The 288358-nt window shown below is 38.1% G+C and overlaps 1 protein-coding gene and 1 pseudogene across 1 annotated transcript; both read right to left on the bottom strand.

Annotated features, from left to right (window-relative positions):
• Window positions 1-43972: 43972 nt before the first annotated feature.
• On the bottom strand, window positions 43973-44295 carry LOC122738142 (annotated as a pseudogene).
• A 6771-nt stretch (window positions 44296-51066) lies between these two features.
• On the bottom strand, window positions 51067-185237 carry LCLAT1 (lysocardiolipin acyltransferase 1). Its single transcript, XM_043983738.1, has 6 exons — window positions 184830-185237; window positions 146636-146804; window positions 134407-134605; window positions 98947-99093; window positions 97400-97516; window positions 51067-53309 (listed from the first exon to the last, which is right to left on the bottom strand). The coding sequence occupies exons 2-6, from the start codon at window positions 146798-146800 to the stop codon at window positions 52807-52809; spliced, it is 1131 nt and encodes a 376-aa protein (XP_043839673.1). The 5' UTR covers window positions 146801-146804; window positions 184830-185237; the 3' UTR covers window positions 51067-52806.
• Window positions 185238-288358: the final 103121 nt, after the last annotated feature.

The following is a 288358-nucleotide window of genomic DNA, read 5'->3' as shown; positions in this document are numbered from 1 at the left end:
TAGGGATATAAAACAAAAACAAAACCATTGCTGCCCTCAAAGGGCTGGTATACAGCTAGGGAAGACTAGATGGTTCTATGAAAAGAATTCTTAGATGTAGAATTAAAAGATCTGGGTTCATATGTTGGTTCTGACATATGCCATTTTTGTGACCTAAGGCAAGTCACTTTACCTGGCACTCCATTTCCTTATTTATAAAATGGGGTTAGACTAGAAAACCTCTAAAGCCCTCCCCAATTCAAAATCCAAGATTTTATGATCCTATGAATCACTTCAGGCCCCCTCTCTGGACCTCAGTTTTCTCATCTAAAAAATTAGGTTAGAGTAGAAGATCATATCCATCTAAACCCAAGTTTTTATGATCTGATAAATCACTTCACCTTGGTCTTCAGTCTTCTAACCAATAAAATAAGGGAGTTAATGCAAGACTTCTGAGGTCCCTTCCAGGTCTAAATTTATGATAATATAACTGAAGATAGATAATTGGGGAAGAGAGAGAGAACAGTAACAGCTAGTATATGGAGAGAGGGAGAAAGAGAGAGCGAGAGCGAGAGCGAGAGCGAGCGAGAGAGAGAGAGAGAGAGAGAGAGAGAGAGAGAGAGAGAGAGAGAGAGAGAGAGAGTCTATCAAGAAGGGCTTCTTGAAGGAAGCTGAGGATACTAAAGAGGTAGAGGTGCTATCACCCACCGAGTTTGTCCTGCTCCTGCAGTCACTACTATGGCATCACCATATTAAGTCTCAGCCTAATGCACTTTGCAGTCCTGGCCCACTCCAGGCTTTTCGGTTCCCCACCCCATCACCATTTATGGCTCAAAACATCTGGGTAGAAATGAGTTTCTCAGTTTCCAAAGAATTCACTGCCTGCCTCTACTCTCCCATCTCACTATTCCTATCCACACCTGAAATCATGGCTCCCTCCAGGCCCTGTTTATGAGTGTTTGCTGTGGAAACCGTCTTAGATTCACGAGCTGAGGGAGCAAACAGGTGGGAATGGAGCTCCAGTTCCTAGCAGCTCATCTATGAGTCACAGAGCCTGTTTCTCATTTGGACAGGCGGGAATGGGGAGCAGGGGATGAGTATGGCAGAAGGGAGGATGTGGAGGCCAATAAAGTGCTCATTGGTTTTCCGTGAGGTGTTTGCTGGGTTTTATGAATATGGAGCTCAGATTGGCTCCAGATGTGAAAGCAAGTGGCCCTCTCAGGTTGGAAGCAGAGCCTTGGAGTGGTTGAGGCAGGCTTTTCCTGATTCAGTTCCAGAAATGTGCTCACTTCCTCTTTAGCACCGATCACAGTTTTCTTCCTCCCCTGCTGTCCCCTCCCCTCTTTCTTCTCCTCCCTTCTGCCATTTTCTTCCATGTGAACTCATAGATGTCATATCAGTTCTTAAGACTGCAATTTTTGCAGTTCTTGCCAACTTGCTATGAATGTCTCCTGACCACCCCTGACCCCGTACCCCTGGAGGGGAAATACTAGCTGGACATTGGAATTGGCAATTCAACAGCTATAGGTCTGCCTTGGTAGATTCACTTACCCATGGAATCAGAGATCCAGCTACCCCTCTACCCCACCACAACATGAAGGGAATCACTATGCTAGGCATTGGGGATACAAAACAAAAGCAAGGGGCTTACACCATACTTGGAGATACATGTATATAGATTGGGAGGAGGAAACTGAGGCCTAAGGAAGTGAAAATACTTTGCTAGAGTTTCATAGAAAGTCAACAATGTTGGGATCAGAGGTGGGAAACATTTATCTAGAATTGTAAGGTTTGATATTTATAGCAACTCTTTTTGTAGTGGCTAAGAGTTGGAAATCAAAGGAATGCCTATCAGTTGGGGAATGGCTAAACAAGTTATGGTTTATAGTGGTGATGGAATATTATTTTGCTATAAGAAATGACAAGCAGGATGATCTCAAAAAGGTCTGGAAAAACTTGTATGAACTGATGTAGTGAAGTGAGCAGAACCAAGAGAACATTGTGCACAGAGACAGCAATATTGTTTGATGAAGAACTGTGAATGACTTAACAATACAATGATCCAAGACAATTCCAAAGGACTATGGATGAAACATACTATCCACCTCCAAAGAAAGAACTAATATTGATGGAACAAAGACTGAAGCATGCTATTTTTCACTTTTTTTTATTTTTTTCTTTTATTCAAGTTTTCTTATACAAAATTACTAATATGGTAATGTTTTACATAATCATACATGTGTAACCCACATCTAATTGCTTACCACCTCAGGGAGGGGGAGGAGAGGAAGGGAAGGAAGGATAAAAATTGGAACCTAAAAACTATAAATAAAAATGTTTATTATTTTCAAAAGAAAAAAAAGCATATATTATCCATAATCCCATTTCATCCTCACAACAATCCTGTGAGGTAGGGACTAAAAGCAGTATTATCTCACTCCCTACATTCAAGTCTCAACTAAAATCCCACTTTCTAGGGTAGCTAGGTAGTTCAGTGGATAGAGCACTGACCCTGAAGCTGGGAGCATATGAGTTCAAATCTCACCTCAGACTCTTACTAACTGTGTGACCCTGGGCAAGTCACTTAACCCCAATTGCCTTAAAACATCTGAGGCCATCTCAAGTCATCTTGATATATATTTTGCCAGATGGCTCTGGAGGAGAGAGTGAGGTTGGTGACCTTGTACAACTCTCCCTCACTTAAATCCAAGTCAGTGCAAGTCATGATATCACCATGATGTCATTGTCCTCTTTGAGAATTAAGGACAAATAACAACAAAATCCCAATTTCTACAGGAAGCCTTCCCTAACTTAATTCCAGTACTTTTCCTCTTTTAATTATTCACTATTTATCCTGTATATAGCTTATTTTGTATATATTTGTTTGCATGTTGTCTCCTCCAATAGATTGCAAGCTCCTTGACATCTTTTGCCTCTTTTTGTATTCCCAGCACTTAGTTCAGTGCCTAGCACATAGTAGGCACCTGATAAATGTTTAATGAATTGAATTAATGAGAAAACTGAGACTCTGTGAGAAATGAGGTGGCACATAAGGTATCAGTTTGGGATTCTACCATAGCTGTTGCCTGACTCTCAAGTTAAGCATCATCTTCCTATGCCACACTGACTTTTCCAGCTGAGACATTTTCCATTCTCTGACTGAATTCATTGAGCCATGTTGCTATGATTAAATTTCTTTAAAGTCAAAAAGTGTCAAGCAAAACAAAATGTTACACTGTCTGCACTCTATTCCCTTCCTCACTTTGACCCCTTGTTGAACCAACTACAGTGTCCTATTCTCTCCAATCCCTTCCCCTTTTTGCTCTTGAAGATCCTGCCCCTCCAAAGCCCAGCCTTGGATTCCTCCCATCATCTGCTGTCTTAACTGTTACTTACGTGATACCTCTCTTGCTGCTTAACCAAACTGGAGAGAATTGTGGATCAATGCTGACTGGGCCTACTATAAGTTTTTGTTATACAATCTGAAGGAAAGAGGGTCCTCACTGAAACAAAGCAATCCCTTTACACCTCCCAGATGGATACACTATCCCACTCTCCATAGAAGTTTTGATAAACCTTTCCATCCTTCCTCAAACCTCCCACAGCACTCCTTCCCTCCACTTCCTCATTACTACTCTCCAAATACTATGAGATCCAGTGACCCAGGCCTCTTTGCTATTCCTCCCCCATGACCTTCTCAAGGAGAGCTCCATCTTCTCTCCTCCTCCTCTCACATTACTCAGATGCCTTCTCCCATCTCTTCCTTCACTGCTGTCACACACACAGAGCTGCCCTTCTCCTTGCCAAGGCAAATCTCTCTGTGCACAAGTGATCTCATTCCATCTTTTCTTGTTCAGTTCTATCATCCCTACTCTCTTGCTAATATTTAATTGCTTCCTGTCTACTGGCTGATTCTGTACTGCCTACAAACATGAACATGTCTCCTCCATCCTCAAAAAACCCTATAGCCATCTTGTTATCTCCTCCCTTTTGTGACCAAACTCCTTGAGAAGGCTTTCTACAATGGGTGCCTCTGCTTCCTTTTGACAATCTGTCTCTGACCATCATTATTCAATTGAAACTTCTCCCTCCAAGATTACTAATGATAATTTAATTGCCAAATAGAATGACCTTTTCTTAATCTTTATCCTTCTGGATTTCTCTGTAATCTTTGGTACTATCCATCATCCTCATTTCCATAACATTCTCTTCTCTCTCAATTTCTGTGGCACTACTATCTCTTGGTTCTTCTCCTGCATCTTCAGCCAGTTCACATCCACTAATTGTGGGCACCCCCCAGAGCTCTGTCATGGACTCTCTTCTTCCTCTAGACTCTTTAATTTCAGCAGATCCCATGGTTTCAATTATTAGCTCTATGCAATGATGACTTAATTAGCTCCGACCTCTCCTCCCAACTTCTGGTCTCAAATCTCCAATTGCCTACTAGATATCTCAAGCTGGATGTCCCATAAACATCTTAAACTCAATACATCCAGCAGTAGCCTGCTTGTTGATCTCCCCACCTCAAATCTCTAGTCCATCCTCTATCCAGCTACAAAATTGATCTTCCTAAAATCTAACTATATCAACACTCCCCCTCATTCAATAAACTCCTTTAGCTCCCTATTACCTACAGGAGCAAATATAAAATCACCTGGCTCCTTAAGCACTTCATAACCTAGCCTCTTCCCATTTTCCCAGACTTCTTAAATATTATTAGCCTCCAAATATTCTGAGATCTGGTGACACTGGTCTCTTTGCTCTTCCTTCCATGACATTCCATCATCCAAATTGGAGCTTTCCCTCATGCCTAGAGAATGATCTCCCTATACTTCTTTTTTTTTTAGTGAGGCAATTTGGGTTAAGTGACTTGCCCAGGGTCACACAGCTAGTAAGTGTTAAGTGTCTGAGGTCGGATTTGAACTCAGGTACTCCTGACTCCAGGGCCGGTGCTCTATCCCTCCCTATACTTCTTAACTTCCCTGGCTCTCTTCTCATCTCAGCTGAAGTCCTACCTTCTATAAGAAACCTCAGTTCTCTTTAATTTCTGCCCTCCTCAGAGAGATGAGTTACTGAGCTAGAATTCTATCTATCTTTTCCATTAAATATTATTAGGCTAGGGGATATGATCAGGTTCAATTTATTTCTGATCACTGTCTCTCATTACTGTGGTCCAAGGCTTGACCACATTCCCACTACTTACTAGTTTCACAATGAACACACATAGTAAATATCAAAGAAACCTATTTATCTAAATCAGAGCAAAACAGAAATCAGAGAAGGTGTACATAGGAGACTACATACCAAATGATACAGAGTTAAAGAGCTCTCCCATTGGGAGCAAGATAACTCAGTTCAACAGAGAGAGTGCCAGGTCTCACCCAAGGGGAAATTCCTTGCAATCTCTAGAGAGGCAATCTGGGGTTAGGGACATGACGGAGCCTGATGGATCTTCTCCTGTCTTCCCAGAATCTTTACCTTCAGCAACTTGAGGTGGGGTCAGACCCTTCCATCTTCCCTCTCAAAGGTCTGGAAGCCAGAAGCCCTCTAAGGGACTTGCAGCTTGAAGAGTCCTGAAGAGGACTGGATAAGAACAGAAGCTCTCTCATTCTGTACCACTCTACCTGGACCCTCACAGAGCAAAGGACCTTCATCTCCACCAATAAGGAAAGAGTCCTACAAAGCTTTCCCTATGATACAGATGAAGCAGTCAGGAATGAGAAGGGTGAAAGAATGACAAGCCTGAGTGTCAAAATAAACAGGGACATGAGAACCTGGAGCGTGGCCAGGATTTCACCATCTCCCATACTAATTTAGGAAAGCTTCCTGGACATGATGGGCACAGGAAGAGATGCATTTCAATGCCAGATGAACATGGGCTTATTCATTCAATAGATACTTACAGAACACTTACTCTGTGTTTCTCACTGTGCTTGTCACTGGGGGGGGGGATGCAAAGTTGAGTAATACACAGTCCCATGCCCTGAATATTCCTTCTAACTTCTGACCCCTGAACTCTGAGATGCTTTCAAAGGATAGCTCAAGTACTATCTCCTACACGAGGCCCTTCCTGATTCTTCCCCTAGCCCCCTCAGTTAGTTCTTTTCCATTCCAAATATATATATGTGTGTGTGTGTGTGTGTGTATTTGTGTGTATATATATATGTATATATACACATATATACACGCATATATACATATAGTTATATTTATTTGTATACACATTGTTCCCCACTCCTTCCCCACCCTAATAGAATACAGCTCTTTGGGCAATGACCAGTGATTAGCACAGAATGTGGTCTGACTAAATGCTTGCTGAATCAAATTGAAGGACATAGGACACAATTATAACACAAAGCAGTATATGCTAAGTACCTATAAATAAGCTGCAAATTAACTTCCTCAGAGTAAGAAGGGATCATTTCTGGGAAAGGCTTGATGGGGAAGGTAGAGTTTGGACCAGGTTTTGAAGGATGGATAAGATTTTGACAGGTGGAAATGAAAGGAGGAGATGGGGAAAGCATTCTGGATAGGTGGGACTCTAGTCTTGAGAGAATAAACACACAGACACACATACAGAGAGAGAGAGAGAGAGAGAGAGAGAGAGAGAGAGAGAGAGAGAGAGAGAGAGAGAGAATGTCTGAATGAATGAGCTATTTGTCCTCAGTAAATCTCTGCATTGCACCAAAGGAGGCACAGAATGAATGGTAAGGCCTGGGGTGAAGGGAGGGAGTTGGGGAGGGTGAAAAAAAAGAAAATTAGGTCTTGTTTCTAAAACAGTCCACTTGTGATGCTTTCTTATCATCACTGCCTAATTGATTACTCCATAAGTGCTTGTTCCTGGAAGCACTCCAGGTTCTGAGGAGAAACAGACTGTATTCTTTTTGCTTCCTACATCACCCAGGGTCCATGCGTCTGAAAATCTAATTAACCTGGAAGAAAGCAGCATGTTCCTTGGGACATAGCATCTTGGGGTTTAGGGAAGCAACACTCCCAACACCTTCTGTGACCCATGTCCTCTAGCATCTCTGTTTCCCAGGAGCCAGTGTGAGATCTGAAAAGTGAGTAAAGCATTTCTATACCTCTCTGGAGATCTCCAGTGACGCTCCCTCCCTCTCCTGGCCTTGTAAGCTACTGATATTCTGGCTGTTTAACTGATAAGGTCTAGAATCCAAAGCAGCAGGTAACACCAAATCCCCCAGGCAGATCACAGAAGCTCAGATTTGGAAATATGTCATCAACTCATAGCTCAATGTCATGGGAAAGCTTTTATTAAGTGCTTCCTATGTGCCAGACACTGTGGAAGGCACTGGGACTATTAATAAAAAGCCATAGCCCTTGATCTCAAAGAGCCTATGTTCTTATAGGAGGAAGGTAGCACATACATAGTACATATAGTTCAGCATCAGGGTGAGTGGAAAGGCCCAGAGGTCATACTATTGGGAAGGGGAATTCAAAGAGGGATCTGAGCACATGGAGTTTGTGTGGACTAGTTGATGGATGAAGGCTCCTCTCCACAACCCACCTGACAGCCATCCCGGTTTTGCTTGGAGATCTCAAGTGAGAGCAGTAACCCCCTACTTTGTGAGGCTTGTCATACCAATTTTAAATGGCTCTAATAATTAAGACATTTTTCTTGATATTAAGCCTGAATGTGCTCCTTTCATCTTTCATTCATCACTCCTGGTTCTGCCCTCAAGGGTCAAACAGAAGTCAAATCCCTTTTTTCTGAGACAGCTCTTTCAAATGCTTGAAAGACTGTTATCATCCCTCTACTCCTGAGTCTTCTCTACTCCAGGTTAAACATTCCCAGTTTCTTCAACCCTATCCTCCTGGACAAGATCTCAAGTCCCTTCATCATCTCGGTTAACCCTCCTCTGGATACTCCCCAGCTCATCAATGTTTGTGTCTAGAGGTGCCTCAGGGCAAACGTTGAGGAGCTAGGCATCTAGAGGAAGAAGAGAGTCCAGGATTGAGCTCTGGGGGGTGCCCACAATTAGTGGATGTGAACTGGCTGAAGATCCAGGAGAAAAACCAAGAGGGAGTATGAACATGATGCTTCTGATCTCTATGGATCTCTTACTGAAGATCACATGAACTATTTTGACTACTCTATCATACTATTGAATGCTGTTGAGTTTACAATTCACTAACCCACCCTAAATCTTTTTCAGAGAACCTGCGGCTGAGCCACACCTCTCCCATTTTATTTTAGTGAAGTTGATTTCATGTCAAAGATTTTACATTGATCCTTGGTAAATTCCATCTTATTAAATTCTTCCTAGTGTACCAGCCAGCCATGCTGAAATCCAGCATGTAAAATAATTTAGTGGGTTTTTCCCCCCAAGGGGAATAACCATTGTGAAGAAGAGACCTGCCACAATTCCCACGACCATAGAAATAGGGGAGCTCCCTGAACTACTTTTCCTGCTTCTAGCCCTACTGCCACAAATATCATCCACGGAAATAACCTTTGTGGAAATATGAAGCTACCTCTACACATGCTACAGCCCCTGTCTCCTCAGCAACCACAGTTACTGCAAACTCAAAGAAAAAAAAGCTGTCCCCACCAAGGTCTCTGTCACTGTCAAATGATTCAACTTCAGAAATGCATATGGTTTTATCAATGGAAATGACCTTTAAAAAAGATGTATTACTATCTGCTCTACCACTACAGCCTAAAAGTCACTGGATCTTTCCACTGGACTTGGAGAGGACACCTTCTATATATATTGGCACCCCTCTATTATAGAATGTGAACTCCTTAGACCAGGAACCGTCTCACTTTTCTATTCGTAGCATCAGCAGTTATCCAGTGTTTTATCACTTAAATTTCTAATAAATGATCATTTTATAAAAGTATTTGTAAGGATAATTTTCAACATTTGTTTTCATAGGATTTTTAGTTCCAAAGTTTTCTCCTACTTTCCCTTCCCTCCCCCCTCTCCAAGACAGAAAGTAATCTGATATAGGTTATGTATGTACAGTCACATTAAACATATTTCTACATTAGTCATATTGTGAAAGAAGAATCAAAGCACAAGGGGAAAAACCTCAAAAAAGAAGGGAAAAAAACAGCCCAAAAGTAGAAACAGTATGGTTCAATCTGCATTCAGAATCCAAAGTTCTTTTTTCTGGGTGTGAACAACATTTTCTATCATGAGTACTTTGAAATTGTTTTGGATCATTGCACTGCTGAGAAGAGCCAAGTCTATCATAGTTGATCATCACACAATGTTGCTGTTGCTGTGTACAATGTTCTCCTGGTTCTGCTCCTCTCACTCAGCATCATGTAAGTCCTTCCAGGTTTCTCTGAAATCCTCCTGCTCATCATTTCTTACAGCACAATAGTATTCCATCACATTCATATACCACAATTTATTTAGCTATTCCCCAATTGATGGGCATTCCTTCAATTTCCAATTCTTTGCCACCACAAAGAGAGCTGCTATAAATATTTTTGTACATGTGGATCCTTTTCTCTCTTCTTTGATCTCTTTGGAATACAGACCTAGTAGTGTTATTATGGGGTCAAAGAGTATGAACAGTCCCATAGCCCTTTGGGCATAGTTCCAAATGGCTTTCCAGAATGGTTGGATCAGTTCAATACTCCAACAATGCATTAGTGTTCCAATTTTTCCACTGCTTCTCCAACATTTATAATTTTCCTTTTTTGTCATATTAGCCAATCTGATAGGTATGATGTGGTGCCTCAGAGTTGTTTTAATTTGCATTTCTCTAATCAATAATGACTTGGAACATTTTTTTCATATGGCAATAGATAGCTTTGATTTCTTCATCTGAAAACTACCTGTTCATATCTTTTGACTATTTCTCAATTGGGGAATGACTTACATAAATGATTTTTTTTAATTCATTCAGTCTTGCTTGCTTGTTTTTGAGAGAATGGTTAACAAGGATTTCTCCAAAGTTACTGGGATTCCTCTTTGTCTTTTTGGCAAATATCAAGCAGACAATATGGGTCTCTGTTAAATGGTTCTATAAAGTGGAAATTTCAGCGCAAACAATCTCAACAGCATTTATTCATCCATTCAACAAATATTTATTGAGCATGAGCTAGAAACTTCAAATGACACAAAGATTAGTTGCTGGAAGGCTTCATATTACCCCTTATGAAAGACACTAATGGTAAAGCAGATAGGGCACTACTAGATTTGTAATCAGGAAGATTTAGATTCAGTCCTCAACCTTAGTCAGTTGATAGCTGTGAGCCTCTTAACTTCCCTGTGACTACTTCCTCATATGTAAAATGAAGAAGTTCGATGTGGTAGCCTCTTAGGTCCCTTCTATCTCCAAATCTATGATCTTATGGCCTCATGAGGTGGTCCATTCCATTCCTGAACAACTTTAATTGTTAGAAAATGTATCTTATAGTAAGTAAGCTAAAATCCACCTTTCTAAAATAGTTATGCATTCTTCCTAGTTCAGCTCTCTGGAACCAAGCAGAAGCTTAATCCCCTTTCTATAGAACAGCCCTTTATATCTTCAAAGGCAGCTATTATGTCTATGTTTACTGTCCTTATTTTCAGCCAGCAATCAGTCAAATAAGCTTTTATTAATGCACCAGGCATTATGCTAAGTACTGGAGACATAGAATAAGGCAACAATAGTCCTTGCCCTCAAGGAGTTTACATTCTATTGGGGGAGACACTGCAGAGATAAATAGGTATATTAAAAATAAATAGGGGGGCAGCTAGATGGCACAGTGGATAGAGCACCGGCCCTGGAGTCAGGAGTACCTGAGTTCAAATCTGGCCTCAGACACTTAACACTTACTAGCTGTGTGACCCTGGGCAAGTCACTTAACCCCAATTGCCTCACTAAAAAAAAAAAAACAATTTAAAATAAACAAACAAACAAACAAACAAACAAACAAACAAACAAACAAACAAATAAATAAATAAATAAATAAATAAATAAATAAATAAATAAATAGGGCAGCTAGGGGGCGCAGTGGATAAAGCACCGGCCCTGGAGTCAGGAGTACCTGAGTTCAAATCCGGATCCTAGACACTTAACACTTACTAGCTGTGTGACCCTGGGCAAGTCACTTAACCCCCATTGCCTCACTAAATAAATAAATAAACAAATAAACAAACAAACAAATAAATAAATAAGTGCAGATCACGAATGTTAAAGATTGTGATAGGTTCATTCCATCCCAGGGAAACAACTACTTCGTCAACAATCCATCCTTGATTATTGATAAGAATCAGGTCCCAGATAGCAGTTCTCTTTGGCTATTTCCCATAGGGATTGAATTGTCTGTTGCATGGTTATCACACATAATACTCACCCCTTGCCAGGTATTTCATCAATGCCTGTTAATGTCCACAAAGGAGACTGGATGAGAGAGTATGTAAACCCATCCCCATTGGTGGGAAAAAGGAACCTTGCTGCGGATGGGTCATTACTGTTAATCAAAGTGCAGAATTGTTTTCCCATATTGAACTATATTAATGAATACTCCTTTTTATGTGTTAGTTTGGTTTTGGTTTTGGTTTTTTGTTGTTGGGGGAGGTTTTTTGGTTTTATTTTTACCATGGAGCAAACTACCAAAAAAAAAATTACCTGAAGCACATGAGTTGAGTAACCTGGTAGGCAGATTACTTGCCCTACCAGAAGCCTCTCATCATTATCATTCTTTTTTTTTTTTTTTGTACTTTCCAGGGCAGCTAGGTGTTAAAATGGATAAAGCATTGGGCTTAGAGAAAGGAAAATGAGTTCAAATACTGCCTCAGACACCTACTTGCCCTAACACAGCAAGGATACAGTGGTATTTAACTTCTCTGGACAAGGCCCCATTATCTCTATCTGGGAACTGTCTCTGGTCAACAAGTCATTAGGATATGGTAACTTGTGTGGGCTCAGGCACCTGATAAGCCTGAGAGGACCTAACTATGTGTGACTGGGCTTTTTTATGCTTTCAGACAAAGAAGCTGCATCAAGGAATCAGAAGGTAATTAGGTGGTATGGGGGAAGAAAACAATGTCAGACAAGTCAAGGAAGCTGCATCAGGAAAATTCTGGTCTTACCATAATATTCTTCTTTATTATGAAGTTAATAAGCATCAATAAAAATTCTAATATAGAAATCCATCAACAAGCATTTATTAAATGTCTACTATGTGTCAGACACTGTGCTTCATGCTGGGAAGACAAACATACCAATAAGAATAAAAAGGGAGGATTGCATATGAAACCATGAATTCCCCTTACCTAGCTTGTTTCATTCATATATATATATATAATATATATATACACATATATGTATGTATATACATATGTAATATAACATGATAACAAAATTGCCACATTTGATGGTATTTCTTTCCAAAATTCTTTTTTTCCTTTTGTGCACTTAAAAAAAAAGTTTATTGTCAATAGATACAGAAAGGGCTTTTGACAAAATATAATATCCCTTCATATTCAAAAGATTAAAAAGGATAGGACAAAATAATATCATCTGTCTAAAACCAAGAACTAGATTTATCTGTAATATGAATAAACTAGAAGCCTTTCCAATAACAATAGGAGTAAAACAAGTATGTCCACTGTCACCACTATTATTTAATATAGTCCTTGAAATGCTAGATATTACAATAAGAGAAGAAAAATAATGAATAAGCAAAAGCAAAAAGGAAAATGAATCAACTAAAAATTATTGGAAAAATAAATTTGGTAAATTAAGAGGATATGAAATAAACCCATATAAATCATGTTTTTCTTTATATTACCAACAGAACCTAACAGAAAGAAATAGAAATTACAACTACAAAAATGCTGTTTATAGAAAAAATAAACTTAGGTAATTGGAAAATATTAATTGCTCATGAGTAGGATGAGCCAATATAGTAAAGATAACAATTTTGCCTAAGTTAAGTTACTTCTCTGGTGCCATACCATTAAAATAATGAAGAATTACTGTATAGAACTAGAAAAAGTAATTAACAGAATTTGTCTCGAGTGACAAAAGGTAAGGAATCTCAAAATAAATAAAGGAGGGGAAAAAATAGAAAGCAAGGGAGCTTAGCAGCTCCAGATCTCAAATTATACCACAAAAGAGCAATCATCAAAACTATTTGGCACTAATTTAAAAAAAGAAAACAGTGGAACAGATAAAACCTAGAAGCAATTGAACATAGTAGCATGATGTTTGATAAACACAACTCCACCTATGGGGAAAATAACTCCCTATCCAACCAAAATCACCATGAAAGTTGGAAAGCAATCTTGGAGAAACTAGGTTTAGACAAACATCTCATACAACATACCAAATGTACCCATGGCCTAGACCTAAAGGTCATATCATAAACAAATTAGAGGTGCTGGAAAGGAGTTGGCTTTCACAACTATGTATAGGGAAAGTTCCTGCCCAAACACAGGATAAAGACAATAATAGAAGACAAAAATAGAAATCTTGATAACCTGAAATTGAAAAGTGTTTTGTACAAACAAAATCAGTATAGTAAGAATTAAAAGAGAAACAGTTAACTGGGAAAGAAAAACAAATTGTCAGTAAATTTCTCTGATAAAGTTCTGATATCCAAGATATATAGGAAATTGATACAAATATATGGACAAGAGCCATTCCTCATAAATACATGTTTTCAAAAGAAGGAAAGCAAGCTATCAACAACCATATGACGTCACATCCAAATCACTGATAGTTTGAGAAATTAAAATTAAAACAACTTTGAGATTCCACATCATGCCATCAGATCAGCAATGCTGACAAAAATAGGAAATTACTGCTATTGATGGGTGGTGGAAGGGCAGACACACTAATGCATTGTTGATAGAGTTGCAACATGGTTCAATCATTCTGGAAAACAATTTGAATTATATCACCAAAGTTACTAAACTGTGCAAAATCTTTGACCTAGCAATATCACTACTCCAAGATCGAAAATTTATATTCCCAAGAAATCAAAGAGAAAATGGAAGAATCCCTATGCATAAAAATATTTATAGTAGCTAAGAACTAGAAACAATTAGGGAATCACAAATTATGTTATATAAATGTAATGAAATACTTTTGGTCCATAAGAGATGACAAAAAGGATAAATCCAGGGGAATCTGGGAGAATTTATATAAACAGATATATAGTGAAATAAGCAGAACAAGGAGAATACTTTTTATACAAGGACTACAACTTTGTAAAGGGAAAGAATTCACAAAGCCTTAATATTTTTGATCAATGAACTAACCAATCAGGACTCCAGAAGACTGATGACAAATCCTGCTTACCATCTTTTGGCAGAGGAATGGATGTTGGACTATAACTTCAGAATGAGTCATACATTTTCTCAGACATGGCCAATGCATAAATTTGTTTTGCGTGATTATACTTATTGATTATAAGGGAGCATTTCTATTGTGATTTATTTATTTTTTTGGTTGGAAGGAGAGTGAGAAGACTCTTAGTATTTAGCAATACTAAAACCAAAAAGGAAGAAAAGAAAGGAGGGCATCAATGAATCTTTTTAAAAATACATAGAATAGGGGCAGCTAGGTGGTGCAGTGGATAGAGCACCGGCCCTGGAGTCAGGAGCACCTGAGTTCAAATCCAGCCTCAGACACTTAACACTTATTAGCTGTGTGACCCTGGGCAAGTCACTTAACCCCAATTGCCTCACTTAAAAAAAATACATAGAATAAAAGGAAAGGAGGCTTACAGCAGTTATTGCCTAGGTACCCACCAGGAGAGAGATCCTGGCTTCCTGGGTGAGAGCTCAAGGACCCTCACCCACCTGGATGTCCCACCTCCACTGGAGATTTGAATCAGTTCTTTCTCTCTTTCCATTTTTTTTTCAGGGCAATGAGGGGTTAAGTGACTTACCCAGGGTCACACAGCTAATAAGTGTCAAGTGTCTGAGATCATATTTGAACTCAGGTCCTCCTGAATCCAGGGCCAGTGTTTTATCCCCTGCACCACCTAGCTTTCCCCTGAATCAGTTCTTTCTCACTCCAACACCAACATCCAGGGAAGAAAGAGGACTCACTTTGGCTGGTTAGTGTCCTTTTGAATGAACACAATTCCACCTCAAGAGATAACAACAACAAGAAAGCCTTTTCTCTGGATAGCAAGTGGACAAAAAACAGACATTGAATTTAACAGTGAAAAGTGCATTGAGCTGAACATTGAACAGCACATGCTCTGAAGGTCACATGGAAGATTGAGTCAAGCAGAGTACACTGTTCCTGCTGCTAAGGAGCCATCCTCAGTCCATTGCAGAGCTTTTCTTATATGTGTTATTGGTCTGCATTTGTACTAGCTGTCCCACACTCCTGGAGTGCTCTTCCTTCTTATCCCTGACTCCTAGCTTCTTTTGTTTCCTTCAAACTGAGCTCCAAGCTCACTGTCTAAAGGAGACTATTCCCTGACTGATTACTATCAAGCCTACGAGTCCCTGTCCCCTCCCAGCCCCCCACCAATGCTAATCCCTTTCTTCTGTCATTACTTTACATTTACAGTGTATACATCATATATATATATATATATTTAATAATTTGCATGTTTTATCCCACATTGTGATGTAATCTTGAAAGCAAGGATGTTTTATGGTTTGGTTTTTTTTTTTTTTGCTTTTGCATTTCTTTGCATACTGAGGGGTTAGCATAGTGCCCGGCATTTAATAAATACTTGTTGACTGACTAGCTGATCTCTTGAGTAATCATGGGTCATAAAAACAACCTTCAATGTTCTGGAGTATGACATAAATTACACAATATTGTCTATGCACAAGAGCTTCTATAGGAGCCCACCACCTAAAAAGACTGTCTCTTACATCTGGACTCTGTACAGGACCTTTGGTGAACTTACCTCTCAGTATTTTATACATCACTTGAGGTTAATAATCCAAGGGTGACTGAAGAGAGTTCTCTGTGGTTGCATTTATCAAGGAACCTTGTACTATGTTAAAACATTTATAAGAGATAACTTTGTTTTTTGTTTTTTTGGGGTTTTTTTGTGAGGCAATTGGGGTTAAGTGACTTGCCCAGGGTCACACAGCTAGTAAGTGTTAAGTGTCTGAGGCGGCATCTGAACTCAGGTACTCCTGACTCCAGGGCCGGTGCTTTATCCACTGCACCACCTAGCTGCCCCTATAAGAGATAACTTGTTAAAGGAGATTCTTTGAAAATTCATTTTGTTTTAGTTAAATTTTTTTTTTTAATTCAACTTTTGTTTTTGTATCACCTATACTACCCAGGGTGTTCTTTCCCTTCTACCTCCCATAAATCAATCCTTTATAACAAAGAATAAGATGGCAAAAACCCAGTTTAACAAAACTAGTTAACATTATCAAAAAAGCATGATATCATATAATACATTCATAATCCCACACCAATGCAAAGAAGGAGGTGAAATAATACTTTTCATATATTTTCTTTGGGGCCCAAGTTTGGTCATTATAATTTCATATCATTTCCATTTTTTTATTATATAATTCTTTCCATTTACATTAGGGTAGTCACTATGTATAGTTTTCCTGGTTCTGCTAACTTCATTTTGCATTGTCATATGTCTTTGTATGTTTGTTTATTCTTCATATTCATCATCTCTTACAGAGTAGTAATATCATGTGCCACAATTTGTTTAGCTATTCCTTCATCAAAGAATATCTACTCTGTTTCTAGTTCTTTGCTGCTATAAATGTGTTTCTATAAATATTTTGGCATACATGCAGCCTTTAAGTCAAATGCTTTTTTCTTTGAAAAATAATCCTTCCATTTAGTTACTATTTCTTTTTATCTTCTAATACAGAATGTCAGATATTATGTGGTTCAGTTCTTCCAATTCAATTCAAGATACATATCCCCCTAAATCTTTTCTTCTCCACATCAAACATTGCCAGTTCCTTTAAATAACCTTCCTATGGCCTGTGTTGGGGTCTTTTATTATCCCTAGTCATCATCCTTTGGATCTCTTCCATTTTATCAATGGAATTCTGAAAATATGGTGGCCAGAACTGAGCAAAATATTCCATATGTGGTCTGGTCATGGTATAGTATAGTGAGACAGCCATCTCCCTCATTCTGGACACTACATCTCTCTTCAGGTGGTTTTCTTTAAGTGTCTGAGGGCAGATTTATTTATTTATTTCCAATTACATGTAAAGACAGTTTTAAACATTTATTTTTGTGAGATTTTGAGTTCCACATTTTTCTCCTGCCCTCCCTCCCCAAAAAGCAAGCAATTTGGTATAGATTATACATTACACTCATGTTAAACATATTTCCATATTAGTCATGTTGTGAGAGAGGAACCAGAACAAAAGGAAAAAAAAACATAAGAAGAAACAACAACTAAAAAAACCCAGCAACATAAATGAAAACAGTATGCTTCAATCTGCATTCAGATTCCATAGGTTTTTTTTCTGGATGTGGAGAGTATTTTACATCACAAGTTTTTTGGCACTGTATTGCTGAGAAGAGCTAAATCTATCACAGTTGATCATCACACAATGCTGTTGATACTGTGTACAATGTTCTCCTGCTTCTACTCATCTCACTCAGTATTAGTTCATGTAAGTCCTTCCATGTTTCTTTGAAATCTGCCTGCTCATCATTTCTTTTTTTTTTTTAGTGAGGCAATTGGGGTTAAGTGACTTGCCCAGGGTCACACAGCTAGTGTTATGTGTCTGGGGCCAGATTTGAATTCAGGTATTCCTGAATCCAGGGTCAGTGCTCTATCCACTGCACCACCTAGCTGCCCCTCATCATTTCTTACAACACAATAGTATTCCATTACATTCATATACCACAACTTGTTTAGCCATTCCGCAATTGATGGGCAGCCCCTCAATTTCCAATTCTTTGCCCCCACAAAAAGAGCAGCTATAAATATTTTTATACATGTGAGTCCTTTTCCCTTTTTTATAATAGGATTCATTTTTCTAATCTGTAAAGTTAAGGACTTTGTCTAGATAGTCCTCAATGTCTTCCAGATCCAACATTTTGTGATTGTATAAAATATATAAACACACAGGATCTTAAATGGACAACAGTGACAGAGGGCAAGTGACCATAAACTAATACAAAAAAAATTAAAACCAAAGTCCCAAAATGCAGACTTTAATAAGGTATTACCTTAATTATACAAGTTCAATGGCCAGCTTCTTATTTTATTTATTTATTTATTTGTTTATTTATTTATTCATTTATTCATTCATTTATTTATTTATTCATTTATTTATTTATTCATTCATTCATTCATTTATTTATTTATTTATTCATTCATTTATTTATTCATTCATTCATTTATTCATTCATTTATTCATTTATTTATTCATTCATTTATTCATTCATTTATTTATTCATTCATTTATTCATTCATTCATTCATTCATTCGTTCATTTATTTATTTATTTATTTATTCATTCATTCATTCATTCATTCATTCATTCATTTATTTATTTATTTATTGATGCTGAGTTAGTTTGGCTTCACAAGCTCAAGTCATAATGGCCAATGTCATGCTCATTAGTGGTGGTCCAACACTGATATGAGAACACATGCATTCCCAATTTAAACTCCAAAGAAAGAGACAAAGATATTACCCCCTTCCAATTCTTAGTGGCTCCTTAGAGGAAAGATACAAAAAGCTATAAAGGTCGGGGAAAGGATTGTTTGTGACCCTTCAAGGTTTGTATGACTTTTAGTGCTCATTTCCCTGGAAATAAGGTGAGGCAATCAACCTTCTCAACAAATGTTAAAAGTAAAATTTGGCATAGGAAAAAGGATTGCATTCTACTTTAGGACATGTGGGATCAGGGTGCTGTAGGAATTGTGATTTGGGACCGCATCTTTGGCTAAAATTAGAGAGCCTCGGGGGTGCCCCACACAGCTCCCTGCACCCCCTGGGCATGTCAGCCTTGGGCGCACCATGCCCCAGCTTCCTCTGCCCAGTGGGGATATGCACAGAAAACCCAGGCATGCCCCAGGTCCCTTCACCAGCCGGGGGTATGCATGGAAACCCCGAGCTCCGAGCTCCGGGCGCACCCTGCACGGAGACTCTGTGCCCCATCCAGCCTTGGGCATGGGCCCTAGAGATGCCAACAAAATTAGCTGGGGGTGTGTGGGTGGTCGGCCTGAGTTTTCTGAGAGAGAAGGGTTTTATAAGAGGCGCAAGTAGTGAAAGGAAGAGGGTAGACAAGAGGGGAGCTACCAAGCAACAGAGATGAAGGGAGGAGAGGAGACAAGAGGAAGTGCAGGCGGTGCCACAGCCACAGAGCAAGAGACAAGCAGGGAGATAGAGAAAGTTAAAGGTGAAGCAACTGAGTCCGTTGGCTGAGGTTACAGGTCATATATCCTGCTTTTCTTTGTCTTTATTTCTAAATTTGTTCCACATTAATAAACCTTGTTTTTTGCTTTTATTGAAAGGAGGCCTTTTAATCTTGTTTCTTGTTACTCTAGGAGAAGCAATTGGGGAACGGGCAGGCCCTTACAGATTGGGTCCCCATATCGGGGCTTAACGAACCTAGGGGATCTTTTAAACGCCCCCTTACAGATTGGAAGCTCCAGCCAGGAGTTTACAGATTGGTGAGGCAGGTAGGAGCTTACAATGCCCAGACATTGCTTAGAGTCCTAGGGAATCATAATGGTGGAACTTATAACCAGATAGAAAAGTTTCATAAGCTTAGACTGATCTGGATCAAACTTTTTTTAATATGTACTTATCATGTATGTTAGCCTCACGTATGATTTCTGAAATTATACTTTTAGCTTTATAAATAAACTAATACAGACAGATCTGGGATTTTTTTTTTATTAGTGTGTACATTCTTTCTCTGTATAGTGCAACCCCTCCCATGTCTTCTGTGCAATTTGTGTCAATGTCTTTCTATGAATCTTCCATAGAGAATCCACTGAATCTGCTGGAGGCTTTCTTGTGGTTCTTTTAATATCTTTCAGTCATCATTGTCCTACTCAAACTGTCTTTCTGTAGCCTTGCCATTTGTGCCCTTCATCCTTTCATAAAAGCAACTTACATTCAAATAGTACATTGAGTGCTGCAATGGTAAAGTAGAAATACATTATGGTTGCTCTCTTCACTGATGAAATAAGGTCACTATAAAAATGCTGGCAGACCTCTTCTGTGTATATGTTTATTGTCCTCTTTCCAGTTCTACCTACAAATGTCCTTGGGATATCTGACCTGTAAGAATTGGTTTGGGGACCTCATCTTTGGCTAAAATTAGAAAGCCTTGGGGGCACCCCGTCCGGCCCCCTCCACCCAGTCGGGGTATGAATGGAAAACCGGGCGCCAGCTCGCTCTACCAAGCTGAGGTACGCGAGGAAACCCTGTGCCCCAGCTGGCCTTGGGCACCACCCCTAGAGGTGCCAACGAATTGGCTTGGGGTGTGTGGGTGGTTGGCCCAGCTTTCCTGTGAGAGAAGGTTTTTTTTTATTCTGGGGGAAGATAGAGGGGAGCAGCGACAGAGGAGAGGGGAAGGAGGAGTAGACAAGAGACAAGGGAGATGAGAAGAAGACAGAGAGAGAGGGAGGAGAGTTCAAGTTGGCAGGCAAGAGAGTAAAACTTGGACATGCAGGGGGATAGAGAAGCAGCTGAGTCAAGAGGGCAAGTTTACAGGTCATACATCCTACTTTTCTTTGTCCTTATTTTTAAATTGGTTCTCATCAATAAACCCTGTTGGGGTTTTTTTTGTTCCTTTTTTGAAAGGAGGCTTTTAAAATCTTGTTTCTTATCAACCTGGGAGGAACAGTTGGGGATGGGGCAGCTCTTCCCATACTAAATTTGGCCCTTACAGACCTTAGTTGGATCTTGTTCCAAGGTCTTATGCCCAGAGCAGAAATCCAACCAAGAAAGGAAGAGGATGAAATTAAGTAAGGCCTTTAGAAGGCACATTTAGCTTCAGTTTCAACTCTGCAGCTAATTAAAGAGGCTGACAGTCACCATGTGAACCAGAACAAATTACAGAATGTCTACACACACTCCAAAGTGTCTTCAAGGTACTTCCATTCTACATATCATGACTTTCCCAGAAACAAGCTCCCCATCTCTTCCATATAGTGAACTGCATGAGGCAAGCATCTTCATGCACTCTGTGTAGGCTCATAGGTCACTGGGTTTATTGTCCAATCTTCTGTTATCAAAGCAATGATGACAGTTGGAGTAAATGATGTTTTTTTTTTCGTGTCCCATTTTTCAGAGTTAACAACTTGTTTAAATTAAACAGGCTGCTATAATAGTGCATGGTCTCTTCTCATCTCTATCCCTTTTACCTTTGCTCTAACTACTTGAATATCTTAATGTGCACAGAAAGCTGATTCTCAAGTGATTTCTAGTTACATTTGCAACCAGTCATTTTTTTGTGGTAATAATAATCAGTCTGAAACATTAGTAAATTGGGCTCTGGAGAAAATAATGATTGGGTTAACATCGTAGTCAGTGTCACTGGCCCTGGAATCAGGAGTACCTGAGTTCAAATCCAACCTCAGACACTTGACACTTGCTAGCTATGTGACCCTGGGCAAGTCACTTAACCCCCATTGCCCCACAAAAAAATATCCAAAAACCAAAAACCCAAACAAAACAAACAAACAAAAAAAAAAAACATCCTAGTCAGTGTGATGTAACTATTCCTAAGAGGCAAAGAAATGGATGAGGCAGCATGGAGTCTTAGACTGGCCATACTCAAAATCATTGTTATTATCAGCACTAGTTTACTACAGAAGACAGTAGAGTGAGGGTCACCCCTTTGTGTTCTGATACCAGGGGGAGGCAAGAGACAACAGAACAAATCTGAAAAACCAATAGCTCATCTGATGAAGACATTTCAGTGTACAGGACCACTGAAGTGGAGAAACCATGAGTGCATACAAAATGGACTGAAGATAGGAATGCTTTCATTATGGGTCAGAATCATATCATAACAATATTTAGGAAGCTATATTATCAGTTATGTACAAGAGTCCTGACTCCTTATTGAAGGACACACATGACCCAACAACTTCAGATTGACTCCTTGGTTTCCAAGACTGGGAAGGGCATCAAAGACAATTGTTAGTTGAGCCAAGATGAATCTCCCTCTTCAGAAGACTGTAAGAGCTATAGAAAGGATCCATATCTCCCATTTTTGAGCACATCAGCCTTCAGGCTTGGTAGCAGATACAAGCACATGTGTAATTTAAAATTCTAAATGTGGGTTCTAATCTGTCCCCCCAGTTTTGGGGGGAAACTGGCTAAAATCACTGATAAACGAGTTTAAGTTTTTAAAGGTTTATTAAAAGACAGTAAAAGAAAGAGGAAGATTGAGAACAGATTTCTTATAGCATGGAAATCCTAGCTTTCCTAAACTCCCACCTGAAGTCCTCCACCAAGCTGATGTCTCCAACCAAAAGAAAGAAGCCATCTGCCAGCGTTGACTTCCCACTTTGCGTCCTCCTCCCAGAAATGGGAGGCTCCTCAAGTTGATTGGCTGGTAGGTTTGATAGACAGTACCCACGAGCAAATGTAACTTCCTGACACCAAGGACCTGACTGCATGGATTGCCCTCAGACACCTTCTCCTCATGGCAGAGCTTTCCTACAGTAACTCCCCAGCAGATGGCATCACTCCAATTGTTACACACATAAACAGCTAGAATGTGTGCATGCCTAAACAACTTTACTGCTTTGGTTCTCAAGCCCCTTGCTGCCTTTTCTGATTTTTGTTTCCCAGAGCAAAGGTAAACTGAGAAACCTTGAGAGATGGATGTTTCCAGACTTGTCAAATATCTTGTGAGTCCAAGAGTTTCTGGATACCAGAGTTAGTGCAAGCTGTCTAGCAGGAAATGCTTCCTGGAACTATACTGCTTCTCAGAGGAGGGGCTGACTCCTGATATAGGACCACCCTGCAGGGATGGTAAAGGGCCTGCCTGGCTGGCTGGAAGATTTGGATATTGTGAGTTATATACACAGTACAGATGTATGGTGAAGGTGAGATATTTGTTCAGAAGTTCCATAAAGTTGTCGTCCCTCCTCAGAGACTATAGGCATAAAAGGTTATTGTTTTAGGTTTAAATGGTTTGTTAATGATTACTTTGGAGTCTTTTGTATTTTATCCATTTCTTTCATTGTGGAGGAAGTAAATAGCTGGCCTATACTTTTTTTGTACATTAAGTTTCTTTCCTACAAGGGGTCCTGTTAATCCTTTTTGGGGAGACCCAACATATGAATTATACTTAAGCTTTGTTTAGAGATTTTCCCAGAGTATGAGAAAGGACCAGAGAGTGTAAGAAAAACCTAGTTCCCTCACCATGGGGTCCAGTTATCCCAAGGATGAATCTAGGGCATCTGGAGTGCAAGGGAACTCATATTTTTATCCTGGAGGGCATCACAAAGGATAGATAGTTGGGAGCAGCTAGGTGGTGCAATAGATAAAGCACTGGCCCTGAATTCAGGAGACCTGAGTTCAAATCCATGCTCAGACACTTGACACTTACTAGTTGTGTGACCCTGGGTAAGTCACTTAACCCTCATTGCCCCACCAAAAAATAAATAAATAAATAAAACAAAACACAACAAAAACAAAAACAAAAAAACCCAAAGGATAGATAGTCATAAGTAGGTTATGTTATCATCACTCATGGGAACATCAACCTAATTGGGATCACAAAGCCATCTGAATATTCTTTGATGAGATTCAGAGTAGGGGCACAAGTCAATCAGATGTCATTTACTAAGCATTTTCTATAAGCTAGGCACTTTGGTGAATACTAGGCATACAAATTAGAATAAAAGAAAAACTGTTCCTGTCCTCAAGGAGCATATGTTGTTTGTCTTTCATTCTTGAAGAAGACCATGACATCAGGAGGTGATATCACGACTTTCAGTGAATTGGATTTAAGTGAGGCAGGGCTGTGCAAAGTCAGCAGCCTCACTCTCTTCTCCACAGCCATCTGGGTCCAGTGGCAAGATTTGCATCAGGATGCCTGGAGATGGTCCCAGATATTTTGAGACAATTGGGATTAAGTGACTTGACCAGGATCAAGTGTCTGAGCCTGGATTTGAACTCCAGGGCCAGTGCTCTATCCACTGCACCACATAGCTTCCCCTTCAAGGAGTTTATAATCTATTGGGGGAAGACAACACACAAAAGGCAAAATAAGAGGCTGAAAAGCAGGCCGGTCAGGGAGGGAAGAATAAGAAAGGTACAAAGAAAAGGATGGGGTAAGTCAGAGAAGTCCCACAGTAGAGCAGCCAAGTGAGAAGTGAGAAGATATTCTGAGCTGAGTTCTGGTTATTATTTAGAATCTTACTAAGAAAAAGCCCCATATAGTGAATGAGCCTTACATTCCTAAGAATTAGCTCAAAGACCTTAATATCACCAGAGTTGGCTCAAGGAGGGATTAACATACACACCCAATTGGGTGGAGTAATCTAGCTAACCCTACAGCAAAGTAGAAGGGGAAGGGGATAGGGAGGGAGGGGTGAAAAAAATGGAGGGCAGACTGGGGGAGGGGGAAGTTAGAAGCAAATCCCTTTTGAGGAGGGATAGGGTGAAAGAAGATAGAAAATAGAGTAAATATCATGGGGAAGGGAATAAAATGAAGGGAAACAATTAACAATAGTAATTGTGAAAAAGAGAAAAGGAAACAAATTATACAAAAAATATTTATAGCAACTCTTTGTGGCTACTAAGAACTGGAAAGCAAGGGAATGCCCATCAACTGGGGAATGACTAAACAAGCTGTGGTATATGATCGTAATGGAATATTATTGTACTATAAGAAATGACAAGTGGGATGATTTCAGAAAAAACCGGAAAGACTTATGAACTCATATATAGTGAAGTGAGTAGAACCAGGAGAACATTGTGAACAGTGACAGCATTATTGCTCCATGAGCAATTGTGAATGACAACTATACTCAGCAATACAATGATCCAAGACAATCCCAAAGGACTAATGATGAAGCATGCTATCCACCTCCAGATAAGAACTGATGCTGATTGAGCACAGATTGAAGCATGCTGTTTTGCACTTTTTTTTTTACTTGAGTCTTTTTGTATAAAATTACTAATATGGTAATGTTTTACATAATTGCATATGTATAACCTATATCTGGTTGCTTATAGCCTCAAAGTGGGGGGAAGGGAGGTAGGGAATGAGAGAGGGATAGAATTTGGAACTCAAAACTTAAAATAAATAAATAAACAAATGCAAGAAAGGAAGGAAGGAAGGAAGGAAGGAAGGGAGAGAGAGAGAGAGAGAGAGAGAGAGAGAGCCCAGTAGATTTCTAAGAGTAAAGAATGTTGGGAGCCATACTTGACACTGCTTAGACAGGTGCATTTTAAATGGGCCCCTCTCTCAAGACCAAAAGCCATTCCACAATAGATAAATGATCAAAGAATATGAACAGTTTTCAAAAGAACTACAAACCAACAATGATCTAAAAGAATGCTGTCCAGATTACTAATAAGAAGAGATATGCAAATCAGAATAACTCTGTGGTTTCATCTCAAGCCCAGAAAATTGGCCAATAAAAGGGGGGATGAGAATAATCAATTTTGTAAGGCTTTAGGAAAGGTTGGCACAGCAATATATTATTGGGGACTATGATGCAATAAAAATGACCAAAATAGCCAAACCCTTTGACTCAAAGATTTTTCTGCTAGGCACATACCACAGGGAGGTCAATGACAAAAGAAAAGCTCCATACATAAAAAATATTTATAGCAGAACCTTTTATAGCAGCAAAGAACTAAAAACAAAGCCCATCCATCAACTGGAGAATGGCCAAATAAGTTATAGTACATTTAATGAATACATTTAATCCTAGTAAGACTTAGATGACCCGAAACAGAGTAAAATAAGGAGAAGAAAACCACATAAACAATTACAACAAGATGAATAAAAGAACAATACCAAAATGATACAAATTCACTGCTTTGAAATTATAATGTTCAATGTTGACCCCAAAGAAGAAATATGACAAGGGACCTCCCCCTCTTTTCATCAGTAGGGAACTATGGATGTTGAAAACTACATTTAACAGACGTTTTCTTATATATCAGTCATTCTTCAATCAGTTTTCACTTGTGTTCTACTCTTTGTGACCCCATTTGGGGCTTTCTTGGCAAGGATACTGGAGTAGTTTGCCATTTCCTTCTCTAGCTCATTTTACAGATGAGGAAACTGAGCCAAACAGGGTCAAGTGACTTGCCCAGGTCACACAGCTAAATGGGTGTCTGAGGGCAGATTTGAACTCATGAAAATGAGTTTTTCTGACTCGGGCCTGTTACTCCATCCACTGTACCACCTAACTAGTTAGTTTAGCTGAAATGTTTGCCCCCTCCTCTTTTTCTTCTTTGTTATAAAGGATAGCTTTTTTGAAGAGAGAGAAGGGAGTAGATACATTGTGACATATAGAAGCTATTAAAATAAGTTGTCAATAAAATTGTAATTCTTTTCTTTCTTTTTTTTGTGGGGCAATGAGGGTTAAGTGACTTGCCCAGGGTCATACAGCTAGTAAGTGTCAAGTGTCTGCGGCCCAATTTGAACTCAGGTCCTCCTGAATCCAGGGTCTGTGCTTTATCCACTGTGCCATCTAACTGCTCCCAATTGTATTTATTTTCAAAAATAAAATGGGCTCCTTTTGATTTCTTTTCCTTCACAATACACACACACACATACACACACACACACATACACAATTTCACAAAGAAATCCATCATATTTTATAGAATTTTAATAAAAATATGTGGCAATAGATTTGCCATTCTCAAATCAGAATCACAAGCATTTATTAGGGGGTTACTACCTACTAAGTGCTAGGAATACCAAAAAAGAAAAAAAAAGCAAATTTGCTTCCTGCCCTCCAAATCTCATTTTATCCATATAGTGATCCTATGTTACAGGCATAGCAGGTATTATCATGGCCATTTTACATAATAGGAAACTGAGCTTTAGAGAGGTTAAGGACTTACCCATGGTGCATGCTGACTTTAACTCAATAGTAAACATAGAATTCCATATGTTAGAGATAGAAGGGAACTTTAGATTTAGATTTCATCTAATCCAGCTCCCCCATTTCACAGATGAGAAACCCAAGGCTCAGTCTGGGTAAGTGACTTGCCCAATGCTATCCTTGAAGTAGTAATACTAGTAGGAACAAAACCTCATGTGCTATTGTTTTTGTTTTTTTAATTAATTAATTAATTATTTTTTTGGTGAGGCTATTGGGGTTAAGTGACTTGCCCAGGGTCACACAGCTAGTAAGTGTGAAGTGTCTGAGGCCGGATTTGAACTCAGGTCCTCCTGACTCCAGGGCTGGTGCTTTATCCACTGTGCCATCTAGCTGCCCCTCATGTGCTATTGTTGCCAACACAAAAACCCAAGTTGCTTAACCCCCAGACTGGCATGTGTCATCACTGTCTCTCCACTCTCTCACACTTCTTAGAGAATGAGCAAGAGGTCAGATTAGGAAATGGGAACAACAGCAAAAAAAAATACAGGGTGGATCGGGAGAGGGAATAGAGAGAGAGGAATGTGTCTACCCCATCCCTGTTTCTGATGATTTCCAGAGCTCCACCTATGCTCCTCTCCTAAACCTCTACCTAGAAAGGAAGAGGACATTTTTTATGTCATTCACACAATGTCCTGGTGTTCCCAGGCAACTGCTTGGACATCATAGGCTATTTCAGGAAGAAGTACAACATGGCCAGAGGCCCTGTGGAGTGAAGAAGCAAGAAAGAACATGGTGAGTCAGCAGAGGAAGACAGATTTGGGGGCTGATGACTCTGCAGGACTGTCCTCACCCTGACTGAGGGAGCAGGTTTGGCTCATGCAAAGTTGCCTAAAAGTCAACAGGAAGAGAAAATCTGAGGGCTGTGCCATTGTTGGCTGGAGGCCAGCCTTCTCAGTGAAATCACCATGGAAAGGTTCAGAGGAAGCTAGGATCAAGGTGTCACAGAATCCTTCCCCTCCTCTTCTCTTAGGCTGGCAAATCCCAGCTCTCTATCTCCTCTTTCAAGCCCTCTTTATGGCACATCTGAATGACTGCAAAGTCCCCCCTCTCTTGTTTAATTGGAGAGGTAACTAGGAGTTATGGCACCCAGTTGGGGGTGCTGTTAGCTCCACTATCGACTCTCCAGATTTCCTCCCCCATGTCACAGCAGCCTCCTCACCCTGGAAGATCTTTCTGCCCCTGCAGAGTATAGTCTGTACCCTGAGTCTATCATCTCTCTATCTAGAGGTGGGAAGCATGTTTCATAATGAATCTCCTGGAATCAAGGTTGGTCATCATATTGATCAGGGTTCCTAGGGCTTCCAAAGTTGTTTGTCTTTAACATGGGATTATTGTATAATTCATTCAACTGGTTTTGCTCATGTCACTCTGGGTAGGCAGAGATAATACCCATTAAACTTGATCTAGGGGAGCCAAGATGGCGGAGAGGAAGCAACAAGCTGCCTGAGCTCTCCTTCTGTTCCCTCAAAAAGAACATTAAATCGAGCCTCTGGATGGATTCTGAAAATACAGAACCTGCAAAGAGACAGAGAGACACAGTCTTCCAACCAGAGATAATTTAGAAGACTTCAGGAAAAGGTTGGTCTGACTCAGGCAAAAGGGAGGTCCAGCGCAGGGCAGCAGCCCAGCACAAAGGGGGTCAGGGCAAGTCAGCAAGAGCTGCGGGCCACAGCCAAACAACTGAGGCCCCTGGAACCTGCCTCAAAAATCTGGTGGCCAAGAAGGACAGTGGAAAAACCTACCTGCACCAGCTGAGAGGGCAAGTTTCCAGCTGTAGGGCCACGAACAGGACAGGCGGGATCAGGCGCCTGACTGAGTGCGCTCAGACAGGAAGTGGAGGGAGGAGAACTGCACACATTATAAAGGCCTCAGAGTAAAAAGCCTGTCACACAGCACCTATATGCCTACACGAGAAGCCCAAAACAGGGACCTTGGTGCCCCCAGAGCAGACCTCAACTTAAAAAATAAATAAATAAGCTGCAATAATGAGTAAGAAGCAAAAAAGAGCCCTCTCCATTGAGAGCTTCTGTATCAATAAGGAAGAAGCAAACACAAACTCAGATGAGGACAATACCCTCAAATTGCCTACATGTGAAGCCTCACAAGGGAAGGTGAATTGGACTCGAGAACAAAAAGCTTTTCTGGAGGAGCTCAAAAAGTATTTTAAAAATCAATTGAGTGAGGTGGAAGAAAAAATGGGGAGAGAAATGAAAGCAAAACAAGAAAACTATGAAAAAAGAATCAGCAGCTTGGAAAAGGAAGCACAAAGATTGACTGCAGAAAACAATTCCTTAAAAAATTCATCTGGCCAAATGGAAAAAAAAAAGTGCATAATTTCACTGAAGAAAACAATGCCTTAAAAAATTCATTTGGCCAAATGGAAAAAAAGGTGCATAATCTCACTGAAGAAAACAATGCCTTAAAAATTAAAATTGGATAGTTGGAAGATAAGGAATCCATGAGACACCAGGAATCAGTCAAGCAGAATCAAAAGAATGAAAAAATAGAAGAAAATGTGAAATACCTCATTGGAAAGACAACTGATCTGGAAAAGAGATCGAGGAGAGACAATTTGAGAATCACTGGACTGCCTGAAAGCCATGACCAGAAAAAGAATCTAGACACCATATTCCAGGAAATTATTAAGGAGAACTGCCCTGATATCATAGAATCAGAGGATAAAATCATCATTGAAAGAATCCACCGATCACCTCCTGAAAGAGACCCCAAAAGGAAAACTCCAAGGAATATTGTAGCCAAATTCCAGAATTATCAGGTGAAGGAGAAAATACTCCAAGCAGCCAGAAAGAAGCAATTTAAATATCATGGAGCCACAGTCAGGATTGCTCAGGACCTGGCAGCTTCAACATTAAAGGACTGCAAGGCTTGGAATATGATATTCCGGAAGGCAAAGGAGCTTGGATTGCAGCCAAGAATCTATTACCCAGCAAAAATGTGTATTCTCTTTCAGGGGAAAAGATGGACATTTAATGACATTGGGGTCTTTCAATCTTTCCTGATGAAAAGACCAGAACTGAATAGAAAATTTGATCTTAACATACAAGGCTCAAGAGAAGTTTAAAAAGGTAAACAGAGGGGAAAAAAAAAAAGGTTACCCTATTAGGTTAAACTGTTTATATCCCTACATGGGAAGATAATACTCATAACTCTTAAGAACTGTAAATGTATTTGGGCAGAGAGAAGGACTTTACACAGAGGGTATAAATATAAATTGTCTTTGATGTGATGATACAAAAAAAAATTAAGGGGTTAAAGAGGGAGTCTATGGGGAGGAGAGGAAAGGGGAGGTGGAATGGGATGAATTATATCATATGAAGAGGTAAAAAAAAACCTATTACAATAGAGGGAAAGAAAGGAGGGGTGAACATTGTTTCAACCCTACTCTCATTAGATTTGATTCAAAGAGAGAATAACATATATATTCACTGGGATAAAGAAACTTAGCTCATTCTTTAGGGAAGGAAAAGGGGAAGGGAAAGGGGGGGACTGATAGAAGGGGGGACTGATAGAAAGGAGGACAAAAGCAAGGGTGAAAAGGGTAAAGAAAAGAGAGGGGAGTGATTAAAAAGGAGGGCAGATTGGGGGAGGCAGGGGTAAGAAGTAAAACATTGGTGAGGAGGAATAGGGTGAAAGAAGGTGGGAAAAGTACAAAGGGGGTAAATAGAATGGAGGGGAATAGACAGTCAGTAATAAGAACTGTGAATGTGAATGGGATGAACTCTGCTATAAAATGGAAGCGAATTGCAGAGTGGATTAAAAACCAGAATCCTACAATATGCTGTTTACAAGAAACACATTTGAATCAGAGAGATACACACAGAGTAAAGGTAAAAGGCTGGAGCAGAATATATTATGTTTCAGCTAAAGTAAAAAAAGCAGGGGTGGCAATCCTTATCTCAGACAAAGTGCAGGCAAAAATAGATCTCATTAAAAGAGATAAGGAAGGAAATTACATCTTGCTAAAAGGTACTATAGATAATGAAGTAATATCAATATTAAATATGTATGTGCCAAGTGGTATAGCATCCAAATTCTTAGAGGAGAAGTTAAATGAGTTACAAGAGGAATTAGACAGTAATGCTATACTAGTGGGGGATCTGAATCTCCCCCTCTCAGAATTAGATAAATCTAGCTGAAAAATAAATAAGAAAGAAGTGAAAGATGTGAATAGATTACTAGAAAAGTTAGACATGATAGATGTCTGGAGAAAATTGAATGGGGATAGAAAGGAATATACCTTTTTCTCAGCAGTACATGGCACATTTTCAAAAACTGACCATCTATTAGGGCACAAAAACATCATAGTCAAATGTAGAAAGGCAGAAATAGTAAATGCATCCTTCTCAGATCATGATGCAATAAAAATTACATGTAAGAAAGAGCCAGGGAAAAGTAGAATGAAAATCAATTGGAAACTAAATAATTTCATTCAAAAGAATGAATGGGCCAAACAACAAATCATAGAAACAATCAATAACTATATCCAAGAGAATGACAATAATGAGACAACATACCAAAATCTATGGGATGCAGCCAAAGCAGTGCTTAGGGGAAAATTTATAGCTCTAAATGCTTACATGAATAAAAAAGAGAAAGAGGAGATTAATGAATTGGGCATGCAACTTAAAAAGCTAGAAAAAGAACAAATTAGAAATCCCCAATTAGATACTAAACTAGAGATCCTGAAAATTAAAGGAGAAATTAATAAGATTGAAAGCAAAAACTATAGAATTAATCAATAAAACTAAGAGCTGATTTTATGAAAAAAACAATAAAATAGATAAAATATTGGTTAATTGGATTAAAAAAAGAAGAAAACCAAATTACCAGTATCAAAAATGAAAAGGGTGATGTTACCACCAATGAAGTGGAAATGAAGTCAATAATTAGGAATTATTTTGCCCAACTGTATGCCAATAAATTTGACAATCTAAATGAAATGGATGAATATTTACAAAAATACAAACTGCCTAGGTTAACTGAAGAAGAAATTAAATCCTTAAATAAACCCATATAGAAAAAGAAATTGAACAAGCCATTAAAAAATCCCCAGGGCCAGATGGGTTTACGGGTGAATTTTACCAAACATTTAAAGAACAATTAATTCCAATATTATACAAATTATTTGGAAAAATAGGTGAAGAAGGAGTTCTACCAAATTCGTTTTATGACACAAATATGGTGGTGATACCAAAACCAGGCAAAGCAAAAACAGAGAAAGAAAATTATAGATCAATTTCCCTAATGAATATTGATGCTAAAATCTTAAATAAGATATTATTAGCAAGGAGATTACAGCAAGTGATCACCAGGATAATACACTATGACCAGGTGGGATTTATACCAGGAATGCAGGGCTGGTTCAATATTAGGAAAACTATTAACATAATCAACCACATCAATAAGAAAACCAACCAAAATCATATGATTATCTCAATAGATGCAGAGAAAGCTGTTGACAAAATACAGCACCCATTCCTAATAAAAAGACTAGAGAGTTTAGGAATAGGTGGAGCTTTCCTTCAACTAATAAATAGTATCTACCTAAAACCATCAGCAAGTATTATATGCAATGGAGATAAATTAGAGGCCTTCCCATTAAGATCAGGGGTAAAACAGGGATGTCCATTATCACCCCTATTATTTAATATTGTACTAGAAATGTTAACTTTAGCAATCAGAGAAGAAAAAGGAATTAAAGGAATTAGAATAGGCCAGGAGGAAACAAAACTATCACTCTTTGCAGATGATATGATGGTATACTTAAAGAATCCTAGAGAATCAACTCAAAAATTACTTGAAACAATTAACAACTTTAGCAAAGTAGCAGGATATAAAATAAATCCACATAAATCATCAGCATCTCTATACATGACCAACAAAGTTCAGCAGCAAGAGATAGAAAGAGAAATTCCATTTAAAGTAACAGTAGATAATATAAAATACTTGGGAGTCTACTTGCCAAGACAAACCCAGGAACTCTATGAGCACAACTACCAAACACTCTTCACACAAATCAAATTAGATCTAAATAATTGGAAAGATATCAATTGCTCATGGATAGGCAGAGCTAATATAGTAAAAATGACAATACTACCTAAATTAATTTACTTATTCAGTGCCATACCAATCAGACTACCTAAAATTATTTTATAGAGCTAGAAAAAATAATAACAAAATTCATCTGGAAAAACAAAAAATCAAGAATATCCAGGGAAATAATGAAAAAAAAATGCACAGGAAGGTGGGTTAGCAGTACCAAATCTGGAGCTTTACTATAAAGTGGCAGTCATCAAAACTATCTGGTACTGATTAAGAAATAGAGTGGAGGATCAATGGAATAGGCTAGGCACAGGAAACGCAGTAGTAAATGACACTAGTAATGTAGTGTTTGATAAACCCAAAGACTCCAGCTTCTGGGATAGGAACTCAGTATTTGACAAAAATTGCTGCGGAAACTAGAAGATAGTTTGGCAGAAATTAGGCATAGACCAACATCTTACACCTTATACTAAAATAAGGTCAAAATGGATACATGATTTAGACATAAGAGGTGATACCATAGGTAAATTAGGAGAGAAAGGAATAGTATACCTATCAGATCTTTGGAAAGGAAAACAGTTTATGACCAAACAAGAAATAGAGTATATTATAAAATGCAAAATGGATGATTTTGATTACATTAAATTAAAAATTTTTTGTACAAACAGAAGCAATGCATCCAAAATTAGAAGGGAGGCATAAAGCTGGGAAACAATTTTTATGGCCAGTACTTCTGATAAAGGCCTCATTTCTAAAATATATAGGGAACTAAATCAAATTTATAAGAATCCAAGTCATTCCCCAATTGAGAAATGGTCAAGGGATATAAACAGGCAGTTTTCTGATGAAGAAACCAAAGCTATCTATTCCCATATGAAAAAATGCTCTAAATCTCTAATGATGAGAGAGATGCACATTAAAACAACTCTGAGGTACCACCTGACACCTATCAGATTGGCTAAAATGACAAAAAAGGAGAATAATAAATGTTGGAGAAGCTGTGGGAAAATTGGAACACTAATGCATTGTTGGTGGAGCTGTGAATTGATCCAACCATTCTGGAGAGCAATTTGGAATTATGCCCACAGGGTGATGAAGCTGTGCATACCCTTTGACTCAGCAATACCACTTTTGGGTCTTTTTCCCAAAGAAATCATGGAAAGGGGAAAGGGACCCACATGTACAGAAATATTTATAGCTGCTCTTTATGTGGTGGCAAGGAATTGGAAGTTGAGGGGATGCCCACAAATTGGGGAATGGCTGGACAAGTTGTGGTATATGAATACAATGGAATACTATTGTGTTGTAAGAAACGATGACCAGAAGGAGTTCAGAGAAACCTGGAGGGTCTTACGTGAGCTGATGATGAGTGAGATGAGCAGAACCAGAAGAACATTGTACACAGTATCATCAACATTGAGTGTTGATCTACTGTGATAGACTATATTCTTCTCACCAATGCAATGGTACAGAAGAGTTCCAGGGAACTCATGATAGAAGAGGATCTCCAAATCCAGGAAAAAAAAAAAAAGACCTGTGGAGTATAGATGCTGAATGAACCATACTATTTCTTTTGGTTTTGGTGCTGTTTTTCTATTTTGAGGTTTTTCGTCATTGCTCTGATTTTTCTCTTATAACATGACTAATGCATAAATATGTTTAATGTTATTATGTGTGTACATATATATATATATGTACATATATATATATATTTATATATAACCTATATCAGATTACCTGCTATCTAGGGGAGGGGGGAGGGAGAAAAATCTGAAATTGGAAAGCTTGTATAAACAAAAGTTGAGAACTATCTTTACATGTAACGGGAAAAAAATAAAATACTTTATTAATTAAAAAAAAAAACTTGATCTAATTGATGCTGAACATCAATTGACATGTGTGTTAGATTTCTTGTTCCAAAACTGGCCTGAAGTCAGTGTGACCAATACTAAAGATGCCAAGTATTGGAACTTGAGGATGGAGGCCAAGTAAGTTCCACATGGACAATGGTAAATAACTTTTGAATCAAGAGCCCAAACCTTCATTGGGTCATTAACATCCCCAACCCATTCTTTAGGCAAATGTATATTCATGGGCAGCACAGTATGGTAATGTACAATTGAAAGGGCAATAAACTGAACTGGGGGATCTCAAAACTCAAAATTCTCAAAACTCACCATCTGGATTCCAACACTCACCACTTGTGGGATCTTGGGCCTGCCACTTCAAATCTAATGGGTAGATGCTGGTAAATGGTTAATAACTCCAAAAGCAAGACTTGCTTTTAAGTTTAATCTGCATTATTTTTGTTTTGTTTTTTTCTGTTTTTTTTTTTTTTTTTGCAGGGCAATGGGGTCAAGTGACTTGCCCAGGGTCACACAGCTAGTAAGTGTTAAGTGTCTGAGGCCGGATTTGAACTCAGGTCCTCCTGAATCCAGGGCTAGTGCTTTATCCACTGCACCACCTAGCTGCCCCCCTAATCTGCATTATTATTAACATTTTGTCCATCCATTTCTTTTTAAAAAACAAGATTATACTTTAATATTAATTTTTTTAAATTTTTGAGTTCTTAATTCATTCCCTCTTGGCAAGTCCTCTTCCACCCATTGAGAAGGCAAGCAATATGATATCGATTATATATGTCAAGGTGAATAAAACATATTTCCATATTAGCCCTGTTTTTTTTTAAAGCAAGAAAAAATAAAGTGAAAAAAGTATGCTTTAATCTGCACTGGAAGTTTATCAGTTCTCTCTCTGGACTCACTCTTTTGTAAGTCCTTTAGAATTGTCTTGGATCATTGTATTGATCAGAATCGCTAAGTCTTTCACAATTGCTCATTGTTATAATATTGCTGCCTACGATGATATGGCTTTACTCACTTCATTATGTATCAATTCAAGTGCGTCTTCCCAAGTTTTTCTGAAACCATGCTCCTCATCATTTCTTATAGCCTAATAGTATTCCATCACAATCACATATGACAACTTGTAAGCCATTCCCCAATTGATGGGTATCCCTTCAATTTCCAATTCTTTGCCACCACAAAAAGAGCTGCTATAAATATTTTTGTACATATGGGTCCTTTTCCTTTTTTTTTTTTTTTTTAGCTCTCTAGGATAAAGAACTAATAGTGATATTCCTGGGTCAAAGGGTATGCACAATTTTATAGCCCTTTGGGCATAGTTCCAAATTGTTTTCCAGAATGGTTGGACCAGTTTACAGCTCCACCAACTGTGCATTGGTGTCTCAATTTTCCCACATCCCCACCAGCATTTGTCATTTTCCTTTTCTGTCATGTTAGCCAATCAGATAGGTATGATGTGGTACCTGAGAATTGTTTTAATATGCTTTTCTCTAATCATCAGTGATTTAAAGGATGCTTTCATATGATTATGAATGTCTTTGATTTCATTTTTTGAAAATTGCCTGTTTATGTCCTTTGACCATTTATCAATTGAAAAATGGTTCTTATTTGGATAAATTTAACTCAGTGCCCTATATATTTGAGAAATGAGGTCTTTATTAGAGAAACTGGTTATGAAAATTCTTTCCTACTTTCCGCCTTCCTTCTAATTTTGACTGCATTGATTTTGTTTGTACCAAAACATTTCAATCACAGAATCATATTTATCCTTTTTTACTTTCCATGATCCTTTCTATCTCTTGTTTGGTCATAAAAATTTATTCCTTATCCATTCTCCATCCATTTCTTAAGTCTAGCTAATCAACAAAACAATAAACCAAACACTGATTTGTAGAGTTTGCCCTTTTCAGGTTGACAAGGTCTAAATACACTGAAAAGTCACTAATTGATTCTCAAAAGCCTCCACAAGGAGCCTCTGGTACATCTCTAAATACAATACAATGAACATTAATTAAAAGTCAATTATGTGCTAGGAAATGTACTGGACACTGGGGATAAAAATCAAAAATTAAAAAGACTGCCCTCAAAAAGCTTATATTCTACTGGGGGAAGTTATGTGAGCCCATAAACATGTTTCTAAAGTAAATACACACAAGGTAATCCAATTCAGTGGGGGCATGGGAGGGAGAGAGGAGGGGCACAGAAATTGGAGGTGGAATGTAGCATGTGAAGAATATTGAATGATAAGCAGGTTTGGCTAGACTATGGAGTAAGTGAAGTGGAGTAATGTGTATTACAGTCTGGAGAGATAGGATAGAGATTATGAGGGCTTTCAATAACAGAGGACTTTGTCTCTTGTTCTAGGGGTAATGGGGAGCCAGTGGAGGTTTTGGTATAGGGCAGCAACGTGGTATGGACCTGGGTGTTGGCCGTACAAAGACAAAATGAAAAACAGCCATGTTTCTAGGGGGGATACAACATGTATACAAATTAATATCTACATGACTGATAAATAATAAAGCAATAACAAGTAGGGAGATGGAGGGAATAGAAGGGAATAAGCATTTGTATAGTGCCTACTCTGTGCCAAGCATGGTGCTAAGGGCTTTATAAATATTACCTAGTCTGATCTTCACAGTAACAGTGTGAGGTAGGTGCTGTTATTTATTACCATTTCACAGATGAGAAAACTGAAGGAGATCGGGGTTAAGTGTCTCGCCTCAGTGTCTGAAACCAGGTTTGAAATCAGGTCTCTCTGACTCCAGGTCTAGTGTTCTATCCACTGAGCCACCTTAGCTACCTCTATCAGGAAAGTCACAGAAGTTAAGCCTTGAAAGATGCAAGACATTCCAAGAGACAATGGTGGAGTGAATAAGAGGCATGGGGAATAGCCTGTACAAAGTCACCTAGGCAGAAGATGGAAATATGGCTTAGGAGGATTGGTATCCCTGAATTCTGTGGATCCATCCGGGACTAACATTTTATAATAAGCACATCTATGGGTTTCAACATTTCTAAGTCCCACCTGAGAGCTTGCTCTGTGCTTCTAGAGGAAAAAAATATGCTGTCAATCTATAAAAAGTGGAGCACATTGATCAGAAACTAGGAAGCATCAAGAGATTTGTGGGGATTTCCAGTCTTGTGGGGGGTCTTTTGGTGTGTGAACTCTGTTGACAGTAGAATGTAGCCTATTGATCCATTCTCTGAATACTCTTTTTAAATCATTGAAGGAAATGCTAAATTTCAGTGAGAGGTTAGAAGAAATAAAGATGTATTATTTTTCCCCATTCAAGTTCATAGAAACCCTTGAAATCAGTCCATGGAACCCAGATTAATAATCCTTATTCTGGAAGCATCTTTTTGCAGTGAAAAATGCATTAGTAAAGTTAATATTTGCTTGACAAGTCCCAACATAAATTTTCTGTCTTTGGAAAATGGAGCTTGGCATGAAATGAATAACTATTGTGGTCCATTTCTGGGACTTGGAAGAATTTTGCCAAAGAACTAGATGAGCCAGGTAGTGCTGAAGCAAAGTACCTATTCATTTGGCATATTTAAAGCAAGATCATATGGTTGAACTGGACCCTCCCTACTGAAACATGTCGGTGGAGCCAGCAAAGGTACCTGGGCAGCATTTACTCTCAAAATGGGGTTACCTTCAAACTAGGGTTTCCTGGCATTACCACCCTCTGTACTGGAGGTAGGGCCAATATCTCTGAAGCTGGCCAGAGAATAGTAAGGCAGGGATACAAACAAGGATGTTCTGGAGACCTGTGGTCTTTCAGGCCCTGGCAAGAATTCGTGAGGTGTATTTTGAGAGTCTGAACCCAGACGTCAGCCCCTCAATTGTTATTATCATTATTATTAGCAGCAGCAACAGCAACAGCAGCGTCGGTGTCATTGTTATTGTCATTATTAAAAGCAATTATAATAGCTAGTATTTATATAGCTCTTTAAAATTTGCAAGGCATTTTATGCACATCAGCTCACCAAGCTCTTGCCAGTTTTAGATCAGTGAGTCTCCAAGGTGCATCTTCTCTCCATGCTTCAGGACCTGAGAACCTGAAGTAATGTCTTATTGCTTTCTCCAAGTTCTGATGCCACAGGTAGGGAGCATTTCTGGCTTGGAAGGCCCTAGGAATACAAGATTCTAGACATGGGAAGTTAAAAAAAAAAAAAGGAGCAGGGTACTCAATTAGTCGATCATGCTTTCAGTAAGCATACTATGTGGTATTTGGCGTACTCTAGATGAATGACCTACAGATCAGCATAGAGATGATAATTAAACCAGTAGGAGTTGATGAAGTCACCAAAGAAAACTACAGAAAGAAAAGGACCCCCAGTAAAGCCTTGAGAAAACCTACAGTTACAGAATATAAGATGGATGGTGAGTCAGCAGAGGATACAGAGAAGGAACAGTCAGACAAGTAGGAGAAGCAGAAGAGAAGAGTCATGGAAACTTGGAGGAGAAAGAGTTTCCAGAAGGAGAAAGTGGTCAACAGTTTCAAATACTGCAGAGAAGTCAAGAAGGATGAGGACTGAGAAAGGACCTAGGATTGGGCAATGAAGAGATTATTGCCAACTGTGAAAAGAGCAGTTTTAGTTGAGTGGTGAGGTTCCAAGCCAATACTGTTCATCATTCCTTGATCTGAGAAGTGAGTGAGAGGAGGAGAAGGGGAAGTAATCAAGGCAGATGGCTTTTTATACAATTGGGTTGAGAAAGGGGGAAGAGATATAGAAAGAATAAAACCTTGAGGAGATGGCTGGATCTAGTAAAGATTGTTTAAGGATGGGGGAAGCATTTAAAGCATGTTTGTATGACAGAGGGAAGTAACCAATACCTAAGGGGGTGTTGAAGATTTGAAGGGTGAATGGTTGAGAAAATGAGTAGTTAAAAAAAATTTTTAAGTGGCTAGCTCCAGAAATTGCAGGATTGATGAACATATTATAAATAAATTTTGATTATAAAGGTTCCTGGTTGTAAACAGCAAAGGGTCAGTAGAAAATATTTGTTTCAAAAATATAGTTTGAAGGAGTGAGAAAAAATGAAAGTCTCAAGCTGCCTGCTTAAAGATCTTCAAGATAGTAGAGTGAACCAATATTAGTGGCAGAAACAGTTTTCCCTCCTCAGGTCAAGCCTATAAAATCAATGAGAAAAAGCAGAAAACTCCAGAAATTCTTGTGAAATGACAGGTAGAAACATTATGCTCATTTATCCTAACTACCACCCAGGGACCAAAAATTGTGCTGAGGGTCAAAGTGGCCTGTGGGGTTTCCTCCTCTATTTTAGGATCTTTAATGAAAGTAATTAACATTTATTAAGTCTTTGAAAAGGACTTGTGAAGTTTCCAGCTGCTGGTTCCTTGAGAATCCTGGTCACCTGGGTAACTGAGACATCATTTTGATTCAGGCATCAATGAATAATTTACTGTTTGTACCTCATTAGTTTTTTCTTTTATCAAAAAAACCTTAACAATTCTTGGTTATTTTTTAGTGGTACCACACCTCTTCCTTGTCAGCTTACTCCTCCAGCATTCACTAACACTGGTAAATTGGACTTCCCAGAAAGAAGGCTGCTTCTACTTTTAAGGTTCTATCTGTAGGTAGGTAAACTCCTAACATTAGCTCACAAATGCTAAATGGTGTGCTTCCCTTTGACAAACAGCCAGTAGATTCAGTTCTTTAGCAAAGGTATTCACTCAAAATACAAGAACAATAATTACAAAGCATTCCCCCTCTCTCTAATTAGGGGCTTACTCTCCCCAAAATATACACAGTCTGTTAAGAAGGAAGACTGAACAAGAATTTAAAGTCCAATAGTAATGAGGGAATTTATGTGACCATAGCATTTCATACCTCTGGAACTGCAGGACCTTGATATTCATTCTCTGGACGTTCCCCTTGTGGGTCATGGTGTTAGTAATAGATAAATCATTCATCTAGGCTGGTTTCTCTTAGGGAATCAATGTCTCTGATTGATAGAAAGCTCAACTGGGCTTATTCCTTGTAAGGGAAGGTGTCTTCACTGGATGGGTGAACTATGCTGCTTGGTTGAACTATGCTAGAAGAGTCACTCAACACTTGGATTACTGCCGGACTAGGCTAAGCAGGTTACTCTGCTGTGTGGGAATTGTAGGAATTGAGTGAACCACACTGACCCAATATTGTAACTCAATTCTGGATCTAGCCCAATTCCCTTTCTATTCAATTGTGGGTCTAGTCCAATTTCTGTCCTGTGAGAAAATTTTATTCATTTATGAAAATTGTAGGAAAATGTTATTGCATTGTTTGAACCTAGATCTACAGGGCTGGGAAGCTGGACCACATATACCTGCTGCTTAGAGACCCTTAACTAAGGATCCAGGTTGTGCTCACCAGAAAATCAGTCAGATCTAAATATTGCTGCAAGGAGTTTTCTCACAATTATACATCTCAAGCAACCCACATATCTTATCTGAAAACTGGCCCTGTATTGGTCAATCAATTATTGTTTCCTTGTTCCTTTGATTGAATACAGACACTTTTTGGTGGGGGAGGGGAGAAGTGGGACACCTCTCCCAACTTAGAGAGCACCTAAGCTTTCTTCTAATTCCAAATCAGATTACCTAATCATATATACTGCTCTATATCCTGTTTTTCCCCTTTATACATAAAAATCTGTCTTCGCCTGTATTCAGGGTCCAGTGCCAAGCTGAGGCCTAGTCCTGATTTGTTATGTAACTGGCATGCATTGGTTAATAAACTGATATGCTCAGAAGCTAGAACCTTTGTTTCCTCAGTTATTTCTGATTTCACCAGTCATGTAATACAATATCAATATTATAAAAATGAACAATTTTGGAGACATTTACAAACTGATGAAGAAGGAAATGAGCAAAACCAGGAGAAAAAAGTTACACACCACCATAAAAACAAACAACTTTAAAAGCTATAAGAACTGACTAATCCACTAATTATTGAGGATTTCAAAGATGAAACATGTTATCCATTGCAGAGAGGTGATGGATTTAGGGTGCAGAACATGTATGTATGTATGTATGTATGTACATATGTACACATATATACATATACATATATATATTTGTATATAGCTATTGAAGGAACTTTTTTGTTTTTTTGACTATGCATATTTGATAAAATGAATTGTTTTCTTTTCTTGTTTTCCCCTCCAATGGGGTGAAAAGAGGTAGTAGGGAGTGAAAGATTTCTTTTCATTTAAAAAAAAAAGATATGGAAGGGGTGCTTTAAATATGAAATGTTGCATGCACTTTCAGATGAAGTCACTATATTATTGGTTTTGCTTAACTGTTTTTGTCTTCTTATGAGACCTCTCACAGAATAGGAATAATTTGAAAATATAATATAAAAACAAAATGCATAAATGACCCCCTCCCCTAAGACCCCTTGAAGTTCTATAAGGTACAATAATTTACCCAATGTCACATAACTAATAAATAGGACATCTGGGGGGAAATATGGCACAGTGAGAAAACTACTAGATATAGGGTTAGAGGATCTGAGTTCTAATCTTAGCTTTATTACTTATGATGTGACCTTGGACAATTCACAAACTCCACATTTGTTTCCTCTATAAAATGAGGGAGTTTAGCTAGGTAACTTCTAAGATTTGTGGCTTCTCTAAATCTATGATCCAGATCTTTTGACTTCAAGCTCAGGGTTCTTTCCACAATTTAAATCCACATTTAAAAGTTCCTTGTTGGTTACCCTTCATTAGCTCCATAACAGAACAAGGTCAGAAAAAGGGATTAAAAAACAGCTACCACTCTCCACACTAGCTTCCTTGACACCCTTGTATTTTTGTGCCCTCAATTAATATGTCATACTTGCTGTAAAATCCAGGAAGCAGGGTTTTGTTCCTTTTCAAATTAACTTAGAATTTGAGGCAAAGGACTAGAACAGCTGCATTTTGATGGCATTTGGAAAGATACAAGAGGAAAAAGAACACACAAGTACCAAGCTTCCATAGTCAATACACTGTTTTTCTCCAGTCCTAACTAACCTGATACTAACCAGTACAAATGATGGGATTTAGCAAAATTCCACTCCTAGAATAAGTGGGGCAACTAGGTAGTAAAGCATCGAGTGTCAGTCCTGCAGTGAGGAAGACTCATCTTTCTGAGTTCAAATCCAGCCTCGGATACTTCCTAGATGTGTGACCCTGAGCAAATCACTTCACCCTGTTTCCCTCAGTTTCCTCATCTGTAAAATGAGCTGGAGAAGGAAATGGCAAACCGCACCAGGATGTTTGCCAAGAAAACCCCAAATGGGGCCATGAAAAGGCAGGCATGACTGAACGACAACAAAGAAAATAGTAGGAAGAAGTCTGTTTAGGTCAGTGAAGCCTTTGCCTTCAACTGGCTTCAGTCTAGGTAACTACAAAAATAGGCATTGACCAACTGGCACTATTTGTAAGGAAGAGCATAAGGCCCTGGAGGGATATGGAGATCTATAAGACATGATCATGAGTTGAACAGCTATCCCACGGAACAGAGGTTATAGAATCATAGAATTTGGAACATGGAAAGGAACTCAGAGGCTACCTGGTACAACCCCAATATGAAAGGAATAGAAACGATATAGACAATGAACCCCTGACTGAAGATTTCAAAGGAGGCGAACCCTCCACTTGTGGAGGCAACTACTTTTGGATAACTCTCATTGTGGGGGAATTTGTTTTTTCCCTTTGGTCCAACCTAACTCTGCTTCTTTGTAACTTCTGACCCATGGTCTCAGGTTTTGCCCCTTAGGCCAAACAGAACTGTTTTGTCCAGGGAGGGAAGAATCAGGGCTCATTGGCTTGATACATGTATATGTGTGTTTGCAGGTATAGGATGGACAGAACAGACTTAAGGTGATGGAGGAGTGGTGGTTTAAAGACCGAATTGGCAGAATGCTGAAGATACTTAGAAAGGTGGAGAGTATCTATTGTCATCACATGGTATTTATAGATTTTCTTTTTTTTTTCGATTCCAATACAGTTTATTTGAACATGATTCAGGTCTCCCAGCGCAGGGGCAGTCAAAGATCACATTCCTCCCACTCTGAAGGAAGAAGGGATCCAGCCCCAGGCATCAGGGTGGGGATGAGGGAGGAAGAGGAAGTGGCTCAGATCTTCCCAGGGAAGGTATCCTCTGCAATATGATCATCCCAAGAATTCACCCAGGACATGGGACAGAAGGACTTGTAGACACACTTGTACCACTTGAAGACAGATGCGTCAACGCCCCTTTCGTTCATGGCCTTCTCACAACGGTGAAAATCCAAGTAGTTCTGCCAGCAGTTGCGAGTCTGGTTCTGTCTGGTTGGGGAAGTGGCTGTCAAAGGGCGCTGTGCCGTAGTTTTGTATCTTGGACTTGATGTCTTTAGACATGGAGGCTCCTGGACTGTGGTCGCTTCCGCTGCTGTCCTGTTGCTGTCTCCATCGCTCCTTGGGATGTCACAGACTCAATGTGACCCTCAGCACTGCAGGTTCAAGATCCTATTTATAGATTACATAGGTATCCCTGGAACTCAGCAGGTGGTGACTTGTTAGGGTCAATCCAAAAAAAAGTTTAAAATACTGAAGATAGGAAGAAGGAAATTTTTACCAATCTTTTTACTTCTCTTTTTTCATTCAACATTATACCAATATTGTTGTCAAAAGTCCAGCTAGGTCTTTTAAGATTTGAACATCTTCATTAGACTGAAAAATAGCCACCCAAGAATAATTTGACGATTTTTTTTAACTTCCAGTAGGCCTGAAATTCTTGTCTCTTTTGAGGGAATGTTGAACTCTAATAAACATATTGATGAACTGAGGCAGAATTATTTTTGAATTACAAAAAACCTCAATCAGAAATGAAATGTGACCTTGTGATGTGTCTACCACACATCAAGAAAGCTTAAGAAATTTATCCAAGGGGCAGCTGGATGGCACAGTGGATAGAGCACCGGTCCTGGAGTCAGGAGTACCTGAGTTCAAATCCGGCCTCGGACACTTAACACTTGCTAGCTGTGTGACCCTGGGCAAGTCACTTAACCCCAATTGCCTCACTAAAAAAAAAAAAAAAAAAAAAAAAAAAAAAAGAAATTTATCCAAGAAACAGAAATGAACAAGACAAGCTCTAATACCCTAGAAACTAACCTGATTTAAATCTCATTTAAATCCTATGGGCTTTAAATCAAAACTAGACTTGAGAAAATAGTTTATTCATCAAAGATATACTTAATAGTCAAATGCAATAAAAGTGTGGCTCGATGATAAATTTTAAAATATGCCAGAATGTTGTGCATTCTATGCAAAATCCTTTAAGACAAATGATTAAAGCAAAAGGACACATTTTTATATTAAGTTTTTAAAGATGTAAAAAGTTGTGCTGCTATTATTGTAAGTCAATTTTTGTGTGTGTCTTTGTCCCTGTGAATTTGTATGCTACTGCACAAGGCCTTCCTTCATCTCCCCAGTCACTATATCTTGTAAATATTTCTGTGTGTGTTGTCATTGCTGATGGTATATAAGCATTTTGAGGGCAGACAATGTTTCATACCCAGAACCTACAGCAGTTTCTGGCACATAGGAAGTATTTTAATAGATGATTGCTGAGAGAGGACATTTTATGTGAGTGTAACTGTCTATGCAAAAGAATATAGATTTTGTATAGGGGGAACAGTTGAAGGGGAAAACTGAAAAGGTAAACTGTGGCCAGATCATGGAACATCTTGACTGCCACGCTAAGGAGTTTGGCTGGGCTGTAGGTTGTAGGCAATAGGGAATTGTTCAATGTGTTTAAGGAGGGGATGATATCTCTCAAAGTCACTTAGAATGGGGGTCTTAGATTTAGAGCTGAAGGGACTTCAGAGGCCAACTCATTCATTTTATAGCTGAGGAAACTGAGGCTGATAGATGTTAAGGGACTTGTCTAGGATCACAAAGCTTCTGGGTGTCTGAGGCAGTATTTGAACTCGGGTCATCCCGACTGGAAGCCTGACTGCTCTATTCCAGCAAACAAATGAAACCGTGACAAAAGACAACAACAAAAAACAAAAACAAAACGAAACCACAAAAACCACCAACAACAACAAATAGATGCTGAGTACTGTCCTATGGTGGTAAGAGGAAGACATGTACAGTCTAATGTTATTGCCATTTTGCAGCCAACCTGTTCTATGGCCTTAAGGAAAATGCTTAGTAGGTCATAATTTCCTTATGGGAAAATGAAGTTATCAATCTCTAAAACACCGTGACTAATTCAATTTAGATCCTAATCTTGATTCATGGAAATTGTATAAATAAGAGAAGCACCCTAATAATATTCAAACTGATCTAATGTCAGGGGAAGCAGCTAATGTGATTTCCCACAATTAACTCTTTCTTCAGATGTGAACACCCCTCAACCTCAGCCTGTGGATTGGAGTCAGAGCCTGGATTCAGTTTCTAGCTCTGACACTTACTCCTTGTGTAATCTTGGACAAATCACTTTCCTCCTCTGGGCCCCACTTTTCCCATCTGTAAAGTAAGGGGTTTCTTCCACCTGTAACATTCTCTCATCTAGTAACAAGAGCAATGCTTTGAGAAAGAGAGGGGCGTGTGATGGATGGAGGTTTAAGGAGAGACTGAGTGATGAAAGACCATTTAGGGTATTACAATGATTCAGGCAAGAGGCTTGAATTGGGGTACTAGCAGTGGGAATGAGGTGAAATGAAGCAACAGGAGAGATGAATCATATAAAGTCAAAATGACACAAGGGGACCTCTCCCGCTAGAACAGAGCACGGGAAGATGGAGATGCCGCCATTTACATGGGCTTTGTAGTCTGCTTGAACTCTCCAAACAAACCTCTAGCATACTGTGGAGAATGGGGATAAACTATTCTGAGCATCAGTGCTCCCTCTCCCCACCCAGACACACAACAACTAGGAGGCCCAATGGGGTTTTGAGTTAGAATGTGTCCTGGTAGGTCTTTTTGTGATAAAAAATGACTTAAGGAAAGCTCATTGCTTTGAGCCACTCCATCAGAGAAGTCCAGAATAGTCATAAGGGCATATGTTAGTCCTGGCTGAACTTGAGAATCCCTGCAGTAGCATCTAGCATTCAACAAAGTCCTTAAAAGTTGTTGTTCTCTCTCTCTCTCTCTCTCTCTCTCACACACACACACACACACACACACACACACACACACACACACGATAAAATAGTGAAGAGGTGGGACAGTGGATAAAACACTGGCCCTGGATTCAGGAGGACCTGAGAGTTCAAATCCGACCTCAGACACTTGATCAGCTGTGTGATCCTGGGCAAGTCACTTAACCCTCATTGCCAAGGAGAGGGAGAGGGAGAGGGAGAGGGAGAGGGAGAGGGAGAGGAGAGGAGAGGAAAAGAGAGGAAAAGAAAAAGTGAAGGGGTAAGAGAGCCAGGATTTGAACCTAAGTCAATCCCCTAGATAATACATACACCTTTAAAAACGTGTTGGCATATATAAAAGTAAAACTGGTTGGGACAAAATGACTGTAGTATAGGGTACCTGTGAGGCTCAAATGAGTTAATGTATGTAGTATGCCTTGCAAACTTTAAAGTGCTTATTTAAGTAGTGATTATTATTCTTACTGGGAATAAATTCATTAAAGATATCATAAAATGTTCATAAGTTGATTAAAAAATGAAATTATTTTTGACAAGGTATAAAATAAGGTAAAAGCTTGAGAGTATGAATTGTATATAGTTATGTTAAAAATAAGGATGTCACGAGAAAATTTTAAAAATACAATCAACTCAGGAACTGTACTGAGAAACTTGAGCTTTCATAGTAATGACTTTTCTTTTTTTTGTTTTTTTTTTTTGTTTGTTTTTTGCCGGGCAATGGGGGTTAAGTGACTTGCCCAGGGTCACACAGCTAGTCAGTGTCAAGTGTCTGAGGCCGGATTTGAACTCAGGTACTCCTGAATCCAGGGCCAGTGCTTTATCCACTGCGCCACCTAATTTACCTATGGTATCACCTCTTATGTCTAAATCATGTATCCATTTTGACCTTATTTTAGTATAAGGTGTAAGATGTTGGTCTATGCCTAATTTCTGCCAAACTATCTTCTAGTTTCCGCAGCAATTTTTGTCAAATACTGAGTTCCTATCCCAGAAGCTGGAGTCTTTGGGTTTATCAAACACTACATTACTAGTGTCATTTACTACTGCGTTTCCTGTGCCTAGCCTATTCCATTGATCCTCCACTCTATTTCTTAATCAGTACCAGATAGTTTTGATGACTGCCACTTTATAGTAAAGCTCCAGATTTGGTACTGCTAACCCACCTTCCTGTGCATTTTTTTTTCATTATTTCCCTGGATATTCTTGATTTTTTGTTTTTCCAGATGAATTTTGTTATTATTTTTTCTAGCTCTATAAAATAATTTTAGGTAGTCTGATTGGTATGGCACTGAATAATTAATTTAGGTAGTATTGTCATTTTTACTATATTAGCTCTGCCTATCCATGAGCAATTGATATCTTTCCAATTATTTAGATCTAATTTGATTTGTGTGAAGAGTGTTTGGTAGTTGTGCTCATAGAGTTCCTGGGTTTGTCTTGGCAAGTAGACTCCCAAGTATTTTATATTATCTACTGTTACTTTAAATGGAATTTCTCTTTCTATCTCTTGCTGCTGAACTTTGTTGGTCATGTATAGAGATGCTGATGATTTATGTGGATTTATTTTATATCCTGCTACTTTGCTAAAGTTGTTAATTGTTTCAAGTAATTTTTGAGTTGATTCTCTAGGATTCTTTAAGTATACCATCATATCATCTGCAAAGAGTGATAGTTTTGTTTCCTCCTGGCCTATTCTAATTCCTTTAATTCCTTTTTCTTCTCTGATTGCTAAAGCTAACATTTCTAGTACAATATTAAATAATAGGGGTGATTCAGGCTATATGTATGCTGGAAAACAAGGCAGAGTGATCAAAAATCATCTTTCATATATTGTAATTCAGTTCACTCCTGACAAACCAGAAACATATATACATACATACACATACACATACATACATACATACACACACACACAGAGTTTAAGTATTCCATTTTATTTTGGGATGTATGATACATGACTGATACATGACTCACAAACATCTTAACATATTTCATGGATGATGAAAACTAAGGCCATTCTGTGAATTTTCATATCTTGGTATTTTTTCATACAATCCTCTTATTAGATCAAATTCAAAAACAAGAATCTCTTCTGCAAACAAAATTTAAAGTAAAGGCAATAGTCACTGGCAAATTCGTTTATGCATCCTGCATTTACTGATCACAGATGCAAGTCAATAAATGCCTTGGATTTAAGCCATTACCCAAACATTGTCATAAAGTGATTTTTACCAACAACAGTAACAAGTGGTTAGAGACCACAAGCCTAAAGTTGTTTTTTTTGTTTGTTTAAATTAGTTAATAAAAAGAAACCTTTGTCTAAGGGACATAGTACAGAAATACCTGAAACTAAACCAGACCCTTAACCAAGGCACTAAAAGCATGTCATTCATACAAAGAAATGTAAACAATCCACCAACAAGTTCCCCCAGCGGAACTGTTGCTGTAAAGTGCACAAGGGCATGGCTGTTGGGACCAGAGCTTAGAGACTGTGCAAAGATAAGCAGGAGGTCACATCTCCAATATACTTTTTAATGAACAATCAGCTCAAAGAACTCCCTCTTCACACTAAGGCTTCTGATACATTATTGTTAGAACGACTCCAATTTCCAATGGACATAACTGCAGGGTAAAATTTTACTAACAAAGTGACCTATAAAATTTGATATGAAGCCTTTAAAAAGGAGGTCTTTCTTACCCTCAACACTCCCCCTTACAGTTCACAAATGCTCATCCTTTACCATGTACTGTTAATGAATATTCAAATTAATGAGGTATTCTGTCTTGTGTCATTGCTGCTAATCCACTCAGGTCTGGGAAAAGGATCCTTACTTAATTAGTAACCTTTCTTGTAGGTCTTAGAGGAAATCATGGCTCATACTCTGTATGAAACACGCTGGCTTTTTTTTTTAATTTCACAGAACGGCAATTTTAAAATCGAACATTTGGACAACTAAATTATAATAATTTCCGAGGCTGTCAAATGTACCTTCTATAGATTAAGATATTATTACCTCTGAATTGTCACACAGCCAGGGGACAAGTAGCTCTGTTTCTCGAGCACCAAGGTAGAGAGGGTGGTGGACTGAAGACATATGGATGCCTCTTTGCCATTTTCATATTAATATTAATTTTTCTGAGTCATTCCAAAAGCAACAGAATATTACAAAGAAGTATCAATTGCTTTAAAATTTTTGAAAAAATGTATTTAAAATAAAAACTTTTTTAAAGGATGAAAAATGCAGAGAGAAAAAAAAAATTTTCTCCAGTTCAAAGGAAGAACTGGAAAGCTGTTTTCTCCAGGTAAAAACTGCTTTATTGAATTTTTTTCTTCATCAATGCCCCCCTCCTCAAGGGTCACCATTTGTAAGGCATTATTAATGCCTTGGAAAACTTTCTCCTTGGTGCGGGTGTCTGTAACTTCTGGTTTTAAACTCTAGGTTTTGTTGGGTGTTTTTTTTTGTTTTTGTTTTTTAAAGGTTCATAGCTTATCTTAAAAATATCTTCTGGTGAGGGCAGGGGATGTGGGAAGAGTTTTTCTTTGCAAGGTTCTGAACTGAAAGTGCATCAGATTAGATGGAAAATGTTCCCTGTACAGGGAACTACATAGCTTTGGACAGGAGCTACGATTTCAGCTTACAATATATAAACCTGAAGGTGTTTATAATATAAAGGTATATATAGCCTTTTCCTTCCCACCTACAACAGAGCAATCCCAACTGTCAAACTCTTTCTGAGTTTCTAAATATGGCCAAAGGAAGTTTGAGACAAACTTAAATTAGAAACCACTTTTATAATGGAAAAAGGTTAACTTCCCTCCAAACCATAAATAAAACAACAACAAAAAACCCATGAAGTTAAACAGATGGCTTTCAGCACATGTGTGTAATAACTAATTAGTAGCTATGTGCAGGGAATTAAAAGCAGCTGTCTTGGGGGAGGGGAAATAGTTAAATATAGGCTAGTGTTTCTATAAGAGGCACAGTTAATATACTTCGGTGGATTTTTGTTGATGCTTTCTGAGTACTTCCTGCAAGAATTTGCTCAGTAAGCCATACTTACTGTGTGTTTACCTCTTTGACTGCAGAACAAAGCTGTCCGGCACAAAAAGTTTTAACTAAGCATGGTTTGAACTGTCAGGGATATGACGGGAAATTCTTATGTATTTAATTTTGGCTACTGCCCATAAGTGCTTCTGTTTAAGGCTTTTTTTTTTTTAAAGGGCTAAAATTGGATTTTTATGCACAGAGAAGAAACACAGCTTTCCCTTTTCTGTAGGCCACGGACAAACTTCAGCGAGCAAAGTACACAATGCAGTGAATGACTTTAGAGGTTGTTTAAGGCTGTAACAAAGCCATGAGATTTGCTAACAGCCAATGGCTTTAATTGCTTTGTATTTTCATACCTGTATCCACTATCTCCATATTATGGAAGAGAAGCCAGTTGCTAAGAGGAAGAAACCACAGAGTTTTTCTTGCCTCATAAAGGGACTGAAAGTTCATGTTGCTACTTCCTTGGACTTTCCACTGGTGGCCACATTTAGCTGAATAAACTGGTCAAGGGCAAGTCTAAATGCTGCTATTGAAAGAAGTGGCCCAAGACAAAAAGAAAGTCAAGCTGTTGAACCGTGTTGCTAATGAGTTCCATATCATTAGGTCAAAAGTATAGTTTCAATTGTCAGAGATATGATGGGAAATTCTTTTGGCTATTACCAATAACTGCTTTGTTTAAAGGCAGTTTTTTTTTTTTAAAGGGCTAAACTCAGATTTTTATATACAGAGAAGAACATAGCCTTCCCTTTTCTGCAGTCTTTCAGAAACACTTGAGAATCCAATTTGTTTTAGCAATTTCAGATTGTACTCTGCTTTTTTGGGGAGAGGGAAGGGAAGAAAAAGATAGCAGTACATGTTTTTTCATATAGGCCTCCCAGGGGCAAAAAGGTACCAACTACCAATATACTGAAGGAAAACTGGCACTGATCATATAATAACAAAATGAAGATGTGAAAACTAGCAAAATTTCTCATTGCAAAATTCAAAGTGTGGTTTAGAAGATGATAAAGCCTCTGTTTACTCATAGGCCTGATTCCCTCCATGGGCAAAAGGGCACACATGGTTTTTCACTCTGTAGGTCACCAAAACCCAACTATTAGCCTCTCATGAATTACCACATTCTTCGTGTAGATCGGTTGTCAAATCTTGTGACTAATTTAAGTGGGACAGGAAGTTTCAGTCAAGGGCCTAGAGGAAACTGGAATGAGGATGGCTTTTGGGGAAAAGGATGGTCAGGGCAATATAGAGGAAAAGGTAAGAAAGAGATAACTCACATGAATCAGTGAAGAGACCTACCTCCACTCTTCAGTGTGGAGATCTGAATTGTGCTAGGGGTTACAAGTCACAGATCTATCTCCTTTGGCTACACAATTTGGCTGGATGATAGGATTGGAGTTTACAAATCCACTGTGTACCTTGCTTATTAACAAGCCTAATGATTGTTTAATAATCCAGCAAGAATTATTTCACCTCTGTATCTCCTGGCTGAAACAATATTAAAATTACATTCTGAGATTAAAAACTATTTTCATATAGAGCAACATGTTTTTTTTTTCCTTTTCACAAAATCAAGTGCAAAATGTCTTTAACAAAGAATGATGGTAGTAAGAAAGATTTGAAATTTTCATGCAAAAAATCTTCTGTTTACAAAGGCTGTACGTAGAACATATTTTAAAAATCTCTTAAGTTTCTTGCCTTTGAATCCTATATTTTCAGTCTTTTTTCTTGTCATCTACACTTCGTCGTTTCCATAAGAACCGGTAACATGCAAGTTCAATAACTTCTAGTCCACCAAATATTTTCTCTTGTAGCACAAAAAAGACAATTGTGATAAAAAAATACCACCGAACAATGCTGTAGAAATATAAGAGAGTAAACATAGCAATGGTGAAGGAGGTCCAATAGAGGATAGACATCCATTTGATCAGTAGTACCCTGAACTCTGATTTGCAAGGGGGAATAGTACTCTTCCCTGTGAATTCAAAATTCTTCGAACCTTCATAGAACGTACGGAGTCGCTCTTCTTTTTCTTGCCATCGTTTGTGGCACCAGACCTGAAGTTCCTCCTTGGAGTCTGGTAGGGTTTCTAATGGATATCTACTGATGTGAAAGTGGATCTCCTTGGGAAAGTTTCCATTTAAAAGGTGCCTCTCAGTCTGAGGAATGTTATGAGGGTATGCCACAGTGACATCATGGATGGCGTCAAGGTTCTTACCTAGGTTGGAAGAAAATAAGCAAAGATAAAGCAATCTCGACTTTTCTAGTAGTGTTGATTAAATTCCACAGCAGGCCTGAAAACAGTAAAAACTGAAAAAATTAACAAAGAGGAAAAATACAGGCAATAAATAATAATATACTGTGGCAGTTTGATCAATATTTACTAATTACTTTCAGCTATTTTTCTTACTGATCATCATATAAATAGGGGGAAGGAGAAGTGGGATAAAAATGAAACTGAACTATAGAAATAGCAATCCAGAATCCAAAGATGAAATGGTGAAAAGGATAACTTCAAATTGAAATAAGACATCAAACAACACAAGAACTATCCTTTCTTCCAAAAAGCGACTGATCTACTCTTGTGGTACACAATCATTCAAAATCCTTATTCACCTGCTTTTTTTTTTTGGGTGAGGCAATTGGGGTTAAGTGACTTGCCTAGAGCCCCAAGGGAACGTGAAGGCATTCAGTCCAATTCTGTTTTATAGATAAGAAAATACTTATAGATCTACAGTAAGTAAGCTGCCCCAAATGGTAAGAGTTATAATAGTATAGCCACAAATTGAAGGCAGGACTCCAATACCAGGATTCTATAGTGCTGCACCACAAACTCATACAGGCCTCTTGCCAGTCTTCTGTGAGTATCATGAAGATAACATGTACTTCAACTCACCAAAGGTCATGCTCCCTTACCACAAAGGTGGCACAGTTTATAAATGAAGCAAGGTAGTAAAAAGTAATAAGATTTGAAATACAGATTTATGTGGTATCATGTGGATGATAATCCAGCAAAGGAGACTAAAAAGGGGGCAAAGTGGTAAGGAGAAGAATCAAGAGACAACAACATCATGGAAACCAAAAGAGGCGAGAGTATCCTGGAGAAGGTGTGGTCAAGAGTTTCAAATCTGTAGGTAGGTCAAGAAGCATGAGGAATGAGAAAAGACTATCAGATTTGGCAATTTATCAAGGGTCACTTTGGAGAAATTGGTTTCATTCAACAATTTGGCTGAGTGATGAAGCTGGAAGTCAGATATCAAGGAATTAAAGAGTGAATAAGACAAGAAGTAGAAGTAATAAGTATGTAGACAGTTCTCCACCCGAAATTAGTTGTGAAAAGGAAGAAGATGCAGTATAATAGTTTAAGGTGGTGGTAGTGTCAAATCAGGGCTTTTCAAGGATATGGGGAAACTTGATCATGTTTGTATGAAGAAGAAAAGGAACTAGTTATGTAGAAGTATACCAAATATTAGGAGATGTTTCTGGGGTCAATTTGCTGGAGGAGACAGAAGGATATGAAATAAAAAGTATTACAGTATACTGAATACAAAGCTACAATTGGCATCAGGAGAATATGGATTCAAATTCTACCTCAATTACTAGCTGTGTGACCCTGGTAAAATCACTTAACCTTTTTCAGCCTCAGTTTCCTTATCTGTAAAATGAGGAGGTTGGACTTAATGTCTTCTAAAGTCCCATCTAACTGTAAATCTATGACTGCCTATGACTGTGACTATGAGCTGATCTTGGCAAGAAGGTCCATCTCCTATACAAAGAAGAGGAGAGGAGAAAAGAATGAAGGATAACATTAGAGTTCTTAGATGTCATTATTGTAGGAGGAGGGAACTAAAGGCAAATGACTTTTGTTCTTGCAGTAAAGGTTGAGGTACTCTGCTATGTGAGTTTGGGGCATGATAAGTTTGAACAGAGAAGATAAGGTTTGGAACAGCTGATGAGATCAGTGTAATAGAGATTAGGGAGGAATAATAAGACTGCCCTGCTGTAGTGAGGGACCAATCAAAATGAGAAAACATAAACTGGCAGTGGGCTAGATCAGTAAGTTAGCACAATTCTCCAGTACCATTCATTAGAATGGAAGTAGAAGCCATTGGTTGTATGCCTGTGAAACCTGAACAATATACCAGTGCCATGGTAAGAAACTGAACTGCGGGGCGGCTAGGTGGCACAATGGATAAAGCACCGGCCCTGGATTCAGGAGTACCTGAGTTCAAATCCGGCCTCAGACACTTGACATTTACTAGCTGTGTGACCCTGGGCAAGTCACTTAACCCCCATTGCCCCGCAAAAAAAAAACCAAAAAAACCTCAACTGCATCCATTTGAATGTCTTGGGAAGATTCTGAAGATCACCTGGCAAGATAAGGTATCAGTGTCTGTACCAAGGTCCTTTCTTCAGCTGAACTGCAAAGCATTCAAACTCTACTGCAGAGAGTACAACTCTGATTGGCTGGCCACACTCTTTGAATGCTAAACATACACTGCCTAAAAGACTATTTTACAGAGAACTCAAACAAGGCAAACACTCACATGCAGGTCAGAAGAAGAGATACAAGGACACTCTCAAGTTCTCACTAAAGAACTATGGAATCTATCATGAGACATGGGAGACACTGGTATAGGACTGCCCAGCGTGGTGTGCCTGCACCAAAGAAGACACTGTGCTCTATGAACAAAGCAGAACTGCAGTGGCTCAACAGAAACACCAGATGTGTAAGTTTGGAGACATTGCCACTCCAAATATTTATATGGACTATTTGGGTCCAAACTGTGGTAGAGCCTTTGGAGTTCAAATTACTTTGATCAGTCACAGTTGGACACACTGTACCTTGACCCCAACATAGTGATGTCATTTTGGACCTCTTCACAGTGAGATCAAGTACATGAGCACAGGTCTGACTTTGGCCAAGAGGCCTATCACTTCTTGAGACCGGAGTAATAGAGACTAGAATAGGGGATGATGCTGAGGTGACTTGAGAAGTGGAATTAGAAAGAAGCATGAGACAAGATGGCCTCATATTTTTTTTTAGTGAAGTATGAGAAAAGGTACTTAGTTGAAGTTGGGAGAAAGTGATAGTTTAAGAAGAGATGACAATGTATGGAATAGATTCTGTGGGAACAGGGATAGTCAATCTGAATAAAAGGAATAGCATGTAGCCATGAGAGCAGAGCTGAGATTAAAAAACATTTTTTATGTTATTCACCCGCACACACCCCCCCCACTGAGGTTAAAACTCTTTCACCATTGAAATTATTATTATTATTATTTATTTATTTATTTATTTTTTTAGTGAGGCAGTTGGGGTTAAGTGACTTGCCCAGGGTCACACAGCTAGTAAGTGTTAAGTGTCTGAGGCCGGATTTGAACTCAGGTACTCCTGACTCCAGGGCTGGTGCTCTATCCACTGTGCCATCTAGCTGCCCCGAAATTATTTTTTATTTATATGTTTACATGTTGTCACATATGCCCTGGTATAAGAAAAGCCCTCGAGGAATTTTTTTTTTCTTGGAGGGGGAGTGTCTTTTGCTTTTTGTTTTTGTATTCCCAAGGTCTTGCTCATAGTAGGGTCTTAATACATGTGATCATTTACCAAGCTTTGCCAACTGTGGCTTTAAAGCCTCTTTCATATCTGTCCCCTTCCTTCCATTCCCACAGATGATAATACCTTAATTTGGACAATCCTCATCTCTACCATGGCCTAATCCAAATGCCTCCTAAAGGATGTTCCTGTGCCCAGGCTCAATCCTTTCCAATCCACTTTCCACCCAGCTGTCACAATCATTTTCCTAGGTGTGGCCCTGTCACTCACCTGCTCTTTGTTCCCTACTGTCTGTAGCATAAAATACAAACTACTCAGCTTGTTTAAAGTCCTCCATAGGCTGGCTCCAGTCTCTATTTCACATTGCTCCTCTCCACACACTTATGTTCTAATCAAACTGGTTTACATGCCCTTCCCTGAATTTGGCATTCTATTCTGTTCAGTATGCTTGGAATGCACAGAACTCCTCCAACTTTTTTAGAATCCTTAGCTTCTTTCAAGCTCCAATTTAGATGTCACATCCCCTGGGAAGCCTTTCCCTTCACTTAGTTTTTCATTTGTTAGCACCAATTTATATGGTTTCTTCTCTGATTCAATGAGCTTGGAATATACAGCAGGCATTTCAAGTGCTTGTTTTGTCTCACAACATTTTGCTTCATAGAACTGTGGAATATCCTTTTGATAAGAAAAGCAATTCTTGCAGGCCCCCTTTTCCAGATTACAAATCTGGCAAAAGATTTTTCCAAAGTCACATGGCAACACTGAGTTATGCTGCCTGAAGGCAAGGGCTTCAGAAGAGAAAGGCAAAATGTGGGAAGTAAACAGCCGCTTACAATGATGGTATCTAAAATTGGGATTTAGATTTCTGGACCACAGCATACAATTAAGGATTAAGTATACTCCATTCTTGGAAGCAGCCCAACAAAGGCTGGTAAGAATGAATTTGTCTAGAGTCTTGAAAACATAATTAGAGGACTTTAGACTGAAAAGGAAGGAATCAAGGAAGGAGAAAATGGCCTATATATAGTCTTTCTGAGCTAGATACCATCTACAATAGCTAAAATATGAGAAGAGTAGTAGAGATGCACAAAAATTCACAGAAGACAAAACCCAAGAAATGAATAAGCAATAAAACATATGATCTTGAACATCTATACAGAAATACACAAAAAATACACAAAATATGGGCATAAGAAGTAGAAACTCCCAATGTAAGAAAGTTAATCTGACGTTTCAAGAAGCAGTAATATTTAATGAACTGAAAGCTATGACTGTCATATGCTTTTGGGATTGCATATTATTCCAAATAAACAGGATAAGTTAAAAAAAAAGTGGGGGAAGGCAAGAGTACTATTGTATATTAAGAAGATAAATTTGTAAGAAAATATAGGTACCAGAGCAAGAAAAGGTTGGTGGTGAAGATAAACAGATGCAGAACAGAAGCAAGACTACCTTCTGAATATCCTGTAGTTCAGCTGAAATGAATGAGGAAATAGGTGGATAGTCCAGAGTCCAGATCACAAGCTTGGTACAGAGAAATGACAACAGTAGTGACTGGACACATCTACAGGAGCTCTCTCTTATTAAAGCAGAAGGATTAATAAAATTTCCATTATCTTAATAACAATTTCATCCTTCAAAGGTTAAGAAAATAAAGAGGCAAATTTTATTCTGCTTCTGATGCTCCCCAACAATAAGGAATTGGTAACTTGGATCTGGAAATATAACGTAACAGGTAAGGGGAGCCTTAGAATCCTAGAATCTGTGACACACACACACACAAAAAAAAAATGGGTATGGTCTAACATGCATCTGGTTTGAAGACAGATTTCAAAGGGTTTAGAAAAAGGATAGGATCTGTGAACTAATTCTATAGAGTAAGTCAGTCTAAGAGGGATAAAAAGCTCTCAAGAATGGAATTTTGAGTGTATAAACAAGAAATCTGATGAGGAATAGGAAATATGAGTCTAAAGAGACTGTCAGGGATACAAAGAGAAGTAAACAACATATGAAGAATTTAAAAAAGAAATACCAAAGATGGGAAGGGAAAAGGGTAGTTAATGGAAGATGAATACTAAAGTATAGCATATTCCTGTAAGTAGAGTGGCTCAAAGTCAGAAGGAAACTATAGGGGGCAGCTAGGTGGTGCAGTGGATAAAGCACCAGCCCTGGATTCAGGAGGACCTGAGTTCAAATCTGCCCTCAGACACTTGAACACTTAAAAGCTGTGTGACTCTGGGCAAGTCACTTAACTCTCATTGCTCCGCAAAAAGAGAGAGAGAGAGAGAGAGAGAGAGAGAGAGAGAGAGAGAGAGAGAGAGAGAGAGAGAGAGAGAGAGAGAGAGAAATTTTATAAAAGAGAGAACTATAGTTTAAAGTAGATGGGACAATAAATAAGGAATAATAGTGGAAAAGAAGAGAGTGAGAGAGCACACTGCTTAACTCATGTTCCTTCTCTGCTAAGGAAAACAATTTCCAAAAGGATTTAGTCCACAAACTACAAGTCAGAAAGCTAACTCCTGGGGGGGGATCCAGAAAATATTATTAGAGGGATGGTTAGTGAACATTAAGAAAAGGAAGCTGTGATCACAAAGAGCTGGTACAGTTTCATCAAGAATAGGTTAAACCAGACTGGTCTAAAAGATTAGGGGAATGCTATGGTTATGGTCTACTTGGCATTTCTGCTTATTCTACCAGAAGAGGAACCAGGAAGACTGGAGTTGCAGAGAAGCAGACTTAGATTTAAGACAAGGAAACATTTCTAAACATAATTGTTTATCTATCTAAAAGTAGAATGAACCTCCTCCTTGGAAGGTCCTAGGGTCTCACTGACTGGAAATCTTCAAGCAACACCTGGATGACCACTTGCCAGGTGTATATTCTTGCTCAGGTATGGACTGGACTAGATGGCCTCTTGGATATTTAATAGCATTGATAATTAAAGATGGCGACCTGCTGGGGAAATAGCCACTACCTTAGACTTTGTGATAAAGGAGGGCAGGAAAACCAGGTAGTCTTATATATATATATATATATAAAAACTAGATTTTAAGGGAACACATTTCAGAGAAAGGATAGGTAGGATCACAAGAACTAAAATTCTACAGGGAAAGTCATTTTAACACAAAATTACTCCTTGTGATGCCAAAGGGTCTTGATCATGGAAAATCACAACCTAAATAACCAAGATTGCTGAAAAGCCAAAGTATTTTTTAATGGAAAAGTAAGATTGATTAGTTAATGCAATCCTTTATATTCAGTTAATCACATGTGTGAAAACCTCCTGGTTGGCAAAGCAACAAACCAAGAACCATGTATGTATTGGTATTTACCCGACTTATAGGATACTATTTCAAGGAGGAATTAAACCACTGGCATAAGTGGTGAACAGAAACTTAAAGTGATGACTAAAGAAAAGAGTAATGGGACTTTCATTATTGCCACCTCCATCAGTTCATTGTCTCATGACTGAACTGTCTCAGTCTCTCTTCCTCCCTCTCTCAGACTGTGTGGTATAGTGGATAGAGTGACTTGGAATCAAAAAGACCTGGGTTCAAATAGTGGCCATGAGTAAGTCACTTAATTTTGATGAGCATAAGTTTCTTCATCTAAAAATGGAATAAATCCTGCAATATCTATCTCCAAATTTTGATCATTCACTTGCCTGAACTCAATTATATACTACCTTGAAATATCTTAGATTTTATTATTTATTTTGTATTTAACTCCTTTGTAAAAATAATCTCGTGTCTTAATGTCTTATCTTCCCAGCTATATTTTAAATTCCTCCCCTAACAAAGACTGGGTCTTATACTTTGTTCTCTTCCTCTCAAGTTTTTTACCTACTTCCTGTTTGACCTTAAGTAGGTCATTTCCCTTCTTTGAGCCTTAGCTTCTTCACTTGTAAAAAGTGGAATTTGAACTAAAGTACCTCTAAGGACTCTTCTAGCTCAATTAGCCTATAAGCCAATGTGCAATTGAAAGAAGATACTTAGTAGCATAAATGTAAGAGCATTTAGAACTTCTGCTAGTCAGAATAAGCACAATAAACCATTTAAACTAGAAAGTGGTAGTGAGAATTTTTTTTTTTTTAGTATTTTTTTAAAATTTTTTTAAGTGAGGCAATTGGGGTTAAGTGACTTGCCCAGGGTCACACAGCTAGTAAGTGTTAAGTGTCTGACGCCGGATTTGAACTCAGGTACTCCTGACTCCAGGGCCGGTGCTCTATCCACTGTGCCACCTAGCTGCCCCGAGAATTTTCTTAGCACTTGAGAACACCAAAATTTGTTGTCACTAAGAAAGTTTACTTCAAGTAACCCTAATAACCTTGGCAATTTTGAATAAAGATTATAAGACTTATCTGGACATTTACAAAGTTAAGAAAGTGAGGAGATGGATCTATCTACACAGCCACAGTACTAACATGTTCAGGGATAACATATTAGTAAATTTGGTTATGTATATGACACTATCCCCACTCATAAAGTGATTAACTTATTTAAAGCCTGTGTAGTTTAGTGGCTAATTTTATAGATCTAGGCTTCGGAGGAACCTCAGAGGCCACGCTCATTGAAGTTATGGGACTAGCTCAAGGTAGTAAACAGCAGAGATGGAATTTGAATCTAGGTCTTCCGAACTCAGTCTTTTTCAGTATGCCACATTGCTGGGATTATAAGAAAAGGATCTGATACATAGACCTGTCCCTTTTAATATGGTATAGTCTTCAAGCAATTTGTGGGATCTTGAATGTAGGTATTTCCTCTAAAAGTTCAGATAAAAATGGATTTGCACTTCCTCTTTGGGCAAATCTAGTCCATCTCCTCCTGGACGCCCTCCATAGAAAATCTCACCCAGTGCATTCAAGTATTTCTTCTAAGTCTTCTGGGCACTAGTCCAGCACTTAGGCTACCCATCTATTTATTCCCCCTTCCCACTACAGGACCACCCCACCTCATTTCCTGACTTAGAAATAATTCAGACAACCTATTCAGTTTTCACAATGATTGGGAATAACAACTATCTACTTAACTGGATGTGCATTTATAGAATTTTGAACATTAATCTCAGGCAAGGCTTTAGATAGCATATTGCTATTTCATATAAAAGTTTTAATTTCTGAATCCTCTTTGAAAATCCTCTCCATAGTTGCATTTGTTTAGGTGTCCATAACAGGTCCAGTGAAAAGAAACTATGGTAAATTAAATCTTGTGTCCTGTAAAGAAATAATAATTAGAATTTTATTATCATTGATTTAGGGATTCTATTATTAAAGTGATGTCTCTACATTCCTCCAGGTCCCCAACTAATCCTGAAACAAATTCTTCTTGTTGGATAAATATTAGCCTTTAATAATTAGACTATTCATCTATGCTAAAGCTTTTTATTAAATTCCTTTCTGATTAAAATGTCTCCTCAAGTACTACGTTGATTGAATTTAATATGATTTGTCCACTTGTGTACGAAGGTCTGGTAGAAACAGTTCTTTGGCACCAAAAGGATTAGAAATAAATTTCTACATCCATATATTGCTCATAGATTCAAGTATTTGTTATGTGGAATGTTAACATTAAACCAATTTATCTTGCCATTCTGCTAAATATCATATGAATGCTGACAGGTCATCACTACAAACATTGATTTTGACTTACATTATCTATAAAGGAATTGGACATGCCATCTGTAGAATTAAGTTTGAAAATATATTTTAATTCTCACTAGTTCAATGAAGTTATTAAAATAAAATATGATTGACTTAAAACATATTATTGTTTGAAACAATCAGATAATTTAGAATAATATTCAGAATTTGAGGTCTTCAGGGATATAAATGCAAATCTTTTCTTACTCCCTAAAAACACCACTAACAGAACCTGCTCCTTTACCTGTCCTCTCATATTATTTAATACTCCCATCTTTTTAAAAAAATTTTTAAATTAAATTTTTTTTTTGGTGGGGGCAATGAGGGTTAAGTGACTTGCCCAGGATCACACAGCTAGTAGTAAGTATCAAGTGTCTGAGGTCAAATTTGAACTCAGGTCCTCCTGAATCCAAAGCCAGCACTTTATTCACTGCGCCACCTAGCTGCCCCAAATACTCCCATCTTCTTTTTCCTCTCCCTCCCACCCCATTTCTCTGAAAGCTACATATAGTGAGCACATATGTGGTTGAGTTTAATGAAAAAAATTTTTTTTCTTTCCCATCACTCCTTTCTTGGCCTTATTTCCCCCCCACCATTTTCTTTTATTTATTTTTGTCTAGCCATGCATTCTTTTTGATCATAGTACTCCTTTTCTATTTTTTCTTTTTTTCTGTCCTTTATTTTGTCTTCTTTTTATCCATCTGTGCATGAAATTGTTTGTATTAGTGTATAGGTAGGTGCATGGAAGACAAAGGCTATGTGAATGTAATTAAATTAAATATGGCCAGACACTCTAATTTGGTACAGCAATCTCAGAATTAGAGCTGGAAGGGACCTCAGAGGACATCTAGTCCCCAAATAACATTTATAACAATCCTCCAGGGCTTTGTTGGAAGATCTACAGTGAGAGGGACAGCTCTATCTTCTAAGGTGGTCTATTCTACTGTTGTATAGTTTGAATGGCTAATAAGTTTTCCCTTGCCCATTAAGTCTAAATTGTCACCTTTGCCAAGTTCTATCTATTAATCCTATCTATCTATTGATGTGTATGGGATATTAAGGAGGACTAGCACCTCTGGAGTGAGGGCTTGCAGAATCTTTTCAGGGCTGTTCATCTACCTTTGGTGTCACTCAACCTTTGGTTGGCACTCAACTCTCACCTCTGGCTCTAAGAAGCTGAAGCACAAGCAGCTGCCACACCCTGGTAAACCATTTCAAAAGACAGGCTAAACCAGGTTGGGGTTAAATGACAGTCCTCAAACCCATCAGTGAGTTAGGAGGATGTCTACCCTAAGCATATGAAGACCCCCCTAGTGGAAGGAGCAGATGAGAATAACTTGTTCCAACAGCCATGAAAGTGGCTGAAGCAGGTGCTGGGGGATGCTTGGAACTGACAACTGTGTGCCACTCTGCCTCACTTAAATCCAATTCTCGCATGAGTCAAGACATTACCATGATGTCACTGGTCCTCTTCAAAAATAAACAACAACAGTCTATTCTACTCTTGTACGGTCTGAATGGTTACCAAGTTTTCCTTTGCCCATCAAGTCTATATTTTTACCTCTGCAAGTTCCATCTATTATTCCTAGTTCTGTCAAGGACCAGGTAAAACACATTTATTCCCACACTTCCACACTACAGCCCTTAAAATAAACTCTCGAGTGTTCAATGGGGGAGTGATGTATATACATCTTAGAAAGATTAGGGTTGTGAAGAGCTACAAATGTCAAAGAGAAGAGTTTGTATTGGATTATTGAGACAAGAGGGAATCAATGAAGATTCTTGAGTAGATGAGTGAGATGGTTAGATGTGGACTTTGAGAATATCAATGAGGAAAATGGATTGGAGAAGACAGAGATTGGAGGCAGGGAGACCAATTAGGAGGCTGTCTCAAAAGAATAGGCAAGAGTGGCAGCTAGGTGGCACAGTGGATACACAGTAAAAAAGACTGAAAGTTGGAAAAAATATTAAAAAGCACATCTTTGGCCAAGGAGAGATCCCTAAGGCACTCCATGATAGACCTTTCCAAGTTAACATCTAACATTTAATGACTACTCTTAGGTCCAGCCATTCAGTTCTGAAAATACCTAATCATACTACCATCTAGCCTGCACCATTCCACCTTTTCCATAAATATACCCCAGACAATTTGTCAAAAACTTTGTTCAAATGTAGGCGAAACTATATTTATGGCATCTCTCAGCATCTAATAGCATACTGTTGCTGACAAAAACGGACAGAAAATTATCTTACATCACCTTATATTCTCTTCTGATGTTTTAAACGAAGCTTTTAGCTCTCCCTTATTTGTTTTCTAGAAGTCATAAAATATCCCATTAGTCACATGATCTAGATTTTGCCAGCCTATCTACTGTTCCCTGTCCTGGAACTCTTTCCCACCTCTGGGCCAATGCCCAGGTTGTCCCGTGCCTAGGAATGCTCTCCTTTTCCATCCAGGCCTCTTAGAATCCATAGCTTCTTTCAAAGATCAGCTTATGTGTTTGTTATCTCTTATCAAAAGACTTTCTAATTCCCTTAGCTGCAGTTTGATGAGGGAATAAGCACTAACATATATACACAATGTAAACTGAGGACCTCTGGGCTTCACCATTTCTACCTCAGCTGAACCCTTAGGACTTCCAGGCTTTCCCTTCCACTCGGCAGATGAACTTTCCTTTATGTGTTGTCTCCCCAAGTTAGAGCGGGAGCTCCTTGAAAGCAGAGACCATTTCACTTTTTCTGTTTGGATCACCAGCGCTTTGGCACACGGTAGGTGCTTAATAACTGGTTTTTTTTTTTTTTATTCATTCATGCATGTTTTTACCTGTTGTATTTCCTTCCTGTCTTTTCTTGTCCTCAACCTCCAACCTGCAAGCTTTTTCAGTGCTAGGAATTTTTTTGTTTTGTTTTTTTTACCCACAGCATCTAACATACTACCTTGCAATTAGAAGATAGTTAATACATGCTCATTGGATAGAACTGAATACATCAATGGGGATGGGGGCGTGGGGGAAGGTCACAAAACAAATGGCAAATATTCAAAATCTAAAAAGCCATTAATTCACAAATGTAGAGGACCATAGGATTTAAACCTAGTGAGGACCTTCATGATCACCTAAATCTATGATCCTGTGATCTTCACCATCTCTGTCATTTTTTAGAGATCTAGAGCAGTTAAGGTCACAGGAGGGCTGGAAAGCAACAGAGCTGATATTTAAATTCAGGCTATCTGGTGCTAACCCTGGGGCTCCTTCTACCACATCGGCCTGCATTACTCTTTTCATTTTGTAGATTTGGGATTTATTCCAAAGTTGTTGTAAGGTTGCCTACCATAATAATGTCCTTCATCTGTTGTAAAAAAAATATACTGACTTAGCTCAGAATTACTGAAAGTGATGCAGAAATTGCCATATTTTGGCTCTAATCTGTCACAGCCCATCTCTCAAAACTACCCAAAGAGTTTTAATTTACTTTAAACAAAAGCTCTATGTACAACACAGAATAGATCCCACTGTTCTTTTGCAGCCCTGTAAAATTTGAAACTGCCATGCCTCCCTTGAACTGTTCCATCTCTTGTCTTTTCCCTCTCGTGGAAAACCAGCTCTATCAAATGCTCCCTTTGACCCAGATCTCTCCCCTTTTTCTTGGCCCTTTACATAATGGCAACCTCTTTTATTAATAGAGAGCTCCATGCACAGAAGACTCTCTGCATTCAAGGATCTATCACGCTGGGTTTAAAATATTTTCTATGATAGTTCATATTCTCTTTCCCACGGTGATTCTGTTTTTACTGAACCCTACTGCAAAGAGAGCTTTTTGCAAAGGGAAAAAGGTGGGAGACAGCTATATGGTACTAAATAGTAGTGATTCCATAAAATTTGCTTTCTTTCTAAAACGTCGGCTGGGTTGGAACATGGGATGGGGACAGTAGGGTTGTTATTAAGGCTCAAAAAATCTTATCCACACACTGTATCAACTGAAAATTCATATAGACTGTCTTCTTTTTTAATAAACGTCTTTTGTGTGTACCATTTTAATTAGACCAACTTTTAGCTAAGGTTCATCCTTAGTGAGTTTTGATTGCAGGGAGTAGTAGGAGGAAGGGGATATTTTTGGAGCATGTAACCTTTCTGGTGTTGTTTGGGAGAAAATGGCATTAGGTATGAGAAAGAAGAGTGTTTTAGGGGAGGACAGAAGTGGAGGAAGATGGAAGTGGCTAGGGAAACGGCTTTGCCCTATTTGTAATCTTATGTCTCCTTCATTCTTCATCTTTATTGATGTTATTGGGAGATTATATTTGTCATGAGACTTTTAGAGCCTATATCCTGTAAATCCCTCTCTTATTATGGTGTTCCAAACTTGCCCAGAAAATAGGACGTTAGCAGTCCATGGTTTTCTTATCCTGTCTAAATTAAGTTCAGGTTGAAGCAAAATGAGCATCATCAAATTATAAATTATGTGATTAGTATTCACATTCTAAATAAATATACAAACATGTAATATGCTAAGAGACTGAGTGGCTTACTTTTGATAAAAGCAGCTAGATCATGGTAGAGCAAAGAGTAGAATCTTATAAATATGTGTACTTTGAGTTCAGCATGATCATTAAAACTACATCAATTTATATAACAAATAATCATAGTTTCTGTAGTAAAAAGTGTTTGTTTCCATTGAAAAGTATCTTTTAAATTTCTTTTGAAAGCCTCAGAGCTAGGACTCTTACATACACTGGGCCTATGACCTTCAGCAAATCATTCACCTTGTCTCTATGCTAGTGGTGCCAAACTCAAACAGAACCAATTCCTGCAGTTGCACCTGACTCAGTAAACCAGAAATCAACATTATTTATGTTGTATTATATATTTTTTTATTTTGTTAAAGATTTCCCAATTACATTTTAATCTAGTTCCACTGGGGAATTTTGTGAACCCTATGTGGCCCATGAGTATAATACCTCTGCTCTAGGCAATTCTCTAAGACTCTAAGTTGTAGATCAGGTGCTGATCTGTATTTATAGTTTCCTTACCAAACCAATTCCACAGGTCTAGCCTCAATGTAGAAGAGCAATGTACATTTATATAGAGCCTTTAAAGTTTGAAAAGGGCTTTATCAACATGATTTCATTTGAGCCTCAACAAAATTTTCAGGAAGGAAGATAAATTTAAGCAGCACCTTGAAAGATGGATAGGACTTAGCTACTCAGAGAAGAGGACAAGAGAATATTTCTGGGAGTCTTAGCAAGTTAAAAACTAAAAGGAAGTAGCCAGTCATAACAATATTATTTTAAAATGAATCTTTCAAAACATCAAGGTTGACAACTTCCATTTATGAAAACTTAAATATCTCTAACCATCTATAACTCTGAGATTTACTATTTTCAAACATTATATACCAAATATCAGTTAATCAAAATTAATTCACTGCAGAATGAATACACTACTCTACAATGAGAACATTTCCATGAAAAAATATCTGGGTTATATTATATTTCCCAAGACATCAATGTCCTGAATTCAACAGAGCTTCACAGTATTGTATTAAATATAGGAATGAATAAAATTCCATCAGTAGAATGAAGTTCTATTAGTAGAGGAAGTACTGTTAAATAACTCCCTTATTGAACTGCATTAAGTTAGTAATGCAATCATGCATAGAACTGGTTGGGGGTGTAGGGGATGACTTCCTTAGCTTCCTAATGAACATTAATCAGTGTTCACATTCTAAAAATCAATGAACCTGCTCCCAGGTAAAGAAAAAATATTGTAAGCAGCCAGAAAGAAACAATTCAAGCGTCATGGAGCCACAGTCAGGATAACACAAGATTTAGTAGCTTCTACATTTAAAGGATCAGAGGGCTTAGAATATGATATTCCAGAGGGCAAAGGATCTGGGATTACAACCAAGAATCAAGTCCCCAGCAAAACTGAATATGATCCTTCAGGAGAAAAAAAATGAACATTCAATGAAATAAAAGACTTCCAAGTATTCCTGATGAAAAGACCAGAGACAAACAGAAAATCTGATTTTCAAATACACAAGACTCCTGAGAAGCATAAAAAGGTAAAGAGGAAAGGAAATCATACGGGACTTAATAAGGTTAAACTATTTATTTTATTTTTTTATTATTTTTGCTGGGCAATGAGGGTTAATTGACTTGCCCAGGGTCACACAGCTAGTTAGTGTCAAGTGTCTGAGGCCAGATTTGAACTCAGGTCCTCCTGAATCCAGGGCCAGTGCTTATCCTGGTTCTACTCACTTCACTTTGCATCAGTTTATGTAAGTCTTTCCATGCTTTTTGGAGAGCATCTAGCTTATCTTTTTTTTTTTTTTTTTGGGTGAGGCAATTGGGGTTAAGTGATTTGCCCAGGGTCACACAGCTAGTAAGTGTCAAGTGTCTTTATGTGTTGTCTCCCCAAGTTTGAGCGGGAGTACCACCTAGCTGCCCCCAAGGTTAAACTATTTATATTCCTTCATAGAAAAATGATACTTCTAACACATAAGAACTTTCTCATTATTAGGGCAGTTATAGGAGTACATATAGACAGAGGGCAAAGGTGTGAGATGAATATGATAGGATGTTACCTAAAAAAATAAAGGAGTGAGAAAGAGGAATACACGGGGATAAAGTAAAATGGAGGTAGAATGGGGTAAATTATCTCGCATAAAAGAGGGAAGAGTTTTTCCACTGGAGGGGAAGATGGGAAAGTGGGAGAGTATGTTTGAACCATAATCTCATCAGAATTGGCTCAAAAAGGGAATAACACACACTCAAGGCAGGGACAGGATAAATGGAGAGAAATAACAGAATAAACAGGGGAGAAATACAATGGAGGAAAATACAGTTAGTAATCATAACTGTGAAAGACTTCTGAAGCAAGTTGCTATAATAAAGGCCTCATCTCTCAAATTATATAGAGAAATTAGTCAAATTGATAAAAATAAGAGCCATTCTCCAATTGATAAATGATTCAAACAATATGAAAAATATTCTAAATCACTACTGACTGGAGAAATGCAAAAAAACCAATTCTGAGGTATTGCCTCATACCTATTAGATTGACTAATTGAACAGAAAAGGAAAATGACAAATGCTGGAAGGCACGTGGGAAAATCAAAACACTAATGAACTGTTAGTGGAGTTGTGAATTGATTTAAACATTATATAGAGCAATATAACCAAAAGAGATTAAAGAAACAAACAAAAAGGAAAAGGACCTACATGTACGAAAATATTTATAGCAGCTCTTTTCTGGTGGCAAAGAATTGGAAATTGAGGGGATGCCCATCAATTGGGGAATGGCTGAACAAGTTGTGGTATATGATTTTGATGGAATACTCTTGTGCTATATAAAATGATAAGCTAGGGCAGCTAGGTGGTGCAGTGGATAGAGCACCAGCCCTAGAGTCAGGAGTACCTAAGTTCAAATGTGGCCTCAGACACTTGACACTTACTAGCTGTGTGACCCTGGGCAAGTCACTTAACCCCAATTGCCTCACCCCCCCCCCCAAAAAAAAAGATAAGCTAGATGCTCTCCAAAAAGCATGGAAAGACTTACATAAACTGATGCAAAGTGAAGTGAGTAGAACCAGGAGGACACTGTACACAATAACCACAATACTGTAAGATGATCAACTGTGAGTGACTTAGTTATTCTCAGCAAGACAATGATACAAGACAACCATGAAGCACTTATGATGAAATATACCGTCCATCCCCAGAGAAAGAACTTATGGAGTCTAAATACTGATCGAAGCACACTTTTTAAAATTTTCTTTTTTAATGTTTTTTATATTGATCTATGTTTTCTTTTACAACAAGTATAGAAATGTTTTGCATGACTACACATGTATAACCTATATTAAATTGCTTACATCCTCAATGCAAAGGTGGGGAACGAGGGAAAGAATTTGGAATTCAATTTTAAAAATAAATGTTGAAAATTGTTATGTAAAGTTGGGGAAAAACAAAATACTAAATTAAAAAAAATAAAATCAGTGAACTGGAAGACAGATTATGGCAGGTTCCTCTTCTGACAAGACCCTGTACTACTGGAGCTAGAAGGGATGCAGCACTAAAATGAACCACAACTCCAGGACTCAGAGATTTACTTCTTTGTATGTCAATATGTCCCAACCCTAATGAAGGTAGAAATGCATAGGTATAAAACACTTTAATCCTATAAAAAAATCACATTGCAATATTCTTAGACTGTAAGCTATTTGAGTTCAGGGATTCTGTTATACTTTGTGTACACTGAACAACACCTAACACACTACTAAGCACATTACGGATGCTCAAGATTGTTATCCAATCAACCAACAAATATCAACTAGTGGCAACAGTTAAGTGTCTCATATTTTTTGTTTTTGTTTTCTTTCAACTAGAAATGAGGGGAGGCAAATAATCTCCTAAAATAATTTACACTTGCCTTCTGTGGAACTCTAGGTTTGTAAAAAAAAAAAAAAGCCATTTAAAGTAGGAGAGGTAGGGAAAGACAAAGCAAGATGAAGATTAAATAAAGCAATCTGCTTCAATCTCTGTGCTAATGATTCTCAGATCTGTTTGTCTACTCCACTTTTCCAGTTGTCTATGAGACATTTCAAACTGGAGGCCCTATAGATATCTTAAACTCAACATAACCTAAACTGAACTCATTATCTTTTCCCCCAAACCTTTCCCTCTTCTTGCTTCTCCATTACTGTCTACCCAAGCTCACAACATAGGTCCTCCCTCTCTCTCAGTTCCCCCCACCAAGTTCCAATCTGTTGCCAAACTGTTACCTTCCTAACCAATCTAATCCAATTTTTTTAGCAATCCTATCCTACCTACCAACCTGTTACCTTCCTAACATCTCTTGCATATCCCCCTTTCTTTCTTCTGGACAGGTCCTCAATATCACCAAATCCCCTTCTGCTGGGTCTTCCTGATTCAAGTCTCTCCCCACTTCATCCTCAACTGTCAAACTGATTTTCTCAAAATGAAGATCTGATCATGTCATCCTTCTATTCAATAATCTCCAGTGGCTATTACCCTTTGGACCAAATATAAAATCCTCTGTCTGGTTTTTAAAGCCCTTCATAACCTGGCCCCTACTTACCTTTCCAATTTTACCACATCTCGCTCCCTTCAATGTTATGATACTATGTATGATACCAGCCTCCTTGCCAATCCTTGCATATAACACTCTATTTCCTTCCTTGATATTGATAATCAGAGAATTGTTCTGTGGTTACATGTATCAACATTTTATTGTAGGGAACATCTCTAAGCTCAATCTGCCCAAGAAACACTGTGGTCCCTGGAATTCATAATAACTGCTAATTACTGAATCACAAAATAACAGGTTTAGAGATAGAAGGGAACTTTGGAGATTACCTTGTCTGGCTCCCTTATTCTATAGATGAGGAAACCAAGATAGCTTAAGTGGCTCATATAAGGTGCCACAAGTGGGTTGACTGGCAAGGGCAGGACTCAAGTCCAGGTGCTCTAATGTCGTATCCAGAAACGTTGAAACTATAACCTTGAAACTATACCTTTCTGTCATATTGGTAGAACTGTAGCATGATGGATTGTTTTCTATCTAACCAGATACACAGAAGCATATGTTAAAATATTGGGGGGCGGGGTTCAGCCATAGGTAAGGCAAACAATGTGTTCAGAGATACAAGGAATGTGGAAAGGGTTCACTTTTTATGAGCCAGAAATCAACTATCTTAAAATATGACTAAATATTTTAGGATTCTTAACAAGAAAAACACAAAAGATTTAAATATATTTTTTAAAAAACTAATATTTTAAAATAGAAAATAGATAAAGAAACTTAAGGGGAAAAATACCAGAGCATAATATGCAGGTTGATGTGGTTTGGAATAAATCTGCACATGGTGTCCTGCAGTGGCACATTTTACAAAGAGAATTAAAACCATGAAATTAACATTTTAATGAAGTAGAGAGACCATTGACGTCAGGACTACTCACTGATTGCTGCTTCCAGGTGGCCTAATGAGATGAAAATGAAGTTTATACCTTCCGCTAGTCTAAACCAGGGCTGTTTGGTGACTATGATTGAATTTAAATGAGAAGATACTACTGTGTGCAAACATATTTAGTCTAGTAAGTAGTCTGTTCAAATTTTGGCACCGTAAATGCTGATTTAAAATATTTAAGGGAAAATACACATTTTTTTTGTTTTAATTCTCCTAAAGCATTTTGCCAACATCTAAGTGAAGTCACTTTGTGTTCTAGGAAACACTAAAATAGCTCACTTATTTGTCAGATTCACTGATCAGGTTATAAAATTTCAGAAATGCAAAGGCCATTGAGCACAATCTCTTACTCACTGCAGGAATCCTCTCTGACATCTCTGATGGGTGGTCATTCAACTTCCTCTTGAATACTTCTGAACATAGAAAACTAAGTCATGCTTCATATGAACATAAATTTAGAGCTGGAAGGAACCTTAGAGGTCATTTAGTCCAACACTCTAATTTCACAAGAAGGAAACTGAAACCTATAGAGGCTAAATAACTTGCTCAAAGTAATGGAGGGAAGTTATGGAGGCAAGGTTTCAACACAGATCCAGATTCTACATCCACATCTGACAACCAGCTAATTGTCAGACATCTCTCATTGTTAGTTAGTCCTTTATTCTTCAAGTTAGATGGTTTCCAGATCCATTACCATTCTAGTTGCCTTCTAGTTTGTAAATGTCCCTTTTCACAGATGACACCAAGAATTGCATACTATTCTCAAGATATGGTCTGACAATCAGAGTTTACAGTAGGACCTGTCAGAATTGGAAGACTATATATTTTTTATTAGTGCATTAATATCAAACTTTTGGCTTGTGATGAACTCGTCAACCATAACCTCTCAGTTTTTTTTTCAAATAAACTGTACTTGCATAAGTAAGTTTTGGACCTAAATATAACACATACATTTATCCCTATTCAAGTTCATTATGTTGGGGCTAACAGTTCCTAAATTCAAAACCAATGAGGGTTAAGGCTAGAAAAATCAGAAGAATTAGAATTTATATATGCCCCCAAATCCCCTTTCTCTGTATCTTTCACACAGTCATGCACAGACATTCATACACACGTACATGCATGCACACACACACATATACACAGAAATTATTTGAAGGGAATTCAAAAAAGTAGTCTTAAAAGGTAATAACCAATCCTATTAATAATAAAACATCACAAACTATTTTTTCAATCTAGAATAAGCCATCTCTTAGTCATATTTTAGATATCTGAGGTACTTCACTATTAGCCACTATGTGTGCAGTCTTATATATACAAATACTGGAAAATGCAATATTGATATAAATCTGTAGCTATTTTGTATGTCAGTTTCAAAATACTGGTACAAGATTCCTCTTTAAAAAAATCATGAGACTGTTAGTCAATGAAGACTAGCTGATTATTCCTAAGTATTAAAAAGATTTTTACTCAACAGTTGTGAAAGCTGGTCTGTAAGAGTCAAGTAAGCAAACAACTTTATAATCCTATATTTATGATGCACAAAATGTTAAATACAATTCCATAGACTTTCCTGAAAGCAGATGAAATAAAAAAATTTAGTTGTAAGACAGGTGCTCAAATCTCATACCCAAATCTTGTCACTAAAGTAAACAAAAAGTATTGTTTACCATGTGCTAGACACTGTAAATAGGCTATGACATCAAGAAGCTTATATTCTAATGTGACTAACACATATACATAAACAGGTATATATAAGATAAATACAGAGCAGATACATTGTAACCTTAGAAGGGAAAAGCACTAGCACCTAGAGACTGGGAAAGTCTTTCTGAATGCAGTTGGTTTGGAGTTGAGTGAATGAAGCCAGGAGACAGAGGTGAGAGGGGGGAGTGTATTCCAAAAGTGGAGTCAAGGAGATAGGAGGAGTATATATGAGAGAAAAGTGGGTCACCATGGCTGTGTGGAGGGAAGTGATGTGTAAGAAGACTGAAAAGTCAGGTGAAGGCCAGATTGTGAAGAGCTTTTATTGTCAAACAGAAAAGTTAATTGATTCTAGAGGTAATAGGGAGCCAATGGAGTTTATTGAGGAGTTGGGTCACATGATCAGATCTGTGTTTTAGAAAAGTCTCTTCGGTAGATTTATGGAGCATGGATTGGATAGAAGAGACTTGAAGGAGATCAATTACAAAGTTACTGCAAAAGTCCAGGTGAGAAATGATGAGGGCCTGAACCAAGGTGGTGGTTGTGTAAATGGAGAGAAAGGGGTATACATAGGGTGTTGTGGAGATAAAAATCTAAAAATCTGGTATGTGATTAGACATGTGGGATGAGTAAGAGTGAGAAGTCAAGGATGATGCCAAGATTGAGGACCAGGGTGACTAGAAAGATGGTGATGCTCCTGACAGTAGGAAAATCTGGGAGAGATGCATTTTTGGGGAAAAGATAATGAGCTGTTTTGACAGGTGGAATTTGAGGTGCCTATAGGACATTCATAGGATGGATGCTCCTAGAGGGATACATACATACACACACACACACACACACACACACCCCCCAGGGCTCACACGCCCCCCCCCCCAAAGTCTTCTCCAATAGCTTCATGGCATTTAAGGCTTTAGAGTTGGAAGAGACCTTGAAGGCCATCTAGTCTAACCTATATGGTTGAAATAGATGTAAACTGAGGGCATTTCCATACTCCTCACCAAATCCTACCCTGATGCCTCTTCTTGGAGGATAGATAACCTTAGGCTCTTAAAGTTCTGGCACATTCTTCTATGCTAAAAACCTTGTTTTGGTCCTGGCAACAGACTGTTTTTGTAGTACTAGGCTGGTTAAGTACAAAGAAGCTGATCACCAGTAGAGTGGTCACTACATGATGAATTCTTTGGTTATGGCACATGATTAAAGAAATGGTCTTTAGTTCTGGTTTTATGCAATCAAAATTATTCATTTGATCTCTGTGACCCTTGCTATCTCTCAGTCATGAATTCTTTCCCTATCCATAGATCTGACAAGTAATCTCTTCCTTCATCTCTAATTTTGTTTATGATGTCACCTTTTATGTCTAAGGTATGCACTCATTTGGAATTTATTTTGTTTTTATTTTTTTTTTAGTGAGGCAATTTGGGGTTAAGTGACTTGCCCAGGGTTACACAGCTAGTAAGTGTTAAGTGTCTAAGGCTGGATTTGAACTCAGGTCCTCCTAACTCCAGGGCCGGTACTCTATCCACTGCGCCACCTAGCTGCTGGAATTTATTTTGGCAAACAGTATAAAGTGATGATCTATACCCAGTTTCTATCAGACTGCTTTCTAGTTTTCTCAAATTTTGTTGAATATTGAGTTTTTAACTGAATATCTAGAATCTCTGGGTTTATCAAATATTAAGCTACTGTGCTCCATATTGCATATAATCCTTTTTGCATTTTTGTCTGCTTTTAGTATTATCTGCCTTGCTTATTCAAACTCTCCAGTTACAAAATTTTACTTGGAACCAGTAAGTCAATAAATATTTGTTAAATACCTACTATGTGCCAGACACGGTGCTAATCCCTGGGATACAAAATGAGACAAAAGGGAGTCTCTGCCATCAAGAAATCACAATCTAATGGGGGAGACAACAAGCAAAGATAATACTTAAAAATAGCTAACATTTATACAGCACTTCTGTGCCAAACACTGTGTTTAGCACTTTATAATTATTACCATATTTGATCCTCACAATAATCCTAGGAAGTAGGTGCCAGTATTATCCCCATTTTACAGATGAGGAAACTGAGGCAAACAGAGGTGTTTTTTTAAGGGTCTTAACCAAGGTCACATTGCTAGTTAAGTGTCTGAAGGCAAATTTGAACTCAGGTCTTCATAACTCCAGGCCTAGCACTTCATCCACTGCATTACCTAGCTGCCCAAAATGTAAAAACAAGTGATATAAAGGATAAATATGAAATGATTAAAAGAAAGGCGGCACATTTCTACTTTTTTTATTTTTCTTTTTTGAGTTTTTTCCCTTTTGCTCTGATTCTTCTTTCACAGCATGACTAATGCAGAAATATATTTAATGTGATTGTACATATATAACCTATATCAGATTGCTTGCTGTCTTGGGGAGGGGGGAGGGAGGGGAAGAAGGGAGAAAAATTTGAAACTAGAAATCTTATAAAAACAAATGTTGAAAACTCTACATGTAATTAGAAAATAATACTTTTATGATTAAAAAAAAAGAAAGAAAGAAAGAAGGCACATTAGAGGACAGACTTCCTGTGAAAGATGAGATTTCAGTTGGGACTTAGAGAAAGCCGGGGAAGCCACTAGGTGGGAGTGAGGAGGGAGAGCATTCCAAAAAGCCAAAGAAAATGCCTGGAGCTGAGAGATGAGTTTGTGAAAGAGCACAGAGGCTACTTGTCACTCACCTACACTGGACAGCAAATAGGTCAGTTTGCCTAGAGTGTAGAGGGGGTGAGGATGAGTAATGCGCAGTCAATCTGGAAAGATAACCTGGAGCAAGATTATGAAGGCCTTTAAAACCAAAGAGAAATGTTTGTATTCTTACCCAAGAGTAAGGAAGAGTAACAAAAGCTTCTTGATCAAGGAGATGATGGTAGTCAGACCTGCTCTTAAGGCAAATTAATTTGCTGGCAGTGTTGAAGATGGACTGGAGAAGAGAGGCAGTATGCAGGAAGACCAACTAGGAGGCTATTATAATTGTTCAGGTAGGAGCTGATAAGTGCTCCAACTAAGGTGAACTATGGTGGTTATGGTAGGTTATGGAAGGCAATAGATCCAAGCGATAGAATTCATAAGATTTGACAACTAAATGGTTTTAGGAACTTGATAAGAGAGAATGAAGGGCGACTTCTAAATCAAGAACTTGGAATACTGGAAGAATGGTGATACCTTCCAAAAGAAATAGAAAAGTTGGGTGTAGCCCTTGTTAACCCATGAAGAAGATTTCGAGAAACAGATAGATTAATGTTGCAGAGGGTATAAAGGTATGGTTTGCAGTCTTGTTGACAGAAAATGGTATCAGAGACCCATCAGAATATCAGAATACAAGTACTTTACACTACCTTTGTGCTAAGAAATAAACATATATGTAGTCCTACTCCCAAGACCATTTTTAGAAAATGAAAAAACATTTTTCATTAGTAGGAATAAAAATCTTGGTTTGGTGATCTTCCAGCCAAAAAAAACTAACCAAGAAAAAACTAAGATCCTATGTTTTACCCTCTCAATAACTATACTTTTTACAGGGCATTTTAGTACTGACACATTGCTCAGAAATATTACAGAAGTCCTTAGCATGTGGTAAACATATTTGAAAAGTGTTAGTGTGGCATATTATAACAAAATCTCAGTGTTAGAGGAAAAATACTATATAAAACTATAATTTGAAACTCATAAAATTAGGAGCACTTCTTTTAAAAATAAGAGTTTCATTATAGGATCAATAATTTAGAAGTGAAAAGGCCCTTAAAGATTATGTAGTTTGATCGCTTAATTTTATAGATGAAGATACTGATCTCCAGAAAGAGTAAGTGACTTTTTCCTCCAAGGTCACTCAGGGAGTTAACCTCTAGTTGGTTCAATCAACAATTCAGGGACCTGTCCCTTGCAATGCATTGCTGGAGATCACTTATAAATGACATGAAGCTGAGAGGACTAGACAAAACACTAGATGAAAGAGGCAGCATCCAAAAATTTCAGGACAGAAGAATGGGTTGAATATATTCAGAAAAAAAATAACAGTAAATAAATATAAGCTTCTTTAAGGATAAATTACATTTCCCAGAAATTTTGTAAATCACAAGCTGTTAGTGAGTGTTGTCCATCTTTTCAACACAAATGTTCTCCTAGCAGTGCCTTGTAGATACAATTCTGGGGACACAACCTCCAAGGAATTAACTCTGTAAGTGAGCCAAAGGTTAGTAAATAAAAAAAGGCTGGTATCTAATGATGACCTACATTCAAGAAGTGGCATAAGGTATTGAGGAAATGTATGATCAGGAAAGGAGGAATGAGTGCTGGGAGTAAGGTAATACAGTATTCTACTAGTACCCAAGATATAAAAAAGACCTAGAGGAAGGTCATCCAACATGATGGCATGAAGTCTTTGAGAGGTCTACAGAAAAACACGGAAAAGTAATACATAATTTGAAGGAAAGCATAAGGAATACACACAATGAGAAGAGCAGAAATCTACTGAAATACTGAAATATAGAGACCCAAATAAGTAAATGAATTGGAATCCATTTCACAAATAAAATATCTGCAAATATGGCCAGGCAACAGTTGGTGTAAAAAGTATCTGGAGGTTTCAGTGAACTGCATAAAAACACGTTGGCAGTAGAAGATAGCCAAAAAAAGGTAACATGAACTATGATTTTCTGAAATGATAATAATTGTCTCTATCAAAAGGTTTTCTGGAGCTTCTCCCTACAAAGAGATGGACTTTAGATGAGGAAAGAGGAAAGAGCACGTCATTCTAGGCTGGAGACAGAAAGGAGAAAAAATAGCTCTAATGCCAAAGAAGTATGGGCTGTTTCAGGAATAGGGAGAAAGTTACTCTGAATGGAGTGGAGTAACAGGGGGCAAGTAGATAGAGTGTTATTAACATACACTATGCAGTGATCCCTTTGAGATACCAGACTGAGTGTGGTCCTCTTACTCAGAGACTCAGACCAAAGGAAATCTCAGTCTAATGTCAGCTTTGTCATCAGTTCTTGGCATCCTGTTTTAGGTGACTCAGTTTTAAAACAATGTTCTGCTTCATCCTTTCCCCATGTTTCTGACATTTGAACTCTCCCATATGCTACAGTTTATTGATATTTTGTCAAACATGGCACCCAGGACTGAAAAGAGTACTCTAGATGTGGTCTAACGAGGGGAGAGTCTAGAAAAATCCCAATCTATTGCCAAATATTTAATTCAGCCTGGGATAGTATTAGCTTGTAACATCACAACAGTAACTTTTGGTCTTTGTTTCTCCAGTGCCTAGCACAGTGACTTGAAAATAGTAGGTGTTTGGTAAATCTTTGTTAAAGTGAATGAATTTATTCACATCAAATCTGTGGTCCACTAAAACCTGTGTTGTACTTGCTATTCTCCAGGTAACCAGGTTTGTAAGACAGATCTACGTGGGCAGTTTTCTTCCTTTCCCTCCCTTTTCAGTTTAAAGACCTTTGGATTACATTCTTAAGAGTCTAAGAAAATATGTTTTGATCATTCTTTAATAGGTATATTCTATCACTGGTCAAGATACCACGATGTCATTGTTCTGGTACCTAAATAAAAATGCTAGATACAGTAAAGTCTATGATATATGGGTTTATTTAGAAATACAGAGAAGAAAGCAGAAGGAAGTTCGAAAAAAGACACAGTCAAGGCTGCTTTATTACCATCATGTTAATTTAATATTGTTAAAAAAAAACACAACAGCAACCTGTACATAAGAGTTATTTTATTTATAATCCTCCTTTCTATTCTTTGTATTCTGAAATGGTCAATAATAGACAATTTAAAAAAATTAAAATAAATAAGATAAATTAAAGATCCAAAGTTTTGGAATAAATATTTGACAACATTGCTGGGAAAACTGGAAAGCAATCTAGTAAAATTAAGGAATAGACATCTCGCACCATATAACAATCAAAATAGATTAAATTATTTAGATATAAATGGTGATATTTTAAGTAAATTAGAGGCACATGGGAAAATGTACCTGTCAGATCTATGGATAAGGAAAGAGTTTATGATCAAACAAGAGATAGAAAGGATTATGGGAAGTAAAATAGGTTATTTTTGCTCACATGAAATTTAAAATCTTTTGCACAAATAAAACTAATGCCAAAATTAGAAGGGAAATGGAAAACCAGGAAAAAAAAATTTATAACAAGTTATTCTGAAAAAGGCCTCATTTCTCAGTATCTTTGCCAAGAAAACCCCAAATAGGATCATAAAGAATTGGACTTGGGGCAGCTAGATGGCGCAGTGGATAAAGCACCGGCCCTGGATTCAGGAGTACCTGAGTTAAAATCCGACCTCAGACACTTAACACTTACTAGCTGTGTGACCCTGGGCAAGTCACTTAACCCCAACTGCCTCACCAAAAAAAAAAAAAAGAATTGGACTTGACTGAAATGACCAAACAACAAGGATCAACTGTGAAAACTACTGATCAAGATATTGATTCAAAACAATTCCTAAGGATTCATGATGAAAAATACTATTTACTTCCTGAAAGAGAACTGATGAACTCTGCATACAAATTGAAGCAGATTTTTAAAACTTTCTTTTTTCCCTTTGGTTTGTGTTTTCTTTTGCAACACAGTTAATATGGAAATATGTCTCAAATGACTTCATGTGTATAACTGATGTCTTTTTTGTAAAAGTTAGCTAAATATTTTGAAATAGTAAGAACTTCTGAAAAGTTTATTAAATAATCGGTGATAAAGGGAAGTAATAGAAAAATAGTAGCATAGTAGAAAATAACAGAATGTTAGAACTGTCTTAGAAATTTAATAGAAGAAAACTAGCTGAATTGAGAAGATAGAGAAAATGAAGGACAAAAAGAAATCGTATTAAGGAAACAAATCAAAAGAAATGCTAGCCTCCAATAGGTCTATAAGTAAGCAGTCACAGTAATACAATGAAACAACAACCTTACATGGTTATTTTAGCTGGGAAATCTGGATTGTTACCATTTGGATTATACTAGTCCAAAAGGTACAATCTAATGTGTTTTCTTTTAAAGTCAGTAAAAAGATAGGGCAGATCAGGGAAAAAAGGAAATGGGCAGATACCAGACACAGTGATAACACTAAATTTCAGGGAGGGAGAAATTAGGATTAAAAGTGACATAAAAGAGGAAAACAAGACAATCATACATACTTAATAAAATGGCCAGATGATAAGCAAATGTTTTACAGGAATGTATTTATCTGAGGGGGCATACTTTGGGTTCATTCTTTAAACACATCATCATAAATGTAAAATATGGCTTTGAGGAAAAAAGATACATTTTGTTCAAAGGAATCCTAGCCAAATTAAATTAAATAAAATGGCATCATGTTGGGTAGATAGGAGATTAGACACATCCAAAAGGGATTTCAAGGGAACCTTGAAAAGGTCTCCATTGGTGATAATGAAAGGAACTTTAAATACATCAAAAATGGAAAGTTAGCCAAGGAAACAGACTATTTGAACAAGATGAAAAGGTAAACTCATAGATTAAAGGAAGACATCAGAAAATGTATTGGCCTTGAAGTGAGTAGGTCAGGGTTACAGTTCTGACTCAATTATTAGGCTGTGTGTCTATGGGCAAGTCAATTAACCTTTCTCAGCTTTAGTTTTCTGTAATCTGTAATCTGTAAAAGAGAAACTAATAAACTCCTACTACCTATCAAACAGAATTTGTGGGTGGAAAGCATATTAAAAACTGAAAGCACTACAAAAATATTTGCTATTATTACTACCTATCTCATGGGTTTGTTACAAGAAAAGCATTTTAAAATTGTAACATACAGTACAAAGGTAAACTACTATTATAGTATAATTTTACATTTCCTAAATTCCTGCTGAATTCAGTTATCATGCAATTGGTATTTTATTTTGTATAATTATTTCATATGTGCTGGTTTCTTCTCAAATGAAATTGCCAACTCTGAGATACAAGGAATCACATTTTATATCTCTTTTGTAAAAATCATAATGTTCAAAATGCTTTTATATAGTAGGCCCTCAACAAATACTATCCCAGAAATGTTCTAGAAACTATTTATTAGAGAAATGCAAATTAAAACAACTCTGAGGTACCACCTTACACCTATCAAATTGGCTAATATAACTAAAAAATGAAAATAATAAATACTGGAGAAGATATGGAAAAATTGGAACACTACTACACTGTTGGTAGAGCTGTGAACTGATCCAACTATGTTGGAGAACAATTTGGAACTATGCCCAAAAGGCTATGGAGATGTGCATAATACCCTTTGACCAAGTAATACTACTACTAGTTCTGTATCCCAAAAAGATCATTAAAAAAGGGAAAAGGACCCACATGTACAAAAATATTTCTAGCAGCTCTCTATGTGGTGGCAAAGAATTGGAAACTGAGGGGATGCTCATCAATTGGGAAATGACTAAACAAGTTGTGATATATGAATGTATGGAATACTACTGTGCTGTAAGAAATGATGAGCAGGGGCAGCTAGGTGGCGCAGTGAATAAAGCACTGGCCCTGGATTCAGGAGGACCTGAGTTCAAATCCAGCCTCAGACACTTGACACTTACTAGCTGTGTGACCCTGGGCAAGTCACTTAACCCTCAATGCCCTGGGGGGAAGAATGTTAAAAAAGAAAAGAAATGATGAGCAGGCAGATTTCAGAAAAACCTGAAAAGACATAAGTGGACTGATGCTGAGTGAAGTGAGCAGAACCAGGAGAACATTGTGCACAGTAACAGCAATACTCTGTGATGATCAGCTGTGATAGACTTAGCTCTTCTCAGCGATACAATGATTCAAGACAATACCAATTGGAATTGAATGGAATTTCCAATGGAAAATGCTCTCCACATCCAGAAAAAGAACTGTGGAATCTTCAGATTGAACCATACTATTTTTACTTTTTTTGTATTTTCTTTTTTGAGGTTTTCCCCTTTTGTTCTGATTCTTCTTTCACAACATGACTGATGTGGAAATAGGTTTAATGTGATTGTACATATATAACCTATATCAGATTGTTTGCCATTTTGGGGAGGGAGGATGGAAAGGAGGGAGGAAGGTAGAAAAATTTGGAACTCAAAATCTTATAAAAATTAATGTTGAAAACTATCTTTACATATAACTAGAAAATAATAAAATACTATTAAGATTGAAAAAAAAAAAACCCCAAATACTTTTCCATTTCAACCCCAAACAACAAACTATGTAACTAGTTTAGATGCTTTTATAGTAAGGCTATGAAGATAGGGAAAATATAGAAACTGATTTATTAAACTCTGAATTATAAAAGTTCAAGAATAAGAAATCTTACCATTTATATGTCATGTATTTCATTAACAAATGCAAAATAAGGATAGATTAATGCATTTCCTTGTGAGGTTTAATAACAATTTTAAATTTAGTACCATGCTTTCATAGGGTATTGTTGTCATACCTTGAACTTTGTTTTATTTGCATAAAAAATAAAATGACCTGGATTCAGCATGCATCAAGTATTCATTATTAGCCTTCTATGTATATTTAATATATTTCTATGCCATCACCCACTGAAAGATAATTAATTCCTGGAACTCTGAGTTTAAAACAGTGAAATTTAAGATGATCTTATTTAATGACAAATTTCCATGCAAATTTCTTCTTTGAAAGCTTTATCTCACTAATCCCAGAACAAGCATATCAAGAAGACCTTTTCCAAAGCCTAAAACTAAATCGGCTTTTTGTAACTTTTGAGGGCTTTACACATACTTCATTCCTTCTAAATGATGCCTCTATTAATTTCTTTCTCCACTTTGGAAATCAACAGATTCATCTTTCAGCTGCAAGTGGAAAAGCTAGAATTCTTTTAAAAATGACATTTCAGTTTCCTTTCTACCAATTATTAAATTTGAAGTGATAAAACCCATCTGGGTTTGTTTGGATGGAGAAAAATACAGAATGGTACCATGGAACCTCCATTTTAAGGAAAATGCCAAGGCCAGCCATGTCTTCATTCTTCTCAGCTATGCACTGGCTCTCCAGACTTTTTCTACCATGCCATAGAAATCTCTTCACTCTGAAAGTTAACTCTACCCCCTGTACTTCTCTCTTTTTTGGGGGGGAGGGGTGGGTGAAGAAATTGAGGTCAAGTGACTTGCCCAGGGTCACACAGCTAGTTAAGTGTCAAGTGTCTGAGGCCACATTTGAACTCAGGTCCTCTTGAATCCAGGGCTGGTGCTTTATCCACTGGGCCACCTAGCTGCCCCACCCCCCTGTACTTCTCATAGTGAAAGTACCCTCTACCCCTGCAGGCTCTCCCTGATTAGCTAATTCCTCCCAAGGATTCCACTTTAAGGACACTCAGGCCAGCCATGTCTTCATTCCACTCCGGATGACATTCCGGATTCTCTAGATTTTCTCTACCACTCCCTTGCATGGTTACCACTTTTCACCTCTTCCTTTTAAGTGCTGTCCTCCATTAAAATGCATGCTCTTTGATAGCAGAGACTATCTTTCTGCTTGTTATCTGTATTTCCAGTGCTTAGCACAGTGTCTGGCACATAATAAGCATTTAAATGTCTATTGACTTACCAACTTATTTGATCTTTGGCACATCACTTAATTTCTCTGGGTCTCAGTATTCTTGGCAGTAAACGGAGGTTATTGGACTAGATGACTCCCTGGGTACTTGTCAGTTATGTATTCTTTGAATACATACTGTTGACCAAAACTCTTATTTTGTTGTAAGAGAGAGGGCACTGCACCCTAGATCTCTATGCTCCCTAGATTGCTGGAAGGGCAGCTAGCTGACAATCCTGATAAGAACAAGAATGCCGGGGCCCATAGCTATGGTAGGTATACATAGGGTTCTTGTAAAAATGAAAAAGGGACAGCTTTCTGTTTGATTTAACCCAAGTAAGTTACAGACTCTGGGAAACTGACAAAGGGAGTTCTCAGTTGGACGGAGTTTTTAGAAGCCTCAGACATACTCTATCATCCTTTACTACTTCTAACATTTCCATTTTCTGTAATTGCTAGAGCCTAAGTTTTTGCCTTTGATGTTCTCTGAGTCCTCCTTTTCTAAGCCAAATCATCTAAAGGCAACAACATGAGTTAACTGTATTCAGTACACAGTTTCTTTAGCAGAGCACAATATGATCCTGAATGAAAAAAAAGTAAGCCAAACCAAAAAGGGGAGTGGGACAGAGCTAGTAAAATCACATCTCTATATATCTTTATCCACCTATCTATCTATTGATATAGATAGATACAGATATATCTGATCTACATAGATCTTTAGTATATAGTGTGTGTGTATACATATATATATATATACAGTATAATATATAGAAGTATAGTATATACAGTATAGTATAGTATTATTGTGTTAGCATTTTAATCGCTAGAAAAGGCAAGTAGAAATTCTTATCAGTAAAACAAAACACAACATGGAATTTATGTCTGGGTCTTTCTGAATTTTAAATAATAATCTTCTGAATACTTGAGACAATACTAATAGAAATGAATCTAAAAATCTATCAGTTTAAACTTTTAAATTCACCAGTCAACAAATATTTAAAAGCCTACTGCATGCAAGAACACTGGGAATAGAAACATGAAAAAAATGATAATAGAAACATCTACAAATGAATGAGCATTCTCTAGTGGTGCTTTACTGCTACTATGAAAAGGAAATTATTCATAAGAATACACTGCAAATTCTGTGATGGTAACTATTAGTAATAAATAAGGCAATGAATTCTCTGAATGCTACTACTCTCTGAAAACTACTACAAAACACCTAAATTCTTCAGTATCAGAAATTCATTTGATATAATTCTTCTTTCTTCTTAAGAATATAAAGGAAATCTGTCAGAAAACAAAAAAATACAAATAGGACACAGGTACCTGCTAGAGAAAAAATATTTTAGTCACTGTAATAAGATTATACCACATGAGTATCAGTGGTTAAGGTGAGATAAAATACTACAAAGGAACAGTACAAATATGAGACTCTTGTTAAAAAATTTAAGATCTACCAGCAAATAGTAATTATTCCAAGGTAAAGAGTATATATACATATATTATTGGACTCCAGATTATTCTGCTGTTGACTGGCTATTTCGCAGTCAATCATTTTCTCTAGGAAATAGAGGGCTAAAGCTAGAAGATAAAGGTAGATTCACTTTTTCCTTAAAACAGATTTTTTTAATGGAATTCTACTTTTAAAACAAATTTTTTACTTTTAGCACTCATTTTAAAAAAAATTATTCCAAATTCTCTCTTCCTCCAATCCCTTTCCCCAAATGTATGAGGAATATGTATATGCAATTTCTTATAAAACTAGAAATATACTTTGACTACACTTTGTATATTCACATATATTCACATTCTAAATTAATACACACACATACATAAACATATATGATTATGCCAGTATTGACTAAGTTAGTTTTATATTCCAACACAAGTCCTTAAAGAAAATTAGTTTGGGGGCGTCTGGCAAGGAGGTCATGGACGGGCCATACCTTTGTCAGTAACTAAGCCAATACCATATAATACATAAAAAACTCAACAGGGTAGAAGTGATATTGGGTGGAGGGTCTATCAGCAGAACACAAGCTCTGGAAGGTACTGTCCTTCTATAAATCTTGAAAGTCTTTAAGTACTGACCAAGTGATAGATGGACTATTTATTGTCCCAAGATAACCTGGCTAAATTCCAAGAAGCTTATCACCAGGTTAGCAGGTAAGTCATTGGCTTTTTTGCCACAGCAATTTGTGAAGAACAATTCCTAAAGCAAGTGAAAGAAGGGATGTAGTCTCCATTAGTCAAAGGCGTATCTAGCCACCTTAATGAAATTACAGGCCTTTCAAATAGAGAAGTATTGGGGCAGCTAGGTGGCACAGTGGATAGAGCACTGGCCCTGGAGTCAGGAGTACCTGAGTACCTCAGACACTTAACACTTACTAGCTGTGTGACCCCAATTGCCTCACTAAAAAATAAAAATAAATAAATAACAAATAGAGAAGTATAATATAGAGAAAATGAAGTTCTCCTTTGAAGAGCATCATCCAGAAAGTTTTCAATGTTATTCATTCAATATTTTCTTCATTTAAGTTATATTGTCTCTTAAGGCCTTTATTTTCTGTCACTATTTGAGTAAAGAAAAAAAAAACAAACACAACAGTATAATATGCTTTTTATACTGGTCAGTATTACTTATCACATCATTTGCAACAACTCGGAACATGCATCTGTTGTTTGTGTGTACTTTTTTTAATGGAGAAAACAAAGGGTTTGCTAACAAGAAAAATTATTGCTGAATAACTTTTGAGTAAGTAAAATTTTATTAGTAATATTTTTAAAATCCTAAAAGAAAAGAAACAATCCACATAAAGTGAGAAGATAATTGGAGATATATCAGTAGAGAAAAAAGTACTTATGATCAAACCCAACAAAGTACTCGAACACTGCATTCAAAAAGAAATCATATGTTATATAAATTCAAAAGGCAAAGTTCCTGTTGAAGTGAATTTCTAAATTTATATACTCAACAAATGAAAAACACAGAGAGGGTTTAAATTCAAGTCAACACCAAACATTGAAATTTTGGTTCTCATATGAACAGGAAGCCAAAGTATAATGTTACATACATTTCCAAATACACATGAGACACCATGTCTTCATCAGACCATCATTATTAAGTAGTAGGCATAAAGCTTTGCAAAATAACTTTTGGTCATGCTGAAAGTTAATTGTTTTGATTTTGGGCAATCTAAATAATTGATGATGTTTGTGATCTCTCTGTTGATCTTTGAAAAACGGGAAATGTTCATGTATGTAACAGTATTACTTATAGTATCAGGTAAAAGGTTTTACCACTCAACTGCAAATCCACAATTTCTACTTACATAGCTTCTTCCATAAATCTGAATTTTCTAAAATAAACGTACATTTTATAAATGTCAGCTACATCAAAAATTCCACCAGTGAGCTGTACTTAAGAAAAATATAAAATATTAATATGGTACCACATAATTATGTAGCTCAACAGTTATAAATGAATAAAACATTGAAAATGTGTGTGTGTGTGTGTGTGTGTGTGTGTGTGTGTGTGTGTATGTGTGTGGATTTAGAGAGACAGAGAGGAAGAGAAAATGTCTTTTGTATACAAAAATGACATTATTGATCAATACATTTTTAGTTGTTTCCTGCCTGGCCCCCACTGGTCTTACTCTAAGGCCTTTACATTCTATGCAATCTAGAACCTTATATAATGATAGGAAATCATTGACTAGGTTGGTATTTGGGATCCAGCATGAGGCCTAAAAGTTTTTCTTTTTCTGAAGCTAAGTGGTCCAGACAAGAATCAAACTGTGGTACCTGGCCTCATTAAAACCATGCTGAGATCTAAGAGTCTCAGGCACACTAAGTAAAAATAGAATCATACTGATAATAAATTTAATACCTATCTTTTTCATATGAAGTGCTCCATAAAATTATGAATTTGAAAATGGCAAGATTCTAATTCAATTAGATTAGAACAGAACATAGTCCTATAATTCTTCCTTAGCTATAATTGCCTTCTTAGCCAATGGCAGTTTCAAAATGTTTTTTAAAGAGAAAGTTGTATTGTTCAATTATGTGAACAGAGAAGAGGGAGTGGGAGCAAAGAGCATCTTCAGATGTAAATCTGATTTTTAATGCCTTTAGTGGATCAGTCTTCCTATTTGTAAAATTCTAATATACACCCCCAACTCAAATTCAAAAGTAGTTTCCGTATGATTTTATAGTATTTGCCGTATTTGCTCTCTGAACAAAAAAGGAAAGCAGATAAATATTCATCACATTTGTATAAATGAACAAATATGAATGACCAAGGAAATTAGCAGTGGCAAACAAATAACCCATCTCAAAGAATTTACAATTTATAATACTAAAATTAATAACTACTATTAGCTACATTAATTGAAGGAAATGACTATATAGTGAAAAGTATTCACATAGAACAATTCTAAATAATGTACAGTAACAATTTCTCTCATCTCTATTAATTTACTCATCAATTTCAATTACCTTGGTTACATCTGAAAAACTAAAGTATAACAGAATGGAAGTTTCTTTAGAACAGGGGCTCCCCCCCCCCCTTTTTTTGTCTTTGTATTTCTGGTAGGACCTGGTATGATACCTTGCACATAACAGGCACCTGATAAATAAGCTGCTGAATTGATTAGCTGAATAAAAAAAGAAGCCTTGGTAAACACATACTGAAAAAGTTGAGATGATGAGTATGAATCACTTAACCTCAGTCTTAAAAAAAATTCAGTAAGATTAGAAATTGCAGTTATTGATTGATACATAACAATAAGAGGATTTTTCATGAGAATTACCTATGCTAAAGACACTGAAGGTTTATCCCCCTTTTGCTGTTGTTGTCCTAACTTGTAGTGGCCTCCTGAACCATTCTGTCCATGGAGTTTTCTTGGCAATGATACTCAAGTGATTTTTCCAGTGGATTAAGGCAAACAGGTTCAGTGATGTCCCCAGGGTCACACAGCTAATAAGTGCTGAGGCCACATTTGAACACATCTTCCTGATTCCAGCTCCAGCACTCTATTCACCAAGCCACCTTTCCTTCTGCCTGATACCATGGTCAATTTTTATATTTGTCTTAATTTATGATGCTGAGCTCTAACATTTTGCTATATAATGAAAGTCTTAATGCCATCAATTTGGCACCATGAAAACATGATATTAAGTCAAGGGATATTAAAAGGAAAGTTAATTCTATAGGAACAATTGCACATGCAATTGTACACATAATTAATCCTTTTAAGTTGCAAAATAGGGATTCAATCAATTATTATTGCAAGGGTGTTTGACAACTCTGAGGTAGGGGTTTGATTATTATAATGAATGATGTTATTGTTAAGGCGAATCCTCTTTGGGGTCCGCTCTTCCATGTGGGATATGTGTTGGGATAGGGAATAGACTTGTTATTTCATTTATATCAAGAACTCCAGGCCAAGGAAGCTCTCTCCACCAATACAGATCAGAACCCCTTCTGCAACTTGCAGTCTTAGATAGTTATCTAGAGCAAAGCTTCCTAAAGTAGGGATAACAATGTGGAGGTAGTGAAAAATTTGGTAAAGGTAAAAGGTTATGTATACCTATCTTATATACCTATGTAACTGGGGTCATGTAAAAATTTCTCAGGCAAAAAGGGGTCATGAGTAGAAAAAGTTTAAGAAGCCCTGGTCTAGAGCCCTGAAGAATAAATGACTTGCCCAGGGTCACAAAGCCAGTATATATCAGAGATAGGATTTGATCCTATTTCTTCCTGTATTTGAAACTAGCTTTCAAGCTGCTACCCTAATTCTACCTCTTTTTTACATGTAGGAGTTAAAATGTAATGGGATAAAATGAGAGAGAAAAGGAGAAAGATAGCAAAAAGTGGAGTACATGCTCTACTTATGTTATAAAATGTTCAGAGAAAGAAAACAGAGTATTTTATTAATAGTTTCTAGCCACAAATACCAAGTCAAAGTACTCAGGATACAAGAATGTTGGATTTTTGGTGAGATCCTTCCCACCCTCCAATCCCACCCTGCAATGCTACCTGATAGGAAGAGTAAATAATGTGCTATTTTAGGTATGATTCACTGATTAAGGCAAATGTAATATGTGTCACAAGCAAGCACTAATTCTTGCTAGGAATTCTTAGTCACTGATAAAAACTATAGTTATTATGGGCAAGAAAGAGATTGGATTATTCAATGGGGGGGAGGGGAGACTGTGCACTACACAACAATTTAAATAAGTAGCTGTGTGACCCTGGGCAAGTCACTTAACCCCAATTGCCTCACCAAAAAAAACCACAAAAAAACAAAAAAAGAGCGAAGCCAAATACAGAGCTCCTCCATATGCAATTTCCTCTGACGTCAGCTTATTAATGCCATCAAGTCCAGCTACTTGAGGATCATATTTCATCTACAAAGGTTGACCCTGTATTTCTCCAGCCAACTGACAACATGTCATCCCTCATTAACTCTAGATTATGAATCATTTGTATTTTGGCCAAGCTTTTGATAAAAGCACAATTCATTTCCCTCATGAATGTGACCTTAGTACCTTTAACTTACAAACCAGAATTAGATATCACAGAATGTGAGAGTTGGAAGAAACTTTTTTGGCCTTCCAGTCTAGGCCATGTAAGGAATCCCTACAATACACCTGCAAAGTGTTTATGAAGCTTCTGCTTGAAGACCTACAAAGAGGGGTACCCATCACTGCTCTAGGCAGCCCACTCCACTTTTGGAGTATCTCTCAAAAGTTAGAAAGTTTCTCCTGACATCGATTCTAAACTTGACTCTGCAACTTCTAACCACTGCTTTCTATACACAGAACCTGACACGTGGTAAGCACTTAATATTTATGTTTTGTGGTAAAAAATGAAAGCTTTTAACTAACATTTAAGAGTTGGCTAAACAATAACTGAATGACACCAGTTTTTGAAGGACCGCCCTTTCGGGGAGGAGACCATGACGAACAGCCGTGGGCCTGCTGATACTCGGGAGAGTGTGACCGAGCACTCCACTTCTGGGGTGCGAGCTTAAAAGCAAGGAGAGAATGGAAGTGGTCTCTCTCTCTTTCTCTCTTGCGCGCGCACACACACACACACACACACACACACACACACACACACACACACACACACACACACACGCTGACTCAGGTTTGATGGCGTGCTCTGGTGATCAGCCCTGGTCCTCGGTAACAGCACGTGCTTGATGCAGTTCTCAGCCTCAGAGGTGGCCTTGGGATTTGGTGAGTTTTATAAGGAATATAGACTAAGCTTAGATCTAAGACTATTTCTTTGTATTTCTACTTTCCTATTTCTCTAATCAGCATCACCTTGTTTGTTGGCTAATTAATTCCCAAACAATAAAAGCTAAGTAATCCATCTCTAACTAAAGCTCAGAGGCTTCTTTCTCTTACTGGTCTGGGAGACGTATAAGGGAAAGGTTAAAGGGGAGTTTAATGATCTTATATCAAATTTTAAATCTCACAGTTTACAGGCTCACTCCTGGTTCTGACTTCTAGGACCAAATGAGACAAATTTAGTCTCTCTTCCACATGAAAACCCTTCAAATACTTGAAGACAGATACTATGCCCCTCTACTGAGTCTTTAGCAGATCCTTCGACAGGCCCTCAAAGGGCAGAAACTTTATTCAATTATCCTTGACCATTTTTGCTGCCCTCCTCTGAACACTCTAGCTTATTAATGTCCTTAAAATGTGGTGCCCAGAACTGAAGTCTGCTCCAGATGAGGCCTGACAAGGATAGAGTACAACTGGACTAACATAAATATTTTATTGTAAATTTAATACAGTGTTACAATATTTCTAAATTGATATAAACCACGTCTTACTCGCAATCTGGTTTCACAGTACTTCCAGAAATGTATTCCTCGTGATTCCTCAAAGCAAAGAGTCCTGTTCAATAACATCCTCACGGTTCACCACACATGTCATACTCACTCTAACCTCTGCTTGTGCTGTTACCTTGGCCTAGGTGGCCCTTGCCACTCCGTTCTAACTAGTCAAATCTTAGCCCACTCAAGGCCCAGCTACACTTCCAGCTTCCCCATGAAGCCCTTCTTGATGCACCTTTTCCTACTTTGAACTCTTATAGCATGTATATTTTATTGGTGGCCACCAAAAGAAGAAAGGAAATGTTGCTTCTCCTGACCTCAGGCTTACTGACAGCCACAGAACCTCAATGATATCATGGTTAGGAAAACAATGAAGGCAACTGGCCACAAGTTGCCAGGAACCAGAGGCCTTCGTCACTACATGGAATTCTGAGCCATCTCCACTTCCTAAAACTGAACCATGGCACCAGCCCATCTCCAGAATCATGAAAAAGGGGGATAATAAGAAGTGAGATTATTGGCCCCAAACATATATATTCCAGCATTCATGGCCTCATTTACTAACCAATGTTCCTGTCCACCATTAACCACTACTGGTCTCTCAGTGTCTCCACCTGAGCTTGACGGTCCCGTGGCATTTCTCTGTGTGCTCGGAATTCCCCCTCCCCTGCCTGACAGCTGGCAAACTCCTCAAATCCCTGTAATGAGTCACCATACACGGAGGTGACAATCATTTTATTTCTCCCTATATTCTCATCCTAACTGAGCTAAGTTATTCATTCCTTCTTATGCTTCTCTGCTCTGTCTGCAGCTTTTGATACTGTAGACCAGCAGTGTCAAACCAAAGCATACATACAGATTTGTGAGGACTGCATAGTGATATAGTTTTAAAATGTAATAGTATCTGTGTTTTACTGTATATTTATTTATTTTGTTAAATTCCCAATTACATTTTATTCTGATTCAGGCCACGCTCAGGAGTGTTGTGGGCCACAAAGTAGATGACTGCTTATTCTAACATTCCTCTGCTTGCCTTAGCTTCTAGGAGACTGTTCTTGACTTGATTTGCTACCTCCCTGACTATACTTTTCCAGTTTCCTTTCTTGGAACATCTTGGAACATCTTGGAACAGTAAATTAAGTTCAACTCTAACCCAAATTCTTATCTATATCTATATCTATCTATCTATCTACATATATATATATATATATATATATATATATATACTTTCTCTCTGGTGATCTCACCACTTCCAAAGGGTTTAGTTATCTTCTACACAGAACCTCAGATTTCTGGAATTATAAAGAACCTCAATGGCCATCTGGCCCAATCCATAACACAAAAGGAATCACCACTATAAAATCCCTAACCATTAATTATCCAACTTATTCCTGAAGACCTCCAAAAAGTACAAACCCATTGACCTCCTGACGTAGCCCTTTCTCATTCTGAACAATTTTAACTGTTAAGAATATTATTTTCCTGACATCACAACCTAAATTTGCCTATTTGCATCTGTCATCCATATCTCGAGTTTGTCCTTCAAGCCAGAGAACAATCCCCATACCTTTTCCACGTGATAGACTTTCTCACATACTCAAAAATATCTTTGATGCCTCTCTAACCCTAAATTTTTCTTCTGAAAGATAAACATCTCCAGTTCCTTTAACTGATCCTTGTATGACATAAAATTAAAGGTTCTTCCTCATCCAAGCTGCCTTCTTTTGGATGCTTGCCTATTTCAATGTCCTTTCTAAACAGTGACACACAAGAGAATATAATACTCCAAAAATCACCTGACCAGTACAAAATCAGTATAATTATCAACTCCTTGGATGCCTGGAAGCGATGTCTTTCTTATGTAGCACAAAATTGCATTAGATTTTTTTTGACTGCTAGATCAGATAGATTAGGTAACATGTTCATCTAGATGTTAGCATTCAAATATGTATCCAAAACTTTAACTCATCATCTTCCACTCTGAAGCTGCCCTTCTTCCAAACTGTATTTCTGCTGAGATGACCACTATCCTCTCAGTGACCTGGGTATGTATACTTGAGGTCATCCTGGAATCTTTCCTCTTCCTTGTCACTTACTCAATCAGTTGCTGTGCCCCGTCAATCCTTCCTGCACAACACTCTAACATTCACCTTCTTCTGTCACACATACACCATGAAGGTTAGGGCTTCACTATCTCTTGCTCTGATTATGGAATGGCCCCTTAAATGATCAGTTTCTAATTTTTCACCTTTATAATCCATCTTTCTCACAGATGTCAAAATAAAATACCTAAGGTATAGGTCTGATACTGACACGTTTTCTGGATTCCCTTTTCCATGCTGGTTGTCCCTTTGGATTCTCTTTGGTTCATCAATGTTATCCCTAAACTTTTATAAATGGAACCAAACAATAGTTTTCCAGATGTGGTTTGACTGGAACAGAGACCACTGAGGCTGTCACCTCACTCCTATTCTTCTCTCAATAGACATAAGGTGCTATCAGCAAAATTCTTTTTATTTCTCTAGTTCTTTCACATATGCTAGTTTTATCTTCTCAATTAGACTCTAGGTTTCTTGAGAGCAGAGTATCTCATGCCTTTATACCTCAAAGCAAGGTAGACCCCACCCCACCCCACCCCACCCCACCCCACCCCACCCCACCCCACCCCCTGGCCAAAAAATGTAATTTAACTTAAATCAAGTAAAATCTGCAAATCATTACTATCTAAAAGTAAAGCAGAAATTCTATCTGGTTAGGATTTTGGATTAAAAACAGCATGTAACTGAATAGAACACTCATAGAATCAATTAACAAGCATTATTAAGAGCCTGAAGCTTGTGGCAACCAAGTTATGGAAACCACAAGTTAAGTGCCCATTAATTTGGGAATGGCTAGAAATACTATGGTAGAAGAATATAATGGGATATTGCTGTCATAAAAAATGAATACTATGAACAATTGAGAGAGAAGCATGGGAAGACTTATGTAATCTGATGAAGAACTGATAAGAACCAGGAAAATATACACAAATAACAAAGAGGAATAATGCTTTCTTAACCTCTTCAGCTATAACCTTAGTTACTTCCACCACTTGAAAGACAAGAGCTAGAAAAGGCTTTTGAATCATCTACACTTTTATTTCAAAGATAAAGTCTCAGAGAGAACTAATTTTGGCACTCTATCATGTACTTATTCTCTTCACATTTCTGTTGCATCAAAATTACTTGGCCTCTAAAAAATTATTTTCTTCTTCTGTTTTGTTCCTTTCATTCTCCTTTGCTTTAAGCCCTTATTAAAAAGAAAGAAAGAAAGAAAGAAAGAAAGAAAGAAAGAAAGAAAGAAAGAAAGAAAGAAAGGAAGGAAGGAAGGAAGGAAGGAAGGAAGGAAGGAAGGAAGGAAGGAAGGAAGGAAGGAAGGAAGGAAGGAAGGAAGGAAGGAAGGAAGGAAGGAAGGAAGGAAGGAAGGAAGAAAGGAAGAAAGAAAGGAAGGAAGGAAGGAAGAATTTTGGCACTCTATCATGTACTTATTCTCTTCACATTTCTGTTGCATCAAAATTACTTGGCCTCTAAAAAATTATTTTCTTCTTCTGTTTTGTTCCTTTCATTCTCCTTTGCTTTAAGCCCTTATTAGAAAGAAAGAAAGAAAGAAAGAAAGAAAGAAAGAAAGAAAGAAAGAAAGAAAGAAAGAAAGAAAGAAAGAAAGAAAGAAAGAAAGAAAGAAAGAAAGAAAGAAAGAAAGAAAGGAAGGAAGGAAGGAAGGAAGGAAGGAAGGAAGGAAGGAAGGAAGGAAGGAAGGAAGGAAGGAAGGAAAAAAAAAGCCAGTTTTGTTACAAAGGAATTTTGGTCTGAGAAAATTCATCCATTGAACAGAGCTATAAATTAACAGACCCTGTTACAATTCTGGATATTTTGTGAAAATACTATTCATATAAAAATTTCACAAACTACTAAATCATTTTTACAACCACTTCACAGGAAAGTTTAACTTGGTTAAACTAGTTTACATATGATGAAAGTAAAGCACCAAAACATTAGGCAATTTGTACTAATTAGTTACTGAATTGGAACATGTATAGTATTACTAAATGCACACAAATATTATTATTACCTCATTCTTTTCATTTCGATTGGTAGAATTCAGATACAGTCTGAGGATAAGTATCTAAACAACTATTACTCATATTGTTAGGTGGCAAAGTGTAATAATAATCTACCTCACAAGGAGTTAAGCACTGTTTGGTGGAGATGGGCAAAACAACTGCTTTTCTTTTAAATGAATAAAAGTTTAAGGAGGCAAGTTCATCTTCCGTAGCTTCACTGAAAATATCTTTGTTACAACTCCAGTAGCAGCTAAGATGAAAATGATGACATCTACTTCATCTTACTCTGACACAATTTTGATTTCTTTGCTAATTACCTATACTTTGAAAGGTTTTTATTCCAAGTACTTTGGAGAGTCAGTATTCCTTGTACTGACAAGAATTATAAATGTTTTTCTTAAATTTCTATGGGTCAGTGTTACCCAACAGTGTCCTGAGTAGATGGCATGGGTGCCCATAAGTTATGCTATGGAATTTTCTTACCTGGGTATTCAAAGTCTTTCACAATCTAATCTTTCTAGTTTTAATAAGTACTACTTTCTCATGAGAATCTTCCACTCCAGCTACACCAATCTAATTACTATCTTCTGAATTTTCTCACCACTATAAATCTGTGTTCCACTGACTGAAATGTCTTCCATCCTTTCCTCATGATCTTCAAAGTCTACCCACACCTCGAGGTCTTGATCAAATACTATACTATATATTCTGATAGCACAATGAAAATGGGTAGATCAAAACCATCATTTATATTTCTCAAATATGATTAGTGAAAGACTTTAGAACCTACTAAGTAATGCAGCTTGCACAATGGAGTCACCTTCATTCCTGGAGTTAGTGGCAAACATTTTAAAAACAACCAAATATATTTTGAAAATGATTTTTACCTTTTCTTAGGAGTTCCACTACAAAAGTAAAGCCTGTAGTTCTTGGATGTAAGACATATTCATATTTCTCAAGTCCATTCTTTTCAGCAAAGTCATTGCTTTTAGCCTTGCTGTTTTCTAGACAAAATTACAGATAATTACCATATAATATTGAAAAAAAGGATAGGGGAAGGAAAGAGGTACAATCTGCTTTGCAACATACTAGCAGTAAATTATACTATAATTTCAAAATAGGCTCCTAAATTTTTTTTTTTAATTCTAAAAAAACCCTACAAATATCTGGAGTTATATCCCTAATACTGATAGTTAAGTTGATCTATTTATCAGTTAATAATTAACTTCTCAGTTACTAATTGGAATCTGTTTATTCTCTGATAAATTAGTAAGCTTTAGAAGTATTTTAAATTCATCTTGAAATGTTGAAAGAGTTCATAAAAACACAATGTATTGCATATAATGAATATGAAAATATTTGTAAAATATATTCAGAAGCAATTACTAATCATGTACAAATGACACTTAAAGAACTAATCCAGTGTATGTCAAATTACTGTTTAACTTAATTTGAAACTTTAAATTCTGCTTAAGCAGAAACAGATACCTTTTGAATTGTATCATTAACATTTTTGACTAATTTAAAATCTCTATCATGCAGAGTAAATATCTGTATATCAACTTTGTCTAGGCAAAAAATATGTTAATATCTCAACCAAAACATTTCTTTGGCTGAACAGGCATGCTATTAATTTAGGACATGCAAATTGCCCAATGTAGGTCTGGATGAATTACTGCAATATAGGCAAGTGGATATTCCCATGAATGGAAAAAGGAATTCCTCTGTCCTTTATTCTTTAAACTATGAAATCCTCAAAAGAACTCAAACCCTTTATTCAGAGGAAAATTAGGGGAGAGGGGAAAGCACACAATTAGTAGGCTTCAAATGCTGATCCTAGAACTCATTAAGCATAGGCTGAGTACCTCAATGATAAAACCTACAGTTTTCAGTTCCTCTACCCTATATGATGGCATATACAGAGCCAGAAAAACAAAATACATATGCCACTGATATTTTTTCCTATACTTTAAGCAGGATAGTTTTATTAAGTTTTAAGAATACCAAGACCTACTTCCAAGGAAATTAAATCATTTAGATTTTGCAGTATAAAATTAAATATTCTTGGAAGATAAGTGATTATGAAGGCATTGTACAATTTTGCAAATGAAAAATGAGTCCCTATTCTTTCTTCCCTGCCAGACACCCATTGAAATCCTGCTTTTTCATTCAAGGCCCAGCTCATGTATATCTCTCATGAAGCCTTCTTGGGAGTCTCCCTCCTCAAATCTCTTAAGTCAGTCTATTTGACTTCTCTTACTCACTTAACCTATTCTAATTTGTAATGTGGTAAAATTTGTACTTGTCTTTTTCTGCTTTACTAGATTGTAAGCTCCATTCAGTTTCACCTTTGTATCTCCATTTGCCTAAGAGAATGTCCTGCACTTTAAAATATTGGTTGCATTGAATTATTCCAGCCCAAGACAAAACTTACCTGTGAGATCAGTCCCTTCTGGGAATATGAGGAGTTGAAGTGGTTCCTGAATGTCACAGAAATAATTCAACATGTTTTCAAAGTGACTCTTATCATCCTTCCACCTTCGATGAATGAAGATATAGGCAGCAGCCTGCATTGCCCAACCTGGAATAAATGTGACAAGTCTTTAAAATAGGCCGGTACTGAGGGGCAACTAGGTAGCGCAGTGGATAGAGTATCGGCCCTGGATTCAGCAGGACCCGAGTTTAAATCCAGTCTCAGACACTTGATAATTAACCTTCATTGCCCGGCCAAAAAAAAAAAAAAAAAAGCCGGTACTTGTCTCTCTCAATGAATATGAACACACCTTGGTTAGTTTTATTTCTCAATCACAGAAAGTGCCACATTATGTAACTTCCATCCAACTCTGATCTGGGATCATGTGAAGCTAATCTATCAGAAGACTTGTTTTAAAGAGAACTCAGTCCCATTCCACCTCCTACAAAGTCTCTGTCCTCTACAATACTGATCCTATTCTTAAATACTATAGGAAAGACACAATTCCATATTATCCCCTAAGAATTCACAATACAGATAAATACATACATAAATACTGAATACACAAAAACCCAGTTAGATGACAAAGTACTTTTTATAACTGTTGGAGAGGAGGGAATGAGTGAAAGTTAGGGGTTAGCTGAAAGAGATCTCTAATTTGGTAGATGAAGTTAGGAACATGCCTGCCAGCTTGGCTATCCTTGGTCATATTAGGATTATCTATTAACCTCTGAGAATGAGGATAGAGAAGCATAACTAGTTCATTCTTCTCCCACTCAGAACTTCTCCCCTACCTCAGAACAAAAAGTTGCCAACAACTGCTATAACTAGATTGAGAGGACAATTAGATGAGCTTGTTAAGAGAGCAGGATATGGGGGCAGCTAGGTGGCGCAGTGGATAAAGCACCGGCCCTGGATTCAGGAGTACCTGAGTTCAAACCCGACCTCAGACACTTGACACTACTAGCTGTGTGACCCTGGGCAAGTCACTTAACCCCCATTGCCCTGCAAAAAAAAAAAAAAAAAGAGAGAGAGCAGGATATCCTTGATTCAAAACTTGAATGGCCACTTAAAAAGGGATGTCGGGGCAGCTAGGTGGCACAGTGGATAGAGCACCAGCCCTGGAGTCAGGAGTACCTGAGTTCAAATCCGGCCTCAGACACTTAACACTTACTAGCTGTGTGACCCTGGGCAAGTCACTTAACCCCAATTGCCTCACTAAAAAAAAAAAAAAAAAAAAAAGGGATGGCAACATCAGGGATACTGAAAATTTGTCTTAAAATGTAAGCAGTAAATTGCCTCCAACTTTCAGGGGAAGTTGACTAAAATTTATCAAGAAGAAAGGTAATTATGCCACTACTGACAGAGGTAGTAGGATGGAATTAAGCACACACAAGGTTAGCCCTTTGCCCTTTTGCTGGTCTTTCTTTCCCTGGTGGGTAGGGTGGCAGACTGGCAGCAGGGTTCTTCCTCTCCCTAATAAGGAAGGAGCAAACTGCATCCTCTTACTCTCATCAAGACAGACTGAACTTGGCACAGGAAGGCTTCTAATTTTAAGAATGTGTATGTATATGTGTGTATGTTTATAATCAATACTGAGAATTAAATCCTCAATTTACAGAAACTGTTTTTGATAGATGCATATGCACTATGTTAGAAATTTCCCAGTAAGTCCATTAGATGACAAGTATTCATTTAATATCTCTCTTCTCGTCTTGAGAAAAATTATGTTTATTTAGTTCAAGCTCAACTAGCCTAGCCTCCTCTCACTCACTACTTAAAAATCCCAAGTGTACCTGGCTAAAAAGGGCTGATCAGTTACAGGATCAAATCCCTGCCCCTGCTAGTATTGTTAGGTACATCAGTGTCAACATGAGAAAAAGTAGTCAGCATAATGCATAAGATCCCAATTTTTAGAAAAGCACTCTTATCCTATTTTAGAAAAGCACATATTTTTATCTTATTAACAAAAGGCTTTCTCCTATCATCTCCAGGATGAAACAGGAAATCCTCTATTTGGCTCTTTTACACCCTGACCCCTTTCTATGTTTCTAGTTTTTTAAAGAGAGTGAGACTGATTACTTTGTACAACACTAACCTCACAATGCAATTCATGCACAAATCAAGACATTACCCTGTGATGTCATTGGTCCTCTTCAAAACCAAAGGACAATAGTACCACCACCATACTTTCCATCACATACTCTGATTCAGTAATGCTGGCCTCCTTGATGGTCCTCACACAAGCTATAACATCTCCCTATTTTGAATGTTTCCCTCCTCAGCTCCACCTCCACCTCCTGGCTTTCTTAAAATTTTAGCTAAAATCCCACCTTCTGCAAGAAGTCTTTCTGAGATTAAACACACACATGCACACATATATGTGTGTATTTATATATATGCACACAAGTGCACTGTGCATGTGTGAGTACATGCATGTATGGAGTACATACATGTGTATGTATATATGGAGTGTATGTGTGGAGTACGTGTATATATATGGAGTACATGCATGTATGTCTGTATAGGGAGAGGGAGAGAGAACTGTATTCATGTTCTCTCCCCCATTAGAATATGAACTATAGACTCCTTTAAGGGCAGAGACTGTTTTTGTATTTCTTTGTATCCCAGCACTTAGAATAAATAGTGGCAGGCACTGAGTTAAACACTTAAATTCTTCTTGTTAACTAATCTTTCAATTTTGTGAAGCTATAGTCCATTTGAAATCACTACGTCTAATATTATGCCTTAATATCTTAACTTATTGATAAGAAGTTATTTTGCAAAGATTTAGGGAAAGGGAGTCCTTCTGCCAGTATCTCTCTCACATTTTTTGTCCTAACATATATACATATCTGTTTAATCTATGGTTCTAATTTATTTGTTCTCCACAGGGTCCCCTTTAGGATGTCTTTCTTAAATCATTCCAAATAGTATTCCTATTACAAAATCCTGAATTCCTATTGTAAAATCTGAAAACCATCAAGAACTATGTAGGTATGGTCTATTCTTTATATGTGTGCATGTATTATATATATATATATATATATATATATATATATATATATTTGTACATGAACACACAGAGTGCTTAATGGAAAAAAGCCTTAAACTCAATATTATAATAGTACCAACATAATCAAGGAACTTTAGAAGTTAATAATTGGCTAGACACTTTAATTCATACACTATTTTTTCACGAACAACATTAGTACACAATTATACATCCAAATAAAATGTCCTACCCATTTTTCACGTGAAAAAATGAGTCATTTAAAACAGTTAGATGCTATACAAAAATAAATTTGTTAATGTAAGTCAAGAAAATTTCATTTAACTATTAGAACTGAGAAGGTGTCAGGTAAGCAAGTATTAATCCTCTCATGAATCTGGCCCAGATAAGGTATTTTGTCAATGATGGCCAACAAATGACTTACAAGTCATGGAAATCATAGGTTTTTTGAACCAACCAAAACTCTAATACTTTATGTGAAAATTATGCTTAAAGAAAGAGAAAATCCTCTTTGTGGTGGCTAAGAATTGGAAATCAAAGGAATGCCCATCAATTGGGGAATGGCTAAAGAAACTGTGGTATATGATAATGATGGAATATTATTATGCTATAAGAAATGACAAGCAGGATGACTTCAGAAAAACCTGGAAAGACATGTATGAAATGATATATTGTGAAGTGAGCAGAACCAAGAGAACATTGTACAGAGACAGCAATATTGTTTGACGAAGAACTGTTAGTGACTTGACTATTCACAATATAATGATCCAAGACAATTCCAAAGGACTACTGATGAACATACTATCTACCTCCAAAGAAAGAAATGATATTGATGGAATAGACTGAAGCATGTTATTCTTCACTTTCTTTCATTTTTTTTTCTTTTAATCAAGTTTCCTTGTACAAAATGATAAATATGGTAATGTTTTGCATAATCAACATGTATAACCCACATCTGATTGTTTGCCACCTCAGAGAGGAAGTTACAGAGGGAGGGAAGAAGGGATAAAAATTGGAACCAAAAACTATAAATAAAAATGTTTATTGTTAAATTAAAAAAAAAAAGAAAATCAATAGCAATTAAAGAAGTCAAAAAGAAATAGAAAAACCTGGAATAGAAAGAAAATCAGTCCCAGAATCAGTTGACAAGTAAAAATATTTTTGTGCTACTTGAACACTACTATCATTACTGCTGCTCCTTTTGTGTTAATTTCCCAAATCTTAGAAGTCTGGAGTTGCATGAGCGCTTGGAGGTCACAGAGTCTAACTCCATCATTTTAGAGATGAGGGAAGTTGAGAGTGGCCTAAGGTTTATAAAGCTAGCTAGATGGTGGCTAAATCAGGAATAGAACCCACTCAGTATGAATCTTTAAGCCAGTCCCACTATGATTCAGTAATCTTTTTTGCTTATTGTCATTACTCCAACAGTCAGTCTTTGTTAGAGTTTAATGTCTTTGTTAAACAACCTGTCCTCCCCAGCTAGGAAAATGGTTTAACTTCTTGCTTTGAACTAGAAAAATCAGTTGCTCAAACAATGCCAAAATTAGAAGAGATCTTAAAGATTATTTAGTTCAGCCCCCTTATTTTACAGATGAGAAAATTCAGGTCCAGAAAATTCAAGTAACTTATCCAGTGTCACAAAGTTGATAAGTAACGGAACTAGGTTTGAAGCCCAAGTCATCCCATGCTAGTTCTGCTCTATCATGCTATAAAAAGGCTTTTTCAAGGTTTCATATGGGTTCTCTCATGTTCTTATCTGAGTTTCCCTTGGATGTTTGGGAACAAAGCATTAAATTACCCCTCCAGTGACACTGAAAAACTTATTACCTAGGGGAAAAAAATAAACTTCAATAGTTCTCCAAAGTTTTTTTAAAAACTCCTACATTCCAATATTCTGAGCTGCCATAATCTGGCTCCAACCTACCTTTCCTGCCTTATTTCATACTATTTCCATTAATATAGTCTATGAGCTAGCCAATCAGGGCTCTTCACCTCTTCACCATTCTCTGGGCTCAGTTCATCCCTAAAATATCAGTTATTAATTTTTTAGTTATTAGAATTCCATAAAAGCTTTGGAGATATTAAGTCCCAAGGATAGACTCCCTTCCACATATATGTCCCTCATTTAGAATGCCTGATAATTTCATTAGTTAAAAAATATGATAACTACTAAACTGCCACTGTCCCAGAGCTCGTAGGTATAAACTCAGAAAATCCTGGACTTTTCCCAGTTCAATAAACATTTAATGTTGATAAGAGAATCTTTGGCAGGTAAGGTGAAAGGAGGTGTCAGGGAGTTTTTGGAGACATGGAACTCAAAGTAGGACCTCTGCAGTCTTTTCCTGATGTGGGGGGGGGGTGTTTGTAGTGGTTCTTAGGTATTCCAAAATAAAGAATTAGACCCTTGTACACAGTCCAATTAGAATTAAAGTGGTCTTTTATTTGGCATCAGAGAAAGTGACCAAGTGGGAAGTCAAAGACTTCACCCCTCAGGAAGGAGAGCTTAGAAACATTCTCTTCCTAGAACAGAGGGAAGGCAAAAGCTTTTATAGAGGATAGATGGAGTGTCCACTTGAAAACTGGAAAATTCCCTTTTGGGGTGGGGCAGGGAAAGCTTGAATGCTTGTCATATTCCTGAGAGTCAAGGAAGACTTTTTTTGGGGGGAGGGAGGGATTTTTTGAAATGATGGCCCTGGACTTTAGGGTTATCTCTGTCTCCTGTCTCTAGTCAGGTAGTAGCCATGCCTAATTGACTTTCCTTCTATAGAATTTTACCTCCCCTTCTTAGGTATGTCTGTCCTAATAGCTAGTTGATCAATTTAAACTTTAATAGTCTCTTGATTCCTCAACATGTCTGTCCTGTTATTTGGTCATCTTTGGTTTTGCTTCTTGCAGGAGAAACTTCTGATTTATCCTAAGTTGCATATCACTATAGGCATGCTCCCTTAAAGAGAAGAGCTGAAGCGGTCTCACTTCAGATTAGTGTGTATGTGTGTGTGTGTGTGTGCGCGCGCGCGTGCATGTACAAGTGCAGAGTATCTTAGTGTAGTAAAACTTAAGTTTTACTACCTTAACATTGCAATAAGACTTCTGGGACACCCTGTATAGGGATTCTTCATTTTGCAGGAAACTGGGTTCTTCCCATCTTCCCCTTTTATTCTGGTCCAGGCATAAAGAGAAAAAGATTCAAGAGAGAAAGTATAGGAAATTTTATTTCTTCCACCAAAGGAATCTGTTCTAACATGCTTGAGTAAAAGCTTCTTTGGGGCAGCTAGGTGGCACAGTATATAAAGCACCAACCCTGGATTCAGGAGAACTGGCCCTGGATTCAAGAGGACCTGAGTTCAAATCTGGCCTCAGATACTTGACACTTACTAGCTGTGTGACCCTGGGGAAGTCACTTAACACTCATTGCCCCACCCCCCTCAAAAAAAAAAACTTCGGGGCAGCTAGGTGGCACAGTGGATGGAGCACTGGCCCTGCAGTCAGGAGGACCTGAGTTCAGATCCGGCCTCAGACACTTGACACTAGCTGTGTGACCCTGGGCAAGTCACTTAACCCCAATTGCCTCACCAAAAAAAAAAAAAAAAAAAAAAAAAAAGCTTCTTTTTATTCTCTCTCTCTATCCGGGACATTAATGTTTTGGAACAGTTCTGAAGGTTCACATGGCCAGAGGCTGTTGCTAAACATAATATTCTCCCTGAAGCTTGTAATATGTAGAATTATAACATTAGAATCAGTTCATATTTTGCTAATTGTGAATAACAATACTATGGACCCCTGTAAGTACAAGCAGGCAGGTGCTATAGCTGTTCCATGAGGAACTTAGAGAACAGATCAGCAAGATAAATGCTGAAAGGGGAGGGTCAGCTCATAACAGGAGAGCCTCCAAAGCAGTGGCCTTCCTACTTCCCAGCCCTTGAGCAAACAGAACAGCACACCTGCCACCACGGTCAAGTAAATGTTGGAGGAGATGGGTCATATAAAACAGGGAAAGGGAGAAAAGTCTAATTAGCTACATGATGGTACAGAGTCAATTCCAGAAAGTCTTAGTATAATGAGGACTTTTGGTCTCCTGCTGGAGCATCCCTTTGTACCAGGAGGTTAACAATTTGCCACAAATACAAAGGACAAACATATTACCCAATTCCATCCCTGGAAGTAAAGTACTATAAACTGATTTGCAAGTGAATCGTCACTACGAGCCAGAGGCTCAAGACACTACTTGCCACAATGTATGTATAAGGGGGATCTTATACTGAGTCATTTGTGAGCCACCTCACAAACTAAGAACATTGTCTCTCTTAGTTTTTAAATCCTGCTGATGTATATATAGTTGGCTGCCAAACCATTTGTGAGAGGTAGCTATTACCTATTCCCTCAGAATGGCTTAAATTGTATACATTAAAATGGCCTAAGACTACTAATTAGATCAAGGAAGGAAGACGTGAAGGAGGGAAGGAAAAAAGGAAAGAAGGAGGGGGAGGTGGAAAGGAAGGAAGGGAGGGACGAAAGAAAAAGTATTTACAATATTAAATGTACTAAGCACTATGTTAAGCACTGGGGATATAAACACAGAATCAAGAGACCCCCGTCCACCAGAGCTTAATATTCTATTAGGAAGAGACAAAATACATAAGAGAGTATTAGAAAGGGAAGGGGGGTTGGGTTTGGAAAATCAAAAAGAATATTAAGTAGGAAGCAGTGGCTGTAGCGGCAAGAAGTGAAAGTGTAAAGGGGGTGGGGAGAAAGTAACAAGAAGCTGTAGGGTAGATGAAAGTAGTTGGCCAGGATGGCTGATCAGATGGAAAGTGAAACAAGATCTGGGGATTAGGGCTGGCTAGATAAAATAAACCTTGTGCTTCCTCTTCAGGCTGACTCACCAATCTGGACAACATACCTCCAGGGGGTGTTTCCAAAACTGAATGGATTAAGCTTTCTAGGTTATGGTCTCAATGAAGTCCCCATGGTCAAGGAGAAGCAACTTCAAGGGTGTGAAGGTAATGGTCAAAATGGATGATCCCATAGGCTATAAAGAAACCTCTTAATCAAATGCCAATTACTCACATTTATATAGGACTTTATTACAAAATGTCCTGACACCTCAACAATTTATGTATATCTATTCATTCATATAATACTTATTAAGACTCATGCTAGATGATGGGAGAAATATACATTTTAAAGAAGATAAAAGAGCCTCATCTTACCCTTAAAATTTACAACAAACCGTAATAACTTTTATATAGTGCTTCAAGATTTATAAAATGCTTCATATACATTATCTCAATTTGATCTTCAGAGCAAGCCTGATAAGCACCCATAGGTATTATTATACTTATGTCAAAATAAGGAAACAAGGGCCTAGAGTCTAGCCCATAGTCACAGAGCTAGAGAGTGTCACAGGTGGGATGAAACCCAGGTCCTCTTGACCCCAAGTCCAGCTCTCTTTTCACCACACCATACTGACTGTCTAACGAATACCAAAGTATTCATCAACATGGATATATGCCTCACATAAAGGAGCATGTGGACATAAAGCTGTATAGCTATAAAGTCTCTACTTATTTCTAGGAGCGGGCACTGTGAACCACTGCTGACTTATCAATTGCAACAGAACACAGTCAAGTGGAGCATAAACTACAGTTCCAAACCACCTTTCCAGTGCTGTACATTATTCCTGTTCACCAACTCGTCAATCCAGTATAACTGATCTTCTTCCTATTCTTTACACATGACACCTTGTCACCTGTTTCCAGGCCTTTGCCAAGGTTCTCCCCAATGGCTGAAATGTGCTCTGCCTTTGAGAGGCCCTAGTTTCCTTTAAAGTTCAACTCAAACCTCATTTCCTACAAAGAACCAATCTTCATCTCCTAAGAGGTCATTGCCTCTTCATTAAAGTACCTTGTATTCATATTCTACACATGTTCTTTTCCCTTATAGAAAACTCCCCTTATATAAGGACTTGTTTCTTTTCATGTCTCTTTACTGTCCCTCCAGTTTCATCTACAAATGGTTTTAAGATGATCAAGCTTTGCAGGATCTAGTACCAAGCTTTCCAAATGCTCATTTTCCCCTCACCCTCATGAGGGAATACCTCCTGATCATCATCTTCCATCACCCTTCTCTGGGACATTTTGCAAGTGAGCTTTTACTTTAAAAAAGGAGCCCTTGGCTGCTATGCTTATCTGCTTAGCAAAGGGATTCAGTGTCGCTGCCTAAGACAAGTGTTGCTGGGTAGCCGTGCAGTGAGTGTTCTGAATCATCTTTTAAAAAGAGTCAAGTGTCTCACTTTATTCTTCTAGCTACTTTGCTACCACACCTTATGGCAGGTCTCATTTCACCTGTGTCACGAGCCTGACATTCTGTATGGTGCCAAGAAAATTAGCAGGGGCAGAGAATGGTGTGGGTGTTGGGTCTTCAGAGAAACATCAGGAGTGAGGAGGAGGGTAGAGGGTTTTTCTTCCAGGGTATGTGATCCACCCTTACATGCTTTGTGGTAAGGACATCAACACAAATCTGAGCTGAGTGAAGAATATAGTCCATTAGGGCTAACGTTGTCACAGAATTTCTTGGTAGAACACTTTAGGTTTTGGTAATCTAGAAAATTAGGATTAATACTAAACAAAGTAGACAGCAAGGTAGATAGAATACCAGACTAGGAGTTAGGAAGACTCCTTACCTGTGTTCAAATCCGACCTCAGAAACTTATTAGCTGCGTGACTCTGAGCAAGTTACTTAACCCTGCTTGCCTCAGTTTCTTCATCTGTCAAATGAGCTGGAAAAGGACATGGCAAACCACTCTAGTACCTTTGCCAAGAAAACCCCAAAAGGAGTAATGAAGAGTTGGACACATTGAAAAACAACTGAATAATAACAACTAACCAAAGTATCCCTTGGTTGCCAGAAGAGAACTTTCTTAGATGGAGAAAATCACAAAGCCTCTAAAACTAGGATAGGCCATCCCTACAGCTTGGTTCTAGATATCTATTTTGGAGTTCTGACCTTAATTTCCCAGCTATATCTCCTACCGCTTCCTCTCTTGCCTTAGTCAAACTGCTGTTTCTAGAACACACCTCACATTTTTCTACCTACATGCTATTCCTTCTGACTGAAAAGCCCTCATGCCACACCTCTACCTGACAAATCCTTATCACACTTGTCACCCCTTGAGAAAATAAGCAATATGATATTGATTATACATGCGGTCATCCAAAACATTTCCATATTAGCCATGTTGCAAAAGAAAACCCACACATAAAACAAGAAGTACTTGTCCAGATGAAACCACAGCTTCTCCAGTGTCTCCCAGTTTGATTTCTGTGGTTTTAATGGGTGAGTCCAAGTCTATCACTCTTTCTATTACATCACACTGCTCTTCTAAGAGAATTCATTCCATTTCCCTTCCCTCTCTGGCTAGAGGACTAATTTCCTTTAAAAAAAAATGGGGGAGTGAGAAAATAATTAATTATAGGATGCTCATTTATCTTACAGGTGTCTGATTCCCTTCATCCAGTAACTTTTGCAACATTTTCAAGAAGTTAAATGAGTGGCAAAATTAAACCACAAGGGTATCTACAACCATTACATGAAGAAAACATCAAGGGGGCGGCTAGGTGGTGCAGTGGATAAAGCGCCAGCCCTGGATTCAGGAGTACCTGAGTTCAAATCCGGCCTCAGACACTTGACACTTACTAGCTGTGTGACCCTGGGCAAGTCACTTAACCCCCATTGCCCTGCAAAAAAAAAAAAAAGAAAGAAAGAAAACATCAAGGTCAGTCACCAGGATGTGGTGGGACGAGCTCTAACAGCCTTTCAAACAGACTTCAGTTTTCAATAGGAGCAGCTACACCTCAGAGAAATCCTAAAAGTCAGGGCCTGATTTACTGTTTTGCTGATTGTCTAAACTAAGAAAAGTGTTAATAATGCAATTAAACTTAAAAGTGTGTGTGCACACATTTCCACCACTACCCCCAGCCTGGTTGTTAAATATTTACCAACACCCTCCCCCCATGTATTGATTTACTGCTTGAACTCAGCAGGAAGACAGTAGAAGGCTCAGAGAATGAAGATATCACCAGACTGGAGGACTGGTGACTAGAGGATGATAATAATAATATGGATAACAACAATAAAAGGCATTTATATATGAATGAAGGTTTGCAAAGTGCTATACATTTACTATCTCATTTGAGCCTCAACAGCCCTAAGGTCAGTGCTCAGGACATGACAAAGGCATTATCAATACAATTTCTGTTCTGTAATGTCACATCTTCCAATATTTTTTAAATAAGGGCCGCCTGGATCTTAATTTATTGCCTTACTGTCACATATTTAAATGACATCTTAATTGAGAGGCAGCATGGTATGGTAGAAAGAACAAATTATTTTAAAAAACCCAAATAGGTTCAGTGTTACCTGTGAGATCTTGGTCAGATCCCTTCACCACTCTGGCCTCAGCAGACACACACATCAAATGAAGAGATTGGAACAGCTAACCCTAATGGTGCTTTACATTTATCCTTCTATCATATGAAGATTGTCAACCATGTGACCTGGATATACCCAGCAGGAATATACAGACCTTCTATTAATCCGTCGATAAACATTTATTAAGCACCTACTATGTGCCAGAGACTGTGTTAAGCATGGGAATACAAAAAAAGGCAGAAGACAGTCCTTGCCCTCAAGGAGCTCACAATCTCAGGGCAGACAACTTGCAAACAACTATGTATATACAAGCTATATGTAAGATAAACAGGAAAAAAAAGTTCAAGAGAAATAACTTCTGGGTAATTTAATCATTTTATTAATAATGTCAGCATTTTAATAAAAGGATGGTAATTTGGCTGTCTCTCTCTTAGACCAAAGACAATCATGGAAGCAGGTCCACAGTTTTTATGTCCTTTTGGAAGAGAAGTGTTCAAAGGGATGACAATCAACTCTGATTTAGTTAACAACTAATGAGAGAATGAATATTACAACAAGTGGCTGAGAGTGACATCCTGTCACCCTAGGACATAGAGACTATCTCTAATTCCAGACCATCTCCAGCCTTGGGCAATTTAGACAAAAAGGTCTGTTTCCATCCAAGCTTGAATAAAAGGAATTCACCTTAGATTATAAATTTCTTGTCATGTTGAGTAGGGAAAGGAGAAGGTTAGCTCAACCTTCAGAGACTGAGGTGTTGAAATAAGGATAGGGAAAAGGAGGAACTCTGAATCTCCCCAAATCATTATTTAGTAATAAATCATTTCTCTCAAGAATTAAGGGGAAATTAAAAAGGCTTCCTAGGAAGGCAGAGAAACCAGGAAGCAAAGGTAAGGAGGGAGTGCAGGGACTAGAAAATTTCTGGGCTATAGCATTCCTTCTTTCCCTATATACAAACATAAAAGGTGCATAGATGACCTACCTCCCCTAAAAAAAATGTCAATAGTAACTTATAAGATCCCACTAATCAATTCATTTTGAGTCCAACAATTTTCTAACATTTATGAACTTTCATTAGCATTTATTAAATGAGTTCACTCGTGATCATTTCATCAAAGCCCAACCATGCCCAACACTTAATAGGGAATCTATGAGGCTAGAGGTCTGATTATTGATTGGTTCATGTCAGCCTAACTCTAATGGCCAAATTTAGATAACCATCTGACAAGAATCCATATGGCTGGTTTGTTTCAACACAAAACTCACAGCACTGTAATGGAACTCTAAGGCATATGTATAAATTAAGTGGATTTCTTTTCATGTAATAATTCAGGTTTTACCTAAATTCATTATACTGGTAACCCTCTCAATTCTGCTGAGCAGTAGTAGCCACAGAAGTGGGTAGGAACACTGATATAAGATGATCTGCCAGGCAGTTTTGAAAGAGATAGTCTGCATTTTTTGTTGTTCTTCAGTCACTTCTGACTCTTCACGAACCCCATTTGAGGCTTTCTTGGCAAAGATACAGGAGTGGTTTACCATTTCCTTCTCCAGCTCATTTTACAGATGAGGAAATTGAAGCAAACAGGGTTAAGTGACTTCCTACTCCTGTGCTGTTGTTCTGTCCACTGTGCTACGTAGCTGCCAAAGCCTAAAGACTACTAATGTCGAACAGAGGCCACACAAACCACAGGAGGGGAATCTGGAGTGCTAAGCTGCCTTCATTTCTGGAATGTAAGAGTACACAGTTCTCACTTTGTAAAATCACATAATGCAAACATGACTCCTTAGGGGTCTTGCAAGTGGCGACAGCAGCCCGGGAACAGGGATCCTCTTCTCCAGGCACTGAAGCCCTCTGGTGGCACAGGAACAGAACCTAGAACCTAGACTCTAGAGGCTGGGGTTGTATGGGCTGCAAGAGGACGAGAGCTGCACAACCTCTTTTAACTAAGCTGAGAACTGTCTGTACTGCAATTGGGGGGCGGTGGCGGGGGTGGGGGGGGTGTTTTCATCCTTTAATGCTCATTAATACACTGGTAATCTCCCTCTCCCTTTCCCTGATTGCTCTCCTCTCTCCCACTCTAGTCTCTTATAGATACACAGATAGATAAGATGCTCTTTGATAAATACTTTAACTAGTAATTCCCTACATTTTGCTACATGCAATAAGAGATTAGGGTGGGGGGGCAGCTAGGTGGCCCAGTGGATAGAACACCAGACCTGGATTCAGGAGTACCTGAATTCAAATTCGGCCTCAGAAACTTGACACTTACTAGCTGTGTGACCCTGGGCAAGTCACTTAAACCCCTCATAGCCCCCCCCCCAAAAAAAGAGATTAGGGTGGGTGCAGGGAAGTGGAGAGGTTAGTGTAATAAGGAAAGGAAATGCATCCCTCTTATAGGAAATTGTAAATTTTAATATGAAGAATTATGATTTCTTTTTCACATAGAAAAATACCATTCTGTTTAGTAAAAGACCATGATTAAAATTACTGCAAATATAATAACTCCAGTTTTCCTTAAAAAGTAGCTACATATTTGTTTACATTTAAAGTTTCCTATCTTTTTTATAGATGTATAGTGAAAAAGATAAAACTTAAGATAAATCTTAACAAAATAAATAAAGCTCAACAAAAATAGATTGTCTTTTTTTTTCAATTCATAAATTATCTCTGGACTAATAATTAGCTCTTCTAAAGTATACTGACAGGGTTTACAATGGATTTTAAATAAGTTTGGGGTCATGTTTGTTAAAGCCCAGTGTGTAAAAAAGTAATGAAAAATTTCAGAAATACAAGTCCTGAAATTTATGAAAATCTAATTTAACAAAAATCTTCATAATTTTGGAAGATAGGTGATGCTCCGTGAGGCTGAATTTATGAACAGACTCCACACCCTAGTTTCAATTTTCCTACCAGCACAGATCACCACGGGAGCTATTAAAAATACTTTTCTGCCATCTTTACATGCCTTTAGAAACTTAGACTGGATGACAATGTAATCTCATCTTATATTATCTATATTCCTTAAAATTCGTAATTTCTCTGGATTTCATAAACATGTTACAATTTGACAATTTAAGAATTATAATGATAATGGAATGTGATGGCATCAGGTTATATTAAAAAATGTAGATTACTTCAGTATGTTAGGCAGTTTTTGGTCACTACTTTTTCCCTACCTCAATTCCTTAAATGCCCATTTGTTCACTTAAGCCCTCTCAAAAATCAACCATTCTGATTATATATGAGGACCAAATATATTCTCACAGTCTCTATCAATTTTGTACTTGTTTATTATAAAATAAAGTTCAACACCCTGTCCCCCCACCCCCTATATACTCTTCTTTCCATGCTTCCTTTACTTCCTCAGAGTTGGACCACCTTTATCAATGATTTCTGTATGATTAGAGAAAATACCTCACTGAACTACTATCCTTTTAATCATTTATGTCTCGTGTTCTACTCTTAGCCCACATCTATGGCAACTGGACGCTAAATGCATTTGTGATTAAATTGTACCAGCTTCCAAAATGCATTATTAAAGCCTGTTACTAAGTGCCATGTGGGCAGAGTGTTTTTTCAAATAAAAAGATCTGAAAACTGTTCAACATCCTGATTCCAGAAGCAGGGCTCCCTCATGCCTAATGGCCCTGCTACCTAACTGGGTTAGGGTCACTAAAAGGACAAATCCCCTACAGGTTTTAATTGTCCATGCCAACATTTTCCTATGTTTGTATGGTCACCAGCCACATAAGGTGAGCTGGTAAAATTCAACTGGCTAATGGCTGTTTCAAAGGAACCACAAAGTACTGACTCCCTGGATGTGTGCAAATGATAAGAACATTTCCTGGGGTCAAATAAGCAAGTAAATGGACTTTGCTTTATCCTCTCATTAGTTCAAAGTCTTTCTCTGCTCCTCTTTTCTCTCTCTCTCTCTCTCTCTCTCTCTCTCTCTCTCTCTCTCTCTCTCTCTCTCACACACACACACACACACACACACACACACACACACACACACACAAAGGCACGCACAATGGAGTGCAAAATCAAACGTTGACTGCTGTATTTTCTTAAATTCAAAACTGTACATTCTTAACCAAATTCTGAAAACATTTCAAAACCTCCAGTTTCACTGTCAACCATTTTTTTCTCTTTTAAATGCACTGACAAAAGAGAGACAAAGACTCAAACAATCTTCCCTCTTCCTTAAAAGATATTTCATTAAGACAGACAAAATCATCTAGCTGGGATTTTAACACATAATAATTTTTCTACTACCTTGGTATATAAAATTCCATTATTTCCTACATTTTGAATAAAATATTTTTAATTTCAAGCTTTTTTGGCTTATTCCCCAAACTAACTGTTATGATTTAATATCTTTTCCAGGTTCTGCTCATATGAATCAAGAATTCAACACTTAAAGTCATTAATAACTGAACCAGATAATTACAATTTGAACACATGGTATATAATCATCTACTTGGAATGTCAAGCCTATAGGCTAAGAAATTTATAAATGGCTATATAAAGGTCCCCACTAGTTTCCATGTAATAGCTGGCAGAATCTAGAATAGTTGGAAGCAGTATTTTGCTGAAGATAAAAATTTTACTAACCTTACAGTTAGGCATCAGTTCTTTTTCCATTCTCTCATTTTCTCCTGACAACTCCAACATTAAGTCTCACCATTAAATATCATTTTAAAGCATGCCCTAATATTTTATTTGATGCCTGCTCTTATTCTTACTGCCCTTGGACTCCCTATTTTCTCTAGGCTCTCTAAAAATCTTCATTTTCTCATCTAAGATCTTCTTTCATGAATACTACCCAAAATTTTGCAATTCTTCTGTGCTGCCCAGTGGAAAGAGCAGACTGGCTTTGTAATAAGAAGATCCAAGTTCAAATCTCACCTCTGACAATTACTGTCTGGTTTCACTTAACCTTCCTGGGCTTCAGTTTCTTTATCTGTCAAATGAAGGGAAAGAAATAGATGGTCTTCACAGTCTCTGCCTGATAAAGAGTTATGACTCTATCATTTAAGAACAATCAAATCAATAAAAATTCACTGAGTACCTACTATGTGGTAGGGTACTACAGTATAATTGGTATTATAGATTCTTTTTCTTTTTTTGTGGGGCAATGAGGGTTAAGTGACTTGCCCAGGGTCACACAGCTAGTAAGTGTCAAGTGTCTGAGGTCGGATTTGAACTCAGGTCCTCCTGACTCCAGGGCTGGTGCTTTATCCGCTGCATCACCCAGCTGCCCCCGGTATTATAGATTCTTAACTTCAAGGAGATTCATTTTAACACTATACTTTTTTTGTGTGTGAGGCAATTGGGGTTAAGTGACTTGCCCAGGGTCACACAGCTAGTAAGTGTTAAGTGTCTGAGGCCGGATTTGAACTCAGGTACTCCTGATTCCAGGGCCGGTGCTCTATCCACTGGGCCACCTAGCTGCCCCAAGGAGATTCATTTTAATAGGAGAAACTAGACAAAAGCACAAACATTTAAATATTAATCTGAGATTTAAATAACATTTCAAGGTAACAAACAGAACAGTTATAAAAAAGCAAAATATGATTACTGTTGTCATGGTGGAGAGAGCAGAAGAAAGTGATGAATATTTCAAACTGGGATCATCTCATAAGGTGATATGTAGGAGGTGAGATTTAATCGCTTCTACTAAAACAGAATGTGGCAAAGCAAGACTGGTGTTCTATAGGAATGGTGACTTGTAGTTAGTCTGGGACTTAGGTTTGTGGACATGGCCCCTAGGTGGTAATGGGAGCCACTCACTATCTGGGCAATCCTTTTTATGAGTTCCACAGCTCCCTTTGTCTTTATGTGTATAAGGCCAGAACCAGAGGAGGTAAAATCTTGTCCATTTGTGCCTTCAGGAAAGTGAAGTTCTCTAGGAGCTCCCAAGTAAACTATCTGCCTGCAGGACAAATCAGTTGCAATATTCCCAGAAATTGCCTGTTATTTTAGACTAATCCTAAGTGTATTTTAAAGGTATGAACCTAATGCAGAGACTTATTATGTAAATCAGTGGTACTTAAATGACTGTAAGAGGGAACAGAAGATAGGGAATATGACTACTGGATAATTATTATAGTCAAGAAATAAAAAGCATGAAGTGGGTAGTAGAAGCACTAGAAAGAAGGGATTTAAGAGATACTGCAAAAAAAGATTTAAAAGGATTTCATGACTTGATTAGATGGGGACAAAGAGGGAAAGAGTAGCAAGGAAAGGAGAAGATAGGAGGAAACCTCGCGACATACAGGTTTATACACAAACTAGGAGGTTGGGTTAACCAACCACCTCTATCCCTTTTAGATCTTAAGACTCTACAACTATATCTCTTCCAAGTTTGCAAGACTTTTAAAGTTTTATTATGGTTAGTGACAAATCTAGAGATGCCAGCTAGCCTTGCTTCATGTGATTTATACTTCAACAGGCACATAGTAATGCATATAGTTAATTACAAAACTTGATTTTAGCAACTGGTTTTAACATCTCCATCAATTAAACATGAAAGGAAAAACAACAACAACTGTATTAACCATTAGTGAAGCATAAAGAGGAATATCAAGCACTTCCAGATCTCAAACTAATAATCAATCATGAAAACCATTTGTTTAAGAGTTTAAAAAAGAAAAAAGATTACTGGAACACACAAGGAATCAATGATCAACAAGGCACTGCACTGGGGTTACAGGTACAAGGGTAACAATACCTACTATCCTAATGGTGAACACTACAATAACACGATGGGCCAAAAGTCACGAAGGGGTCTGATGTTTTAATAAGTTTTTTTTAATTATTGTTTTCTTTATATCCTACATATTAAAATACATACATATATTTACTTATTGCCTATATATACTGTACATTATGCCATGGCATTATAAATTAAAACCAAAAATATATGAGTTGTTAAATATTGAAATCACTTCATGACTTGGTGACTTTTGGCCAACCCTGTATATAATAAAACATATAGAGCATAAATATAAAATTAATAAATATATACAAATAAGTTAAATATAAGGTATTTGGGGAGGAAGAGCACTAACAGTTGGGAGACCAGGAAGGGCTTTGTGCAGAAGAGGGTACCCGAGCTCCATCTCAAAGGAAGAGAAGGACTCTGAGGCAGAGCAGAGGTCTGTGTAGAACAGATGGAATATGGAAAGTGAGGGCAAGAGATAAGGTAAATTTGGCTGGATTGCTGAGTGTGAGAAGACAAGTAATGTTCAGTGAAGCTGGAAAGACAAGTTGGAGACAGGCTACATAGAGTTTTAAAAGCTAAACAAGTTTATATTTTATCCTACAGCCAATAGGAAGCTCCAAGGTTACTTGAATAAAAGATTTACATGATCACAGCAGCCCTAAAAGAAAAGTACTTTGGTAGCAGTGGGTAGGATAAAACTGGAGTTAGTCAGGTAGCTGCCAGGCAGCTCAAAGGCTCAGTGGATAGAGCACTGGACCTGGAGTCAGGAAGACTGGAGTCCAAATGTGGCCTCAGACATTAGCTGTGTGACCCCGGGCAAGTCACTTAACTTCTGTTTGTCTCCATCCACCAAAGAAGGAAATGGCATACCACTCCAGTATCCTTCCATGCTATACTCCACAAGGGTCACAGAGAGTACTATGCCAAGCACTGTGCTAAGCATTGGTAATACAAATGTATGATATGATTATGGATTTGAGTCAGATTAAACTCTGACCATGGGGTCTGGAAGGTACCCAGACCTGCCCCAGTATAGTTTGTTAGAAGTTTATTGCTTGTCAAAATTCTCACTGTCTCCTTTAAGTTTTATTGCCAATTAACAGTATTTTTACTTCTGCTCAGTCTCCCCACTTGTCAGCTACATATTAGTTTTGTCTGCAATCTATCATGTGTCAGAACCCCAGTCAGTGGGTCAGGGAGTTTGCCCACCAATTCAATACTCGGGACTCAAGAAGAAAGGATGGGACTAGGCACAGAATGCAGCCATTGAGTTGAGACCAGATGTTAAGTAACATTGTCTCTTTTTCTCAGAGCAGAATCCCCTTGGCCTTGGGGTCCCAACAATGGATTATTCTTTTCTTCCCAACATAGCCAAAGATAAATTTTAACCCTGTCATCCTTATCTTTAGAGACAGGGGCCTGGAGAGGGGAGTCAGTGGGAACTGTGAGATGTGAAACATCTGACTCTCACTCCCCTGTTTCCTTTTCCTTTGGTTTGACCTTGTTCCCCCTCCCCTTTTCTCCCTTGTCCCTGGAACACGTATGCATGTCTCCATACGCACCCTGGGTGAGACAGGATTGGATGTTAGATTGTGAGCTCATCCACCCTAGGTGTATGTGGGGACAGTCCTTTTCAAGATTACTATAAAAACCTAGAGGATTGGGCATATCTTTGCAAGACTTCAATGTGTAATTGGGTTTTGCCCGTCCTCATGAGGATGTAATAAATCTGTCTCTGCTTGACTTGGTGGTCTCCTCGAGTTATTTGGGTAAACTGAGGCAGTTTGCTCCATACAGATGGGGGCTCGTCCGGGATCTCTTTGGGGATCTTTGGAGACTCCCAGGAGCCTGTCCTTCTGAACAAGGACGTCCCTGCTGAGTTCAGCAGGTTCAGGGGTCTGGCTCTTGGTGAGGCTTCTCAGCATCCATGCCCGGAAAGAGAGAGACTTAAAAGCCAACCAGACACAGGGATGCCGGCTAAAGTAATGAGGAGTATCCGGATTGGTTCGGTCACAACGTGTGCACAGACCCAGACTGGTGAGTAACTGGGTGACCATTCAGGGGGATTTCTAGGAAGAAATCGGGGAACCCCTAGTTATCATCCTAAGGTCTGTTGAAGTTTTGCAGGGTTGAACAGGTCACTAGGACTGAATAGACACCCTGATACGAGATACAGAATTAACCTTAGGGTGCTCTCTAGGTCCTATTGAGTTTGCGGGGTTGAAAAGGTCTGGGGACGCCCAACCAACAATAGACACCCCGAACAAAATATAGGAACGCCCCTAGGGGGGGTTTAGTACCTGTTGTTTGCAGGATTGAAAAACCGGCTAGATGGTAGAGACCTTTTAAAGGTGGAGGTCCATGCTGAGCCAGGGTTGAATAGACATCCTGAGCAAAAACAGGAGCCCGGTGAGTTCAGGGTTAAAAAGTCCAGACCAGGCTAGGATCTTGAACAAAATACGGGTAGAACATCTAGAGTAGGGCAAGTTTAAAGAGCCAGAGGAGGCTGGAAAAAATCCTGGATTAGATAATTGGAAGGAGACCTTTTCAATTGAAATTAAAAGTAGAGGTCCAGGAGTAAAAATTCCATCAAAATAACTGTATTGACAAAAGAAGAAGAAAGGGAAATTGATCCCTGCAGTCTGGGTTAGAGAAGGGACTGAGAAGGGGATTGTAGAATTGTAAATTACTCAGAATTTGAATTGAGCCATTGAAATGTGATCTGTCTGCAGCCCTAGGTAAAAGGCTGCTGACCACAAAGGAGAAAGAGTGAGTGTGAAGTTTGTTCTTAGGGAACACCTAAAGTTTGTAATAGGCAGATTAAAGAAGAGAATCCCCTGGGTCTATCTTAAAATAGATAAATGGGGTTATTTGGTGAGATATTGGCTAAGCTGCCACTTTGCTAGTTTCAGATGGTTTAAGTATGTTGAGAAGGTACGAGGAAGTTTGATTAAGTGAGGAGGAATGAATGGTTAGGAAGTTGTTTGCTAGCCTACATGGTCTGCCCTGTCTGCATTGACTGTGACCAGAGGTATGAGAGTGAATAGTTAGGATTTTTGAGAGAGAGAAAGAGAGGAAAGTAGAAGGAAAAAGAGAGAGAGAGAGAAAGAAGAAAGAAAAGAAAGCCACCCCTTCCCCTTTTTCTGCTGTGGGGGAGGAGAGAGCATAAGTCTGTGCTTGGAATTTAGAAGGAAAAGTTTTGTTTAATTGAAGAAGCTACCCTTAAAAAAAAAAAAAAACAACTTGCTAGGTTAAGGAAGTGGGGGAGGAGCAGGGGGAATCTTGCTGCTCTGGCATTGTCTTTCAGACTGAATTGGAGGACTAAATGTGGCATTAAAATATTCCTTTAAACTAGCAAAAGAAAAGTTTGTGTAATTAGGGAATCAAGAAGGGTAATTGAATTTGATTGGGCTATCTATTTAAGAAACTTTGGGAATCATACAAACTATATACTGCCACTTTAAAAATTTTCTTTTGTAATGGAACTGTTTAAGGAGAAACAAAAACAGGAAAATAGGAAGTGTTTAGATTAAGTGATTATGGGATGAATTAATACTAATATGAAATTATCAATGAGGTTCTATACGATATCGTTCAGAAAATAAATTGGGGTTTAATTGAATTAATTCTGATTTAACTCTAAGTGAAATATATACTGTTCTATTTGTGTAACTTTAAGCTGACTACCTCAAGGTGATTTGTAATATGGAAAGGAAAAGTGCCCAATAGTTTAATAGTTTATTGTATTGGAGATATGGTCAGATTTGGACTCTCTAAATTACTTTGGGTTATGAATTTAATTGAATGTGATAATGGTTTTCTGTGAAGTGGGCATAGTAAGAATATTCTTAGCTGTATATTAAGGCTTTAAGATCCAACAGATCCTCAGTAAAGTATAGTGATTTGCTTTTTTTTTCTAAAAGTTAGAAGCTTGATGGGATCTCTTTGTGAAATGTAATTTGGTATTAGAGGGGGATGGGACTTGAAATCCTTAGTGCAGTCTCTTACCTTGAAGGACAGGAAGAAACGAAATCTAGAGATAAAGAAAAAAAAAACCGGCAAAAGAAACTGCTGGATTACTTCAAGTTGTATTGTGATCTGGTATACTGTAGTTTGAAAGAACAACTACAACTACAACAAGAGATAATGAGAGGATTTAAAAAGGGGCCTAGTAAAATTTGTTATTATGATTGGAACGGGTTATTTGAATATTTCCTCTTTGGTTTGGAAGAAGCTGAAATTCCTCCCCACTGCAAACACTTTAGATGAGAGAGAAGGGGAGCAGAGATAAAGTTAAGCTAATTTGTTGCAATGGTGATTTGATATTGATAACAATCATGTTCAAACTTACTGTGATTTGTGAAATTGTGTTAATTAATGGAAAAAGCTTTTCTGGAATCCTGAATATCTGAATATTTGAGTTTTATTCTTAAGGTTTGGTATATATTTCTATTATGAGAATGGACAAAGTGGAAGTTTGTTATTGCAACATTGAATTAATTGGTTATTGAATTAATACAAGAACATCTAAATAATTTGTAAGTTATGAGAAAGATCTTGCTGTTTTGATCTGGATTTATTGGTGCTAAGTAATAGTTAAATTGGTGCCTGAACTTGTCATGTATGACATGTTAGTGAACAATAAGTAACTTATGAGCTATCTTGTATCATCTTAATAGGGAATCTGAAGTTTACTTATGTTTTTATTTAATTGGAATTAGAACATGTGTAGAAACACATGCAAACTAGTTGTCACTTTAAAGATGTTCCCATTGTTTAGAGGAATTCTGAGGACAGTATCTTATGTTTAACATCTAAACCCATTTTACCATGTGCTATTGTGTGGGGCATTTTCTAGTTTGTTCCCAGTATGCAATTTGGGATTGCTTACACTTATTTCAACCATTGCTTGTTATTGAGCATCTCAAAGCAGATTCATTTGTGTAGTGCTAACCTATGGATGAAAAGAGAAACCTATTTAAGTACAAGTATAGTTAATACTTGCTGTCTAGGATATGCGATCCTTGAGAAATGAATTCACTTTTAGTGCTGATTGTTGGGACTTGCTATTTAAGATGTTATGGGACTATTAATCATTATTGCTCTGAGTTTGACTCCAGTTATTACTATCAAGGAATGGTGAGCCATATGATTCATGATACCAGCAACCCTATAGGGGTTTTACATGTGTGCACTGCAGGTGGAGTTCTCTTGGGAAAGGATGGGAGACCGACTGTTTGGCAAAGGCTGAGGTAGGTGTCTCCTGACTCGGTTTCCCCGAATATTACATATGGAATGCAAACTTTCCCACCTGGCTGATTTTAGGTCTGGCATATTGCATTGGTTGTCCACAAAACTTCTACTGGGAGTTGGGAAAGTACCTTTCCCCCAGAGCTTTGTTCTTTTTCTTTTGTGGCAAGTTCCTATAATCATGTCACTTGATAAGCACGAACACAATATTGTCTCTTCATCCCTAGATTAATACTGTAACATCTGGGTGAGATGCAGGTTTAAGATTTAAGCTATTTGCCTTAGAAATTCTAGTCCCTTTCAGAATCTGAACAACTAGAATGTATAAGCATTTAGCCTTGTCATCTGTCTGTTATTAGTTATGCATGTTAGAAATTGAACCAGAGACATCTCAAGTCTGTTTCAAGAAAACAGAGAAGAGTAAAATATAGAATGTTTTGTTATATAAGTTTATTGTGTAATGTAGAAATAATATCTGTCTATAGAGCATGTCCTGTAATACAAACATGGTTTATTATGGACAACTTATTTGACATGCACTGTTTTGAAATTAATTGGTTAAATGTCATCCTAAGTCTTTTATTAGAATTGAAGTTAACTTGGTAACTCTTATGTAAGTTCATTTGTGGTCATCTTCTTACAAAGGTATTTTGTAACCTAAGTTTTATGTGAGGATTACATCTTAAACAATTGAGTGAAAACTTTTGGAGAAATAAAGTGAAATGGATATAGATGTAATTTGGAAAAATTTAAGGGTTCTGCCATCAGTGGCATTTTGAAACATTTAGATTATATGGCTTGCATGTAGCAAGATAGTGGTAACCCTTTGACTTGTTGTTAATAATGTCTGTCAGATACAGAACTAGGTAAAGCTTTGAACAGCACGGGGCATTCATGACACCTTTCACTGGATGAAGGACATTTGTGAACAGCTTTTCGCTCCTGATGCAGGATCTGGGGGTTCCTGGATTCACTCTTTTGGTTTGCCCCTTTTCCCTATTGTTGTCTTTAAAAATTTTTTGTCTTTGTCTCTTTAACCTCTTGATAGTTTGTTTTATCTAGGCTCAAGGCTTTCAATTTTATGTTAGCAATTCCAGACTATATACCCCCTTCATCATCTGGACCAGGCCTGCAAGGATTTCTGCACCTTCCACTGTCAGCTCTACACACATATTCAGCTGGAAGCAGTTACAGAAGAAGAGATCTTCGCCCTCTTTTTCCTTAGCTATTGGAAGGAGGGGTGGGGAAATGTAGTGGTAGCCTGGTGGGCCTGAGTCTAGTTGGGGATACTCAGGCCTAGAAGAGGTCAATTAGAGATTACTCTTTCCTTGGATAAAGTTGGGAAACAGTTGTATTTGCTATTTAAATTTGCTTTGTAAAAGGTTCTAATAGGGGTACCTGAGGTCAAAGATGAAAATTGCTAAGTGAATGGACACTGGGAGCACATCACTGAAATTATAAAGAGGTTTTTAAATCATATTTGTTGTTATAATATTGGTAGTTATTGACATGTATATGGTATATTGGGATAATTAATTAGACCCCAATTTACCTCCTGAAAGATGCCTATGGGACAGGATTAGGTATTCATTTGTAATTTTGGAGTTCTCCTTATATTTGTCCCTGTTTAGTCCCTTGCTTTATAGGTTTGATACAACGTGCAGTTCAACAGATGCAGCTGATGGTGACTCAGCAGTTCACTGAGAAAAGATTAAAGACCCTGATTCTGAAACTTCACGAAGGAGAGACTGGTGATGAGTTGGACTTGGACTGATGGGCTGAAATCCTGCATGGCTGAAGGGCTCAATGACAGTGACTCAAATCCAGAATATGCTCTCTGAGCATAAAAGAAAAATGGAGGATTGTATGATATGATTATGGATTTGAGTCAGATTAAACTCTGACCATGGGGTCTGGAAGGTACCCAGACCTGCCCCAGTATAGTTTGTTAGAAGTTTATTGCTTGTCAAAATTCTCACTGTCTCCTTTAAGTTTTATTGCCAATTAACAGTATTTTTACTTCTGCTCAGTCTCCCCACTTGTCAGCTACATATTAGTTTTGTCTGCAATCTATCATGTGTCAGAACCCCAGTCAGTGGGTCAGGGAGTTTGCCCACCAATTCAATACTCGGGACTCAAGAAGAAAGGATGGGACTAGGCACAGAATGCAGCCATTGAGTTGAGACCAGATGTTAAGTAACATTGTCTCTTTTTCTCAGAGCAGAATCCCCTTGGCCTTGGGGTCCCAACAATGGATTATTCTTTTCTTCCCAACATAGCCAAAGATAAATTTTAACCCTGTCATCCTTATCTTTAGAGACAGGGGCCTGGAGAGGGGAGTCAGTGGGAACTGTGAGATGTGAAACATCTGACTCTCACTCCCCTGTTTCCTTTTCCTTTGGTTTGACCTTGTTCCCCCTCCCCTTTTCTCCCTTGTCCCTGGAACACGTATGCATGTCTCCATACGCACCCTGGGTGAGACAGGATTGGATGTTAGATTGTGAGCTCATCCACCCTAGGTGTATGTGGGGACAGTCCTTTTCAAGATTACTATAAAAACCTAGAGGATTGGGCATATCTTTGCAAGACTTCAATGTGTAATTGGGTTTTGCCCGTCCTCATGAGGATGTAATAAATCTGTCTCTGCTTGACTTGGTGGTCTCCTCGAGTTATTTGGGTAAACTGAGGCAGTTTGCTCCATACACAAAGAAAGGGAAAAAATGAGATAACCTGTGAATACCTATGTGCAAACAACATATATACAGAGTATACTGGAAGTAATTTCAGAAGAAAGGCACTAGCATTAAGAGAGACGGGGAAAGTTTCTTGCCGAAGTGGGATTTTAGCTGAGACCTAAAGGAAGCCAAGGGAAGCCAGGTAACAGAGATGAGGAGGTAGGCATTCCAGATACGGAGGAAGCCAATGAAAACATTCAGTCAAATTTATAAGACAATAAGCCATTTCCTAACAGATAAATGGTCACAAGATATAAGCAGGCAATTTTCAAAGGAACAAATTCAAGATATAAACAACCACATGAAAGAGAGAAGAAAAAAGAAAGAGGTAAAAAAAAAAAATCAAAGACTAAAAGGGAATCAATCATGGATTGGCTAAGTCAAGTATGGCCTATACATGTAATATTACTGTCCTATAAGAAATGTTAAATTGGATAGTTTCAGAGTTAACCGAGAAGACTTCTATAACCAATGCAGAGCAAATTTATATATCACAGCAATATTATAGAGGAGAAACAACTTTGAAAGACTCAACAACTCTGATCAATACAATGATAAACCATGAATCCAGAAGACTGAAGATGAAGCATACCACTCACCTTCTGCCAGAGAAGTGATGAACTTAATGTGGGAATTTGTTTTGCTCACGTTTGCATGTTTATGAATTCTGTTATATATGAATTTTAATGTATTAACATATTATCCATATAGCATTATTCAAATATTATATATTTAATGAAAGTATTATTTTGAAATTTATATATTTTTTGAGTTATATGTTGCTTTGGAGGGTTTTGGCGATATTGTTAAATTGGGGTACAGTATAGATTTTAAGAGAGAAAAAATTTGTGTTTTTTTTAAGTTCCTGTTTAACCTATGCTTAAATGGAATGAATCAAGTTCCTTTTATCATCCCAGCCAATTTCCTTTGGATACTCTGGTGCTACCAATGCCTTTCCTAAAATGTGTCTCTTAAAACTGAATACAATGTTCCAGATGTTGACTGCCGGGCACAAAATATATTAGGACAACCACCTCTGTCTTGCTTGCAATGCAGTCTGAGATAGCATTAGCTTTGATCTCATAATTCTCTCTCTCTCTCTCACACACTCTCTCTCACACACACACACACACACACACACACACACACACAAAATCCCCAACACAGATATGCTTCAATTGAACAGCTGTCAAATTGTGCCTCTCCCTTCTGGTACCTGTGAAGTTGGTTTTTTTTTAAGCCCAAGGGTAAGATTTTAAGCATTTGTCCCTATCAAATGTTATCTGATTAGACTCAGCCTACTGGTCTAGCCTGTTTAGCTCTTATTGGATGTTGTCATCCAGAATATTACTTATCTCTACTCCTAATCTTTACTCCTAGCTTCCTGTCATCTACAACTGTGATAGGTGAGGCACAGATGATATACCTAAGTCAGAAATAATAAAAATGTTAGCACAAAATAGATACCTAGGTTTTTCTACTACAGACTTTCCTGAACAGACTTCCCTCCCACAATTATGACTAATTAAAAACTATTCTTTGGGGCAGCTAGTTGGCACACTGGATAGAGCACCTGCCCTGGATTCAGGAGGACCAAGGTTCAAATCCTGTCTCAGACCCTTGACACTTACTAGCTATGTGACCCTGGGCAAGTCACTTAACCCCAATTGCCTCACCAAAAACAAACACAAAAACAAACAAACAAAAAAACTATTCTTTGCATCTATTCACTCAAAATCAACTGAACAATTCCAAATTGACCTAATTTTACTACCATTTAGCCCACATCACTTCATCTTGACTACAATATGAGAAATTTGTGAAATACTTTGCATTTGTTTCTCAGTAATATAAAACCTTTCCACCAAAGTCCATGCTATTCTTTTTCTCCTTCCTTGTTTCTTTGAGAGTGACCTATATGTCACCCTTCCACATTTTTCAATGACTTTAGCACCTGATTCACAGTCTTTATTTCCAACTTATTCCTTGCGTCATCTTTGATATCTTAAGATATCATATGATATCATATTAATGACTCCACTAACATTCTGAACATAAAATTCTTCATCCTTCTCATTGACTTTTCATGACCCTAATTCTCTACTTGATCAGGTATATATCAGTATTGCCATACCTTAACGCTCACCATCTAATGAAACCATGCCTCCAATAACCTTACTGTCAAACATACATTCTCTATGATATCCTAATCCCTCTCTCTTAGTTCTAATTTAAAAAAAAAAAAAACTGCCTTCATCATGATCTCCAGTTTCTGTCCCCCTACCTACTAAATCACGTTTAATTCTGGCTTCATCTGCCTCTGTGAACAGCATTAGCACCCTATCCCACCATAACCACTCACTAACCACTAGACTAGACCCCCCACTCAATACACTTGGCTATAGGTCCTCTGCCACTCCTAACCTGGTAAACTTCATTGGGGACTAACAGCCTTTCTCCATTTTATACATTTATTTTTGAGTCTCCTTTCAAGACATTTTTTTTTTTTGCAGAGCAATGAGGTTTAAGTGACTTCCCAAGGTTACACAGCTAGTAAGTGTCAAGTGTCTGAGCATGGATTTGAACCCAGATCCTCCTGAATCCAGGGCTGGTGCTTTATCCACTGTGCCACCTAGCTGCCCCATTTTATACATTTCTATTGTGAATAACAAACATCACAGGACAAAGTCACAAAATTTCACTTTATTGGATATAAATACAATGCTGCTCAAAAATGATTCTGTGGGTGGGCAGCTGTAGCTTGAACAGTGTGTCCTGGAAACAGTGCCACACTTTAAGGAGTTAAAAGACAAGAAATAGTAAGCCAGGAAGAGCAGGTAGAGAAAGCAGAAGACCATCGAAAACTTCTTTGGGGGTAAGGTAGACCACAATACAACCTCAGAAGAAGATAATAAAACAGGGTCAAAGCTCTAACATCCAAAGCTTCCAAGAAAAATATGAACTGGTCTCAGGCCACAGAAGCTCTCAAAAGGGACTTTGAAGAGAAAGTAGGAGAAATAGAAAGAAGATGTAGAGAAAAGGAGGAAAGAATGGAAAGGGAAATGAGAGCAATGCAGGAGAGTCATGAGAAAAAAGTCAACAGTTTGAAAAGCCAAATGGAAAAAGAGATTAAAAAACTGTCTGATGAAAATAACTACCTAAGAATTAGGATTGAACAAATGAAAGCTAGTGACCTTATGAGAAACCAAGACACAGTAAAGCAAATCCAATTGAATGAAAAAATAGAGGGCAATGTGAAATATCTCCTTGGAAAAACAGCTGACCTGGAAAATAAATCTAGGAGAGATAATTTGAAAATCATTGGACTACCTGAAAACCATGACCAAAACAAAAGTTTAGATACCATCCTCCAAGAGATTGTGAGGGAAAATTGCCCTGATATTCTAGAAGCAGAAGCTAAAATAGAAATTGAAAGAATCCACCAATCACCTCCTGAAAGAGATCCCAAAAGGAAAACCTCCAGGAATATTATAGCCAAATTCCAGAACGCCCAGGTCAAGGAGAAAATACTGCAAGCAGCTAGAAAAAAGAAATTCAAATACCGTAGAGCTCCAATAAGGATAAAGCAAGAGCTAGCAGCTTCTACATGAAAGGACCGAAGGGCATGGAATATGATATTCCAGAGGGCAAAGGAACTGGGACTGCAGCCAAAAATCATGTACCCAGCAAAACTGAGTATAATCTTTCAAAGACAAAAATGGAATTTCAATGAGAAAAAGGTCTTTCAAGCATTTGTGATGAAAAGACCTGAACTGAATAGAAAATTTGACTTTCAAATACAAGATCCTGGAGAAGCATAAAAAGGTAAACAGGAAAAAGACTTCATGAGGGATATTAAAAGATCAAACTGTTTACATTCCTACATGGGAAGATAATACTTTGAAATCATAAGAACTATCTCGGTAAGAAATTCAGGGGCAGCTGGGTGGCGCAGTGGATTGAGCACTGGCCCTGGACTCAGGAGAACCTGAGTTCAGATGTGACCTCAGACACTCGACAATTACTAGCTGTGTGACCCTAGGCAAGTCACTTAACCCCAACTGTCTCACCAAAAAACAAAACAAAACAAAAAAAGTCTTCACAAGAAATTCACAGAAGACAGGGCTGAGATGAATATGAAGGGATGATATCTGTAAAGCATTTATGTTTTGTTCTTTGTGGGGCAAACAGGGTGGGGTGTCTTATGTCTGGGGCTGGATTTGGGCTTGGGGCCTCCTGGCTCCAGGGCTGGTGCTTTGTCCACTGTGCCACCTAACTAATCCATGATGACATCATTAAAATAGAGTTGAGGTGTAGGAGGAATAAACTGGGGGAGGGAGAAGGGGAGAGATGGTCTGGGGAGAGGTAGTTCACATGAAGGAAACAAGAAGAAAGCTTATGGAGGAGAGAAGAAGAGGGGGAAGGAGTTGGGGAGTGAATGAACCTTAATATCATCAGAATTGGCACAAAGAAGGACTAACATACATACTCAGGTAGGTATAGTAATATATTTTTGCCCTGAGTGGGGAGGAGGGAGAAAAGGGTGGGGGAGAAGGGAAGGAGGAAAGGGCAGATTGGGGGAGAGAGCAGTAAAAAGCAAAACACTTTCAAGGAAGATGAAGATGTTCTGCATTACTGCACCAGTATGACATATTGAACTGCTTGATCTCATAGGGAGGGTTGAGGAGGGAAGGAGGAAGAAAAAGTTAGAACACAGAATTAGCTCAGGGACCCTGATCTCATTGGAGTGGACTCATGGAGGGAATAGCTTTCATACCCAATTGGGAGGAGCAATCTATTTAACCCTGCAGGAAAATAGGAGGGGAAGACGATAAGGAAGGAAGGGTGAAAAGGGGGAGTGCAGAGTGAGGGAGAGGATAGTCAGAAGTAAAACACCTCTGAGGAGGAATAGGTAAAAAGAAGATAGAGTAAATGTCATGGGAAGGGAGTGGGATAGAGGAAAATAGTTATGATGATTGATTATAATGGCAAAATGTATGGTACCTATTTTGCTGGGCTTTTATGAAGAAAATTCTCTGTCAAGCTTAAGGTACTATATAAAGGTTATTATGAACAGGATACTATCAGAAAAACCTGGAAAGAACTATATGAACTGAAGCTGAGTGAAATGTACTGTATACAAAATAACAGCAATAGTCGGGGATGATCCAATGCTGGGAAGCATGTGGTTATTTTCAGCAAGGCAATGATTCAATATAACCCTGAAAGACTTATGAAGATTGCAGAGAAAGAACTGATAGTATCTGAAAACAGATGGAAACACATTAAAAATTTTTTTTTTCATTTCCTCTTTAACAATTCTTAAATCTGAAGTTTTGGGTTTTTTGACTGTTTTCTCTCACAACTAGCTAATATGGGAATTTTTCCATGACTACTCATGTATAACTTATTTTGAATTGCTTGAGTTCTTGTGGGTGGGGGGGTGGGAATGGACGGGGGAAGAGAAGTTGGAACACAAAGTTTTTAAAAAATTGATGTTAAAATTTTGTTTTTACATATATTTTGGAAAATAAAATTTTATTCAGAATAAAAAACAACAACAACAAAAATAGAAGTATAGGCAATAACAAAACAAAAAAAAAAAACCTTTCTGCAATGCCTTATGTGAGTATTATAGTATACCCATTTCTGAAGAAATAATTGTGGAATATTAGACTGATACAAAACAACACTACACTATAAAGCATGCTTTATAATAAAATCAATCAGAAATCCCCCCCCCAAAATTAAATGATTCTGTATACCATCACTGTCTCATTCCCCAGAGAATGTTCTAAAACTTTATCCTTCTCCTTAAGCCTCCAACCATACAGCAATTCCTGAAAAAGTTAAAACCATTTGACAGAGGAAAAGGCACTCCCACTCTGATAGGGCTACTTACTAGCTTCACCTACCCTTGAAAATATTCTTCATGATTCTTTCATCATCCACTCTTAACAAATCTTCCATTTTTCTCTTTCTAATGACTCTTTTCCATATGACTACAAACATGTTCAAGTCACCTGTACCTTGGCAGTCATTTTACACTGAAATCTGCTTTTACCAGCAGTCTTCTAATCCATGCAGATCTCTCCAACCCTGAAGCCTTCTCATTCTGGAAGATCTCTCCACCTGTGTCCCCTTCTTTTAACTGGTTATTTCCCCCCATAACTTCCATTTTAATAGCCTCTAGACCAGCCATGTTCATTTTTCACTCTCCTGTAGACCTGCTCCTGATTCTATGGACTTCTTTTTCTACCAGAAAAGAAGATATCGTCTCTTTCACCTTACCTCCACCATCATCAACTTCCTTTTATGCACTGTCTTCCCCTATTAGAATGTCAGCTCCTCAAGAAGATGGACGGTCTTTTTTTTTATTGCTTCTATTTGAATCCCAGCATTTAGCATGATGTCTGGTATATAATAAGTGCTTAATAGATGATTCCGGACTTGGCATTATTACTAAAAATTTGGAACATATCAAGGAGTCGTTTACTATTCAGGACTATATGTAAGAGCAGTAATCTTTTTTTTTTTAAAGAGAACATTTCCATGTACACAGCACAACCTAAAAAGAGGATTTTTTAAAGTTACTGCTGCAAAACAATGATTTTAACTAATAAGAAACTTCACTTAGGGCTTGAGTACAATATCATCTTATTATTAGATAACTGGAAGATAAGAATTCCTGATGATTAGAAGACAGTTGGAACAAAGTGAAGAGTAGACCACAGGTATATCTAATTCCACTAATACCACAATGATATTTTTTATAGACCCTCATCACTGTCAACATATCCACTGAAATTCCTCATAACTGCAGGATGTTGGGACTCTTCTTTCCTCTTCATTTTTCCTCATATTAAGTACATACACAAATACCCTGATGACAGTATCATATGGCATTTCAAGTAAGAAGAGTTCATTTGGATTTGGAATGAACCTAGTAACCTCTCGTCCAAAGCATGCATTTTATATATAAGGAAACCAAGGCTTAGAGAAGTTTCACAAAAACAATAAGGGGAGGAGTTAGAAATCAATCTCAAATCTTCTGGCTCTAATCCAGTTCTTTCCTCACAACAGTGCTTTAGCAATAATGCCACATCTGGGCTGCTCACATGCAATTCTATTTTGGGTTTAGTGGTTTGGTTTTACATCACCATGGAGCATAAAATGGTATTCAAATTTTTTTTATAATTATGGCACCAGAGATACAATATCAGCAAACCTCATTTGGAAAAATCTGAAGAAGTTTGTATTTTTCTTAGACTTTTTTCCAGGTATACAGTGTGTTCTTAAGATCACTGATGCACCATGAAAGCTGACAGAAAGTGTTAGGGCCCCTACACTGGTCAATATCCTAGGCAACTTACACAAAAGTTTTAATATTTAAAAATTTCACTGTCAGTAAGACATGAGTTTGTACTTCACAATAGTGATACTGCGTTATGCTTACTTATATACCTTTATGTAGGTCTCTCAATGATGGTTATTCAGAGCAAAAAGGCTTACCAAAGTTATAAACAGTGTGTTTTATGGCAATTGAATAGTTATTCTGTACAGCTTCCTCAATAACTGTTGTTCTTTGTCACTTCAGAAGACACTGTGGGATAAGAAACCCAAATATGCTGTGTAAAGTGATGAGATTCTATTTACATATCTAAGAGTTAGGACTCAGTACTCATTGCTCTCATTAACACGCTGAATATCTATTGGTAAAACTGTGATCTGATCCATGAATTCTGGAAAGCAATTTGGAACTATGCCAAAAAAAACATTCAACTGTGTACCCTTTGCCCTAACTAAACCACAACAAGATCCACATCACAAAGAGATCAAAGAAGAAAAGGACCCATATGAACAAATTTATAGCAGCTTTTTTTGTGTTAGCAAAGAAGTGCAAACTGAGAGGATATCCATCAATTGAGGAATGGCTTAATAAGCTGTGGTATATGATTTGATGAAATACTGCTGTGCTATAAGAAATGATGAAGAGGGGGCAGCTAGGTGGCGCAGTGGATAGAGCACCAGCCCTGTAGTCAGTCAGGAGTACCTGAGCTCAAATCCAGCCTCAGACACTTGACACTTACTAGCTGTGTGACCCTGGGCAAGTCACTTAACCCTAACTGCCCTGCAAAAAAAGAAAAAAAAAAGAAAAGAAAAGAAATGATGAAGGGGATGGGGCAAATGATGAAGAGCTTTCAGAAAAGTCTGGCAAGACTCATATGAACTGACGCTGTGAAGGGAGCAGAAAGAGAAGAACAATATTTATTGTAACATGAATATGGTAAAGGCAAACAACAACAAAAATAATAATATGCTCATGGAAATGCAACCCCTTTCTTCCCATAAGCAATGTATGTGAGAAAAAGGTACTTTTGCCTTCCAACCCAAGTGATGAAGGGGGAAATAATATAGAAAACCTGGAGACAACTACAACAATACATCTCTATAGAAAAGTTTCTTTACCTACTATGAAAATGGCATCTGGCCAAACATTAACCAAAATTTCAGTACATTATCAACAAGGCCATGCATGATTTGCTTTAGGTAGTAAAATTTTCAGAATGGTATTGAACAGTGGGAATATAAAGGTAAGGTGAGTAGAAACTAATAGAGATTGCAGTGTATAGCAATCATTGGGCTTGGTACTTTTTGTTTGCTTTTCAAACTGATTGCTTTTAAGTACCGCCCCCCCCCCCCAAAAAAAAGGGCTATACTTAATATTCAATGTCCTTTCCTGAAGTTTAAAAAAAAAAGTTTTCTGTGAACATTCCTAGAATAGTGTGACTCAATCTAAAACAGTAACACTGTGTAAAACAAAACAAAAATAACTCTAAAATACACTTGACATTCAATTTATTGCTGAAGACTATTTTATATTACTATAGTAGATTTTAAGGGCTTTATCTGCCTAGACTAGTTTCTAGCCACCATATTATACAAATGGAAATGTAGAAAGTAGTTAAAGCATGGTTGATGGATATTCTATACAATACTGGTCACCCAAGCAACTACTTAGAGTAATTCTTTACTCTATCACTGTTTAAAGATTTATTTAAGACAATAAAAAGTTATCTTGTAGCCACAATATGCTATGGAAAGAGTCTAAAAAATATTTCTGTATTTGTCAAGGAAAACAGTAAAGGTCTTAAAACCTAAATGGGACTTACTATCAAATGAAGCTATCACAAGGGAATATTATTACATATTTGCCAACCACACACATTATTTATTTTAATAAAATATGTGAACAACTTACCAAAACCAGGAACACTTTTGAGACTGGATTTGAGGCAGATTTTCTCTAGTCTGAGGTAGCTATATCGCATCAGGCAATTCCACAGAAACATCCAATCCATTCTTGTCCGGTGGTTCATAATAATAACACTTCTTTCCCCAGGAACAAAGGCATCACCTGTTATAATCACTTTTACACGAAATATGGTCTCCAGCAATGCCTAAGAAAAAAGCCAATTCAAAATCATGACTTCACACCAGAAGGAATCACAAATAAACAGGACAGCTTTGAAATTTTCATGTTGAACTTTTTATATAATTAAAAAGAAAAGCAAGCTATACAGAGATTCAGTACCACATACAACCTCCTTTTATTACAGCATATATGAAAATGCTTAGTGTTTTTAAGTTCAGAATAAAAAAGCTGAAAAAAAGGAAATGTAGGTAATAACTAAAAATAGGGATATGTTAAAATAATATAATAATTCTTTAGGATAACTCAAAAGCACATATTTATCTTCATAACATCATAACCATAAACAACTTAAGTCTAATAAATATAGACAGCTCCCTCCCTCTAAAAGGAAAAAAAAAACAAAAACATTTAATGGATAGGAAAGAGACCTAGATTACACTCATTCCAGCCCCTTGCAATAACTATCATCTTGAAGTTATTTAACTTTAACTTCAGTTTCCTAAACCTATAAATCTTACTTTCCTCTACTGGATGTTTTGGGCCAATTACATATTAGCTATGACAAGGCATTATGAACTTCAGATTATTGGGCTCATAGGATCATAACATAGATCTAGAAGAGACCTCAGATGTCATATGGTCCAAATGCTTCATTTTACAGATGAGAAAAATGAGGCCTAGAAAGATAAGGTGACTTGTTGAAGGTCACACAAACAATTAGGACCAAAGCTAAGATGTGAACTCAGGTTCTCTGACTAGAAATTCAGTCCTATGTCCATGATTAGAAGTTAAATCCACAAGTATTTAAAATCTTGTTTTAACTAATATTTTTGGCTCTTCTACAAAACTTAGTAAACTATCTTAACATGTAAAAACACAAGTTGTTTAACTTTTACCTAGTTATAAGGGATTCTATCAGTCAAGGCAACTGGCTAATGCCAGGAAAAAAAGATACGAGAGTGGGGCAGCTAGATGGCGCAGTGGATAGAGCACCGGCCCTGGATTCAGGAGTACCTGAGTTCAAATCCGGCCTCAGACACTTAACACTTACTAGCTGTGTGACCCTGGACAAGTCACTTAACCCCAATTGCCTTACTAAAAAAAAAAAAAAAAAGAAAGAAAGAAAAAAAAGATACGAGAGTGAAAGCAAGGGCAAAGATCATCTGTGGTGACATGATTTTCAAGTAATGAGAGTTCCAGATCAAAATGTGTATCAACAAAATAAGGCAGAGTGAGTGTCTGTCTCTTCCTTATACAACTCAGTTCTGGTGTTGTCATTCCTCTGCTCAAAAATCATTAGTGGATCCCTGGTGCCCAGCAAATAAAGTCCATGCTCCTTCGCTTAGCAGTCAAGGCCCACAACAGTCTGCCTTTCCAGGAGTATCCCCTTTCCCTCTCCAACACACAAACTTTTAATTCTAGTCAAACTGAACAAATTTCTGATCACTGAACATGCTCTCTAGTCTCTGTGACTTCATCAACCAGTCCTAGAAATCAGCCATGTCTACACTAGCTTTTATTCACCTAATGATTTCCCTACCAATCCATCAGAGTGCCTTTCTTCTATCCTACATTGTTTTCCAGATCCCTCCTTACTACCATAGAAGAGTCCTCATTTAAAATGAAGACAGATATGGGAGGTTAAAATAAAGTACTACTGTACTCTTCTACATGACTGTCCAATGTATTCCCCCACCCTTATCTGTACTGAACATCTTCAATTTCTTTCAAATGTTTCTCAAATCAATCAATCACTCAAACAACAAGCATTTATTAAGTGTCTGTTATAAGCCAGGCACTGTGCTAGGCAACAGGGATACAAGTATAAAGAATAAAGCAATCCTTATTCAGGTTTACATTCTCTTGGAATAAACATACAATCCAGTCCTTTGGCTCCTTCCTGTAATATAACCTAGGAGTAGATTTTGTTGTTTCTCAAATTTATTACCAGTCTCAATTTCACATAGTACCTAGAAAGCTAAATGGCCCTCACTCCTATAAGAAGTTACCTAATTTCACCAAGTTTACTTGGATGTTCTTGGTTATAATTAAGCACAGTCAAAGACTTTAAGATTACAAATCTCTAATTCTCACACCTAGTTCTCAGGTATAGACTTTACATGAAATTTCTGATATACAGGGTATAAAAATGATGTTTCTTTTGTGTTGTTTGAAATTATTATGGGGATGCCTATCTCTGTCCCAAGTTTTAGGGAATTTAGCTGGGGTTTCTAATATATTGTTATTTAGAAATTAGAGGCTAATGCACCAGTTTTGGGCATTAAGCATTTATTAAAGCACACTAAATGTTAGAGAAAGTGAGAGCACATGGTTACCTAGGATAGAGAGCAAGAGTCAGAGGGCACTGTGGGAGAGGGAAGAGCTTGCAAAAAGAGAGGAAGCAACCCCTCTAGAGGGTTTTTAACCTGTCTCAGGTAGAGGTGGGTCACTGCACCTTGATCCAAGCTAATTGGCCAGTAACATTCAAGTCCATTGATTGGCATGACTTGAGGGTGGTCTTAGGTTAACTTCCTTTAGTTAGTCAGGAAGGTCAATCTGCATTTCTTTTGAAATTCTCCTGACTGGCTGGCCCACAAAACCAGCTGGGGGGGTGGGAGGGGGCGGCAGGAGGGAGGGTCTCTGAGTCCCAAAAACACACCATTATTAATAATTCTCACACTTTAAAAAAAATATTTATCCTTTTGTCCCTACATTATAGGAAACTGGTATGTCCCCCACAGGACAAAGAAAAACATTCAAATAAAACTAACCAACAAAGTGACTGCTTGAAAGAGTAAATCCAACACTGTACTTTTACCCCACCCAAGAAATGGGAAGTGCACCTTAGTATTTGCTATATAGGAGAAAAATGCCATCACAACCCTCAGAATCCACCTGCCTGTTAGTGTTATTTTGATTTAAACACTGTAATCCCTCTGTGTCATGTTCTCATAACTCTGGCTATTTTACTTTGTTTTGGTCTCTGCTCTTCTCATGTTTCTCTGAATTTCTCATATTCGAACTTATTATGGCACAATAATATTCCATCACTAGGGGCAGCTAGGTGGCACAGTGGAAAGAGCACTGGCCTTGGATTCAGGAGTACCTGAGTTCAAATCCGGCCTCAGACCCTTTGACACGTACTAGCTGTGTGACCCTGGGCAAGTCACTTAACCCCAACTGCCTCACAAAAACAAACAAAAAATAATAATATTCCTTCACATTTGCATACCACACAATTTGTCTAACCATTCCCCTCAGTGACTACTCAATTTGTTCCCAGGTTTTTGCTACCATAAAAATAAAAATGCTGCTATGTATATTTTAGTATAGAAAAAAGGTTATCTTTGACCTCCCTCCTTGCAGTATATATGTACTATAGTGGACTGCTGGGACAAAAGAATATGAACAGTGTAGTGACTTTACTCACATAATCTCAAACTGTTTTCCAGAATGCTTAAAACAACTCCCAGCTCCAGAAACAAACAGTATGTTGGTCTATTTTCCCATAGCCCCCACCAATGCATACCACTCTCATGATCTTTAAAATAATTTACTGTTTCTGTGATTCACTCTTTGACCTACACACATTCAAGAAGCTAGTTAGGTCTCCAGTTACATATACAGTCTATATCTTTTTTTTGAATTTCCTTTACTGAATTTGAATTATGGCTTGAAACAAATAATAAAACAAAAACTACCAGGCTGCTAGGCCTACCAGACTTATCCTCTGTTTCCCACAGCCCTGAAGGACAAGCCAATTTTAGTATAAAAGAAACTCAAAAGACAGTTCCAAGCATATCTTAAATCAGGGCGCTTCTTAAACTTTTTCCACTCACACCCCTTTTTGCCCAAGAAATTTTCACATGATTCTTGATATACAGGTATATAAAATAGGTATACATGACCTTTTACTGTTGCCAAATTTTTTGTGACCCCCCACATTCAGTTACATGACCCCAAGTGGGGTCATGACCCATAGTTTAAGATGCTAGGTTTTAAACGATGCCACAGAAAGAGATTAGTCTATATGAGCTAGTGTAGCAGTCACTCTTCCCAATGTCACAGGAATAAACCAATACAAGGTTATAGAACCCTTTTGACAGCATAGATTTAAACTTCACATTCATCACTGTTAATATGACAGAGGATAACTTCTATTCAGTATCATTTTTAGGCCTAAGGTCAGAATAACAAATACATGTTACAGAGAAAAAGATTTTTAAGAACTCTAAAATCAGTTGGGGGGGAGGGTACAATTCTTTTTTTTTTTTTGCAGGGCGAGAGTTAAGTGACTTGCCCAGGGTCACACAGCTAGTAAGTGTCAAGTGTCTGAGGCCAAATTTGAACTCAGGTCCTCCTGAATCCAGGGTCAGTGCTTTATCCACTGTGCCACCTAGCTTCCCCTGAGGGTGCAAATTTTAAAGGAGTAAAAAAAAATTTACTGTTCTCTTATTCATTTGACTTATACCTTCACATGATCACTGATTTAGAGCTGGAAAGGAACTTAGAGGCCCCTGATTCTAACCTCTTCATTTTACAGATAAAGAAACTATGACATAGAGAGGTTTAAGTTATCTGTCAATCACAGAGGTAGTGTCAGGATAAGTTCATTAGTTCAGAAAGAACCTACACAGAACCTTTAATATGGAATTAGTTTCTTTAGATTAACAGAGAAGCTCATGTAACCAATGTGATAGAAATCTTTAAAATACCAAAACACCTTTTTGTTCTAGAGTAGTCTAGAGTCTCCTGCTGAGTCAGTAGTGTTCAGTCTGATTAAACACTATCTAGAGAGCCTTTTTTCCCATACTGCTATATTATCATCCTATTTATTTAATGTTGAAACATAAAGGCACATGTTTCATTTCCCATCAACTTTACCTACCCATTGTGTGGTTTCTATGTCCAAACAAAGCAGACAAAGGAACCAACACAGTTGTAAGATATCTCTGGCCAGGATTTTCACATTTGTTTTTAAGATACGGTCTATGGGAACATATTATGTGGAATTGGGACTTAACTGGTCATAAAAAGGGACAGATTATGAAAAAACTGGGGCCTAGAATAGCATACAGCAATCAATCAAACATTTATTATGCACCTTTATTTGTCAGTCACTATGCTAAGTGCTGGGGATACAAAAAGAGACAAAAGATAGTCCTTGCCCTCAAGGAGTTTATAATTGAATAGGGGAGACAACATGGAAACAATATACACAAAGCAAGATATAGACATACATGCATACATACATATATATATGTGTGTATATGTATACACACACATACACACACACACATATATATATATGATAAATAGGAAACAATTAACAGAAGAAAGGCACTGGAATTAATTTTTTTAAAAGGGTTGGAGGGGCAGCTAGGTGGCGCAGTGGATAGAACACTGCCCCTGGATCAGGAGGACTTAAGTTCAAATCCGACCTCAGACACTTTACACTTACTAGCTGTATGACGCTAGGCAAGTCATTTAACCCTCACTGCCCTGCAAAAAAAAAAAGGGGGGGGAGGGGCTGGAAAAGGCTTCCTATAGATGTTATTTTAGTTGGGACTTAAAGGAAGCCAAGGATGTCAACAGTCAGAGCAGAGGAGGAAAGAGTATTCCAGGCATGAGAGACAGCCAGAGAAAATGTCCAGAGCTGAAAGATGGAGTGTCTCGTTCATGGAACAAGCAAAAGGTCAGTGTCCCTGGATCAAAGAATACATGTCAGGAAGTAAGGTCTAAGAAGATTAAAAAGGTGGGGGGGGGGTAGGGGGATTATAAAGGGCTTTGAATGCCAAACAGAATTTTGTATTTGAGCCTAGAGGTGATAGGGAGGCACTGGAGTTTATCAAATTGGGGGGTGGGGAGAGAGATAATCAGGCCTGCATTTTAGGAAAATCGCTTTAGTGGCTGAATGGAAGATGGACTGGAGTGGGAAAAAACAAGGCAGGCAGACCTACCTGCAGGCTATTGTAATAATCAAGGTATGAGGTGAGATGGGGTTGCACAAGAGTGGTGGAAGTATAAGGGGAGAGAAAGGGGTATAGGAGAGATGTTGCAATGATGAAATCAACAAGCCTTGACAATAGATTAGATATGAGGCAGTGGGAGATAGTGAGGAGTCTAAGACAATACCTAGGTTGTGAACCTAAGGGAGTGGGAAGAGAGTGTTGCTCTCTAAAGTAATAATAGGGAAAGTGGAGTATTTAAGGGGAAAGACAATGTTTTGGACATGTTGAGTTTAAGACGTCTACTGCACAACTACTGTTTGTGATGTCTGAAAGGCAACTGGAGATGCAAAATTGGAGATCAGCAGAGAGGTTGGGGCAGGATAGATAGATCTGAGAATCATCAGCATAGAGGTAGTAATTAAATCCATGGGAGCTGACAGGATCACCAAGTGAAGTAGAATAGAGGAAGAAGAGGGTCCAGAACAGAAGCCTGAAGGACACCTATGATTAGAGAGTATAATCTGGATGGGGATCCAACAAAGGAAACAGAGAAGGAGTGGTCAGACTGATAGGAGGGAAATGAGGGGAGGATGGTATCCTAAGAACCTAGAAAGAAGAGAATGTCAAGGAAGAGTGAATGACAGTGTCAAAAACTGCAGAGAGGAAAAGGGGAATTAGAACTGAGAAAAAGCCAATGGATTTGGCAACTAAGAGACCATTGGCAACTTTGAAAAGGACAGTTTCGGTGGAATGATAAGGTCAGAAACCAGATTGTAAGAGATTAAGAAGAAAGTGCGAGGAGAGAAAGTGGAGGCATCTACTGTACATGGCTTTTCAAAGAAGTTTTGCTACATATAATAGAAGAGACAAAGGATGAAAGTTAGTTAGGATAGAAAGATCGATAGAAGGATTTTTAAGGATGGGGAAGACATAAGCAAGTTTACAAGCAATAGGAAATAAGGCAGTAGACAGGAAGATATTGAAAATAAGTGATAGAGTGGGGATGACAGAGAAGGCAATCTGGCAGAGGAGATGGGATCAAATGGGATCACTTGAACACATAGAGGGGTTAACCTTGGTAAGTAAAGTTACTTCATTATGTGAGATAGGGATAAAAGAGGAGAAAGTGGCAGAAAACATCTGAGTAATGGAAGATGAGGAAGAGGGGAGGAGAGGAAGTTCTCAGCAAGTAGCTTCAATTTTTTTGGTAAAATAAGGCAAAGATCTCAGGTGAGAGGGTAGAGGGTGGAGGGGCCATGGTAAGTTTGAGGAGGGATGGAAAGGTTTGGAAAAGCCAGTGTGTAGAAAAGGATAGTGAATTGATAAGGTAGCTAGAATAAGATTGCCTAGCAACAGTGAGGGCCCAGTTGAGGTTACGTAACATAAATTTGTTGTGGAGCAGATCAGAATGTTTACATGATTTTCTCCATCTTCATTCAGCAGCATGTGTGCTGGAGAGAAGGTGGGGAATGATGCAAGAGGCAAAGTCCCCCCCAAAATTAAGAAGTTCATAATAAGATAGGCATCAGGCACAAGGATATTCTATGAGTATATGTTCTAGTAGATGGATGGACTACAGCATTTGGAGAGTCTGGTATCAGAAAACAGGTAAGAGGCCAGCTATGTAGATGTTCTGTAAGCAAGTGCTGAAGAACAAGTCACAGGAACTCAGGCAGAGGTAATTTGGTCTTTAAGAAGACTGGACAGGAGGGAAGGTAGGTGGCACAGTGGATAAAGCACCAGCCCTGCAGTCAGGAGGACCTGAGTATGGATCTGGCCTCCAACATTACTAGCTATGTGACCCTAGGCAAGTCATTTAACAGAGAGAGAGAGAGAGAGAAAGGGAGGGAAGGAGGGAGGGAGGGAGGGAAGGAGGGAGGGAGGGAAGGAGGGAGGGAGGGAGGGAGGGAGGAAGGAAAGAAGGAAGGAAGGAAGGAAGGAAGGAAGGAAGGAAGGAAGGAAGGAAGGAAGGAAGGAAGGAAGGAAGGAAGGAAGGAAGGAAGGAAGGAAGGAAGGAAGGAAGGAAGGAAGGAAGGAAGGAAGGAAGGAAGGAAGGAAGGAAGGAAGGAAGGAAGGAAAGAATTTAGTCCAGACATGGGTTGCAGTCCTGGGTGGCAGTCCCAGGGCAAGGAGGAACATTAACACAGCAAAACTTGTGGAAGCAGTGGAGCAGAGGCCCTCATCACAGTTCCAGGGCAGAAAAGAATTTTTGTGTTTGCTCAAAGATCAGAGCACAGGCCAGGAGAGTAGTAAACACACTTCTCCTTACCACCTGGCAAGAACTGAAAACTTACAGGTCCCTAGAAATGCCTCTGAAAACAGTCTCATAAAACCCCTGAGGCTGGGGACAGTGTGCCTTCCACCCTGGCAGCAGAGCCCTACTTTAATAAAGAGGTAAAAGGCAAGAAATAGGCTTGGGAAATAAGCAAACAGAAAAAATTCTGACAATAGAAAGTGACTATGGTGACAAGGAAGATCAAAACACACCCTCAGAAGAAGATAACACAGTCTCCAAGAAAAATGTGAATTGGTTTCAGGTCAGGGAAGGGTTCAAAAAGAATATGGAAATAAAGTAAAGAGGCAGAGGAAAACCGGGAAGAGAAATGAGAATGAAGTAAGAAAATCATGAAAAAAAGTCAAAGGCTTGGTAAAAGAGACACAAAGAAAATACTGAAGAAAACACCACCTTAAAAAACAGACTAGGCCAAATGGTAAAAGAAGTTCAAAAAGCCAATAAGAAGAAGAATGCCTTGAAAAGCAGAATTGGCCAAGTGGAAAAAGAATCACAAAAATTCACTGAAGAAAGAAAATTCCTTAAAAAGTAGAATTGGACAAATGGAAAAGGGTGGGTACAAAAGCTAAATGAAAAAAATAATTCCTTAAAAACTAGAACTGAAAAAAAAAAAACTAGAACTGAGCAAGCAGAAGCTAATGACATTATGAGAAATCAAGAAACAAAACAAAACCAAAAGAATGAATGTGAAATATCTCATTGGAAAAACAACTGACCTGGAAAATAGATCCAGGAGAGATAATTTAAAATTTTTAAATTATTGAACTACATTAAAACTACAATCAAAAAATGAACCCAAACATCATCTTTCAAGAAATTATCAAGAAAAATCACCTTGATATTCTAGAACCAGGAGGTAAAATAGAAATTGAAAGAATCCACCTATCACCTCCTGAAAGAGATCCCAAAATGAAAACTTCCAGGAATATTAAAGCTAAATTCCAGGGCTCCCAAGTCAAGGAGAAAATACTGCAAGCACCCAAAGAGAAACAATTCAAATACTGTAGAGCCACAGTCAGGATAACACAAGATTTTAGTTTCTACATTAAAGGATCAGAGGTCTTGGAATATCATAATCCAGAGGATAAATGGACTAGGATTATAACCAAGAATCATCTATCCAGAAAAACTGATATAATACTTCAGGGGAAAAAATGGGAGTTCAATGAAAGGAGGACTTTCAGGCATTCTTGATGAAAAGACCTGAATAAAATAAAAATAAATAAAAAATCTGACTTTCAAATACAAGACTCTCTAAGAGAAGCAGAAAAAGGTAAACAGAAAAGAGAAATCATAAAGGACTTAACAAGGTTAAACTGTTTACATTCTTACAAGGAAAAATAATACTTATAACTCCTTAAGAACTTTCTCATTATTAGGGAAGTTAGAAGAAATATATATAGAGGACACAGATGTGAAAAATGTGAAGGGATGATATTTTTAAAACATAAAATTAAGGGATAAGAGAGGAATGCACTAGGAGAAAGGAAAAGGTAGAATGGGCCAAATTATCTCACACAAATGTGGCAAGAAAAAGCTTTTACAGTGGAGGGGAAGATGGAGGAGGTAAGGGAGAGTAAGTGAACCTTACTCTCACTGGAATCAGCTCAAAGATGGAATAACATATATACTCGGGGCAGCTAGGTGGCTCAGTGGATAGAGCACTAGCCCTGGATTCAGGAGTATCTGAGTTCAAATCCGGCCTCAGACCCTTAACACTGTGTGACCCTGGGCAAGTCACTTAACCTCAACTGCCTCACTAAAAAAAAAAAACAAAAAAAACACATATATACTCAATTGGAGATAGAAATCTATATTACCCTACAGGAAAGTAGGATTGGAAAGGGATAAGAGAAGGGAAGGGGGAATGATAGAAGGAAGGGCAGATTGAGGGAGACAATAGTCAGAAGAAAAACACTTCCAAGGAGGGACAGGGTGAAAGGAAAGAAAAAAGAAAAAATGGGTGAATAGGATGGAGGGAAATACAGTTAACAATTATAACTGTGGGGGGAAAAATATTGAAGCAAGTTTCTATGAAAAAGACCTCATTTCTCAAACACATAGAGAACTGAGTTATATTTGTAGAAATAAGAGCCATTTCCCAATTGATAAATGATCAAAAAATATGAACAGTTTTCAGATAAAATAATCAAAGTTATCTATAGCCATATGAAAAAATGCTCTAAATTACTGATTGGAAAAATGCAAACTAAAAAAATTCTGAAGTACTTACTTCTTACCTATGAGATTGCCTAATGGAACAGAAAAGTAAAATGACAAATGTTGAAGGGAATGTGAGAAAAATGAGACATTAGTCCATTGTTGGTAGGGTTGTGAACTGATTTGACTATTCTATTAGAGCAATTTGGAACTATGCCCAAAGGGCTACAAAATCATGCATACCCTTTGACCTAGTAATAACACTATTAGGTCTGCATCCAAAAAGAGATAAAAAACAAAAAGAAAAAGGACCTCTATGTACAAAAATATTTATAGCAGCTATTTTCTAGTAGCAAATAATGGGAAATTATGGGGATCTCCATCAATAGGGGAATGGCTGAACAAACTGTGGTGTGCGATTGTGATGGAATACTATTGTGCTATAATGATGAGCAAGATGCTCTCAGTAAAACCTGGACTTAATAAGCTGATGTAAAGTAACAGCAATATTGTAAGATGATTAGCTGTGAATGACTTAGCTATTTTCAGGAATACAATATCTAAGACAACTCTGAAGGACTTATGAGGAAAAATGCTATCCATCCCCAGAGAAAGAACTGAAGGTGTCTAAATACAGATTGATGCAAACTTTTTAAATTTTATTTTTCTGGAGGGTTTTTTTTGGGAGGCGTGGAGGGGAATCTATGTTTTCTTTCACATTACTAATATGGAAATATGTTTTGTAAACCCACATATGTATAACCTATATCGAATTGCTTGCCTTCTCTCTCTTTTTATAATTATTAATATTTTTTTTTTATTTTTGCAGGGCAATGGGAGCTAAGTGATTTGCCTAGGGTCACACAGCTAATAAGTGTCAAGTATCTGAGGCCACATTTGAACTCAGGTACTCCTGAATCCAGGGCTAGTGCTTTATCCACTGAGCCACCTAGCTGCCCCAAATTGCTTACCTTCTCAATGAGGAGGGAGGGAGGAACAGAGAGAATTTGAAACTTTTAAGTTTTTTAAATGAATGTTAAAAACTGTTTTTACATGTAAGTTGGGGGAAAATAAAATACTAAATAATGTATAAAAAATGTAATTGGGAAATATTTAACAAAATAAAGATACAATGAAACAGAGAAAATGTTAATATTTGGTTTTCTAAGTCAATATGTAGACCCAGCCATCCTTATGTACAGCTTGGTGACTCCCATTTTTATTTGAGTTTGAAACCACTGGCCTAGAGCACTAGGAAGTTAAGTGACCTGCCCCAAGGTCAAACAGCATGTGTGTTACAGGGAGAAGTTGAACCCAGGTCTTCATAGCTTTAAGGTAGATTCTATCTATTGTACTTTGCTGCTTCTCATAATGTAAATTTATCATAATAAAAATTTTATCTTTAAAAATTATTTATGTAACTAAAACCAGAACACTTTTTTTTGCAGGGGCAGGGGAACGAGGGTTAAGTGACTCGCCTAGGGTCACACAGCTAGTTAGTGTCAAGTGTCTGAGAATGGATTTGAACTCAGGTCCTTCTGAATCCAGGGCCAGCGCTTTATCCACTGCGCCACCTAGCTGCCCCCAAACCAGAACTCTTAATACTGGAAATGTTAATCATTTTAATCTCTTTCTCTGATGTTTAACTTACCGCTGGAAGTGTGAGCCAGGTTGCTACGAGGCGATTGTTGATCCAGCGATACCAGGATGGCATTATAAACATCAAAGGTATAAAAGGAGCCAACATGAAAATACTTCCCAAAAAGCTTCCCAAAAAGAGTGAAATTATAAAGTATATCCCCTTCAATGACACCATGGCTCTGAAAGACATTAAAATCAATACAATTTGTTAACATACATTCAATCTCTCTAATCTCACCTTCAAACTAATTTTTATACTCTATTCTTTGAACACTGCCCAAGTATGAGTTATGTTACTTAGATCATTTTAGAATAACAGGTGGTATGGTGGAATAGAAAGAACACTAGGCTGTGAGTCAGAAAACACAAAGTCTAGTTTTAGTAAGGCCATCTAAAAGCCTTGTTCAAGTCACTTGATTTATTTAAATCTGCTTCTATATAAATAAATTATGGTATGATTAGATTATCTGCACAGTAATTTCTTGATCAAAATATGTCTATGACCATGTTTCCAAGTAGCAACATGGATATGCATAATAAACAAGCTTAGTTAGGCCTTATTTTGCACCAGAAATGTCAGTTATAACATGCATTTGCATCAAACCACATGAGACAGACATTTTCATCAAACTAAACATTTTTACTATTTGGATACCAGAACTGCTAGATATTGTATGTTTTACCATCAATATCTTCATTTCTTCAAAGAACATAAAAGTATGGCACTATGTTTTATAATAAGAGAAAATAAAATCTTTATGAAATAAAATCACTGACTTCTTTATGAAAAGAAAAATTGAAATAAAGATCAGAAAACTTTTTAAGATTTTCACAACAGGTATTAGGTATTAATTAATTTCAATTTTTGAAGATTTTTGCTCCCAGGATCCATGGTTGAACAAAGATGTTGGCTCCTTCTGAATGATATTTTTTCTTTTTCTCTTTGCCATTCACTGCTTGCAAGGCTGAGCTACTCTTCTTTAATCAAGCAAAATCATACCATGTTTTGAATTTTGTATAGTTCAAAAGAGTTAGAAAAAACTGGTTTAAAAAGCAACAAAAGCAATGGGACTTAATTTTCACAATAATCCTAGAAGGCTTTGAAGTCAGTGAGTAACCTTTACTGATTTCATAATTCACAATCTGTTCCTACACATTTCAACAATTTCCCCAGTTAGAACTCTAAAAGCCCTCTGTACCTCTCACAAGCACTTAGTACATTCTACTTCAATATATACATATATATATGAAGGCATATATTATGATAGACATAGATACACATATACATATATAGTACATAGCCTATCTTGCCATTACAATTTTATAGTGCTTTAAGGTTTACAAGTTCTTTATTCACAAACACCTGAAGAGGCAGGCAGTATAGGTACTCTAAGAGTCTTTGGTGAGATTCAAATCCAGGTTGCTTGATGCCAAGTCCTCTATCTAGTACACCCTAGGTATCAAACACGCAGTGGGCCAAACTGCAGAGGCCTGGTACATTCCCAAATGGTACCCCGCCTCCACTCCCACCCTTTGACCCCCACCCCCAGCAAAGTCCAACCAGATTAAAATGTAATTGGGAGGGGCAGCTAGGCAGCACAATGGATAAAGCACTGGTCCTGGAGTCAAGAGTACCTGAGTTCAAATCTGGCCTCAGACACTTAACACTTACTGGCTGTGTGACCCTGGGCAAGTCACTTAACCCCAACTGCCTCACTAAAAAAAATGTAATTGGGAAATATTTAACAAAATATTTGAAAATTCAAAAGAATACAGATTATGTCAATATGTGGTTTTCTAAAACAATAAGAAGCTTCAGGAATCCTTTCGTATAGCTTAATGGCCCCCGTTTCTATTAGAATTTGCCAACACTGCACTATACAGCTATCTTATCTCCTTCTGTATATAGCACAATGGCATTAGCAAACATTCAATAAATGTTCAATTGCTGAATTGGTAGGTGGTAGAAACTTGACACTGGAAGTGATTTTTCTCTTCATATCTTTAAAGGATAAAAATCAGCTTTCTATATACTAAATAAAATCTTTTGCATGAACCCTTTCCTTATCCTCTCCAACTACCAATATCCTCCTTCCCAAATTAGTTTATATTTAATTCTTTTGTATGTATTTGTATGTGTGTATTTATGTATAGTAATGCTATTCAAACTGTCTACTTTGTGTATCTCAGTGCAATAAATTCTCCATGCCAAATTATTAATCAACAATTAGGTATTTCTTAAGAGTCTACCAAGAGAAGGTCAAAATGGATAAATGATTTAGATGTTTAGAATGGCTGAACAAGTTGTTTTTATAGGATTGTGATAAAATACTATTGTGCCAAAAGAAATGATGAGCAGGATGGTTTCAGGAGAACCTGGGAAGACTTATATGAACTATTTCAAAATGAAGTGAGCAGAACCGGAATATCATACACTAACAGCAATACTGTAAGGATGATCAACTGTGAAAGACTGAGCTATTCTGATTGAGATAATGATCCAATATAATTCCAAAGGACCCATGATGAAGAATATTATCCATCTGCAAAGAGAGAAGTGATGAATTCTGAATGTAGATTGATATACTTTATTAACTGTCTTTATTTTTACTGGTTTCTTTTGCAACATGGCTAATAAGGAAATGTTTTATATGACTTCATGAATATAACTGATATCATTTGCTTGCCTTATCAGTGCAGGGAAGGAGGGGAGGAAAGGAGGAAGAGCACTCGGAACTCAAAAAAAGATTTTTCTTAAAAAAAAGATAAATATGACAAATATGAGGAATTCAGAGAAATAAAGTGATTTAAATGGACTGATTTGGGGCAAATAAGTAGAACTAAAGGAAGAACATATACAAATGAAACCACAAGTTAACTGAAAAGATCACCAAAAGGTAGGCAAACTGAGTAACTGAAAAACCAATCAAGGCTCCAGAGAACAAATAAACAAACCTCCTCTAGGGAACAATGAGATGCTTTTATTGAATTGTTTTTTCTTTGTCACAAAGAAAGGTTTAATCTTGAGAAGAAGGATAAATAACTGTAATGTTAAAGCAAAAAGTACCAATACAGTGTATCTTGGGGGGAAAAAAAAAGACAAGGGGAAGGGGAAAAAAAAGTAGGCTCCAATTCAGGTTTCAAAGTGCTAAGGGCAGATAATGCCACCCCACCCCCTCACATTACTATAAATGTGCCTATAAATTCTTATGTGATGGCAGAACTCCAAGTTATTGGTGGTTTTGACTTCCCATATTCTTGTTGCCACAGCAGAACAAAAAAACATGGAGTTTTAGGCCCAAGGTAACAGGAAACATTAATTCCTAAAATATCATTTTTGTTTTACATTTAAGTTAATTTTAAATCTCTCTGGCTCAGTAGGTCAAGTTACTTTCCAAAACAGTTGCATTTTTTAGCAAACTTCTACTTTACCAAAATGTATTCTTAGACCATTAGAAATACCTTAATAACTCACTTTAAGTGAAGGGGGAGAAAATTAAGTGATCTTATGATCTTTTAAAATTTTGTCCATTAGTTCAATATTAAAACTAGGTTTGGGGGGGGGGTTTGTTTGTTTTAATTCATGGCACTATTGAAATTATTAGCAAACTAAGACAAGCAAAAGCAAGACTTCTCAAATATATGAAACAGAATATGAACACAATCTTGTTTTTTGGCCCACAAAAATCAATTGAAGATGTTATATTTATTTTTGTAGATTCTTTTTTTTTTTTGGTTTTTGGGTTTTTTTAGTGAGGCAATTTGGGTTAAGTGACTTGCCCAGGGTCACACAGCTAGTTAAGTATTAAGTGTCTGAGGCCGGATTTGAACTCAGGTATTCCTGACTCCAGGGCCAGTGCTCTATCCACTGCACCATCTAGCTGCCCCTTTGTAGATTCTTAAAAATGTTTTAGCTGATTTCACAACTCAAAGGGGTAGCCCAGCAGTCAAGCCAACGACCTTGAATGTCATTTATTCGTGATCCAAGGTTTTTAGGCTAGATTCCTCACTGCCCCCCCCACCTCGGAATTCTTATTCCTTAGATTCCTGCAAGGCTCATGTCAGATGTCACCTCCCTCAAAATACATATTTATTTACATGTGTATATGCATTTCCAATTAGAACATAAGATATTCAAAGGCAAGGACTACTTTTTATTTTCACTTGAATCCCCAGTGCCTCGAAATGTTTTATGGTTAAAAGACTACAGTTATCCCTTTAACATTGTGAGTGAAAGGCAGCTAGGTGGCACAGTGGATAAAGCACTGGCCCTGGATTCAGGAGGACCTGACTTCAAATCCGGCCTCAGACACTTGACACTTACTAGCTGTGTGACCCTGGGCAAGTCATTTAACCCTCATTGCCTCACCAAAAAAAAAAGAACAATGTGGGTGTTAGGGGCACGATGTCCCTATGATCTGGAAAATCCATGGAAAATTTTTAGGCCCTCCCTTTGTACGAGAGGAAAAAGTCTGAGTTTTTCTTTTTATGATACCTTATTGTAAAATCTGAGTTGATATTATACAATACTAGACATGTATTTTATGCATTTCTGAGCTTCTAAATTTTTTTCTGTGTCATCTGCTGGCCTTCACACATTATCTGCAGCTTCTGCAAAACTCCCCAAAAATTCTCATTTAATTTCTTATGCTGACCAGCAATATATCAAAAGCTACAGTGGGAAAAGTTGTAATGTAGATGGCAAAATGATAATTAGCATTAGTTTCATAGAATCTCATATAGCATTATAAGGAAAGTTTTGTTGTTAAAACAAAAGTAAAAGTTTAGCCCTTGAGAGAACAAATCTTATGAATTTTCATAAGTTCAATTTACTGAGAAATATAAAAAAACACCCTAAGATGTTAATATGAAAACGTTAAGGTTATTTGTCATTGTAGGCACATAAAAAAATTCCATTTTTAGCAAATTTCATTAAAAAAAATCACAATTGTATATTGACTTCATTAAAACGGCAACTATAGTTACAGAGTACAAAGTACATTATAGTTTAATGACCTGAAGGCAAAAGTTCAAGGCATAGTATAAACCTTAAAAGCTTCTTAGAGAATAAAGAAGTATGATACATTAAATAAGAAAAAGATTGGTTCTAATACTTTTTACCTGTCTAATATATTAGTCAAGTCATTTAATCTCTCTAGGTTCCAATTTCCTTATGGTAAAATTCCGGGATTGGATAGGACAAATCTACCTATACGACAGTATTTGGGTTTTTTGGGGGAAGTATAGCATAGGATCCTATGGTCAATAAGTTAGGAGACTATTATAACAGTAAAAATGCAAATGATGATGGCCTGAATTAGGGAGGTTGTGATGAGCAGCAAGATGGAGGCCAACTTAAGATGTGTTGTAGAAAAAGAATCTGTAAGACTTGGCAACCTTCTGATGAGATCGAGGTCTCTGAGCTTAGTAAAAAAAAAAAAAAAAGACTCGGCAACTTATTTGAGTGAGAGAGAAGTATGATTCCTAGGTTGTGAACATGGGTGATTGAAAGAATTGGTATTGCCTATGACATGGGTAAATTAGAAGGGGCATATTACTGTACTAGGAACAGTTAACACTAACTCTTAGATCCCTTTCCTGAGTTGTAGTTAATAACTCAAAATCTATTATCTTCTAAGTAATATAATATAATATGATATGGTATAGTATAGTATAGTATGATATGATATGATATGATATGATATAATGCTTTGGATTACTTTCTACAAATGTATTACATAACATTTACCTAGTGAGTGGGATATAGTGGACTTGAGTCAGTTCACACTCTGAGGCTGAGGTCTGGAAAGTTCCCAGCCCCCATTCCCTGTTATTGCTAGAACACTGTCCATATTCCATCCCATTACTAAAACACACCAAACAGGGTGTTGTAGATATCTCCCTGAGAAACACATATTTTACCTTAGTGAACCCAACCCCCTCCTCTTCACTGTCTCCTGTTAGTGCAAACCCACACTGGTACCTCCCTTCTTGCATTCCAAAGCCCCTAGCTCCTAGTATTGCCCCTCTTCTTACACAGGTGGAGTGGTTTCATAACCACCTGCCCCTCCTTACAAGGGTGGAGTGGTTTCCACAATCAACTGTACCCTTTCCCCCTCCCCTTCCCCCAGCTCTCAGACCTAGATGAACACGCCTCCATACTCTGGATCAAGAGGTCAACACAAGCACCAGGTGGGACAGGATAAACTGTTAGATTGTGAGCCCCCTCTCCCCCAGTACACGAGGGGACTGCCCCCTCAAACTTCTATAAAAACCCAACTCCTGAGCTCATTGGCATGGCTCCTCATTCCTTCTGTGGGGTCGCCCATTCTCTTGAGAATGAAATAAATCTGTCTCTGCTTGACTCAGTAGTCTCCTCGAATTATCTAGGTAAACTGAGGAAATTGTCCCATACACCTACACTGGAGCACATTCATCAATCTGCTACCCCCACACTAGGCTTTATACCTATAAACCTACCTGTTGACATGTATCTCAGTGCATTTTTAAATTACCATATAATGTCACCTAGAAATTTAGATTTTATTTTATACTTCCTCCTCCAAATTATTGCTAAAAACATTAAATAACATTTGTCTGAGCACTGATCCATCATAGAAACAATTTTTTTCTCCTATACCTTTCAGTCTTACTAACTCCTAAATCCTAATCTGACCACTGTTAAAAAACTATAATATTTCAAAACAAATGTTGCTATAATAGCTTAAAATTCCACTATGACTTTTGGGACATCATGTATACCATTTTGGGGGCAGTCAATACTTAAATTTAAAATACCTGCTACATTTAAATAGTTAGGAATGCATGAGATGTTTATATGTAGTGTGAACACATGCTTTAATGATGCATATAGCTAATTTTTATTAGTTGTGGGAGATTCAGTTAAAAAGCTAAAATATCCTTGTTATAAATTACACAAAACATATAAAAATATTTCTGAATGCATACAGTAAGACTTTAAACTCGCCTACTAGCAACTGTGCATTCAGATGCTAAATGTGAATCTCAACCAACTGTATAGTTGGGTTTTAAAAGACATAGTTTTAGGAAAGAGATCAATTTAGGGCAAGTCTACACCAGGCCAATATTTTAGCCTTTTGGTCCCCAAGTCCCTTTGTTTTGACTTCATTTTCAGAGCTGACTGAAGACAGAATAAGCCTGAGAACTACCCAGGCTTTTGTCTACCAGTTACTATGTTGGAGAGACAGTTCCTGCTACCAACTACTACCACATATGGCTGGAAGAGTTTTATTTCAAGTAGGTTTGAGGTGAGGTAATACTAGGCTTATTTCCTCTGATAGAGACCTAGCCTTAATCATATCAGTACAAAATTAAATCTTCCAAAGCAAACAAAAACTAGTACTTTTGTAAAAATTCACTTTCTAGTGGGCTGAAGCACAAAGGAGGTCTCTATCTTAAACTACTTAGGAGGAAGTAGGTAAATAATAAATAACCTTCATTCTAGGATACAAACACCTAGTACAAGGTTAAATTGTAATCAGTAACTTGGTAGAACAAGAATTAAATTGCAAAACAGATTAACACAGGATTAAGATGGCCTTGAGAAACACCTCAACCCAGTTTAATCTTCCCTAAAAAGCAATGATGTGCTCCATCTGCCCATGCAGAAATGACTGGTCTTTTGTAATACAGTTAAAGACTATCATATCCACAGTAGACAATTAAAACAAAGACAGATTTTATAAAATACTCTATCAATTCTGCTTGAGCTACTTAGAAAGCATAAGAAGACATATGAACAAATGCAAGAGAAGTAAAAAGAAAAAGAAAAAGAATATATGGTGACTACAACAATGAAACAAGTGAAATAGAAAGTTATGAAATTTATAATGAGAAAACAGCCTTAGACTAGATATAAGAAGATAAACTAGAAGTATGTAACACTCTAGATCCAGAGATGTCAAATGCAGGGACTTGCAAGGCAGCCCAAACTAGATTAAAATGTAGTTGGGAAATGTTTAACAGTTTTAAAAAACAACAACATAGATAAATAGATAATATTAATTGGGGGGGGGGGCGGTAAGTCAATATGTGCCCACAGGGATCTCTTTCTGTATGATACCACTACAATAAACAATATCAAATTTTTCAGTTCTTAGTTCCATGGAGTTAGGGGTACTTTGGTTTTTAATTCTTTATTATAAGGAAGATTCTTGTACTGTGGGAGAGAGGGGAGGATTACATTAGCAAATGAAGGTGACAAAGTCAACATACATATGTGTATTTGTGTACATGTATACATAAATGTATGTTGACTTTTTAGTGTATATATATACACACACACATCAACACCTACCACAGTCCTTGTATACAGTAGTTGTGGGACAAATATTAATTGGATGAACTAGGCTAAAAGTAAAGGATTAGAAAAAATAACTCTTGCTGTAGCAATAGTTAAAAGAATCATAATGGATGCATTTTCTCAATAAACTACTGAAGATTTTGGAGTAGGGTAACATCATAACTAGATCTATGTTATCTAAATCTTCAACAATAAGACAGGAAGAGGAGAGAAAAAAAAAGAAAAAGAAAGAAGATGAACGGAGCACTTTTTAAAAATGTACAGATGAGGAAGGAGGGAAACAAATTTATTAAGCACCTTCTATGTGCCAAGCATTGTGCTAAGCACTTTACATTTGATCCTCACAACCACCCTGGGAGGTAGGTGCTATTATTATTTCCATTTTACAGATAAGAGAACTAAGGCAAACAGAGCATAAGCTTTGTGACCCTGGACAAGTCATTTAATCTTTGCCTCATTTCCTCATCTGTAAAATGGGAATACCTCTCAGTGTCTTTGGGAAAATCAAGGGAGATAATTTTGCAAAGTGTTTAACACAGGGCCTGGCATATAGTAAAAACTATAGTAATCTTAGCTATTAATAATAGAATTATTGGATTTTTTTAAAAGGCAAGTTCAGGAAATCTAGGATAAGAACTCTTATTCTATATGATAGAGATTTGCAGTTTTAGGTACAATTCCCTCATTGTGTTCTATAATGCATATCGAAATGCTCATTTTTATTTGCCATTAAAAATCAGAATTTTGTTTTAAAAAAGAAAAAAGAGAGAAAGAACCAGATCATCTGTAGTCAACATGGAAATAGAAAACTGAACCAAGAACAAAACTTACATCAGGAAGAGCAGATGGACAAAATTTAGGTTATAAGAGGATTAGCTGGACTTTAGGTTGTGAGAAATAGGACATGTAGTTAAAGGGGGAAGGAGGAGAAAGAAAGAGGAAAGCCTGGAAGAACATAAAAGAATGGGTCTATGGAGAACACAAACTTCAAATATTTCATAATTTCCCCTAAGACCAACCCTGAATCAGTAAAAGGTAAAAGTTACCTAATCAAATTCTGGCAACCAGACACTTTTGGAGCAGAAATAAAAATAATATTTAAAAGGCATTTTAAATTTTGAAAGAAAAAAGCATGAAATAATGCAGGGATTACAAACCTGGAAATGCATACCACTAGAGGGTACAAGAAGCCTGTCGAGGAGATCTGGGCAGTATTTGATAAATATATCAAAATATTCAAAACAAGAGAGAGAGAGAGAGAGAGAGAGAGAGAGAGAGAGAGAGAGAGAGAGAGAGAGAGAGAGAGAGTGTGTGTGTGTGAGAGAGACAGAGACAGAGACAGAGACAGAGACAGAGAGACAGAGAGAAATGGAAAAAGAATGGCAGGGAAGACTATTCAATAGCTGCAAAACAGGAAAAGAAGATAGTTTATCTGAAAACTGATAGAGACAACAGTGGAGAAAAAATTTCTATTGACTAAAATCAAACGAATGAGGTTTGGATATGAAATCTCTTTCATCTTCTTCTAGGAAAAAAAAAAGTGACAACGCAGTTAAATATGAGCTAACTGAAATTGCCAATAGCTACAAACTTCAAACTGATTTCTTATCAATTAAGTTACAAAATGTTGAAGACCCATCCTATTCTTACTAAATGTACTCACAACTTGTTATTCACAACAACTTGTTATTCACAGTCCTGTTTTCAATCAAGTCTAAAGAAACAAACAAACTAGAGGTTGAACATGATATACTGGTAATGCATATCAAAATGCCTTCAAAAACTCTAGGAAAAATAAAACTACTAGTTGTCAAGAAACAGAATAAAGGGACTCACTATCTTAACCATCCTGGTAAACACTAAACAACTTTACATTACTAAAAAATTTATGTATCAAATAAAATTCTTTATGAAAAATTAATCTCTATTTTTTTGTACAAACATATGGTAAACTTCTGAATTTATTTCCTTTCATTCTAAATAGGGGATGAGAATATTTGCTGAAAACCAAAGCAAAAGGCTAGTAAAAAGTACAAAGATAAAAAAAAAAAAAGGTTGGGAAGCTCTGATAATCGAAACCGCACTGAATTTGAAACCAAGTGTGCTGAGTTCAAAATCGGATACTGATTGATGACAATGGTCCAGTGACAACTTATCAGGGTCTTCATATCTGTAAAGTGAGGAGTTGTGACTAAGTCATCTATATGTTTCTTCCAACTCTTATTCTTTGGTAATATCATTATAACATTAATGACTATTTATGTCTATAATAAATCAGGTTCAGAAAATTAGTCTTTGAAGCAGTATATGGCAACAACTGTCAAGATTATATTTTAGCAAGCAATCCAGCTTTAAAATCACCAAGGTCAGTCAAGGTCATAGCAAGTAAAGGAAGATCTACAAAGAAATAAAAGGAAGGATTTGTCGCTGAAAATGCTAAGAAATCAAAATAACTTTATCTGGTAACTAGCATAATACAACTTGAATAATTAGATATTTATGATATAGATTATATAAAGAAAATGGAAATATAATAAAAGGGTTTTTAAAGACAATAAAGACAAAGTGATATACTGACATTCTTTTTGGCACACACTGTACCCCCAAAGACTTAGCTGTTAGGGGGTGTTTTTTTAACCCAATGTTTTTTAAAATTTTTCAAGCCACCAAAATTTGCTTCTAGATGGATTTTTTTTCATGAAAATGCCACAAAAGGGGCTCCCCCCCAAATTTGGTGAATGACAAGTAGTTCCATATTTTTAAAATGCTTATTTCAACAGTTTCCTGTTATTGTACAAAAGTTTCCCTATAAGTTGTTACAGTAAAGGCTTCCCACACCCACATCAATTGGAACACTACTAAACAAACTTTCAGAAAGATTCATTGAGGTTAACCCTATCATTGCTTTTCCAGATGTTAAATAAGAAGTAGTGGAACGGGGCAGCTAGGTGGCGCAGTGGATAAAGCACCGGCCCTGGATTCAGGAGTACCTGAGTTCAAATCCGGCCTCAGAAACTTAACACTTACTAGCTTGTGTGACCCTGGGCAAGTCACTTAACCCCAATTGCCTCACTAAAAAAATAAAAAAAATAAAAAGAAGTAGTGGAACTTGGTTGTTATTCTAATTACCTGCCAGAATTAATAACAAGCTTCAATAAAATTCCATATAAAAATTTATTAAAATGGGCAAAAAAGAAACCCTCATGGCTGCCTTTTGTTTGTTTCTCTAATATGAAAATACTTGTCCAAACTTGCAAAGCTATACTATAATTTATAAGATATTAGGTTTTAGAAATGGTAGAGTTTTGGGAGTTCATCTAGTCCAAACTCTTCATTTTGTGGTACAAGGAGAAAAAGTGTTGTACAGGCAAATAAGAGCCTAAGAAAGAATTCAAACAAAGTCCTTGGACACCAATCAAGAGCTCCTTATAGATAACTAAACAATGCTGCAAGTCAAATAAAATATCCACTCTCCCTAAACTTTTTGGAGGAAATATTCAAAGACATTCACTGAATGTAATTTGTTTAACTGCCATCCAACATTAAAAAAAAAATTTCCCCTAACTTCCCTTCCTCCTCCCCAAAATTATGAATTTCAATTATTACTCAGGAAGGTAGCATAGCATAGAAGAAAAAGCATTTGTGATCAAATAATGGGGGGGGGGCAGGTAAGGATACACCTTAGATTTTAAACATCACACACTGCTTCTAGAAATCAAGAGGATATGAGTTCCATTTCTGCCTCTGACATTACCTGTTACTCTGGACAATTTATGTAGCCTGTTTCCACATTTGTTAGTTAACAAGCATTGATTAAACACTTAACAATGGACTAGGCACTGTGCTAAGCAATGGGAAGACAAAAACATGAGCCTTGCCCTTAAGGAGCCTACACTCTAATCAGGGGAGAGAACATATACATAGCAAACATATGACAGTAAAAATGTAAGGACATCTTCAGAGGTAAGGGAGAAAAGACCTCCTTATAGAAGGCAGGATTCAAGCTAAGAGTCAGAGGTGAGAAGGGAAGGCATCTCAAGCATGAGAAGCATCCAGTGCAAACGTAATGGGAGATGGAGTGCCATGTGAAGAACAAAGAGCAGGCCAAAGTAGGAGGAAAATGTGAAGACCAGTAACATATGAAAGGGCCAGACTGTGGAAGCCTTTACACGCCAAAGAGAGCTCCTGGGGTTAATAGTGGAGAGTTCACTGAGCAGGAGAGTGAGGTTGGTGACCTCGAACAGCCCTCCTTCACTTAAATCCAATTCACTACAAGTCATGACATCACCCGACTTCACAGTCCTTGTCAAGAACGAAGGACAAACAACAACAATGATGACATGGACATAATTTGCACTTCAGGAAAACCACTCTGGCAGTGGAGTTTAAGATGAATTGGAATAGGGAGAGATGAGTTAGTGAGGCCAATTAGAAGGCCAAGTGGAGAGAGCTAATATGGGCCTGTACAAGAGTGATGTGTGATTGAAAAGACATATATCTATGAGAGATGTGAAGGTGAGAACAACAAGGTTGTACAACATTTTAGGTGTATGGGGTAAACGCAAGTGGAGAGTTGAGGATTGCCATTGAGGTTTTGTTTTTTTTTAAATCATCATGTTGATTGATTGATTGATTGATTTAATTTTTGGCAGGGCAATGGGGGTTAAGTGACTTGCCCAGGGTCACACAGCTAGTAAGTGTCTGAGGCTGGGTTTGAACTCAGGTCCTCCTGAATCCAAGGCTGGTGCCTTATCCACTGCGCCACCTAGCTGCCCCCACCATTGAGGTTTTGAGCCTAAGTGACTGGGAAGACAGTAGCTGGTACCTTTGACAGTAACAGGAAAATTGGGAAGAAGGGAAATTTTGAGGATTGGATGGATTAGGTAGTAGTTGGAAGATACTTCCTGCTCTAGGTCTCCAGGAAGGTTTCTATGAAACCGGAGTGGCACAATGATGCAGTGTTAACAGAGCTAGATTTGATGTCAGAGGATCTGGGTTCAAAAATCTTGATTCTATCACTTAACTCTGTGACTTTTGGCAAGACACTTAACCATTCAGTTTCTTAACTATAAAATGAGGGGCTAAACTAAAGGAACTTGAAATTCCTTTCCAGCTCTAAGTCTAATCCTGTGGGATCAATGACTAATATTGGTACTCATTCCTTAACAAGGTACATAGGATTTAAATACCTAGTGGTAGTGTTTTCACCACAAACGTGGTAGTGGTATGGTTGTGTTTGCTACCAAATTTTGTCATAGAACTTGAACTTTGTAAACAAATCAAAAGTATATTTTCATAAACTTCTCATCAAATTAAAGTCAGATATTAAATATATGATGTAGAAAAAAATGAAGTATAAATCTGAATTTCAGCTGATGGACTTTTACCATCAACTCTGGACAATACCCTACTGATTCATTCTAAAATGCAGAAAAAATGCTAAAATGGTATTCACTCAGATTCAGAGTGGTCAGGGACCTCAGCGGTCAGTTAGTCCAAAATACAACATTTTCCACATAAAGAATCAAAAATTATGAAAATATATTTAGAATCTATGAAAAAAACATAAAACTATATAACACAGGGGCAGCTAGGTGGTGCAGTGGATAGAGCACCGGCCCTGGAATCAGGAGTACCTGAGTTCAAATCCGGCCTCAGACACTTAACACTTACTAGCTGTGTGACCCTGGGTAAGTCACTTAACCCCAATTGCCTCACTAAAAAAAAAAAAAAAACCCTATATAACACAAAATAATCAAGAAACTGAAGTAAGACAAAATGTTTAGATTTGACAGCAGGATGCTGTATGAACAACAAGTAGATTGGTACCTAAAACGCAATGCAAATTACAGATACAAGCACTCGTGTTATAACTCAGCCATTCCATGGTTAAAAAGCCAATACATGTCAGAGGCAAGATCTGAAAACATATTCTTAACTCCACTGCCACTCTATCCACTATGCTATGTCTCATTTCTCATGCTTTAAACAGCCAAGAGAAAAACATTAAGGAAATATTGGGGCAACAGAGCAAATTGGCTGTTGGAGTAAGGAAGAGGGAAGGATTGCAACCTCACTTGTGAACTTAGGCAACTGGAAGGATTTTGGTACCCTCAGCAGAAACAGAGAAATTTGAGCACAACAGCCAATTTGCCAAGTTTGTCAAGTCTATTTCCACAAAATCTCTTGCATCTATTCCCTTTTTTTCACTTACATGGTCAACACATTAGTTCAGGCACTCATCACCCATATGTCTGTGTGCCACCCCCCTGTTGAACTACTGAAAGTTTTCTTTTCTTTTTTTGGGGGGGGGGGGGCGGGGCAGGGCAGGGCAATGAGTGTTAAGTGACTTGCCCAGGGTCACACGGCTAGTGTCAAGTGCCTGAGGCTGGATTTGAACTCAGGTCCTCCTGAATCCAGGGCCAGTGCTCTATCCACTGCACCACCTAGCTGCCCCCCTGAAATAGTTTTCTAAATGGACCCACACACACACACTCTTCTGGTCTCTTCCTGCTCAACCCTAACTTCCATATAACAGTCAAAATAAGCTTCCTGAAGCAGAGGTCAGCAGGCTATTCCCTTAGGCAAACATACTCGGTGACTCTAGTATAAAACACAAATTCCTTAGCCTGGCATTTAAAACTTGCCCATGTCTGCCTTTCCAGACTTATTTCACATTACTCCCTCCACACATTCGGTACTCAAGTCAAAATGGCCTCTCAAAGTCACTGTTCCATCTCCTAAATCTATGCTTTTCCAGAGGCTCTTTCTTCCCTGCCAACAGGCTTCCTCCTCACCTCTGCTCTTAGAATCATTTTTTTCCCCAAAATTTAGCTCCAGAACTGTCTCTGACTTGAAGCCTTCTCCCATTACTCATGTAAGTGCTCTCTCCCTCTGCATTCATATTTGTTTCACCTCTTTATAAGTTGTATGACACAGGGAAGGAAAGCTCCTTAAGAACAGAAATTTCTTCATAGAATATACATCTAGAGACCTTATCCATCTCCCTAAAGTTGCTGACAAGAAAATTCAAGTTCTTTTTGTCTTTGTCTTCCCCATACCCACCATAATGCCTCATACATTACAGACACTTACTTTTCTTGATGAAATGAAATTAGGCAATGGACATATGCTCACAAGTACATTATCTGAGACAAACATTAATAGAAAAAAAAAAGGTGAATTGTTCATTGTTCATTTAGCAAGAATGAAAGGCTATAAGATACCTGGACACTTCACATGCTACCCTAGGGTCAGGAAGATATTAAAAGAACAAGAGGAAGGTGTTTGGGGTACTGGGTGAACTTATAAAAGAACGTGGACAAGAGATGCAAAGGCTAGAAGGCATGGTAGAATGGTGACTAATTTATTGTGAAAGAAGTGCCCATGCTGACAAGATTATAGATTTAAGTTATCTAAATAATTAAGACAATAAAGAAGCACAGGGAATCAGGAAACCTGGATTCCAGTGCTAGTTTCACCACTAATTAACTGTGTCACCTTGGACAAAGTCAATTAATCTCAACCTCAGGTTTCTCATCTCTAAAATAGAGATATTATCACTTACCTCACAGAGATTTTGTTTTTTGTTTTGTTTTGTTTTGTTTTGTTTTCCCCAAGCTTCAAATGATACAATATGTAAAAGTTCTATGTTAATAACAATTTGAAATTATGTAATTGTTTTTAAGATTTACAAAGCATTTTATATACAATATCTCATTTGGGACTCACAAAAACCCAGTGAAGTAGAAAAAACAGATATTACTCCCCCTTTCAGATGAGTAAAATAAAACTCAAAAAAGTTAAATGAATTGCACCTCATTCATTCAGCTACTAAGTGGTCAGAGTTATTATTCAAATTCTGGTATTCCTGATTCCAAGTCCAACAATCAGTTCACTATATCATGCTATGTCTCTGATATAATAACCACATTATTTGCAGAATTTAATAAACTAGATTGAATAGGGGGCAACTAGGTGGCACACTGCACAATGCACCAGCCTGGATTCAGGAAGACTTGAGTTCAAATCCAAGGTCAGACACTTGACACTAGCTGTGTGACCTTGGGCTTAATTGTAATTATTATTAAAGAGTTCTGTGCTATATAGTCAATCAGGCAGGTAATAAGTATTTATTAAGTGCCTGCTATGTGCCAGGCACTGTTAAGCACTTAAAATATGCAGTAAGACAAAAGTAGTCCCTGCTTTCATGAAGCTCAGTCTAACAAAGGAGATAACATGAAAACAACTATATACAACGAGATACAATAGGATAAATTGGTGACAATCTCAGTAAGAAGGCACTAGGGACTGACTGAGAAAAGCTTCTTAAAGAAGGTGGGATTTAAAGGAAGCTAGGGAAGTCAGAAGAAGAGGATAAGGATAGAGAGAGTTCCAGGCATGGAAGGACAGACAGTGACAATGCCTGGAGTTACAAAATAGACTATCTTATTTGAGGAACAGCAAGCAAGGAGATGAATGTCATTGAATCATAGAGTATTCTGAGGTATGGGGGTTGGGAGTAGGGGTACAGTATGGTATAAGAAAGAAGGGGTCTGGGGCAGCTAGGTGGCTGGATAAAGCACTGGCCTTGTATTCAGGAGGACCTGAATTCAAATCCAGCCTCAGACACTTGACACCAGCTGTGTGACCCTGGACGAGTCACTTAACCCTCATTGCCCCACCAAAAAAAAGAAGGGGTCAGATTAGGAAAAGCTCATCATTGTCCTATTTCATAGCACATGACATATTCATTAGACAACAAATAATTTCCATGCAAATAACTTTTTCCATTTTAATTCTTCATAACAATGATATTTCACATGATATTCATATGACAAGTAAATTTCTTTTAAGATTATTTTGCACCTTAATCTGAAAGACAAGAACTGATCTTGGTCCATAAACAAATACAATCAGTTATGCTAATAATCTAAAACATTTGGTTAGTCTTTAAAATATTTCTGACATGATTAATTTTTCTAGACTTATATATAAATCAAAATAAAAAACCAATGGGAAATACTCTTAGAAAGTTCCATAGCATTTTCTTTCCATTAGCAAGTGAAAAGAAGTAGAACAATGTCTTTTACTCCCAATAAAAATGTTTCATTTAGTAACAAAAGTACTTCAAGACTTGAGCTAAAAAATGTAATTAATATTTAAAGATTTCATATATGGGTGTGTAATTTTTCTTTAGAAAGTCTTATAACTTCAGAGGTAACATTAACAGATATGAAAAATAAGGAGAAAAAAATCCACAAAGCTCAATACTATTCATCAAAATGAACACCTAGGAAATTAGCTTTGCTGGACTGGGATACACATACACATCTATGTATGTATGTGTATACATATACATGTGTGTATATATATCCACACATATACATGCATATATACATATTGAGAGAGAGAGAAAGAACTTAAAGTAAACTGATGGGCACAAACAGAATGAAAATTTCACAAGAGACAATTCAAGTAATTAAAACCTTGTGGGAATCACCAGTGAAAACCCTCTCTATTTACAAACACATTTCCAATTAAAAAATATATTTCCTGAGTTTTGTTTTGTTTTTCCCATTATTTCTAAAATAATTCCACATCTTGATTTCTGTGCAAGGCAATCTTCAAGGTTCCAATGAGGCATTGATTCTGGAATCCAAAAGCCAGGATTCCTAGCTCTGCCACTTATCAAATATGTGAGGTTGGTCAGGTCATTTAATCCCTTTAGACCTCAGTTTCTTCATATGTAAAATGCAGGGATCAGAGATCTAGCTCTAAAAACATGATTCTATGATTGCTTATATTACAAAACATTAAAACTCCAGGGAGTTAACTCTCAAGTCGGTAAACAATTTTTTTTCTTTAGAAAGCATTATAACTTCAGAAGTAAGATTAAGAGATATGAAAAATAAGGAGGGAAAAAATCCACAAAGCTCAGTATTATGCATTTTGATCACCTAAGGAAATTAGCTTTGCTGGACTGGGTTAGCCATGAAAGGAGTGAAAAATCACAAAATGTTAGATAGAAAAAGCACTTAGAGGTCATTTGGTCCAACTTTTTCATTTTACAAATGAAAACTGGGACTTAAAAAGTGTACAAATGTACAAAGTGTAAAATAACTATGGTTATTTTTGAAAAGGTCAGAGAATGACAGAACTTTAGATTTATAGCTGGAAGAGATCAATCATAGATCTAGGATCTTAGATTTATATCCTGGATCTTAAGAGGTCCCTCAAGTCTAACCTCCTCATTTTTCAGATGAGAAAACTGAGGCTCAGAGAAGTTAAATGACTAATCCAGAGTCACACAACTAATGTCTAAGGTGAGATTTCTGACTCCATGTCAAATACTGATCTTCCTGACTAAATCCTGTAATTTATACACACTGTACCATGATGCAGATGAGAAAGATGGGGAGAGAGTAACCAATTTACAAGAAAAAAAATCCTTTAAATACTACTAATGGGTAACCTTTAAAAATAATGATTTTTTTCCCTAATATCTAACTATCCAGAAGCCTCAGTTCCTTGATAAGCATCTCAAGGTTGCAGGGGTGAATGGCTTAATCTCTAAAATGATACCACCCCTGAGCTCACTTCTGATGCCAGTAATCAGATTCAGAACTGTATAGAACATAAAACATTAAAGGGATGTTTGTTTTTCAGGACAATCTATTTCTATGCTCATAGCAAAACACCTTAGCCAAACAAAAGATTTGAAGAGTGCTTAACACATGGCAGGCATTCAATAAATGTTTCACATAGGAACCAACAATGTTATTATTAGCCAAATTTGGGTTGCCAACTAATGATTATATTCTATGGATATGTAATAATATCAATTCAATTTTCTTAAAAATCAAAAGTAAAACTTCCTAGTGTTAACTGAGAAAAGATAATTTTTGCAATTAACAAGTCAGTCACGAAATCCAAAACTCTTTTAAAAAGGTATAGCAGGGGGCAGCTAGGTGGTGCAGTGGATAGAGCACCAGCCCTGGAGTCAGGAGGACCTGAGTTCAAATCTGGTCTCAGACAGTTGGCACTTAACTAGCTGTGTGACCCTGAGCAACTCACTTAACCCCAAATGCCTCACCCAAAAAAAAAAAAGGTATAGCAGCAGCCTAGCAGGGTGGGATTTAGAGAGCTAGCCTTAGGGTCTGAAATATCGGGAGTCAGGTCCTACCCTCAGCCCCACACTGTCTGTGGTGAGGGAGGGAGGGAGGGACAGAAGGAGGGGAAGAGAAAAAGAGCACTTGATTTCAAATTTTATAAAATCTTTTGAACTTAACCCAGCTTCAGTTTCTTCATCTACAAAATTAGAGAACAGTACAATGGACAAAATTTTCAGAGGCAATTTGAACAAAGCATTTTTCTTTCTAGAGCAGCAAATACTCTCAGTATTTTGGGTAATGCTTCCCAAAACCTGATTTACTGTATAACATTCCAAGTACAAGAATATAATTTTTATCATTATTTTGTTAGACTAATTTATGGTTTTAATAAACCAACACACTTACCATAGCACTATTACTATTATTATTACATGCTATTACTTCTAAAAGTTCTCTCTTGAACAGAAAATATCTACAGAATGTGGGATGTAAAGTTATTTTACCTGGGTAGGCCTTAATTTCTTTATCTATAAAATGAGGAGACTAGAGTAGATAGATGGTCTGTACCCTCAAATCCTATGATCCAAACTTGCTTAGAAAACTATTAATAGGCTTTTTGTAGTAGCAAAGAACCGGAAACCAAATGAATTTTCATAGATTCAGGAATCACTAAGCTGTGGTACATGATAATAATTGAATATGATGGAGCCACAAATATTAAGGCTACAGAGAACCATGGAAAAACTTATATGAACATTGATGCAAAATAAAACAAGTTAAAACCAGGAAAACAGTATAGAATACAATAACAGAAATGTAGATTACGAAAAATAAAATTAAAAGAACCCTGAAGATGAAAAGATGTGCCTCCCTTTCTTCTTTGTAAAGGCTATTAGTACAAAACATTAAATTTGCTGTCAGACCAAATTGAAGTGCAGTTTGGTTTTGCACAACTGCCTTTTTCTCTTTCTTTTTTCTTCATTACAAGGGATGACTCTGGACAGGGAAGACAAGAAGGCTATTTTCAGAAATGAAGATGATATAAAAATAAAAGCTATGCTTTTTTTAAACTACTGCCATACATCATTTCCTTTCATATATGAGCATTTGAATATTTAGGATGAAATAACTTCATGGAAAGGATAAGGTACCACAGACAGCCTAATACAGGGAAAAGGCAATGGCTTTGAAGTCAAAGGACCAGGGTTCAAATGCTGCCTCTGTCACTTCCTGCTTGTATAATGTTCAATAAATCATTAAAGCTTTGGGGGCTTCAAAGACATCTGGCTCTAAATCTGTGATCCCATGAAATATTCCACTTTTTCTTGATTACCTTACTTTAAAAATTATAATATGCCTATAATGTTGAAGCAGTATGGCAAAGTGGACAGAATACTGAGCTGGGAGTTAATAAGACTTAGGTTCAAATCCCTCTCATACTCACAACTGGAGCCCTAAGCAAGCTGTATAATCTTGATGTTCTTCAGGTCTTGTTACCTACTAAATCATAGCCAAATTGTGATCTATTAGTGGAAGGAAGGAATTATAAATGACACAGAGCTCTTCTATACTTCTTCTTCTTCTTCTTTTTTGGTGAGGCAACTGGGGTTAAGTGACTTGCCCAGGGTTACACAGCTAATACATGTCTGAGGCCGAATTTGAACTCAGGTCCTCCTGACTCCAGGGCCGGTGCTCTATCCACTGCGCCACCTAGCTGCCCCTCTTCCATACTTCTAATACCAAAATGAACAATTAAAATTTTAAAGCCTGATACCTTGCTGTTAAGAGGCTTACAATGAAATAAAAATCTTCTTAATAAAAACCATCAGACTGCTCTAAAATACTTCTGATACTGATCAACTATCAGCTGATTTTTTTTCCTCTTTTTTCTTTTTTCTTTGGGGGGGTTAAAAATGCTATAGAAGATATTTCTCTGGAAAGAGGATGGAGAAGGATACTGGGAGAAACTATGGTGATCTAAACAAATAAAAGATATCAATAAAAACTTACTTCATAGGGGCAGCTAGGTGGCGCAGTGGATAGAGCACTGGCCCTGGAGTCAGGAGGACCTGAGTTCAAATCCGGCCTCAGACACTTAACACTTACTAGCTGTGTGACCCTGGGCAAGTCACTTAACCCCAATTGCCTCACCAAAAAACACAAAACACACACACACACACACACACACACACACACCAAAAATATCATTAAAAAAAAAACTTACTTTATAAATGAAATTCTTCCTACTTGTTGCAAAAAGGTAACAAGTGAACAATGAACAATAAGCAAAACATCACTGTGACAAATGTATAATTAACCTAAATTAGTCTATTAAAATATCACATTTTTATAATTGTGAATATTTAAATATTTAAAATACTCTACTCTGATTTACTTTCCCTACTCCTCCACTCATTTTCCCTCCAATAATTGTAAAAACATGAGTAAAGAAAAATTCCCTTTTTTAATTACATAAAATTGAAGAAAAAAATTGTGCAAATTCCTTTTATTGGAAAAAAGATGGTTCATTCACTAGTACACTGCTTAAATGAGTTCCAAATACTTGTAAATATTAACCTTGAATCTTTCTAGTAGTTTGAACTAAGAAAGGATTAAACCAAAGGAAGCAAGCCACAAATGGAAAACATTTGCTGATAATTTCTGAAGTCAATGTTTTCCACTGGTGGTAGATATCTGTTATCACAATACTCTTTGTGGAAAATGTTCAAGTATTCATTTCTGAAAAGACCAGACTGACTTAAGTGGAATTATTATCAAAAACCACTTATACCACATGGTAGTCTGCTAATGTTTAGAGAATTTAATTAGTAAAGCTTAAAGAATTCTCTGCCTAAAATTATAGATAGTGAAAATAAAAATAAAACCACTAGTATAGTACAAATGGAGAAGTGGTGACCTGGAAGTCCAGGAAATCACCAAACTCTTCTTCCTGGCCACCACTCTTCCATATATGTTATCTCTCCCATTAGGATTTAAAATTCTAGAGATCAGACTATCTCACTTTAGCATTTATATCCTCAGCACTTAAAGCATATAGTAGCTGACACATAATAAGCACTTAAACATCATTCATTCATTTCATTCGTTCATTCGTTCATTCATTCATTCATTCATATTCAACAAGGAGACCAAAAGAAGCTAGAAGCTTTATGAACCATCAAACACTTGATATTCCTGCCAAAACCAACACTGTTTAGAATATAAACTCATTTACCAAAGTTTACAGAGAATGATGAAAATTAAAAGCAGTACTGCCTCAGAAAACATTGAGAAGCAGTAAAGAGGCAAAATCATTTATAGAAAGCTTGGCAGGAGACCCATTTAAACCAGACAATCCCCAGAGCATTTAAAGATTAAACTAGAAGAAGGATAACAAACAAAAGATTGAAAAAGGTCAGCCCAAATTTCTACAGAATGTATATACACAGGAGGCAACACAATTTTGAGGGCAATTAGGGATAGAGAGAACCAGATCAGATGCATGCATAGTCTGACTAGTGGAAAAGTGAATAAGAAAGAATGGCCAAAGAATCCAGACTCAGGAGTACAGAAAAGTTAAGAAGTTTTATTCAAAATGTATTTATTTAAATGTAAATAGTTGCAAAGTAAATCTAATTGTTTATACTAGCATTTAACATTAGTTTTATAACAAATCATTTAATTTTTTTTTGAGGCAACTGATTAAGTGACTTGGCCAGGAAGACACAGCTAGTAAGAACCTGAGGCCAAATTTGAACTCGCGTCCTCTGGGCATCAGGGTAGGTGATCTATCCAATGAGTCACCTACCTACCTCCAAATCATTTAATTTTTAAAAGATAATATGGCATAAATTTATATTATCTATGTTAAAAAATAAGAAACAAAAAAGTATCTAAAATCATAATCCCAAGCAAAACAAAACTGGGATAAAAATAGTTTTTAAAAAATTTCAGTATTTAAAAATCCAAACATATTATATACTTCAAAGCAGTCACCCTGTGAACGTATTCTAGGAATGTGTCCGTTTCTGAAAATAAGTATTGTAAGAACTCCAATTGCATAAATGCCTTCAGAACTTGTGACATACTCTTTTGAATGTTCTTAATCTAGTGAACTATGACAAAGAATGTTGTACAAATATGCCTGGCTAAAAGTAATCTTGGGCAAAGGGGCCTGGAATAAAGCAACAAGAGAACAGAATACAAAAAAACTTGAAGAACCTGGCTTACACAGAATATTAAGTATTTATTTAATGCCTACAAGGATCACCCTTAAAAAAAGACCTCCAATTGGGGCAGCTGGGTGGCGCAGTGGATAGAGCACTGGCCCTGGATTCAGGAGGACCTGAGTTCAAATCCGGCCTCAGACACTTGACACTTACTAGCTGTGTGATCCTGGGCAAGTCACTTAACCCCAATTGCCTCACAAAAAAAACAAAAAACAAACAAAAAAGACCTCCAATTTGCCCCAATTAACTAAACCTTGTCCTCAAAGAATTTAGTGTCATGGCCATGAAAATAAAATAGAAATAAAGAAGAAAAATCAAAAAAGTATAAAAGCAAGTGTTAAACTGTTTGGTATGGAATTCGAGTATCAAAAACCAATTCAGGGAAGATCTCAATGTGAGCTAAAGTAGACAGGGAAAGCAGAACAAAAGAAGCTAAATTTGAATTAAATTTTAAAGGCTTTGAATATATAGAAATGATGGAAGAAAAGGCAGGTTGGGGAAGGACAGATATGTAGAAGTCAGTGAGGAGATCACTGAAACTGAGAGGCTATGCTGAAAAGTAATAGGAAAAAATAGGAAGAAAAGGTTGGATTCATAAAATGAGGTTGTCCCACATTATAGAAGGTCTTGAATTCTAAGCAGAAGAGTTGATTTAATGAAGTAGCTAATACTAAAAAGTTCTACAAAAGGAGTGACATGGCTGAAAGAGAAAGAGGGCATTATAGGAGTTCAAATGATTGTATGGTTCTCTGATGGGTTGTCTCTGAGATGCAACAGGATTATCATTGTTCCCTATATGATTAGTTGATGTATAGCAACTCTCAAGGCTGAAAAAAGAAGTATTATGAGAACTTACTCTAGACACACTACTTCAAGCATATGGGATATCCATTGATAACTGTAGAGGTGACTGCTAATGCTTTTGACTATGTGTTTACATATTTTACTCTAACAGCAGTATAAAATAAGCCAATTAATGGAGACAGACAGACAGATGAAAGGAAAAAAGGGAGAGAAAGAAAAATAGAAAGGGAGAGAGGAAAAAAACAAAGTTACAGAAGCATTAATGTCTAAAAGACCCAAACTTCTATTCAGGTCAAATGCTGCAAATGACATAGTAATTTTCATACTGAATTTATACTATTTTTGCACCTCCTATAAAAAAAAGACGAGACCACTTGAATAAGGCAGTCTTACAAATAAATAAAAATTATTACCACTCCTCCCCTCTCCCCCAAAAAAGGCACAGAAGAGTGGGGGTGAAGAGAAAGTCAAGACTGGGTCCCTGTGTCCCCCCCAAAAAAATCTATTATTAATAATTATTTTCTCACATCTATATATCATAGATCATTTTTAGCCCCCTCTAGAATGCAAAGAATCTAGTTCAGTGACTCATAGTCTGGTAAAACAATAACATCTATCAAGATAGAGACTTCCCAGATCCAAGCTGAAGAATGCCAAAGAGGCATGGAGGGATAGCTGAATTCTAGGTTTACAGAAATTACTACTTTGTCTGCCCTGAACTTGTTTCATTTTCCAAGTGGTCTTCATAGCAACTACCCTGACAACCCCAGACTAAGAAAATGTTAGCACCTGCCGCTCTAACTAGGTGTGCCAGGCACCAGGGCATGATTGCTTCAGGCAGTTCTCCAGCTGGCCTCATTCTCCTTATACAAACCCATCACTACCACTAATGCCTCCCCAGGAACCACTCCCAGAGTCTCATCACAGTAGCCTGCCCAGGGCCTGCCTTCTGCCACACTGAAGGGTTGAGGGGCGTGATGTCAGGGTTGCACCAAGCTGTGGTAATAAGGCCCAGGCTCCCTGGGGGAGAGGCCCCACCTTGCCACCCCAACTATACTCAATTGGGGCAAATTGTCCAGGGGACCCATATTAAGTCTTTCACATGACATTTCTCCTGATCACAAAGGAGTAGCCCAAATTCTGACTCTGTCCTCCAAGGGGCTTTGTGTCCTAAGATCATCCTCCTGATAGTGCCTTGTGTCCTAGGACCACCCTTCCCCCAACCCCCAAGCGAACTTATCCCAGGTCCTGGAACCCCTAGAGGAAGAAAGAGAAGAATTAGCACGTATGTAACACCTACTATGTGCCAGGCACTTTACAAATATTATCTCATTTGATCCTCATATCAACCCTGCAAGGTAGGTGCTATTATTTTTCCCATTTACAGCTGAGAAAACTGATACAAAGAAAGGTGGTGACTTGCCCAACATCTTCCTGACTTCAGGTCTAGAGCTCTATCTACTGTGCCACCTAGACGGAATGAGAAAACTGAGAACCAAAGACATATATGAACTTGTTCATGGTCTTACAAATGATCCATAGAAGGTTTCTTCAGCTCCTAATATAATGCTCTTTTCATATCACAACACTGAAGCAGAAATCAACCCAAATATCAGTGTGTCCATCTGGAGTCCTAACACAATCATTTATCAGGTTCCAGTTCTTTCATATCATACCAAGTTTTAGTCTATTGTACTAGTGAAACCAGATCATGACACTTAGAGTAGGGGTATTTCACGGTCTATTTATTTTTTAAAAGGTTCATTATAAATCTATATGTATACATACACATATATACATAAACATAATAACACACACTAAAATTATCTTAGTTGTTTCCCAAATTAGAATTTATTTAAAAGGCTGGTTCCCAAGTAAGACATAAAAGTTTTGAGGTCTACTACCCATGTGGTAGATCTAGAAGCAGTTAACAGTCGATTTTTAAAATATTTGCTTACAAACTTATGAACAGGTTGTGTTCCAAAAGCTCAGGTGTAAAGGTTCACATGAAATCTTTTTTTTTTCAAACTAAGAAAGTACGTTCCTATAAAAATAGTGTTATAAATTGGCAGTTAGGTTTCTAGGTCAGTCTATAATACCCATTTAAGTTATAATTATACCTTCAATATGATTTAAATACAGTACACTAGAATCTATCCATTACGTCTAATACCAACAAACAGTGTTTTATACTTAGTAGTCTACTAATAAGTGTTTATTAAATTGACCTATAGCTGTGGAAAAAAATAGAGATTTTCCAAATACCCGTCCCCCACCCAATGGAGGATCTGTACTCCTCTTATAGCTCCAGTGGCCTCAAGCAGAAGCATCACAACAAGGATCCTAGATCTTGGCCTTTCTGCTTTTCTTTCAACTGCCACCATTCATTTAAAAATGGGGAAACAGTCAGAGGGAAAATAACAAACAAGGAGCCTTGTTTAAGAGGTTTTGTAGCTGGCAAAAATATCTCACAATAATTTATCCCTTGGAATCAGTGGAATATAAGTGGAGCTAGAACTGATTGTTTTTAGATGCTCTTCTTCCACATTTTCATATTCCTCTTCCAGAGCCCTTCCCAATCCTCCTATATACCTGCTTCTGGTCCTGAGGCTGGTACTCCTGACCAGTTCAGCCATTTCTTCCTTACTTTCCCCCCTCCCCCAGTGCCCAACCCAGAACCTAGACTCAGTTGGGTTGGAACTGTATGAAAGGAGATAATAGAGAATAAAGGTGTAAAGATAGCTTAGAGCCCAATTGTGGAGGGCCTTAAAAGCTAGGTTGAAGAATTTCTACTTTATGCTGAAAACAATAGAGAGCCACTAAAGCAAGGAAAAGCAGGGGGTGTGGACAATCGGTGCCACAGGAAAAATTTGTAGGCAACTGTGGAGTAGAGCTGGGAGAAAATGAAAATAGGCAAATCAATTAAGGTCCCTTATTCCAACAGTCCAGAAAGACCGTATTAACTTTGGGATTCTGCCTCATCCTTACCTGCCTCTCAGTTTGGAAGCCAAACCCCCATTTCAGGAGAGAGCTCAGCTCAGACATCTCCCCATTTCTCACCTGGGGCACTACTTTGGGACTTCTCAGAGTCTACCACCTTCACCTCCCTCCAAATCCTTTTCAGCTTCCTTTTGTGTTTTGTCTTTCCCCGTTAGATTTTAAGCTCCTTGAAGGCAGGTACTGTCTTTCTTTTCTTTTATTTGTATCCCCAGCACAGAGTACAGAGCACAGAGCCTGGCACCTAATAGGCACTTAAAAATGTTTACTGACTACTGAGAGCCTGAGTTACAGGAAAAATAATGTAAATGGAGAGAAAACAACAGATGTCAAAGAAGGAAGAGGCAGAATCAGCAAGACTTGAAAAGCAACTAGAAAGTAGGAAAAGAAATAAAAATGATTATAAGGTTAGAAACCTAAGTAACAGGGAGTCTAGTTGTGCCTTCAGTAGGCAGCTGAAGATATGGTACTGTTGTTCATTCATAAGGGCATTTAAGAGTGATATAAAGATTTGATAATCCTCTGCAGAATGCTAAGTGAATCCATGAAAGCAGATGAAATCATGAAGAGTAAAGAAAGAGAGAAGGCCAGGAGTGATATGAGATGAATAAGGATCCAGCAAAGGAAACTGAGACATCAGACAGGTTTCTGTTGTTCAGTTGTTTCAGTCAAGTCTGGCTCCTTCTGAACCCATTTGGGGTTTTCTTGGCAAAGATATTGGAGTGCTTTGCCATTTCCTTCTCCTGCTCATTTTACAGATGAGGAACTGAGGCAAAGTGGGTTAAATGACTTGCGCGGGGTCACACAGCTAGTAAGTCTAAAGACAGATTTTAACTCAGGAAGATAAGTCTTCCTGGCTTCAGGCCTGGCCCTCTCTATCCACTGGAAAGCAGTATACAGTAGTAAGAAAGGGGAGGATCTAGAAGGTAGTAGAGCTTGACTATGTCAAAAGCTGCATTAAGGTCAAAGAGGATGAAAACTGTGAAATAAATGTATGGTGAAAGGAGTTTAAAAGGGCATCAAATTCAGTAGTTAAGAGGTCACAGCTAACTTCTGAGAGAGTACTTACACTAGAGAGATGGGTCAGATTGCCAGAATGCAGAAGTGAGAAATGAGTGCATAGAGAGGGAAGCACAAACAATCACTGGGATTTTCAAAGAAAAAGGTAGGAGCACTAAAAAACAATAGCTTGAGGACACATCAGAGGCAAAGGAATGGTTTAGTTTGGTTTTAAGAATAGGGGAAACCAGGGCATGATTGCAGGAAACAATCAATCAACAAGCATTTTATTAAGTGCCTAAGATATGCCAGGCACTGTGCTAAGGCATAGGGATGGGGGTGGGATACAAAGATAAAAATAAAAGTCTCTTTCCTCAAGGAATTTACATTTTTATCAAAGGAGACATATGTATATACTGTAAAGCACATACAAAATAAGTACAAGGTAATTTGTGGAAAGGAGATACTGGCAGCTATGAGATCAGGAGAGGAAAGGACATATAGAAACTGATGACTGAAATTGAGAGGAAACTAGAGATTGTACGAGGTGGAGATAGGGAAGTGCATTTAAAGCAAAGGCAGGAGATCAAATGTCATGTGTGAAGGACAACAAAATGGCCAATTTGGCTGGTTATGAAGGAGATTGATGGATGGAAATGCTAGAAAGGTAGGTTGGAGACAAGTTGTAAAGGGCTTTCAATGCTCAAAAGGAGCATGTATTCAGTTCTAGAGATAAAGGAAAGTCCCTGGAGTTTGAATCTGTGCTTCAGGAAAATCACGTTACCAGTTGTGTGGAATGTGAGTGTGGACTGGCAAGGAAAAGAGACCAATTAGGAAGATATTGCAATAGTTAAGTGGAAGCTAATGAGAGTCTAAACTAAGGTGATGGCCATGTAAGTTGAGAGAAAAAGATGGATACAAGAGATGTGGAAGTGGAAACAAGAAGACATGACAATGGATATGCAAGGTGAGGCAGAGTGAGGACTCTGACTCAGAAGTTGCAAACCTCTGTGACTGAAAAGATAATAGTACCCTCAAAAGATATAGAGAAATTCAGAAGGAGTAATATTATTATGGTAGAAGATAAATTGCCTTATGGAATGTTGAGTCTGAAGTATCTACAATACAGACGGTCTTAAATATCCAATAGGAGTTGATGATACAAGATTGGATCTTAGAATAGAGACTTATCCTCTCTCAACTTCAGTTTCCTCACTAGTAAAGTGGGGATATTAGCACTAATTCTACAGAGTTGTTGTGAGAACCAAATGAGATAATATATGTAAAGCACTTTGCAAACCTTAAAGCACCATATAAATTTAAGATATCTATCAATCTCCCCTTAGTCTTCTCAAAGTTAAACATCCACAGTTCCTTCAAATGATAGTCACACCATAGGCTCAAGGCTCTTCATCATCCCTTCATCAGTTTTCTTCTGGATGCTTTCTTAACCCAAATGTGGCCTGACCAGTATAGTGGGACTATCAACTCCTTACTTCTAGAAGGTTTGCCACATGTTTGCCAGTTTGCTTCCTCTCCTTTCCCTTTCAGCCTAGTCCTCTCAGTTTTCAAGACTCCATGCAAATAAATTCTTATCAGCCCTTGTGAAAGATACTCCATTTCTGGACAGGAGAGCCTGTCAATCCCTATATTTTACACAGTAGTCCTGAATCCAAATCCTGTTCTCTGACGGCATCTTCCTAACAAACTGTTCTCAGGGCAGCTAGGTGGCGCAGTGGATAAAGCACAGGCCCTGGAGTCAGGAGTACCTGAGTTCAAATCTGGCCTCAGACACTTAACACTTACTAGCTGTGTGACCCTGGACAAGCCACTTAACCCCAACTGACTCACTAAAAGAAAAAAGAAAAAGTAATAATACAAATTGTTCTCGTTCCAATGCCTTTATCAAACATCAGAAACAGATACAAAAACTTTGCTCAAAATTGTTACTCAAAAATGTGACTTTAGCATTCTAAATAGTGCTTTTAAAAAATGGAATTTGTACCAAATTTCTATCTTTTGCTAAAAGAGACATCTATTTTACAACTTCAAAAATGCAAAAAATTTTACATCTCCAGACCTGTATTATAAAGAATATTACTGAAAAAGGGAATATTCTTTATTATGTTAATCATAAAAACTCATGTTCATTCATAAAGATTAGTTTCTAGGATATTAGCAACTTGTATTCTCAGGATCTCAAAAGTCCCATGAAAATTATAGTGAATTCAACTAGTAGTTTTCCTGATTCAGGTAGAAAACATGTAATACTACATAATGGCTCAGTTCCTTTGAATCAGTAATTACTGAATCATGATTGTTACTAATGACAGTAAACTATAAATGTATCATCAAAATCTGAAAAAAATACTAGTCACATTAATTTTCTTCTGCTTCTTCTTCAGCTAACGTAAGATTTTCATAAATGATTTATCAAGGCCATAACTCAAAAAAAGGAGAATCAAATTCTTGCAATACTATAATATACTGATAAACCGATAGCATAAATTCATGCGAAATAATTTAAAGAGAGGAAACAAGGCATTCTCTGGGGAATAATTAGTTTACTGGACATTCAAAATTATGAATAAGTAACCAGAATAATCCTAGAAACAGCTTCAATAATACAAAGAATTTGTTTTTTCTAGATTCTAAAAAGAATTTTGGAAGAAACCATAGCACAAATGTCAAATCAGAAAGCACTTTGGGTAGGAAAACTCTTAGGTTATTTACAGGGCTTCATATTTCTATCATAAAACTGTGCAAAAAAATAAAAGTTTGTTAGTATGGTACAATAACCAGGTGTTAAAAAGGCAAAAATTTACATGATGATAAAGGAAAAAGCTGAGAACTACAATGAATTCTTAGAGTTACTTTATAAAATAAAGTAAGCTTATAACATTTATTTTTGCCCTCTGTAATGCTTAGACCTCGAATTATTTCAAAGCCACTTATCCCATAAACTTCCTACAGAATCAAATGGTCTGTGGATTAGAAGGAATTGATCAACTATAAAGATCTTTACTTATGTATTAAATAATACAGTAGTTCGTGCTACTTTATTGAGCCTAAGGAGGGGGGAGAAGTATATGAAGTAGAACTATAAAAGAACCACGACCTTAAAAACAAAGAGACCAGGTCAAATAGAAATAGCAAGGCTTCTCCTATATCCTATCAACAGTTGACCGAAAAAAAAAATTCAAAGAAGTTTCTGCTGATCCTAAGCTAAGGGTTGTTGCCCTAGCAGAAAGATACATGTAAGTTTGTAGTACCCCTCAGCAAACACAGTGACTGAAGGCAGAAAAAGATCCAAGCTACCAATAGAAGAGACAGCCCATGTGGCCAGAAAAGACAATACACCCTGAGAAAAACCTAGCCTTTCAGCTACCTAGCTGACCCATGCTGGCAGTAGCTGGCCAGCCCATCAATTAGCCACTGCACAGTAACTGTCAGTCCCATTCCAGCAGCAGCAGAGGCCTGGTGAACATCCAGAACAGCTACCAAGTGAGCTGCTCCAGCTAGCTCAGACTAAGGCAACAAACCCAAGGAGAAGCAAACCTAGCTGAGCTGGTGATGCCTCGGAAACACTGTGTCTTGCAAAAAGTCAGGCCAGTTGAACAGAGGAGAGATTCATCCATCATGGATACCACTCCTGTACCATAACAAGTTTCTGGAGAGAAAGAACATCAAGGCCTGCAGCTTCAGATGTGAGTACCCTTGGCCACATGTGCCTCACTACCACTGTACTTGATAGGAAAAGAAGGAAGGAGGTAAAGAAAATGGATCTCACCAGCCTATACTCTCATAAGCATTGTTTTGTCATATACTGCCTTTATTACACTTGCTAAATTGACAAGAAATAGTTTTAAATGATTAAATTAAATGTTGGCAGCATTAGCATAACAATGCTTGTGAGAGTATAGGTTGATGAAATTTCCTAAAGTTTATACTATCTGACAGGCAATATACAATAGGACCCTCTAACTGATCAGAGCCTCTGATTCAACGATCCTTCTGCTAGGATTATATCACAAAAATAACAACAAAAAAGTTAATGTATATAAAGGTATTCATATGTATTTTGCTTTTAAAAGCAAAAAACTAGAATCAGTCCATATGCCTAAGGATAGGAGAATGGTGGAATGGCATGTTAATAGAATGCAGTACTATAGCATCATAAAAAATGAGATAAATATAAGTGGAAAAGAGTTGAGCTGATATCCAGCAAAATCAGTAAAACAAAGGAAGAACATGCAAACTGATTGTAGGCAAAATTTGTAAAAAGACGAAAGAACTTTCTTTACTAAGTATAACCTACATGTTCTATTTCTATCAGCTGGGCCATCAGGCCCACAGCTAACAACAGATTTGGAATCAGAGAACCTGAGATTCAAATTCCAGATTGCTATTACCTATGTGACATTGGGCAACTTACTTAACTTCTCTGACGCTGTTTCCTCATCTGTAAAATGACTTCTATGGTCCCTTTGCACTCTAAAATCTGGCTTCTGTCCCACCACTCTACTGAAACTGGTCTCTCCGACAAAATCAGTCACCTCCTCCTTTTCTTGACTTCTCTAATATTCAACAACACCACACCATGCATCATGAGAGCTCTCCAGAGAGAAAGGAAATCAAGGCCCTGTGGTATTCAACAAAGAGCTAAGCACAGCTCTTTGAAACTCTCTTCCAGTGGACTCCTTAACACTATATAGTCCTGGTTTTCCACAGACGACACTGCTTCTTCTCCTTCACTGAATTAATTCGTAACTCTAAATGTGGATGGGCAGCTAGGTGGCACAGTGGATAGAACTCTAGGCCTGGAATCAGGAAGACTTCATCTTTCTCAGTTCAAATCTGGCCTCAGACACTTACTGACCCTGGACAAGTCACTTCACCCTGTTTGACTCAATTTCCTCATCTGCAGGAGCTGGAGAAGGAAATGGCAAACCACTCCAGTATCTTTGACAAGAAAACCCCAAATGGGCTCACAGTCAGACCCAACTGAAAATGACTGAACAAAACATAACAATAGCAACAAAAAATTGGGTATAAACCAAGGTTCAATCTTCAACCATCTGCCTTCAAACTCTACACTTTAAGACCTCATCTATAATGAGGGCTTCAACTACCATAACTACACAGAATCACAAATCCTTAAAAATGGAAAGGCCTTCTGAGAAAATCTAATTAAATTTATACTTGAAGTAGAATCTTCTCTTGAGACACTGCCAATAAGACTCCATTTATAAAGCAAGAGTTTAGAAGAATCCTAGCTGGAAAAACCTTTCCTCATCCCTGTTACCTCCTAAAACAAGACAATTCCATTTGTGGTCAATACTAACTTTCAGGAAGTTATTCCTTAGAGCAAACCAAAATCTGCCTCTCTACAACTTCCCAATTCTTTTCCTAGCTCTGCTTTCAAGGTCAAACAGAACAATTCTAATTCTTCTTCCACTATACAATTCTTCGACCACTCTAAGAGAACTGGTTGGGCTAAATGATCTCTAAGCACACATGCCAGGTGCTTAATGCAGTCACTGATTGATCAATCATCTAATATTTACATGAACATCTCCAGCAAAAGGGAATCCACTACCCAGTCTACTAATAGCACTACTTGTTGAGAAAATCTTTCTGACATTAAGATCTAAGAAATCAGCTCTAAAGCTATGATTCTTTGTTCCCCCTTAAATCTTCATTTCTCTGAGATACTGAGATAACCATCCCCAGCTCCTTCAACCAATTCTTCTCTGATGACTGTGATTCACTATCCCAGTCCCCCTCTCTGGACACACTTCAATTTTTCAAAGTCCTTCCAAAAATAATACTTCAGATATGCTCTGAACAGGATATATATATATACACACACACACACATATATATATATATATATATATATATATATATATATGTACACCTGGAAGCCAAAAAAGCCAGTGTCATCTTAGGATTCAATGAATTATAGATAGATAGATAGACAGAGATATATATCATATAGATGTATGTAGATAGCATATAGAGATGTAGATAGAGCTAGAGCTAGAGCTAGAGCTAGAGCTAGAGCTAGAGCTAGAGCTATATCATTCAATGGAGCCTAAGATGACACTGGCTTTTTTGGCTTCCAAGTCAGAATGCTAACTCATCCAAAACTTGTATTCCACTAAGACATCCAAATCTTTTTTCATACAAAACGTTACCTAGCCACAGTTTCCCTATCCTATACTTGTAAAGATGATTTAAAAAAAAAACATTAAGTGAAATACTTTACATTTATCCCTATAAAATGTCATCATACTAGATTCAGCCCATAATTCTAATATATCAAGATCTTTTTAGATCCTAGGTCTGTCATTCGACGTGTTGCCTATCCCTCCTAACATTATTTCCTCTGTAAATCTGACAACCATACTAGGTAAACCTTCAACTTAGTCCATGATGAAAATTACTTTTAAAAAGAGAGTCAAGCACAGACCCCTGGGACACTCCCCTAAAGAGTTCCCTTCCACACTGATCTGAAGCCATTAAACCTATAAACCCAGTCATACAACCACTTTTGAATTTTCCTATTGATAATATCACCTAGCCCATATCTTTTCTTCTTGAACATAAGGATGGCAAGAGAGACTAGGAAATCCTTTACTAAAATTGAGATACACATCTATGGAATTCCTTAATCAACAGTATTAATTTAATAATTCTGTCAAAAGAAAAATGGGGTTAGTCTGGGTTTATAAAGATTACTCTGTCAAATTCACTGACTTATAAATTTGCAAGCTCTATTTTCCTTCCCCTTTTGACAATGGGAGTACTCGGACCAGCCAGGATAACAGAGTAGGAAGGGTAGTGCAGAATGGCTCCCTCACAAAACAGTCAATTTGTTGCTGGAACCTGGGGAGGGTAAGGTGGGATCCAGACCTTTGATTTCATAAGCCATCTGAGGAACAGGGCTTCAGCAAAGTTACTTCAATCTCCAGAGAAGGATCTGGGACTCAGCCCCCCAAAAAGGAACATGGTCTCAGTGAGGCCAAATCTTGGGAGGCTGAAAATTACACTTTTTTTTGGCTCTGGAATTTGCCTTTTCTATGTAGGTCATGTATCCATTTAGAACTGACCTTAGCATACAGTGTGAGATACTGATCTAAACCTAACTTCTGCCAGACTGCTGCCCAATTTTCCCAATAGTTTTTATCAAATAGGCAGTCCTGACCACAGTAGCCTGGGTCTTGGGGTTTTTGAGCACTAGACTATTATTAGGTCCATTTGCTTCTGTATGTTGTCTATCTAACCCTAATTCCACTGATTAACCTCTCTACATACATTGTTTCTATGGCCCAGGAAAATGCCATTACATTCATGTACAATGGTTTGTTTACCTATTCCAGTTGCTGGACACATTTTTTTCCCTAATTCTTTGCTACCATTAAAAGGGTAACTATAAATACTTTTCTTCACTTTAATGGAATACTTTTCTTCATGTCTTTGACCTCCCTGGAGTATATTAGTATTGTAAGGGGCTAAAATTCTAGCTAGTCTGTCTAAAATATCTAATGAGTGGTCGCCAATAAATTATAAAATTTAGCAAGAGTTTAGACTTTTAAGCATTTATTAAGGAATAAGAATTTGGTGGAGAGAGAGAGAAAGGCCTAGATTCACCTATCTCGAGGAGCTACAGTTTTCCTGCTCTGCTCTCCACAAGAGTCCTGGCAAAGGAGAGCGAGAGAGAACCTGCCTCACCCCCTCTTCCTCCCACAAGCAAACGTCACTTCCTGACGCCAAAGAAAAGTCCCATGGCCTTGCCCTCAGAGGCTTTCTCCTCATGGCCAAGCTTTCCTACAGTAAGTCTCCAGCAGGTGGCGTCATTCCAATCGTTACACTGTCAGTAGGATCTCTAAGTCAAAGAGTATGGGAATTATAACAAAAAGCAACTAAAATGTCCCAGTGCTCTCCAGAATGGTTGGACCAATTCATAGCTCCATCAACAGAGAAACAGTGGCTGTCTTTTAAACCCTACCCAACAGGGTTCATCTGATGTCACACTAAGTGACACAGTTCTTAAATAATCATTGCATTTCAACACTGAATATTAAGATTTCAAAGAGATTTCAAAATTCATTTAGTCCAACACACAAACCTAAACAATAATCTACTCTATGATATACTTTAGTGATATTTTGGAGTTGTCTTTGTATTCCAACTGCAGTGAATTACACATCAGGTGCTTAATGCAATCTTACTGATTTGCCAATCATCTAATATTTGCAAGAACACCTCCAGCAAAAGGGAAAATTTACTACCTCCGGAGGTAACTCAGTCTACTAATACTGCTAATTGTTTAGAAAGTCTTTCTGACATTGACCCTAAATCTGACATTAAACCCAAATCTGCCTATTTGTAAATTCAACCCACAGATATTAGTTCCTTGCCAAATCTAGAATGTCAAGTCTAATCTTTCTATGTCCTTCAAATAGTTATTTTTAAGTATCATGTTCTACCTCAGCCGTAGTTTCTTCTCAGGCTAAAAAGTTCCAGCTCTCCAATTAATCCTGACAAAGAATTGGAAACCTTATACTATACTCGTTGCCCTTGTTCCCAAACACCCCAAGAACCCATCATTCCTAGACACCACGTCTCTCCTACTGCAGTCATAAATTCTAATGCAAAATTAAACCATATCACAATGTTGACTCATTGAGCTCACAGTCCACTAATCCCCTCAGTTTTTTTGTTTTCTGCACCCATCACCTCCACCTTGTATTTGTGAAGTAGCATACCGTGTTATAAATGATACTCTCGTTCCAGAGGCATAAAAACGTGTAATTTTCAGCAGCACTTCTGGTCAAGCAGGTTTAAAAAAGGAATACATCCCCCACAGAATTCTACTCAACCAATCCTACAGTGGATACAAGCTTCCAATTAAATGTGAAAATCCATGCAACCAAATACAACACGCATTTAAGTGCAGATCATGCGCAAGGAAATCCGCTCTAAACCCCAAGAACACAAAGACAAAATAGAAAAACAAGTCCCTGACCTCACCTAACTTACAACTTCAGTGGAGGGAGGGAGGTAGGGGTGAGAAAACTTTCCCTTTCCAAAAGAAAGTAAGTTCCCACTGGGCAGACTCAATTTTAGCTTTATCTCCAGCATCTAGCACAGTGCTTGGCACGATTAAAGCTTTAAAAAGAACAAAGTTTTGTTTGTTGAACCAACATGTTAACCTGGAAAGGAAGGCAGCCTTCACGAGTAAAGTGATCAAGCTAAAGCTTCGCGAAGGAAATGACACGTGAGCTTGAGGCTAGAAGGAATCCAGGGAGTAAGGGGGGCGGGAGGGAGGCCAGAGTGAAGTGAACAGAGGCTCAGCAAGAAGTTAACAACGCCCACTTGCGAGACGCCAGGCCCTGCGTGCTCCACTGATCTGCAGGTCGGGGACAAGTTAAGGCGCCCAGTGCATTTCCTTCATCTCTTTCCGGCTGGCTGCTCTTCCGCGTCAGGGCTGTCCTCGCCAGGACCTTACGGGCCGCCCGGCTGGCCCACGGCCCCGCATGCCGGGAATGGGGAGCAGCCGGAGCGGAGTTTCCAAGGCCTGTTTTTCAGAACGCTGCGGCTGCTCCGTTCAAGTGTTTATAAACATCGTCTATCACGCCCGCTCCTGCGGATAACCCGCCCGCTCCCGTGGATAACCCGCCCACTCCCCCAGCCCGCGCGCCCCCTCACCTGAGCGGGTGACGCCGCCACAAGCACCGCGATACCAACTTTGCCTGGGCTAGCGCCCGTTATTCGGGGCCCGCAGCCGTGCGGGGTCGGAGTCCCTGGGGCTGGGGCGCCACGGGCGGAGAAGGGTTCATGTTATAGTTTCCCGGCTGCCAGGAAGGGGGTCTCCCCGACCGCCGCGGTAGCCGCCGCCGCCGCCGCCATATTCGTCGCCCCCGTGGGCACTTGACAGCTCCGACCTCCGCCCGGTCAGCGGACTTAGGACGGACGAGGGACTAGTTACCCAGGAACGGATGCTGGGAGGAGTGGGAGATAAGGAAGCCGCGAGGGGTCACAACCTCTAGGGCGAAGCGGCAGTTCACTCACTCCTCTCCGGGAGGCGTCTCTCCCGTCGCCTTAGTAATGCGTGCCCCGAGGCTCCATTCTGATTGGCTGGTGAGGAACGTGACGCCAGACGACCCTTTTAATACGGGATTGCCCAAGTTTCCCAGGCACCGGGGCCCTTTCCAGAGCCCGGCTTCTGTGATAAGTAGGCCGACTTTCTTAAAGGGACCGAGTGTATTTCCTTTCCCCCAATCCTAGGCTGGAAACCTCATGGAAAAGGAGGGCAAAGAGAGCTGTCCACCTTGATCGAAGCTTCCTGAACGTTGAAATAGGGCCTACGTTGTTCAGTCATGTCTGCCTCTTCATGACCCAGTGGACTGCACTGTCGGTGGAGTTTTCTTAGCAAAGACCCTGGAGTGGTTTGCCATTTCCTTCTCCCGTGGATTAAGTAGATTAAGGGGTTAATGACTCTAAGTAAGTGTCTGAGGCTGAATTTGAATTCAGATCTTCCAGCTCGAGCTTTTTCTATACTGAGGTATCTAGCTGTCTGGGGAACACATACACATCTATAGATGAGAGAGCCAGAGTGAGAGCTCAGCCTCTGAATGGCCTAGAAGAATCTGTAATGTAAAGGAAAAGGACAATAATCATAAATTACGAGCTGAAAGTGTTGTTCATTCGTTTCAGTAGTGTCCTATTTTGTTTTGGGCAAAGACACTGGAGTGGTTTGCCGTTTTATTCTCCAGCTCATTTTACAAGATGAGGTACTGAGGTAAACAGGGTTAAGTGACTTGCCCAGGGTCACACAGCTAATAAGTATCTGAGGTCAAATTTTAACTCAGGTCTTCCTTACTCTAAACCCAACACTCTGTCCAGTATATACCACTGAACTGCCCTAAGGAAAGATTTGCCCAAGGTCACCAGGTAGAAAGAAGTGGAGTCAGGCTTAGGAAAGGACTCAATCCACCACTCTTTCCATTGTACCGGATTGGGAATCAAGAGGCCTGGGTTCTAGCCCCAGCTCTGTCACTAACCGAATGGCCTTAGTCACAAAAGTGTCGATCATGGTCAAGACACTGTAAAAAGTTATAACATTTCTGTAGCCCTGTAAAGATTGAAAGGCAGTGTCTCCACAACCACCCTGTAAGGTGAGAAGTGCCCTTACTATCATCCCAGTCTTACAGAGAAGAAGACAGGTTCAGAGAGCCTTAAGGCAGGTTTTAGAAACAGGTTCCCCAGCATAGAACTGTTTCCACAGCAGCTGCCAGCTTCTCTGGAGGGTGGTTCAGTGGCTAGAGTTCTGGGTCTGAAGTCACAAAGACCTGACTTCAAATCCAACCTCAGATGTTTACTAGCTGTGTGACCCTGGATAAGTCACTTAACCTTGGTTTGCCTCAGTCTTCCCATCTGGTTTGGGTTTTTTTTTTTTTTTGGTGAGGCAATTGGGGTTAAGTGACTTGCCCAGGGTCACACAGCTAGTAAGTGTCAAGTGTCTGAGGCCAGATTTGAACTCAGGTCCTCCTGAATCCAGGGCCAGTGCTCTATCCACTGCGCCATCTAGCTGCCCCCTTCCCATCTGTTAAATGGGGAAATAATAATAGAACCCAACATCCCAGGGTTGTTATGAGGATCCAATGAGATAAGAATGATTAAGTTAGGGCAGCTAGGTGTCGCAGTGGATAGAGCACCAGCCCTGGAGTCAGGAGTACCTGAGTTCAAATCCGGCCTCAGACACTTAACACTTACTAGCTGTGTGACCCTGGGCAAGTCACTTAACCCCAATTGCCTCACTTAAAAAAAAAAAAAGAATAATTAAGTGCTTAGCACAGTGCCTGGCATGTAGCAAGCACTATAGAAATGTTAGTTATTATTATTATTATTATTCTCTGAGATTTAAAGCCAGACCAGGGAATATCCGTGACCTAGATTCTATGATCAAGATGGCCAACTAGATGGCCCAGTCCTTCTGCTTATTACAAAGTAAGAATAAAATGACCCTGTGCCAATCCTCTAAGCAATTTTCAGCCAGGGTACACAGAAACTTTTGGCTCATACATCTAGTGATATTCATACCCCTGACATACACATACAGCATATGTGAAACCCCTTCCCCCAACTCCCAAGGCATTTCACTTCTGAAAACCTAGGTCTACTATTTATTGTGTGACTTAGACAAGTCAGTCTCTCTGGGCGCCTCAGTTACCTCATCTATAAAATGAGGGAGAGGGGGTACATGGCCTCTAAGATTCCTTCAAACTCTAAATCTATGATCCTATGATCACATTCAATCATTACATAACAATACAAGATAGAGCCCTTTAATATAGTTCTGTGCTACAGAGGAAACAATATTACCAGGGACATTGGTTCTATGGAAATAAAGTCATTGATAGATTAAAGCCCCAGTGGGGTTCCCTGAAGTCAAAGTGAGGCTTAGTTAAAATGTAGAAACTCTACTGTGACGAATTGGTCAGGACATAAAACATTGAGGTTTTTGAGAGAAGAATGATGGAGCCAAAATGTCAAAACTGAATCAACGAAATGTAGTTAGCATCTAATACCTGTTAAGGAAGGCCCTGCGCTAGGTGCTAAAAAAAAAAAAAAAAGAAAGAAAATTAAAGTAGTCCCACCCTCAAGGTGCTTAAAATGTCTTTCTATCTCCAGTGCTCAGCATGATGCCATGTACTTAGGGATAGGAATAGGAACCTGACCTGAAGTTTTTTGTTCTTGTTTTTTAAAATTTATACATTTAACTCTCTTTCTGTCTCTTTCTCTCTCTGTCTCTGTCTCTGACTCTCTCACACACATACACTCACACACACACACACACACACACATACACACACACACACAGAGCTTCCCCCACCAAAAAAAATATTTTTTAAAGCCTTCACCCATAGAACAGCAAAACAAATTCCGCTATTGGCCATGTCCAAATAAGCATGTATCATTCTGGATTTTAAGTCCCTAACCTATCCCACTCCCAACAGGAGGTAGATGGCATGATTCATCTTCAGACTTCTGGATTCTTGCTTTATCATTATATTAATCAGAGTTCTAAAACCTTTCAAAGTTGTTTTTCTCTATAGTATCATTGTTGATGTATACATTGTTCTACTTCTGCTTATTTCTCTTTGCATCAAGTCATAAAGGTCTGTGTCATTTCAAATATATTGGGGGGCTACCCTGCTTCTGTCTAAATTATTGGGGAACTAGCCTGGGGTTTCTAAAATATTGCTACTTATAAATTAAAGGCTATTGCACCAGTTTTGCTTTTAATATCACACATGACTAAAGTATTGACCACCTGTCTGACTGACTTCCCCACTAGTAACATACCCAGCACATTTTCCCACGAAAGAGAGGAGAGGGAGTATGGCTTATTCAAGAACATCTCCAGCACAAGAGAGAACATTTATTTAATCATATTAAATGTTAGGAGAGCATTGACCACATTTAACACAAGCCGAAAACCCCCCAGCACCATATTGTTTCTGAGAGAGCACATGGCTTGAAGCAGAGTTCAGAAGTCCTACATTACCTAGAGTGAGAGCTACTGGACAGCCTTCCTGGCCTCCCAGAATGGTGTTCACCTTGTGATTTCAGTCTCTTTCCCTTTTCCTCTCTTCATAGAGGTGGCTCTTACATACTGATCAAAGTTAATTGACTAGAATCATTCAATTCCATTGGTTGATGTGACCTGAGGGTAGCCCATATTAAAATGAGCTTTACCTATGACCTAATGATGTAATGACTTAATGAGGAAGTGTGCAAAAAGACTACCTCTAAAGGGCAAGGCAGATAAAGTCTAGGTGTGGCCAATCTCATGTAGTCAATCTCCATTTCTATTGATCCATACCTTGGGCTCCTGGGCTGGTCCTAAAAAGGATTAGCTAAAGTTTCTAAAAACCAAGCTTTCCAGCAGCTCCTCCAAATTTGTCATTTTCATTTTTTGTTATCTTTGCCCATCTGAAATGGAAGCTCATAGTTGTTTTGATTTGAATTTTTCTAATTATTAGTGATTGGGATAATTTTTTTTTCATATGGCTAATTGTAGCCTATATTTTTACTTTTGACAACTACCTGTTCATATGCTTTGACCATTTATTTATTGGGAAATGGCATGGTCTTATAAATTTGAATCGATTCCTTTTATGTTTTGGATATAAGGTAGTTCTTGATAGAGGGAACTTTACTCCAAAGATTTTCTTTTTTCTTAGTCTTCTGTTGGACCTGTTATTTCATCCATATATGACACTCCAAGATGAGGAATTTCTTTTACCAATGTAGATCCATGTCTTCACTGTCTTATACTTACTAGAAATTTAATAAATATTTGTAGAATTTAATCTAGTTGAGATGAAATGCTACCAATACACAGAAGTGTTAAGTGGTAAATAAGCAGGAGACAGGTAGAGAAATAACAGTATTAAATGATAAGGCTTCAAATAAGGAAGAGAGAGGGAAGGAGGAAAAGAATGAGCTTCCTAGATCAAAATACAGTCCTTAAAAAATGAGATTTTACTGCTGATATATGCATAATAGGGGAGGGGAAGGGAATAAACATTTATATAGTGCCTGCTATGTGCCAGGCACTATGTTAAGCACTTTTTACAAATACAAATTTTATTTGAGCCTCACAACACTTGGAGGTAGGTGCTCTTATTATCCCAACTTACAGCTGAGTAAACTGAGGCAAACAAAGGTCAAATGACTTGCCTAGGGTCACAGAGCTACTAAGTGTCTGAGACTGGATTTGAACCTGACTTCAGGCCCAGCTTTCAATCTACCAGATAACCAGCTGTCTCCATAATTAAGGCATGAATGTAGTCTAGGTGGGTAGAAAACAATGACCTTACCTCCTGTGTTTACCTTGTTCTGACTGTAACAATTGGAGTGACGCCCCCTGCAGGAAAGATACTGTAGGAAAGCTCCACCATGAGGAGAAGGCTTCTGAGGGCAAGCCATGTGGCTTGGAAGGTCAGTTCCTTGGCTTTATGGAAGTGACATTTGATGTTTCTGGTTTAGACAGGAGGCTTCTGGGAGGAGGAAGGAAGCATCGGGGCCTTTTTGTTCCTCACCTTGCCATGGCAGGTCGGATGATGGGGTCTCTTAAAAATAATTAGATTTTTACCTTTCTCTTTGATCATTAGATCCTAATGCTCTTTAATAAATGCTTAAAAGTCTAAACTCTTGCTAAAGCTTCTAATTTATTGGTGACCACTCATTAGATTTTTAGACAGTATAGTGTGAGATTTAAAATTGGATATTAGATCATAAATCTCCCCTACTTAACCTTTCCCTTAATTTATCTCCCAAACTAGTAAATGGAAGCAGCTTTTGGTTTTCTAGATAGACCTTTTTATTTATAGTTATGATAGTCACAAGGTGATGTTGATTAGAAGGATAGGAAAGTAGAAACACAATACAAATCGTCTTAAGTCTAAGCTTAGTCTATATTCCTTATAAAAACTCACCAAACCGAAAAAGGCCACCTTTGGAGAGAGAGTCTGTGCCGCGCCGTCAGGAGTCCCGCCAAGCAGGCAAAAAGGCCTCCTCTCGTTCTCTCCACCCCGGAAGTCAAAAAAACCCGGCAGGCAGTCTGACATGCGCAGCAGGCAGACTGTTCATCTCCTCCCCAAAAGGGTGGTCCTTGAAAAACTGGCGTCTTTCAGTTATCCTAACCGACTGTTAAAAACTTTCATATTTTACCACAATAGCTAGATAACAACTTTACATGACTCATATTCACTTGAATGTCTGACTCCAGAAAGATGGTGTCTGGAGGAGAGGGCTAAAATCTTCAACTCAAATGAGTGTGGAAAATTAGATTTAATCTTGACCTGGGGGTACTCTTCCTGGCTTTCCTTAGTGGTATATAATGCCTATGACTAAAGAACTATGAGTTTACCCTTATCAAGGAGAGGTTCTAGCTACTATACCAATAACTGATGACTAGAAGATGACCCTGAAGAGATGAAGCCCAGAAACTGGTAAACAAGGAGCATCACCAACCTGACACTACATGCCATCAGCCAAGATGATGCCATTGGAGACCAACAGAACAATGCCCAGCTGAGGAGGTGCAAAGTAACCAAAGGAGATGTCACACCAATCAGAGATCAGGCCCAATGAGATCATCATGATGATGTCACCAGAAAATATGGTAGTTCTACAGTGTTAGAATCATGAGTTGATCTGCTATGCATGTACCCCAGGCCCACCTGTTTCCTACTTGTGCTTTTAATACATTATCCTAATGCATGCCCACTCTCCCTATGGTATATATTTGTAGAAGAATGTACACCAGATTAATTAGGACGGTGGAAGTTCTACTGAAAAGCTTCTTACTGTAACATATCATTAAATGTCTTTTGTCTTAATTAAAATGTGTCCTCTTGATGTGGGCCGGAATTTGGGGTCAAATTGATTGTGAGTCATCCCAAAAGAATTACAAGACTTAGTGACTCAGTTTCCCAAGTTTTATTGCAATACTGTGAGTGACCACAGGGAAAGAACCAGAATAGTGGAAAGGTATCTCTCAAATAAGGAAAGAAAAGGCAGTTACATTTATAGTATAGATAAATTGATTTATCAGTTTCATTATAATAATCTCTACTTTAGGGAGGTACAGGGGAGGGCTTATCCTAATTTGGAGTTCCTGGGGTCCTAAACCAACCCCCAAGGCAGGTACCTTTTTCAGTAGAGGTGTGTTTTGGGGATTTACATGTCATAAGGTGAATCTGGGGACAAATTTGGCCTGTTCTGCACATGTCTCTTTTTGTTTCCCATGGCTAGTTTCAAAACATCTTCATTTTTCATTGATTCCTAGTCTGAATTTCTATAGCCTGTCATTTTATTTAAGGTCTTGAATGCCTAGCTCCCTCTGTTCCCATTATGGGTACTGATTACTGTGGGTAAGAGAACTTAGCATCCTGACTTATAAGTTATCCATTAACTGGGATCTGAATCCCTTTTAGAGCTAATATCTGAATTAGAGCTTGGGTCTTAGGTTTTTCTGTTAACCCCTTTTTTGCCTCCTACATCACTCTGACTAGTGAAAAAAACACAATCATATCTTTTGGAGGCCTGAGTTATGTTTTTGAATGGTTGCAGACCACAGAGTACTTTGAACCCAGAAAACCAACTTTGTGTGCTACACATACAATAAGGAATATGGAAATTGCTTGGTCAGTCATCATAATCAAAGCTGCTAAGGTATCATGGCTCAGCAAAGGTAGCCAGGGTGAAAAAGGCACAGGCCACAAGTAGGAAGGATTTCACCATGCTCTCTGCTCGTGTTCAAACCCATGTCCCTTTTTATATACTCACACCATCCCATTTTCCTTCCTCAATATTCTTCAAAGCCTTGAACATATTCCTTACTAGCTATGCTTGACACACAGAAAGCACTGGTGCTGTAATTACAGGAAGTCCTCTTAGAGGAGTATGATTGGTACTTGAAAAAGACTAAAGTGATTTCACTCAAAATAAGAATAATACTTCATGATAAAATTATGGGGGGAAAGGTTTAATGGGACCCTAGCATGAAAAATGAAGCTTAAAATTATGAAAACAATTTTACCATATATTTAATAACATTTAGTGATAATTGCAACAAGTACTCATTCTTAGAACGAAGAGCAAATTGTGTTGAATTTTTTGGCACAATTTTTCTGACAAAATCATATGATGACACTATATGACATCCTTCATTAAATGTTTGACTTTCACAGCATGATCTTAAAGAGGGTAATTTTTATAAAGATATTCAAGATTTGTCCTTTTCCCCCAAGGGCCTCTCATAATCCTTTGATATTCCAATCACTCTCTTTTGAAGTGCCTACAAAATCAGCCTAGAGAAGCAAAGTCATCAAGATAAGTAGGGGAGAGGGAGGAAGACACAGGTAATAAATGCTAGTTGCTGAGCAGGGAGGAACATCTGAGTGGGGACAAATTTTATATGTGTTAGTTTATTAGTGAATATTTTCATGTTATGATGACTTTTGCTTCCTTACAAAATCACTTGAGAAGGCAATGTGACATAGTAAATAGAGAGCCAACTTTGAGAACTAGAGAACTATTTCTGACATATGATGGAAAGGTACTTAATCTCTCCAAGCCCCAGGCAACTCTCTAAGACTATAAATTGCAAAACCTTTGCAGATTTATACTAATAGATAGTTTTTTTATCTGGACTTCCAAACAGCAGTTAGATTGCAGGTCTACCCAAAACAACATGCAACCTCTTAACTGCAGAGACAGGCATTCATAAAAAATATAAAGATTATATGAATATAACATATCTATACCAGCCAGTGGGCAGCTCAGTGTCATAGTGGATAGAGTACCAGGGCTAGAGTCAGGAAGACTCATCTTCCTAAGTTCAAATCTGGCCTCAGATACTCACTAGCTGTGTGACCCTGGGCAAGTCACTTAACCCTGTTTTCTTCAATTTCCTCATATGTAAAATGAGTTGGAGAAGGAAATGGCAAAGCACTACAATATCTTTCATTAAAAAAAAAATCCCAAATGGGGTCATGAAAAGTCAGATACAATTGAAAAATGACTGAACTGAAATATTAGCCAGTAGTCATCAACATCATCATTATTAGGAGTTCCATATGCTCTCCCCAAAAAGCCCTTGCTGCCTCAAGGGTGATAAAAGTAGGTTAAAATCACTGGGCAAAAGTCCAGAGCTATAACAATGAATAAGGCACTCTCTTATCTCACAGAGCAATTAAAATATATCTTATGTTTCAGGAAATTGTAATTTTAAAAACTAAAGCCCCTTTATAACTAAGCATACTGTCTTCAACAGTTTCTATGACCCAAAAGTTAGTTACCCTGAGACTTAACTTGTTGAAGAGCCTCTCCAAACTTTTCCCTGCTGATCCACCAACAATGTATAGTCTGCCAACAGGCCTATATTTGAAGCTTTCCTGTCTTCATTATATCTGCCAGTGTTTGGTCCTTCATTAACATTACATTGAAGAATATAGTCACTGAAATGATGAGCAACCAAGAGTAGGGCTTTGGTGGAAATGGTCAATTGAAATATAAATACATGAAATAGCAAAACTATGCTTAGACCTCTACCCATCACACCCGGCACATGAAGAAGGTGACATTTTAGCAGTCAGTCCCTGCTTGCAGTCTACACATATCTATCATAGGAAATGCTGAAGGAGTTTTGCAACATATCAACATTGTACCATTCTCATCCTCCCTAGAAGTTCCATGTAGATGGGAACCTAGGAGAACTGATAGTAGCATATGGAGCATCATGTGTAAGGAACATAGAGAAGGCTAGTCTGGATGGCTTATGGAGGGCAGAAGGGGAAATAACATCTAGTAAAGTTGTAAAAATAGGTGGGGAATAGGTTGCACAGGACTTTAAAAGTTAAATAAAAGAGTTTATCCTTGAGGTAAGAGGAAGCCTAGAGTTGGTTGAGTTATGCAGTCACATGGTCAGATCTATACCTAAGTACTTTGTCACCAGTATGACTTGATTAGAATGCTGTGGCAATAATGTATGTGATAGTTAATAAGGGCCTGAACTAAAGCAGTAGCTATGTAAGTGGAGGGGAAAAGTCTGATGGGAGAAATGTCGTGAAGGTAAAAACATCAAGATTTGGCAGCTGGTTGGATGTGCATGGTGGAGAAGAGTGAAGTATAATTTAAAGCACATGCTGATATTATGTAACTGGTTCTGGTCTGATGGCCTTCATGGTGATTGATTGGCTGTAAAGTGGAAACTAAGACTGCATACCATAGGTACTGTCTAAAATATGTCTCACTGTTCTTCTTTTCTGCCTGGATGCTTAGATTAGAAAGGTGTACTGTAAATGTCTCAATGGAGAGAGGCCTTGGGCCCTTCTCATATGGGAATAACATGCCTTTAGCACTTAGTGAAATACTTAGCACAGTGCCTAACACACAGTAGGCACTTAATCAGTGTTGATTGACTGACTATCATGCAGCCTAGAATTTGGGACTCTGTTGTTTGCCTATTTGTCCTTTCCTACTTTTAGGTGAAGTATTGGAGAGAGCTACAACCATATGAGCTTAGTTAGAAGAGTCGAAATGGGCAGCTACTAGAAAGCTAGCTACCAGAGGCAGCTAGGGTGGTACAAGAGATAGAGCTCTGAGTCTAGAGTCAGGAAGACTTGAGTTCAAATTTGACCTCAGACATTTATTAGCTGTGTGACACTAGGCAAGTCACTTAACCTCTGTCTCATTTTCCTCAAGTGTAAAGTAGGAATAACTATGGTGTCTACCTTATAAAGTTGTTGTGAAAATTGAATGAGATAATATTTGTACAGTGCTTATCACAGTGTCTAACACATAATATATATAAACACTACATATACTATATAAATACTAGCTGTTATTGTTGTTGTTTTGTTGTTGTTATTATTATTATTATCCAGAAGCTTGAGTCTATGCCAGATTTTACAGCCTGCTGCAATGGTTAGAAGCAAAGTCCCAAGTAGCAAACATAGATCTAAGTCAGCCAAGAGGGAATGACAGTTATTCATTCAGTGGTTATACCGAATTTGGAAGTTAATTTCATGAAACAAATGCTTTGTAGAAACTACTTTACATTTTTCTTTTTATTGGGGTTGGAGGGCAAAATGAAAAAAAGTCTTCCTGAAACTTATATTTAAATCAGTCCCAGAAGCTCAGACAATTTTTCATTTCCCACCAGCTGCTTCCCTACTTGTTTTCTACCCCACCATCATCATGCTCTGCACTGGGTACCCTCTGCTCCCACTTCCTTTTCAACTTCATTTTGTGTGCTATCTTCCCTCATTAGATTGTAAGCTCTTTGAGAGCAATGACTGTGTTTCTTTTTCTTCTTTGTATACTTGTTGCTTAGCACAGAGCTTGGTAGATAGTTCATATTTAATAAATGTTTATTGTATTGTATTGTTCACTCAAACAACATATATTGTTCATTGCATTTACATTGTAATTATTACCTATGTTGTTTTTTAAGTTTTTATTACATAGTTCTTAATATCATTTCATATGTCTTCCCATGACTCCTTTCTTCCTTCAAATTCATAATTTCATACAGCATAGTAATATTCAATTATATTTGTTTACTCCAATTTTTTAGCCATTTCCCATACCAGAGGGCATCTTTGTTTCCAATTCTTTGCTATTAAAACAAGTGCCACTAAAATATTTCAGTATATATTGGACCTTTCCTTCTTTCTTTGACTTCTTTGGAGTATGCCTCGAGCAGTGGGATCACTAGGTCAAATGATGTGAACATGATAGTCACTTAGTATAATTTTAGTCTTAACTCTCAATTGCTTTCCAGAATGGTTGTACCAACTCATAGCTTCACTAACTGTGCCTTAGTGTGACTGAACCTCTGAGTTCTTGAAGGCTAGAGAACACAAAGTCTGGCAAGTTTTTCCAAGCTAGAAAGGCTACATGCACATATACATACACAGTTTGAGAACTTGAAGGGACCTCAGTAGTTATCAGGTCCAACCCACCGACCAAAGGAATCCATGCTATAATGTAACTAACAAGTGGTTATCCAGTCTCCATCTTGAAGACTTCTAAGGAGAGAGAACCCATCACCCCTCCAGGTAGTACATTCCACTTTTGGATAGCTCTAATGGAGCTAAAAGGATGTCCTTCCAGACATTTGGCTTCAATTGACCTTCATTGCAACTAGTTCTACTTTCTGGGCCCAAAAGGGACAATTCTAATCCTTCTTCCATGTGACAACTCTTTACATACTTAAAGATAGCCATCATATCCTCTATGAGTCTTCTTTTTCTCTATCCTAAAAATGGATATTTTCTTCAACTGATCCTTCTATGATGTAGCCTAAAATTACCATCCTGGTTGCTTTCTTCTGGACATTCTTGAACTTTTTAATATTGTTCTTAAACTGATACCTAGAATTGAACATGATTCTCCAGTTCAGTGGGCAGAGAAAAGTAGAATTGTAACCTCATTCTTGATGTGCTCTTTTTTTTCCTCAGGGCAATTAGGATTAAGTGACTTTCCCAGGGTCACACAGCTAGTAAGTGTCAAGTGTCTGAGGCTGGACTTGAACTCAGGTCCTCCTGAATCCAGGGCCAGTGCTTTATCCACTATGCCACCTGGCTACCCCAACCTCATTCTTACTAGAAGCTGACAAGATCACCAAGTGAAGTAGTATAGAGGAAGAAGAGAAGAAAGCCTATAGGATCTAGGAAATAAAGAATAGAATATCCGTATAAGATTTGGAATGTGAATTCCAAGACATGCAGTATGAACTATCCATATAAGGAAAAGCCATATATGCTACACTTAAAGTGCATATAGAATGAGCAAACCATGGATAAGGAGTTCATGCAGCCTTTAACTCAGTCAGTATGTTCCTCACAAGCACTGCAACCAATGAATAACATTAGTTAGAAGAAAGGAAAGCTCCTTGCCCCATGTAACCTACATATATAAATATCAGAGGGGAATGGGAGGGAAGGCATGGGAATTCAAAGAAATTCACAATGTCCATCCACCACCATGGACATACTGAGTATCCTTTAAATAAGGTCTATCTCTTTCACCCTGGAGCTGCCAATGGCTTCCTTCAGTATTGAGTTTTCATCTGGGTATGGGGGCATTACACAGCCGAGCCCCAGCTGTACCCCACAGGACCCAAGAAGGAATGCTGTGGGATAGCGTTAAAAGGAAAATTCTTTATTTAGGCTTTCAATCTGATTAATGAGGCAAAACTCAGGACAAAGAGAATTAAAAGGATTTTATCATAATTATGTCAAGGGTCAAGGTAGCAACATACTAACTGGCTGATCACTGAAGATCAGCAATAGCTTTAAGGTGGGGCCAGCTTTTAGAGGTAACTTTAAAACAATCCAGATAGGTCTACCCCAGAAAAAATGGTTGGGCCCTTGCATCTCAGTTGCTCCCCAAAGGAGGAAAAATGTGACAATTTATAGGTAGGGATATGTGACAAAGAGCAAGTAATATAAAAGGCTACAGACTTAGTATCTATTTTTCCACCAGAACCTCCCCCAACACTGATCTATAAACAGGGCTGGGAACAATGGGATGGTGAGTCAACATAACCTTCAATAAAACTAGTGTTTAAGAAGGCATAATCTGGGGGGCGGCTAGGTGGCACAGTGGATAAAGCACCAGCCCTGGATTCAGGAGGACCTGAGTTCAAATCTGCCTCAAACACTTGACACTTATTAGCTGTGTGACCCTGCACAAGTTAGTTAACCTTCATTGCCCTGCAAAAAAGAAGAAAAAAACAAGAAAAAGAAAAAAAAATTTAATCTGGATGCTGTTAGATTGTGAATTGAGATATTAAAAGAATGTGATAAAAATAGACATCTGAAAACTATTAAATATTTTATGGGATATATTTTGTTTTAAAATAGACAATAATAACAATACTAACAGTAGTTATAACAACAGTAATAATAATAATGTATTGTTTTGGGGGAAGTTACTTTGACCCTTCAAGGTATCCTTATCTATGAGGTCCTTGGGACTCTATATTTATCCAGGGTTATAAGATGTTGTAAAATTCTAAAGTACTGAATCCAAGAACCTAGAACTGAGAAAATAGGATTCCCTCTCTCACTTCCTGTCAGAGGAAGAGAATTTATAAATTTCCTATAATAAAGAGTAAGCTTTCATTGGAAAAAATGGCTATCACTTATAAAAATTATGATAGGGTGGTTTAAAGAGGTAGTTAATGAGTCAACTGTCAAGTATTTACTATATGTCTGAAACCCCAAAATGTGGTTAGTTTTAATGTATAAGTAAAAGATAAATGACATGTAATTGCTAAGGAAACATGAAAACTAATAATATTCAAGCCCAAGGTTCTGGCTAAGTTATGGTTAGTGAAATTTTGTTTTTGAAGTAAATTCCCATGGTACAATAATCTGATATTGTTTTGTTTTATTTCAGGTATGGTTGTTTGAAGTGTTATTAAGCCAATAGCCCACTAGTCAAATAAAAAATGGCATGTGATACTAAGAACTAATATAGCTGAATGTCTGTCTCTGGGAAAAGTTGATGGAATGACCTTGGCATGCCTAAAGTAGGATCCTCTTGATCCAGTTTCCTTGTTGTGCTCTTTTTTTTTTCCCTTTAAGAACAGGAAATTTCCCCATGAGAGAAAATAATTACCAATATGGATTTCTGGGCGGGGAGGGGGGGGGGAACCAAGAGATCACTTTCTCAGTCCTTTCTCCCCCCCCCCCCCCCCCCCCCCGCCCCACTCCAGAAAGTTGAGTTCTCCTTGAGAAACTTTGTCAAATCTCATCTGGGACAAACCCAAGAGAACAAAAGAAATAAATTCTTTTGTCTAGATCAGTGAAGGACCGATGGGATTAAACCACACATAGATAATGGACTTTATCGTGTGCAACTTCAGTGAGGATCTTTTGCATTCTTTTCCCTGATGTCATCTCTAGAGATCATTTTAATGTAGATCACCTTCAAATCATGTCAACCAATAGAATTGAATGATGCTAACCAATTAGCTTTTATTGATATATAATCCTCTGTCAAAAGAGGATTAAAAACCCTTGGAGAGGTCTTTTTTTAGGACAACATGGGTCTGGTAGGTCTTCTAGGTCTTCTAGGGTATTCTGGGTATTCTGGGGCTGCTCTTGGGTCTCCTTGAGACCATGTATTGTCCCTCTGGAGAAAAGAATGGGTCTTTTGGGACTTTTCTCCTCCTCACACTAATTGGCATGCTGAAGCTCTCTCTCCCTGCTTTCTCTACCATGTGGCCTGAGCCCATGAGAAGTTAGGTAGACACATGGTCAATCCTTATAATATTAATAAATTAAAATATGCTTACCCCAAAGTGGTATAAATAGCAATAACAATAGCAATTAACTTTCTTTTTTTAATTATGAAAGTATTTTATTATTTTCCAGTTACATGTAGAGATAGTTTTCAACATTTGTTTTTATAAGATTTCTAGTTTCAAATTTTTCTCCCTCCCCCCTCTCCAAGATAGCAAGTAATCTGATATAGGCTATATATGTATAATAACATTAAACATATTTCTGCATTAGTCATGTTATAAGAGAAGAATCAGAGCAAAAAGGAAAAACCTCAAAAAAGAAAAACAACAGCACCAAAAACAAAAGAAATAGTATGGTTCAATCTATATCCGTATTCCACAGTTCTTTTTTTTCTGGATTTGGAGAGCCTTTTCCATCATGAGTCCTTTGGAACTATCTTGTACCATTGTATTGCTGAGAAGAATCAGATCCATCACAGTTGATCAACACATAATGTAGATGATACTGTGTACAATGTTCTCCTGGCTCTGCTCATCTCACTCATCATCAATTCATGCAAGTCCTTCCAGGTTTCTCTGATTATTATTATTATTATTATTATTAATAATAATAATAATTATTATTATTATTTGCATGTGTGAGGCAATTGGGGTTAAGTGACTTGCCCAGGGTCACACAGCTAGTAAGTATTAAGTGTCTGTGGCCAGATTTGAACTCAGGTATTCCTGAATCCAAGGCCGGTGCTCTATCCACTGCGCCACCTAGCTGCCCCTCCAGGTTTCTCTAAAATCTGCCAGTTCATCATTTCTTATAGCACAATAGAATTCCATTACATTCATATACCACAACTTGTTCAGCCATTCCCCAACTGATAGGCAGCTCCTCAATTTTCCATTCCTTGCCACCACAAAAAGAGTAGATATAAATATTTTTTAATATGTGGGTCCTTTTCCCTTTTTTATGATTGCAATTAACTTTCAGAAAACACACCCACCTGGTTAATCCTGAACTTGACTTTGGATACCCTATGAATAACATGGAACTTTATCACATGATTGGCTGTCAAATACGACTCATGCCTGGCATCGAACAGAACTAAGGGAGTTTTCCTCCATTATGATATCTATTAGGTCAGTCTATGCTCTTAATGCAATGGTCTTAATATTGTTATAACTGTGTCTGTCCTTTTCTTTTCATAACAAATTTCTATAATCAGGGTAGGTGAGCAGTAGAAGTTTCATAAATATAATACTAAATCTATCAATTAATAGATTAATACTGGAACATCTCTGAGTTACTCTAATAGAATTCAAGTATGAAAAATATTACAATTTGTATTGTATTTAATTAAGTTAATTAATCAATTTAATGAATTATTTAAATTTGTAAATTATAATATAGGAATGATAGCCTCCTAAAGGAGGAATTATACAATGTAATAAGACAAATATGTAATGTAAAAGTTTTCTAATTAAATGGAAGTCAATTTTGAGAAAGCAACAGGATTGGACTATTTCTTCTAAGAACTACATACATGATTGACTTTCAAATGTATCTAGAATAGAAAGTCAGGCTTTGATTATATTTTAATCATAAATTCTCAAAATTGGATTAGGGATTTTACATATAAAATTTTGTTGAAGTGAATAGAGTACCAGCCCTGGATTCAGGAGTACCTGAGTTCAAACCCGGACTCAGACACTTGACACTTACTAGCTGTGTGACCCTGGGCAAGTCACTTAAATCTCATTGCCTCACCCTCACCCCCCCAAAACAAAACAAAATAAAAAAACCCAATATTAGGGGCAGCTAGATGGCACAGTGGATAGAGCACCGGCCCTGGATTCAGGAGTACCCGAGTTCAAATCTGACCTCAGACACTTAACATTTACTAACTGTGTGACCCTGGGCAAGTCACTTAACCCCAATTGCCCAGCAAAAAAAAAAATGTTGATAATTGTAAAGAAAATGAAATTATTTTCCTATTTTAAATTTTCTTCAGTTATTTCAAATTTTACCTGTCATAAAGCATATCACATAATCATTTAACTTAAACTTTGTTTCCTAATATATAAATTTTTAATGAATTGTTTTCTTCAGTCAATCTTTGTGCTTCCTCTTCCAAGCTGCTGATTCTTTTTTTCATAATTTTCTTATGTTGCTTTCATTTCTCTCAACTGATTTTTAAAATCCTTTTTGAGCTCCTCCCAGAAGGCTTTTTGTTCTTGAGACCAATTCATCTTCCCTCTTGAGGCTTCACATGTAGGCAATTTGGGAGTATTGTCCTCATCTGAATTTGTGTTTGCCTCTTTCCTGTCAACACAGAAGCTCTCAATGGTGAGAGTTCTTTTTTGTGTTTTACTCATAATGCAGCTTATTTTATTTTTTATTTTTTTAAAGTTGAGGTCTCCTCTGGGGGCACCAGGGTCCCTGTTTCAAGCTTCTTGTGCTGGGATATAGGGGCTGTGTCACTGGCTCTCTACACTGAGGCCTCTATGGCTTGTAGATTTTTCACTGCCCTGGATTTCCTGTCCAAGTGCACTGGGATCAGTAGGCCTTCTGGCACCTGTCCTGTGGGTATCCCTCCAGCTGGCAACCTGCCTTCTCACCTGGTACAGGTGGGTTTTGCCACTATTCTGCTTCGCCACCGGCTTGTTGTGCCAGGATCCAAGGGCCTCAGTTGCTCGGCTGTGTCCCACAGCTTCCTGCTGACTTGCCCCACCCTCTCCCACATGCTGCAGTGAGCTGAGCCTCCCTTTTGCCCGAGTGAGACCGACCTTTCATGAAGTCTTCTAAATTATCTCTGGTTGGAAGACTGTGTCTCTCTGTCTCTTTGCAGGTTCTGTAGTTTTAGAATCTGTTTAGAGGCTTGATTTAATGTTCTTTTTGAGGAAACAGAAGGAGAGCTCACGTGATTTGCTGGCTATTCTCTACCATCTTGGCTCTGCCCCTTCCTAATATATAAATTGATGAAGGAATAGCTCCCATAATGAGAAAAATGGGGTATAAATATCTATTTACCCATTGACTAAAGGACCTCATTTAAAATCCCCACACTAATTCCTGTATTTGTTAACATTTAAAGATGTGGTTATGATCAATTAATGGGATCACCTACCTTGATTATCTGTTATCGACAGCTCCATAGCTAATCAGGATAGGCCAAGCTGTATGTAAAGACTCAGACAAAGGAGGATTACACCAGACTGAAGTAAACAACATGAGACAATTTTCTCACAGATGAAACCATCTACAGAACTAGATCTAGGGCCTAGAAAAAGAGCACCATAAAACATCCAGTTAGATAACACCATTTTTGAGGGAAATAGCTTGCAAATAGATCTGGCTCACAGGATACACACACACACACACACACACACACACACACACACACACACACACACACACACACAAAACTGATGTATTGACGCTATTATGAAGATAATATTAATATTTTAACTTATAATTTCTATTTCTTTTATAACATTCTATTATTCCTCATCGTTTTTTGTCCTTCATTTTCTTTTTTTTGCAGGGCAATGAGGGTTAAGTGACTTGCCCAGGGTCATACAGCTAGTTGTGTCAAGTGTCTGAGGCCGGATTTGAACTCAGGTCCTCCTGAATCCAAGGCCAGTGCTTTATCCACTGCGCCACTTAGCTGCCCCCGTCCTTCGTTTTCAAAAAGAACCAAAGACATCATGGGGTAATGTCTGTTTTTAAAATAATAAAAATTTTATTTGAAGTTTTGAGTTCCAAATTCTTTCCATCTTTTCCTCCTTGTCCTTCCCCCTCCCTGAGGCTGTAAGCAATTAGATATAGATTATAAATGTGCAAATATGTAAAACATTACCATATTAGTAATTTTGTATAAGAACGCTTGAATAAAAGAAAAAATGAAAGAAAGTGAACAATAGCATGCTTCAGTCTGTGTTTAATATCTCTCTGGAGGTGGATAGTATGTTTCATCACTAGTCCTTTGGGATTGTCTTAGATCATTGTATTGCTGAGAATATCTAAGTCATTCACAATTCTTCATCAAACAATATTGCTGTGTCTATATACAACATTCTCCTGGTTCTGTTCACTTCACTATATACCAGTTCAAGTAAGTCTTTCCAGGTTTTCTGAAATCATCCTGCATGTCATTTCTAATAGCACAATAATATTCCCTTACAATTACAAACTACAGATTGTTTAGTCATTTCCCAATTGATAGGTACCCCTTTGATTTCTAATTCTTTACCACAAAAAGAGCTGTTATAAACATTTTTGTGGAAATAGGTCCTTTTCTCTTTTTTTGGATCTCTTTGGGATATAAACCTAGCAGTAGTATTCCTGGATCAAAGAATATGAACAGTTTTATAGCCCTTTGGGCATAGTTGCAAATTTCCCTCCAGGATGGTTAGATCAGTTCACAGCTCCACCAACAGTGGATAAATGTCCCAGTTTTCCCACATCATGGGATGATGTCTTGATTCATGTATAAATTAGATATAAGTGAGGCAGAGTTGCACAAAGTTGTCAGAATCACTCTCTTTCCAGAGTCATTAATGGCCAGTGGCAAGACAAAAGTCAAGATAACTGGTGATGGCCCACAATGCAGTCAATAACCTTGGTATCTTCAATGTCTGACTAAGCTCTAAGCACTCTACAATTCCTGCTTCAGCTGCCTTCATAGTTTTTGGAGCAAATTGTTTTCACACACCTATTCCACTGGAGGAAGTCTTCACATGTTTAGGGTAGACATCCCCCAACTCACCAACAAGCTTGAGGCCTGTTGGTTACCCTCAATCTGGTTTAGCCCATCTGCTGAGATGATTTTACTAGGGCAAGGCCACTGCATATACTACAATTTCTTGGAGCCACAAGTGATAATTGAGGGTCAGGTAGACACCAAAGGTGGATGAGCAGCCCTAAAAAAGGATTGGTAAGCCCTCACACCAGGGCTGCTAGTCCTCCTTAAACACACCATATACCCCTATGATTCCTCATCATAGCATTGAAGTGACTCTAGGTTTTCAAAGACTATGCCCAAAAGTATGTGCAAGTTCTAGAGGATTTTGCCATGTTGAAAAGGCTTCCAGTATGGTCCCTGTGACAGATTATGTTTCCTTTCTGAAGACAAATCTACCTAAATACTGAGTCTTTCCACTAGGTGAAGAATTCCTTGGGTACCACAGCTCATAAAACAAAGAATAACACAAAATGCTTTTTGGCCCTGTTCAACACACCTTTCATTTTTGTAGTGATAGTGACAAAGAGGCAGGAAAAGAGTCAGAGAGCATTAAGAATCATACAGTGAGGGCAGCTAGGTGGCAAAGCTGATAAAGCACTGGCCCTGGAGTCAGGAGGATCTGAGTTCAAATCTGGCCTCAGACATTTGACACTTACTAGCTGCATGACCCTGGGCAAGTCACTTAACCCTCATTGCCCTGCAAAAAAAAAAAAAAAAAGAATCATACAGTTTGGGGATTGTTTATAAACATTAATTTACCTATTGTCCCTCTGAATGTGAGATACTCATCCAGTATCATATCAATTTTTACATTTTCAACATAAATGAAGCCAGAAAGTAAAAGTTTCAGTTAAATGGAAATATGGCTCATAAGTTCTCCCCGGAGAGGCAAATAACACTTGGTAGACTGAGTTTTATCATTTATCCAGACAACAGGCAATCTCATTTTGTGAGATTGTTTGAAGTCTTATATATATTTCAGTCAGTGGTTATGATATGTATAACAAAGACCACCATGAAAATAATTATATCTTGTGTGTCAACATCTGTTACAGAAAATGGGGAAATTGCAAAATTCTACAAAGAATTCCACATGAATCTTTTATTAAGTCAATATGTAATTGGATATTCAGTTGTTTCAGTGCAAAGGAAGACATAGCCAAGGATGATAAAAAATATTGTTCAGGAGTAATAAGTGAGAGAGACCAAAGGCTTTAAATCTTATGACTACACATTATGGAAATCTTTAACAAAAGAGTCAAGAAGCATTGGGTGTAGTGAAGGCCAAATATGTAAATAAACAAATGCACGTATGAGCTTATCAACTGAGGAATTCTCTGTAATGATGCAGACCAAAACCCAGCCGTACCAGCCCATCCTCTGTGACCCTTTTCCACTTCTTCCCCAAAGTGTGCCATTGAGCATCTATCCAACTTGCTAACTTTTTGCTCATCTTTTCCTGGTTTTATGAGGGAACACTGGAGCCATTCATCTGTCATTCCTCACTGAAACCACATTTCATATCTATTTTCTTTTCCTGCCATGCAGTTTCTTTATGATACCTTTTACTTTTGTTTTCTTTTTTAGGAATTCTTCATTGATTATATTTTGTAGCTTGATCACCATTCACTATCATTTAAAAAACTTTTATTTATGTATTTATTTATCTATCTATCTATTTATTTACAGGGCAATGAGGTTTAAGTGACTTGCGCAGGGTCACACAGCTAGTAAGTGTCAAGTGTCTGAGGCTGAATTTGAACTCAGTTCCTCCTGAATCCAGGGCCAGTGCTTTATCCACTGTGCCACCTAGCTGCCCCACCATTCACTGTCTTTTGAAAGAAGTCATATATGACCATAACACTGGTAGAATGTTGGTATTTAAAACATGGGCCTTTGCTTTTATGGGAAGCTTGGAGTTAGTAAAGGAGTCTTGAAATTTCTGAAAAGCAATCCAGACTGCTCTCTTCTTCCTTTCAACTCCAGGCTCAACTTATTGTTCATCTATCCCACTATACAGATAGATAAGCTCTAAAGGATGTTCATGCAAATTCATATCAAAATCTAACTAGACATTCTTCATCCACTTGATCTTTCCTATGTGAACAGAGAAACCAAACTCTTTTGAGTAATTGCAAGTCTCTTCCATGAGACTCTGAAAGATTCCAAGACTTGATGCCATCAGCATAATATCATCCACAAACCAGAGGATCTGGAGAAAACATAGTCACAAATACTTTTTTTTTTTGGGGGGGGTGAGTCAATTGGGGTTAAGTGACTTGCCCAAGGTCACGCAGCTAGTAAGTGTTAAGTGTCTGAGGCCACATTTGAACTCAGGTCCTTCTTAATCCAGGGCTGGTGCTCTATCCACTGCACCATCTAGCTGTCCCCACAAATACTTTTGATGAACATACATCTTCCTGCAAACAATAAGCACAACAGAACCTTACTTTTTCCACATTTTTCGGTTAATTGCAAAATGGTAAAGATGTGCTCCATTATTGAATATCACTTTCAGAATCTGCTTCCCAATGAATAACCTCATTTGTCCATTTTTCTGTATAAATTATTTTCAAAAGAATCTTATATAGATGAGAGAATAGACTTCTAGATTAGGAGTTGTCAATGTTTGCTTGGTTGCCTTGTTTTTAGTATTAATAAGGTTCACTTTTTTCCACGTCTTTTGTATCTCTACTCCTTAAAATATTCCCTGCTTGTTAATTGATCTCTCAGTGTGCTAATAATTATAATATCTGTAGCAATTTTCCTTTATATACATGGTTCATTCTGGCTATTTTCCATGTTTGTTCTCTTTAATGCCATTTTAAACTTCTCTATAAGCCTACTGGAACTGTAATGCCAGGGTTTATATGTCATAATTCCACTATCTTTTTCGAAGAAAATAATTTGTTAAATTGATTTTTATAAGTCTTTTCTACTTTTCTTCTGTTTGCAGACTTTCTTTCATTTTCATCTTTAAACACCCTTGGGATTTCTTCACTTAGTTGTGTCTCTTTCCAAGTTTGATTTAAACTTGTTTTGCATTCTACTGCCTTTTTCTGCTTTATGAGATGAAACTGCTCATAACTGAGAATTGAATAACATAAAAAACCCTGGTATATCATACAAATAACAGATAGGAAATGACTCATTACTGATGTAAGAGTCATTTCTGAATCAGATGTCTGTGTACAATCAAACCACTAACTTGCTACAACAAAGATCAAAATCAATACTAAGTATTAAGAAAGAAAAGAACTAGGACAATATGGAATGTTATTGACATTTAAAGAAATTATTGGCGCTAAAACGCAAGATAAATTGATAAAAAAAAACCAGACATCAACACATACTATTCCCATTTCCTTAGGAAGCAACCAATGTAAAGCAATTGCCACAAGAAGGAAGACCAAAAGAGTCTAGAAACTGCCTTTGTCACAAATATGCTATATCTTTGTCAAGTGGAACAGTGTGGTAACCAAAGGAACCACTGATTTAGTATATAAGCTCTTTTGTAAAATTTTACAGAGGAGAATGTAGAAGTCTATGAGTAATATTGCTTCCTAAAACAGAAAGGAGCAATGAAGGAAGAATAAGCACAGGGGCAGCTAGGTGGCACAGTGGATAGAGCACCGGCCCTGGAGTCAGGAGTACCTGAGTTCAAATCTGGCCTCAGACACTTAATACTTACTAGCTGTGTGACCCTGGACAAGTCACTTAACCCCAATTGCCTCACTAAAAAAAAAAAAAGAATAAGTACAGACAATTTGACAAGAGAACCAAGATAAATCATCTGAAAAATAGTTAAAGATAAAACATGAGGACAATGAGTAGACTCCCCCCAAAGGAAGAGATCTGTCAATGTTTCTACAACAAACTATTTTCCCAACTAATGATAGTGAAATCATGACATTTGGACAATACTACCATAGCTCCCAATGGGATATATGAGGAAGTTGAAATGGCACTAAGAAGACAAAGACTGGAAAAGCAATGAACATGATTAAGTACACACAAAAAGAAGTCTGTTCAAGCTTACAAAATTTTGAGGACATTGAGGGATTGATTTTTAAGACATCCCAAAAAAGGGAGAATACCAAATGTTTTTTGGGGGAAACCATGCACCTTATTATGGAAAATTATGGAAAATAATAACCAAGGAAATATTAATAAATTCCCATTTCCATGTCTATTTTCCCCATTTCTATAAAATTTTCATAGGGATGAGCTACACATATATTGAGGATATCTTTGGTAAAGGTATAAGGGAATAGACAAGTTTCCTCGAACAGCAGAATATTAACTTAAAGGTAAGGAACATATAATACCCCACACATGAGTAGCATGGACTTTATTGTCTAGTGACTATTTAAAAAATTTAATTCATTAGAGCAAAATGTCACCTTAAAGATACTCCTCCAACAAAGTACCTTCCATTAATATGTCCAAATCAGGCAAGATTTCTTGAAAGATATAACCTAACATTGTTCAGTCATCGAATCATGTCCAACTCTTTGTGACCGCATGGTCCATGGGGTTTTCTTGGCAAAGATACTAGAGTGGTTTGTCATTTCCTTCTCCAGTGGATTAAGGCAAATAGAGATTAAATTAATTGGCCAAAGCCACATAGCTAGTAAGTGTCTAAGGTCAGATTTGAATTCAGGTCTTCCTGATTCCAGAGCCAGCACTCTATTCACTGAACCTACCTTCCTCTTAAGCCTAACATTACCGTCTGATTATTGACACCAAGTGAAGCATAAATCAAGGAAATATATGTTACCCCATTGAGAAAACACAGTATATCTGGATTTCAAAAATGCTTTTCACAGGGTCTCTCATATTCTTATAAAAACAGTTGAGAAATATGGGTTGGATAATAGGACAATTAGATAGACTCAGTTGGCTGAACAATTCCCAAAGAGTGTTGATTAATGGATTGATGTCAACCTGGAGGGAGGTCTCTTGTGGTATGCTACAAGACTTTCTCTTGTTTAACATTTTTATAAAAGACAGAGGTAGAAATAAGAAGGTATGCTCATTAAATTTGCAGATAACACAAATCTAGGGGGGATGACTAATTCATTGCATTCCGGAATCAAGATTAAAAAAAGAATGATATACTAAAGCTAACAAGAAAAAATTGCAGTAGGGATAAAAGTAATGTCTTGCAGTTAATTTTGAAAAACATCAAGTGCTCCAGTACAGGCCTGGTTTTTGTCATATCAGTTACTGTGGGATTTTTGTTGACTATAAACTCCATAGGAATCAACAGCATGCTCCACACTCACCCACACCCACCCACCACTACCACTACCACCACCACCACCAACAACAACAACAACAACACAAATGCTAGTATGATCTTAGAATTATATAATTTTCATCTCAAGGGAGATAATAGTCCTACTTTATTCTGTACTGGTCAGACTATACCTGGAGTATTTCTGTCTATTCATGATGCCACATATGGACATTGATAAGCTGAATCATCTCCAGAGGATGGAGACAAGGATAATGAAGTCTTGTCCTATGAAGAACAATTGTAGAACTGAAGATGTTTAACATGTTAGCTATCTTCAAATATTTGTAAGACTTTTTTTCATGTGGCTAAGGATCCCAGACAGAGAGCTCAAGGAGACCTCAAAGGCCATCTAGTTTAATTCCCTCATTTTATAGATTGGGAAATGGAAGTCCAGGGAAGTTAAGTGACTTACTAAAGGTCACACAGGCAGTAAGTGTCAAAAGTGCCATTTGAACTTCATGCCCTCTGACTCCAGACTGATCTTTTTACTCTACTGCATTACTTACTGATAGACTTATTCTCTCAAGCTTCATATAGCAGATTGATGATAATGGTTAGGAGGAACAACAAATTCTGGTTCTAAAAATTAGAGCTATTAATAATGGGTGAACTTCTTTGTAAGCTAATAAGATCCTTGTCACTCAAAGTATTTAAGTAGGTATCAAGTGGCATTCTGTCAGGGAGGTTGTAGAGACAGTTCTTACAGTGGGTAATGTAAGGGCCTAAATTCTAGTTATGATGTCTAAAATCTAATGAGTGGTCACCTTTAATTAGAAGCTTTAGCAAGTGTTTTGACTTTTAAGTATTTATTAAAGTATATTAGGGGTTAGTGAATAGAGAAAGAGGTCAAAAGCAAACTTCATCTAACTATCTCTAAGAGAGCCCAGCATCTGTCCTCCTGCCAAGCCCAAGTCAGGAACCTAAAAGGCCTCGCTCCTCCCTCCTTCTCCCAGAAGCCTCCTGTGAAACAGGAAACAGGGCCATCCACACACACAGCTCCAAGCTAATTGGTTGATAGCACTGATTGACACAACTAACAGGTGGTAACTTGTAACGATTGGAATAACGCCACCTGCTGGATACTTACTGTAGAAGAGTTCTGCCCATGAAGGGAAGGTCTTTGAGGGCAAGACCAGGAGTCAGGAAGTGACGCGGGCTAGTGGGAGGAGGAAGGAAGAGACTGGCGCTCAGTCTCGCTCTCATTCCTGAGGACGCTGGCGGAGAAGGGAGCTAAAAATGTGCTCTCCCTTTAATAGATAGAAATCTAGGCCTTTCTCTCTCTCTTTACCAAATTCTTATTCTCCTTAATAAATGCTTAAAAGTCTAAGATCATGTTAATGCTTTGTTTTTGTGGATTTTCTATTTTTCTTTTTATTTTTGTTAAAAGAGCCAGCAACTTACTCACACAAGGAAATATCTCTCCCTCTCCCAACCATGCTTTTTCAGAGAAACCTGAAGAGATTCCTGCAGCTTTTCCCAGTTCTAACAGTAATTGTTGCTTTAATTTTGCATGCCTGGAGGCAATGACCCACCCTCTAGAAGCTTTTAATCCCCTAACTCCTGGAGGCAAAGTGGGGGAAGAGGAATCCAGGCCTGAGTTCAAAATCAAGTCTGATTCAAATTGCGCTGGTCCCTCCCCTCCTCTCCAAACCCCACCCTCTACTCCTCCCATGGCCAAGCCCATTGCTTCCCCTGCCTGGGAAGTCCAGAGAACTGATGCGCATGCTCAACTTTCTCTAACTACATTTGCAGCTTCAGGCTCAGCCCTTCCGGGGCCTGGCTGTGCTTTTGAGACAATCTTAGAAAACTCTTTAAATTCCAGATATGCTCGTTTTGTTCATAATTTTGCTAACCTGCTTTTGTCTTTAATTAGTAATCTTATAAAGCATTTGTATGGTGAAAAGACTGACAGACAATATAGAGGGGTTAAAGAAGAAAAACTTAAGCTGAATAAGAATGACAATCATCAACATAGTTCAAGACTCTGCTTCTTTTGCCATGGAAGGGTATATATATTTTACAGAAATGTAGAAGTAAGCAGCAAGGTATTGATATGAGTATTGGGGATTTTAGATACCGGAATCAAAAGTGTTCTGAATTCACTCAGAGTATTAATGTCAGTTCAGAGGTTACATAGGATTTCTATGCTATTACATATACATTTTGAAATTAATGGTATGGGTTTATTTTCATAGAGATTTTCATGCTTTTGAGATTGTGTCTTATACTTAGTTTCTAAAACAAGGAGAATATTTGTAAAAGCTTTTTATAGTCATGTGATCAAGTTTATATTTTATAATACTCTTATTAATATTAAGTTCACATTCATTTAGATTTCCCTAGTTTGAATTTCATTGTCTTTTATTGTTCCATGTGTATTTTTTTTCTATTTATTCATCTCTCTAATTTTGAAACATTACAAGATGGTTTTGATTTTATTATACAATGTTAATTCTAGGAGTATTGTGCTCCCATATTCTGAGTTGTTTGTTTTTGTTATTTTTTCTCAACTGATTATTTGATCAAACTCTTTAAAGCATTTCCCTGGCAAATTGTTTGCCATGGCAAGTGTAAATTGATTCTAGAAGTATTATTTTTGATAAGCATATTCCGAAAAAAAAAAAAAAGAGGGGAACATTTGTAAAAGTTTTCTTTGAGATTGTGTTGTGCTTTAACTTGTATTTAAATATGTTCAGATTTTTCAAAAAAGTAATTGTATACTAAGTTAAAAAAAAAGGGGTATTATTTGAAATTGTTGCATAATTATATATTGTGTTCTGAGTCAAGATGTATTCACATTTTTTGCAATCATTTATTATCCTCAATTTTTAAATCCATATGAGACTTGGATTATGGGAACTTATCATTTAAGACATTAATTGCCTTTATTCTGAGTTATCAGATGCCAGTCCAATCACAAGAGGAATACGTGCAAGAGCAGACACTGAACTGTCACATGAGGGGAGACATGCATGAAGTCAAGGTATGGCCGAGGGAACGGCTTTTGACAAATGTTGAGGTTGGATTCTCTTGGTTTAATATTTTATTTTATTTTTCCCCACAATATTGTACAGATGGATGGAAGTATTGATCCCACCCATCTCACTTCTACACCTGGCTTCTATGCTCCCTCCTATATGCCTGATGCCATGGACATCTCAATCCCATGCATCTGATTAAGTCTGACTCAGTTTCTTCCAATATGTTCGGTGGCTTGGACATATATTCCATCCACCTATTTTAAGCCTGGCATACTGTATGAGCAGTACATATTGCTCAAGTGTGGGAATGCTCATATCCCATCATTTCTCTGTTCTTTTATGGTAACCCCCATAATTATCTCAGATGTCATGATAAATAACAGTGTTGAATTTGGCCTTGACATCTGTTACCAATTATATTAGATTTGTAATTTCTCATAATGGCATGAGGATAATTAGGCAGATGATGCAAAAGGTGATGAAACAAAGATAAAAATTATTTAAAAAAAATTAATATTGCAGCAATTGTCTTCTCAATTACCCTCCATAAGGGGGGACTATAGTAATATTATAATTTTAAAGAATGTTTCAATTTTTGTTTTATTGTATGTTTCACGTGTTAACAACTAAGATTCTGTATTCCCTTAGACATGTTTTTGAGAACTTTCATTGTTTGATTTGATTATTGACAAAGCTATTTTAAAGTTGTGTTAAGCTCAATTTTGTAGGAAATTTCCTGGCTGATTACCAGTATCCACACATCAACCCCTGAAAAGACTTCCATTCCACGACTACACCTAGAGGACATCTGAGAAAAGACTTTCAGAGACTTTAAATGAACAGTTTTGATTTGTTGTTTTTGTTGTTTTTTTTTCTCTTTCTGTTATAATATACACCATCTGTAACATGTATTCTCTGCAGAGGCCCTCCCTTTGCAAGACTAATGTCAAAGCGTCAGTTCATGAGGACAAAAAATCGCCCCTCTGGACAAAACTTTCCTCTCTTCCTTTTCTATATTGTTGTTCACATATTATTAGTTAGCAATAGTTATTATATTCTTTTTACTGTTCCGTCAAGGAAACATTTTGTTTCTTGAGGAACAACAGGGGGGACTGTAACGATTGGAATAACGCCACCTGCTGGATACTTACTGTAGAAGAGTTCTGCCCATGAAGGGAAGGTCTTTGAGGGCAAGACCAGGAGTCAGGAAGTGACGCGGGCTAGTGGGAGGAGGAAGGAAGAGACTGGCGCTCAGTCTCGCTCTCATTCCTGAGGACGCTGGCGGAGAAGGGAGCTAAAAATGTGCTCTCCCTTTAATAGATAGAAATCTAGGCCTTTCTCTCTCTCTTTACCAAATTCTTATTCTCCTTAATAAATGCTTAAAAGTCTAACTCTTGCTGAAGCTTATAATTTATTGGCGACCACTCATTAGATATTTTAGACAGACTAGCTAGAATTTTAGCCCTTAACAAACTTCTGGATGCTAAGTCACGCATGGATGCCAAGTCACATGCTTTCTTTTCAGGCCAGAGCTCACAATGTCCCTCCCACTAGGGGGTGTCATTCCAATTCTCACAGTATAAAGTTGTACAGAATGAAATTGAAGGTCTTTTTCGACTCTAAGATTCTGTGAGTATGTTTGAAGGAAGAAGAACAGAAAACAGGAGAGAGAGTTAAAAGTATTAAAGAAGAAGGGAATAATAAATATGAGAGTGGGTGTAATATACATATTTTTTGCATGTATTTCACTTTTCTGTTTTTGTATTAATGGAACTCCTTTGCCTGAGTCAAGAGATCAGTCATAGTCATAACTCTGCCTCTAACTTAATGATTTCTCTCTCTCTCTCTCTCTTTTTTTGAAGCAATTGGGGTTGAGTGACTTGCCCAGGGTCACATAGTAAGTATCAAGTGTCTGAGGCTGGATTTGAACTCAGGTCCTCCTGAATCCCGGGCTGGTGCTCTATCCACTGAACCACCTAGCTGCCCCTTCTGCCTCTAACTTAAACAACTCATTTGACCTCTGTAGGCTTGTGTCTTTATCTATACAATTAGGGAGTTGGACTAGATGATATGTAAATGGTCTCTTCTAATTTTAAAATTCTATTTTTCCTTATGGACAATAGAAGCTGAAGTGTGGATTGAGGTGCAGTAGATAGAGTACTGGGCCTAGGGTCAGGAAGACTCATCTTCCTAAATTCAAAGTAATACTGAAAGACTTAGTACCTCTGTAACCCTGAGCAAGTCACTTAACCCTTTTTGCCTCAATTTCGCCATCTGTCAAATGAGCTAGAAAAGGAAATGGCAAACCACTGCAGTATCTTTGCTGAGAAAACCCCAAATTGGGTCATGAAGAGTCGGACATGACTGAAACAACTGCGCAACCACTACTTCCTAAATTCAGGTCTAGTACTTTATCCACTGTATTATCTAGCTATAAAGATGGTGCAAAGCCCCTCTATAACTATAAAAAGATGCCTACAAAGAGCTATGAGCACCAAAAGACAGCCTGGAGCCTTCACTGGACCAGGAACGAGACAGTCCTGCTCCTGACAATAAAGCAGCAGATACTGATAACTACCTCTTAGCATACTGCCTGAAACATAATAGTAATTGACAAATGTTTATTGAGTTTATTGATTGAGTGTTTATTGAGTGATTTCAATTCCCGAAGGAGATCAAAAGGAAGATCATATATGAAATAGTGAACTTCTGTTATAGGCTTTGTTTTGAAGTGGATATTTTTAGTATCAAAGCAGTAACATAGTTTTCCAGTTTGTGCCCCTTTCTGAACTTGTGTGTGTGCGTGCATGTGTTTTAAATGAAGAATTTAATTATTTTTCTTCAGACAGGGATTCCAATCAGCAAGAGACAAGGCATTGTTCTCTGTAAGCATCCATACATCCATCAATCAATGAATTGGGACAAAATTATAAGGCCAATTTAGTAAACACCAACAACTTTGCATTCCTCCTTTTCCCTTAAAGATGCTGGTTAATTACAGCTCTACAAGTGTGGAAGTACAGGTATACTCCTTGAAAGAATGGTGACACTTACCCCGCCCCCTCCATTTTTCATAGGTTCACAGGTGCATATCTCTAAAGCTGGAAGGGCCATCTATTCCAGTCCTCTATTTTACAAACTGAGACCCAGAGAAATTAAATGCCTTGCCCCAAACCACAAAGATAGTCAGTGTCAGAATTAGTATATTCAGATTGGGTTCTACATCTCCACTATGTTTCATCAGTCTTGGTTTTGATGACTGTTCTACCTTTGCTTACAGTGAAGTGCTATATAAATGTAAGCAACTGTTATTGTTAGACATGATTCTATGCCACTCCATGTTATTTAATTTGTGTGAATCTTATCAGGCTTCATGAAGGCTTAGGGTTATAGCTTTTTCCTGTGTATCTTCCACAGTGGTTAGCAGAGGCACATATAGATGCTTAACAAGTGCTTGCTGTTCAACCTACTAACGGAGCCAGGATTACTGAGTCCCTGAGACTTATACTACTTTGAATTCAAAATGAAAATGTGTGCTGATTGGGAAGAGAGTGAGGTACTCCAAAAAATAAAGAATGAAAGGAAAAGCCAAGATTGAGGCAGAAAATAGGTCTTGAGATGAAATCAGATGTAAAAGGTTGCAAAGGTTTAAATGCAAAATAAATGCAAGACAGAATCAAGAGGGCTTCAGATTATTTTGGTGTCATAGAGATCTGTACAGTGATATTATCCAGTGATAAGGGAAAATACCCATGAACAAATAAGACATGTGCGAGCTGATGTATGTTTAGATCTACCTTTATTTATGTGAAGAGTGTTGGTAGTAGTGTTCATATGGTTCTTGTGCCTGTCTTGACAGGTAGATTCCCAAGTACTTTATACTGTTTGTGATTATTTGAAATGAAATTTACAATATATAATCACACAGAAAGAGTATCTGGATTGGGATTCTCACCCAGGTATTTCTGATTGCAAGGCCAACCCTGTATTCACCAGTCCAGTTTTTGCTTCTCAAAAGGGATCATCAGAGAGGACAGGTCACTTGACTTTGTTCTTTGTGGATCTAGGGAAGAGAACTAGGACCAATGATTAGAAGTTATAAGAGGCAAATTTTGCTTCAAATTAAAGTTAGAGTTTCTAACAATTAAAACTATCCAGGGGGCAGTTAGGTGGTGTAGTGGATAAAACACCAGCCCTGGATTCAGGAGTACCTGAGTTCAAACTCGGCCTCAGACACTTGACACTTACTAGCTGTGTGACCCTGGGAAAGTCTCTTAACCCCCATTGCTCCGCAAAAAACAAACCAAAACAAAACCAAAACAATCAAAAAAAGCTGTCCAGTAGTGGAATGGGCTACCTTGTGAAACAATGAGTTCCCCATCTCTGGAAGAATTCAAGTAGAGTATGGATGACAACTTGTCAAAGATGGTGTAGATGTCCATTAAGCAAGGAATTAGGCTATGACTCCTAACATCTCTTTCACATCTAGGAGTCTAAGATTCTTTGAAATTGTATGGAAGATACCCCATAATTCCAAGGATTAGTATACATAAAGATTACTGTTTCCAGGGTTGTAAAGCCCTTTTTGGTAGATATGCCATGCTCTAACACCAATCTTGAGAGTGGGAGGAAATCAGATAGTGCTCAGCTATGTGATTATACAACTTAGACCAATGTTGTTGCAATTACCCATCACATCATGGCGATTAATCTTTGGGACTATATTTCAGAACTAGTGGGTTGGAGATTAAATGTGGAAGAGTTGAATTTTGAAAGCAATCAAAACTTATCCTGAGCCAAATCTCATGTATGAGTTTGGTGATCAAGCCGGAGAATCCTGCTATGTTGTCATTCTACCCACATGTATTCAAATAGTCTATCCCCTAATTCTGTAACACGTTCCCTCTTTATCTCTGCCTTCCATAATCCTTTGATTCTTTCAAGGTTCACCTTTGGTAACACTATATATGGCTATCCATGATCCACCCAGCTCAAAGTGTTCTCTCCCTCCTATTAAATGTACTCATTAACCTCAAAACATGAGACCTCCAGCTTGCAAAGAACTCAACAAAAACTGCTGCTTCTATTGAAGGGAAAATAAACATACATAAATCTCCTGAGTCTCCTATGGTGGTGCCAATTCAAACATTCAGTATGCCATTATTTCTCAAGGCAAAGAAACTGTGCCAGGAGCAAAACAAGTTTTCAAACCATTCCACAATGCCATAAGGCTGAATGAAAGAGTGAATGAACTGTAACCCCTTCCTCAGGCAATCATTTCCCAATGCTCAGGTCCATGCAGTTTACTATTGGTTCTCAGTTATTTGCTATAAATTCTTCTGTTCTGGCCAGCCGAGTTTCTCAGGAGTCTTTGTGTTTGCTAAACAAGAGCTTGTGACCCCAAGTCCACTTGTAAAACATCTTTATATGGTAAGGATTGTGAACTATATACCCATAGCTGATGACAAAAATGAAACTAACCTCTTTTTTATTTGTCATATAGGCTAGTAAAGTCACTTAGCTTTTTCTACTGCTATTTTTCCTCCAAACACCCCAAACCTGAAGACCTGAATCAAAGGCAATGCATAATTGCTGAGGATTTGACTTCATCAAGATGATTGAAGCTTTTATGTAGTAAGAGTAAAACTGTAGCAGACTCCATTTTGTGGAGAGAAGCACAGTTTATACAATCTTGCTACCTTTAAATGAATCAGTTTCATTATTTCATTCACTTATGAAGACAACAAACATTTGGGAAGATGGAGTCAAAATCACCCTACCACAATTTTGCCTTGATAGCTTAATAAGCTAAGATCCATGTCTCAAATCAACAAATCAATCACTTAGATTAAATGCTAAAAGGCTTTAACACTGGAATTACTTTGCACAAGACTCATGTTTAGAGAAACTTGGCCATGCATTAGGGATTGTATATAAATTATCAAGTGAGTCAAGAAGGAATTTATTCTAGAAATTGGAGGAAGTGTGGCTTTGTAGCACACTTATGAGGAGGAAACACTTGGGTAGGGGAGAGGAAAACCCTCTACTTTGGTCTTGGCAAGGTCTCCTTCTCCTCACACCTCACATTGACCAGAGGAGGATGCTATAAGCTTCAGAGTACATGGAGGATACTAGATCTCCCATCTTGCCATAAGAGTATCCTTGGATCAACTGATGGCAGTGTTTGCATAGACACTCAAGTACAGACTGAACTCACTTATCTGCAAAGATTCCAGCAAGGAAACTACACCACAGCCAAGGGGAACTTCTTGAGGTCTTCATGAATGGGAGAAAATGACTTTAAGCAACCAAGAATTATGAATTACCCCTTAGCTATGTGTGCCATCTGAGCCTGAGCCCACTGTCTTTTGGACTCTATGTACTTGGGGGAGAGTGCTTCACAGTTCTTTGCGGGGGGGGGTTGGTACCAACTCTTTTTACTGTACTACCTTAGTAAATGCCCTTTTCTAAAAGTTACTTATGGCTGTCTGATGAAGTTGTTTCTTAAATTATATATATATATATATATATATATATATGATTTTTTTTTTGGTAGGGCCAATGGGGGTTAAGTGACTTGCCCAGGGTCACACAGCTAGTAAATGCCAAGTGTCTGAGGCCAGATTTGAACTCAGGTACTCCTGAATCCAGGGCCAGTGCTTTATCCACTGTACCACCTAGCTGCCCCCTTTCAAATGATATTTTGCACAGTACCTGGCCCACGTTACTGTCACTGTCCAGTAGGTCAGTCATGTCTGACTCTAAGTGACACCATAGACTTTTGTCCATGGAGTTTCTTGGTAAAGATACTGTAGTGGTTTGCCATTTCCTTCTCCAGTTTCTCCATTTTACAGATGAGGAACTGAGGCAAATAGGGGTTAAGTGATTTGCTTAGGGTTGAACAGCTAGTAAGTGTCTGAGGCCACATTTGAACTCAGATCTTCCCAAGTCCAAGCGTGGTGTTCTATCCACTGTAGCACCTAAATGCCCCACACAGTAGCATTAAGCACATAATAGGTGCTTAAATAAATGTCTTTTGGACTGGATATTCTTGAGGGAGGATGCATATTAGTGGGGACTGGAGCCAATGGCATTAGAGAATCAGGCCTGACCCTTCAGGCAGTAACCCTAGAACCATGAGTCAAGCTCTAGGGACCCAAGATTCATCTGTGAGAGTGGAAGTTGGGGAAAGAATCCTCAGAACTTATATCATATGACATATATTAGGTATAAGTATCTACCTCCTATAAAACACTTAGTGGTAGTAGACTGGAGGGAGATAGGAAGACAAATAGATAGCAATAGCAATAGCAACAACCAAAGAGTCAGTTTGGTGTACTGGATAGGGGTCAGGCTTAGAGTTGGAAACTCTTAGCTTGAAGTCTTGCAGCATATTATCTCTGTGACTGCAGACAAGTCACCTAACCTCTCTGTGCCTTCAACAATTCTATAAATGTATGATTTAGAGATGAGTCAACAATCTGTATCAGTGGAGTGGGTTTCTACAGTGGGAATTCCCCATACTGATAAAAACACAGGTGGAAGGGGAAAGGTATGGGAGGGAAGAGAAAGAAAAAGAGAGACAGAGAGATAGAGAGGCAGAGGGATACAGACAGAGAGCACAATTGATATTGTGTTTCCAGACAATATCTCATTTGATGTCTGAGACAGATCTATGAAGTAGGTAATACTATCATGATCATACACATTGTACAGGTGAGAAACCTAGGATTTTAAGATGTTAATGACTTGTCTGGGGTCACACAGCTAGTAAATTTCAGAGACAGTATTTGGACCCATGTTTTACTAACTCCAGAAGTCAAGTACTTCTGACTAGTATTCCACACTGCCAAAATGGCACACAAATAATTGTGATATAAAACTAATATTAGAAGCATACAAAGGAGATGTGAATATAGTACTATTACTCTCCCTCCTCTCCTCTGCTCCTTAGACCCCCTTGGTCCCTTCAAAGTTCAGCTAAAGTACCACCGACCAGGACAGGCTTTTCCCAGTTAATAGTCCCCATGCCTACTCCAGAATTACTATGTAATTTTTTTTTTACTATATCTGGTAATTACTTACCAGTGTACATGAAGTGACTCCCTATTAGAATATAAGCTTCTTGAGACTTGAGGCTGTCCCACTTCTGTTGTTGTGTCTCCAACACCTAGCCTGGTACACGGTAGGTAAATAATAAATGTTCATTGAAGTAGATTGAATTAAGAGGCAGAGATAACTTTCACCTGGAAGGTTCAGAGAAGACTTCATGGAAGCTGTGGCATTGGAACTGTGTCTTAAAGGATAAGCAAGATTACAACAGGTGGAAATGTTGGAGGAGCTTTCTAAGCACAGGAACTTGTATAATGACCCAGAAGGAGGCAAATATAGGACACATTGATTGGGGAAAGATGAGAGAATGGAATTTTGTCTTGTATAATTATATGCTCCTATTGAAGGCCAAATACCATCCATCAACAGTAGCTGTTGATTCAGTTGTTTACAAACTGGGCAACACAACAAAACAATTTAGGACAAATCCTAATGCGGAAGGCTGCCATGTCTAATCAGGAGATGGTGGTAGGTCTTTTGTCCAGGGAGGCATGTTCAGGAATGAAAAACAAATAATTAAGGACAAGAAGAAGAAGAACAAACTGTGTGCTTTATTAAAGGTATCTGGACTGAGGCTTTGATGGAAAACAGAATTTACTGAGCTGCCATGTCCTTAACAGTACTACAATTCCTGTAACATTGGAAGTTTCCATTTTCATGGCCAAAGTCAATAGTACAGACAAGAAAAGAATGCATGAATTTTTTTTTTAAAAAAGGTCTGATTGACAGAGATAATGAGTAGCAGACAAAAACTTTATGAAAATGAACAGAAGGAGATCACTTCTAGTGTTTAGAACTCAGAAAATGGAGTAATGGACTGAAAGTATCCAATATAGGCCAGCTGGAAGTTAATTAAATTCAATTTCACTCTTAATACTCTTCCAACTCTGGGGCTACTTTTTCTAAGATCCATTATCATTGACACCTTGGGTCTGCAGAAGGTAGCTAAGGACTACTCTCCTCAGGGTTCTAAGGGTAATCTTGATGGTCGTGGGTTTTGTAGTACTAGTGCTCACAAATCTCCATTGTTGTGTTTTCTGTTGATAATTGGCCACACTTGCATCCCATGGCTACGCTACTTTGGAATTTTTCTGACTGACTTCTCCACCATTCCCTAGGAAGATCATTATTAGGATAACCTCATCTTCCTGTAGGACAGCTAGGTGGTACAGTGGATGAAGCACTGGGCCTGAAGTCAGGAAAGCTCATCTTCCTGAGTTCAAATCTGGCCTTAGACACATAAGCTGAGTGATCCTGGGCAAGTCACTTCACCCTGTTTACCTGAGTTTCCTCATCTATAAAATGAGCTGGAGAAGGACATGGCAAACCACTTCAGTATCGTTGCCAAGAAAACCTGAAATGGGGTCACAAAGAGTTGAACACAACTGAAAGAACTAAACAACAAACATTTTCCTGTAAGATCTCACCAGCCTTGGAACTCCACCTCATCACTACTCTTTGCCCTTCTGATTGAAAGGTGAGGCTATAAACTCTAAATCTCCATTTAAGGAAAATCCATCTCAGACAACTCCTCATTTCTCCTATGGCTGCACTATGTTAGAACTTTTCTGACTGACTTCCCCATGTCCCAGGAAGCTCATTATTGGGATAACTTCATCATGAGATCTCATCAGCCTTGATATTCCATTTCATCACTATCCAATCCAATAAATATATATTAAACACCTACTACATGCTAAACACTGTGCTAAGGATGGTTTCAGAAAAGCCTGGAAAGACTTGTATGAACTGACATAGTGAAGTGAGCAGAATCAAGAGAAAGTTGTGCACAGAGACAGCAATAATGTTTAATGAAGAACTGTGAAAAGACTTAACTGTTCTCAGCAATACAATGATCTAAGACAATCCCAAAGGGCTAATGATAAAGTATGCTAATCACCTCCAAAGAAAGAACTGGTATTAATGGAACGCAGACTGAAGCATGCTATTTTTCACTTTCTTTCTTTCATTTTTTCTTTTATTCAAGTTTTCTTATACAAAATGACTAAGATGGAAATGTTTTACATAACTGCACATGTATAACTTATATCTGATTGCTTACTGGCTCAGGGAGGGAAGGAGGGATAAAATTTGAAACTCAAAATTTAAAATAAAAATGTTTATTATTTAAAAAATACTGTGCTAAACACTAAGGGTACAATTAATTAAAGAAAAGAAAAGAAAAACAGTCCTTGTTCTCAAGGAGCTTACAATCTAATGAAGGGAGAGAACACACACACACAGACACACAGACACACAGACACAAAGGTAGGAAAGGGAAAAGGGGAGACCATGGATACTTGCTACACTCTGTTTCTCTGATTGGAGGAAGGGGCCACTTTTTAGCTTCCTTTTGTGTTTTGCTTTCCCCTATTCCCTCAACTACTTACTAGCTGTGTGACCCTGGGCAAGTTACTTGACCCTGTTTGCCTCAGTTTCCTCATATGTAAAATGAGCTGGAGAAGGAAATAGCAAACCATTCCAGTATCTTTTCCAAGAAAACTCCAAATGGGGTCATGAAGAGTCAGACATGACTGAAATGGCTGAACAACAACAACAAAACTTCACCTATCAGATTGTAAGCTCATTGAGGGCAGGTAATCACATTTGTAACCCCAACATTTAGTCCATGTCTAGCACAGAGTAGGCACTTAATAAATGTTTATTGCCTATTGACTTGCTTAGCTTTTGGAAAAGATATTTACTAAGTAGCTGTAGCAAGGAGAGTTGTTAATAAAAAAAAATCCTCCCAAACCAGAAATACACTCAGCATTTGTATACACAAGGTACCTGGGGGAGAGTGAGTTCGAAGTTAAAGCAAAATGACATTGAGCACACATGCAGAAGACACATGATGAAAGAGTATCTTGTAGCTTCTGGTCACTGGGAGTCCATTTCTCTCTTTGTAGCATTCTCATGAAGTTCTCCTTAGGTATAGCTCTCTTGGGAGCAGCTCCAAAGATCAGTGCTTCTCTCAAATCCACAGCTTCTACTTTTCTTCATCCCAAGGAAAGTCACACTCCCCAAATCTGCCTTTCCTCAGAATGTCTAATTTTCCTTAATGCATCTCTCAACTCCTATTCCCATTAGCTACTGTGGTTTTCAGCATTTCCTGCCCTTGTCTGATCTCCTTCATGATCTCTAGAAATTCATCATTCTTTAAAATGCAATCCATCAATCAATAAACATTTATTAAGTTATCATCAATAAATGATTAAATGGCAGTCTCTTCCCTCAAGGAGCTAATTGGCAATTTCATAACTCACACCTCCTCCTCATTTCCCATCAAGACTGTGCAACTTCATTATGACCCCCTCATCTTTTTCAGTTTCTTTTTATATGTTATTTTCCCCAATTAAATTATGAGCTCCTTGTGGGCAAATATTATCTTACACTTTTCTTTGTATTCCCAGTGTTTAGCACAGTGCTTGGCAAACAGTAGGTGCTTGATAAATGTTTATTGACTGACTGCTCCTAGAACACTTCTGCTGATGCCTAATGAGAACTACAGAGCTTCTAAAGTTTGGAAGTTCACAAGATAGTCAGCTGATCAGCTCCTGGTGGAAGACGATCTCTCTTTTCCTCCCAAGGGTAATACCCCCTCAGGAGAATTAGGCCACTGACAACCCACTCTGCACTACCTTTCTGTTTGGATCCTAGCCTGAAATTGTATCCGATTCTTTCAGTCAATCAAAAGGTATTTCCTGTGGCATATGCTTTCATCCAATGACCCAAATCTCCTGTGATCCTTTCAAAATGATTAAGGATTCATTCATACCTTAGTTTACATTTAATTGATTCAAATTAAGCTCTCTGGGCCTTCTGTGATTATATTAATTGGGGTGGAAATAGACACCTCCCTTCCCAACACACACTCCTTCTCTAGTTAAACATTTGCTTTCCTCAAATGAAATATTTTTTGGTAAAGTCTATTTGTCCCAAATCCTGGATAGTTCTCTACTGACTTGGGGAATTTCAGCCATTGTCCTTTTCTGGTATCTTCTAGAAATATGTAATATCTCAAATGAGATAATATTTGTGCAAAGTACTTAGCATAGTGGCATATAGTAAGCAGTTAATAATTACTTATTCCCTTCCTTTCCCCAGTAACTTGTATTAAAGATTCTCAGAAAAAGTAAGAGGGGAAAAATTCAGTCTTGAAATTAACATGCTCCCACACTTCCAAATAAATGCACAGCAATACAACTTGGATTTTTTTTTCCTTACAAAATTCTCATAGTTTAATTCCCATCCTAAGGGCAGTGACGTGGAGCAGTGAGGCCTGGAGTCAAGAAGACTCATCTTCCTGAGTTCAAATCTAGCCTCAGACATTTACTAGCTGTGTGACCCTGGGCAAGTTGCTTAATCCTGTTTGTGTTACCTGTAAAATGAACTCAAGAAGAAAATGACAAAACACTCCAGTCTTGGGCAGCTAGATGGCGCAGTGGTTAAAGCACCGGCCCAGGATTCAGGAGTACCTGAGTTCAAATCCGGCCTCAGACACTTGACACTTACTAGCTGTGTGACCATGGGCAAGTCACTTAACCCCCATTGCCTAAAAAAAAAAAAAAACAAAAACAAACAAACAAAAAAAAACCCACTCCAGTCTCTTTTCTATGAAAACCTTAAATAAGAACATGACCAAAATGACTGAATAACAATTCCTCTCTTCGTGGTTCCTCAAATCTGCTGTTGGAGTCTCCTCTTTGAAAGGAAGTCTTTTCCAAAACATCTGGAGCTAAGCAATGCATTTCTAGTCCTGTTCATTATGTGCCTGCACTCCTACCCCAAGTTGTGCCTGGTAGGCAAATAAAAGGACCCTCAAGGTGGCTATAAGGACCTATCTTTTTAACCACCCAGGTGGTTCTCCTACATAGTTAGGACCAGGCAAAGAAACTCCCTCTGATGCCTTTTACACCCCTGGCAGCTAGAGCTAAGACCATACAAAATTACCTTGACATTTTGACAAGGTCGCCTAGCTCAGGTTCCTGTCTCCTGTAATGAAGGGGTTGGGTTCGGCTAGATAATCTCTACAATAATCTTCCAGCTATATAAATCCATATTCAAGTCATATGTGGGAATAATGAGCATTTTGTTGAATGAAAGAAAGCGGAAAGTTCTCATTTGTGTTTGGAATAGCTCCACACAGACAGGAAAAAAGGACCAGATTTTATTTGATTACTATCACCCCGTGTGTGCATAGCCAGAGTCTCTGAGACTCCTCATTTCCCACCTGATTGCACTCCTCAGAATTTTTCCATCTTACCTCCTAGCTGGGTCTCTTCCTTTCTTCTAGCCTCCCCCCAACTTTTCTGCTTCCTATTGTTTGTTGCCTTTCCCCATTAGATTGTAAACTCCTTGAGGAGCTATCTTTGAGGAGGACTGTCATTTTCTATATTTGTATTCCCAGCTCTTTGCACAGTGCCCGGCACATAGTAGGTATCTGATAAATATTTACTGATTGACTGACTGGTGCTTCATTCCTGAGACTTTGGAGGGTTATTCAGAGAAAAAGTATTAAACAGCAAAGCTTAGTGCATTGGTAGAACTGTTGACTGAAGCTATCAAGCATAAATGCACCACTTCTGAAATTGAAATGAGGTGGGTAAAGAGCAAGCTGCAGAATTTCTAGATCATTTTTAAACATCTGTGTTTCTAAATGAATAATTGATCAGCTGTTTCTGGAACATTAGTTCATGAAGCATGCCCCGCCCCCCCCAAAAAAAACTGTAGCCAAGAAAATCCAAAAATGAGACAGCATGCCAAACGCAAACACAAGTTATTCCATAAGTGATGAAGAGACAGAGATGGAGGATGCAGATACCACGCTTGAATGTATTCTCTTCATAAGATAAAGAGGCCTGGACAGAGAGAGCATGGGAGAGTTATGGCCAATTTTTATAATCTAGATAAGCTTTGGCGGGTACACTGGGAAATTACAGAGGAAACAGGGACCTTTGAGGATGTCAGTAAAGCAAGAAGTCAGGAAAATGGCTATATGAGGCCTGCCATATAAACAGATACTCTGAGTTCTCTACTAGAGATTAAAAGTCTCCAACCCTGAGTCTGTGGAACAGGGGAAATTGGCACATGGAAAAACAAATTGGACAAAAGATAGAAAACAAAAGGAAGCAAGAGAGTTAGCTGAATATTTCAAGGTAGAAAGAGATTGTTGCTGGTGAACTAACTATAGGAAAGAAGTTTGGGATTGTAACATTTTATGGTTTTTGAATGTGGTGGGCCATACCCTTGAATCTGAGTTTCCAGAGATTGTAGTTAATATAAAAGGCAGGACAATTATAAAGGACAGAGTGATCAACTTAAAAAACAAAGATTTATTTAGGTTGCCAAATGACAGCTGTGGAACAATGGAAATAACAAGTTATAAGAAGAAATGGGAGTATGTGTGTATGTGTACATATATGTGTATGTTTATGCATGTATATTTTTTGTGTGTGGATTTCCCGTTATACAAAGGGGAAGCAGCAGTAGACTGCAAATAAATATTCCTCGTCCCAGTTCCTGGGACAAAAAAAAATAATATGTGTATTTGTGTGCTGAAAAATAACAGGTAGCACTTATCTAGCACTTTGAGATTTGAGAAGTATTTTATGTAAGTTTTCTCATTTGATCTTGACAACAACCTTATCAGGTAGGTACTATTATTCTCCCCATTTTATAGATGAGGAAACTGAGACTGAGAAAGGTTAAGTAATTTACCAGAGTCACACAACTAGTTAGTATTTGAAACAGGATTGAAACTCAGTCACTTCCTAACTCCAAGCCCAATGTGCTCTGTCTACTGCACCACCTCACCGCATTCAGGTTGGACAAAGGAACATAAAGTGAAGAGAAACAGAGGGCAGCATGGGTGATAGAGACACAACTCTGTGTCCTATGAGAGGAATAAGAAGACTTCTGATTAGAGATTCTTAACCTGGAGACAGTGAACTTAAAACAATACTTAAAAACTATTTCAATGTTGTTACTTTCCTTTGTAAGAATAAGCATTTTATTTTATGCACTTAAAAGTATTATGCTGAGAAGGGCTTTATATCCTTGACTAGACTACCAAAAGAGTTCAGGACACGCACCCACAAAGACTAAGGGGAAATCTGAAGTAAATTTGGTTCCTTGTCTTTTTTTCCTGAAATGTCCTATGCTGTTCATCATCATCATGTCGTTGGCACCACCTAAGGGTCTTGCAATCAACCATGGAAGATTCCTGCCCCTTGGAGTGCATAGACAATAATAAGACAGACCTTGTACTTCCCTGATCTGCTCTTGAGAACTTGGGAGGAAAGTAAGGTAACAAGAATGTATTAAGGGGTAACTAGGTGGTGCAGTGGATAAAGCACCAGCCCTGGATTCAGGAGTACCTGAGTTCAAATGCGACCTCAGACACTTGACACTTACTAGCTGTGTGACCCTGAGCAAGTCACTTAACCCCCCTGGTCCTGCCAAAAAAAAAATGTATTAAGCATGGGGGCCACTAGGTGGTGCAGTGGATAAAGCACTGGCCCTGGATTCAGGAGGACCTGAGTTCAAATCCGGCCTCAGACACTTGACACCTACTAGCTGTGCGACCCTGGGCAAGTCACTTAACCCCAATTGCCTCACCAAAACCAAAAAAAAGAATGCATTAAGCACCTACTGTGAGCCAGGCATTGTGCAAAGTGTTTTACAAATATCATTTCATTTGATTGTCAAAACAGTCCTGGAAGGTAGGTATTGTTATTATTTCTGTTTTATAGCTGAGGAATCTGAGACAGGCAGAAATTAAGTGAGTTGGCCAAGGCCACACAGCTAGTAAGCATCTGAGGTCAGATCTGAATTCTAGACTACCTGAATCCAGGTTCAGTGCTCTATCCACTATAACACCTAGCTGCCTTTTGGACCAAAACCATTTGGGCTTTAAACATCTGCAGACTCAGCTCTGTTGGGCCCTCTGTCTAAAGTGGAAAAGATTGGCTTTTAAATATTTTGACGTGTCTGTGGCAATGCAGAGTTAGCTCATTCTAATATAAGACTTTAAAAATCTTCAATCCTCTCTAGAATAATGGTTCTTTACATTGTTGCCAACTCTCCTAGATTCTGGTCTTGGTCTTAACACAATTTTCTTATGCCTCTAAATCTCTAGATCCTAGACTTCTATGGAAAGGGTATATGCCAGACTTGAGCAATCTTGAATTGCAAACTTCTACCTTCACTTCAGCCCTCTAACCATTGGGTACCATGTTTACTCCTAGTTTGCCACTCTCCAACCATCTCGGTCCCCTATCCAAGTATGATATAATTCTCATTATTATCTTTCTCATAGCCTTCAGAATCAATGGATACTTGCTAGTTAGCCAAAATGTGCTCTGCCCACCACTATTAGATAGGAGAAAAAGCAATTAAGGACGCAACATTCTTTATATTGGCAAAAATGGCCTGGGTGATGTCTTTTGATTCATATATAAATTGGATTTAAGCAAGGCAAAATTGCACAAAGTCATTGGCCTCACTCTCTCTTCCAGAGTTGCCCACAGTCCATTGGCAGGACAACTGGGGCTTGGGGTGCAGTGGATGACTTTGGGGTCTTTGATGTCTGACCAAGCTCTAAGCACCTGCTTCAGCTGCCTTCATGGCCATTGGAACAAATTGTTCACATCCGCCCATTCTGCCAGGGGAAGTCTTCATAGGCTCGGATTAGATGCCCCTTAACTCACTGATGGGTTTGAGACCCCTTGATTACCCTCAACCTGGTTTAGCCTGTTTACTGAAATGGTTTACTGGAGTGTGGCCACTTCACATGCTGCAGCTTCTTGGTGCTACAAGTGAGAGTTAGATGGATCAGGCAGACACCAAAAGTCAAAATCAGCCTTGAAAGGGAATTGTAGCCCTCACACCAGAAGTGCTAGTTTTCCCTGGCCATGCTCTATACCCTTGTATTAGTCTAAACTGCAAGAATGCGCTTGGTGCCAACATGAGCCATGAACCTGACATACACTAATATCCTAATGCCCTACAAATGCCACAGTAATGATTCCAAGAGACCTGAGACCAAGGTACTGTATTGCCCCTCCCTTCACCCCAAGTCCTTCCTGAAAATTTCCCATAGCACTGTCCTTAGTTCCAGGTAAGGGGACCAGTTCCCTATGCTAAGTAGGCCACCCCCTACTTGGAGGACCCTTGCTCATCATAGGCATAAAAATTATTAATATAAAAATGAAATCTGCAGAATAAAAAATTATAATTATGAATGACGTACAATCAAGCAGACACTACCTTATTAGTAAGGGATATGGTGTTTTTTGTCTTTTTTTTTTTTTTTAGGCAATGAGGGTTAAGTGTCTTATCCAGGGTCACACAGCTAGTAAGTGTCATGTGTCTGAGGCCAGATTTGAACACAGGTCCTCCTGAATCCAGGGCTGGTGCTATGAGGGAAAAGATCTGATTTGGAGCTGAGGCATCTGGTTGCCTCATCTCTTTGTGGGACAAGTTCAGTTTTGTAGCACCAGCACAGTAGGTTGGGGGTTAGGGAGAGAGCATTGTGGGTCTCTACTCACAGATCTTTCAGGAAGAGTGGTTGGCACTAGGCTGAGAAGATTTAATTTCCACTTCCATACCCACTGGTAGCCATGACTGGGGACATGAGCTATCCTGTCCCAGGACACTATGGAAGTGTACTTGTGTGGATTTCAAGAAGACCTCTACTTGGTAGAGAAAAACTGTGGCAAAGGACATCATGGATCTTCTATCCAATGGCAGAGGAGAATTTGATGTGAATGTCATACTCCCATTCTCCTGTTACAAGTATGTCTCTCTTCCGAGTGGCATATGAGAGAACCAATTAGACAATGGAGATATAATAATAATGATAACAAGAAGATATTATTTACAGAGTTTTAAGTTTTGCAGAACATTTTATGTATATTATCTTATTTAATCCTCATAACCACCAAGTGCAGTAGGTGCTATTATTAGCTTCATTTTACAGGTAAAGAAACTGAGGATGAAAAAAGGTTAAATGACTAGCCCAGAGTCACACAGTCCATAAGCGTCTGAGGCATGATTTGAACTTAGGTCTTCTGAATCTAGCTTTTTCTCCCTAATTTTGCCACATAAACTAGGCATCTCAATTCCTATCTTTCAGTCCTCGAAAATAGTAAATTTAGATTTGGAAACATTTTTTTAAATTCTGTTGCTTTGGAGTGGAGTAGGGGACTAGAAATAATGGACATAATTTATGTTATAAATCAGCATGAGCATCTTATATTGTGTTCAACATAATATAATATAAAAGGAAGCAGATTTCATATCAGTGTAAAGAGCTGTTGAAAAGTAGCTTGGCTTAGAGAAGACTGGCTCCTGATGCTTAGCTAGTTGTGTGACCTTGGGCAAGTCATTTAAAATCTCATTGCCATAGGTCAGCGTTCTCCAAAAAATTGGGACAATGGGTACCTATCAGAAAGGAAAAGTTTACTTATAAATTATATTCATACTCAGCTTTACACATACATGATCCTTGAATGCAGCAGGCCTCAATCTTCCAAATCCAGTATTTTCCCCATTATATCCCATGGGCTTTCTCCATGAAAACAGCTCACATCACTACAGTGAGATTTCCCAAATCCCTTCCTCTAAATAGCCTTGGTCTCAAGGATCTCAAGGATCATTATTCTTTTACAGAACAGTACATCCTACTGCCTAATTAGTGTTTTCCTTCTCTTTTCTCTGCAAAGTAGAGCAACCTTTACAGTGGAAATGAAAGAATAAAGCTCAAAGGAAACTGATACCTAAGACAATAAGGACATTCTAAGAGTCAGCTGGCCAAAAGGAATTACTTCATGGGGTCCTAAAAGAAGTGTCACACACATATACATAGACACCTGTGCATATACAGATATACATAATGATATTTGAAAATATAAGCAATAAGGGAGAGGTATACAAGAGTGGTAAGGGTAAGGGATTAGAGAAGGGGAACTTTTATCCCTATTTTCTAAGGAAGGAGAGGACAGTCTGAAAATGATAGGATAGCAAGCTTGACTGATTCCTGGGGAAAATCTAATCATTGGAACTGTCTGAAAGTATAATGAGTTGCTTCAGTGAGTGTTGAGTTCCCCCTCTTTAGAAATCCTCAAGAAGAGACTGGATGACCATCTGTCCAGTATGGGATTCCTTTCATATATGGGTTAAATTAGGTACTTTCTGTGGTTCATTTCTGTGATTCTTCTAAAACCTCAGCAATCTGGCATGTCCTCATTTACTCAAATAAAACTACTCTTTCACAAGTGAAAAAAATAAATTATATTCATGTACTACTATACTAATATGATGGTGGGAGTTATCCTAGACCGAGACTTGGCAAGACACAATTTGTGAAATGATAAAGGGATGTAATGATTGGAATGATGCCACCTGCTGGAGACTTACTGTAGGAAAGCTCCGCCATGAGGAGAAGGCCTCTGAGGGTAAGCCATGTGGTCAAGGTCCTTGGTGTCAGGAAGTGATGTTTGCTCATGGGTACTGTCTATCAAGGCTACCAACCAATCAACTTGAGGAGCCTCCCATTTCTGGGAGGAGGACACGAAGTGGGAAATGGACGCTGGGAGAGGGCTTTTTCCTCTTTTGGTTCCTGACCTTGCCATGGTGGGTCAGATGGTGGGTTCGCTTAGAAATAGTTATTTACCTTTCTCTCTGATCCTAATGCTCTTTAATAAATACTTAAACACTTAAATGCTCTTGCTAAAGCTTATAATTTATTGACAACCACTCATTAGATTTTAAATAGTATAGCTAGAATTTTAGCCCCTTACATGGGTTAGGGACTCAAGAGAAGATGACAGTATAAAGTTGAATTGGTATAGCAAAGGTCTGAGATAGGGAAAAAAGAGAGAGAGGAGCTAGTGCAGAGGAGATAACCTAGGAGAGAATTGAGGGATCAAGGAATTGGAGGTCATGATGTGGATGAAAGACTGGGTTTAATAAGGGAAGGCAGAGTGAGAGGTGAAAAGCCAATAGAGTGTTGTTGCATAAGGTGATTTTGGAATTCTTGAACATGGAGGTGGTACATTTATGGCTGAGTTGGGGTGGAGTATTAGGTCATAGAAAGTGAATAGGTTAAAGAACTGAATGGTTAGGAGGCTTTAGGGAAGAATCAAATCCCATTTCAGACACTAGCTGTGTGCCTCTGGGCAAATCTCTCTAAGCCTCAGTTTCTTCACCTGATGTACATGTATATAATAAAAGCACCTCCCTTCCAGATTTCTTTTGAGGATCCAATGAGATTATCGTATGGACAGGGCTTTGCAAGCCATAACTCAGAATGTAATGTCAGCTACCATTACTATGGTGTCAGGTGATTGAGAGGCTGTGGGCTGCTCTTCACACTTGGCCAAATTCCCTCAGCTCTTATTTCTGTGAGAACAATTGGGAAATCAAGCTATTGATTGCAGTTCTACAAGGTCATTTCAAGGTACAAGAAAGCTGGCAGATTGTTTATAATTGTATGGCAAAGGGTAGTGAATGATTGGCATTGGGCTGGATGTAAAATGAGTGTTGTCTCTGGAAATTTGAAGAAGAATCAGTAGCCTTGGAAGCAGTATTTTTATTTGTTATGGGCAGGGTCACTCTTAGGGTGTGTGATGCCCCAGGCCTATATTTTTGTCCAGGCTTCTGTCTATTCAAACACTGAACTGTACAGAGCTAAAAGATTAATCAAATTTGTGTGTTTGTGTGTGTGTGAGTGTGTGAATAGAGGCCAGGCCTGTAGTCAGGAAGACCTGAGTTCAAAGCCAGCCTCACACAGTTATTGGCTGTGTGATGCTGGACAAGTCACTTAACCCTATTTACCTTAGTTCTTTGCCTGCAAAATGAGCTGAAGAAAGAAATAACAAACCACTTCAGTATCATTTCCAAGAAAACCCAAATGGGGTCGCAAAGAGTTGGACATGACTGAAATGACTGAACAACAATACCACCAACATGAAAAGATTGGGTGACCTAGTGAAAGAAGCATTGGGAGGCAGGAGTTTGTTTCAGTTTTTTCACCCACGTAGCCATAAGCAGGCCATGTCATCTCTCTGGGCCTCAGTTTCTTCATTTGTAAAATGAAGGTATTATACTAGATCACTGCTGAGATCCTTTCCAGCTCAGACTCTATGGACCTGTGATCCTATGATATTCAAGATCCCTTCTACTCCAAACACTCTAAGATGGCACGAACATTTGACTCTTTTTGAGGTAATAACACTAACTAAACTTCATTATCTGATTTCTGCTCTTTTTGTCTGTTGAGGTTTTTTTGTCTGTTTGTTTGTTGCCTTTTGTTGTTGAGTCGTTTTTCAGTTGTGACCAATTCTTCATGACCCCATTTGGGGTTTTCTTGGCAAATATACTGCCATTTCCTTTTCTAGCTCTTTTTACAGATGAGGAAACTGAGGCAAATAGGGTTAAGTGGCTTGCCCAGGGTCACACACCTAGTAAGTGTCTGAGGCTGGATTTGAAGTCAGAAGATGAGTCTTTCTGACTCTAAGCCCTATGCTCTAACTACTATACAACCTGGCTGCTTCTTACCCTACTTTCCCCATTATTGGGACATATCCAGTTTACTTACTGAACTCACACCCAGAGAGGTTAATCAATTCAAAGCATCTCTTTCAATCTATTATCCTGTACAACTGTCTTGAAACTCTTTCTCTTCCAGTTTACCCAGGATAGGATTCAGGCTCCTTATGGCCCAGATTCCTTTCACTCTTATCTGTCCCACCCCCACATACACATACTCTACTCCCACCAAGATCAAGGCTTCAAAGAGACAGTGTATCCCACAGGGATCTAGATTGTTTGAAAAGGACTCATCTAGCATGACACATAGCTGAACAAGCAGTTCTGACATGCTGTAAAGGGAAAAAGAAAAACCAAACTCAAGCATGTGCCGAGTGATCTATCATTGGGGTCAGAGGAAATGACTATTCCTGCAGCCTGAGTGATGAAACCCCTGCAGACAGGATGGCTTGGAATAGTATTCAGATCCCACTGGAATGTGCCTGTGAAAAAGAAAGGAGTGGGAAGATTTGTAGAATTTTTTCTAAACTCTGACTCTTTCAGTTTGCCTTTTCCATTACATTCCCAAGTCATAAGAGGCACAAGGGAAAGACTCATGACAAATGTGCAGATGCTTACCAGAAAAGCATTGGCATGAAATCCCTGCTCACCCACCTGGCTTAGTTTTACATGAGTCCATCAATTCCTGTTAGGCTGTGAGTGTATTTAAAACCAATCTGGGTGTCTGTGTGTATCTGGTTATATGTATGTGGAGGGTGTTGTGTGTGTGTGTATGTGTATATTGATGAATCCACAAGGTTTTATTAATGCCTACTATGTGCAAGGCACAGAGATAGATGCTGGTGATTCAAAGACAAAGATGTAACAGGTCCTGATTACAAAGAGTTTATCTTCTATTGAGTGGAAAAACACGTACACATGTGAATAAATACAACATACACACAAGGGAAGGAACATAATGTAATTAGTGGGGCACCAGTAGCTAAAAAGATCAGTAAAATCCTCAGCACATTGCTTGGCACATAGTAGGTGCTTAATAAATGCTTATAGATTAATCAGTTAGAAAGATGTGGAAGGGCAGCTAGGTGGCCAAGTGGTTAGAGCACCTGCGCTGGAGTCAGGAAGACCTGAGTTCAAATTCATCCTCAGACACTTGACACTTACTAGTTCTGTGACCCTGCGCAAAAAAGATGTGGAAGGTGAGTTTTGAAGGATGATTAGGATTCCAAGAGGCAGAGGGGAAGAGGGAGAGCATTTCTAGGGATGCTGGGCAGCCTGATCAAAGGCATGAAGGTAGAAGATGTACTGTCATGTTTGTTTGTATGTATCTGCCTCAGTACACGTATCACTGGGCTTATGGGTATGGATTTGTGTCTTTGTGTATCTGGAGGGCCCTGCAAATGTAAAAGGGATGTGTGTGTGTGTGTGTGTGTGTGTATTCACACAATAACTTGCATTTCAATAACACTTCAAGATTTGCAAAGCATTTTCCTCATGATTGCCCTGTGAGTTGGGAAGCACAAATATTATGATACCCATCTTACAGATGAGAAGAGAAATGAAATGACTGTGTATGTGTATGTGTGTGAGAGAGAGTGTACATGTACACGTGTATATGTGTCTGTGCAGTGTACATGTACATGTGTGCATGTGTCTGTGCAGACCTAAGTGATACATAAAGAAACAGTGTGATTTAGTGGAAAAAGGAATTGAAATTTAAAGGTTCCCATCCTGCCTTTGTCTCTTACTCTCTGTGTGTCCCACAGCAATTTATTTAATCTCTCTGGACCTCTATTTCCTCAGCCACAAAATAAAGGACTCGGATTAGAAGACTCCTAAACTCTCTTCCAGGCCTAAATCTATGTACCTATGAACTTCATTGAACCTCATTAGCAAACTTTTATTCTGGTGTCCACAACCCATGAAACACAAAGCTGTCTCCATGTTCTTCTAAGTAAAATAACATTCGACTTTGTGACATTCCAGAAACAAAAGCTGGTGGTTTTCATCTGAGTCAAGTGCTCCCTGGGGCGCTCGAGTTTTTCCCCCCTTTTCATTCTTCCTGTAAATCCATTTTATGTGTTGGAGTTACAAAGATGACATCTTGTTACATCACATTAGACAGCGCCATAATTCTTTCCAGCTAGCTATTTCCAGTCTGTCTAAGCAGATGGAAATGAATAAAGACAGACAACTTAGCAGTCAGTGCAAAATCTACTTGTGGCCCTACTGGGTAGATCTTAAAATGTTCCTCTACAAAATTCTTTCATTTTGAACTTCTTTCAATTCAATATATTATTTATTAAGCACCTCCTATGTTCCAGGAACTATGTGAAGCACAGGGATACAAATAATAATAAGAAAAACCTGTCTCTGAACTCAGGGAGCTTATAATCTAATGTGGGAAAGACCACACACAAACATTAATTGGAAAGGGAAAGGGGAAGGACACCAATCAATCAAACAATAAACATTTATTACAACCTACTATGTGCCAGGTACTGTGCTAAGCTAAGCACTGGGGATACAAAAAGAGACAAAAGTCAGTCCTTGCCCTCAAAGAGCTCACAATTTACTGGAGGAGACCGCATGCAAACAAATAAATACAAAGCAAACTATATACCAGATAATTGTTATTTTCATTCAGTTGTTTCTGAGTCTTCATGACCCCTTTTTGGAGATGGTTTTCTTGGCAAAGATACTGGAGTGGTTCACCATTTCTTTCTCCAGCTCACTTTACAGATGAGAAAACTGAGGCAAACGGGGTTATATGACTTGCCCAAGACCACACAGCTAATAAGTGTCTGAGGCCAGATTTGAACTCATCAAGATGAGTCTTCCTGAGTGCATACCCAGCGTTCTATCTAGCTGTCCCAAGGAACCCAACAGGGGACCCTGTTTCCTGATAGTGCTAGGTACATAGCAGGACTCAATCAGTATTGATTAATTGATTGATTTGCTCAAGGAGTTGGTGTGGCATTTGTAGATTCCATTCTGGAAGTCAACCCTAAGGTGGGGGTTGGATTAGAAGGGGAGGAGGGAGAGAGAGAGAGAGAGAGAGAGAGCGAGAGAGAGAGAGAGAGAGAGAGAGAGAGAGAGAGAGAGAGAGAGAGAGAGAGAGAGAGAGAGAGAGAGAGAGAGAACAAGGTTATTTCAGGGCAGAGACAATCTAGAGGAGTGCTGTGGGATTGAAAGAGGCCTCCTCTTGGCTTTATTTAGGAGGTGACCTTTAAACTTAGCACTGAAGAAGAGAGATAGATTCTAAGAGGAAGAAGTGAGGAGGGAATGCATTTCAAGAACCAGAGCTCAGCCTGTGCAGAAGAATAACATCACACATGAGAAAGAGCAAGAAGGCCACAGAATGCATGAAGGAGAACAATGGATGATATGCTTGTTAAGGGAAATTGGAACCAGGTTGTGCAGGGCATTACATTAAAAACTTGAAGGTATGTTTTCTCATACAACTCAACATATTTATAATAAACTTAGTAGACGAGGAAATTGAGGTGCAGAGAAAGTTTAAGGCATTGTCCCAAGATCACAAAGCTAGTAAGCTAGTGAGTAGCAGAACCAGGATCTGAAGCCTGATCTGCTTTCACATGCAATACTGTTTCTATTACACCACAGCTGGCCTTTAGCAGGTCAGAAATACTGTTCAATTAAAAAATCTTTGTTTCAGCCTTTGCCCTCAGTAACGAAGCAAACTCAGGTAGAGAAAATTAAAAGGATTTTATTATAGCATGCACAGCAAAAGCATGTTGAATGCAGCTGGGCAAGGATTTCAAACCACTGCTTCTTTTATAGACAATTTTTCATAATAAGAGCAAGATGATCCTGATAGGTGCAGGTGTCCAAAAGGGGATGGGCCATTGTGTCTCAGCTCCTCCCCCATTGCCGCATCATAGGGAAATGACATTAGAGATAAAGAGGATGGGATGAAAGTACATGCCACCACTCCCAAGCATCTGGTGAACTTGTACCTTGAAGACAAACATGGCTGGAAATAATGGGGGCCCTTAGATTGACTCAGTGCAAATTCCAATAATTCCCCCCTGCTAGTGATAAGACAGTATAATTTAAGTAAACCATGACAAAACCTAATGGTCCTTCAAGGACAAAATTTTGTATGCTATACTCAAATAATTTGATGCTGCAAATATATTTCAATATTTTCGATATCCTAAAGGCAAAAGGGAGCCATTTAATATTTTTGCTCAAGAGAGTTGCATATTCCTGTCAGACTTGTGTCTTGACAATTAGTTTTGGTGGCTATGTGGAACAGTGGTATGTCAAACTCAGAAACTTGAGCCATTAAACATTACATAAAGATTCCTGCTTGCTGAAAACAACATATTAACATTATCTGTGTTAGATATAATTTTAATTCATTTTGTTAAATATTTCCCAATTACATTTTAATGTGTTTGGGGGGCTGTTTGACACCTCTGATGTGGAGGATAGATTAAAGAGAAAAGAAACTAGAAGCAGAGAGACTGACCAGGAAGATATTTCAATACTCTATTTTATAGATAATGAGGGCCTAAATTAGGGTGGTGTTTGTAAGAGTAGAGAGAAACAAAATATATGAAGAGTCAGGAATGACTCCAGGTATAAATCTAAGTGACTGGAAGAATGATGGTTCCCTCAGTATATAGAGGGGAGCTTATTGAATAGGAGGGTTCTGGGGAAAAGATTTTTTTTTAAAATTTTGGATGTACCAAATTTGAGATAGTGATGGGATAGTAGAGATACCTAGAAGTTAGTGGGTAACGTGGCTCTGGAGTTCAGGAAAAATGATTAGGGCTGGAGATAGATGGATGGATGGGTGGATGGAGAGAGAGACAGACAGACAGACACACACACAGAAAGAGAGAGAGAGAGAAATTTGGGGGGCATTGATCCACAGATAACTAAATCATCTATTAGAGGGGATCAAATCATCAAAAGAGACTGCAGGAAGAGAAGAAAAAAGGACCCAGGACAAAGCCTTGGGTGACAATCTTTTAGTGGGGGTGATATAAAAATTAATAGTGAGCCATTGTTAATTGAAAGATTGTGTCAAATAAAAGAGATAGTACAGGACTGAAGAAAGAAGGACCCAGACAGGGGTGTAAGGGCTTACTCTCCTATTTTAACAAGGGAAAGGAATGGGATCTTGCTATTTATCACATAGACTACTGCACTGCCCCCACCCCAACCTATCCTCCATATGCAGCTGCCAAAATGATATTCCTAAAACACACATTTGACCATATTGTTCCATTGCAAAATAAAATCCAGAGGCTCTCTATTGCCCCAGGATGAAAAAAAATACTCTTCTCAAGCATTTAAGGCCCTCTGTATGCTGGGTCCAAGCTAACTTTTCAGGTTTGTTACACATAATTCCCCATTACATACTTCAGTCTGGATAAGATGGATTTCTTGTTTTTCACATCTGACATTCCGTCTTCCACCTCTATGCTTTTTTTTTTTTTTTTAGTGAGGCAATTGGGGTTAAGTGACTTGCCCAGGGTCACACAGCTAGTAAGTGTTAAGTGTCTGAGGCCGGATTTGAACTCAGGTATTTCTGACTCCAGGGCCGGTGCTCTATCCACTGCGCCACCTAGCTGACCCCACCTCTATGCTTTTGTAAGTCTGATTCCCATTTTTGGAATTCATTCTTTTACAGATGAGGAAACTGAGGCAAACAGAGGCTAAATGACCTGTCCACACAGCTAGTAAGTGTCTGAGGTCAGATTTGAACCTAGGTCTTCTTGATTCCAGGCCCAGCACTCTATCCACTGTACTACCTAGACAACCCATTAGTGAGTAATTTAACAAGATGATAATAAGAAGGGAAGGTCATGATGTCTACCAGAAGAAGAAAACATTAAGACTGTGGAGTGATCCGTGGTATTGCACGCAGAGCAGTAGGATGTGTCAAGAAAACAGACTTTGGTGATAAGATCATTGGTTACCATGGAGAAAGATCTTTCAGTAAGAAAGGTGGAACAGGAATGCCCATCAATTGGGGAATGGCTAAACAAACTGTGGTATATGATGGTGATCGAATATTATTGTGCTATAAGAAATGACAAGCAGGATGATTTCAGAAAGTCCTGGAAAGACTTGTATGAACTGATGTATAGTGAAGTGAGCAGAACTGAGAGAACACTGTGGACAGAGACAGCAACATTGTTTGATGAAGAACAGTGAATGACTTGACTATTCTCAACAATAAAATGATCCAAGACAATCCCAAAGGACTATGAATGAAACATACTATCCACATCCAAAGAAAGAACTGATATTGATGGGACACAGACTGAAGCATGCTATTTTTTACTTTCTTTTATTTTTTTCTTTTAATCAAGTTTTCTTTCACAAAATAACAAATATGGTAATGTTTTACATAATCATATATGTATAACCCATATCGGATTGCTTGCCACCTCAGGGAGGAGGGTGGGGAGGGAGAGAAGGAGGGATAAAAATTGGAACCCAAAACTATAAATAAAAATGTTTATTACATTTTTTTAAAAAAAGAAAGGTGGGGGGGCAGCTAGGTGGCGCAGTGGATAGAGCACCAGCCCTGAAGTCAGGAGAATCTCAGTTCAAATCTGGCCTCAGACATGTAACACTTCCTAGCTGTGTGACCCTAGGCAGGTCACTTAACTCCAATTGCCTCACCAAAAAAAAAAAAAAAAAAAAAGGAAAAAAAAAAAAGAAAGGTGGGATAAACCAGACTGTGAGGGGTTGAGGAATGAGTAGAAGGTGGAGAAGTGGAGGCACTAGGTATCACCTTCTCTTTCTAGGAGTTTAGGGATGAAGAAGGAAGAAGAACAATGGGCTCTTAGCATGAAGAAGTGGTAGGGTCATGGGAAATGTTTTGTTTTGTTTTGATTTTCAGAATCTGGATGACCCGTCATCATTCCCTACTGAGATATCTCTCATCCAATGAAACCTCAATATTACTTAAGTTTTGTTCTGCCTTTAACAGAGTGGCCAGCAGATCTTAAAAACTATAAAATCAAACCTGGAGTATTTTCAACTGGGATGTGTGATGGGTATGGAGATAGAGAGGCAACCAATGGCAGTATGGAGCAGTCTGACCATGAGTCTACATAGTAGCCCATTTGGGGGTGGGGTGGGGTCAGGCCTCATACTCAGCTGAAGGAACAACATTGGCAAGGTAGAGGGATAATAGTTGCTCCAAAAAGGAAGCATCTTCCATAATGGGGGATCCCTCTTCCCTCTTCCCCTTCAGATGTAAGCGCTCTGAGGCAAAGGCCCATTTATCCCATGAGAGCTAATGATTCTGCTTAGGTTTATGTCCATAACCCTGAGCATGAGCTACTTTGATTCCTCAGCAGCATTAACCCATTCTCGGGGGTGAAGGTGAGGGATAAGGGCAGTGCCCCCTTTTAGGTAGTCATGGTGCTGTGCTTGGCTGATCGCTAGGCAATCATTCGAGAAGGACTCTCAAAAGCAAGAGTCACTTTCAGGGTTCTGAATCAGTACACCAAATGCCTAGAAGGTTAATAGAAGGCATGAACATTGGCACACAACACAGCCAGTCTTGACCTGCTCCATCAGAGTGTGGATTACAGACATTTGCTCAGTGACGTACTGCCCTGTTGTATTCGATTTACGATCTTCTCTCTTAATAGCATGATTAATCCTTGGCAAAAAAGAGTAAACTGGGCAGCAGACACTGAACCAAACAAATGATCTACTACAGTCTTGGGATAATCTCTCCTCCCCCACTCCCTCCTTGTACCAAATCTCTAGAGCAACAAACTAATAAATATTCCTGAGAGCTCTGTTATTTTGGGGAGATCAGGACCAGACAGCATCTGACCTTAGCTAACTTCGGCCGGATCAACATGTTTTTATAACCATCAGAGGAACTTGAGGGCAGATAAGGTCATTGTGCCTGCACGCGACTGGGGCCTAACTCTTTTCACCCTTCATCGGTAGGGCAGAGAAAATTATATAGAAATAAAGATCTGCTCTGAGAAATCTAGGTGAGTCAAAGGCCAAAAGCCATTGTTACCTCCTATTTTCTCTGACATTCATGATAATGTATATATGTATTTATATATACATGTATCTGTGTGTTTCTCTCTATATATCTACTACAACTAAGGAAAATGCAATCTTTCTTCCAGTATCTCTAGTGCCCTGTGGGATAAACAATTTAAGAGAATAATGACTTGGGACAGATATTTTGCACAAGAGGTCATTCTAAGAAAGGAGGCACAGGATGAGGGAGGGAAGGCGAAGCAAAAGAAAACGAGTGCCTTGAATTTCATTACTTGGAAGAGTTTGGGGAATAGGGGATGAGGGGCAGGGTCAGTGACAGTGGCAAGAAGCAGCTTTTTTCCAGCTGTTTTCAGGCTGAGATTTGTGCTCCGTAATTTGAATGCTTTTATCTGTTTCTGAAAATAGACAGGAATTTTTTCCACAGCCTGCTCCAATCTGGCTGGGGAGACATGAGGGAGGATTAGAGGGCTAAGTTCGCATTGAGTCCAGTAGGCACGTCTTACACAAACTCACTACCCTCCCACCCCCACCATTGTCCCAATCAAGCCATAGCACACTTGGGCTCCTAAAGGGGAGATGTCACTCCTGGGGCCATAGACACAGTTTGGATTCCACACTATTCCTATTATTTAATTCAAGAACCTTCCCTTTCCTTCAATGCCCAGAACAAAAAGGCAAATATGTCTATATTGGCTTCCAGTTCTACCACAGGAGGCCTCAGGGAAGTGGTAGGTCCCATGTCTATATAGTGTGGCTACTCAATGGCATAATTGTCATGAGAAATAAGTAGAAGCAACACAAAAAGCAGGGAATTAGTCTTAAATTGGGTCCTGAGATGGTACTGGTGGTATTGGTATTCCCTCTACCTCACCCTCCTCTTCAATGAATTTCGATAATCTCTTGGCTCTGACTATAATCAGGTATCACAAGATAATCTCTCTCTTAATTATCACATCCACTTGTAGAACCATGCATTTAGAGATGGAAGATACCACTTAGATACCATTTAATCTAGCTCCTTCTCTTTATAGATAAGGAAATTGACAGTTGCCAAATCTTGTTGACTCCATCTCCATGAGAAGTCTTGAGTCCATACCATTCTCTCCACTTACTCAGCTGACACCTTCCTTCAAGCCCTCATTATCTTTTAAGTGGACTATTATTATACCTTCCCAATTGGTTTTCCTGATACTAATATCTCCCCTCTTCAGTCCATTTTCTACATAGTTGTCAAAATAATTAGCCTAAAGCATTGTCCCAGTGATGTCATTCCCCTCCTCAAGAAGCCTTAGTGCATCCCTATTGCCTCTAGGATAAAAATACACATTTTTGTTTTTAGTTTTTACATTTAAAGCCCTTTGCCATCTGGTTGCAAGCTTACCTCACCAACTTATTTCACATCTCACACTCTATGTTCCAGTGAAACTAACCTAATTGTTGTTGCCTTCCATTACATTCCATCTCCAGACTGTGAGTTTTCTGAGGATGCTTTCTTTCCTCATCTCTACCTGTTGGGATCCCCAGCTTGTTTCAAAGTTCAGGTAAGATGCCACCACCTCAACAAGACATTTCCTCATCCCTCAAGTTGTTAATGTTCTCTATTGCTTCTGAAATTACTCTTTATTTACTTTGTATAGTATTTATTTTATATTTGAGAAGCATCCTGGAATAGTGGTGAGAGAGTCAACCTCAGTTTGGAAGTCTTGAGATTAAGTTGCCCCTCTGACCCAGAATCACTAGGCGACCTTGGATGAGTCACTTGGCAGCTCAATGCCCCAAGCTAAGACTTTAAATTCTGCTGATTTGCATTTGTAATAATAATAAAAGTTAATGTGTGGGGGGGCAGGGGCTGTGGGGGACAGCTAGGTGGCACAGTGGATAGAGCACCAGCCCTGGATTCAGGAGGACCTGAGTTCAAATCTGGCCTCAGACACTTGACACTCGACTAGCTGTGTGGCCTTGGGCAAGTCGCTTAACCCCAACTGCCTCACCAAAAAAAAACAACAACCCACAAATTTAAAAAAATAGTTAATGGGGGCAGCTAGGTGGCTCAGTGGATAAAGCGCCGACCCTGGATTCAGGAGTACCTGAGTTCAAATCCGGCCTCAGACACTTGACACTTACTAGCTGTGTGACCCTGGGCAAGTTACTTAACCCCCGTTGCCCCCCAAAAAACCCCCCAAAACAAAACAAACAAAAAATAATAATAGTTAACATTCACATAGCACTTTAAAGTTTACAAAATGCTTTACAAATAGGTGGGAACTATTACTATCCCCATTTTACAGATGAGTTAAGGACAAATGATAGAGGGCATTTCCTCATTTGGCACTCCCTATGCAATGAAATAAAAGTTCTGGTTCTCCCTCAGAATACATTGTCTTTACTTATGTGTGTATAAGTTGAATCCTTCTCCCTCCTCCCCCCAGTAGAATGAAAGCTCCTTGAGGTGAAGGACTACTCTCTTTTTGTATTCCCTAGCCTAGGACATTAAGTGTACCTAGTAGAAGCTTAAATGCCTGTTGAAGTGAATGGACCTATATATTCTTCTGGAATGCTATCCTGAATTAAACCAGATTCCTCCTCTCAGCAGCTGGTCCATCTCTTCAGAGATCAAAGGGCCCTCCAGCCTTCCAAGTGAACTGTTGTCCCAGCTCACAGCAAGGGAAGCTCCAAGATTATTTATAGAGTACTTTGTTTTTGCAAAGGATTTTTGTAATTATTTATGGGTTGCTCCTTGTTACATTCCTGAGGGGAGCTATGATTGGTTTTATTTTAGAGAGAGGAAACTGAGGCAATGGAGAAAGGAAATGATGTGTTTGGAGTCTTATAAGAGAGTCAAAGGTGGAGCTGAAAATAGACTTAAGTCTCTCAACTCTTGGCTCAGTAAAACTAGAACAGCCTTGATCTGTTTTAATTCAATCTTTTGATCATTTACCCACTCATTCATCTTTATTTTTGTTGATTTCATTTGCATTACTACCCAGACCCTCTGAAGGTTAGAAGGAATTAGTACAATTTTTTGAGGCTAGAAATTCTTGGGAGTTGATTTGTAGTGTTGTTTAAAACTATATTTTATTATGAATGGGATCCAATCCGATCTTATAAACATTTATTAAGTAACTACTATGAGTTAGGGATCTAAGAATATAGTCAAAAATGAAAGACCCTGCCTTCAAGAAACTTACTGGACATGAAAAACAAATGGTTGGTCTATCTTCAGAATTTTAAAAAAATCATCTTGTTTTGTTTTGTTTTGTTTTGTTTTTCAACTGAGAAGCATTTATTTTCTTTCCCCACTGGAAAAAATAAAAAATTTATAGCCAGTATGCAGAGTCCAGCAAAATAAATCCCGCCTTTACTCCTGTCCTAAAAAAAAAAGTATGCTTCATATGTACCTGTTTTCCCTCAGTCCCTCCAACAATTGTGATTTTATAATTTACCATATTTGTCAAAATAATATGTATGAAGCGGAACCTCAGAGTTGCCTCGATTTGCATTTGCGAGTAATTTGGAGCATTTTTTCCCCATATGTCTTTTAATAGCTTGGACTTCTTCCTTTGAGAATTGCTTATTTAGATCATTTGACCATTTATCATTTGAGGAATGACTCATTCTTATAAATGTATATCCGTTGATTATATATCTGGGAAACAAGACCTTAATCAAAGAAACCTACCACAAAGATAATTTTTTTTCACCCACTGAACAGTTTCCCTTCTAGCTTTAACTGCATTAGTTGGATTGGATAGTTTTCTTTTAATTTTATGATTAAAAAATTGTCCATTTTATCTTTTGTAATTTATTTTATCCTTTGTTTGGTCATGGACCTTTCCCTTATCCACAATCCATAAGGTTATTTCTTTCTTGTTCCTCTAATTTGTTTATGATGAGACCTTTTATATTTAAGTCTTATATTCATTAGGAATTTATATTGACATATAGTATGAGATAATGGCTTAAACTTGATTTCTCTTAGACTACTTGTGAGTTTTTCCAGGAGATTTTGTTCAATCGTGAATTTTGGGAACAGTTACAAATTGCTTTCCAGAACAGTTAGACCAATTTACAATTCCATCATTAGTGCATTAATGAGTCTATTTTCATGAAGTCCCTCCAACATTTGTCACTTCCCATTTCAGCCATCTCTGCCAATCTAACTTCATCTTTGGAACAGTGACAATGTGCTTTCTCTTTTAGGTACTCTCTTGATAATCTTACCATCCAAGAAAATTTCAATTAATTCAGATAACAGCTAGGGGAAATTAGAAATGGAGAAATATTAACTTTTATGGGAAGCCATGGTAGACACAAGTTCCCAGCCTTGGGCTTCTGTGACCATGGCCTTGCCTGATAGCAACATTCTGTGAGCCAGTTTCCTAAATATGACATTATTTAATCTCACATGCACAAAAAGTGACAAGTTGAAGGTGTTATTTGTCAGAAGCCAGAGAATTATAATATCTGCAATATAGAATACTGTGCAGTCTCATATAATGCCTCTGTATGTAGAGAAGGTAATTTTCAACCTGCTTTATATTGCTGTGCTTCTTCCCTAGATATTGTGATCAACTCATTCTTTGTAGAAGAGGAGAAAAAAAAGAGATAGAATAAAGAATTGTGAGGAAAGTTTCATGGTACAATGGGAAAATAGACCTTGAGCTGAGTAGACATGGAAGGAATGGAAGATGGGCATGGCAAAGTGGTAATGGCCTGTCATTAGTGAAATATAACTTTGCCACAGTGATTTCATTTGGCCATTACATCAATTGACAACACAATATGATCTTTACTGAACCTCATGTATGGAGAATTTCTCAAGAAAGGGCCATTTACCACTTGAGAACATTTTGGATCTATGCAGCCTTTTCCATCATCAGGCAAGTACAGATATGGGCTAACTTGTATGGATGGGAGATTTTTATGATGTAGGAAAGAAGGATGGATTTTCAATCAGAGAAACTTATTTCAATCCTGGCTCTCCTGCTTACTACTTATGGGATCTTGGGTGAGTAATTTGAAACATCCCTGGGCTTCTGGTTGTTTATAAAATGAAGAGTTGGAACTAGGTGGCTTCAAATGACTCTGTATCTCTAAATTTATGATCCTTCAACACCTTAGGATTTGGCTTTGCATTCCCAAGTTACTGGCCAATGGCAGAGGCAATAATGATGGGGCTAACAGAGCATCTGACATACCATTATGGAATATCATAATGCATAGCTTCTTATTTGTGATTTTATTTTATATCCAAGGAATGCCAAGAATGGGCCTAGTAAGAAACTAAAATTGGCTTTCTACATACCATACCACACTCAAAAACTTGGCGTGATATCATGCTGCAATGCTTAGCCAAAGACCCACATACAATGAATTTTAGGAAGTCAGGTTCTAAAAGGTTGGGAAGGGAGTATTACAGGTGGTATTTTATGCCTTTCATCAGGGATTATTAAATGACTAAGGTTCTCCTTTGCTTAGGGTACATGGGTCTAGGAATTAACAACTCTAGAACAGAGGACAAATAACAATAGCTACCTCAAGTATTAAGGATTCACAAACTTCCAAATTGTAATTCCCACATTTGTGCCCTCTGGAACTTAGAAGGTGAATCAATGAATAGAATACTCATCCTGGAGTTAGAAAGACCTGAGTTCAAATTTGACCTCAGATACTTATTAGCTGTCTGACCCAGGGCATGTTATTTCATTTCTTTCTGCCTTAGTTTCTCAGACTATAAAATGGTGATTACAATAGCATCTGAGTTCCAATGTTGTAATAAGGATCATATGAAATAATATTTTCAAAGTGCTTAGCACAGTACCTGGCATAGAATACATGCTTAATAAATGCTTGTCTCCTTTCCTTCCTTCCTTCCTTCCTTCCTTCCTTCCTTCCTTCCTTCCTTCCTTCCTTCCTTCCTTCCTTCCTTCCTTCCTTCCTTCCTAACCCTAGACGTTTCCTAGCTACAGGATTGTCCCATACCATCCTCTTGACATCAGAGTGACCCAGTGTTTCTACCCTATGACATTAGAAAAAGGTCCAGAAGTACATTTCAGGGTGTGGGATCCAGAGACAGAGGCTAATATGGTGCTAACACTGTTCTGTGTTTATAGGTGGGAGAGATAGCTGGTGGAGGGGATGCTATGTGACAGCTCCCATAGTTTTGTTTTAAATAGAAATGGGATTTGGTACTTAAGTTATCAGAGAGATACCTGTCAGATACTTGAGATTAACTCCTAGGGAGGACTCATTATGAAAGGCATCTCTGCCCTCCTGATGAGCTGATTTTCCAAGTTCAATTGTCCAAGACAAATTTTGATAACTTTAAAGCAGAGTTGCTGACTGCTGGTAATTTGACAATGTACTTTGCAAAAGGAGAAGGATAGACAAGTGATTTTGTATCTAATAACAATAGACAAAATATAGAGCCCTGTGAGAGAATGGAAGACTATCTGAGGACCTTTTTGATGATTAAGGGAATGCCCTATAATCAGCAAACGTTGGGTGAAGGTGATAATGGTACTAGTATTGTGTGTTGCTCTATCTATGCAATGGATTCCCATAGCTGAAGAATATATAAAATATGTACTATGGTATGTGTTGTATATGACCTATGCAGTGTGTTTTTCTTTTTTTATAGGAGGATGTAACCGACCTATGTCTGGAGATTTAAAGGCTTCTTCTCTATCTGTGCTCTGATCCTTATCATCCAGAAGACTTTGGAATAAAAGAGCACATGGGTCCTCAAAGAGATTTCCCAGGGACTTATATGAGAGGCATAGATGCCACTGGCTAGAGATTTTTGAAGTAAAAAAAAATACAAACTGAGTGGGACAGAATGCAGTTGTGGCATCTATTTCCCCCATGGGGGATTCTGATGTTAGATCCATGAAAGTCAGGTGGTTGGTTCCCTGTGGGTATTGGCCTCTGGGGCACTTGAGCCATGCCTTGCAGAAGCAGGTACTGAAGGCTCCAGGGCTGGAGTTCCAGATCTGGCATAAAAACGTTCCTGAGATTCTGGACCTGTCAACACATTGCTCTGTTTGCTCAGGTAGCTATGATCCTAAGAATAATAATTAAAAAACCACACACACAAAACCCAAACCCAAACTTTTATATCATCTTCCAACCTTGATCTAGACCAGTGGAGTCAAACTCAAATAGAAACAGATTCCTGGGAGCAGTATATTGATTTAGAAAATCACAAATTTACATCATCTATATTGTATTATATTTTCTTTTATTTTGTTAAACATTTCCAAATTACATTTTAACTTGGTTCAGCCTGTGGGCAGTGAATTTGACACCTCTGGCATATACAATCTATTTTGAATAACTCTCTATGTCCAATTCACATGTACTAGGAGATAGGAGGGCTATACGAGAACAAGTCATATTTCAATAGTACTTTACATATATAATTTCATTCGATTCTCACAAGATCCCCATGAAGTAGGTACCATTATTATCCCCATTTCACACGTAAGGAAACTGGATCTCAGAGGTACTAAAAGGTTTTTACAGAATCAGACAGCTAGTTGGTATGTCAGATAGGACTCAAACCCAGTTTGTTCTCGTCTTTGAGTCCTGAACTCTTATCTATTAAGTATTATAAAGAATTAATTGTTATTTGAGGTTTTTATGCCTCGGTGCGCACTGGCCTGGGGCTCTGCATACTGCATGGTGCTCCACCCACTGGTTGTAGCCTTTGCCAGGGCTCTGGCACCTTATGTCATCACCACTCACCAACATTTACATGGGCCTGGCAAAATTATAATGATTGGAAGCCTAGTGAGGGCAGTCATGTGACTGTCAGAGTGGCCATCCCATTGGCCGGGGCTGTGTGGGGTGTTTCTAGGTTTGGGGGAGGAGAATTGGGCATTCTAGGTAGAAGCTGGAAAGTGACAGGCGTTCTGCTGCGTATTTTCAGCTGATTCCTGGGCGGTGGTATTTTTTCAGGTATTATAATTTCCCTTTCCCCATTTTATTTCCTTTCCCTTGATCCTACTGATCCTGTTTGTGTTTTTTAAGTTCGTTCTTGTTAAAATAAATCTTGTTCTGTTTTGAAGGAGGCTGCCAGTCTCCTTCCTTGCCCCAATATTGCGGGCAAACCGCTTAGCTAGCACTCCCCAATTAAAAATTGGTCCCCACAGTATTTATATTGGATTTTTGTTGTTCAGTCATTTTCAGTAGTGTCTCTTTGTGACTTATTTGGAGTTTTGTTGGCAAAGGTACTGAAATGGTTTGCCATTTCTTTCTCTAGCTCATTTTATAGATGAGGAAACTGAGGCAAACAGAGTTAAGTGACTTGCTCAAGGTCACAGAATTAGTAAGTGTCTAAGGCTAAATTTGAATTCAGGAAGATGAGTCTTTCTGACTCCAGGCCTGGTACTCTATCCACTGTGTTACCTAGCTGCCCTAGAGAAACTCTGTTTCTTTATCTCCTCCCTTTCTCTCCTTCCTTTCCTCCCTCCCTACTTCCTGTTCTCCTCTCAACGCTCTTTCTCTCTGTCTCTTTCTGTCTCTCTGTCTCTGTTTTTCTTTCTCTGTTTCTCTCTCTCTCTCTCTCTCTCTCTCTCTCTCTCTCTCTCTCTCTCACACTCACTCACTCACTGGAAGATTGAAGAGATGAGAAACAGACTCCAATCCAAAAGGGATTTCTGTCTTGGTAAAGGCTGGATCTAGAAATTGAATGGAAAGTGCTATTTGTGGGGGCACCTAGGTGGCACAGGGGATAAGGCACAGACTCTGGATTCAGAAGGACCTGAGTTCAAATCCAGCCTCAGACACTTGACACTTACTAGCTGTGTGACCCTGGACAAGTCACTTAACCCTTCTTGCCCCCTCCCCCCAAATGCTGTTTGTACCACATGTAATTAATACTTTTGTTTTCGCTAAGCAATTGTCATTGACTTAGTTAAACTGTGTTTAAATTATAACTTTGAGGAAAGACAAATAAATGAAGCAACCCAGATTCAAAGCAAAGTTAGGCATATGGCCAAATAGATGGGCCAGGGTCAGAGACTGAATGGGTTATTTTTCTAGAAATGAATCTGGGATATAAGAATAATATGCAAGTGAGATTAGAGTATGGGTTGATTGAAGGCCACATGCCCCATATTGATTACTCATAGAATTCAAACTATTATTCTTTCTATTATTAATTACATAAAGGATTGTAATATATTGATAAAGTAATTTCTATATTTTGTCCTTGATTTGTATAATATTTAATGTGTGTTATAAGTAACGATAGAATATATTGAGTATGAAAATTAACTGCTTCTGTGATTTTAACTGTTTACTTTTATTGAAAAACTGTAGTGCTTCTAACATTCAAATAGTAAATTTATTCTATGGAGAGAATTCTTCTACCACTCTTGTTTTATGCTGGCCAGGACAATATATCACAGTAGGAAGAGTGCTTGAGTTTGAGTCAGAAATATGTGGTTTAAAATTCTAACTGCTATACTTATCTAGCTATGTGACCATAGGCAAGTTATTTTATCTCCCTATGTCTCAGGTTTCCCATATGTAAAGTAGAGATAATTTTTTTAGTATCTACCTCATAGGGTGTTACAAAGCTTGAATAAGATATTGTATTAAATTTGTTTTTCAAACCTTAAAGTCCTATATAAATATCAATTATAATCATCACCACCATCAACATCAGTCAGCTGACTGATTTATCTTCCCTTCATAGGAATGTTTCATAAGCACAGGTTGAACTGTGTTAACACATGGGAAAATAACTTTTTAGAAAAGTTCTTAACCTGTTTATGTGCCATGGACCTCTTTGTCCATTTGGTGACATCTAGGAAAACTTCTACAGAATAATTTTAAATGCATAAAATAAGATACATAGTGTAAGGGGCTAAAATTCTAGCTATACTATCTAAAATCTAATGAGTGGTCGCCAATAAATTATAAGCTTTAGCAAGAGTAGTTAAGTGTTTAAGTATTTATTAAAGAGCATTAGGATCAGAGAGAAAGGTAAAAATCTAACTGTTTCTAAGAGAACCCATCATCTGACCCACCATGGCAAGATCAGGAACAAAAAGAGGAAGAACCCCTCTCCCAGCATCTACTTCCTACTTCGTGTCCTCCTCTCAGAAATGGGAGGCTCCTCAAGTTGATTGGCTGGTAGCCTTGATAGACAGTACCCACAAGCAAATGTCACTTCCTGATGCCAAGGAATGGACCACATGGCTTGCCCTCAGAGGCCTTCTCCTCATGGTGGAGCTTTCCTACAGTAGCTCTCCAGCAGGTGGCATCATTCTAATCATTACAATAGCAAGGAATAAGATAGAAGAAAACCAATTATATTGAAATACAGTTAACAAATATATGTATATATGTGTATATGTGTATATCTATGTATGTATATATATACATTTACACACACACACACACACACACACACACACACACACACACACATATATAAAGCAAGATCCCAGATCCCAGATCAAAAACCTCTGACCTATTGATTATTGCCAAACTCTTAGGAAAACTCTAATAACTTAGCTCCCCAACAGTTTGGAGAACCCAGTATTGGTCTGTGGGTTTCCTGGTCTTTAATCTAATCTTTAATCTAGTAATGGAAAGGATTAGCTTTTGGTGTATAAATAACTGGTCCTGCCCAATCTACCTTCAGATAGTTGCACAGATATCTTTCTTCTTTTGAACAACAATCTTGGGACCACGCATGGCCCAATTCACCCATTGCACCTCACAACCATGAGTTCATCCCAGATCTGCTCAGGATAATTGCTAGGCCCAATTTAAACCATGGTTTGAAGAGAGAAATGTAGATCAGCAGCAGAAACAAAGTAAGGATCTAGGGAGAAAGGAGCAGAGGAAGCACCAAGGATCCAGAAAGTAGCTGTGAAGGGGGAAAATGATATAATATGATAATGCCCTATTTTATCTGTGTAACTAAGGCAACATTTTGTTAGGGCCACAGCCATAGGTTGCAGATGAGGAAACTAAAACATAGAAACAATAAGGTACGTAGACAGTAACAGAGTCAGGATTCAAATCCAGATCCAGTGCTTTTGCTAAGAGGCACAAACTTGCTTCTGGGAGGACGTAAAACAGCAAGCTTTCCACTCTTGTCACCTGTTCCATTCCAATTCATTAAGGGAGGGAAGAAAACAATCTCCTTCTCATTCTATACAAGAAAGGAAAGAAAGAGGGAAGGAAAGGGGGAATGAACAAGAGAAAGGAAAGGAAAGTTAGGGAAAGGAGAGGGAAATTTTATCCTTATACAAAATCATTAGCTTTCCCCTGTACCTCCCCCACCTCAGAATCTAGGACTTGATCACAATTCGTTATTTTTTAGCCAGAACTTCTAAGAAAGTACCAGCCATGGCCAATGGGAATCTTGATCCTTGGATGAGAGTCTGAGAGGGACAAGGATTCTAAAGTTCAATCCTTCTCAGTCCTGAGCCCTGAGGGAGGATCCTTCCATTCATGCCATTGGAAAAGTGTAAAAGGTTGGGTTATCCCCACAAACAGAAATCCTTCCCCAATTTTCCCCTGACTATTTCAAGCACAAATGGATCTTGTTTTTTCCTCCCACTCCCACCCTCACCCCTATCCCCTAATTGTGGGAACAGTTGCTTCTGTTCTCCACCACAGTCTTTGTGTGTTTGCTCAGAGACAGATCTCAGACTAGGGAATGTGAAGGGACCTGGGAGCAAAGCTTTCTCCCCTTCTCCCTCTGGCCTTAGAAACAGTGAGATTTCCACTGTTGACTGACTTTCTCGGCATGGCCTCATTTCCTTCCACGGCAGGGGGGCAGCCCTAGCAGTCCAGCACTGAGCTGTGGTTAGCCAAAAATAGCTGTGTCCAATGTGATGAATGGGAAGGCATTTGCTCTTTTTTTTCTCCCTGCTTCCACACTGGGTTCTAAATCATATTGGGGAGTGACATTTTGTTAATACAAGCACTTTTGTTTCCTCCTGGGCTCTCATCATCTAGGCAGGGCCCTAGTGAGGTCTGGTTTTTAATATTTAAAGCTTCCCCAAGGGTCCATCTAGCAATCACCTCCCACCCCCACCCCCAATCCCCATTTTCTATCATTAGGGAAAATTTTAGACAAAAGGGAATGAAAAGAAGCAGGCCTGCTCCCCACATCTTTATGGTCCTGGTTGTTGGAACACAGGCTGATCAGATCCCATCTTCCACCAGGCCCCCATGGAAAGAACAATAGATCTGGAGCCAGAAGACCTGGGTTCAAATTCCGTTTCTGCCACTTATCAGCTGTGTGACCTTGAGACAGTTATTTTACTACTCTGTACCCATCTTTAGTAATCTATAAAATGAAGAAGAATGGACTACCTGGTCTCTGGGGTCTCTTTAAACTCTAAATCTATGATGATTCTGCAAACTTATGAATGCTATAAAGAATCATCCAGGTTAGAACGAATGGGCCTATGGGCAGAAATAACAATTACCACTGGCCAATTTACAGGATTGGCCCTGACTACTAGAGAACATGTTCTCCCCTTGGAGTTGAAGAAGGAAGAAAGGAAACAAGCATTTATTGAGCACCAACTATATGCCCACTACTATGTAAAGGGCTCTTATGAAAAACTCACAACAGCCTGTGAGGTAGGTGCTATTATTTTCCCCATTTCAAAGATGAGGAAACTGAGGCAAAGAGAGGTTAAGTGATTTGCCCATATGTTACACACCAAGTAAGTGTCTGAGGCCAAAGGAGTATATATATTTTTGAACAGGTTTTTAAATGAATTATTAAACTAAAGGGTCAGGTCAGGTCACCTCACTCAGAAACAAAGAAATCAATTGGCTTATGTTCTTGGTGGACTTTGAACTGGTTTAGTGAACCATAGAACTGGATAGAAAAACTGGGTTCCTCCTTTCAGGACTGAGAGGCCTAAAAAAGCTTGGGAATCTCTAGTCTTCAAGAATTCAAGAACCCAGAGATCCTGATTTTGTTTCTTGAATACTGCTACAAAATAATAAATTCATGCTTTAGAGCTTCCCTCCAGTCTTATTCTATTCTAGGCCTAATCCTAGAAGTTTAGGAACTGATTGGTGATATTTTTCCATACCTAGCCTGACCCAGACACCCCATTTCCCAAGGCCCTTGCTCATGTTCTTTCCATTGCTTCCTACCCCCCTGCCCCATCATGAAATCAACAGAAACATTCCCAGAAAGGATGTTAATTATTTGCCCTATGGCTTTACTTACTATTCTTGAAACTTCACAGACCAAAACCTTTACCTGAAAGTATTTCCTTCCCCTCCTAGAATGTGAGCTTCTAGAGAGCAGTAACTATCTGATTTGTCTGTACTTGTATCCTCAGTGCCTGTATGCATGCATGCATGTATATATGTATGTCTGTATCTGGGATGGCTAGCTGGTGTAAGAGAGCTGGGCTTGGAATCAAGAAGACCTGAGTTCAAATCCAACCTCAGACATGTACAAGGTGTGTGACCCTGGGCAAGTCACTTCATGCTGTTTGTTTCAGCTTCTTCTATTAAATGAGCTAGAGAAGGAAATGATAAACTACTCCAGTATCTTTGCCAAGAAAACCCCAAACAGGAATTTTGAAGTCAGACAAGACTGAAAAAATGACTTAACAAAATGTGTGTATATATATGTATATACACATATATACAGATTATAGATACACAGTACACACATGTCTGTATGTATGCATATGTGTGTATTTATGTATACATGCATGTGTATATATTTGATGATAGCTTGGGATACCATGGGAGGAGATGCATTTGGAAGCACATGTCCTATATTTTCAGACTTTGAGGTTAAGAGTTTGTATCCTAAAAGACTTTGACAGACTAGAGCATGGAGTCATATCTAATAGGATAAGATTCAGGAAGGATAAATGTAAAGTCTTACCTTGAGGTAAAAACAAAAACCAAAAAATATCCCAAGTGCAGGACGTGGGAGGCATTTTGACAGCAGGGTTTTTAGTACAAGGTAAGCTCATTGTGACATGAGGCAGCTGCCAGAAAGATTAATGTGACCCGAGCCTACTTTAAGAGAGGTGGAACTTCTAAGAATAAAGAGCTAATTAATAGCCTCTTTGCACTCTGTCCTGGTCAGAGCACATCCAGAGTACTGTGGTCAGATCAGGTACCACATTTTTAAATGGCCATTGGTAATACATGGGAGAGTATTCAGAGGTGGGCAATCAGGAGGGTAAAGGGCTGTGAGCCTGTGCTATAAGAAGAATAGCTGAAGAAAATGGGGATATTTAGACTGAAAGACCCTCAGTGGGGTCAGGAGAGCTGTCTTCAAGCCTTTAAAGAATTGTCACGTGAAAGAGAGATTAGACTTGTGGGGAATGGTTCTAGAAGAGAGAGCCAGGAGCAATGGGCAGGCTTTACAAAGAGCTGAAAGTAGGCTTGATGTTGGAAAAATGTCTAAAGAAGTAGAATTATCCTAAAATGGAATGCAAGTTGTGGGCTCCTCCTCACTCTGGAGATATTTTCCTAATTAAATATTTATTTTTCTCAATGATTAAAAATACATTTTCTTTCCCGTTTACATCCCCTACTCCCTTCCTTTGGAAAAACAAAACAAAACTAAAACATATGTAACAAATATACAGTCAAACAAGACGAATTCCCACATTGGCCACCTCCAAAAAAATATGGAGTCTTCTTATGGAGGTCTTCAAGAAAAGGTTGCCTGACTATTGACTTGTGAAGCATGACAGAATGGGGATTCATTTTAAGATATGAGTCGGGGGCAGCTAGATGGCGCAGTGGGTGGAGTGCCGGCCCTGGAGTCAGGAGTACCTGAGTTCAAATCTGGCCTCAGACACTTAATACTTAACTAGCTATGTGACCCTGGGCAAGTCACTTAACCCCAATTGCCTCACTAAAAAAAAAAAAAAAAGAATGGGCTGAGATCCTAAGGGCTTAACTCTTCACTTAAAAGATATGAGTCCGAGTAGATAGCCCCTGACCTCCCTTCCCACTAAAATTCTGTGACTATAAAATACTGCTCTTTTGGTAATGATGGAATCTTGATGAGATAGAGTTCCTATGAGATGCCCTATCTAACCTTCCTTTTCTATATAAGTACAGTAAAATAAACATTTGAAACCTTAGGAAGTCTTTGATAACAGCTTCCATTTGTATTGAATGTGATAATTTATTAGAGGTCCATTATTTTGTTCTCAAACCAACCCTATGCAGTAACTACAGCAGAATATTATTTTAATTTACACACGAGGCTTAGAATGTAAATTGACTTGCCCAAAGTCACAGAGCTAACTACTGGTGGGTAGAATATCCTACAATCTCAGAGCAGAATTTTTTGGAGCATGAGTTATCCATGGACATGTCTCTTACCAGCATTTCAATCTGTTTATTTGTCTATGCATGTGCATTAGCAATCATATGCTTATTAGACACTGGAAGAATAAGGGCATGGCCCTTTAATCATGCCTCCTTCCCTGGGAGCACACCAGCTGGAGGAGACAAGCAACAAGTGGGCCTGAGACAGAATATGTAGACTTGAGGGGACAAGAAGATACACACCAGCTGGAAATGTCAGAGAGCCGGGGGGGAATAGAGGAGACAGAGAGACCTACACCAGCCAGAGGAGACACAGACACACACCATCTGGAGAGGGCACAGGGAATTTAACCCAGAGGAGGCATCAATATAGGCTAAAGCAAAGAGATGCATGGAGACAGAGAGAAGGAAAGGTGACAGTGAGTCAATAAACTTTTATTAAGCACTGACTATGTGCCAGGCATTGTGCTGAGCCCTGGGGATGCAAAGAAACGTAAGTTTCCTACTACACCAAAAGGGAGATTACAGCCTTGAGAGTGCTACACACAGTCAAAGGAAAAAGCAGGGCTCTTAGGATACCACAGTTGCCAAACACCCACCCACCTTCCTTCCTTCCCTCCTTCCTTCCTTCCTTCCTTCCTTCCTTCCTTCCTTCCTTCCTTCCTTCCTTCCTTCCTTCCTTCCTTCCTTCCTTCCTTCCTTCCTTCCTTCCTTCCTTCCTTCCTTCCTTCCTTCCTTCCTTCCTTCCTTCCTTCCTTCCTCCCTCCCTCCCTTCCCTCCCCTCCCCTCCCCTTCCCTTCCCTTCCCTTCTCTTTTCTCTTCCTCCCTCCCTTGGCAAATATTCTAGCATTGATGATTTTTTTAATCAACCAAGGACTCAGAGGCTTTTCCTCCAAAGATCTCCAACCATAGGACTATGGCCTTTCCCTTTTACATTTTTCTCCAATGTCTTCCTCTGTGTGAAGGCACATGCTCAGAATGCAAAAATATTTTACAGTGTGAGGACATCAGATAGGTCATCATTGAAGTCATCTCAAGTGCATGCCTACTGGATGGCAATTCTTCGTGCAAACAGTGTCAAAGTGATGTGATATTTTGTAGTAGATAAAGAGCTGGCCCAAGAGTCAAGTAGACATAGGTTCTTCCTCTGACACATATTTTCTGAGTGACTCTGGCAAAATCAATTAACCTCCCTAGACAAAAGAGACAAATATACCCAGACAAAAACCTCCAGAGATAAATCTCTAAGACTGTTTCAGGAAAGGTGTCAACCTGTATTGATAGAGGGAATTTCCTCATCTGGGAGTTTCCAATACCAATGGAACAGGTCTAGTTTCTATCCCTATACTATATGAATAATAGTTTACTATTAATTTAGTGTTTAACATTTTCTCATTTGATTCCAGAAATAGTCATAGGAATTAGGTAGCCTTAATATGATCATTATTCTTTTATATAAATAGAAAATGAGAGATTAAATGATTTGCCCAAGATCAAAGGGCCAGAAAGTAGCAGAACAGATTCTTGAACTCAAGTTTCCTGAATCACATTCTTATACTCTTTCCTTTAAACCACAGCTACCATTATCCACCAATATCAGTAGGTAGGGTCTGGCAGGGGGTAGTTTAGTAAGATGCAAGACCAGTATCCTTTCCAGGAAGGACAGAATGCTTGGCAGGGAGGCAAAGATGAGGCATGGGCATAGATTTTCATCAATATTTGCTCTGTGGAATTTGAGACTCTGGATTATTGTATATCCCACTGTTACTTTGGAGGCTATGAAATCACCCATGAGATGATTGCAATAAACCATCCATGACAGGGCTAACAAGTACTAACAAGAGGTTGGTTATTGGAGATGAAGTCAAAGGAATGGATCTTGGAGATGTTACAAAGAAGTACCTCGAGGGAAGGTGGATTCAGTCTAAATGTAGAAAAAAAGGACAAAGATTTTTGGCTTGATATGAAGAAAGGCATCCTAACAATAAGCATTGTCCAAAAGTGAAATAGCCAATCCTAGAAAGGATTAGGTTCCCCACAGCTGGATGTCTTCTAGCTGAGACTAGATGAATTGTTTTCTAGAGATGATGTAGAGGGAATCCTTGATCATGTACAATTTGAACTAGATGATCTTTATGGTACCTCCCAACTCTGAATTTCTATAATTCTGTGTATCAAGAGTGATTTTGAGATTCTAGCCTTTGAAGATAATGATGGAACCTTATTCGTTATCTAGGAAGTTGGATACTTTTTGGATGAAAGATGAGAGGTCTGTTATTTTTTAACTGAACCTGTGATATTATGAGTGTTGGGAATTCCCTGTAAGTAAATCACTCTTCCCATGGAGATCGGTTCTTTCTTAGAAAAGTCTTAGAGAGTTGCCTGTGAGCCCTGAGAAGTGAATTAATTTTTTTCTGAATCACAAAGTCAGCATGTGTCAGAGACAGGACTTGAACCCAGGTCATTCTGACTCCATGACCTTCCCTCTGAACTACACTCTCTGTTTATATGGAGTCATGTATATTTCAGATAATTGTGTTTACATGGTTGTAGTCAATATGCAGGTTATGACTCTGCTTTCTTTGCTCTATGTCACTTTGTATCAGTCTTTCCATATTTCTTTTTCTCTATATTTGGCATTTCTTATGGTACAATAATACTTTATGTTGATCTGCCATAATTTATCTCCATTCCTCAGTTGTTGCAAATACAGGCTATTTTCTGTTTTCCAGTGTTACAGATCAGCATTTTTGTATAATTCTGTCTTTGTTTTTCTCTTGGTTTTTTTTTTGTTGTTGTTGTTGTTTTTGTGGGGAAATGGGGGTTAAGTGACTTGCCCAGGGTCACACAGCTAGTAAGTGTCAAGTGTCTGAGTCTGGATTTGAACTCAGGTACTCCTGACTCCAGAGCCAGTGCTTTATCCACTGCGCCACCTAGCTGCCCTGTTTTTCTCTCTTAAAACCACTTTAAAGACATTGTCTTAACAGTCAGATCACTTGGGTTGGAGGCTATGATTAATTCTGTCACTCTTAGTATACAATGACATGGTCTAGTCTTTTGTCTACTAAGCCACTCGAGAAGAATCCTTTCCCCTAAAATCAGGGCATAAGACCATTCATAGGAATATTATTTTCTTGCCTTGGTAGGATTGCATCCAGACTTGTGAATCAATCTTGGCACCTGCTCCTGACTCTTACTAATTGTGTGACCACAGTCAACTCATCTATCTTCTCTGAGCCTTACTTTACTCACCTGAAAATGGAGTACTAGTATTTGCCTTATTCACCTCAGAGGTTTGTTGTAAGGAAAATACTTCACAAACCTGGATTATTATTCAATTCAACAAGCATTTATTAAGTACCCAACACATTAGACATTGTACTAGGCTGGGGAATACAATGAGAAAAATGAAAAAGGCCCCTATCCTCAAAACTTTACTTTCTATGTAGATGGAAGAACACTGTTTTTCACTTTATTTTTTTCATGTTTTTTTGTTCGCTGTTTTCTTTCACAGAATGAGTTATATATTTTGCATGATCACACATGTATAACCTATATCAAATTGCTTCCCATCTCAGTGAGGGAAGGAAGGAGGGAGGGAATTTGGAAATCAAAATTTTTAAAAATGAATGTTAAAAATTATTTTTACATGCAGTTGGGAAAAATAAAATATTATGAATTTTAAAAAGAATAGGCCAAACTACATTAACTTTATTTGCTTTTTCAGAAGAGTCACTACTGGTAGATAAATGGAATAGTATATCTGTATCTGTCTGTGTCTGTCTGTGTCTGTGTCTATATCATCTATCTCTATCCATATCCATATCCATATCTATATACCTATATACTAAATTATATATAATATGTGTATCATATAATATCATATTATATATTTAATGTTGTGATGTTTAAAATCTAAATGTGGGTCCTAACCTGCCCCACCAGTTTTGGGGGGAAACTGGCTAAGATTTACTGATAATTTCAGCAAGAGTTTAGGCTTTTAAGGATTTATTAAAGAGTAAAGACAACACATGGGATCCTGTAACACCAGAAAAGTCTATTTACCTTCTACCTACTTTCCTCTCTTTTTCTCTGTCTGCCTTTTCTCTGTCTCCCACCAAGCCAAAGTCCCAAATGAAAAGAGGGACTCTCCTTTTTTTCCATCTGCCACCATGCGCAGGTTCCTGAATGAAAAGAAGATCCAGTGACCCAGTCTCAGCTTCCTAGTTCCTGTACCCCTCCCCAAAAGGGGAGGTCCTTCAAGTTGATTGGTTGAGAGTGGTCTCCTGTTGATGGCATAATCCACAGCCTCTGAGAACAACACCCGACTCAGGGCCAGTCAGGTGTGATCTCAATTTAATCATTCTTAAGTAGGTTCTCAGTTTCTCAGTCTCATCCAATTCAATCAATTCCAAATCAATCTTCAGGTGGGGCCCCTGGGCATCTGCCAAATCCCATTATTTTATCACAATATATAAATTATATTATGTATATGTATACACACACACACACACACACACACACACACACACACACACACACACACACACACACATATATATATAAAATTTAAATCCTAGTGAAGTAGTTGACAAACATGTTATTTTCATGGAAAATGTCTGGTATATAGTAGATGTTTAATAGATACTTCAGGGAGTAGCTAGTTGGTGCAGTGGATAAAGCACTGGCCCTGGATTCAGGAGGACCTGAGTTCAAATCCAGCCTCAGACACGTGACACTTACTAGTTGTGTGACCCTAGGCAAGTCACCTAACCCTCATTGCCCCACTTAAAAAAACAAAAACAAAAAAACAAAAAATAGATACTTCACCCATTAGGAGATAGCTAGATGGCAGAATAAATAGAGTGCTGGACTTGGAGTCAGGAAGACAAGTTTAAATCCAGTCTTAGTCACTTACTAGCTATGTAACTTAGGGCAAGTCACTTTGTAACCCAGTGATTAGAAGAGTGTCTGGAATATAGTAGGTGCTTAATAAATGTTTATTGGCTGAGTTTAAGAAATCACAGAATGAAAATTGGAAATGAATTGCCCAAGACTTCCCAGGACACTTATCTGTAGATCCAAGACTAGAACCTGGGCCTTTTGACTCCTACCTCAATACCTTTTCTTCTGCACTAATGCTGGGTCTGAACGAGTATTTATTGAGCACCTCTTAGAGGAAGAGGATTGTGCTCAATGGAAAACATGTTTTTCTTTTTTGTTTTTTGAGGGGCAATGAGGGCTAAGTGACTTGCTCAGGGTCACACAGCTAGTAAGAATCAAGTGTCTGAGGCTGGATATGAACTCAGGTCCTCCTGAATCCAGGACCGGTGCTCTATCCACTGCTCCACCTAGCTGCCACCAGAAACTATTTTTTGTTTTTGTTTTTTTTCCAACAGAAAACATATGAATGTCTAAGGTGTAACTACTCTCAAAAGAATTTGAAACGTGTAGAATTTCAGAAGCATGGATCATTTTAAGATGACCTAGTCCAACTCTTTCATTTTATAGATAAGGAAAATGAGGCTAATCCAAGTGAAGATTTGCCCAAGGTCACATAGCTGATAAGTGGCAAAATTGGTCATTCAACACAGTAGAGTGAACATTAGGATAGACTTGGAGTTAGGAAACTCTGGGTTCAAGCCTCACCTTTGATTATTACTATGACCTTGTGTAGGTCATTTTATACCATGAGTCTCAGTTTTTTCATCTGAAACATGGGATGGATGATACCTGCAATGAAGCTCCAATGAGATAATGTACACAAAACACTTTGCAAACTTTAAAGCCTGTTGTAATCGTTGGTTATTATCAATGATGATGATGATGGAGTAAATGTTTCTACACTGTATCATTAGGCTGGAAGCTAGAAGGTTTAGGTTTTATCACTACCTCTGCCAGTTATGTGACCTTAAGTAAGCTGAAGTTACTAAATTTCCCTAGGTCTTCAATGTATTTATACATTTATAAAATGGGGATAGCCATAGGGTTGCTCTGAAGATAGCAACCTAGATGCCCCTAGTATATTGAAAGGAACAACAACAACTGTTTCTGTACCACTCACTGTGCGCCAAAGCACTGTGTTTAGCACTTTACAATAATTATCTCATTTGATCCTCACAATGACCCTGGGAGATAAGTGTTATTATTAGTCCCATTTTACAGATGAGGACACTGAAGCCAACAGAGATTAAGTGACTTGTGGAGGGTCACACAGCTAGTCAGTATCTGAGGCCAAATTTGAACCTGGGTCTTTTTGACTGCAGACTCTATTCACTGGGCCACCTACCTGCCTATATTGAAAACAATGAAGTGCTACAGAGATGGAAGGAATTATTGTAAGCAAATGTTTATTGTATATCTACTGTGTGCTCAGTGCTAGGCTAGAAGCTGTAGAATATATAAAGAATTTCATATGACTCAGTCCCTACCCCCAAGGAATTTATAGTTTTGTTGGGGAGATTAGATTGACACATGACATCAGAGACAAGTGGAGAGATGCCCAGCATAAATGGGCTAGTCTTCCTTCTTTCTTAATATGGTTTTCTGATTTGACAATTCGAAAAGGATTTTCACATATTGCTTGCTTGCTACAGCTCACATTATATTGTTTTTCCATGGCTGGTTTCAGATTATATCAAGATTCCCTTGAAGCTCATAAAGTTCCTTTTAAAACCTCATAAAATTTCACCTGTGGATGTTTATTGCCCATGGGACATGAGTTGGGCTTACTTGTTTTGGATAGCTTTACCATTATTAAGCTTGGGCTACGCATTTCAGAGAGATTTTTTGAGTTTACTTAACTGGGCTTTCTCCTTTGCCTCACAGTTAGGAAATAGTTCAACTCCCCTAAAATTGAACTCTCCCTCAGTTGGCTGTGCCTCTCAAGTTCTGGCGTCTAAAGTTTATGAATTCAACTATAACTTCAGTGGGTGGATCTATTCCAAGTTTATTCCAGCCCAGTTTGCCCAATTCCTCCCAAAGATTTGGAATCAATCAATTAAATATTTATTAAGATCTGACTAAACTATGTGGGATACACAAATGTAAATTACAGTCTCTACCCTTGGTGAACTTACAAAACAGTTGAGAAGACATGTACATATGACGTGTCCCACCCGATGCCAGGGGATGGTGTGCTTGTCAACCATTTTAACTATACTTTTCTCAGACTTTCAGAATAGTTAGGAGACATTTACCCTCTCATAGTAACACCCTGATATTGGTGGATCTACTATTTACATTTGTCATCAGGGGGGCAGCTAGGTGGCATAGTGGTCCTGGAGTCAGGATAGTCTGAGTCCAAATCCAGCCTCAGACACTTACTTACTATAGTACCTTTTGCAAGTCACTTAATCCCAATTGCCTCAAAAAAAATACACATTTCATCAGTCTATAGCAGTGGATTTGTGTTTATATCAATCAGATTGCTCCCACCCACTAGTAACTCCTATTCATTTTGCTACTGATTGTGTACCTCACTGATCCATTTGTTCTATTAATTTATAAACATTAACCAGATTAGATAAAAGGTCATGAAAAAGAAGAATTAACATAAATAAAGACTGCACATTCTACTTTATCCTTGGACCCAGTTGGTCCCCAAAGTAAAAATACTTCCTGGGTTGAAGTCCATGCCGGCAACTCTAACCAGTTTATTGGATTGAAGATTTGTCCTTATCCCTTTAGACTTCCAATAGAATTGAAGCTAGATGAATACAGTTAAACTCACAAATGATTTAGAGCTCTGGGGAATTTGGGGCTACCTCCCCTAGTGGTAGCTTCACTTACAAGTAGAAGGTAAGCTGTTGAAGTAGAACTCCAGTAGTTGTCTTATTAAGTCCTTCACTTTTAGTTCATTGCTTTCTCCTTATATCTGTGTCCCTTTACTCTGGGACAAGGTCTGCTAGTTCTTTCCAGAGAGTGGTACCTGTTGAAGGCTATCAGGTCCCTTTTAAAGACAAACAAAATTTTAGAAGTAGTAAGCCATCTGTAATACACTTGGTTGCCATTGATTCTCTCCCAATCTCTTTGAAAAGGCTGTGTACCAGATCCATCTCTCATCTAAGCATAGTTTGCCTGGGCATGTGTGTCCCTAGTCAGGTTACACCACACCAGATACACATAAAAGAGGCAAATAATAAGATAAGGCAAAAAATGGGTGCCAGGTGAAGGGGTGCATATGATACATGCTATGGAATTTCAGAGAGATCCCATTTATCCAGGGGCAGGGGGTGTTGGAATCACTTGGAGATTAAACTGGACCTTGAAAGAAAGGTAAGATTTAGAGAAACAGAGAAGCATGTAGAAGGATTGTCCATGCTGGGAGAATGGTATAAGCACAGAGAGGTAGAAATGTGAATATTTCCAGGAACGATAAGTATATCAGTATGGTTGAATAAGGGGGTTTATATTCAGAAGTAGTAGGAGCAAAGGTTGAAGATGTAGAGAGAGAACAAATGAGTGAGGGCCTTCAGTCTTGGGCTAAGGAGGTGAATTTGATTTATTGATTTGTCTATGCATTGCCCTAGATGTATTCCCAAAGAGAAATTAGTCAGGGAGAGGTGGAAACAGGGCTGCAAATTGTATTCTTCTGGGAGACATTTGAGATAGAATGTTGGATTTGTCATCAGGAGGTTTGGGACAAAATTGTGACTTCAACAATGACTATCTATGAGATCATGGGCAAGTCATTGAATTTCCCGGAGCTTCAACTTGCTTATTTGTCAAATCAGTCAATCAGCTATCAAGCATTTATTAAGTGCTTACTAAAATGAGAAACACTCAATCCTTGCCTACACAAACCCCTCTACATGGACAAGTGATCATTTTCCATCTTTTCTTCTTCTTCTTCTTCTTCTTCTTCTTCTTCTTCTTCTTCTTTTTTTGTGTGTGAGGCAATTGGGGTTAAGTGACTTGCCCAGGGTCACACAGCTAGTAACTGCCAAGTGTCTGAGGCCAGATTTGAACTCAGGTCCTCCTGACTCCAGGGCCAGTACTCTATCCACTGTGCCCCATCTTTTCTTGAACAGATCCACTATAATGCCTACTATCTCACTAATCTCTAGTCTCTCCCTTTTTCCCATTTCCATACTACATTCAACTGCATCCATGTTTTCCTCATCCTCAAAAAAACCACCCTTATTTGCTCCATCCATCCCTGTTAGCTATTATCCCACATCTCTCCTCCCTTTTGTGGCTAAACTCCTTGAGAAGGCTATCTACAATAGGTGCCTTTACTTCCTTTCCTCTCACTTTCTTCACTCTGTAGTCTATCTTCCAACCTCACTATTCAATCAAAATTGCTCTTTCCAAAGTCATTAATAGTCTAATTGCTAAATTAATGACCTTTTGTCAATCTTTATCCATTTTCCCAGTCTCCCAGGACCTCTCAGTGTCATCCTCAGATACTTACTAGACCCTGAGATCCTGGGAAAATCACTGAACCCCATTTGCCTCAGTTTCCTCATCTGTAAAGTAATATGGAGAAGCAAATGGCAAATTGCTCCAGTATTTTTGCCAAGAAAACTCCAAAGGGGGTCACAAACAGTCATACACAACTGAAAAATAACTGAACAACAATACTCCTAGGCAGCTCATAACCCATTAATTTGACATATCTGCTATAGATAATAGGGAGCCACTGGAAATTTTGTGAAGGAGTAATTTTTGAAACTTGGCAATAGATTAGACACTTGTGATGAATGTGAGTATAGAATTGGGGATGATACTGATATTGAGGGCAACTGAGAGAATGAAAGTGCCTTTGAGAGTAACAGGATAGTTGGAAAGAGGGGAAGGTTTGAGGAAAGAAGATGCTGGGTACTATTTTGGACTTGTTGAATTTGAGATGTATGTGGGATATATGATGATATAGAACTGGAACTGAAGACAGATTACGGTTAAATGGCTCTAGCAATCATCTTCATAGAGATGATCATCAAACCCTTGGAAACTGATGAGCTCACCAGGCAATATAGCATAGAGGAAAAAGAGAAGATGGCCCAAGACAGACTCTTAGCAACCACCACAGATAGCAGGTATGATCTGGATGAAGGTATAGAACAGAGCCCTAAGAAAGAGTGGTTAGACAGATGGGAGGAGGGGCATCCAGGTGGTGCAGTGGATAGAGCACTTGCCCTGGAGTCGGGAGGACCTGAGTTCAAATCCAGACTCAGACACTTAAGACTTACTAGCTGTGTGACCCTAGGCAAGTGACTTAACCCCAATTGCCTCACCAAAAAAAAAAAGAAAGAAAGAAAGAAAGAAAGAAAGAAAGAAAGAAAGAAAGAAAGAAAGAAAGAAAGAAATAAAAGAAGGAAGGAAGAAAGAAAGAAAGAAAGAAAAGAAGGAAGGAAGAAAGGAAGGAAGGAAGGAAGGAAGGAAGGAAGGAAGGAAGGAAGGAAGGAAGGAAGGAAGGAAGGAAGAAAAAAAGAAAAAATAAGAAAAGACAGATGAGAGGAGAGCCGGGAGCAAGCAGTGTCACAAATCCTAGAGAACAGAGAATATCCAGGAAGAGAGAGGGTGATTGACTGTGCCAAGGGTTGAGGATGAGAACAGAGTAAAGGCCATTTGGTTTGGCAATTAATTGATCATCAGTAACTTTGGAGATGGAAGTTTTAGTTGAATGAAGACATCAGAAGCAAGACTTTTGAGGGGTTAAAAGCTAATAAGGTGGCGGGGGTGGGGGGCGGCTAGGTGACACAGTGGATAAAGCACTGGCCCTGGATTCGGGAGTACCTGAGTTCAAATCTGGCCTCAGACACTTAAGACTTACTAGCTGTGTGAACCTAGGCAAGTCACTTAACCCCAATTGCATCACACACACACAAAAAAACTAATAAGAGGAGAGAAAGTGGAGATACTAATTTTAGATGGTCTTCTCAAGGAATTTAGCCAAGGAAAGGAGGAGTATGGGGCCATTGATACTAGCTCTCTCACAGGGCTGATATGAGGAAAACACTTGAAAAAGTGAGTTCTTCTGAGAGAATTCTGCAAGGTATAGTTTCTATTCTGACATGTAGGTATGGTTGTCTTTTTTTTCAGTAAGGGTAAAAGAATAAAATTTGCAGAGATCTTAACTCTTCTCACTCCCCTTTTATAATCATCTTAAACCCTGCTGTCGCTGGAGTTGGAGAACATGGGTTTAGATCCTACCCATTATACTTAATACTTTTGTGACAATTCAAACAGTCTTCCTAGGCATCAGTTTCCATGTCTGTAAAATGAGGAGTTTAGACTGCATGGCCTCTTAGGTCCCTTCCAGCTCTCAATCTATGGGCCCATAAAACATTGGCAAATTGTGACTGTGAAAGTAAATACTGACTTCAACTCTATCTTAGCTACTTTCTGAGTAATTTTTCTTCTCCAACTTTAACATCAAATATTTCTTAGTTTAGGAATGTTTCTTTAGGAAAGGGGGCACAGGCCAGTGAAGTGACTGCTGGAACCATCCAAGTCACCTCATTGACATCTAAGGTACCCTTTTTTTTCACCTTTCTGGATAATGAGACTCTTTCCTTCCCTTTCCTCCCCCTCCACTGATATTCTCCTTGACTTGGCAACTTTCCTGACAAGCTCAAGGCTGAACTGGGGTGACAAGCCATGTTTCAGTCACATTCCTGTGTTTCCTTGTCTTCTTGGCTCCCTGTGAGCTGGGAAGACTATAAAACATTTGGGATGACTCAGATAGTGAGCAGACTGGGTTCTTCATGATGTGCCTTTGGTGCCAGGGTGCTGAGCCTGAGCTGATGCAAGCATGCTAGAATGTAGGAGTGGAGCTGAAAAAAGCCCTTCTCAGATCTCAGGATTAGGATGACCCAAAGGGCCTTTGAAGAAGCAGCTCATGCAGAGACCAATCAATTGAACCTGTTGTGGCCTCAAATACTAATGCCTCGACTGGAATTCTGGAGTGGTAGAGCAAACAAAATGTCAGGGTGAGACTTTTCCAACCCAAAACAACCAAGAAGATCAGTAGGAGAGGTCTGTGATACCAGGGTAAAGGTCAACCCAGAGTGTAGTACATGCTGCAATAGTTGCCTTTTTGAGGTGGCTGCAATAGTTGCTGCAGTAGCAGTAGCTTCAAGAACGCTCAGACCAGAGATGGCAAGAGGATCATATTACTGGTCAAAAAAGAAGACTACAGGGACCCCTTCTGGCACTGGATACAGGATCTTGTTTCATTGCTTATAGGTAGTTCTGGGTCACAGTTCAAGGACAAAAAGTAACACTAGTGCTTGTGGTCACAGGGGAACAGAGCCTCTGGTCAGAATTCCAAGTCAGAGAGAATTACTAGCATCCATGAAAAGGGGCCCTTTTCACAACTCCAGGGAAGAAAAGAGTGCTTGTGGCCACTCACAAGGGAGCAGGGACCCTGGTCCAAGTTCCAAGGCAGTAAAGATCAATATCTCTTGTGGCTATAGGATAAAAGGTGATATGGTCACAGTTCCTTGGATCACACTGCCTTGGAAGCACCAAAAAGTTGCAGACCATCAGAACTAACTCTAAAAACAGTAGCATGAAAAACCTAAAGAATGGGACAGTTCCCCCTCCACTCTGGAAACAGAGCCTAACTTCAATATAAAATGAAAAGTCAAGAAACAGGGTGGAAAATGAGGAAACAAACAACAACAAAAAGAATCTGTCTATAAAAAAGTTACTTGTTCTTGTTGCTGTTTGTCCTTCATTCTTGAAGAGAACTATGATATGAGGAATTGATGTCATGATTTGCAGTGAATTGGATTTCAGTGAGGAAGGGCTGTGCAAAGTCACCAGGCTCACCCTCTCCTCCAGAACCACCTGGGTCAAGTGGCAAGGTGGCCCCAGATGCAGTGGGAGGCTGGCTTTTAAAAGCTAAGCTCTTTCCCAGATCTCAGTTTGCCTGAGACAATATCCATTAAGTGATTAAAGTTAGGTAAGAAGTGAGGCAAAGAGCAGCCTCCTTTACCTATCCAAAACAAAGAAATAAATGAATGAATGGAGGAGGAAAGGAAGGAAGGAAGGAAGGAAGGAAGGAAGGAAGGAAGGAAGGAAGGAAGGAAGGAAGGAAGGAAGGAAGGAAGGAAGGAAGGAAAAAGGAAGGCAGGAAAGTCTGGGAGGGGAAGGTCCTCAGGGTTTCTAGCCAAAACAGAAGCAATTGCTATTTACCCTCTCTCTGAACCAAACAATGGCCAATTAAGCTTGGGCTGGGACTTATTGTTGGCCAATCTATGAAAGTCATATTGATTTGGGATTAAGGAGTGTTCAGGTAAGACCAAGAAACAAACTCAGAAGAACTACAAGAAAAAGTCTCAAAGAAAAAAAAGTTAATTGGACATAAATCCAACAAAAATTCTTGGAAGAGTTCAAAAAGGCTATTAAAAATCAAATGAGAGGTAGAGGAAAATTTGGGAAAAGTAATGAGAGTGATGCAAGAAAATTATGAAAAGAAAATCAACAGCTTGGTAAAATAGGCACAAAAATACTGAAGAAAATAATACCTTAAAAAAACCAGGGCAGCTAGGTGGCACAGTGTATAGAACACTGGCCCTGGAGTCAGGAGTACCTGAGTTCAAATCCAGCCTCAGACATTTGACACTTACTAGGTGTGTGACCCTGGGCAAGTCACTTAACCCCAATTGCCTCACAAAAAAACCCAAAAAACAAACAAAAAACCCAAATAGATTTTCTCTAATGGTAAGAGGCACAAAAATTCACTGAAGAAAAGAAGTCCTTATAAAGCAAAATTGGCTAAAGAGAAAAAGAGATTTAAAAAATGACTTAAGAAAAGGACACATTAAAAAGCAGACTTGACCAAATGGAAAAAGAAGCACAAAAGGTCACTGAAGACAATAATTCCATAAAAATTAGACTTGGGCAACTGGAAGCTAATGACTCCATGAGAATATCAAGAAACAATAAAACAAAGTCAAAAGAATGAAAAAATAGAAGAAAATGTGAACTATCTCATTGGAAAAACAACTGTCCTAGAAAATAGATTGAGGAGAGATAATTTAAGAATTATTAGACTAGGGGCAGCTAGGTGGTGCAGTGGATAGAGCACTGGCCCTGGAGTACCTGAGTTCAAATCCAGCCTCAGACACTTAACACTTACTAGCTGTGTGACCCTGGGCAAGTCACTTAACCCCAATTGCCTCACTAAAAAAGAAGAAGAAGAAGAAGAAGAAGAAGAAGAAGAAGAAGAAGAAGAAGAAGAAGAAGAAGAAGAAGAATTATTAGACTACCTAAAATCCGTGATCACAAAAAGAGCCTAGACATCATATTTCAAGAAATTATAAAGGAAAAGTACCCTGATATCTTGGAACTAGAGGATAAAATAGAATTTGAAAGAATCCATCTATCACCTCCTGAAAGAGATCCCAAAATGAAAACTCACAGGAATATTATAGACAAATTCTACAGCTTCCAGATCAAGGAGAAAATATTGCAAGCAGCCAAAAAGAAACAATTCAAATATTGTCGAGCCACAATCATAGTAACACAAGATTTAGCAAGGTTTTACATTAAAGGATCAGAGAACTTGGAATATGATTTCTGGAAGGCAAAGGAACTAAAATTACAAACAAGAATCACCTATCCAACAAAACTAAGTATAATACTTCAGGAAGGAAAAATGGATATATAATGAAACAGGAGACTTTCAAGCATTGCTGAGGAAAAGGCCAGAGCTGAATAGAAAGATTGACTTTCAAATACATGACTTAAGAGAAGGATAAAAAGGCAAACATAAAAGAGAAATCATAAACTGTTTACATTTTTATATGGGAAGATGGTATTAGTAACTCCTAAGACCTTCATCATTATTAGTGCAGTTAGAAGGAGACAGAAGGAATGGGAATAAGTTGGCTATGATAAGATAATCTAAAAAAAAAATTAAGGAGTGAGAAAGAAGGATGCACTTAGAAAAAGGGGAGAGAAGTAATGATGAAAATTATTTCCCAAAAAACAGGCACATAAGGAAGAGCTTTTAAAGTGGAGGGGAAAATGGGTGGGGAGAGTCTTAGGCAAATCTTGAACCTCAATCTCATTAGAATTGGTTCAAAGTGGGAATAGAATATGCACTCAGTTGAGTATAGAAACGTATCTTACCCAACAGAGTAGTAGGAGGGGAAAGAGGTAAGGCAGGGAGAAACCGATAGAAGGGAGAATGGATCAAGGAAGGCAGTGGACAGAATTTTGAGGAGAGAAAGGGTAAAAAGAGAGAAAGAGGATAAATAACTTTTGAGGAGAGACAGGTTAAAAAGAGAGAAAGAGGATAAATAAGGTAAAATAAGATGGTGATAAAATATATAGTTAATAATCATAACCATGAATGTGAATAGAATGAACTCACCCATAAAACAGAAGCAGATAGCAGAATGGATTGGAAACCATAATCCAACAATATGTTGTATACAAGAAACATACTTGAAACAGAGAGACATACAGTGATTAAAAATAAGGGGCTGGAGCAGAATCTATTATACTTCAGCAGAAGTAAAAAAAAAAAGGTAGCAATCATGATGCAGACAAAGGAAAATTAAAAAGTGGACAATTAAAAAAGATAAGCAAGGAAAATACATTTTTCTAAAAGGCACCATAGCCCATTGAAAAAATATCAATTATATATATATGTGTGTATGTGTGTGTACCAAATAGCATAGCATTCACATTCTTAAAGGAAAAGTTAAATGAGTTACAGAAAGAGATAGGAAAACTATGCTAGTGAGGGACCTCAACTTTTCCCTTTTAGACATAGATAAATCTAATGATAAAATGAATAAGAAAAAAAGTTAAGATGAATTGAATTTTAGAAAAGTTAGATATGATTATAGACTTCTGGAGAAATATACATGGTACTTGCAGAAAAATTGACCATGTATTAGGGCATAAAAACATTAACAAATGCAGAAAGCAGAAATATTAAATTCATCCTTTTCAGACCAGACTGTAATGCAATAAAAACTATATTCAATAAAAGGTCACAGAAACAAAGATTAAAAATTAATTGGAAACTAAATATTCTAATCCTAAAGAATGAATAGCTCAAAGAATAAATCATAGACACAATTGATAATTTCATGAAAGGGAATGACAACAATGAGACAATATGATAAAATTTGTGGAATGTATCCAAAGCAGCACTTAGGAGAAAATTTATGTCTCTAAATGCTTGCAATCAATAAAATAGAGAAAGAGCAGATCAATGAATTGGGTATGCAACGAAAATAAAATCCCCAATTAAACACTAAGTTGCAAATCCTGAAAACTAAAGGTGAGATTAATAAAATTGAAATTATTAAATAGTTATTAAATAACAGATATTAAATAGAAAGTATTAAACCATTTAACTGATGAATAAAACCAGGAGCTGGTTTTATGAAAAAATAAAATAAAATAGACAAACCACTGGTTAATTTCATTTTTTAAAAAAGAAGAAAACCAACTTACCAATATCAAAAATGAAAAGGGGGCAGCTAGGTGGTGCAGTGGATAAAGCACCGGTCCTGGATTCTGGAGGACCTGAGTTCAAATCCGGCCTCAGACACTTAACATTTACTAGCTCTGTGACCCTGGACAAGTCACTTAACCCCAATTGCCTCACAAAAAAAAAAAAGAAAGAAAGAAAAGAAAAAAGGGAGAATTCACCAACAATGAAGAGAAAATGAAAGCAATTTAGGAGTTATTTTGCCTAATATACCAAAGCATCTAACAGTCTAAATGAAATGGATGCATATTTGCAAAAATATAGTTGCCTTGATTAACAGAAAAGGAAACAGAATACTTAAATAACCCTATCTTAGAAAAAGAAATTGAACAAGCCATCAATGAGCTCCCTAAGAAAAAAAATTGCCAGGAGAGATGGATTCACAAGTCAACTTTACTAAACATTAAGAAATTAATTTCAATACTATATAAATGATTTGAAAAAATAGGCAAAGGAGTCCTACCATATTCCTTTTATGGTACAAATATGGTGCTGATACCTAAACCAGGAAGAGCAAAAACAGGGAAAGAAAATTATAGACCAATTTCATTAATGAAAATCAATGCAAAAATTTTAAATAATATTTATTTAGCAAGGAGATTATAGCAACATATCACAAAAATCACACACTATGGCCAGGTGGGATTTATACCAGGAATGCAGGGCTGGTAGAATATTAAAAAATTATCAGCATAGTTCACCATATCAATAGCAAAACCGACAGAAATAAAATGATTACTTCAATAGATGCAGAAAAAGCTTTTGATAAAATATAATACTCATTTCTATTTTTTTAAATGCTAAAAAGTATAGGAATAAATGGAGCTTCACTTAAATTGGTAAATAGTATCTATCTATAAACATCAGCAAACATTATCTATAACAAGAATAAGCTAGAAGCCTCCCTGATAAGAGATTGTGAGATTTAAAATTGGATATTAGATCATAAATCTCCCCTACTTAACCTTTCCCTTAATTTATCTCCCAGACTAGTAAATGGAAGAAGCTTTTGGTTTTCTAGATAGACCTTTTATTGTTATGGTAGTCACAAGGTGATGTTGATTAGAAGGATAGGAAAGTAGAAACACAATACAAATTGTCTTAAGTCTAAGCTTAGTCTATATTCCTTATAAAAACTCACCAAAACCGAAGGCCACCTTTGGAGAGAGAGAGACCGTCTGTGCAGCGCAGTCAGGAGACCAGCAGAGCAGGAAAAAGCCCTACTTCCGTTCTCTCCTTGTCTTTTCAGCTCGCACCCCGGAAGTCGAGTGCGTAGCAGGCAGTCTGACGTGCGCAGCAGGTGGACTGGCGTGAGTAGCTCATGCCGTTGGTCTCCTCCCCAAAAGGGTGGTCCTTAAGAAAAACTGGTGTCTTTCAGTTATCCTAACCAACTGTTAAAAAACTTTCATATTTTTTTTACCACAAGATCATGGATGAAGTGAGGATTCCCATTATCACCACTATTATTTCATATTGTTCTAGAAATGCTAACTATAGTATCAAGAAAAGAAAAAGAAATTGAAGGTATTAGAATAGGCAATGAGGAAACAAAACTATCACTCTTTGCAGATGATGTGATGGTATACTTAGAAAATTCTAGAGAATCAACTAAAAAACTAGTTGAAACTATTAACAACTTTAGCAAAGTTGTAGGATATAAAATAAAATCGCATAAATCATTAGCATTTCTATATACGACCAACAAAGTCCAGCAGGAAATGATAGAAGGAGAAATACCATTTAAAATAATTGCAGATAATAGAAAACATTTGGGAGTCTACCTGCCAAGACAAACCCAGGAACTATATGAACACAATCATAAAATGCTTTTACATAAAGACAGATTTAAACAATTGAAGAAATAGTAATTACACACGAGTAGGCTGAGCCAATATAATATGAATGACAATTCCACCTATATTAATATTTTCAATGCTGATAATAATCAAACTATTAAAAATTATTTTATAAAACTAGAAAACATAATAACAAAATTCATCTGGAAGAACAAAAGTCAAAGAATATCAAGGAAATCAATGAAAAAATGTAAAGGAAGGCAGTCTAGCAGTACCAGATTTCAAACTATACTATAAAGTGGTAATCATCAATATAATCCTGTACAAGGTAAGAAATAGAGTGGAATAGATTAGGTAGACAATGCACAATACTAAATGACCATTGTAATAAAGTGTTTGATAAAACCCAAAATCCAAGCTTATGGGACAAGAACTCACTATCTGACAAAAATTGCTGTGAAAACTGAAAAGCAGTTTAACAGAAACTAGGTATAGAACAATATCTCACTATATACCAAGATAAAGTCAAAATGGGTACATGATTTAGACATAAAGGGTGATATCATAAGCAAATTAAGGGAGTACAGAAAAAATGTGCCTGTCAGATATATGGATAAGGGAAGAACTTCTGACCAAACCAGAGATAGAGAGATTTATGGGAATTAAATGGATAATTTTGATTATATTAAATTAAAAAGGTTTTGCACAAGCAAGATCAATGCAGCCAAGGTTAGAGGAAAAGCAAGAAAATGGAAGCAAGGAATTACATTTCTCAAATACATAGTGAACTGAATCAAATTTATAATGATATGAATCATTCCCCATTTGATAAATGGTCAAAGGATATGAACAGGTTGTTTTCAGAAGAAGTCAAAGCTATCTATAGTCATATAGTTCTAAATCTCTGTTGATTAGAGAAATGCAAATTTTTTAAAAAAACTCTGAGATACCACCTCACATCTATCAGATTGACTGATTTGACACAAAAGGAAAATAACAAATATTAGAGGGGATGTGGAAAAATTGGGACACTAACGCACTATTGGTGGAATTATGAACTGATCCAATCATTCTAAAGAGCAATTTGGAACTATGCCCAAAGGGCTATAAAATTGCACATACCCTTTGACCCAGGAATGTTGGTATCCCATAGAATGCTTCCTTATTACTGCCTCATAGCTTCCCTATCTTCTTTCAAGTCTCAAATTCTCACCTTCTGCAAGAAGCCTAATCCTTCTTAATCTTAATGCCTTTCCTCTGAGGCTATCCCAAATTTATCCTCTATATAGCTTGTTTGTACATATCTTTTATGTATATGCCCAGTATCTCATATTTTGCATACTTATACATATGTGTATGTGTGTGTGTGTTTGTGTGTGTGTGTACATGTTGTCTTCCCCATTAAACTGTGAGCTCATTGAGATCAGTGGCTGTCTTTTGTCTGTCTTTTACTTCCTAGTCCTTAACACAGTGCCTGACACATAGTAGGTGCTTAATAATTTTGATTCTGGAAATGTTTTTTTCCCCTGACAAAAAGAAAATAAACTTAGGGGTTTGAATGCTATATAACCCACAATCAATTGTGTAATGGATAAAAATGTGATTTACTGGGAGAAGGGAAATCATCTGTGAAAGTTGGCTTGTTTCCTTCTAATGTTTTCATCAAGAATATTCTCAAATGTATACAAAGACCCTTCTCATAAAGATTTCGTAGAGATGGAAAGTAGGCACATGGGGCAGTAGTTACTATAATAGTAGTTACTATAATTGATCCCTGAGTGCCTTTAAAATTGTGTCATCTTGAGCCTGAATTTCTTTCAAGATTATTTGGTCAAATTTAACTCTACATATTGGATTTATCTTTTTAAATGTCATTTCCACTTCCTCATTTAGAACTGCCCATCCAACTACAAGTCACAAGCTGGGTAATATTCTTTTTTCTTTGTCTTGGTGTGGATTTGAGTGGTTCAGTGGTTATTGTAGCATAATGTGAAGAATTCTAAACTTGGAGTCAGGGGAGACTGGGAGAATAGAGCCCAGATATGCAGTTATACTCATTGTTGTTGTTGTTGTTGTTTTTTTTTCCTTTTTTTTTTTTTTTTTTAGTGAGGCAATTGGGGTTAAGTGACTTGCCCAGGGTCACACAGCTAGTAAGTGTTAAGTGTCTAAGGCCGAATTTGAACTCAGGTACTCCTGACTCCAGGGCCAGTGCTCTATCCACTGCGCCACCTAGCTGCCCCCATTGTTGTTAATGATAAAAATAAATCATCATGTAAATGTTGGCAGATCTGTTTCAGTTCACATGAATTTTGTTAAGTTCTTATTGAATTTTCATCTATAAATGCTCTTCAGATAATCCGGCTTGGTTGAATCTGATTCTAAGATTTCTATAGACTAGTTTTCTGCTCTACTACTTACCTCTCTTTTGTGAGGTACATGATGTTATTTGAATCTCCTACCATCCTCTGTAGTGTTTTGCAAATGAATTTGTATTCTAAACTAGTTCCTCTGGCAGCTATCCTTGGCAAGAAGATCAAGCGGTTGCTGGCTGCGCCAATTTCTGGTAGCTTTATTGTAGCGATTGTTTTACATGTATTAAACTTCTCTAATAAATGGCAATAATCAGTCAACTTCTTTACTTCTTTCCATTTCCCAAGTTTCAGAGTTTAATAATTCAACTGTAATTACATGCAGTTTCTTCTTTTCATTTTTAACTTTGCCTCTAATTTAGTGTTGATTTTGACCTTTGTTCCAAGTAGTTGGTGATCTGGCTGCACAAAGATGGCTAATTCAGAAATCACTCTGATACTTGTAATATAATTTCCTGTCCATTAGACTGTGAGCTCCTTCAGAGCAGGGACTATCTTTTGCCTTTCTTTGCATTCCTCATACTTAACACAGTGCTTGGCATATAGTAGGTATTTAATAAATGTTTGTTGACTTGACTTCATTCTCTATTGTTTGGAACTCTCTTTTGTCTAGCATACCTTCCACCCCTCTTCTTCATAATATAAGCTCTGCGCTCACTTTCCTAACTCACACTTAGACTAGCAGATAAGATCCTCTGCTGTTCTACCCTTAGAGTTCTGGGGGTAACTGAGGGGATGAAGGTGTCTTCCTAGTACTATCAATAATAAGCCCTCATTTGATATATTTCTGAATTATTAGTTACCAGTTAATGTCTCCTTAACATCATTTATAAGCAATTAACAACAATTCACTTTTTTTTTTTTTTTAGTGAGGCAATTGGGGTTAAGTGACTTGCCCAGAGTCACACAGCTAGTAAGTGTTAAGTGTCTGAGGCCGGATTTGAACTCAGGTACTCCTGACTCCAGGGCCGGTGCTCTATCCACTGTGCCACCTAGCTGCCCCATCAATTCACTTTTATAAAGGGATATTTACAGAGATGATATAATGAGTACTGAACTAAAACAACCTCTCAAACTAGGAACACTTTCTCCTCTACTACCATAGGCTCAAATATAAATCAATTGCTGCAAAACACTCCCTTAACCAAGTTAACTTCTTCTTTTTTTTTTTGGTGAGGCAATTGGGGTTAAGTGACTTTCCCAGGGTCACACAGCTAGTAAGTGTTAAGTGTCTGAGGCCAGATTTGAACTCAGGTCCTCTTGACTCCAGGGCCAGTGCTCTATACACTACACCACCTAGCTACCCCACCAAGTTAACTTCTAAAGGTGGCATAAACAAGGAATGAACCACTCTTTTGCTTATAGGACATAGTGTCTCAACTGTTGGATTGAATTATTTCTGGGCTGAATCAAGTTGGTTGATCTTCTGGGGGGGGGGGTTCTCACTAGACTTGGCTATTGCTGCTCCAGCTCTGTTTGTTTTGGGGAAACTTAATACTTTTCAAAGTTCATAAGGTTGTAACTTGGCCTGTTCTATTGCCAAAACTCATTCACCTACCATCAGGAAAGAATAAACACTAAGAAACAGAATAAAGAGAAATTCTATGTGTTCATGGCCACATTGGAGCCAGGCTGGGGCAGGGGAGAAGGATGCTAACCATTGCTGCTTCCACTGAAACTTCTTCTCATCCACTCAAGGTGCTGCTAGATAGAGAGCAGGGCCTGCAGTCAGTTAGACCTGAGTCCGAATCAAGCCTCAGGCACTTACTAGCTATGTGACCCTGGGCAAGTCGCTCAACCTTTGTTTTCTCAGTTTCCTCATCTGCAAAATGGGGATAATAAAAGCACCTACATCATAGGGTTGTGGTGAGGATCAAATTAGATGATGATTTTTAAAGCATCTGGCACAGTGCCTAGTATATAGTAAGAGTTATATAAGTTTTGATTATGATTAGCTATTATAATCCTCCTTCACACAGTCTTTGCTTTATTTGCCACCAGAAAAGAGAGAGAAATTTCTATTTGAGCCACTGGTAGGCATGTTCAGTTCCAGTTCAGTAGCTAATTAAATAGGCTTTTCATCACTATGTAATAACCCCACAGGGAAATACTTTGAAGATATCTGCACATGCTCTGAAGCAGGTAGGGAAAGTCTATACATTCCACATTTCTGGAAGTATGTTTAGCAAGCTTCCACATGATGGATTGGTAACAGATAAAGCATGCTTTAAGGACTGGGTCCTCATTGATCAGTGCCCCCCATTACATGTTTGTTTGGGTTTTGGGTTTTTTTGAAACAATAAGGGTTAGTGACTTGCCCAGGGTCACACCGTATAGTATCTGAGGCCAGATTTCAATTCATCTCTTCCTGAATTGAGGGCCAGTGCTGTGCCACCCCATTACATCTTGAAAGGAGAATTACTGAGCAAGAAGTTTCTGAATGAATTATATCTGATGCAACTTTTGATCACCTATAAGCTTCTTTGATTTCTTTACCTTGAACTTAGTGTAGTGAAAAGAGTGCTGGATGAGGATTTGAAGGATTTGGGCTTCGATCTAGGCTCTGCTATGTGACTTTGGGCAAATCACTTAACCTTTTGGGGCACAGTTTTCATATTCATAAGATGAAGAGATTAGATTAAGTGACCTCTAATGTTTCATTTGGCTTTAATTATATGGACTATATCTTCAATGGTATTTTTTGCTGTCCTCCCCTGTGTCCATCTTTGCATTGAAGTTACTGAATATTAAGATGTAGAAGGTATAATATTAAGGTTTATTGGTTTGGAGGATCCTTGTTAAAAGGTTTTTTATGTTCTCGAATTTTTCTTCTTTCTTTTTCCTCATCCACAGATGTTGGTACTTTACTTAAGCTACTGACTATTTCCATCACAATCACTGCTAATCAAGAGAACCAAGTATCCCATAAATGACATTTCTGTTATTGTTGTCATAGTCTTTGGATTCAAGGATGAAACTAACTCCACCCAATCCTTTAATGGCTTTTCCAAAGAGTCATTCTGAGTAGCATCTTTCTCTATGGCTGCAATGTATAAAAATCATGGGATTTAGATTTAGAAGAGAATTTAGAGATCGCCTGTTTTAATCCCCTCATTTTATAGATGAGAAAATGGAAGCCAAGAGAAGTTAGGTGTCTTTCTCAAGCAGTAAGTACCGGCACCAGGATTCAAATGCAGGTTCTTTGGACTTGAAATCCTGTGCACTCTCTCTTTGATCTTTTGGTTTAGTTTATAATATAAATTAAATGTCACTATGAATATGCCTCAGTTATTTCAATAAGATATCCACAAACTGGTCATTAAACAAAGAGCTCATGTTTAGAACACTGATAGGGTTTTTTTGGGTATTTTTTTATTCTGAACTTTGTTGAGAAAAATTAACATTTCCGTGTACAAAGTAGAGCAGAAAAAGTAATATATGAAACTGAAATTTTCTATTATTTATAACTTACTTTTTTTTAATAAAGTATTTTATTTTTTTCCTGTTACATATAAAGATAGTTCTCAACTTTTGTTTGTACAAGCTTTCCAATTTCAGATTTTTCTCCCTTATAACTTCCTTTTTAAAACAATATGATAAATTTAGTATTTTACTTTCAAGGCATTTCTTTTTTTTTTGTTGCTTAATTTTTCTTAGTTTTCTTCTTTCTTTTCTGTTTTTAAAAACACATGCTGGGGCAGCTAGATGGCGCAGTGGATAGAGCACCGGCCCTGGAGTCAGGAGTACCTGAGTTCAAATCCGGCCTCAGACACTTAACACTTACTAGCTGTGTGACCCTGGGCAAGTCACTTAACCCCAATTGCCTCACTAAAAAAAAAAAAACACATGCTAAAGATTCACTTTTCTTTCTTAGTTTTGGCAACACTATTGCTAGTTCCCTTTTCCCCATCTCTATCCCTCAAAAAAGCCACAACTCTTATAATAAGTATAGTCAAACCAAAGAAATTCACATTTGCCAGTTAAAAAATGTATAGATTAGCACCAGTTAAACTAATGCTTCTAAACAATTTTAAAACTGTGTGATTCTTCGGATACTCCAACACTATTCCTCCCACTCTGCTTGTCGTCTCTATGGAAGCAAAAGAAGGCCCCTATGTTCTTCTCACCAGTGCAATGGTACAGAAGAGTTCCAGGGAACTCATGATGGAAGAGGATCTCCAAATCCAGGAAAAAAAAAAAAAGAAAGAACTGTGGAGGATAGATGCTGATTGAACCATACTATTTCTTTTGGTTTTGGTGCTGTTGGTTTTTTTTTCTATTTTGAGGTTTTTTCATCATTGCTCTGATTTTTTCTCTTATAACAGGACTAATGCAGGAATAGGATTAATGTTATTATGTGTATATATATATGTATATGTATGTATATATATATGTGGGGGGGTATGTGTATAGATATATATATATCTATGTATATGTATATAGATATATAGATATAACCTATATCAGATTACCTGCTGTCTAGGGGAGGGGGGAGGGAGGGAGAAAAATCTGAAATTGTAAAGCTTGTATAAACAAAAGTTGAGAACTATCTTTACATGTAATGGAAAAAATAAAATACCTTATATGTAAAAAAAAAAAAGAAGGCCCATATTAGAACTAGGGCCATCTTGTATTTTTATCTATTTCATGGGTCAACAGGGCCAAATAATCCATAACTTGGTGGCCACCTGATTGAGATGAGCATCAACATATTTCATAAACCTAGGTTTTTAGACAAAAAAACAATAACTGTTCCCTGAATTATACTCGAAGACTTTCTAGTTTGGTTAGATCAGCTAGGATTTTCAAGAGAATCATAGATATTCTTTTCAAGATAAGTCAAGAAGAAGTTTGACCAAGAGTTCAAGATTTGTCAGGAAGGAAAAGATACTTCTTTCTCTTATGTGCTTATCTTCTCTCCTCATACTTCCCCAAGCTGTCCCAGAAGCCATCTACAATCAGTAGCAACCAACTCCCCTTACCTTCTCCCCTTACTGCTTTCCCCAACCTGGACTATGGCAGAACCCATCAGGGACTAGTGGGCCACAGAAAGAGCTTCCACCACCAGTAACGCCCTACTCCCTTGTCCTTCTTCTCCACCCTGGCTGTTGGACTGCTCAAAGGACTTAGATGAGATGGGAGTCAACAACCACATTTTTTCTCAAGAGATGGAGGGCCTCCAGGGCTTATTTTCCTATCTACTCTCTCCTAAGATTTCTCTAAGTCTTACCATCTGCTTTTTCTCTATTCTCTAAAGTACTTTCACAGTGTCATTTTCATTACTCATGTAAACTAAGCACCTCTGGGCCTTGCCATCTGCCTAACCACTGCATGATTAGGACTTCTAGGTCTTTTCATTTGCCCTGCTGCTGAACTTTCTTTTATATATTGTCTCCTCCTATTAGAGAGGGAGATTTTTGACAGCAAGGGCTATTTTGCCTTTTCTATTTGTATACACTGGGCTTAGTAGAGTGTGTAGAAATAGCAAATACTTAATAAACCCTTTTTCCTTCCTTCCTTCCTTCCTTCCTTCCTTCCTTCCTTCCTTCCTTCCTTCCTTCCTTCCTTCCTTCCTTCCTTCCTTCCTTCCTTCCTTCCTTCCTTCCTTCTTTCCTTCCTTCCTTCCTTCCTTCCTTCCTTCCTTCCTTCCTTCCTTCCTTCCTTCCTTCCTTCCTTCCTTCCTTCCTTCCTTCCTTCCTTCCTTCTTTTCCTTCCTTAATATCATCACTATATAGGTCACTGTTCTTCAAAGAGCAGTGTAACTTAGTGGAAAGAGTGCTGGATTAAAAATTAGATTCATTTTTGAATTTTCAGCCACTAACTAGCTGCATGATAATTGGCAAGTTATATTTTTTTCTTTCCCCCACCCCCATCCTTCTCCAATAGAGACTTTATTTCCTTCCTAGAAGGGAAGCAGGAAGTTGGAAATAGATAGTTTGACTACTCTGCTCTCCTTTGAGAGAAGAGGTACCGAGCTAGAATTATATCTATATGCTCCCTTAAGTATTGTTATATTAGGAGAAGTAGTTTTCAGGTTCAAGCTTAACTCCTGATCACTATTTTTCTTTTTTGTGAGGCAGTTGGGGTTAAGTGACTTGCCCAGGGTCACACAGCTAGTAAGTATTAAGTGTCTGAGGCCAGATTTGAACTCAGGTACTCCTGACTCCAGGGCCAGTGCTCTAACCACTGAGCCACCTAGCTGCCCCCTGATCACTATTTTTTAAAATAAATTTTTATTGATATTTCCTGTCTCTTATATCACCATAGTAATATCAAATTTATTCCTTCCCTCCACCTACCCCAGCCATCTACATGACAGGGGTTTTTTTAGAGAGGAAAAAAAAGTCAGGACAGCTGATCAAAACATTGAAAAGTTAAAAAACATGCATGATCTTAGTGGGAGAGGGAGGACCCAAGCATTATATCCAAGACTTGACTCCCATTCTACCAAATACCAATTTCACAGTGAATACACATAAGAAGTGGCAAAGAAATCCATTTATCCAAGTCTAAGGCAAAACAGAAATCAGAGAAAGTATAAATAGGAGAATATATACCAGACAATACAGAGTGAAGCAGCTCTCCCATTGGGAGTGAGGTAACTCAGCTCAACAAAAAGAAAGTCCTAGGTCTCACTCAGGGGTACATTCTCAAAGTCTCAAGTATAGCAAACTAGGAACAGGGATATAATGGAAACTGCCAGCTCCTCTCATTTCAGCTTCTTCCCAAAGTTTTAATTTTCCTTTAGTAACCTGAAGTACAGTTGGCCTTGTCCTTTTTCTCTTTTAAAGCAGGAAGTCAGAAGCTCCTGAGGTGATTGCAGAGCCTAGAGACTGAAGAGATTCCCACAGACTGAAGAAACTTGAAGAGATTGAACCTGTCCTCTCTTCTGTTTTTGCCAATTCTACCTTATCCCTCATGTAGACACAGAACATAGATTCCATCTGATCCTAGCAAATTGAAAGGATGCCCTATGTGGGGCAGCTAGGTGGCGCAGTGGATAGAGCACTGGCCCTGGAGTCAGGAGTACCTGAGTTCAAATCAGGCCTCAGACACTTAACACTTACTAGCTGTGCGACCCTGGGCAAGTCACTTAACCCCAATTGCCTCACTAAAAAAAAAAAAAAAAAAAAGAAAGGATGCCCTATGGAGAACATCATGGTGTTGAGGTAGTGTGGAGTAGTGGATAGTGATGGATGTGGTGATAAGAAGACGTGGCCTCAAATCCTACCTCAGATACCTACTAACTATATAACCCTGGGGAATCACTTCATCTCTCTATGTATGCCTCAGTTTCTTCATATATAAAATGAGAATTTGAATTCCATAGTCACTAAGGTAGCTTCCACTTCTAAATCCATTATCATTATTCATAAAAAAGTCATAGATAAGAGTTATACAAGATATAAAGATGTATGTTAGGATCTCTACTGACAGAGAATGCTTCAAAGTTGATATTGGATGGTATGAAAGTACCTCCCATTTTGAAACTATCCATCAGCTCTCTTCACAGTTGTTAAAAAAGGATAAGATAGGAAGTCACCCAGAATTCATCTTAAAGGTAGTTCTGCCTTTCACTCTCAGGTGATTAAAGCAGAGTGCCCTAAAAGAAGCTGCCTATTTCCCTCTGAACCTCCGAGCTGTTCTCAAAGGCCAGAAGGGATATAATATCCAAGGAAGAGAAAGGAAGTGGAGGTCAGCTTATCTCTTAAAACAGGTATCATTGCCATCCTCTTGGTAGTAATATAGTTTCCTCAGAGTTGTTGCTACTTGTCCAGCAACCACCTCTACAAAAAAGGCAAAGTTACTTATTAGTAGGCAATCCAACCATGTTGGGAGGTGAGCAGGTCATTTTTGGCCACTTGCCTCTTGGGTAATGTCCCAAAATCAAGGTCATCCCATAGGTGGCCAAGATCCTTACTTGTTCAGTCATTTAGTTGTATCTGATTATTCATAACAATGAGGACCATACTGTCCATAGGGTTTTCTTGGCATAGAAACCAGAGTGGTTTGCCATTTCCTTCTCCAGTGGATTAAAGCTAACAGAGGTTAAGTGACTTGCCCAAGGTCACACAGGTCGTATGTGTCTAAGGCCAAATTTTAACTAAGGTCTTCTTGACTACAGGCCAAGAGTGCTATCCACTGAGTCACCTAGCTGCCTTACTACTCCTCGCTTAATCTGAATCTGGACCTGATCCCTAGATGAGAAAACATCTACTTTTAACTCATCTTCTCATTTCCTTTATAATTGTAAAATGCATGTCTCAGTAGAGAGTGGACCCAAAGATAGTGCTCTCTTGAGGTGATCTAAAAAGAGTGTGTCCATGGACATATTTCTTTAAATCTTTGAGTACGAGGTAATGAAAATGAAACTTTGCCCTGATTGGTGATAGTGGTGGTGTGATAGAGACCAGAAAGGTTGCTATTTCGGAGATGTATGCATCTGCTGCTTACATTTTGCTACTTCCCTCCTCTCTTTTTTTAATCTAAGCCAATTAAAAAAATGTATTAACACACTGACTTCATACCAGGAGTTCTTAATCTTTTAGTATGTGTGTCAAGGATCTCTTTGGCAATATGGGGAAGTCTACAGACCCCTTCTAAGAATGATTTTTTTTAAATTCATAAAACAAAACACATAGGATTGCCAAGGAAACCAATTACATTGAAATAGTTATCCATTAAAAAAACAAGTTCACAGAGCCCAGTTTAAGACCCCTTGCTAAACCAACAAGAACAATGCCACATACAAAGGACTGAAAATAAGGGAAATGAGATAGCTAGCTTTCTGAGAGTCAGGAGAGCTCAATGCTTTCCCTGGCTCATCCTCTGAATTTGGAGGGGTGGGTGCAGAGGAGATGGGAAAATAAGAGTTTGATTGATAGCACCTGGTTATTATTGTATACTGTCAGACTCTGGTCCCTGATTCCCTACTTCTTTGTCATTTCCAGCTTCTTGTCCTTCAGAGTTCTTTCTGTCCTAACCATTTCTCCCTTCCTAGGAAGGAATTCTTTTTTAATTCCTGAAAAAAATCCTCCTACTTCCCTTAGGCATTATTTTGTTATTGTTATTGGTGGTGGTGGTAGTAGCAGTAGCAGTAGTAGTAGTAGTAGTAGTAGTAGTAGTAGTAGTAGTAGTAGTAGAAGGCCTTAGAGGATGCAAGTTCTAGTCCTATTATCCCTCTTGATACCGAACAAATCCCTGTGCTATAAGTGAGAAATTCCAGGACAAATTATATCAGAAGGTAGCCAGACTATTTGCATTCTGTGCATGCCTATAATTCTCAACACAGTGTTCATGGCAGGAAACTTTTTGCAGGACAAAGAAGACTGATTTTTTTTTCATTTTAAGTAACTGTTCATTTAATGTTCTTCATAGAATTCATTATACTGCTTCACCCTCTAGGCATTAGAAATATCTGTTTAGTAATTTATCTAATTTTGGTCCAAGATCTCTTTTAGTTGTAGCTTTCTTCTTCCATATCATATGTTATAATCACTCCCATGTTCACTACTTTTTGCCAAAAGACCACAGTGAAAGTTGGAAAGAAAAAGGGAAATAGGGGCTAGATGAACCAAGGAAAGAATAGGACAGAGAAAAAGAAGGAAGAGGACAGAAGGACAAAGAGCAAATGAGGAAATACAAAGAGTGAGAAAGAAAAGGAAAAGAGAGGGGTGGAGAGACGAAAGGGGAGTATTGGAGCTGGAAAATGCAACTAAAAGGGAAAGAGGAGAGAAACCCCAGCAAATGATTTCT

This window comes from Dromiciops gliroides, chromosome 2, assembly GCF_019393635.1.
Source record: "Dromiciops gliroides isolate mDroGli1 chromosome 2, mDroGli1.pri, whole genome shotgun sequence".
Taxonomy (NCBI): domain Eukaryota; kingdom Metazoa; phylum Chordata; class Mammalia; order Microbiotheria; family Microbiotheriidae; genus Dromiciops; species Dromiciops gliroides.
This window is presented reverse-complemented; position numbering and strand designations above follow the sequence as displayed.

Excerpts from the sequence above, each read along its gene's own strand:
- LCLAT1 (XM_043983738.1), bottom strand. The coding sequence starts at position 146,800 with ATGGTGTCATTGAAGGGGATATACTTTATAATTTCACTCTTTTTGGGA. Across the intron at positions 97,517-98,946 it reads AGAAGGGACTGATCTCACAG|AAAACAGCAAGGCTAAAAGC; the intron begins GTAAGTTTTGTC and ends AATTTTGTCTAG. Across the intron at positions 53,310-97,399 it reads AGTGGAACTCCTAAGAAAAG|GTAAGAACCTTGACGCCATC; the intron begins GTAAAAATCATT and ends CTTCCAACCTAG.